This window comes from Camelus bactrianus, chromosome 17 (genome assembly GCF_048773025.1).
Source record: "Camelus bactrianus isolate YW-2024 breed Bactrian camel chromosome 17, ASM4877302v1, whole genome shotgun sequence".
Classification (NCBI taxonomy): domain Eukaryota; kingdom Metazoa; phylum Chordata; class Mammalia; order Artiodactyla; family Camelidae; genus Camelus; species Camelus bactrianus.
The window spans coordinates 34558883-34833363 of record NC_133555.1 but is presented as its reverse complement, the minus strand read 5'-3'; the positions used below and the strand labels follow the sequence as shown (position 1 = coordinate 34833363).

Genomic DNA, 274481 nt, shown 5'->3' with positions numbered 1-274481 from the left:
GAACGCTGGCGGATGCCTCCCAAGGACCCGAACAAGAGGCTTCGGAGGGTGGTTAGCAGCCCCTGGGGTGAGGCTGTGTGTTTATGGCTCAGGGATTCCAGTCTGAACTGGAGGTTCCCCTTCCAGGTGGTGAAACAGTGTTTGGGGACAGTCACTCTGGACCAGGTCAAGGACCAAATAGACATCAGTTGTAATAAGGTGAGTGGCCCTTCTTGTTTTGAGCTGCTCTGGGGAGAGGTGTGGAACATCATTTGGACCAGTTTTGTTCTTGTTCATTCAGGGCTTCCTACCCTGGCTCCCCCCTTACCTGAGCCCAAGTCTCCAGCCTGGGCTCTGCAATCCCTTAGAGCAGTGGTTTGTTCTCTAAGTGGCATTATCACCTGGGAACTATTGGAAAGGCAGCTTCTTAGTCCACATTCAGACCTACTGAGACAAAGTTGGGGTGTGTCCCAGAAATTTGTATTTTAAGAAGCCTTCCTGGGGATTCTGACTGTGCTGAAGTTTGAGAGGCACTGACTACAGTAATGGGATTTCTGCTTCTGCTTCTGTCCAGCTGTGGTGGCCAGTGATCCGGGGAGGCCTTGGCATCTCTGTGTCCTGGTTTTCTCATCTGTCTATGGGAGTAGGGATTCAACCACATGCTCCAAAGTTATAGCCACAGAGTGAATGGGACCCAAGCCTCCAGGAGTGGCTCAGGAGTAGGATGTGTAGAAAGGGACCTGAATCATTTTGATTCTGGATCAGTACTGACAAGAAGCCTGTTTCTTCCTGGTTCACAGCTCCAGAGTGTAAGGGGATTTTTTCCACCACCATTCCCACCTGGACCCTTCCCATTTCCCCCTTTCCCACCAATCCCGCCAATACCACCATTTCCATTTCCGCGGCCGTTTGTTAGAAGACGACGGTGAAGGATTGGCTGATACCTTGCCCATCAGAGGACTCTGCTGAATTGTGAGCCCCCGGAAGTCCTAAGGGTCTTTTTTATTCTGGCTCAGTGTTTCAGATTCTGAAATAAATTGTTCTGAAAACAACTTCCTCCGGTATCTCCCACTTACTGTCACCAGGTCCTAAACGCTGGGAGGCCGAGGTTGTGTGTGGGTGTGTTTGCGTGTGTGTGTCTGTGAATGTGGTCACTTCCGTGAACGCAGAGATGGGTGTGGCAGCTGTTCCTTCCAGGATGGCGGGGGGAGGCAGCAGGGCCGGAAGGGACATGACAGGTCTACATTCCCAGGAACCCCATGCCCTTCACACTCCCCCGCCCTCCTCCTTCTCCATCCAGTAGGGTCTTAAGGAGACCTTGTCTGTGTGCAGGGCTGCTTAGGATGCTGTTCCTGCTGGTATGGAGGTGACAGTCCAGGAGGACCAGACCACTTGTTAATCAGTCAGGGAGACACAGCTCAGTTTCCTGCTGGCGGGCTCTAGGGTCAGCCTGCAGGTACAATGTCCAGATTGTTCGACTTCCCTCACAATCTGAACTCTGCAAGAGCCCACCCTTCCTGGCTTTTGCTCTGGGCATTGAGACAATTCAGTCTTTCTTCTGCGGGGTCTCAGATTTCAGGTGTGGGCTTGTGTTCAAGAATCAAATGGTACCACAATTGGCACCATTAGAAGCAAGCCACCTGCTCATCGGGGTGAAGGGCTCTGCCTGAGTGAGAGACACACACAGTGACACACAGGCCACATGTCTGTTTGCCTGGGGGTTTCAGACACTGTCCCTGTCCTGCCCACTCCCCACTCTGTGGCTGACCTTTGCTGGGGGGCAGACTGGAATCACTGGGGTGGCGGCATTCCCGGGAGCAGCCTCAACCAACCATCGCTGGGACTTTTCCCTCATTGGTGGAAACGTCTCTTCTGTTCCTCACTCCTTGGGGGGCCCACTCCCAGATGTGTCCCCCCTCCCTGAGGTCCCCAGCTGGGTGGATCCCCTGTCCCCGCTTCAGTGACCTGTCTATTGACTTGTCCTCTTCTGATGTCGATTCTGCCCGGTCTCACTTCTCTATTTTTCTGCTGGTGCTTCGAAGGAATCGCCTCCCAGAGCACCTGCTTCCTCTTGAATGCTGGCCTGAGCTCTGCTCCTGGGCCGACCTGCACCAACACACAGAGCCCCGTGTCTGAGAAGGACAGGAGGCAGGACCGCGCAGAGTATTTGCTCTGTTATCTGTCAGGCTTGTCTGTTCTTGGGGAGCAGGTGGGGCTAATTTCAGGCAGGTTAGATGAATTCATGCGTCTCACTCTATGTCACCCCAGGTTGAAGGAGGAAACCTCACAGAGGAAATCTAGGGACTGTGTCGTGTCTCTGCCACAGCATAGAAGCCTTTCAGAGCTACTTGTTAAAATTTCAGGATTTTCTGAGCTGGTCACTGAATTCTTAGTTGCTTGGAATTAGCCTTGTTGGAAGAATTTACTACATGGAAATCAGAAGATACTCCACGTCAGGCTCATCACAGCTGGTCCATCACTGTCCAGCCTGAGAGAGGGCTCACTCATCAGGATGATATGGGCTGTGCTGATCTCATCTGTTTCCATTTCCTCCCAAGGTTGCCTATCCTCCTTTCATGGCAACCCTTCTTATCCTCAGCCCTGCTTTGTGCTTTCATAATTTACTTGGGTGTTATTCAGAATTCCCTTGCCATGGACCAGGTCTTCTACGTGCATACATGGTGTGTTATAGTCTAAAGGAATGGACATTTACATTGTTTCCGTCTCAATCTGTGAGCAGGGAGCTGTAATTTTTCCTGGCTGGGATGTCTGGGGACCTTGTCAGATCCTTCTAAAGTGACTGACTGTGACAGTATATTTTGTTTGACTGTTAGACCTCTTACCCCTCAGCGAACAAGTATTAGGCCCTTTCATGAATGGCACTGAGCAAGAGCCATCACACTCTGGCTTGTCAATTCTCCTTGACAGTAAACTTCTGGATGGTGAGTTCTACTGGGGAGTGACGCCCACAGTGTGATGGATGTGTAATAGAGGGGACCTGAGCCCAGTACGGGGGAACGGAGGGTGTTTTGATGTGAAAATTGCTTAGGCCAAGCACAGCAACTGGCATGGTAGGAGTGGGGAATGACACTCTGCTCAGTGCTTTACATGGGCATGGGTGGGGTAGGGTCATGGTGGGAGTGGAGAGATAGACAGACCAAGGTCCTGAAGTCCAATAGGGAGCCAATGATGGAGTGATGATTTTAGTACTGAGAGAGGCTATCCTTGTCCATCTTAGCCATCACCTTGGCTTCAGTGTGTGTGTGTGTGTGTGTGTATTCAGGTGGAGTGAATTTTGAGGGACTTCAGCAAGGACCCTTACCCCCAGGGCAGTGGCCAAAGGGAAGATACAATGGAAGTAAGGTTGTCCCAGAGGCTGACAGAGTCGGGGTGACTGGGATGCAGTCAGTGCAGAGAGGATGAGGCAGGTTGATTCTCTGACAGGTGGACAATGGGGGGCTTCCTGAGAGTGGGGTCAGGGGCTGCTCAGCATCCTAGTGTAGGTATGAGATGAGCATGGGGGGAGGTGACAGTTCAGTTTTGACCCCATTGGTTCTGAAGTGCCCAGGGGGATGCTGGTCCCTGGGCGGGGTAGGTGCTGTGAGAGCCCTGCCCAGATCCTACTCACTGGGCGATGCCCAGTCCCCCAGCTGTTTGCAGTGTGGGACATGGATGCTGATGGCCCCCAGGTGCCCCCTTCACAACCTCCTTCCCAGCCTTTCCAGGAGATGCCTGCGGGGTTATGTCCCCTCTGTTCTCAGCCTGTGAATGCTGACTAACAGATGAAGAGGTAAAGAGTGGCATTGCCCTAGTCTTCCTGCTGGCTTTTGAGATGGAGCATATGCAGTTGCCAACTTAACTGATTTGGTTCTAGATGGGTAGCCTGCTCGTTGCTATTCCAAATGGGTCTGATCATTCTACAGGGATTCATAGTCATGGTCACACTCATCTGATGTTGCCTAAAACATTTAGGACAGTTTTGATCCAAACCTCTATCAGCACAATTAATTAAAGTCTGATGGGGTGGCTATGTTTGTAGTAAGAATCCTTAGTTGGATATATGTAAGTAGGGGTGTAGACCTGTAGGGCAATGGCTCTACCCTCGTGACCTTGCATATAGGCATATAGCCCTGCAAGCAAGGCTTGAACTGCAGCAAATCAGAGTCTTGTGATCTCGGAACCTGAAAGCTTGGGAGGCTTGTGAGAAGCAATTGCTCTAATGCCATCTCCCATTCATCTCGCATCTCTTAGGAGAATTTTGATGATGTATAGGGCTTTCTGCTCTGGCCTCCTCAGGGTACAGTTGTAAAGTATAAAACTGTTCAATTGAAGTGTAGAACTGGCTCCTCAGCAAAAGTGTGTCCCCTATTATTTGTGATGAATCATCTGGTCCCTTTTATTCTGGTGTCACATTGTATAAGGGCCTTGGGGATTGGCACCTTTCACTACTTTTCTTTTTTCTGTCTACATAACTAATAAACTGGCAGAATCAAACAATGATTCATTGTTATTTAATCTGTGAAATCTATCAGAACTCTCCTCTGGTCTTGTGCTTGACAGATATCCCAACAGATTAGATACAGAAGCAGATAGGGAATTCAGCTTCTCCCATTAAAGAGATTTGCAAATTTGTAAAACATTAAATAAATTTGCAAACATGTAAAACAATGCTTCTTTTGTCACTAGTTTTTTTAAAGGAAACACAAATATTTTCATTAAAATATATAATTTATTTTTATAAGTAATCAGTTTGTTATTTTTTAAGTGAATTAATATATCAATATCAAAAATTTCTTCATTGAAATATCTAGTACAATAAACAGAAATCAATTTAGTTCACGTTAAAAAAAAGCTCTTTGGGGTTGTCAATAATTTTAAGTGAAATTAAGCCTCTGTGTTACACTAGTTGCAAAAATTAACTTGAAATGAATTAAAGACTTAAATGTAAGCCCAAGAACCATAAAACTCCTAGAAGACTACATAGGGGAAAAAAGCTCCTTGACATGCATTTCAGCAATGATATTTTGGATATGACACCTAAATCACAGGCAACAAAATAAAAAAATAAACAAGTGGGACTACATCAAACTAAAATGCTTCTGCAGTGCAAAAGTAACAATCAACAAAATGAAAAGACAATCTATGGAATAGGAAAAATATTTGCCTAGTATAGAGCTGATAAAAGGTTAATATCCAAAATATATAAAAAATTCATACCACTCAATAACAAACACTCCCCCCCTCAATAATCCAATTTAAAAAAATGGACATAGGACCTCAATAGACATTCTTTCCTAAGAAGATGTATGAATGGCCAACAGGTACATGGAAAGGTGCTCAACATCTCTAAATATTAGAGAAGTGCAAATCAAAAGTACAGTCTGATATCACCCCATGTCTGTTAGCATGGCTATCCTCAAAAGGACAAGAGATACCAAAAGCTGGCAAGGATGTGGAGAAAAGGGAACCTTTGTGCACTGTTGGTGAAATTGTAAATTGGCACAGTCACTATGGAAAACAATATGGAGGATTCTCAAAAAATTAAAAATAGAACTACCATACCATGGATCCAGTAACCCCACTTCTGGGAATATATACAAAAGAAAAATAAAGATTATATAGAAGAGATATCTGCACCCACATATTCATAGCAGAGTTATTTACAGTAACCAAGACCTGGAAATAACCTATGTGTTCATCTATGGATGACTGGATAAAGAAGACTATATATATATATAATTATGCTGAGTGAAATAAGTCACAGAGAAAGACAAATACTGTATGATTTCATTTGTATGTGGAATATGAAAAACAAAAAACAAAAAACCTCGCCAAACTCATAGAAAATGAGATCAGATATGCGGTTCCCACAGTTGGGGCAGGGATTGGACGAAGGTGCTCAAAAGGTACAAACTTTCAGTTATAGGATAAATAATGAATGATGGCTACAGTTAACAGTGCTGTATGGTACATTTCAAAGTTGTTAAGAGAGTAGATCCTAAGTGTTCTCATCACAAGGAAAACACTTTTTTTTTCTTTTGGTATCTGTATGAGATGATAGATGTTAACTAAAGTTATTGTGTTAATCATTTCACAATATACGTAAGTCAAACAGTTATGCTGTACACCTAAAGCACTTAAACAGTGCTGTATGTCAATTATATCTCAATGACACTGGAAAAAAATAAACGTTTAAGAATGTACAAGGGTTATTACAACAAGAAGTTTGTGAACCGCTGCCCTAGAGAAACTCTACGGGTGCGCAAGAAGACAAGGTAATACCCAATTGAAATATTGGTCTATTTCTACAATAGATACCATACAGCGGTGAACACAAGTGGATGGATTACTGCATATCATCATAGAAACTGTGCAAAATGAGCTAGTACCTACGTTATAAGGCTATTTATGTAATATTTATTTATTTATTGGATGGAGGGACTGGGAATTGAGCCTAGGACACTTTGCATGATACGCATGCGCTCTACCACTGAGCTATACCCTCCCACTTATTTATGTAATGCTTAAAAGCATGGAACCAACACTATATTTTGCTTATGGGTACCCGTGGTAAAAACAAAAAACGTGCCCGAGGAGAAAGGAGCAGGTCAATGAGACCGTACTCAGACTCTCCTTCCGGCACTACTCGCATTCTGTCTCCAGACTACGCTTCCCGGCAGGCTGCGCGCTCGCCAGTGACGCACTTCCTGCAGAGGCACAGACCTGACGTTGTCGCGGCTGCAGTTACCGCCGCTACCTCACCTACCCAGGCGCAAGGTGGGCCCCGCGGGAGCAGCTCCTGGGCTCGGCCGCGGACGGTGAGTGGGGCAGTGCCTGGGCGGGAAGAGGGTGAACGCCTCCCCTCCCCTGCGCTGCGACCTCCAGCGCCGGGCTGGCGTGGGAGGTATCCGAGCTTGAGGCCGGTCCCTCAGGTTGCGTGGGAATGAAGGGTGCGCGTTGTGGGGGCGCTGAGCACCCCTCCCGACTGCTCGCCTTCCCTGTGGATCTGGCGGGGTTTCCTCCCATGGTGTCCAGTACGCTGTCCATGTGGTTTACAGCCGCCTCCCCAAGTTTCCCCGCCCCGCCTCCCGCTGAGGGGTCCCATCTGCGCTGTCCACTCCAGCAGCCGATGGCCACAAGTGACATTTGAGCGCTTGGGTTGTTGCTAGTGCTACTGAGGAACTACATTCTTAAATTTACTTACTTTTAATTAATTTGTAACTAAATAATGAAGTCTAAAACATTTTCCCATCAGACACAAGTTTATTGTTTTGCCGAGACATTTCCCTTTAACCCTTGAAAATTTAACGTCTTTTTGAGATGTGCTGTAAGTGTCAAATACATACCTGATTTCGAAGAGATGGCTGGAAAAATATAAAAGAAGAATATAAACTATCGCTAACCTTTTCATATTGAGTATGGGTTGAAAAGATAATATTTTAGATATGCTGGATTAAATTTTAATACAATTAATTCCACTTTTTAAAAAACGATTTAAGTTGGCTACTAGGAAATTTTAAATTATGTATGTGTTTGGCACTGTGGCTCTCACTATATTGCTCTTGGATAGCACCGCCCTGCGAGAAGGGGGTCTGTATGCATCTGGCAGAGCCTTCCGCGCCTCTTGGAGAATGCTTCCTGGAGGAGCCTGCTGTGTCTGGAAGGCATTCTTATTCTGTCTTCACTGAGGGGTCTGTAATTCTGTCGACTATATTGCATATTTCTGTTGGAATTTCTTGCAGAATGGCTTTTTCTCAACCTCTTTCCCCTAGCCACCTCGAGCCTCCCTGGGGTGGGTTGTGCTGGAAAGAGAAAGGTGAGGACATATGGTGATTTGAGGGGAGGAGATTGAAGGAGCAGGCATCTCTCACAGTGAGAAGTCTGCCGAGACTCATGTTTTCTTTTTTAACCAAGGTGAAGGAGATTCTAATGGTTTTAGAAGCCATGTTTGCAATTTTAATAGATACTGAACTGCCATGTAGATCATAGTTTGCTCCCACCAGTTATTAAAGAGGCATTGTTTCCTCACTGATTTGGGATGCCATCTTTGCCACATACTATGATTAAATTGTCCTTCCTTCCTTCCACACATCTATCCATCCATTCACTCATCCTTCCATTTTTCTTCCTCTGCAGTCTGAATTGTAGATATGACCAACCTGTGATCGACCTGTTATGAGGGAGCGGGGGAGCCCTAATTGCTTTTAATTACTTAGATTTTTGGAGGTCATTTGTTACCAGAGCATAATCCAGCTTATCAGTCAGATAGTGATCCTTTTCTCTATGTCACTCTGAAAAGGGTGGCTTCTTCTATGTGGATTCTAGATGTCTGATCACTCTGCTTTTTCATTCAGCCATTGGCTCCAAAGGCATTTATTGAGGCAGAGGTTGATGAAGCTGCTCTGAAGCCAGAGGCTTGGTGCTGCCACTTGGAAGTGATACAATCCTGTGAGCCAATGACCTAATCTCCCAGTTCTCGGTTCCCTTTTTTTATGAGATGGAGGTAGTGGCAGTATTCACATCATGGCTTTGTCGTGAACTTTAATGAAACAGTGGACTTAGCATGGTGCCTGGTACATGGTACCTGCTTAATCAGTGTTAGCTACTGCTGCTAGTAGTTCTGGAAGGAGAAGAGCTTTGTAGGCTCAGTTATGCTGCAGTTACAAATGACCTCAAATCTCAATGGCTATCTAACAACAGCAACCTAACCGGAATCCTGTCTAACTCTTAGTGGGTTAGCTTTGGCTCTACTTCATGTCCTTTCAGTCCATGACCAAGGGTGAAAGAGCAGACCCTATGTGGGGCAAAGAGTGCTGTGACAGAGGGAGGAGAGCAAGAGAGATGAAACCACACAGTGGCTCTTAAAGTTGCTGTTTGGAAGACAGACATGTCATTTCCACTCACATTTCACTGCCTGAGGCGGGTCACATGTATTTGCCTGATGTCAGCAGATGGGAAAGTATAACTGTTTTGCAGAAAAGGGAAGCAAATATTTGGAAATAACACAGCCCGCTCCAAGGGCCTGCTTTACCCTCATTGCTAGAATTACAAAAATGCCTGAAGAATTGTACTAAGCACTGGCAGGGACAGGTAGCTAGAGGAGTCCTGGAGAAAACAGGAGATTGAGAAGTCAGGAAAAGACTCTAAGTCCTTCATGTAAGGACGTGGAGTTATGTCTGGGAACTTTCTTCTTTCTGTTCCAGCCTTTATAGATTGATGAGGACAAATTGGCATAATCTCAGCGTCAGAGTTTCCGTTTAACTTCCTGTCTCCTAAAAAATATCGAGAGGAGCTCAGTGTATGGATCCCCTTCTTGCTTTTCTGTTCCAGTACTCTATCTAGTGCTGCACTAATACTAAAGCAGTTTTATTTACTATGGCTTAAAAATGTGTTGTCATATTTTAGAAGACAAGTCTTCCTTTTTAGTCTTTATTTTCATAATTTTCTTGGCTGTTCTTATGTATTTTCTTTAAAAGAATTTTGTTTTTTTTTCTTTTTTTAACATTTTTTATTGAGTCATAGTCATTTTACAGTATTGTGTCAAATTCCAGTGTAGAGCACAATTTTTCAATTATACATGAACATACATATATTCATTGTCAGGTTTTTTTCTATGAGCTATCACAAGATCTTGTCTATATTTCCCTGTGCTATACAGTATAATCTTGTTTATCTATTTTACATATGCCTGTCAGTATCTACAAATTTTGAAGTCCCAGTCTGTCCCTTCCCACCCCCGGCCCCCAAAATAATTTTAGAATTATCTTGATTAGCATTGCATTGAGTTTATTTAATTTGGAAGGAATTGATTGACGTGCAGTATAATTCACCCTGTCCAGAAGCATGGTATGACTCTTCATTTACCTGCATATCCTATTATGCTCTCCAGCTGCTTGAATAAACTCACAATCTAGAAGGGAGACAGATGGATAAACATATAAACATGTAGTGTGGTGTGACTGAGAAGAGATTGGACAGAAGAGGGAGTTACACCTCTGCCTGTGGCGTTGGAGTATGTGTTAGGGAGGTTTCCTGGAGCTGGAGAAACTTGAGTGGTCACAAGGGAGCAGTAGTCATCAGCAGACTGAGACTCTAGTCAAGGATCCTTGTCTGCAGTGCTTCAGCATCTGTAACCGGCATATTCCCTAACACTGCTTGCCTTTCTCTGGGGCAAATCGCTGGAGGTCTTTGACTCAGGCTTGTGGGGAGACAGATATGCACATTTCTGATAGGGTCGTGTGTCATACAGATACTAAAATGAAAGATAGACAGCTTTCCAGAAGTCAGTGTAGGGCCTGGGGCTCTTCCTAACTGATGGGACTCAGTTCAAAACTCAGTATTGTGGCAACTCCTGGGAACACAGGGAACTGACTACAGCTGGAACCTAGACCAGTGGAGTCAGAAGCTGGGCATTGCATGCCCTGCACGGAGTTTGAGAATAGAAGCCCAGGCACTGTGTCATTACAGCCATGGCGTTACCTACCCCTTCCGTGAAGGCTTGGAGAGACATGGAAGTAGTAGGGGTTGTTGAAGTCTCTGCCTTAAAAGAATAATATGCTAACCATGAGGCGTATCCAAAGTTGCTGAGCTGTTTGGTCATCCAAACCTTGGGCTACTGGACCTGATCTCCCCCCTCCCCTCCCCTTCTCTCCTCTTCCTTCAAGATGGCTGACAAAGGCCAAAGTGTGATGGGAAAAAGGGAGGGAGGTTGTGCCAAATGGTCCAGAGTGAGGTAACTGGCAGGGGTACGTAGCGCTCAGGGGGCATTGTAGCTGGGCGCTGCTGATAGAGGGGAGCCTCTGGCTGCTGTGTGGCTCCAGTCAGGGCCTTGCCCTCTCTGGCACTCACACCAAGGCAGGTGTGTATATTGTGGGGCTGAGAGTCTCCAGTTTGGGGGGGAATTTGGGTATCCTCCATTAAGATATCCCCATTTGTGTTTTCCAGGGGGAGGGCAGGGAGTGGTGCCTGTGGAATTGGAGTAGAAGGTGGCTCCCCCTGCCTGATTAGCCCCATCCTACTCCCTTATAGCAAAAGCAGCAGCCTCTAGGCTCCTTGGGTACAGCCTGCATGGTACATGCTCAGAGTCCCCCTTGATAGACTAACAGATGGGTCAGTGAGCTGTGACCAGCAGGCAGGACAACTAAGAGGCTGTGCAGAAAGATTTAACATAGTAGCACTGAGACTGCTATATTTAGAAAGGCCTGCTTACAAGGTTGGCCCTTTGCTGGCATCTGGGAACTTGGTACTCAAGTACTGTAGTTTAGGTGTAGTTCACTGTACCTTGACAGTGTGTTTCATGCTGAGCAACTTGCTTTCCTTCTGGGAGCCTGGAATTTTCATAGCTGCTAGGCAGAGTGTACTACGTGACCAAACCCCTTAAAAACCTTGGGCACCAGAGGCTTTAGTGTCCTTCCCTGAGTAGAAACATTGCACACATGTTATTGCATTTTCACTGCTGGAGAAACTCACCATGTCCACTTACCAGAGGGAGAGAGCATAAGGAAGCCAGTACATGGATTTCTCCAGACTCTGCCTGTGTCATTTTCCCTCGCTGATCCTGTTGCATATCTTTTTTGCTGTTATAAACCCTAACTGTGAGTACAGCTATATACTGAGTCCGGTCAGTCCTTCTAGTGAGTCACTGAATAGGGAGTAGTGGTCTTGGGGACCCCTGATACAGGTACCCAAGTAATATAGTTCTGGTATCTGTGCCAGAGAAATTTGGAAGCTGAAGCGTTGAGTGCCTAGCACCTGGCTGGGAGACTGTGCTTCAGCCAAGTTCTCAGCAGGGCCAGCCTTTACCACTGTTTTGTAGTTGGCAGACTTGAACCCCTGGACTTAAGAAATTAATGAAGTAAGACACCAGACCGTTCAGCAGAGGGGAGTATGCCCGTGGGAAGTAAGAATCCCTCATCACCAAAAGGGCCTATAGCAACCAGACCTCTATTGCCAAAGATGCTCCCTTCCCCATGTCTTAGAAACCACTGGCACCCTGGAGACCAGTGGCTGCAGATCAAGTTTGTGACTGCCTGAAAGGGAGGTCTCCAGGCTTCTCAGTTACAGTCAGGATCTGACGGGCAGTGAAGTATCAGTAGGGAAAACAGGATTGGCTCTGACACTCCAGTGATGCCAAACTCTTTTGTGGAACCAGCACTCCATCTGAAGTCTAGCTGTCAAACCTGAAGAAGTGCTGTGTCTTCCCCTGGGAGAGGCATAGGTCCTCCCCGATGTTCCACCTGAGTCTGGCAGACTGGAGTTTTGTGGATGTCTTTCCTATGAAGTCTTCAACTACCAAGTCCCTGAGGCCATAAGCAGCATTGAGGCTAGGCCTGGTGTGACAGTCCCCTGCTAGCCCCCACCATAACCCAGACCTAATGGAAGAGGTGGTACCCCAGGGGAGTAATTCCCTTTGCCCCTGACTAAACCAGGATATTCTGCAGGAGAGCTTAGAGACCCTGCAGGAGGATACAGAGGACAGAGTCTTAGGGGCCCTGTGGGATCAGGAAAGGTCTTCATCTGGGAAAAGGCAAGGGTTTCTCCTGATGGCTTATTGTGGTAGTGTTCTGGAAGGCTGCCTTCAAGCACCATGTCATGTCTGGCATGAGATATCTTCAGTGGTTTGGGGGTGGTTCCATTCTCCCTGTGAAAGTTGATGGTGACTTGATGAGTATGAATTTACTGGTTGATTTAGGGACCAGTGAAATTCAAGGATGTGGCTGTGATTTTCTCTGAGGCAGAGTGGAAGAGACTGAGCCTTGAGCCTGAGCCTATACAAAGAAGAAATGTTGGCGTTTCAGGAATCTAGTTATGTTGGGTGAGAACATGTTCTCTTCCTTTTTCCATTCATATATTCATTGACCATATAGCCATTCATATATTCATTGACCATTGAATAAAATAATAAAGCATTTTTTTGATCACAGAGCTTACATTCTAGTATAGGGACACTGATATATACAGTAAGCAGCATATATAAGTAAATTATGTATGTTAAAGGATAATAAGCTCTACAGAGTTAAGAAGTATGTATAACGTATACAAATACAAGTAGAGCAGAATAAGGGGGACCCAGAGTGCCAGGGTGTAGAGGAAGCTGGCTGAATGAGTGACCAGGGTTGGCATCTGTGAGGAGATACGTCTGAGCAAAGGCTTGAAGGAAGTGCGGAAGTTAGATATGCGGGTGTGGTGGGGAACTGTTCCAGGCAGGGGAGCAACCGGTGCTGAGACCCCGAGATAGGAGTGTGCCTAGCCTTTTTGAAGAAAAGCAAGGGGGCCAGCGTGATGGGCGCGCAGAGAGCAAGGAGAGCAAAGTAGTGAGTGAGGCCTTCTGTGTCCTAGAAGTTAAAAAAGCTTAAAGCGTAATTAAATTTGTTAGTTTTATGTTTCACAGATTATTTGGTATCATAAACCATATTTTCATTTATTTAAAACTGATTATTTGTCTAGGTTGGCAAATACAAAATTATTCTGAATTTTCCTGAGTTCTTAAAAGTCCTATTTTCAGAGTGGCACATAAATTTCTGTCAAAAATTTTTTTCAAAGTTTTTCTCTATTTGGCATAGCTATGAATTAAGTAGTTCTGATTTGTTCTGTTTTTATCTGCTTGGATCTATTTTGCACTGCTTTCATCAGTTTGAATTGGCCCCATTTCAATCCATTTGGCTTCTGGCCTAGTTTCTCCAATTATTTCAGTGTAGATTCACCCACTTAAATTTGCTTTCACCTGGCCAGTCTAATTTGGTCTTATTTTTATCGTGTTTCATCTGGTCTTCTTCTCTGTCTCTATGCTCATGCATTTTATTGATTCTGAGGACTATATTAAAATTGCCTTAAAATAACCTGATTCAAATTATATTAATCTTTACACTGAAACTTTGGATCTGTTGGATCCATTTCAGTCTTTAAACTGTTTTGCTACACTTCATTCATCCTTCCCTTTCTCTGTATATCTTTTTTTCCAAATCCCAAATAATGTGACATACCACTCCTAAATATATCACAGTGTAACTAATAAGTAAGGACTTTTTAAAAATATATAACCACAGTATCATTATCATATCTCACAAAATTATCAGTAGTGCTTCAATATCATCTAACACTTAGTTCGTGTTCAGATTTACCTGACCATCTCAAAAAAGTCTTTTTGCCAATTTGAATCAGGATCCAGACAAGATCCACACATTCCATTTTTTTAAACTGTCTGTTAGATCTGTATCAATTCTTCTTCCCTCACCTGGTTTTTTCCTCCAGGCCATGGATCTGCTGAAATGCTCTGAATCTAGAATATAAAACTATTTTAGATAATATCATAAGATAGTTTTTGCATAGTAGGTTGTAAATCAAGGAAAATAGTTCTGAATCTTTATCAAGAGGTGCTTTCACCAATATGGAAAACATCACATCACCAATGGCATTGCTGCTTGTAGTGTTTGAGTTACCACCCATACAGCATACCTTGTCTGTGACCAACAGAACATACACATGCCGTCAATCAGGCCCATCCATGTTTATCTACATTTGTAGCTGGCGTGTCCACAGTGATCTGCCTATAGCTGTAAGCATATGATTGCATCATTATGTCTCCTAATGTAGTCCTTCCAAGAAATTCATATTGAAATGCATAATGTTTTACTGTAAATTACTTTCCTTTATTTCTCTTTTGTATTTTTGGTTTTAGGACATAACATTATTATAAAAAAATTCTGTGTATAGGTATTTTATTAAATATGAATTTCATTTCAGGAAAGATGTTATAAAACATAGACTATAAAAAGGAGCCTTTGGTTCTGAGAGTGTTGAGAACATGTGTCTGTTTTCTGCCTAACTTTTTAGTTCTTTCTTAATTAACTCTGCTCCTATCACTCATTCTCTCAAAAATATTTATTAACTATTAAATGTTAAGTCCAGTTCTGGGTTCTTGGAATATACCAGTGGTATATCTGGGAAAAGGGTGTTCCAGACATAGGAACCAGCCAGTGCATGGCATCAGGAGGAGAGGTCAGTGTGACCCAGACTGGAGTGAACAAAGGATGGAGAGTAGACGGAGTCAGAGAGCCAGTAAGTCACGAGAGAATGTAGGACCTTGTGGGCCACTGTCGGGAGCTTGGCTTTTACTCTGAATATTATAGACTTAAAAAAAAAAAAGGTGAAGAGATGTTTATTAGAAATGTAGAATAAAGAAGGAAGAGATTAAAATTGGTTTTAGTTACCCGCTTCCACCCCATTCTTCTATTCCTGATCCCAGGGCAGAACTCTCCTGGCTCCAGGAAATACTTCCTTTTGGATGGATGAGGGTCCTGGCAGGATTGGGGTCAGCAGGTCCTCTGGAGCAGCATGGCTTAGCCACCTCTCATCCTGTCCTGAGAGAATCAGTGCAGTTGGGCTGGGTGTCTGGGATGTCGATGGCAGCTTTATAGCCTGAGACTGTGGTCAAAGCCCAGAGCATCCCTACCCCCAGATTTAGTCTATAGGCCAAATTTGGTTGACTTTTTCCCAAAGAAATTGATCTGTCAGAGGGCGTAATTCTCACTGGCTGCTTCTCTCCAAAGCAGCCAGAGTCTCACATTTGCTTAGAAGCTTTTTTTATTCTTATTTAAAGACAGATTTAGTAGAATATAAACATTTGAGTGCTAATTAGTTCAGAGTTATCTGTGGCTTGTGTTGTGTTTAAAAGCACATCCTGAACCCTGTTTCGTTTCTTCTTACTTTGTGACTGTGGACAAGTTACTTAACCCCTCCAAACCTCAGTTTCCTCATCTATGAAATGATAATAGCAGGATTAAATTTGATTTTTATCCAAAGCACTGTATAGCAAAATGCTGGGTCCATAGTAAACATTATTTATTATGGTAAGTAATAATAATAATAATAACAATTTTTACAACCCAAATGTCAGGTAATAAAACAAAGGCCAGCAGAACTTACTGGGAAAAAAAATTTGAGTTTATTTAATTGTCAGATAAAGGTATAAACCAGTAAAAGAATTTTTTACTAAATGGTTCACAGGGAGAGAAATGTCAGGGATGATTAAGTATTAGGAAGGCAGTTTTATGGCATCTGTGTTATAACTAGCATTCTGCATTGGATGAAATGAATCCATGGATCCATATATGTTTGGTTAAAACAGTCCCCTTATTTATTAGTCAGCAAAGAATCTTCAGTTAGCGCCAATAGTCTGGCTTCTTGAGATTACAAAAAGTTCATGGTTTATCATCTTCAGCTGGTTAGAAACAGTTGTGATTCAATTTTGATATTTCTTAGGTAGGTAAGTACAGCCAAAAAGTAAAATTTCTGTGTATGTCGCTTTGTGGAAAACAGAGAAGAGCAGATATGGGACTGATTCGGGAACTAAGAGCCAAGTTTAAGTTAGTTGTGCCTGTCTACTGCTGAATCTCCACTTCCTGGTAGACCCTGATGGCATAATAGTCCTCTAATGAACACCTAGTAATGAATGGGGAAACTGAAATGAAGGTTTCACATATGCACTGTTTAGCAGCTCTTCTATACTGACTTCTGCGTTTGAGACATCCAGGCTGAATGACTCTTACATCAATCCATTCTTTCTTCTCGTAGGAAAAGTCACAAAGGACATTCCCATATAGTCATAAAGATTGTTCTCTTGTTGGAAATAAATGGCTGTGGCTGTGTGTGTTAATATAAATGGTTATGGCTTAGAAGATAATTTTAGTAAAATTGCAGATACTTGCGGAGCTAAAGATGCCTCTGATGCTTACTTAGAAGATTCCTTATTGGGATAATATGTAGAATAGGTTTTGCTGCAGGTTTTTTGGATTCATGTAAAAGATATAGTGTGTAAAAATTGAGTGTAGTGCATAATCTGAATCTAATCATGGGAAATGTTCTATGCATATTCTAGAACATAAGGAGTGTTCTTTAAAAAAAGAACTGTATCCTTCAAAAATGCCAGTTTCATGAAGGATACTAAAGGAAACTAAAGGAACATGATAACTAATTATAATAACTGATCGTAGACTGGATCCTGTACTGGAGGGAAAAACGCTATAAAGAACATTATTTGATTAATTGACAAAATTAGAATATATATGATAGATAAAAGTATTATGTAAATGTTAAATTTACCAAAGTTGATAACTGTATTATAGTTATGAAAGAGAATATCCCTACTTTTATGAGACACATACTGAAGTATTTAGGGGTAAAGGCCAGGATATATGCAGTTTACTCTCAATGGCTCAAAGAAAAGTATATACATACATATACATGTACACACACATACATATACAATATATAAATGTTAGCAATAGGTATTTTGGGTAAAGGGTACACAAATATTCTTAGTATTGTTCTTATTCTTGCAGCTTTTCTGTATGTTTGTAATAATTTTCATATAAAAAGTCAAAAGAGGTTGAATGGAAATACAGATCTGGTAAAGCATGTCTTGGGGAGACAGACATTAATCGTTGTGAGTGATTAATGGGCTAGATCTTACCATAAGACAGGGAAGAAAAGCCCTGTCAGCCCTTCCTATGACTGTTGTGACTGAAAACTTTCTTTTTCAGCAGATTCCAAACCAGAAGTTCATCTCTGGCCCTCCTGCCCTCTGGCCTTTGGCAGTCATCAGTTTCTCAGCCAACATAAGCTACCCAGTCATCCTATCCAGATTTCTGTGCAGAAAACCAACTCCACCCAGGGGATCCTTGGCCAGATGACCAGCAGCAGCAGCAACACATTCTGATAAAAACCACTGGGGGGGCCAAAGCAGAAGACCACGGAATGGGAGCCTCTACACCTTTGCTTCAGAGTACAGCTGAGAAGGGGACTTCAGTGGTTTTCTCTAGTCTACCCCAGGGACCACCAGTAAGCTCTTGGGGAAGAAGCAAAGTGTTGAAGGTACAGCAGTCTGGCACAGAGGGTAAGCTCTGGGGAAGCAGACAAAATTCTTGAGAGGGTAGAAATCTCAGGATTTGGAGCAGTCTAGTTTGGAGAGTGTGGACTAGATTTTAGCCAGAAGTCAAACCTTTTCAGACATAAGGCTATCATGGGGGAAAATCTTGTGTGTGCAGGGAGTGTGGGGAAAGCTTTAGAAGAAAGTCTCATCTCATCAGACATGAGAGGACACACACAGGGGAAAAGCCTTATGTATGTGAGGAGTGTGGGCAAGGCTTTATGGATGAGTCAGCACTCCACAACCACCAGAGTACACACTCAGGTGAGAAGCCCTATGTGTTCAGGGAGTGTGGGCAAGCTTTTAGCTGCAAGGCACACATCATCAGGCATCAGAGGACACACACAAGGGAGAAGCCCTTTGTGTGCATGGTGTGTGGGTGAGGCATTAGTGAAAAGTCAGACCTCAGTAAACACCAGAGGATTCACACAGGGGATAAGCCATATGTGTGCAGGAACTGTGGCCGAGGCTTTAGGGTGAAATCATACTTCATCACACACCAGAGAACACATTCAGGGGAGAAGCCTTATGAGTGTGTGGTGTGTGGGCAAGACTTCAGTCACAAGTCAATTCTCAGTGCACATCAGAGGATACACTTAGGGGAAAAGCCTTAGGCATGCGGGGGATTTAGGCGAGATTTTGGCCTTCAGTCAGCCCTCATCAGACACCAGAAAACACACTCAGGAAAAAGCCTTAGGTGTGCAAGAGGTGAGGGTGTGATTTTAATAACAAGTTAGCTGTCAGCCACATCAGAGGGCACACTCAAGGGAGAAGCCTTAATAGTGTGGGCAAGGCTTTAGGTGGACGTCACTCCTCATCACAGAGCAGAGGACATGCTGAGGGAGAAGCCTGACATACAGGGAGTGGCAGTAAGGTGTTAGCTGGAGGTGAACTCTTAAGAAACACTGGGAGTCAAATCTCTCCACCATCCTTCACCACCCCACTCGAGTTTTGTGAGGGCCTCAGGGACAGTCTTCTGACCCCTTACACTCTCTGTGAGTATGAACATGGCAGAGGTCTAGCCTCTGATAACAGAGGTACCAAGTGATGGTCCTCTTGGAGAAGCGGTCTTTGCTTTTAACTACTTCCTTCTGCAGCTGTGTCCTTCCATTGGCTTCTATGACACTCTCCTGTTCTGGATTTGTCTGTGTCTCTAGCCTTTGCTGCGTCCTCTTCTACCCAGCCTTAGCATATTGTTGAGGGTTCAGTCTCTAGCTTTCCAATCTGAGGGACTCCTTAACTATGTCTCCTAACCCTCCAGTTCCAAACTCATGTCCCTTTAACCACACCCCCAGAGTTCTTCAGTCTCAGGACTTAAGCCTCAGAACCATACTATTTGGCTCACCAGTGACATGGATAAGGTTACTAGCAATGCCTCACCATCAGCCTTCCAATACCAGGTTCCAGGGCTTTTAAATATAGCCCCTCCTAAGCCCTTCAGTCTCAGTGCCCCTCAGTCCTCCAATAATGAAATGGTTCTAAGGCCCTTTGAACCAAACCCTCTCTCACTTGTCTTGCATTCCAGGGGCCAAATGGCCCAGATTCCTGACAGTTTGCCTCCCTCTCTTCTTGGCCCTGGCACTGAATGTCAGTGGGTGTACCCTGGAGGGCTCTCTACTCAGGCCTCTGTGTCTTTATATGCTAAGAGGATATTTGCCACAGAGAGGAAGGAGAGAGAGATTTCTTTAATACCTGCTCCCTCCTCCAAAAAAAAACTGGCTTGGTTTTGGGCTGGAGGGGGAAAAAAGAGGAGAGATAAAAGGGGTTGTTGGTCCAGAGGCCTTTGTCCAATCCCTCTCACCTGGTTGTCTCCAGGGTTAGCTTGGTTGGGGGCAAGGGCTGGAGCACCTGGAAGGTTCTCCCCACCCAGTTTCCATGGAGATGAGGATAGGACCTTTTAACGTCAGCTCAAGTTGCTGTCACTGGTTCCCTCCCCTCCTCCTCCCTGAGCAGTGGAGGCACCCCCATTACCCTACTCCACTTTTGCACAGTTTTAACATCTCAAGAGGTCTGTGTTTAGAGCCACTTTCCCATGGTGCTTTGTGGGAGTGCTCTCTCTACTCCATCCCAGGGTCCTGGTTTTCTGCAGCTGTTTCCAGCATCATTCCCTCCTCTCCCTTGCCTTATTGCCCTTACTTTCCACATCTTGAGACGGCCCTTCATACCCTGACCTCAGTAAAACCTATTTCTAGGCCTTACTTTGGGAGGGAGAGGCCCTCCAGCTAGATTGCAGCTAGTTGTTCACGGTGCTGACCACCTCAGTACCCTATTTTTGGGTTGGCTTCCTCTGTCCTGTTTTACTCTCCCACTGCCCCACTCTTGTTTTCTGAGATCAATTCCCAAAATAAACTACCTGCTCATAAGCCCTTATTTCCTGCTCTGCTTTTAGGGGAACTGGAGCATAGGCACAAGAGCTGAGGGGAGCGTAAGTCTGTGACTCGTAGAACTGCTAAACCAGAGGAAGATCCCTCACCTGATCACTTGTATTGGGAGGCTTCCCTTTTAAATTTACATTCTCTGGGAGCTCATGACCTCAGTTGTTTTCTTACTCTCCTGTATCCTTACCCTGTCCCTCTCTAGAGCCTGTAAGTGAATTTATATTCCACCAGTCCTTCAGAACGTCCCTCTGAATTTCCCTTAAACCTACTATATTCTTCCTTAAGTCACAAACAAGAAAACACTATATTCATTGTCCCCATTTCCTCAAATCCAGGTTCTCCATTTTCTTGCAATTTTTCATGTAAAGGATTATCTGAAAATCCAAGATGAGAACTCCTTGCACTGGAATTGTTTGGGGAGCATCTGAGGATGGGGAACAGTAGAGGGTAGGGTCAGAGCCATGGATAAGACATAAATGCCCCAGATGATTGAGGCTACGTAGGAAAAGTATGTTTAATATGTGGGAAGAGATGCTTTTTCAGGAGAAACTAAAAAGCCACTCACCTGTGGCCTGTCAGTAACCCAGTTACCACCCAGTCTTTCATAACATTACATCTGTAGTGACAGGCAAAGCTGAAGGAGGAAAAAGATTCTGTGAAATTCTTACCCTGCCCACAGTTCCCAGACCTGTGAGTTACAAATCTTCAACCACTAACTAGATGACCAACCCCCAGCCCACCTGCTTATGCAGAATGCTCCAAGAGGGACAAGAGGAGCCATCTTCTCTCCCAGGACCCCAGATAAGAAGGCTGTAGCTCTTGATGCTCATTAGGAAGACTGTTATCTCCATTTGGGAGAAAACTTTGGACCACAGAGGTTTATACATGACTGACACTCTCTCAACTGTTTTACGACTTGTGTAGTCACCAGTACATACTGGACTGTCTCGGTCCCAGTGCTCTCCCTCTTCCCTTTCCACTCTGCACTGTCTTGCCAGACACATCCATTCCCTGCACTTAAGTCTCTAGTCGTTTCTCTCAGTCAATAAGGATGTCTTCTCTACAGTGGCCACGTAGGTAGGGACTGAGGGGGACATGGAGCTAGAAACATTAAGAGGTACACAGTTTTGAGGATTAGACAGGAGAAGTGGAGGGGAGGAGAGTGCTTCCCCTGGCTGCTTACTGAGAGCGGGGGCTCCTGATCAGTCTCCCTTGTCAGTTTGCCTGGTGTTTTCAGCTGGACTTTGTCTAGTCCGTTCAGCTGCAGGGAGGAATAGGCCAGATGGTCTGCCCTCTGTTACTGGGTTAGGGTTGGGGAACTGTCTAGTCTGGATCACCTTGTTCTGTTGTGTGGGGATACCTAGGGTTCCCTGCTGCTGAGTGTTCCTCTAGTCCTGGAGTCTCAAACCAGTTTACCTTCAGAGACTCTTTCAGAGTTTTTTCTGATTGTCTCTTGCATTATTTCCAGGTATATAGTTGTACTCAGTGGGGAGCAGAGAAATGGGTCTACACCATTTTATCTAGACTGAAAGTCACTGGTCACTAATATTCTAGGCTAATTTGAGAGTTTCACTATAAAGGTGAGCAGAGAAATGGGACAGTGGCATGAAGGACGTGTGCTGTTGAGAAAGGTTTGCTTTTATTTCTTATATGAGAAACCACAGCATGTTTGTAAGCTCCCTCTCCTGATGATGCAGGAAAAGTAGAAAGTAATTGCTGAGGCAGTGCCTTGAGTAAGAGGGAGAAGATAGGATCTCCTGCACAGAATGGGCATGGCTTTACATAGGGGCTTGGAAGGTCTGTCCATTGTTCCTCCTTAACAGGGGGGAAGTAGGTGAGCACAGCTGCAGGTAGGTCCTCAGTGTGGTCTTGGGAGCGTGAGGACTGTTCTGGGGTTTCTGTTATCTTCCTGAAAGAGGAAGCAGGGTTAACAGCTGGAGAGTGAGGAAGGAGGAAGAGGTATTGGAGGTTTGAAGAGAGGGAAGAATATAGGGAAAAGTTACCCAGAAGAGTGGACGAGTGACTGGTCTAGGTTTGGAAGACATGAGAGGGGAATGTAGAAGACTACGATTTAAAAGTAGGATTTCATGAATTTAGAGCCAGAGGAATTCTAAGTAATGTCGAAGACCAGGGCATGGATAGTCCATTATATTTACAAAGCACTGATACACACGTCTGGCACTGTGCTGGGCAGCAGCGACAAAGGCATGAAGGAAGCAGTCTCCTCTGGAGTGGGGAGTGGGCTGCTGAGAAAATGGGGATGAGTCTGTCAGTGCAGACAACCGCCATGCGCTTTGCTGTGCAGAGACAAAGAAACAGAGGTAGCCAAAGGGGAAAGTGAGGTCAAAGAGATTTTGAAAAATGGTAGACACCAAAACATACTTGAATTCAAAGGGGAAAGACTTAGTGGAGCAAGGTAAAAGTGCAGTAGAGACAGGTAACCAAGAGCAGGGAGACAGGATTCAGAGCAACTGGCTTGACGGGAAGCAGGACTCTCCCTGTGTTGTAACAGGAAGACAGGAGAAGATGGGAGCATCTGAAGATACATTTATAGATTCAGATGCATGAAGATTCTCTAAGACTGTTAGACATCCCACTCTAAACCCAAAGGTAGTAGGACAGTATAAATGCTTCAGCCACTATCTTCCATATAGGGTAACCTCCCTACCACTCCAGAGCTACTGTTCTTGCCAAGGTCACAGTGATCTCCATGCTGCCACATTTACAGCACGGCCAAGGGTACGTTAAAGGCTTCATTGTTCTGGACTTCCCAACAGCATTCAGAATGACTTAATTCTCCAGAAATACTGTCTTCTCTTTTACTTTCCTGATCCACATATGTCTGGTTTTTTCCTTCCTTCTCTGTCTGTTTCTTCATCTCCTTTGTTGACTTGTGCAAATACTTGTTTTCATAAGTTCTAGATAAATTCAAGGCTCCTCACAACTTTCAGTTTGTAGACTGTAATGGTAATGGCACCCAATGATTCACACCTCCCAGTATCATGCTCTGTGCAGTTACTTCCCACATGGACTCTGGGCTTGGCCATGTGACCTGCTTTTGCCCATGGGATATTAGCAAACATGACACAAGCAGAAGCTTGATAAGCTTGTGAATGGGGGCTTGCCCTCTCGGAACCCTGAAACAACCATGCTGTGAAGCAGCTCGGGATGGAAGACCACGTTGGACCCAACTGCTGAATGCAGCCACATGAATGAATCCAAGTGAGCCCAGCAGAACCACCCAGGCAATCTACAGACACATAAGAATAAATCATTATTGTGTTAAGCCACAAAATTTTGAGGTGATTGGAAGTGATAACAGGTCATCCTCAGTTACAACAGAGATGTGGCTACCTTTAGTGGTTTTGAGCAAATCAGGAAAAAAAAGAGTCATAACGTGCCTCTCCTGGGCAGACGTACCTTTGTCCAAACAAAAGGTGCCCCTTCTTTCAGGATGCAGCCCTGTGCACAGCATGGATTTGAGCCCACATTCAGCTCCAGCACTGGATACTTTTATGCACTACATAAGCTGCACACTATGTGTGTGAATCCTGGGGAGGTTTCTCTTCATTTAGCACAGACTAGAAACTTGGCTTCAGGATAGGTTTAATTACTCCAGTTAAGGAGAGACAGCACCTAGAGTAGTGCTCCCAACCATGAGGATTCAGTAGAACACTGACTTTTATTAAGGAAAATAGGCCAAATGTTGTTAATACAGTGTCACTTCACTTTTCAGGCAAGTCAATTGGGCAAGTTATTCCTGGAAAAAGGATGAACAGTTCTTAGAAAAAAGAGGAGCCATCATTCCTCTGAACCACTCATGAACATTCCAGACAAGAGGTAGATAGAGTTAGATTCTAGAAGAGGTGGCAGTGAGGAGTTAGGCCCTTACGCAGGTAGTTGTGCCTCGCAGAGATGGCACCATGCCCCAGGTCTCCCTGGTCCTAGGAGAATGCTCTGGAGCAGAGGTCTAGGAGAACAGGCTGGGCAGTGCCACCGGTCTTCACGGACCGATGGGCCTGCCTCAGGCTGGCCCTGGGCCTCCTTTTCCAGCTGCACAGTGGATGCCTCCCTCTGGGCTGTAGTGCACTGGGCCACAGCGCAATTGGGGCTCCTCTTCCTCATACCAGCGCTGTTCACTGAAGTCTGGGAAGAAGGCTGCAATCTCTCTACTGGCTGAAACCACAGAGTCTGTAAGGAGAGGTGAAAAAGAGAAGGGGTTCTCATAGGGAGTGCAGGATGGAGGCAAGAGGCAGTCATAATCAGGTTCAGAAACCTGAACCCTGACTTCTCCTGCCTGCCATAGTCCTGGGGTCCCATCTGCTGAGATGGCCACAAAGGTCCAGAAACACAACTGGGAAGAAAGCTCACTGGGGAACCTGGCTCTCAGCCCTGCCATACGGCCTGCCCACCAACCACAGACCAACTTCCCTCGTTAGTGCTGTGGACACAGGAGGCAAACACACCAGAGCCATGGGTTGTGTTACGGGTATCAGTGAGGCCAAAACTCCCACGAATTGAATCTGGGGCCACGTGGCGTGCTCGAAACACTCTGGTGGGTCCCATCACCGTCCTCCAGAGCTGGATGGCATCCTTGTGTGCGAGGATGTAGGCTCGGATTGGCCCACTGTGAACAAATGGAGCACATGTCAGGAATCTGGCTATTGGGCCTAGGAGGGCACGCTGTGAGCAGAGCAGGAATAAAGGCACACTGGACATCCTGAGTATCCTGCTTTTCTAGCCAAGTACCAATGCTGCTTCAAATAGAAGGTGATGAACAAGAAAGGCCATGGAGGTCAGCAGAGTTGCTAGGCAGCATTCAACAATACTCTTCTACAGGCCCTGGACAAGTAACCACCACAGGACAGGTGGCCACCTGGTCAGTTTTGGCCCAAGCCCATATTTCTTCAGATACATGACACTGGTTACAACTTTAAAGAGCGGCAGATGAAATTAACAAATCTGTTTAGGGGCAGGGGAGATAAGTCTCAGTGGATGAAGACGTTGGAACAAAAGTGATAAGTACCTGGCCATGAACTCCACCAGCCGCTGATAGAAAAAGCGCCCTGCAGAGAGAGAGTACCTTCATCAAGACACTGGTGTCCAAGAGAGCTTTTTATACTTCTGCCTTCCTACTTGGAATAATAAAAATTGTTTTAGAGAAAAGAACAAGGACCTTGGGAGTCTGACATACCTGGGTCTGAATCCAGGCTCTCCACAATTTAACAACCTGTGTGATTTCGGGTAAGTCATTAACTTCCCCAACTCAGTTTCCTAATATGTGTGCTGGGGACATAAGGATCTCTACCTCATGGGGTTGCTGGGGAACTAAATGAAATCATGGGCCTTCAAACAATGTCTGATAGAGTAAACTGTTAACTAGTGGTACTAGCAGGACATAAAACTTAAGTTTCTTTTTGGGACCATGAGGCAGAACCCTTCTAGAAAACATTTTAAAAATATTGATAATCATGAAAGGTTTGTATATAAATCAAGACTTTAGAAGACTGGCTGCAGCTTTATGGTTGGTCAGTCAGAGAGCCTGACATTGTGTGTCCAGGTAAAGTCTCCCTTAGGATAGAGAAGCCTCCCCTTCAGAGGACTGTTGGTCATACCTTCATGCTCTTGGTAAAACTTCTGACAATCTTCTTTTCTCCACAGAAGTTCTCTCATTCGTACAATAAGGAACTTGTTGCTCAGAATCTGCTGATGAACAGCCTGGATAAACACCACCGCAAAGAGAAAAGTCAGTCAGAGGGACCATTTGAGTGGATGGAAGACTCAGGCTGATCAAAAGGACCATGAGGACCTTCAGAGCCCAAGACATGAGGGTCCCACTGGTGGGTCAGAAGAAAAAGAAGGTGGAGTGATGTGAAGACCTTCAGTCCCAGAGCTAGAGCATGAGCCTCGGGTGGAGGGGCAGGAAGTGCTGTCTCTGCCACTCCGTTCTGACAGAATCCATCATTCAGACTGTCATAAAATCTCTTGATAGTGGTCTTGCCTTGAGTTTCTCCCACTCTCCCCAAACCATCACACTTGACAGATTAAAAACACCATAATTTATATTTCATACTCTGGTCAGAAGCTTTTGAGTGGTTCCTCTTTTTAATGGAATGATGCACAACCACTTAAGGCCAATGCTCAAGGCTGCACTTTTCCTTGCCCTCCACCACTTCCGGTTCTCTGGTCCCATCAACCCAGCCTGCCTGTGGCCCTGAGACCCAACACACAGCATCTCCCTTCTGTGGAACACCTACTCCTATGTAGTAACCAAAGTCCACCCTTCCGCTGAGGCCTGGTTAAGTCCCAGCACTCACAGACCACTGTTCCTGACTGCTCCCTTCTCCCCCTGCACCACAGTAAGCTTACTTAACCATGCTGCTCAGCTAGTACTTAGGACGAATCCTAAAAGGACCCTCCCCCGGCCCCACCAAGATTCCACACCCTAATCTCCAGGACTCTGAATGGGATGCAATATTTTATTGTTACATTACATGGCAAAAGGGATGTGTAGTTAAGGTTACTACTATCAGTTGACTTTGCTTTAATCAAGGGGGGAGGGTATAGCTCAGTGGTAGAGTGCCTGCTTAGCATACATGAGGTCCTGGGTTCAATCCCCAGCGCCTCCATTGAAAAAAAAAAAAAACCCACTAATTATCTCTCACCTCCAAAAACAAAAATAAACAAACAAACAAAAAGGAAAATGCTTTAATCAAAAGGGAGATTATCCAGATGGGCCTAAGTAATCACATGAGCTGTATAAAAGCAGAGTTTTATCTAGCTGGGGGCTAAAGGAGAAGTCAGTGATTAAAAGCATGAGATGGCACTGTTGTTATCTTGAAGATGGAGTGAGCTGGGTGATAAGGAATGTGAGTGGTCTCTTAAAAACTGAGAGTAATCCCCACTAGAAGGCCAGCAAGGACATGGGGACCTCAGTTCTATAACCACAGAAACCAACTTCTGCCAACCAGAATGAGTTTAGAAGTGGATTCTTCCTCAAACCTTTTAGATAAGGGCCTAATCAGCTGATCCATAGACTTTGGCCTTGTGAGACCCTAAGGAGAGAACCCAGCCAAGTCTACTGGACCTCTAAATTCTAGAATTGTGAGATAATGAGTGTTGTTTTAAGCTTCTAAGCTTGTGGTAATTTGTTATGCACCAATAGAGAACTAATGTACATACATTGTCTTGAGGTTTGGTTCTTATTGTATTGGATCCTTTCTTCTATTTTATATCTGCCCCAATTCTCCAACAGATTTTTAGTCTTTTTCGGTCACAGGACTGTGACACAACCCAGGACTATGTTGTCAGTCTTCACAAATGGCCCCATGGCACCTCAAACAGAAGCAATGCCCAGGGCATACTGTAGAGGCTTAGTTCTTGTTCTTACCTCCAGAATCAGTGGGTGAGCAACTGCATCAGGCTTGATCAGGGCCAGAGTGAGCTGGAGAGCCTGAGGACTCCGCAAGATTGAGGTCATCTCCCTCCTGCCATCAGAGAGCCAGATTAGGGACCCATCAGTGCTGCATTCCCCACCCTTCCTACTCTGGAGCCATGCTGCCTTGCAAAGCTAGCCAGCGCTCCTGACACTGGCACTTGAAAGTTACTTTGTATTTTATTGCTTATGGGATTGAGGGAAGAGAGTGGTGGAGGGGCCATTCAAGTTGCCCAGTAGAGCACATAATCTGATTTATGCAACTCTAAACCTAGGAAGGAGTTACCCATTCAGAAGAAGTTCGAGTTTAAACACAACTTGTCTCTGTCAATATTCCCTCCCCTTCCTAACTTTCTTTTGTGTTTTACAGAGGATTTACAATTTACATTCCTAAACAGCCTGGCTACAAAGGATCCAATAACTGTTTCCATTTCTAAGGCCCTCTATCCCACAGTGCTCCCCATCAATTCTGAAACTGGAAGATGGGATGGACCAGAATTGGGATGTTGCCAGAATACCTCCAAAAAAGTCTCCTGGATACCTACCATCTCTTATCTAATCTTACAAACAGGCTAGGATTTCCCTGCCCAAATCAAACCCTTTAATACATTCAACTGTCCTCAATGGCAAGGCTGGCAGACATGTAACTCCAAGGTCAAGGACAAGTTGTAACCATTTTGTATGTGAAGCAGCTCAGACTGTCTGGTGCAAAGGTGCTTAATCAATTTTATTAATGAAGTGAACCTATATAGTCTTACTCTATTTATCTCTGTATTTCTAGTGTCTAATCATGATGTAAGAGCTTAAATAATCGTGGAAATGATGTAAAAAAACAAAAGAATTTTATAAACTGGACTAAGAGAACTTGAGATCTCTTCCAACTTTGAAATTTTATTTACATGTAAGAAATTGATCATCTCTGCAGGACTAAGGAGTAGGTCTCAAAAAGACTGTCTGGTGGAACCCCTAAATTGGCCAACAAATACAGAGAAGGCTTCCATAACACACACAGGGACAGAGTCTGGGCAACTGTCTCATTTCTCTGAGCCCAAGAGTAGCCTGACAATTAAAGTAGCTACCACACTAAAGGTGGTGCTAGGGTCTGGCCCAGAGAAACTATGCCAAGGTCTTTCCTACTCATGTCTTTTCGACAGCATTCAGCTTGATGCTGCACTCAAACCACAAAGCTAAGCCCAGTCTAACCAGTACAAGATCAGCCAACCCACTGTCCCTAATATCCCAGGTGGTGAGTAACCTAAAAGCAAGCAGAATCTGCCACATATCTGGGGAGAGAGATCTTTGACACCTCCCCCTCCTCATCCTCCATATCCACACTATCACTTAAGTTCTGGCAATTTTACCTAGTCAATGTATCTCAAATCCATACAATTCTCTCCCTCTCAACTGCCACCCCACTCCCTGGACTTCAACAGCCTCTTCAATGGTCTTCTAGTTTCTACTCTTGCCACCCTCTAGTCTGTTCTCCACATAGCAGCCACAGTGAATTAAAAATGCAAATCTAATCACATCATTTCCCTCCTCAACCCTTTAAAATGTACCCTGCTCTTATGATAAAACCTCAAATCCTTATCATGTCCTACTGGGCTTTGCATGATCTGATCCTTGTGTACCTCTCTAGCCTCCTCTGGAACTCCACACTGCTTAACTTGCTTTTGCTCCAGCTTCGTGGGCCTTACAGCTCCAAGATTTTCTGACCTGACAGCCTTTGCATGAGAAGTTTTCACAGTCCTAAATGTACTTCCTCTGGTTACCTCCTTCTCACCCACTAGATCTTAGCTCACTTCCCCTGTTTTAAGTTCTCATGGCTCCTTACACGTTTTCTTCAGCTATCTCTTTCCCACTAGAAGGTCAGCTCCATGAAAGCGGGTAACTCTTTTACACACCATCGTAATCTCTGTATTCGTGCAGAGTGCCTAGCACATAGATGGCTTTCAACAGTATTTGTTGAATGAATCTGATCCAGCTATCCCAAGGCCAGGCTGCTAGGAGCTCTCCAGGGGAGAACCTGGTTCCTTTCTTCCTGGCAGCTAACTTATGCCTGTCTTGGCTCCTGGTTTATAACAAATGTTGACACGTCGAGAAACTTACTCAACTTAGAAGTCACTCCATTTAACAATTTTACAATATTGTAAGTTGCCTAGGCGTGTGCCCCAACAACAGAGGTGCCCATTCCTCTGCTTCCTGGAGGACACCAGCCACGCCCCCTCATCCTCCCAAGCGCGTCTGGGACCTGCAACCCCTCAACTCGGCTTCCGGCCGCCAACACCTGAGGCCCCGCTCCCTAGTCCCCGCTGTTCACAGCCTCAGCTCTTGCCACCACCCGTCGCCTTGCTGCCCCTCCATAGATCTAGGCCTGCAGCCCCACGACCCCGGCCCCTTGTACCGCGGCCTAAGACCACCCAGATTCTGGGCTAATCGGAGCCCCAGGCCAGCTGGAGTTCGGGTTCTAGTCACCTGGGCCTCCCGCCGCAGGGCCCGGCCGACAGGCACTGCGATAGCTAGCCTTGAGGCCCAAGCAGGGTCTTTCAGGCGTTCGGCCGGGCAGCCCGCCGCGGGGTCCTTGCCGTGAGGTCACGGGCCAGTCAGCGCGGGATTAGGGTGTTTGCAACCAGTCCTGGAGGCCGTGTAGCAGGAGGGCCGGCTTGCCGGTGTCACTTGTCTCTCTCCGTCGGTTGTCTCTCTCCACCACTTGCCCCAGACCAGAGGAGATGAAGCCGGCTCGGGCGGGAGATGCCCCTCCGAGCCCAGCTCGGGCGCCCTCAGGCGGGAGGGAGGGCCGGTCTGGCGGCCCTGCGCGGGGAGGTGCCGCAGAGAGGACAGGATGGACTTTTCAGGGTGGCAGCCTGGCAATGGGCGTGCCCGCCAGCGCAGCCACCGGAATGGACCTTGCCCAACTCGACCTTTCTGTTATTTGTCTAGGGTAGTGCCTGGCACATGGTTGGTGCCCAGTATTTGTCGGAAGGACGCGGCGGGCAGAAATCTTGTGCGTTGGGTCACGAGGTTAGAGGCAGCCGTATGGGATTGGTGAGGGAGGATTCTTGGCTGGAAAGCAGGTGTACATAAGCCTGAGGGAAACTAGTAAGGCCCCTGAACATGTCGCTAAGGAATTTAGGGTAGGATGTGGGGTGGGGTTACCTTGGAGTCTAGTAAAACAGTCCAGGGTGAGCAGATGAGAACTGGGGGTGATTCCTGGTGTGTCGTCTGATGTATGGAGAGGGTACAGTGTTTCAGGTTGAGTAAGAGTGGTAAATTTTTTTTCTTGGAGAGAATCACTGAATCTGAGATGAGTGAAAATAAACTATAACTGTTACAAATTTAAAAAAAATTTTTAAACTGACTTTGTGCCTGCATAAACAGGTGTTGCACTCCTGGAATGTTAGAAGGAGGGTGTGTGGTTCTGGCAGCTTGTTTCCACAAGGTGTGTTTAGAAAGGTCCATTTCTTACCTGTCTGGCTAGTGAAGGTACATGTCCATTTCTGCCTTTAGAGGGTGAGAGTAAACTTACCATGTGCCACTGACCAGACATCTGGTTTCAGTCTTATTTTCCAAATGCACAAAGTCCAACTTTGTTTCTTACCTTTATCTTCTTTAACATATCTTTGGGCTGTGGGATTTTGCTGATTTTTAGGCCATGGTCATTAGTTCACATTTTGTCAGTCTTACGCACACTGTGGAAGGCTTTGGTTCTATATTTTATGGTTGCTTTGACTGTCTTCAACAATATGCCTATATAATGAAAGTAAGGGCAGATGTGATCTAGGGGGAGACTCAATAAATAACACCCTTTTTCTAAACTCAGACTCGGAACCAACAGAAATAGAGAAATGGCAGGCAGGTGGAGACCGAATGTCAGTTTAATCAATGCTGATGAAGCTGTTGGAGAATGATGTATCTTAGTGTGAAAGCCTAATGCACCTGCCTTCTAACTGATATCCAGGTTCAATGCCTGGTTGCTTTTAAGCTGCACTTTAAACAATTGCAACAACACAAAGAATCTAAATAGTTACCAGGACATATAAAATTTTCAAAGCTTGGCCCTACATCCTCAAAATTTAGAAAGCAGGCCAATCCCCAGCCCCTAGCAGATGCCAGGGAAAGTTTTGTCACTAGAAACCTGTCAAAAGACCCTGACAGTCAGTGATGTCTGAGGGAAGGTGAATAGGCTGAAAAGGTCTTGATTTGATTTTGCTGGGACTCAAGTAATTCTATACCAGTTATTGTCTCCAGCTTGTGAACTCAGTTGGGAGAATCACCCATTAAGAGGTTAATTATGACTTGAAGTTTGTTCTATCCTGAGGGGCATCTACCTGTGTCCAGTCTTGTGTCTAGACAGTGGTATTTAAGACGATGCTGCCATCTTGGAGTGTTAATTGACAGCAGTAGTGGCAGCCCCAACCAGGTCTTCTTTGAGGTGCCTTTCTTTTTCATCCAGCATATTTGAATTACTTAATATCTTCTCCCCTTTGGGTTCTGTGTTTCTGGCATGTCAGGGCTGCATTGAGGGTGGGCTCTAATGTCACAGCTTCCCTAGCCCACTGTGAGCAGTCCTCAGGGGCCACTGCCTTCTCAGTGTTCCAGGAGTTGCTCAGGTCCAGGACACCTGCCTACTGAAGGGGTGTGAGGAGGAGGGGAGGTGTTCCTTGACCCCGCACATTTCAGTTGAGAATCACTCTCTGCAGGTTTTTCACCTGAAGCTGCTGTTCTTCTGAAGATTGTTTTCCAGGGACCAAGTGAGAATCAAGACCTCTGCCATGTGTTCCTCAAGATACTGTACTCAGCTTCTGGATGTGTCAGGTGAGAAGTATCATTTCTTCCAGACACTTCATTTTTGGCATTTTTCTGTTCCTGTACAGCTTTCTAGAAGAGTTGAGTTTCCAACATTTTTTTTTAGCCAAGTGAAATTAGTTTTCTACCTTTTTTTAAATTTTTTAAAACATTTTTAAATTAAGTTATAGTCATTTTACAATGCTGTGTCAAATTCCCAACATTTTGTTGTCAGGAGGAAAACCTGTGGGGCCAGCCGTCTGCTGGTGGAAAGTGGGGGAGAAAGTGAGCCTCCAGGGCCAGGCCCTGGAGATTTGTCTCAGTTATTTTCCAGGATATCAGCTTTCTCTTAATAAAATCTCTCTCTTCCTTTGTTTTTAATTTATTTATTTTTACTTTGGCAAGGGATAGGTAATTAGGTTTATTTATTTTTAGAGGAGGTACTGGGGATTGAACCCAGGACCTTGTCCATGCTAAGCATGCGTTCTACCACTTGAGGTATACCCTTACCCCTCTCTTCCTTTGTTTTTGTTCTTGCACTGCTCCTAATCTTTTCTTTTCTTTTCTTTCCTTGGGAAGAGAGAGATAATTAGGTTTTATTAATTAATTTTTTTTAGCAGAGGTACTGGGTATTGAACCCAGGACCTTGTGCATGCTAGGCATGGCACTCTACTACTGAGCTGTACCCTGCCCATCCTGCTCCTAATCTGATGGCTTCTAATCTGATGGCTCCTAATCTGCTTTTCGTCCTGGACTTCCTAAACATGTGTGATCCCTCGAGATAGTATTCCAGGCACAGGCTTTCTCATTATCTTCTCAGCTTTCATGGCTGTGGTCATTTCATTGAGTGTTCTTTCTACTTCAGTCTAAGAAGATGGCATATTTTATTTGTAACAAGGGCACTGTTTCTTTTTTGTTATAAATAAAACTTACCACCCTTTTACAATTGAAGCTGAAGTGTAAATCTCAGAACTATAAAACCCTGGCCAGAGTTTTTCAAAAATATACCAGCAGGTGGGGAGTGACCTTTAATCCATGTAGAAAAAAATGCATGCGTTCTTCCCATTTTGTGCTTTGGCCTTGTGTCTAGCTCACAACAACATAAGGGGTAGAATTTGGGACAACCGTTCCATGCTGCCTGCTAGGCTGGGACTAGCAATTTAAAGTTTGGAGCTTACACACGGGTTCCTTAGTATATGTGGAACTTAATTGCAATTTAAAGCCCCTGGCCTGTTGAACTAGCTAAAAAAATATAGTAAAGGGCCAAATAAGTGGGGTTTTTTTTCCCCTGATATATAAAAGTCCTGTATAGGGAAAGACTTGTCTACAGTCAAATCTGTGCCTCCACAAGGCCTGCTCACTGAGACTCCCCTCTGCTGCTTAGGGTCTACAGATGCCCCACAAGGGAAGGCTGTGAGTCTGTGCAAAGGCCAAGGCCAGTGTTGACCTTAGATTCAACATGGCCAACTTGAAAAGCATTTGAAATGACTCAAACACTGGTCCCATCATAGCCTGAACTTAACATGTGATGTGTGATCCCCACATTCCTTATCTGGTCTTTTTTTTTTTTTTTTTTAATGTTCTCTGCCAAATCATTGGATCCTAATATTCCCTTGAATAAAACTCATCCCTCCACCCCTGCCAAAGGGCAGAGCCTACTGTAAAAGTTTCAACACAGAGCAGCAGAATCCAGACAATGGTTCCCAAAATAAGGGAGGAAGAAGGAGCTGTGTTACAGTTGCCTGACTCTCTGTCCCTGAAGCTTCAGCCAGGGGAGAAAAGGTGTGGCAAGAGGCCAGCAGTGTTTGGGGGAAACCCTTCCTTGTGGATCCAGGGGATCAGGCCAAAAACGCATTTACTTTCTAACAGAGTTGAAAACAGCTCTTTGGTTTCAACTTGTGTGTTTTGGGAATTGGTTAAGAGGTTGGCTTCAAAAAGAAAATGATTCAGTTTGGAATGTAGTGAGTTTGGGATGATAGTAGTCGAGCAGAACGGGCTTGTTAGTGGTTGAATAAGGATAGGTTTGGGAGTTTCAAAGCGGTGTTAGTTAGAAATGTGTCAGTGAAGAGTTAACCGTGGGAGAAAATGCAGAGAGAAAACAGAAGGCCAAAGACCAATCCTCCCCTTGTCAAAGAATAATTTTAAAACTTCTACTTATATACAAAGAAAAACAACAATTGATTGACTCTGGAAAAGGCAAAAACAGGATTTATGTAAAAGAAAAAGTAGAGAGGGAAGAAGGAAAACTGTAGATAGTTTGAAAATTGTGGCTTTTGTTTTCTGTGAGTAAGCTGCTGATGGCAGCCAACAAAGAAGCCAGTTAAGAGTATTCTGCCCTCGGGCAAGTGGATGGATTATTAAATAATACAACTTCACTTGGTTACAGATTCTCCAGAGGACTTTAGGAGTTAGTTCAGGTATCTGTGTCAGGCTGTCTCTGGATAAAGACTATCTATCAGTATCCTTTGTAAGCACCTTCATCATCATTACACCAGGTCTGTACTGTTTCCCTCACCAGAATTTCTGAACTTCTCTCTTCTCATCAGCTCTCATCCAAATTGGCCCTGAGGACTTCAGTGTCCTTCTGAAGCAGTAACATGAGTTGAATGTTGTGTGAGGGGAATGAATATTTAACAGTATTTAGACCCCTAAATATCAGACAGCAGAAGATGGCAAAAAAAGAGCAAGGGAATTCTAAATATGATTAAAAATATTGGGACCCATTTCATATCCAGGTTACTCACTGGTCTGTTTAATCAGGAGAATGAATCCCAAGGATTAGTTTAGTCAAGTTGAGCTAATGAAGTGGCTTTCTTTCTCAATTGATTAATTGATTGTTTTATTTTTGTAACATAAACCCTAGTATAAATAAACATGTGAGCAATTGCAGTCCCCATTTTAGCAGGTCAGTATGTAGCTGAAGACTGTCCTAGCCAACGAATTTTTGGTAGTCTGTGGGGCCTCTACGGTTTGAAATGCCTTAATTTGCTGTTTGAATCATAGCTGAATTATGAGTCACCTAGCCAGGGTAAAATGTTTTTGTACAAACCAGTGAAATCCAACCCTAGTCCCTAACACCTTACCCTAAATCCTATATCCTTAACCCCTAACCCCACCACTGACAGTGATCTCTTTCGACTTGTAACCTAACCCTAGCTCTTCTGACCCTGACCCTGACTTGTTCTCTTCTGAAGCTGACCTTGTAACTCTATCCCTTGATCCTTAAACTCAAATCCTAAACCTTAGGCCTTTGCTGCAGCCCTAACATCTAACCCCACTGCAGTCCCTGAACACCACCCAAATGTCTGACCCTTGACTTGAACACTTTTGACCTGCCATTTTGAAAATAACCTAAGTGTCCACTGAATGAATGGATAAAGAAGTTGTGAGAATATATGTATATAATATTATATATATATATATATATGTGTGTGTGTGTGTGTGTGTATGTATATATATATATTCACACACTCACATAATTCAGCATAAAAGAAGGGAATCCTGCCATTTGCAACAACATGAATGGACCTTGAGGACATTATGCTAAGTGAAATAAGTCAGACAGAGAAAGACAAATACTGCATGATCTCACTTATATGTGAGCTCTAAAAATCAAACACAACCAAATTCACAGAAAGAGAGAGTCATTTACTGAAGAAGCAAGTCAATGAGTTTGATGCTAAGTATTGGTTTCCTCCAGCACCAGCATCCTCCTCTAAAGAGGATGTAAAGGCAATCATTGTGTTTTACTTGATTGTCTGGGGATTCAACAAGTTCTTAATTCTTCATGGTAAGTTCAGGAGTTTTTCTGCAAGAGAAATAAATACCTGCTCAGACAAATCAAATTTGGGAAAATTAAGAGGGAAAACTACCATATTGGTAATTATACCCATAGTCCAGCAAGAAGAATGCTAAACAATTATTCTATGAATTAAGGCAGACCAGAGATACCCTAATTTATCTGAAGAAGAACAAAAGCACAGAGTGGAGGTGGGCCAAGAAGACGAGAGCTGTGGGTACAGATGCCTGTGTGAGTCTTCGGACCCCAGAAGAGTGTATGGGAACTTCCGTGGGGCAGAAAAGGTAGAGGGTAGAGACAGTGGGGTTGACATGAAGCAGAGTCTGGCCAGAGGCTATGGGGTGTTATTCGAGGCATAGAAAGTGGTGTTAAAGTATACAGTCTGAAATCAGCCTAATCCAGGTTCAAGATTCAGCCCTGCCAGCCCCTAACTCGGTGGCCTTGGGTAAGTCACATTCCTCTCTAGAACTCAGCATCTTTGAATGTGCAATGCAGCTAATAGCAGCACCTTCCTCACGGTGGGAGCTGTGAGGAACACAGGAGAGGAGATACAGACAAAGCATGTGACAGTGCAGGACACATGGTTGACAATCAGTGGTAATTGTTCCTCCTGTAGTAGATGCTGTATTGTTTATGATCTTGTCAGGAACAGAGTTTCTCTCCTGCTTTGGTGAAAGGCTGTGGGGAGGGGCGACCATTCATTCATTATTCATTCATTCCTATTCTCATTACACCATAGCCATTTTAATGAGTTCAGTATATCATTCTGTTTACGTGTGTTTGTGCGAAATATATTGTGTTTGTTTATTTTTAACTTCCATAATGGTGTTGTGTTATTTTTATTCTGTCCCTTGCTTTTTCTCTTAGTGCAGTGTTTTGAGATCTGTCATATTGCTAAGTTTACATCTGATTTATTCTGAAAGCTGCATAGAACTCTATGAAGACACTTTCCACGGTTTACCTATTGATTACTTGACTGGTCTCACCCAGGCTGCCCCCAAAGCTGCCACCTGCTGCAGTAAACAAGTATGTCACTTTACAAGCTGTGAGAGAATTTCTTTGGGATTTTCTAGGTTTGGAAATGCTGGACCATGACATACAGATAAATTTAATTTCTTACTTTGTCTAAGAACTGGTCGATTGCTCCTCAGAGTGGCTGTAACTGTCTTCCCTGTCACCACAGATATACGAGTACAGGTATCTCTACCTCATCACTGGTGTTGGACGTTACTGAGCCTTCTGACTGTTGCTAGTATAATAGGTGCACATTGGTATCTTATTGTTTCAATTCAAATTTGTCTGGTTATCCATGTGCTTTGAACATCCTTCATATGCTCATTAGTCTTATATCTTTATTTTTCTATAAAACCATAGCCTCTGCCTATTTTTCTGTTGGTTTGCTGTATATTGTCTTGTTGCTTTTTTGTGTATGCATTTGTTGCTTTTTTGCATATGCATTCCACATATTAGCTTTTTGTTGTCTTTAGGTATAGCACATATCTCTCTAGCTCTGCCAGCTATCTGCTAACTTACTCATGTGTCCTTCACTTATCAGAGATCTTCAGTCCAACTGGAATATTGATTGGGAATGAAATGAATTTTCAAAAGAGTTTAGAATACTTAAGTTATAATCTAAGAGCATGGACTGTCTCTCTATTTATTCATATGATCTTAAATATCTTTTGGCCAAATTTTAAAGTTTTCTTTTTGGAAGTCTTGAGTATTCTTATTTTTAAATAGGTTAATTTCCAGATACTTCATAGGTTTTGTTTCTGTTTTGAGTGATAAATTATTTTTTTAATTTTATTTTCCAATTGGGTGTTACTACTGTAAAGAAATGTTAACTGCTTTTGTAGGTTGACCATGCATTTAGCAGAATTTCAGAACCTCCTAAAAGTGTTAATAGTTTGTAATTCATGCCATCCCTAGATTGAAGATTACAGTATCGTCATTTTTGTTTTAGGAGACTAAAGTGCCGTCTAGCAAATGGACAAAAATAGAAAGTCTTGAATAAAACTAAAAGCTCACCACTTGCTCATATAGTGGTCCTTGGAGCAGGTGCTTTGCATTGGAGAGCAGCAGTCTTTTAGCCACTGGCTTAAGGACAGGCTCTGTGATTGTTAATTTTATGTACCAACTTATTGGTCAGACATTATTCTGGATATTTCTGTGAGGGTGTTTTTTGATGAGATTAACATTTAAATCAGTGAATTCTGAGTAAAGCAAATTGCTCTCCATAATGTAAGTGGGCCTCATCTGGTCAGTTGAAGGCCTGAAGAGAACAAAAGACTGACCTCCCTGAGCAAAACAAATTCTCCCAGCAGCCAGCCTTCAGACGCCATTCTATGGATATCCTTAAGTTTAAAAGCATCTCTTTGAAGTTGCAAGTTTAAAAAGGACCAGAGGTTTCTTTGACAAGGGCTGTGGTCTAGCTGTAAGCAGAGGGGATTCAGCAGTATTGTCTGTGAACTGGCCCAGTTCAGAAAGAATCTGACAGAGGTAGAGATCATGTGAGGTCTCTTTACAGTTACCCCAGATCATGAAAGTGCCTGAAGGTCTTTATGATTTCTCTTTAGTGGAACTAGAGAACATTCAGGTTGTGGACCTTCCCTAAGTGAGTAATATGTATGCTGGTCTGTAGATCAGATGAGCCTTGTGAACTTGTTACCGATATTGTGTCAGAAGAGACTGTTACAAAATTATTACAAAATTGTCTTTTTAACCTGTGTTTCCTTTGACCCTCTTCATTTTCTCTTCCAAGGTAACTTGTCCCAGTCCCTTTGCTGTGCCTCATAAAGCTATAATGATCTCTGTGGCATCAACTGAGTTCTTGCTTGGCCCTATGACCCCAAAATCAAAGACACAATATCGCAAACCTCAGGGTTACTCAGAGCCTGGTCTTTTCACTCTCAGAATAACATTTTGTGTTCCAGTTAGTGTCTTTTGTCAATATCCCCAAATTTGGGCATTACAGGGAAGAAAAAGGGTAGAGCAGATGTTCATTACTGCCAAATTATCAGGCCAAAATACATTTCCTCCAGCAGAAGATGTTATTTTTGAGATGGCTGGGAAAATCTGAACATGAAATACGTTCAAAAGAAGATGACAAGGAACTCATTAGGTGTAATAACAGCATTGTGGGTGTGTAAGGAAATGTCACACTTCTCAGAGATGCACTCTGAAGTGTGTAGGAGTGAAATGACATGATGTTTGACTTGTGTTTATATATTTCAGTAAAGAAAAAAGAGAAGTAAAAGAAATAGAGGAAGGAATGTGGCAAACACATTGTTCTTTGTTGAATCTATATGATAGGCATATGAAGTTCATTATATTATTGTCTCTAATTTCATGTATGTTTGAAATGTTTCATAACAAGAATCTAAAGCCCTCTACAACAGTGAGCTTTTAACTATATCTGGTTTACTGCCAAAAATTAAAAATAAAAGTGACTTTACTTACACATGGCCCATCATGCAGCTTAGTTATGTTAAGCCCTTCATATCTGAAAGAAATTATATTTTGAAATGATTATTTTTGCTCTGTGGTGTAACATAAGTTATAATTTTACTTGATAATCTCTGGCTAAGTTTGAGAAGAAAACGTTCGGCCAATAGTGAATTCTTATTTAACAAATATTTTAAAACATCTACTATATAGTTATTTATATAACTATATAGAGGCTGAATGTATAAAACATACTTAGCTTGAAATTAAATATAGAAAATTCACAATTATCTTGCATATTTAGTAGAAATACAGAGTATTAGAAAGAGAATGTGCAATAAAGTTAAACTACATTTGATGAAAGTTAAAGATGTTACTACTGACCTTATAGGAATAAAAATGATTATAAGGGAATACTATCAACAGCTGTACATCAATAAATGAGATAGCTTAGATGAAACGGATAAATTCCTAGGAACACACAAAGTACCTAAACTGAGCAGATCTATGTCAAGTAAAGAGATTGAACCAGTATTTAAAAACCTAACAAAGAAAAGTTCAGGAACAAGTGAATTCTATCAAACATGTAAAGATTTAATACTAGCCCTTTCAAGACTCTTCCAAATAATACAAGAGGAAGAACACTTCCTAATTTGCTCCATCAAGCCAGAATTACCATGACAACAAAGACAAAGGCATCACAAAAACCAAAAACTATAGACAATATCCATTATGAATACAGATGCAAGAATTCTCAACTAAATACTGATGAACTGAATCCAATAGCATATTAAAAGTTTATACACCCTGACCAAGTGGGATTTATCCCGAGAGTTCAGGGTGGTTCAATCTAAAACTATCAACCAGTTTAATAACATCATATTAATACATTGAAGGGGGAAAAACCATGGGCTCATCACATTCATGTGAAAGAAAACACAGCATTTGAAAAATCCAGCACCCTTTCATATTACAAAAAACTCAGAAAACTAGAAACAGAAGGGAACCTCCTCAACATAATTAAGAACATTTATGAAAAACCCACAGCTAACATCGTACTTAGTGGTGAAAGCTTAAAAGATTTCTTTCTAAGATCAGGAACAAGACAATGATGTCTGTGTCCACCACTGATAGTCAACATTATACTGAAGTTCTAGTGAGAGCATTAGGCATGAAAAAGAAATAAAAGTCATTTAACATTTTATTTGTCTATACCTCAGTAAAGCTGGGGACAAAAAAAGGCATCCAAAATGGAAAGGAAGAAGTAAAACTATTTCTATTTGAAGATGACATGTTTCTATATATAGAAAAATCCCAAAGAATTCTTATAAAAATTATTAAAGCTAATAAACTCAGCAGTGTTTCCGAATACAAGATCAACATTTGAAAATCAGTTATGTTTTATATACCAGCAAGGAACAATCTGAAAATAAGATTTATAAAAGTTTCATTTACAATAGCATTCAAAAGTAAAATACCTCAATAAATTTAACCTAGGAAGTGAAAGACTGTGCACTGAAAACTACAAAACATTGCTGGAAGAAATTAAAGATCTAAATAGATGGAAAGCTCTCCCATGCTCATGGATTGGAAATATGTTGTTAAAATGTCCATACTACTCAAACCAATCTACAGATTCAATGTCATGCTTATCTAAATCCCAGTGGCTTTTTGTGTTTTTTTCCAGAAATGGAAAAGCCTATCTTCAGATTCATATGGAATTGCAAAAGTCCCTAAGTAGCCAGAGCCATCTTGGGGGAAAAAAATTGACCCCAAATTCCTGATTTCAAAAACTTACTGCAAAAATACTGTATTCTGTGTGGTACTGGCATTAGGACAGACATAGAGAATAGTGGAATGGAATTGAAAATCCAGAAATAAACCCAAACATCTATGGCTAACCAAGTTTTAATGAGTGCCAAGACAATTCAATGGGAAATGAGTAGTCTCTTCAACAAATGGTGCTTGGACAACTTGTACACAAATGTTCATAGCAGCATTATTCATAATAGCTAAAAGATGGAGACAACTCAAATGCCCATCAGTGGATAAGTGGAAAACAAACTGTGGTAGGTACATACAATGCAATATTATTCAGCAATAAAAGAAGAGATTAAGTGCAGATACATGCTACAACATGGATGAACCTCAAAAAAACATACTAAGTGAAAGAAGCCAGACACAAAGAGTCACATATTGTATGATTCCATTTATATGAACTATTCAGAATAGTAAATCCATAGAAAAAGAAAGCTGATTATTGGTTTCCAGGGACTATGAGGAGAAAGGAATGGGAAGAAACTGCTTAATGGGTATTCTGAGGTGATGAGTTTTGGAACTAGATAGAGGTGGTAGTTTCATGACACTGTAAATGTACTAAATGCTACTAATCTGTTCACTTTAAAATGGTTACTTTTATGTCATGCAAATTTACCTCTGTTAAAAAATATATGCCCTTGAGCCCATTCATAGCTATGAGACCTTTGTCAAGTTACTCTGCTTTTGTTCTTAGTATCTTCACTCTAAAGTAAGCTCTTAGCAGGGACATCAGTGAAAACAGAGAAGAACCTCTGAAAATTCTCTTCTCCATAAAGACAATATGAACACTGGCAAAAATAGAATCAATCTTTTTGTAACTTTAGGAAGTTTAAAAAAAAAAGGCTTGCAACAATCCAAGGAGCATTTATTTGTGAAAAATGGCTGAATCTCAATAAGAACAGTGAGCTTTGTAAAATTTTAACTTGCCCTATTCCCATCTTCCCCACATATGTGGTAGTTTTGAGAAACAACAGCCTGGAAACACATGGAGGGGACAGAATGGTGTTGGAGTGCCTTCAGAGTACCATTATCAGAGGATTGTCATTATTTGACCTGCCTGGCCGTTCTCTGGATTTGACCTAACTCAGAGCTCCCCCAGTGCATATAGCCTTTTCCCTGGAGGCCCTGGTTGAACATGATCAGAGGCAATTGTCAAGCATCATGGCTGCCATATGATGGGTAACAGGGTAAACAATAGGCTAACCAAAAGCTTATAAGTCAAAGCTGGGGAATGAGATGTCCATAGGAGGTTTTGAAAAGCACCTATGTATTCCCAAGAATCTAGAAGGCCATACACTTGTGTAGGCTACGTACATGCTCAGGAGAGACCTGAGAAGGGCTTAAGCTCTCACCTCTGGCTAATCTTGAGGTTCTGTGCAAATGGGAAGTGAAGGCTAAGGTATACTTTTAAACTGCCTGGCTAAGCATTGAGGGCATTCCTCAACACACACAGTTTTTGTTAACAAAGACTGGGAGATTTATTGGTTCTAGCCATTTAAGATAATTTCTATCCAATCATTAGGAGACCACTGAGGCAATTGAATAGGACCTGTTTAGTGGCCATACACGACAAAAGTATGCAGAGTTCATAGAATTATTTCAGAAGCCACTAAACTAACAAACAGTAACAGCAACAAACCTTAGAGGAGACAATCTGATTTCCAGGGTTGCCATATTATATTATTTAAATTGTTCAGTTTTCAACAAAAAAAATTATGACACATGCAGAGAACCAAGGAAGTACAGCCCATACACAGGTTAAAAAGCAGTCACTGGAAAAAGTCACTAAGAAAGTCCAAGTGTTAGACTTAATAAGACAAAGATTCTTCATCCAGCTGCCTCCTCCTCTTCATCAGGCTTCTGTTCTTTGGCCTGAGGTGGTCACATCATCTGAGCTCTGTGCCTACTTGCCAGAGTCAGTTCCACTTGATCCTTGTCCAGGCCAGACACAGCACACTCACCTCAGTGTGTTTCGGTTTCTGCCTGAATGGGATCACTTTGGGGAGCACAGGGAGGGATAGAAGAAATGAAGGAGCAAGTAGTGGAGGAGTCTCTGGAGGGAAGATCTAATTAGTGGGAAGTGTTCTGAGGAGGTCATCCCTATCTTGGCCACATTTAGGCTCCTGACTTGAGAGGAAAGAATAAAATCAAAACTTACAGAATTTTGTAGCAGAGGTGGCATTCCCCACTGTAGGTAATCTGGTCACTGCCACATATGGGTTCACTTGGCTTGATGTAAGAGAAAATCCAGCACTTATTTATATTCTCTGTGCACAAAACCTGAGGGTGAGACAGAGACCACTGCTTCAGATACCTTCCTCCAGGGCTCTGGCCATAATCCCTGGTTGCAGGGGAGGAGGATGGGATAAGGAGCACTAGATCATGAGTTTGGAGAGCAGGCTTCAGAAATCTTGGGGTTTGACCCCTGGCATTTACCACCAACAATATGAATATAATATATAGTATAATATAAAACATGTAATCTGTGGACTTCTCAGTCTGGGCTATAAATTCCTTTTTAGGATGAAAATTGCTGCCCTACAACTATAGAATGTGATTGTTAGGTTACAGAGAGGTCCCTACCTCTCAGAAGCACGAGCTGAGACCATCAGGGAAACTCTTTTTCTCCCCATTCCTGCGCTTGGAAACCAGGGAAGCAGAGCTTACCTTTGTCTCTTCTAGGTGTGTCCCTTTGCCCATAGGAAGAGGAAAGTCTGGAAGACAAAAGAAGAGTTGCTGCTCTGACTTCTGCCTTTAGGTGGGGAAGTTAGGATCAGGGAGAGCTGGTTGGCACACAGGAAGCATCAAATCCCATCAGCGGAGGCCAGGGTTCCTTTCTGGTGCATGCTGCCCTCTAAAGGAGTGAACAATCAGGAAACTTCTGCCCTCTCCCTCTTGTAGAGATCTTAATCTCAGCCCTTCCACTTCTCAGGTCAGTAACAACTTCTACAATCCTTCTCAGTTGTTTTTAGAAAATACACTCTAAGTGACAAATTACCATGAAATAGTTAATATTGAGATACTTTAAAAGATGCTGGGTTTCATTAAGGCATACATGCTCTTGATCCAAAGCAGTCTTTGCAATATTATATATATAATATATGTAAATTATATATAATTATAACGAACTGATATAATACAGAACATGTATATTATCAGCTCTATGTTCTATATCTTTGTTAAGATGTAATTCACATACCATAGAATTCACCTAAAGTGTACAGTTTGTTTTTCAGTATATTCACAGAGTTGTGCAACCATCACCACAGTCACTTTTAGAACATTTTCATCACCCCAAAAAGGAGTCCTCTACCCATCAGCAGGCCCTTCTCATTCCTCCGTCAACAGCTCCTCCCTTTTGCCGACCCAGATACCACTAGTCTACTTTCTGTCCATTCTGGACACTTCATATGAATGGAATAATAAAGTATGTAGTCTTTTTTGTCCATTTCTTTCATTTGATGTTTTAAAGGTTTACCCATGTTATAGTGCACATTAGCACTTCATTACTTTTTATAACTAATATCTTATTGTATGTATTTACCGTATGTTGTTTATCCATTCATCCGCTAATGGACATTTGAGTTGTTTTCACTTTTTGGCTGTTATGGGTAAGGCTGCCATGAACATTTATGTACAAGATTTTGTGTGCCCATATGTTTTCTTTTCCCTTAGGTATGTACCTAAGGGTGGTGTTGCAGGGTTATATGGTGACCTTTGGAGGAACTACCAGATTACTTTCTAAAGCAGCCACACCATTTCACATTCCCACCAGCATTATATGAGGGTTGCAGTTTCTTCACATCTTTGCTAACATCTGTTATTATCTCTCTCTCTCTCCTTTTTTGCTTTGAATTCTCAAGGAATTCTTTTTTTTTTAAAATATAGTCATTGTACAATCTTATGTCAGTTTCTGGTAAATAGCATAATGCTTCAGTCATACATACACATATATTTGTTTTCGTATTCTTTTTCATTATAGGTTACTACAAGATATTGAATATAGTTCCCTGTGCTATACAGTAGAAACTTGTTTGTCTATTTTATATATAGTAGTTAGTATCTACAAATCTCGAACTCCCGATTTATCCCTTCCCACCCCCTTTACCCACCCTGGGTAACCATAAGTTTGTTTTCTAGGTCTGTGAGTCTGTTTCTGTTTTGTAGATAAGTTTGTTTGTGTGGTTTTTTTTTTTTTAGATTCCACATATAAATGATATCATATGGCATTTTTCTTTCTCTTCCTAGCTTACTTTACTTAGAATGACTATCTCTAGGCCCATCCATGTTGCAGCAAATGGCATTATTTTATTCTTTTTTACAGCTGAGTAGTATTCCATTGTGTGTATGTATATATATCGCAACTTCTTTATCCAGTTACTATCTCTTTTTGATAGATGCTTTACAAATAATTTCTGTCATTCTCTAGGCAGTCTTTTCACTTTGTTGATATCTTTGTCGGTATACTTTGAATCACTAAAATTTTTAATTTTGATGAAGTCCAATTGATCTTTTTTTTTTCTTTTGTTTCTTCTGTCTTTGGTATCATATTTAAGAAGGCTTTGCATAACCTAAAGTCACAAAAATTCACTCATGTTTTCTTCTAATAGTTTTATAATTTTAGCTCTTACATTTTTTTTCTGTGATCCATTTTGAGTTAATTTTTGTCTGTAACCTGAGAAAGGGGTCCAGTTTCATTCTTTTGCATGTGGATATTCAGTTGTCCCAGCAGCATTTGTTGAAAGGACAATTGTCCATCAGATTATTTTGGAAGCATTCTAATATCAATTCATCCTAAATGTGAGGGTTTTTTTTTTTTCTTATTTCTAAATTCTACTCCATTGACCTATATCTCTATCCTTACACTAGTACCACACTGTCTTGATGTCTGTAACTTTGTAGTAAGTTTTGAAATTGGAAAATGTGATCACTTTCCACACTTCTGTTCTTCTTTTTCAAGATTATTTTTCCGATTTGCAGTCTTTTGCATTTCCATATGAATTTTAGAGTCAGCTTTTCTATTTTTGCAAAAAAAACAAACAAAAAACAAAAAACCTCTCGAAGACAGCATAGAGTTGGATCTTGTTTTTTAAATCCAATCTGACAACTGCTACCTTTCTATTGGATTATGAAATTCATTCACATTTAATGTTTTTAGTGATATAGTTGAATTTACATCTGCCATTTTATTTTTTGTTTTCTGTATGCCCTGTGACTTTTTGCTCCCTAATCCTTTACTGTTCTCTATTGCATTAAGTGAATATATTCTAGTGTATCATTGTAATTCCTTTAATGATTTTTTTCACAATCTTTTCTGATTTTTTTTAGTAGTAGCACTATGGCTTACCATATATATCTTATCAGAATTTACTACATATTTCTACTATTTTAATTCAAGTGATATATAGAAATGTTACTCCTATATACCTCTATTCCTTCTTCCCTCCTTTTGTATTATTGTTATCATACATATAATATTTATATTTGTTACAAACCCAACAATAAATTTCTATAATTATTATTTTATATAAGTTTATGTACTTTAAAGAAACAGAGAAAAGAAAGGACAGCAAGTATATATTTAGAATCTATTACATTAACCTTTTATTCTACCTCTGGGGAAGGGAGAGGGGCTGGAGACTGAATTAATCACCAAATGCCAATGATTTAACCAGTCGTGCCTTCATAATGGAACCTTCATAAAAACCCTAAACAAAAGAGTCCTGAGTGCTTCCACGCTGGTGAACACATTGAGGTGTGGGAGAGTGGCAAACCTGGAGAGGATATGGAAGCCTTGTGCCCCTTCCCACATACTTTGCCCTGTGCATCTCTTCCATTTGTCTATTCCTGAGTTGTGTCCTTTATAGCAAACTGGTAACAGTAAGTAAAGCACTCTCTGGAGTTCTGTGAGCCTTTCTAGCAAATTATCAAACCTGAGGAGGGGGTCATGGTGACCGCTGATTTGTAACTGGTCAATCAGAAGTACTGGAGGTCCAGATTTGTGATTGGTGTCTGAGAAGGGGGCAGTCCTGAAGGACTGAGTCCTTAATCTGTGGAGTTGAAACAGAGCAGGACCTGGTGGGGCCCTCCCAGGTACAAATCCTTTCCACGTCCCCTGTTTCTTATTTGCAGGAGATAGGCTTCATTCAGCCTCCTAGACCTTCCCTGAGTTACAAAGGGCAGATTCAAACAGTAGCTAATCAGGGAAGGGAGGGAATGCAGAAACAAAGGAGAAGTCTAGAAACAATAGTGCAGCCATGAGGCAGGGTCCTGGTTCCTCCTCAAGGGATATACATAATAATGCCTTTGATTTCTGCTGAAACTAAGGTCCCCACCCAGGTGGAGGATGGTAATTTAAGGCTGAGCACAAGATTCCTGCAGTACCACCCTGTTACCTCACCACCAGCCGATAAGGAGAAAGTCTGCACACAGTAGAAGACGAAGAAGACTCTGACACCTTCCCCAAATGACTCTCCCTTAAACAACTTTCATGGTTGAGCAGAATCTTCAGAATTGGTTTTTGAATATAAGTCCACCTTCTCCCCACGTTGTCAGCCTCCTAAGTAAAGCAGCCTGTCCTTTCCTACCAACACTCATCTCTTGAGTATTGGCTTTTGAGCTGTGAGTTGCCAAACCTGAGTTTGGTAACAGAATCAGCCATTAACCAGAATAATATCTGAGTCTACCTCCACAGAGCCTAATGAAGTTCTTTTGAGGTTTGAGAAATGTAAATACACAGTCTCTGGAAATGAATGTTTCAAAGGTTAGAATGTCCTGGATGGTAACCAGGTATTTTGAAAAATTCAGTGGTCCTGAATTTGAAAGATCTTTGTTCGACTCCCAGCTTTGATACCAATACATTTTGTGTGAATCCTTTCTTTCTGTGGGTTTCAGTGTCTGCATCTGGAACATGAGGAATTAGGATTAAATAAAACAGGACAGCACTTCCACTTTATCTCTAATTTTTCCATGATCCTGGATATACCGCAGAAAATGTGGGCAGAGCAAGGACATGGAACTCACCAACTGCAAAGGCAGTCCACGTGGAGATGGCCAGAACAAGGATGGTGCTGGAGAAGACCCTCTTCATGGGGGCGGAAGAGCTGTGGAAACATGCAGATTTTGACAGTAGGACAGACAAAATTCCATGTGAAGTACAAAGTCTCACAGAGACCTCTCATTGACCAGGAAATGATGTCTAAATACTTCTTGTTTGTTCTCTCCTCCGGTCACTTGGAATGATTTGTGTCTGTTACAATTAAATTGCTTAATTCATTTTCCTAGAATAATTGGACGTAAGAAAAAAATGATCTGAAAAGTAGAATTTTATAAGAGAATATGTATGTGTGGGTCTGTTTCTGGACTCTTTCTTCTGTTCCATTAACTATTTGTCTATACTTGAGCGCAAACTATACTATTTTAATTATTATGGCTTTATGGTAGTATCAACTGAAATAAAAACACAAAACATGAGAGCTGTGACTTTCAGTTTTATTTGGGGACCTACTGAGGACTATAACCTGAGAGGCTGCCTCTCAGATAGCTCTGAGGAGCTACTCCAAAGTGATGAGGAGAGAGGTCAGTATATGTGTGATTTTGAAGAAAGGGTACATCCAGTCGAGCACACATCTCAGTAAAAGGTTGTGGCTCATCACAAAGAACAGGTAACTCAGTTTATGATCTTAAGTGCTTTTCTAAGTATGAGAAAATGCAAGCAATTGGTTTCATAAAATTTTCTCCTGACGGAGGGTATAGCTCAGTGGTAGACTGTGTGCCTAGCATGCACATGGTCCTGGGTTCAATCCTCAGTACCTCCATTAAATAAATAAATAAATGAACCTGATTACTGCTCCCCCACCAAAAAAAAGTAAGTATCTAAGTATTAACTGAACTGTCTGCACTGCCAGTTTTCCCAGAGCACAGAGCACCTCGTTCCTGATCTCCAACCTGAACTCCATTCAGGGCGTGTTGAAGGTCAGTGACTTCAGTGGCTAATGACTCAGTCCTTGTAGAGACAGATGGCAAGCAACACTTCTTAGTTGGCAGTAAGTCCTGAGAAGGTGTATATGAATCCTCCAACTTTGTACTTCTTTATTTTATTTATTCAGATTTTAAAACAATTTATTAGATCAATCTGTACAAGGGTTTGGATTCTAAGATTCAGAATAAATGTGTTATCTTGCTACCTTAAAAAAATAAAGAATTTTAGAAGATGCCAGAATAAGAGCTAGAAAAGAATATCAACAAGGGATCCTTTAGTAAAGAAGCAGCATCAAGAATTTTTCCATGAAGTGTTTTAAAGTTGAGATTTGTCTCTGAAGTAAGCAGGACAGTCACTAGGCAGTTCAGTGATACATGTAAGTCAGCAGACAGTAAGAAACGGGAAGCTTCAGAACACCGACTACTCACTCCCATATTCCTAATCTTCCAGAATATAATTACTTTGGTGTTAATATTTCATAACCTATAACATTATTGAAATGAAAACCATAGAGTATTTATCATCAGCTTACTTGCATTATTGAAAATATTATAGTACAGGCCAATTGAGATTATTTATCTGCTGTTTTCTATACATTTTCCAGGCAAATTATATATCTAGGTAATTTCTGCCCAAGACCTTCTCTGAGTAGAAACAAATAATAAATAACTCTCTTCCTATGCAAATGTTTGCAAATTATTAAGTCCACTTTACCTGCTGTGACTCCCACAGTTGCTCAGAGAAGCTGGCTGGACAAGATGTTTTTTATTCCCAGTCTGTTGGTAATGAAGTAAGACTCTGTGTGTGGTGGAGGGGAATAAATATCTTTTCAAGGTTGAGGTGCCTGGCAGCAGACGAGAGTGAACTGTGAAACAGAATGTTACTCAACATCCAGTTCTACAAGGATTGAGCCATTAACCGCTGCAGTTGCTGACCAACAGTGAACTCCGAGGATTTCCGGGTGAAAAATAGGAGGAGGCCCTATGTGCTTTGGGCAAGCAGACCCCTGAGAGAGATGTCTATCTTAGGAAGAATTTTAATGAACCCAGATTCTTGCATTTTCCCATACAGAGAAAAGCACTTAAAATTTATTAACTTGAGTTTTTGTGTGTGTGTGTGAATAGAAGTAATCTATTAACAAGATGTATGCTTGACTGCATATATTTCCTAGCCAAAAATCATATATAAATTAATTTCTCCCCCTATCTCTTCAAAGCAGTTCCCTCAGAACTACTGAGAGGCTCTCTCCTAGGCTATAGTCCTCAGTAAGATGCTTGAATAAAACCTAAACTCACAACTCCTATATTGTGCATTTTTCTTTAAGTCGACAGAACTTTGAAGTTAGGAAGTGTAGACCCAGCTCAGATCTCTTTCTTCCAACTCCAAATTCTATATGCCTAAGTCTCATGAGTTCTTATTTCAGTTTCCTGAGGGTAGTGTGTACTATCTACAACACTCAGAAAGATAGCTGTTCTCGTGAAACCATTATGGAGATATGTCATACCCAATTTTTGAATTCTGACATTTTTATCTGTATTGCAATTATTATATTCAGGACAGCTTCAGATATTTACACAATAGTGTAAGTTGCTATATCTGTACATGTAGTTAATTATTTTATCAATAGTCAAAACTATGTATTCACTTTGTTGAAATATTTAGAATGTTTCTAAATTGACTCATAGAATCTTTTTTTAACTGAAGTATAGTCAGTTTACAGTATGATGTACAGCATGATGTTTCAGTCCTACGTATGCATACATGTATTCATTTTCAAGTTCTTTTTCATTATAGATTACTACAAGATACTGAGTACAGTTCCCTGTGCTTTACACAAGAAACTTGTTTATCTATTTTATGTATAGTAGTTAAAATTTGCAAATCTCAAACTTCCAATTTATCCCTTCCCACCCACTTTCCCCACAGGTAACCGTAAGTTTGTTTTCTATGTCCATGAGTTTGTTTCTGTTTTGTAGATAAGTTCATTAGTGTCTTCTTTTTAATTTTTTAAGATTCTTTGTATGAGTGTTATCATATGGTATTTTTCTTTCTCTTTCTGGGTTATTTTGCTTAGAATGTTGATTTCCAGGTCCATCCATGTTGCTGCAAATGGTGTTATTTTTATGGCTGAGTAGTATTCCATTATATAAATATACCACAACTTCTTTATCCAGTCATCTGTCAATGGACATTTAGGTTGTTTCCATGTCTTGGCTATTGTAAATAGTGCTGCTATGAGCATTGGGGTGCATGCGTCTTTTTGAATTATATTTTTCGATGGATATACACCCAGGAGTGGGATTGCTGGATCATATGGTAAGTCTACTTTTCATTTTTTAAGGAATTTCCATACTGTCTTCCATAATGGCTATACCACTTTTACATTCCCCCCAGGCAGTGTAGGAGGGTTCCCTTTTCTCCATACCCTCTCCATCATTTATCATTCGTGGACTTTTGAATGATGGCTGTTCTGACCCATGTGAGGTAATACCTCATTGTTGTTTTGATTTGCATTTCTCTAACAATTAGTGATGTTGAGCATCTTTTCATGTGCTTGTTGGCCATCTGTATGTCTTCTTTGGGGAGATGTCTGTTTAGGTCTTCTGCCCATTTTTCGACTGGGTTGCTTTTTTTTTTTTTTTAATATTTTGCCATCTTAATGTTAATATGGTATATCTTTCTCCATCCATTTACTTCTAATCCAAAGGTGTCTTTTAATTAATCATAGTTGTATTGAATTCCCAATTCAATAATTCCAACATCCCTGCCATATCTGGCCATGGTTCTGATGTGTGCTCTGTCTCTTCAAATTGTGTTTTTTTCCTGTTAGTGTGTCTTCTAATTTTTTCTTGATATTGGGTAAAAGAACTGCTATGAGTAGGCTATTAGTAAATTGAATTGTTTTCATAATTTCTTTTTCAAATTGTTAATTATCAGTACAAAAACCCACAACTAATCTTTGTTTATTGATCTTGTACCCAACACCTTGATTTAAGACTTCCAGCTTCCAGAACTGTGAGACAAATTTCTGTTGTTTAAGCCACCCACCTTGTGGCAATTTGTTATAGCAGCCCTGGGAAACTAATACAAGGGCCCATCTGTGTAATCCAGGATATCCTTGTCTTAAGATCCTTAATTAATCACATGTACAAAAATTCTTTTTTTCCAAATAAGGTAACATTTAGAGGTTCCAGGGATTAGGACATGGTTTTCTTTGTGTCTGGAGAAGGTGTGTGTGTGTTGGGGGGGAAATCAGCCTACTAAAGATGTTTTCATTTTCATTCAGTTTAATATAATTTTTAATTTCCTTTTTTATTTCTTCTTCAGCCCATCAGTTTTTCAGTTCTTCTTTAATCCATGTTCTTTTGGTTTCCAAATATTTGGGGACTTTGCAGATATATTTCTCTGATTAATTTCTGGTTTATATCCAATGTGGTCAGAAAACATGCTTTGTATGACTTGTGTACTTTTACATTGATTGAGAATCGTTCTATACACCAGAGGATGGCCCATATTGCTAAGTGTTTCAGGTGCCCCTGAAAAGAATGTGTGTTCTCCTGTTGATGGGTAGAGTGTTCTATAAATGTCAGTTAGCTCAAGTAGGTTGATAGTATTTTAACAGTTGCCTAAACTCAGCTGGTACCTGGCAGAGCAGGTAAACCATGCAAGTAACAGGTGACTCCCATTCCTTCTCCTTCTAGCATGTCCTTTCCTCTGTGCCTCCAGAACCCCATCCCAGAATCCCAAGCCTAAATTTCTATAATGATGAGTACTTCTTATCTGTACACTATTGCTTGGAGCATAAGTATTTACATATAACATGGGTTGAAATATATATCTATATCTACATTATCTACCTATATATACATATACATACATATATCTTTATACATAGAAATAATTAATAAATTGCTATTATACAAAAGTCACGAGATTCATATTATTTTGCAAAATTTATGGAAAATTTCATTTCTCTCACAGGAGACATAGCAAAGCCCAGAAATATGGATATGACCACTAATAAACACAAAAGGGCTAAAAGCTGGGAAACATGCATCCAGAAATACGTTTGCATTCATTAGCCACCAACTTGGAACGTGAAACACGGACATATAGATCAAGGAGATAGAAGAAAATGTGGAAAAAAAGACAAAGGTACACACAAGAATCACAATATTCTGGGTTGCCTTTGTCTCTGGAGAGAGGCTGAAGATGTGTCCAGGACTGTGAATATATTTAACTTGCTGTTTGTGCCTGTAGAGAAAAAGCACCATGGAACTACTAGTCCAGACCAAGACCCCCAAGCACACCACATCAATGGAAGCATGCAGAAAGGCAAAGAGTGAGGAGGTGACAGGATTAACAACAGCACAGGAACAGTATCCAAAATAGTTCAGAGTGTTGTTTCTTACCTTCCTTGGGCCAGTCACTTTCAGAGGAACCACTGTGTTTCCCAGAAGATGCACCCCCCAGCAAAGGAAACAGAAAGGCCTAATGTACTTTAGGACTCTGACTTTGAGCTCAGCCCACTTGGATTTACTGGGAATGATTGTGATGGCCTGGAAGACACTCAGGAAGCAAGTGGAAGAGAGACAGACTTCCCAGGCCACCCTGTGAATACAAAACAAAAATTTACATCCATAGTCCTCCAGGAAATTGTTCCACCCAAAAGATACCATTGTCTGAGGGATTCCCTTGGAGAGAAGGACTAAACAGTTGGCTAAGAACACATGTTTGAATATATGGTCTGAGGGTCTTGCCCTGTTTCCTGTGTGGAAATTGAAAGTATAAATCAAAAGGAAGGAGGAATTCCCCAGAATTTCAACACCAGTCTGGGACAGGAAGAAAATCCCCAATGTCAAGTCCCCAGAATCCATCTGTCAGTGGTTGCAAATGGCAATTTTATTCATATTCAGAGTTATCTTTAGAGAAAATAAAAGATTTATGTTAGTTACATTGCAAATGGAATAATGTTTATCCCAATTCCAGAACCTTTAAGAATAATACACTACTTAATACCCATATATTCTAGTCACACCAACTCTTGCCCACAGGGGAAAGTGTCATAAATCAATATTTACAATATATACTCATAAAAATTCCAAATTATTTTCTTATTTCTATATTTTTTTACATACATGCATACACACAATTACATACAAACATGTTCATATACTTAAATATAAAAATACATGAATGCCAGGAATTTTTACAGTGTTTTCAAATAAAATGATCATTTTACACACATTTTAATCATATTTTTAGTGTCACATTTACTATGAAAATCCTACCTACTCATCTAGTACACTTCTTTTTTTTTTTTTAAATGGAGATACTGGGGATTGAACCCACGACTTCATGTGTGCTAAGCACACACTCTACTGCTGAGCTATACCCTCCCCAATCTGGTGTAGTTCTGTCTTTTTTTAATGGCTGTATGATATTTCATGACAGATATTAAAAAACTTATTCATATAGTCCCCTATTGATGTTTACTCAGAAAGTTTCCAATCGTTCTGCCAATACAGAAATTTTTATTACTGTCATCAATAATGGACACCTATATTTTGCTTACTATTTCCTAGGTACTCTTTTAAATGCTTTATGCATATGATGTCTTTTAATGATCAAAAAAAGTTAGGAATTAGGTGTGTCAGCCCATGTCACTGATAAGGAAAATGAAATATTATCAGATGAAATAACTTGCCAGTGTTCACCTATCTGATGACTAGCAGAGCTGGGAATTGAACTGGCTCTGAGTGTTTCTTTACCTTTTACACCTCACAGTCTCTCATATGATTAGCCTCGTTTTATGTTTAGTGAGTGTATAAGAACCTCGATGTCGCAGCTAAGCAGTGAGCTTATTCTTGTTCTTATGGCATAGATTCACAGAAGTGGGATGCTTCATCTGGGAAGGGAAGGAAAGAGAGAAGGAAGACAGGGAGAAAAACAACGGAAGGGGATAATGATAACGGTTTTCCAGGTAGGTTGAAACAGATTCGAATTCCACCAACAAGGTAAGAGCATACCAGTCTCCTTAACTCCCACCAGCGTTAGTAACTTCATTTCCCCCCAGTATGATGAGTAGAAACTGATATTGCACTGTTACTTTAATTTGAGTTTCTTTGCTCAAGTGAATTTCCCTGTTTTTCTTAAGGTTGAGTCTTTTGGGTTATTCTTTATGAATTGAATATTCCCATCCTTTCCCCATTTTTCCCTTAGTCTTTCCTCAAAATTTTATAAGCTATTATCACCGTCTACCTAATCAAATTTTGTAATCTGCAGAGCACATTCTTACTAGATTGATTATTTATGTATTATTTGTGTGCATTAATTTTGTTTATGGAATATATTATATGCATATTTTTACTTTGTATTTAATCAGATAATTTCATTAATTATTACATAGTTTGTGCTTTCTCATCTTGTTTGATGTAGTTGTCCCTGACCCTGAATTTTAGGTGCAGTTGTGTAGATATTTTTTGAAAAATTATATTGCTTTATATTTTTTGTTTGTTTTTTGAGGGGGGAGGTATTAAGGTTTATTTATTTATTTATATTTAGAAGAGGTACTGGAGATTGAACCCAGGACCTCATGCATGCTAAGCATGTGCTCTAACCACTGAGCTATACCCTCCCCCCTATATTTTTAATTTAAATCTTTAAGCTATCTGGATATTTCTAATTCAAATATTTTTATTTAAATATTTAAGCTCAGTTTTAATATGGTTTAAGAGGACTTTTTTTTAATATTTACATACACAGAAAGTTATGAAGAAGCTATCAAATTAAACATTTTACTATAAATACTGTATTCTTATATGTCAGTTTCTTATAAATATAGGGAGATACTTCTTTAGTCTTTATCTTGTTAACTATTCTATTTCTTCTAACTTTTCATTTATTTTTAGTCATTTTTTCATTAATGGAGGAACTGGAGATTGAACTCAGGACCTCATGCATGCTAAGTGCTCTGCCACTAAGCTGTACCCTCCCCATTTCTTCTATTGTTGTTTTTTTCACTTATTTTATATACTCAAGATTTACAATATAGCCCATTTCACTATTAAATAATCATGAGAGATTAAAACAGGTGTTCAGAGATTATATTCAATTAAATATTAAAAGTATAATAACCCAGAGCTAGGCTATGTTTATTCAGAAACTACATAGATCTTGTGATAATAGGATGATAAAAGAAATGAGTAACTTACCTTTTGGACAGAAACAAATTGTAAATGGCAATCATCACTGCAATTTTAAAAAAATATTTTTCCCATCTATCCTATATGAGGAGAGAAAAGAGAAAGAACAATGAAAGAAACCAAGTAAAAATTTACTTATATAAATCTACTTATGAGTGATAGTTGTTTGTCTTTCAAAGCAAGATTAAATGCAAATGCTTAGAACTAATACAGTCCAATAAAAACATGAATACAAGGTAAATATAAAGAAATGACTAGATCTTAAACCCACAAATAGCTTTAACAGTTTTGAAAATGAATTATAAATTTCTAGCAATTAGGGCAGCATGTTTTTGTTGCAGGAACAAGAAAACAAATCAATAAAACAAAGATGAGAGTCCAATAATGGGAGTTGTCTCTTCTAAGAAAAGAAAGCAATTAGACTGCTTTGGGCAGGAGCTGACTTGTTTGGTCTCCTGTGGGGGACGATGTGTCCAATGAAGCACACGTTAGTCAGCTGTAGGGAGATGCCCAGGAGGCTGTGCACCTGGGCCAGACAGCAGATGAGGAAGCGCTGGACCACAGCCAAGAGGATGGAAAAGCTGAATCACAGCAGACTTCAAACACTTCTGGGAAGAAGGGGGACTTGGGTAACATCCAAGCAAAGCACAGAAAACACATATCCAGAAGTGTAAAAAAAAAAACATAAGTAACTATATATGGGATAATTTAGTAAACCAAGCATTCTAAGTAGACCAGTTCTCAGGTCAGTCACACGATAGCCTCTCCTTTCAGACGTCATTCCATAACAAGTGATTTGTTACCATTAAATATTTCTCCCATCACCAGTTACCCAACTCGCTTATTCACTTCTGTTCAACAATCAGCTCATTAATACCATCTGTACCATGAAGGAAATGATGAAGAAATAGAAATGTGAGGATAAAAAAAAAAGTAGTAGGGGGAGAAAAAATATATGTAGGGGCAGAAATAACAACAAAAAACTATCAAAGGAGACCATTTAAATCTCTGGTAATTCCAAACTTACATCAAGATGTGTCCAACTATATACTGAAGAAAAGAAAATGGGAGGCTTCTCACTGCTCACAAGCACTTTGGATAAGAGACACACTTACTATCTCCTGAATTGTTTCAGGCTCTGAAACAGAGAAACAAACAAATCTCTGAGCAAATGCCATTCAGAATATGGGAGCACAAAGATTTTATTCCTTTCAATATAAACAGAAAAATTATAATGTTGTTCCCAATATTTGTCTGTAAAAAGAAACATTTTATAGAAGATGGCACAGGAAAATTTAGAATTCTTTTATTTAGAATTCTCAAACTACCTCTAAATTCGCCTTTAATTAGAGTCAGTGTTGAACAGCAAATGGGTCTCCTTAGAGATTACCCCAATGAAATCTCAGTAGTTAGGGACAGAAGGATTCAGAATATCTGAACCTCTCCCTAAGTCTAACCCATCCTGCAGAACATTGTGTTCTAAGTTCTCAGAAAGTGTTAAGACACAGAATGCCTAAATGTGTGTGCTTATTGAAAGAAATGATCTCAGTCCCAAAGCACACATTTAATGGAGTATTTAACATGATGAGAGATTCTGAATTAGAAAATCATTGAAGTTTGGGGTGTAGAACACAAAGGCATGGAGTTAAGAAGCCTAGATTTTGTCATGTGATAGAAAGATAGTAAATTTTAAGATATTTGAAGACAAGTAGTGAGAGGGCTGGGGAGGAGAGAAAGAAAGGGAGCAAGCAAATGGATAGTTAGAGCCAAATGAACTGCTAATAAAACAGAGTCAGAATATTATGAAGTCTTGTTTTTTTGTAAAAGAGAGGTATTTGATTATACATTTCTATTAAAGAATGTTTTCCCCAACGAATCAATGCTTAACTAACACTAGTTGAAAAACTAAATAATGAATAACGATAAATGAAAATAATAATATCTAAAAAAGTAGAAGGGAAGTCTGTAGCGGGATCTGTACTAGAGGGAGAAACCAGGGTAGCATCACTTGAACAAAAGAAGAAAAATAAACAAGCAGCAAAAACGTAGACAGGAATCTGAAGCAGAAAAATTGAAGATAAACAAAACCAAGAGTCATCATTAAATGAGAGACGACTCACCTTATAAGCTGAATTTCCAAAGGACCTGGTTTGGTAAAATATGCTCCAGGGGAAATAACCTGTGTGTGTCTATTATGTAAAATGTCTATTTGTCTAAAACAATGAGTCATTGAGCACAGATGTTGAGAGCTGAGGTGTTAGTAGGTTAGAGAGAAAGCACGACGCAGTATAAATACACCAGCCCAGATGGGGCCTGGTTGAAGTTATTGTTGTCCATATGGCCTCTGGATTCAATTAAAAATTGAGGAGACATTCTCCCCCCAAATCTGTCTATATACATTGTCATTTGTCACACAAACTTTGACACATTTCTTGTGCAGGCAGTGCATGCTGGCCACTCTGCCACGACACTGTATGTTTCAGTATCTTAGATTCCCTTAGAGCTTAGGGAAGGTGACAAGGTCACATTTTAGATGTGTGATGGGTAAGGATGAGCATAAAAGGTCAAAGAGGAGGAGGAAAACCCTCCACTTCATAGACTTTCTGAAAACATTGGCAACAGCTCTGATATTATCAGCAAGTGTTCCATCTGCTTTCTTCTTGAAGCATTTCCTAACCAGTATTATATGTTCAACATGCTCATATTTAACAGTGACTGATCCTGTCTCAGGCCAATAAATACGTAACCAAAGAGGATACAAATAGTGCTGCAAGCCTGAATTCACAGGCACCCAAGTGAATCTTGTTCTCATTTAAAAAAATACATCGACTCATCCAGCCAAAGCCCAGAGGGAAGGTAGGCATACTAACATATATGAAATATTATCCATGTGATAATGACTTTGTCTCATCTGAACTATTTAAATATCTTGAGATGTGTTTGTTATAACCTTTACTTTGCAGATGGAAATCATAAGAGTAAATACTTTTATCAGAAAGAAGAGATAGATAAATTCAAACCAGAAGACAAAGTAAGTGGTATCTTTGGCTGCCCAAGGAGAAGGGCCTAGGTTAGGTCTTCGTAATTCTCAGGAAACAATTAGTCCCCCTCATTGGAGAGCCCAGTCAGCATCTCTTTTCTAATGGTTCCTTTCACCTGAAGTAAGAGAATTCTCACCTAACGGATGGCTGCTGCCGGGACAGTGGCTCAGGGTGACAGTCGGTGTGTGTGCGTGGCGAGGAGCAGCCGCACTCTGGGTTATAACCCTGGGAACCTTGGACCTCATCTCCTTCCAGACCTGTGATTATCATGTCATCTGCAGCAGGGATGACAGTTGCTGCAAAGGGACATCATGCTAAGTCTCAGAAAAAGACCTGTTTAATTATTGTAAACAATTACTGGTGATAATGAAAATGCCCAAAGAGACTGTCAAAATTAACTAGACGAGAAACTTCCCAGTGATTTCCAGAGTGATGGGAGGCAGACATCCTCAGTAAATGAGCATTGAGAATCTAATTCCATTTTCCAGATAGACTGACGTTCCCTTGAGGGATTAATTTCCCTGGGTGGTAATTCTATACGCTTCCTCACAAATCTTAGGTGCCCAGGCATCTGTGATATAAACAGTGAGATAGAAACAAACAAAAAAATTAGTGTGTCAGATGGGGCTGCCAAGGAGACAGAAATAAATAAGGACCAATTTTTTTCCTACCATTATCATTTTCACACGGAGGTAATGTTTTATTATGTCCAAAACTGTTGAGAGAAAATTAATATAATTATATAGAAGTTGCTCTTGAATTAAGCACAAAGGAAGTTTTGGGGAAATGGGTGCTACAACAGCCTCAGTGGAACTGTGGTTTTGAAAAATCTAGGAGAGGGGTGGATATAACTCAGTGACAGAGCACAGGCTCAGTATGCACAAGGTCCTGGGTTCAATCCCCAGTATCAGCATTAAGAAACGAATAAAAATAAATAAAACAGAAATAAAAATCTAGGGGTAAAGGCAAACATTGCTGTATTGGCAACCCTGTTAAATATTTCAGAAGTGAAAAGAGAGAGCGTTTTAGTGTTTATCCTACCCTCAAATAGTCCACATTTGTGTTACCAGATCATCCAGAGAACCTTCTATATCCTATTCATGAGATCCAGTTGGCATGATGTCATCAGTATAGCGGAATGTCAGAATGATCATAATCCCTTTGGGTTACATTGTGACCCAGAACAGAAGAGTTGTCCTAGCCCTGTGGAAAGAGTCGAAAGTGAACTGCTTTCTTATCCAGGTAGGTGAAAATTGCTTTAGGTCATTTTTCCTGATACAGATGAAAAACAACACACTCTTCAGATAAATAGCCACATGGCACTCACCAGAGTCAGGTCACCCAGGTCCCCATTCAAGCAATGGCCCCTGTGAACTGGTTCAAATATCAGAATTTTGTGAGGGCTCACAATTTTCTGCTTAGTCATTGACTCGAGTCTTCGGCAGTCCTACTCTGTGTCATTTCGTTTGTAGAAGAACAGTCCCATCACAGGCTGCCCATCTACTCTCACACCGATGAACAAGGCCTGCTTGCCACTGACAAATCCTTGTGATCACTTGACAGGTCTCCAGGTTGCAAAGTCAGACTTGTTTCCCCTTACAGCTGTTCTACCCCTCTTGCTTCTGACAGTGAAGTGTTAGCATCTGGCTCCTGTCAGTGGAATTCTGTCGTCCCCACTGGCACTGGGAAGCCCATTTCTTGGTGGCTCTCCTGCCCTCACTGCGACCTTCAGAGGACAGAATTCCACTGCTGAGCTTCTCAAGAGACGCTGGCGCCTGCCTCCCTGGTGCATTCCCTGTTGCCTTTGCAAGATGAGTGACCACTGGGCCCTCTCCAGGACCCTTAATGGCTGGGTGATGGTAATCTATCATCAACCCAGAACCATCCCAGTGGGTTCTCTGGGATCACAGAATAATTCAATTCTCACACACCCCTTTGCCGATATCCTGACCCTCAGTGATTGCCGAGGCAGTCCCAGCATCTCCACATTATTTACTGCGGCATCGTCACATCAGATCTTTAGAAACCCCTGTTAGCAGGGTGGTGGGCCAACGGCATGAGTCTTCCCAGGATGTCGAATCCTGAGTCATCACAAGTGCCTTCATCTCAGTAAGCACTTGCATACCCAGCCTGATATTCCACTGCAGGCGAAAACCCTCATGACCCTCTTCTGTACCCATTCCTGGTAATACAAATTAGACACTTTGTGCAGCTCAGTTGGTAAATCAGCCATTTCCTCACCAGGGCTCGGCTGAGACCTAACCTGGCGACTGGTCTGGAGCCTCGAGGAGGGTCGTACGTGGGATTTGAGGTTGCAGACATCATCCTGGAAGGCAGCCACCTCAGGAGGCCTTTGTGTGGCCACAAGGTAACGGGAGCCTGCACTCTTCTAGCAAAGGTGAGAGAACCACTTTTATAGTAAACTTGGGGGATTTCTAGGGGAACCCAGGGGCTCAGGAGTCTCAGGGAAAACCTCATACACACTCCTCGCCTTGGTGTCAGGTCCTTCTCCTTCAGCTTTTAAGGGTCTAATTTAGCAGAGAAGACCTGTAAGTTCTGTGCGTTCCACATCATTTTAACACCACTGCCTTTATCATTAAACCCTGGCCTAAATTTTAGCCCAGTTTGCCTTCTTGCTACAGGAGATGAGGGTCTGTTTAAAATGCTGCATGGCAAGATTTCTGGCTTTCACAGTATTTCCTTAGGTTATGGTTGGCCAAACATGCAATTCCAAAATGCTTTCAATCACTCTTTCCCCCATACAGTTCAAATGCTGAACTGATACATAAACCAGTGCTTCCCTTTCCATCTGTACCTCATCCCAGTCCACCACGTGCCTTTCCAGTGCTCCCTGTGTGGCACTTAACACCCACAAAACAGTCCTCATGATTCTGGGCATCTTCGCTCATGTGGCCTGAGGGTTGCTGATTTTCTTTCACCAGGACGGTGGAGCCAACTAAAGTAACCAAAACTTCTAATATGGAGAGAAATGATAGGTTTTCCTAAATCATTTTCTGTACAAGAGAAAGTATATCAATTATAAAGTATAATTACGGTTTTTAAAAGACTGATCTTTTTAAAAAGCCCTTAGAAAAATCATAGTTACCTCCAAAGGACAGTTTAAGTACCTGTTCTGCTAAGGATGGACAACAATTTCCACCAGAAAAAGAATGAAACTTGAATTGCAACAGGTGAGTAGACGCTACATGGAGGAATGTGGCAAAATCATCTTCCCCTTCTGTACTAGAGGTATCAGTGCCCTTTGCATCTAGCTGGAGTCTGAGTACCCATCACCCATGGACTGCTGTCCACACCAAGTCCTGTGTGTGACTGCTGCCAGGAAAAGTCACAAAGCCGGACCTGACTCAAGGAGCAGAGAAATAGTCCTCATCCTGATGGGAGGACCTAGAAGTCTCATTGTAAAGGAGCGCCCTGACAAGGAGGCTCAGATAACTGTAACCAATTTTTGCAGTCTGCTCTAAGTCTAGATGTTTTTCCCTCCCTAGAAACAACTACCACTGAAAGTTCAAATGTTTATCAATTGTCTATAATTAGACACTTCCCTAATTTGCATACTTTCCCCTAGAACAGCAAAAGTCTATTGAATGTGTAAAGTTGTTTAGTAACTGGCGAGGGTCACTTGAGAAAGCCTCCTGGAAGCCTCATCTTGAATTCCTCGGGTTCATCAAATGTTTAACTGAAAAATGTTGATATGTCCAGAAAAAGGCAAGAGACAGGTTGGGATCATGCAGCAATACATATTATATATTTTGGGATATTTTGTCATGTCCTATTGAACAAAAATATCTAATTCTATTTTTCCTAGGGCAGGAAAATATAAAACACAACTAAACCTCTTCCAACACCTAAGTGAGATCCCTGATTGTTACTTCATTCTTCATTTATGTCGGATGTGACTCACGTTTGTCTTGTCCTTTGGAATGTTGCTCCTGGGACAAATGAGTGTATTTAAAACATGTCTAAAATTCACAAGCACCCTCAAGAGAAATCATTTTTTCCTACCTTTGCTGGTGTCAAGGAAATATAATTTTAAAATATTCCAACCCAGGAAACCTCTCTATAAAGGTTGAAGAAAAAGAAAATTTTATTATTGAATAAGCAATAAACCAGAACGTGATGTACACCACTGGTCATCCACTAAGAGGTTGCCAAGACAGAAAGAAATCTCATTCTTTTATTTTTATTTTTTAGAAGGGGGCTGGTTATTAGGTTTATTTATTTATTTTTTTAATGGAGGTACTGGGGAGTGAGTCCAGGACCTCGTTCATGCTAAGCACACACTCTACCCCTGAGCTGTATCCTGCCCCCCGCAATCTCACTCTTTTACAGTGGCTAAGCAGATACAACCCATTACATACATGTTCTCCAGATACACAGTAACTAGTCATCAAACAATAGTTAGTCCTCAGACAATAACTTGTCCTCAAGCAGGACTTGACAGCAGCTTTATTGCACATAGTTCATCCTAAATTCACCTGTAATTGGGGTGGCCATCTGTATTAGTTCATTGATTTTATATGAAGGAAAAACAGACTTCTCCTGTCTTTAGGACAGGAGATAGTTTTGCAACTGCAAGCCAGGTACCTGCCAAAGGTAGGCGCCTGCCCTCCCCCAGAAATTGGGAGAAAAGGGTGCTGTCTTCCCTTGATGCTTACATTTCAAAAAGATGACTCCCAGGTCCCTGTGAAGGGCATTCCTGGATCATAATGCTGGCAAGAGGTTTATTTTGCTTCTAAAAAGATGTATCTGCATCTGGAAGAGGCAGAGAATGAACTTACTATTACAAAATTTCTAAAGTAAAATGCTCTAAGATAAGGGAAGGGAAGGAAATTTCTCCTGTACTTCCAACGGAGAAAATTAAGCCTCATTTTTCCTTTGTATTTGCCCAGACCTCAAGCAGGAGATCTTCTTTGTTGGCTGTGGTTATCAGTAACCATGGCGTTCAGAGTACTTCCAAGTCTCCTCAGGTTAGAAAGGACTCGCCCATTCCTTCACTCGTCAGATTATAATTAAATCCTAGGTTTCCAGAAACAAGCCTGGACTATGATGATTCAGAAGTGAGTCAGAAAGACAGATTCCTTTCATCAAAGAAATTATTTTCCATAGAGGGAGGCAGAAAAATAAGTGAATTTACTTGATACTTTATTTACAGTATAATTATAGGTGCTGTGAAGGGTAAGTGAAGACAAATAAAATAGCATAAAAGGCCAAGCTTGATGGGAAGTCTTATTTTAGAAAAAACTTTATGTGGGGCTAGTATTTGGCTGAGGTGTGAAGGAAGTGATGGGAACTACAAAAGTAGATAAGGGTCATAAGCAAAAAGAAATGGAGAAAAACTGAGTTTTGGCCTAAGCAAAAATGAACATAAATGACATTTACTTTGTGTGAGAGAGAACACAGAGAAAATGTACATTTGCGGGACCAGAAAGAATTGTTTTTCGACATGTGAAGTCTAAAAGATAAGTGTTAGGAAGATAGCCGGTTACATTGTTTCAAACTCCCATTAAGTGCCAGAGAAGGATATTATAAACATTGGAGTCTTCGGTATATAGACATCATTTATACCAGGCATCCAGACATCCTTTTCTGGCTAATCATTTACACCAGGCATCCAGACATCCTTTTCTGGCTACGACAGAGTGGTTTGTGGAAGACCCATGCTCCCACGATAAACAGATTAAAAGGGAAATAAGATTTTTTAAATGAATCTGTATGACATCATCAGAGAGCTGCCTCAGCAACTAGGATCTGAGTGGGCAGAGGCCGAAGGGATGTGACCCGGAATAGGGGATCTGATTTTTGCCTGTTGGCTTTGGGCTATTCATAGCACGAGGGAGCCTGAAAATCCAGGCACGAGGAGGTCTGGGCAGAGCTGCTGCTGAGAGAGAGAAGTGAGCAAAATGAAGTGGCAAAGTTGAAATTTGTGGATGGCAAGGAAGCCAGGCTGTGGGTGGCCAATATTTCAGGGAAAAGAGGCAGAAGGGCCAGACCCCAACAGAGGACTTCGTCTCTCCATCTCCTCGAGGCATTTGCCAAATTCTTGGACTGCATTGAGTAGGGGACTAAGAAATTGGGCAGAAAGCTTCTAAAATAGCCCACAGTCTCACAGGGCTAAGGAGGAAAATATCAAATGAATACCCTAGAAAGTAGAGGGACCTTAAGTAAATGCACTACACTTTTGGTTGGGGCACCTTGAGGGGCACACCAGAAGTCACATCTGGTGACTTGTCTTATCACCTTGCTATCTACCTGCCCAGCCTGAACACCTTGCTCGGTCTGGGGACCTCACTGTGGCCCCAGTGCTCACAAGTGTTGGAAGCTGCAGATCTATTCTGCCCACTACTGTGACTCTTAGCCCTGACCTCCACTCCCCACTCCCAGTACTCCTGCTCGGTCCTGGCAGCAATGTGTCTCACCAGGATCACTGCAGGGCTCACCCACCCCTCTGGCCTTGTGATTCCACTTACTGTTCAGGATGCCCATGATGACCCTGGGCAGTGCAGCTCTCAAGACCTCCTGTCCAGACTTTTCTCACATTCCACATTTCTAAGTGCCCCCACTGCTGCCCCCGTGCCTGCTTTCACCTTGTCCCAACTGGCTCCCCAGGCCTTAGAAGACCCATGACCATCCTGTAAATGAGATGCACTATGGGAGAGTGCTTTCATCCATGTCAGGGAGAGTGCAGGATGGAGAGGACCCTGGGATGGCTGGGGGTTGGCAAGACAGAGTGTGAGGACCAAGTCACATTCCCAGGGGTGGGGTTTAGGGATGGGAGGGAGGGGAGCAGTGGTGCTCCCGCCCTGGGTTTGCTGACCTCTGAAGCTGCTAAGGCCCCATCTGTTACAAAATAGCTCAGATTCCTCCCACTGACGAGGAGGCCCCCAAGCCGTGTGGGCTCCCCAGGACACAGCTGGGTAGGGGCGGGGCACCCAGCAGTTGCTGGGCCTCCATGCCTCCCTGACACTCACAGACGGCCCTACGGGTTGGCAAGTAGGTGGCCTGGCACTGCTCACCATGCCAATGTTCACCCACTGTCTTTTTCCCCTTCCGTGGGCTTCCCTGAGCATCATCAGTGGCATTGTCACTGGCAAAGCCCATTAGCAATTCCCAGGGAATAAGAATAGCATCTGGGTAATAAAGTCTAACTGTTTTTGTGTGTGCTTAGTCTAGTACCAGTTGCTCATAGGGTGCTTCTGTGGGGCGTAAAACATGAATTGCAAATCTTAGCTGCCATCTTCAAGCTCGCCCTCTGCCCTGCCCCAGATCTTCCGAGAAAGGAGTGTTGCACGCGTCTGGTGCCCTGGTTTTTGTATCTGCTGCTCAGAGAACAAATCCCTTGATAGCCTGGCTCTGGTGCGCTTGTGTTCACAGGCTCCACAGAAGAGTAACAAAGAAACAGTTGTTAACTAGCTATCACCCCAGGGCTCAGCACAAAGGGAGCAGACAGAAATGCCCATCTCCCAGTCTTCCCCTGGAAGAGATTGGTTTGCATACCTATAAAAGCTGCTGCCTGAGGGTCTGTCTTCCAATCAGCCTGAATCCAGGTGCCAACTGAGATCCTCCCCTTTGGGATGCTGACAGGTCTTGCCACATCTTCAACTACTGGGAGCCACTAAGAATAAAGTAGGCTGCTTGGACCATCACAAAAGTTTCAGAGACAACCAAGAGCTAGGGCAGGGTTGAACAATAAATTTCATCTACAGGAAGCTACTCCTTCAGGACAGGGAGAGGTGGCTGTGTTACCTACTGCACAGAAACCAACACAGAGTCAAGCAAGAGGAAACAGAAGACTATATTCCAGACTAAAGACTGAGAGAAAACCTCCGAAAAAGACAATGAAACAGAGATAACTGATTTACCTGATAAAGAGTTCAAAATAAGAGTCATAAAGATGCTTACAGAGCTACGAAGAAAAGTGAAAGAGAGAGTGAGATCCCAAGATACAATCAGTTTGAAATCACCATTCCCATCTTATAGAGGGTAAGAACATGCAGCGACCTGAAAACCAGTTCTAACATTCAATGTCCTGGACTCTTCGAGCTGGAAGGAGGCTTATCACCAAGTTTCAGTCCCATCTGTTATTTGTCTATATATCTTCGAAGAAAAGTTTGGGATGTATATCAGAATCTAACAGATTCTAATGTGAACTTCTTGTTCATATTAAAAGTGGTGAATAGTCAGGATCTTGTTCATTTACTTCAAGTAGGTAAACCAAAAAGTAGTGACTGACTTAAAATTATTATTAATCTTAATACAATTAAATTTTTATTTTAATTTTACAATTAGTAAAATGGCATAGTTCAGGGAAACATGAACTCAGGGAAAGACTTATGAAGGACTAGAATTATTGACAGAAAAGCTAGCATAAGACCCTATCTCGCTTTAAACCAGAACCTTTTTTTCTTTATCACAGGTTCTTTCTAGTTAAATCACATTCTCTTCAAACAAGTTTCCTATGAACCTAATTCAGTGGAAGGAAAAATGTGGTCTTCCCATTGTTGTCAGGTTTGTATTTTATAGGCCTATCAATCCGAAAAATTTTCCGTTCCAGAGGAATGGAAAGAGGACACTTAATTGTCCCTGAAATGCCCAATCTGGCTTTGGATGAGGGAGTGGATAAGGTTCTAGGAAAACATGGTGGTTCTGAGAACTACAACTGCGGGTCAGGCTGGAGGTGGCAGTGTAAGGAAAGGGTCATCACCATTGAGCCTCACACAGGGACTCCTGTAGAAAGTACTGGAATCAGTTGTCAAGTTCTCCGGAGAAAAGTGTCGGGTCACGAAAGGCAGGACTGCAAGCCTTCTCAGAGGAGGCCTGCACCCTCCGCAGGGGTCTCTGTGGAGGAGCGTCTTTGATCTGTACTTTCTCCTTCCGCTGGAAAGTGACCACACAAAGGTGGAATCCCAGGGGCTGCACTGGTGCTGGGAGAGAGGCCCTGCTGGCCAGATTCAGTGTCCCAAAATAGATCCATAAACGCGGCAAGCCGAGTCCCTACCCCGCTGATTTGGAGTGTAAAGTGTCACGTAGGGAATGAGTTTGACGAATGTGGGTGTGTTAGTTGAAATTTCCTAGAGAGTCCTGACAAGTTCATCAGCAACTAGAGCTACCCGGGTCCGGCCCTTTCAGCTCACAGTGCAGAAAGAAGGCGTTGACACTAACAAACCAGTGTGCGGAGGGACGCCCTCCGCTGTGTGGACCCCGCGAGAGAGGCCGCAGTGGCGGCAGCCTTCGAGTTTGCACCACCTGCAGCCTATTTCTATCAGGGCCAGATGGACTGCAGACTTGGGCCAATCCTTTAAATTCAGAGCAACAGGTAGAGCAGAGGGCAGGCTGGCTGTGGGCGGGGCGCGTAAATGGAGGGCCGGTTGCCTGACGAGGTGTTGTTCAGAATCTTCTCCTTCCTGGACGCGTCCAGCTTGCTGCACGTCGCCCAAGTGAACAAGGTAAGTGCTTCCGCTTCCGCCGCGCTGTCTGAATGGACAGGCCTTCCCTGACACCCGTCCACGTCAGTCCTCGTGCAAGACCCCTCTCACCTCTCCCGCTGCCCAGAATCTTGGCTACCCGAGCATCACACCCGCACAGCCTTTCCTCATTCCTTAAATTTACCTTATTCAGACCCACCTTTTCAGGTCTGAAATGCCCGTGGCCCCGGGACTCAGTCGCTTCTCTTAGCGAGTTTGAGCCCCAGTCTGCAGAGCAGCAGAGTGCCGCGCTCGGTGTGCGGCGTTTAGCGTCCTTCAGTCCGAGGGCCTCACGTGTTAGTAAACGCAAATCAAGCCCAGGGAAATCCGCTTTTCTGCCGCTGAACTCTCGCGGGAATCCCGAGGGCTGTATGCGCGGTGGTAGCCGCTGCGGCTCCCCATGCAGGGAGGGCTCGCGGGCTGGGATGGCGGGGCCGCTTCGCCGCGTGGGCCTTGCTCCTGGAACGACACAGGAGGAGCCGACGTTCCGGTACCAGCCGCCTGCTCGTCTCTTCCTTTCTCTCCCGTAGTACTGGAACAAGGTTGCCGAGAGTGAGCCGTTGTGGAGGTGAGCAAGGGAAGGGGCTGTGGGGGGCGGCGAAGCGGGAGGCCGTGGGGCTGCGGCCTGGGCCCGGGCCCGGGCCCGGGGCTCCCGTGCAGCAGCGGCGCGGAGGGGGTGAACTGAGCGCGGGTAGCCCAATGGGACTGGGACTCTCTTTCCAGAAACCTATGTCGAAGGAAATGGAGCTTCTGCACCTTTTCCCATCGGTGCCCCGGCGCACAGACGTGGAAGCAGTACTTCCTCAAACAAACGAGGCAGGAGCGTTGGATGGCGTCCGCAAAGCCCGAGAACTTTGTCTACAAAGCAGCAGTTGGCAACCTCGGTACGGAGAGGGTACCCGAGAGCAACGTGATCAGTTTGTTTTAAGAAGTCCAGTATTGGTGTTTTCTGTGTTCTCAGTCAGTGAAGAGAAAGAGAATTAGAACTTAATGGGGAACACTGGAATTTGACACAACATTGTAAAATGATTATAAATCAATAAAAAATGTTAAAAAAAAAAAAAAACTTAATGGGGGTGGGGGGCGTATAGATCAGTGGTAGAGCGCATGCTTAGGATGCACAAGGTCTTGGGTTCAATGCCCAGTACCTCCATTAAAACAACAAACTAATTACCTCCCCACCCCCACCCCCGGCCAAATTTTTTTTAAACAACAAAAAAACCTTAATAGGATGGGGTTGCTCTGTTGGCTTCCTCCCTTGTACCCTGTGATCCCTGCTGCGTGCAAAAACTGGAATGATCTGTTCATAACATAAAATAAGGCCTGTTACTCCTTTTTTTCAAAACCTTCTCAGACCTCCTAGAATAAAAATTTTGAACAAAAAAGAAATGTTTCAATAACAGAAGCACTGTATTCCCGGTACCTCTTTTAAAATGTGGAACAGTTCTCTGATGGAGAGATTTTTTTAATCCCCATTTTGTATCTGTGGAAACTGAGGTTAAAAAAAAAAAGTTGGCCAGTATCTCCCAAATGGCCAGTCTGCAACGGGAACCCGTGTTTGCATGACTCTGAAGCCCAATTTTAGCCTCTTCTCTGTGTTACCCAAGCCCTCCCAAGACAGTGAAGGAAAAATCTAAATAATTTTATCTGAATTCTCTTTATTCGAGTGCATCATCCCTCAACTATCTGGTGGCCAAGTATTGTCTGTATTTTTTTCTAGGAATCTTGGGACCCATGGCTTATCTCTCAGGAAGTGGTCCCACGATGGATGAAGAGAAGTCCATCATTTGTACCGTGTCTTCAAAGCGTATGCTTTTTGCCTGGGATGTGCAGGAGGTAAGTCCAGCCAATAAGGAGCACGGTTAATGCTTATCTGTGTGTATCCTGTAAAGCACAAGAAACAGGTACTGGGAGAAAAAAGATACTCAGAATTGGTAATAGAAACAGGATTTCAAATCAGGTCTTCTAATTGGTAGCCTTTTCATTTAGACTATAGACATACAGAGAATTCACTTTTTAATATGTATCTCTATATATAAACTTAGGCAAGACATTTTCTATTGAATGTAAAATGACTTTGTGAAATAAAAAATCTTTTGTTCCTGAGCGTCTTCATTACCTATTCTACTGCTTCTCTGTCAACTACTGGCATTTGTTATACTAGCTTTTTTAGAAAGTGGTCTCTAACTTTGATCACTTCCAAGGGGCACAAAGGTCTTCCATCAAGACCAGCAAATGTAGTGCAAGAAGCACTGAATATGGAGTTGGAAGACTCCAGAGTAGGTCCCAAACTGTTGTATTTTCTTGGCTTTCCTAGTTTGGATTTCTCTCACCTCCCCATAAAAATTAGATAATGATTTTCTACCACAGAGTGTTCTAAAGTATGATAAATACTCTTTTATGAAAATAAGGGGTGACAGGGAAATGATGAGATAAATGTCTAGTAGAGTACTGTTAAGCTTATACAATGTTACATGTCAATTACATCTCAATAAAACTTGGGAAAAAAGAAATTAGAAGGGTACACTCTTGGATAACTTTCTCTAGAGGAAATCAGCCACCATATCCCTGAGGACATCAGTGGACAGGTCCACATGACAAAGAACTCAGATCTCCTGCCAACAGCCAACACTAACTTGCAATCATATGAGTGAGCCATCTTGGAAACGGATCCTCCAACCCCAGACAAACTTCAGATTTTTGCGTCTCAAGCCAGCGTCTTATTGCAACCTAGTGAGAGACCCTAAACCATAGTCACTCATAAGTCCATTCTTAAATTTTTGACCAACAGAAGCTGTGTGAGATAAGTGTTCATTGCTTTAAGCCACTATGTAATTTGTAATGCAGCAACAGATACAGTTTTCGATGCTCGGAAATGGGGTGCTTCCATAACAAAAAACTAAAATGTGGAAGAAGTTTTGGAACCAGGCAGTGGGCAGAAGCTGGAAAGAATCTGAGGGAGAGTGTTGGGCCTTGAAGAGATTGTTAGCAAAAACTTAATGGCCTACCATGAGATTGCCAGTGAAGAATTAAAGTGTGAAAATGCTGTCGGACACTGGAGGAAAGGGGATCTTTGATAGTTGCAGAAAGGTTAGCAACACTGGCACCCATGGCAGTGTGAAAACTAGAAAATGTATTGAATGAACTGAGTGATGTTACTTACAAACTTTCCAGGTAGAATGCTGAATGCTGGCTTCTTCTTGCTGCTTATAGTAAAATGGAAGAGAAGAGGGAGAGGAGAAGGTATGGACTGTCAAAAGGGAGCCCAGAATTGCTGGTTTTGAAATTTCCTAGCCTCTCTAGGTGGCAAATGATGCTAAAATCTAAGAAGGGGACTCTAAGCAAGATCAATCCAGGGCAGTGTCAGTAAACCATACTATAAAGTTGAAGCCAAACAGGTGGCTGCAGAATTCTTTATTAGACCACATAAAGATCTAAAGAGGTGCCTCAGAGAACTGTTGAATCAAGCAACAGTACTTTTAAGAAGTTTAAGGCATTGTCCTTGGCAGCCCCAGCAGAAGCCCAAGGTATCAAAGTATTTACCTCAAAGACTTGTGGATGTGGCTCTTGTCTAATGGCACAAACCAGTAAGACCCACAAGGTCTCTAAGGGAATTACATTGTCAGAAATGCTACCAGCTTGGATTTACAGGGGTTGAGACATCACAAAAGGAAAAGAGGTCTTTGTTCCCACACTTTTACAGACAATAATCAGGCTTCAAAAACTACTCAGCTGCAAAAGTGGGCTACCATATATGGAAAGGGAAGGATGCCTCTGAAGACAGAAGCAAGAGCCTAGAGAGTGGAGCCGAGAGTTGCGGAGAGTCTTTCCCAGACCTTGACTCCTAATCAGCATGCTACCAGCATGTTCTCTGTTGGATTTCAAGTTTTCTGTGCAGCCGTGATTCCTTGGTGCTTCCCATCTCCCCAACTCCACCCAATTTTTTCCCTCTTGAATGTGAGTGTCTATAATGTTATCCTGTGCCTACCCTACCCTTGTATTTTGGGGATGTAGGGGACAGACAATTTGTTTACTTAGTTCTAAGATTTTCACATCAAGATGAACTGAATCCCAAGAGCCTCATCTAGACATAATTAGACCTAACTACCTATAGCTAATTAACAATGAGATCCTAGATTTTGAATGATGCTGTAATGGTATGAGGTATTTGGGGGCATTGGAAGATGGTGAGTGTATTTTGTGTGTGGGAGAGAGGTAACTCATTGTGGGTACACAGTGGACTGTGTCAGCCAGCCTTTGAGATGGTCCTCAGTAGTCCTTGTCCCATAGTAGTCATGATCTTATGTAGTCCACTCTCACATCGAAAAGGGCTGACTTTTTTGTAACCAATAGGATATTGTGGAAGTGATGGTGTGTAACTTCTGAAGCTAAGTCATAAGACACTTCTTCTCCCTCAAATCATTGGCTCTTAGAAAGCCAGCCACAGTGTTCTGAGGACACTCGAGAAGCACTGCATAGGGGTGAAGTACTGAGGTCTCCTGCAGTAGCCAGCACCAATTTGCCAGCCTTATGAATGAGCCATCTTGAAAATGGAAGTTGACTTCAGCCTCACAAGAGACTCTGAGCCAGAACCACCTCGCCAGGCTGCACCTGAATTTCTAACTACCAGAGGAACTGTAAGACAACAAAAATTTAATCGTTTGAAGCCACCAGATTTTGAAATGATTTATTACACAGCAATAGATAACAGGACACAGGAAAACTGTTACAGTGTTAGGAATCAAAATAGTGATGACATTTGGGGAGGGTGGGGGCTGGTTAGTAATAGAGCAAAAACAAGAGGGCTTGGGAGGGAGGGTATAGCTCAAGTGGTAGAGCCCATGCTTACCATGCATGAGGTCTTGGGTTCAATCCCCAGTGCCTCCTCTAAAAAATAAATAAACCTAATTACCTACCCCCTCAAAAAAAAAAAAAAAAAACAAGAGGACTTACAAATAGTGATATTGATTACTTTGTAATAATGTATTAACCTTTGTGTGTTCTTTTCTCTTTGTGTGATACACTTCAATTTTCAAAAGACTGAAGAAAAGTCTAGAAGGGAAACTCTTCTGTCTCGATGGCAACATACAAAGTTAATGATACAGTAACAATGTTCATGGTAGTTGATACCTCTGAACTCCTACTATGTACCAGGCAGAGTTCTAAAGATGTTTCACATGTTGTGAAATGTAATGTAACAGCCCCATAAGAAGCCACGGTGGTAACTTGCCTAATGTCACACTCTTAGTAAGGAGCAGAACGGACTGGAGCCCAGGGAGTCGGATTGCTCTTTATACCCATCGTGCATTGAGTTCCTGCCTTGGAATATATTGCATAGTTCCTTTCTAAAGTTCACCACCCCTCAAATAATTGAGATGTTCAGGATAACTGTCTTATTCTTTTCCCAGGAGCAAGAAATGGATCTGATTGGGAGGAGGCTTCCAAATAAACACTGGCAGAACAAAAGAGTGGTGGTAGGTGTGAGGAGCTCCTTGAACACATGCGTGTTACTCTCATCCTCTAGGGCACAATGATCTGGTCAAGCCCAGTCCAGCAGTCAAGCATCATGCACCTGGCGACCCTCCCTCAGATGCATCTTGCATTCACTGTAGATTTGAAGGGAGCCATCAAAGTGTGGAATTGTCGGGATGAGGACACTCTGGCGACCCTCATCATGTCTCAGGCCTGTCTCTCCTTGGAAGCCTTTCTCACAAAGGATGACCCATTCCTGATGGTAAGTGAGCCCTGAATCCTGAGAGGGCCCACAAAACCAAATGCCTGCTGCCTTAACAAGTGTTGTGGCCCTCTTACTGTCACATCACAGTCTGTCTTCTCGGAGGTATTCCTATCACGTAGCCTGAGAGCCACAATATACCAGTGAATGGTGGCCATAGAAACCTCCAAACCATCTTGGATGTTGACCTGCTTCAGGTACATTTCCCCAGTCATTCTTGTCTTTTTTTTTTTTCCAAATACAGAATATGTCCTCATTTATTTTTATATTATATATTTATGTTAAAATGTATACATGTTTATTATCAATGGAATGCTATTAATGCAATTTACACATGTGGGTTTCGTCTGATGTTCACATCAACACGTTTTCAGTTGGTATCATTACTTCCCTGTTGGAGATGAATCCACAGAGGCTCCTCACTGTTAAGCCATTCACTCAAGTTGATACAATAGTTAACATTAGTAAGCCTCTTGGTCTTCCATATTTTGTTCCCTATTTTATTTTTAAAATGTCAGAGTTATTTATTTTAGTTGAAGTATAGTCAGTTTACAATGTTGTGTCTATTTCTAGTGTACAGCATAATGTTTCAGTCATACACATACATACATATGTTCCTTTTCATATTCTTTTTTCATTATAGGTTACTACAAGATATTGAATATCCCCCAGTCATTTTTGTTAAAAATTTTTTCCTGAATTATTTCATGTCTCTGTTTCATCTTCCAAGTGTGTATTATTGTACAGTACATGAATTTAGACAAGGACTATGTGTGGACAAGGAGATGTGGTTTTGGGGAGACACTGAGAAAAAGAATATTGTTGATGTACTAATGAGTAACTATCCTTGAGGAGTACTTTGGAGCTTAGAAAGTTTGATTTCTTGGGATTATCCCAACAACTTTGTGAGGCTGGCTGGTCAGAGGTTTTAGCCTCCATTGTGATTGAGGAAATGGTGACTTACCTTGCAGATGACTGTGCTGACTTCTGCATACTTGACGACTTCATGTCTCCTTCTGTTGACATGATACTGATGCTCTGGTTTCAGGTAGGCACTTGTGAAGGCGACATCTACACACTGACGGTGCCTGAGTTAAAGACTGTTTCTAAAGTTAACGCATTTAAATACAGAGTTGATCTTCTCTACTGCTCTCCTGACAAAAGGTGGATCTTTGCATCTGGGACACATGAATGTATCTTGCCAAAGGTAGGTACCGCTCTAAATTTCAGGAGCAGTGGGTCAGGCATGAGGAAGGTGAGGTTAGGCAGTATTAGAAAAATGGCAGAGCTTAGTGAGGATCGGACATGACTGCTCCCTCCTCTCAAAGGCCACATCACACGTTGAATCCATTCCCAAAGCCAAGAAACAATGTCTTTGAAGCAATAATACCCAGTTGCCAAGACAAATATTTATTAATATTTGCTCAAGAAGCCTTAATGAGTCAAAGAGATGGAGGAGGGTGAAAGATGTCAAGGAATGAAGATGTTTAGTAACCTTATTTACTTCTCCTTTCCTTACTTTACTTTTATCTGCCTTGGCTGGAAAGCACAAAGAAGCCCAGAAGTAAATAAAAAAACGCATCAGCCTCTGAATGTCACTCTGAAAAAGTCTTTGGCCTTGAAGCAGACCATGTTTAGCATGTGGACTGGGCACCAGAGAACCAGGAGCTGAGAGAGAAGGCAGCAAAATCAAAACAGACCCTGACTAGTTCTCTGAGATTTTCCCCTCTATTTAGGCAACTGCATCTTGATCAGGGGTTCAAACTGGCCAGAAGAGAAGCTTCTGCTATGTGTGTCCTGACAGGCAGGATAGGAAGACAGTTTCCAGTGACAAGCAGTGATCACTCAGTGCTTTCTGAGATTCAGAGTAAACCTTTGGCTACAAGATGAGGACTTGGAAAGAGGCTTTTCTGGAATCACTCCTATACTGAGATGCTCTGACCTCCCCCCTTCATCTGACTACGTGTGCAATGCTCTCTCCATAGGTATTTTTCACAGAGTGCTTACTGAGACCATCAGAAGGCAGAACGCCTCTCTCTCTCTCTCTCCCGTTTTCATCATGCTGCAGAGCCTGCTGGGCCCCAAGGAGGACAAACAGGGTAACACTGATGTTCCAAAGAGATGCTTTAAAAAAGACAGGATTCACCACCTTGGATCTAACAACTGAGGGGACTGGGGGCAGGACATTCATCCAAGGTAGGTAGGCTATGCCGCATGAGAAGCACTGGTTTCTCCCTATTCGCATGCTTTCATTTTTAGCCGTGAGTGTGTGTGAATAGGTCTGTCTGTGTAAAGGGGGCTGGGGATTTCTTTAGCTGGAGGCTGACCCACGCTGGTTTGACTCTAATGCCTTAGCATTCTGACCTCTGCACTCCACCCAGCTCTCTTGAGCAGACATGTTTGGATTCCCATGATACTTTCGGGCCTGGATTCCAGTGCCCCTTCCCTCAGTGCCCGAGCTAGGAATACAGACCTGTGTTCCCATGTTACAGCCCCTATCACCACCGTCAGGGACACGTATTTGTCAGGCCACTGACCTACCTTTCGTTTTCCTTATTGAGCTGAAGTCCCATGGAAGCAGGAAATAGGTTTTTTCATTCAGTGTAAAGATACTGTTCTGACTGAATGATCCAAAGTACGACTACATGTGTGTGCGTGTGTTTTGTGTGGAAACAGCACGTGAGATTGCAAGTTTCCTGTTGCCAGTTCACATGGAGAGTCCTATTTGGATGGGAGTCAGTGATGGAAATACGATTGTCTTTGAGAGTGGGCCATACCTCTTCCTCGTCAGCATCAGTGGCCACCTGCTGCAGCGGTTTGAGTACCACGACAAGACCATCTGCAACTTATGGGTGGTACGTAAACTCCTTCTCCCCCCGCTCATGGCTTTAACTTGCACTCTGGGCCACTCACCCACCGGTATCCTTTGAAGGATTCTCTCCATGTCCTGACGACATCCGTGGATGACTCTCTGCACGTGTACATGTGGGAAGAGGAAGGCCGTTATCCGTACCTCAGGAGCTGCTGTCACTTGGAACACATAGGAAGTGATCAGACACCGAGCTGGTAAGCCCTGCTTTGTGAGTTTAAACTTCCCCTAAAGATTTTAAATTTCTACATAGAAAAATGAATGAAAGGATAATAGGCAGTTTTTAAAGAGTCTTTGAGGATATATAGAAATAGACTCAAGCCCAAAAAGAGAATGGCTAGTTCCTGGAGTATGTCCACAACCCTTGCAGTAGATTCCAAAAAGCATTCCGAAATGGCTCTCAATTTATATTCCTACAAGAAGTATATGGAAGATTTCTGTCTTCAGTATCCGGTCTTTGCTTGCAAGGTTTATATTTTTTTTGAGTTCATTAGTCATTGGGGTTGTTTCTGAGACTTAATTTTTCCACTTATTTTTCTTCTCAATTGCTTGCTCTCCTCTCAGTTTTTCTTGAGATTGTTACATACTGTACATAGAGGTCTTATCTTCTATGTATTTTACAAATACTTTCTTTCAGATTGTTGCTTGCCCTTAAAATGTTTCTTTTTGGCAGTGTCTAATAAAATGTATATGCATAGAGCCTTTGAACTACCAATGCCACTAAAAAGAATTTAGTGACGGTACACCTTCAGCGAGTAAAAATACATCAGTTGTTTACTGCAACAATCATTGTAATTGCCGAATATTGGAAACCACCTAACTGCCCAAACATGAGAGACTGTTTAAATTACTATGATATATCCACATAATGGACTATTGTGCAGCTGTAATTTTTCAAAATGGGAGAAATGTCTATTTAGATATGAAGTTATTTCCAGTGTTTTTGAGGCAAAAAAATTTTTTTAAATATAATTAATGTATAATTATGTTTGGCAGATTTTTTTCATATTTTTTGCTCTCTGTACCATATCTGAGAAATCTTAGCCTACTCTAAATCATAAAGACTTATTTTCTATCAATAATTTTAAATACTTCCCCTTCATATCAGATATCCCATACCAAATAGCTTTTATCCATCTGAATTTTTTTTTAGAAGGTAGGGAAATTTTATGTCTTTCCCAAATAGAATCCAGTTGTACAATGCACAGTTTGAGTTTTGATGAACATATAAAATCCTGTAATCAGACACACAATATTTCCATCACCTCTGAAGTTTTCTTATGTTCCGTTATAATCTGTCCCTCCTTCCAACTTAGCAGCAGGCAACTACTGGTCGACTTCCTGTCTCTATAAATTTGTTTATTTTTTTCCTAAAATATTATGTAAATGGAATTATATAGTATACATTTCTTTGTGTCTGGCTTCTTTCAAAGAGCATGGTGTTTTTGAGATTCACCCCCTATTGAATGTATCAGTAATTCACTCTTTTTTGTTACTGAGTAGTGTCCCACAGTACAGCTAGCTGAACCACAGTTAATCACTCCACCAGTTGAGGAATATTTATGTTGTTTCTAGTTTGGAATGATTATGGATAAAACTGCTAGAAACACTAGTGAATGGGGTTTTTTTTTGTATTTACAGAGTGTTAACTGTTGATTTATGTTTGACTTGATAAGAAACTGGAAAACTCTTGCCCAGAGAGTTGTATGTTTATACATGCCCACCAGCAACATATGGGAGCTCCAGTTACTCCATATGGTATTGTTTGGTTTTGGGTTTTGGGTTTTGTTTTGTTTTGTTTTGTTTCACATTCTAGTAAATATATAGTGATACCTTATGGTGTTTTTATACTGTATTTCCCCAATAATATTGACCAACTTTTCATTTACTTATTTGCTATCCAGAATTTTCCTTGGTGAAGCATTTGTTAAAAAATTTGCCCATTTTTAAAACAATTTTATTTTGAGTTATAGTCAGTTTACAATGCTGTGTCAATTTCCAGTGTAGAACAAATTTTCAGTTACACGGGAACATACATATATTCATTTTCACATACTTTTTCACTGTGAGCTACCACAATATCTTGTATATATTTCCCTGACCTATACAGTATAATCTTGTTTATCTATTCTATATATACCTGTCAGTATCTACAAATTTCAAACTCCGAGTCTGTCCCTTCCCACCCCCTCCCCTCTGGCAACCACAAGTTTGTATTCTATGTCTGAGTCTGTTTCTGTTTTGTATTTGTGTTCTTTTTCTTTTTCTCTTTTCTTTCTCTCTTTTTTTTAGATTCCACATGTGAGCGATCTCATATGATATTTTTCTTTCTCTTTCTGGCTTCACTTAGAATGACATTCTCCAATAACATCCATGTTGCTGCAAATGGCGTTATGTTGTCAGTTTTTATGGCTGAATAGTATTCCATTGTATAAATATACCACAGCTTCTTTATCCAGTCATCTGTTGATGGACATTTAGGCTGTTTCCATGTCTTGGTTATTGTAAATAGTGCTGCTGTGAACATTGGGGTCTACGTGTCATACTGAAGCAGGGTTCCTTCTGGATATATGCCTAGGAGCGGGATTACTGGGTCATATGGTAAGTCTATTCCTAGTCTTTTGAGGACTCTCCATACTGTTCCACAGTGGCTGCACCAAACTGCATTCCCACCAGCAGTGTAGGAGGGTTTCCTTTTTTCCACAGCCTCTCCAGCGTTTGTCATTTGTGGACTTTTGAATGATGGCCATTCTGACTGGTGTGAGGTGATACTTCATTGTAGTTTTGATTTGCATTTCTCTGATAATTAGTGATATTGAGCATTTTTTCATGTGCCTATTGATCATTTGTATTTCTTCTTTGGAGAATTGCTTGTTTAGGTCTTCTGCCCATTTTTTGGATTGGGTTGTTTGTTTTTTCTTATTAAGTTGTATGAGCTGTTTATAAATATCCTGGAGATCAAGCCTTTGTCGGTTTCATTTGCAAAAATTTTCTATTCCATAGGTTGTCGTTTTGTTTTACTTATGGCTTCCTTTGCTGTGCAGAATCTTGTAATTTTAATTAGGTCCCATTTGTTTATTCTTGGTTTCATTTCTATTGCTTGAGTAGACTGCCCTAGGAGAACATTTTTGAGATGTATGTCAGATAATGTTTTGCCTATATTTTCTTCTAGGAGGTTTATTGTATCTTGTCTTATGTTTAAGTCTTTGATTCATTTTGAGTTTATTTTTGTGTATGGTGTAAGGGAGTGTTCTAGCTTCGTTGCTTTACATGCTGCTGTCCAGTTTTCCCAACACCATTTGCTGAAGAGACTGTCTTTATTCTATTGTATGTTCTTGCCTCCTTTGTCGAAGATTGGTTGACCAAAAGTTTGTGGGTTCATTTCTGGGCTGCCTATTCTGTTCCATTGGTCCATACGTCTATTTTTGTACCAATACCATGCTGTCTTGATTACTGTAGCTCTGTAGTATTGTCTGAAGTCTGGGAGGGTTATTCCTCCAGCCTCTTTCTTTTTTCTTCAGTAATGCTTTGGCAATTCTGGGTCTTTTGTGATTCCAAATAAATTTTATTATGATTTGTTCTAGTTCTGTGAAATATGTCCTGAGTAGTTTGATAGGGATTGCACTAAATATGTAGATTGCCTTGGGCAGTATGACCATTTTAACAATATTGATTCTTCCAGTCCAAGAGCATGGGGTAGCTTTCCATTTTTTAAAGTCTTCTTTAATTTCCTTACTCAATGTTTTATAGTTCTCTGTGTATAAGTCTTTCACCTCCTTGGTTAGATTTATTCCTAGGTATTTTATTACTTTGGGTGCTATTTTAAAGGGGCTTGATTCTTTACTTTCTTTTCCTGTTGATTCATTAGTGTAAAGAAACGCAAATGATTTTTGTACGTTAATCTTGTAACCTGGTACCTTACTGAATTCTTCGATTAGTTCTAGTAGTTTTTGTGTGGACCTTTTAGGGTTTTCTATGTATACTATCATGTCATCTGCATATAGTGACACTTTTACCTCTTCTTTTCCAATTTGGATCCCTTTTATTTCTCTCTCTTGCCTGATTGTTGTGGCTAGGACTTCCAAGACTATGTTGAATAGGAGTGGTGAGAGTGGGTAGCCTTGCCTTGTCCCAGATTTTAGTGGGAAGGTTTTGAGTTTTTCACCATTGAGTTCTATGCTGACTGTAGGTTTGTCATATATAGCTTTTATTACATTGAGATATGTTCCCTCTATACTCACTTTGGTGAGAGTTTTTATCATAAATAGGTGTTGAATTTTATCAGATGCTTTTTCTGCACCTATTGAGATGATCATGTGGTTTTTGTCCTTTCTTTTGTTGATATGATGCATTACATTGATTGATTTGTGTATGTTGAACCGTTCTTGTGTCCCTGGGATGAACACTGCTTGATCGTGGTGTATAATCCTTTTTATGTGCTTTTGGATTCTGTTTGCTAATATTTTGGTAAGGATTTTTGCATCTATGTTCATCAGTGATATTGTTCTGTAATTCTCTTTTTTGGTAGTGTCTTTGCCTGGTTTTGGTATCAGGGTAATGGTGGCTTCATAGAATGAGTTTAGGAGTATTTCCTCCTTTTCAATCTTCTGGAAGAGTTTGAGAAGGACCAGTATGAGTTCTTTGTATGTTTAGTAGAATTCCCCAGTGAAGCCATCCGGTCCTGGACTTTTATTTGTAGGGAGGTTTTTTATTGCTAATTCGATTTCATTTCTAGTGATCAGTTTGTTCAAGTGGTCATTTTCTTCTTGATTCAGTCTTGGTGGACTGTATGTTTCCAGAAACTTGTCCATCTCCTCTAGATTGTTTCCATATAGTTGTTCATAATATTCTCTTATGATATTCTGTATTTCTATGTTACTGGTTTTAATTTCTCCATTTTCCTTTCTTTTGCTTATTTGTGTTCTCTCTTTTCTTTGTGAGCTTGGCCAGAGGTTTGTCAATTTTATTTACTCTTTCAAAAAACCAGATTGATTTTTTTCTATGGTTTTTTAAATCTCTATTTTATTTATTTCCTCCCTGATCTTTATTATTTCCTTTCTTCTCCTGACTTTTTTTTTTTTTTTTTTTTTTTTTGCTCTTCTAATTCTTTTAGCTGGTAGGTTAGATTGTTTATTTGAGATTTTTCTTTTTTGAGGAAGGCCTGTATAGCTATAAACCTCCCTCTTAGCACTGCCTTTGCTGTGTCCCATAAATTTTGTATGGTTGTATCTTCATTATCATTTGTCTCAAAGTAGTTTTTAATTTCAACTTTGATTTTATCATCGACCCATTGGTTTTTTTCAGTAGCATGTTGTTTAATCTCCATGCTGTCACTTTTTTTCTCCTTCGTTTTTCTGTAGTTTATTTCTAGTTTTATGGCATTGTGGTCAGGAAAGATGCTTGAGATAATTACTATCTTCTTAATTTTGCCCATTTTTAAACCGAGATGTTTATTTTCTTCTACTGAATTTTGATAGCTCTTTATGTAGTTGATCTTTGGTCAAATAAAGATTTGTAAATATTATCTTCCACTCTGGTTTGTCTTTCTACTCTGTCAGCAGTGTCTTTTAAAGAATAAATGTTCTTAATTTTTAAAAAAATGCATATATGCTTTTGAAATATAGTCAGTTTACAATGTTGTCAGTTTCTGCAGTATAGCACAATGCTTGAGTCATACATGAACAAACATATATTCGTTTTCATATTATTTTTCACCATAAGTTACAACAAGATATTGAATATAGTTCCATGTGCTATGCAGTGTAAACTTGTTATCTATTTTATATATAGAAGTTAGTATCCACAGATCTTGAACACCAAATTTATTCCTTCCTACTCCCTTCCACCCCTGGTAACCATAAGTTTGTTTTCTATGTCTGTGAGTCCTTTTCTGTTTTGTAGATGAGTTCATATTGCCCTTTTTTTCTTTGTCTTTTTCTTTTTAAGATTTCACATATGAGTGATACCATATTGTATTTTTCTTTCTCTTTAGAATGACTTAGAATGATGATCTCTTGGTCAATCCATGTTGCTGCAAATGGCATTATTTTATTCTTTTTTTCTGTGTGAGTAGTATCCCATTGTATAAATTTACCAGAGCTGCTTTATCCAACCATCTGTCGATAGACCTTCAGGTTACTTCCATGTCTTGGCTATTGTATATAGTGCTGCCATGAATATTGGGGTGCATGTATCTTTTTGAATTAGAGTTCACTCTGGATATATGCCCAGGAATGGGAATGCTGGATCATATGTCAGTCTATTTTTAGCTTTTTGAGGTATCTCCATGCTGTTTTCCATAATGGCTACACCAAACTACGTTCCCACCAATAGTGTAGGGGGAGCTTCCGTTTCCTGCACAGCCAGTCCAGCATGTATTATTTGTGGATTTTGAATGATGGCCATTCTGACTGGTGTGAGGGGGTACCTCATTGTAGTTTTGATTTGCATGTCTCTGATAATTAGCGATATCGAGCATGTTTTCATGTGCCTGTTGGCCATTTGTATGTCTTCATTAGAGAACTGCTTGTTTAGGTCTTCTACCCATTTTTGGATTGGGTTGTTTGTTTTTTTCTTATTAAGTTGTATGAGCTGTTTATATATTCAGAGAGAGTAAGCCCTTGTCTGTCTCACCGTTTGCAAATATTTTCTCCCATTCTGCAGGTTGTCTTTTTGGTTTGCTTATGGTTTCTTTTGCTTATCAGTTTAATTAGGTCCCATTTGTTTAAGTTTGCTTTTCTTTCTACTACCTGGGTAGACTGCCCTAGGAGAACAGTGCTAAGATTTATGCCAGCTGTTGTTTTTGCCTTTGTTTTCTTCTAAGAGGTTTATAGTGTCCTGTCTTATGTTTAAGTCTTTAAGCCATTTTGAGTTTATTTTTGTGTATGGTGTGAGGGAGTATTGGACTTTTATCAGTTTCCATGCAGCCATCCAGTTTTCCCAACCCCATTTGCTGAAGGGACTGTCTTTACTCCATTGTATATTTTTGCCTCCTTTGTCAGAGATTAATTGACCAACAATCTGTGGGTTTATTTCTGTGCTCTCTATTCTGTTCCATAGATCCATATGTCTGTTTTTGTATTAATACCCTGCTGTTCTGATTATTCTAGCTCTGTAGTATTGCCTGAAGTCTGGGAGGGTTATTCCTCCAGCTTCATTGTTTTTCTTCAGTAATGCTTTGGCAATTCGGGGTCTTTTGTGATTCCATATAAATTTTAAGATCATTTGTTCTAGTTCTGTGACAGATGTCCCGGGTAATTTGTTTTTATTTAGATTTATTCATGTATTTATTTTACATTATGATAGTTTTAAAATTGAAGTATAGGTGATGGTCAGTATTATGGGTTACAGGTATACAGTTTAGTAATTCACAATTTTGAAAGGTTATACTCCATTTCCAGTTATTATAAATGATTGGCTAGATTCCCCATATTGCACAGTACCTCCTTGCAGCTTTGTTTACATCTAATAGTTTGTACCTCTTATCCTCCACCTCCATCTTGCCCCTCCCCCTTCCCTCTCCCCACTGGTAAACACTGATTCCTTCTCTACAACTGTGAGTCTGTTTCTTTTCTGTTATATGCACCAGTTTCTTGTATGTTTTTTAGACTTCACGTGTAAGTGATATCTTACAGTGTTGGTCTTTGTATGACTCATTTCACTTAGCATAATGCCCTCCAAGTCCATCCATGCTGTACATCCAAAACTGATAATAACATTTTAAATCAATGGTACTTTAATTAATTTGTTTATTTATCTTTAATGGAGGTACTGGGGATTGAACCCAGGACCTCATGCTTGCTAAGCTTGTACTCTACCACTGAGCTATATCCTCCCCACAGTGGTAGTTTAATTAAAAAGGAACCAACCAACTAACCAACCAACCCATTTAAAATATGGGGAGAAGAATTGAACAGATATTTTTCCAAAAGAGGAAATGCAGATGGCTCACAGGAACATGAAAAGTTGCTCAACATCACCAGTATCAGGGATATGCCTGATCGAAGTCACAATGAGCTATCATCTCACACCTGTGAGAATGGCCATCATCAGAAAGAACCCAAATAACAGATATTGGCAAGGATGTGGAGAAAAAGGAACCCTTGCACACTGTTGGTGGGAATGTGAATTGGTGTGTCCTAGGTAATTTGATAGGACTCACATTTAATCTGTAGATTCATTTGTGTAGTTTGGCCGTTTTAACAATGTTAATTCTTGGACCTGCAGATATGTCATTCTAAATGAAGTAAGCCGGAAAGAGAAAGAAAAATACCATATGATATCACTTATATGTGAAATCTGAAAAAAAAGAAAAAAGACAGATGAACATTTTTACAAAACAGAAACAGACTCACAGACATAGAAAGCAAATTTATGGTTACCAGAGGGGGAAGGGCATGGGAAAGGATTAAATTGGGAGTTTCAGATTTGCAGATACTAATATATATAAAATAGATAAACAACAAGTTTATACTGTATAAAATAGGGAACCATATTCAATATGTTGTAGTAACTTATGGTGAAAAAAACGTGAAAATGAATATAGGTATATTCCTATATGACTGAAGTATTGTGCTGTACACCAGAAATGGGCACAACCTTGTAAATTAATTATACTTCAATAAAAATATATATTTAAAAAAATTTTAAAGACCTATGAAAGATTGCTTTGGCAATTTGGGGTCTTTTATGGTTCCATATTTAAAAAAAAAACATTAATTCTTCCAATGCAAGAACATGGGATATCTTTCCATTTCTTTAAGTCAGCTTTAATTTTCTGAGTCAGTGTTTTGTTGTTCTCCACGTATAAGTCTTTCAGTTCCTTGGTCAGGTTTATTCCTAAGTATTTTAGTTTTTTGGATGTAATTTTTAAAGGGATTGTTTCTTTTTCATTTTTTCTCTTTAGTGTGTGTGTGTGTGTGTATATGTACAGTTTAAATGTGTCAGTTTCTGGTGTACAGCATAATGCTTGAGTCATACATGAACATACATATATTTATTTTTATGTTCTTTTTCACCATGAGTTACTGTAAGATATTGAATATAGTTTCCTATGCTATACAGTATAAACTTTTTGTTCATCTATTTTCTGTGCATTAGTTAGCATCTGCAAATCTCGAACTCCCCATCTATCACTTCCCACCCCCTTTTTCTCCTGATAACCGTAAGTTTGCTTTCTGTGTCTGTGAGTCTGTCTTTGTTTTGTATACAATTTCATGTCTTTTTTTTTTTTTTTAAGATTCCACATATAAGTGATATGATATGGTGTATTTCTTTCTCTTTCTGGCTTACTTCACTTTGAATGACAATCCCCAGCTTCATCCATGTTGCTGCAAATGGCATTGTTCCTTTTTCATCTTTTTTTCTTTCCTTCTCTTACCTGATTTTGTGTTCTTTCTTTCTCTTACTGGGTTTTGTGAGGAATCCTCCTGTATTTTGAAGTGAGACACTTCAGTAGGTGTTCAGTAGGTGTTCCATGCAATTCAGTGGGCCTGTAGATGTAATTCTTGGTGTATTTTGGGGAGACAGTGATCTGAGTCTCTCTACTCCACCATCTTGGCACCTCCCCCTATTTCTTTATTTTTAGAAGAGGTACTTGGGATTGAACCCAGGACCTTATTATGCATACTAAGTATGCGTTCTACCACTTGAGCTATACCCTCCTCCCGAACAGCTTTTTAAATGTGTAGGTCTATCAAATTTGAGGAGATTTCAGCTATTACTGGTCTCTGCAGTACTTGGAAAAGGAAGAAGTACCACCTCCATTCGCCTTAGTGCAGGGGTGGAAATGGTCAACAGGGTTCCACCTCTCAGTTTTTGCAGGGGAGGGGTAATGGTGCCGCCTTTGGGCTAGTGCAAGGCAGAGATGGCCAATAGGACTCTACTCCCATGGTTTCTGGGCTGGTAAGAGAGGGGTAAGGGTACCACCTCATTAATACAGGATGAGAATGGTTGACAGGACCAGGCCCACCATTTCCACATCACCCCATGTGGAGGGAGGCATGACTTCTTTGATAGTATCCTTTATGAATTGTGGACCAATTGATTTAGGGGAGAATATTTACATCATTGCCAAATTTAAATTTAGTATCATCAGCAATGGATATAACTACTTTCTATTTTGTCGACTGATGATCTTGTTTTTTCTGTTGGCAGCTATGTTCCCAAGGCAATATGTGATAATAAGAGCATAGTATGCGTGGTGTCAAGAATTCGTGAATCCAGCATTCTGGTGATGTATTCTTTGAATATGTAATATTGAAACTAATGGAATTAACCTTCCATCATCTTCCTCAATGTAGTAAAGAGTTTTGTTGGCAAACCCAGAATGATTATTTTTGCAATATGAGGATAGAGGCAATGATTCCTATCTGTAGTGAATCAGACGCTGTGACAGATACTGTAGATCGGGCACTGCACAGAGAGAATGTGGGTACTATATCCTGTGTCCCTGCCATCGGGAAGAGTATAAAATACTAAGGTAGTAAAATGTGAATGGTCACACAAATTTATAATGCCACACAATTCACCGGAAGTATATTATGGGGGAAATAGTGAATTTCGATTGAGGCTGGTTTCAAGGTGAAAGCATCTGTATCAGTCTGTCAGTGTTCTTACCTATAAGCAACCAAAAATAAATCCTGTAAAATTTAAGTTAAAAAAATGTATTAGTAAAACTTGGAGGTTAATACTTAAAGGTAGCTGGAAGAGACTCAGAATACAGATGTCAATGAAAACCGCTCAAGAGGACTAGGATAGAAAATATGTCAAAGTCTGAATCACATGAATGTTTGGATTTGCATATCACCACAGCCACTGTAATGGACATGATAAAGAATCCTTGTATCTCTAGCTCCGGGGTCAGAGTTCTCCGGGAGAGCACTAAAAATTCAAACGTAAGACACACGGATCAACTCTTCTGGCTTTGTGGTGAGGGGAGGATTGGAAGAAAAAATCCAATCCAAAAAATTGAGGGGGTAGATAGTACTGTAATGGAAATGTAATCTCAGATTCTCCAAAGAGTGGTGTGGATATCTAGGTTGCTAAAGTATCTGGTCTAAACATTTAAGTCTTTAATCCATTTTGAGTTTCATTTTTGTACGTGGTGTTAGAGAATGTTCTGATTTCAGGCTGTCACACGTAGCTGTCCAGTTTTCCCAGCACTGATTAATCACCCTGCCCCTTTCCCTGGGAGGGGAGCTCGGGCTCTGGGCGCCCTCTCGTGGGCCCCTCTGTGTCCTGGGCTCCATGACTGGACCAAGTTCCCGGGCCCTTGGCAGGGCCCAGCCAGGCCCAGGTCCTCCTCGGCTCCTCGCCCCTCCGCCTCTCCAGGTACTTCACCCGGGCCTCTGGTCTCCCATCTGCTCCCCTGCGCACCTCCAGCGGCCTTGTCCGTGGTTCCTGCTCATTCTGTCCACTTTCGCTTCCTGTAGCTGAGGCCAGTCCTAAATATTTAGGAGTTTTTTATGTCTCTGTGTTTTGATGCTTTTCTCATTATGAACATTTCCTTCTTATTTCTAGTAATACTTATTGCTATGTGAATACTTTTCAATGTCCACCGTGTTAATTCTCAGGTGGGAATTTCCATTAAGGAGTCATCGAGGTGCAGGGAGAAGCTGGGCTTCTGCTTGAACGGGGGTGTGTGTGTCCTTCGATCAGGAAGTGACATTTTCTGCAGTTTCTTCTCTGCCTTAGAAGTCATTGTAACCCAGGTAAACATACCAGTTTCCAAATGAACATACTGTACTACTTTTAAAATTACAGTTTCTAAATATTTCGTTTTGTCCTCCACTTTAAGTTTATGCCAGTTAATCTGAGGAACATATTTTACAGCCACCACAGAGGAAAGGATTATTAATCCTCCTGAAAGTAACATTTTGGTAAGAAAGAGTATGACAGAGATTTATTTGAATTAGTTGTTTCTCGCCATTGTTTCTTTTAATTAAAAATATAGTATCACTAAAGACACATTTTAAGTGGACAGAATTATGGATTGCTCACTGAAATACGATTTTTAAAAATATCTTGGGTTTTTATTTTTAGTGAAGTCTAGTTGATTGCCAACGTGTTACTTATTTTTTAAACTTTTTTTAGAGTTAGTCATTTTTCAATGTTGTGTCAAATTCCAGTGTAGAGCACAATTTTTCAGTTATACATGAACATATATATATTCCTTGTCACTTTTTTTTTCGCTGTGAATTACCCCAAGATCTTGTATATATTTCCCTGTGCTATACAGTATAATCTTGTTTACCTATTCTACATATGCCTGTCAGTATCTACAAATTTTGAAATCCCATTCTGTCCCTTTCCACCCTCCACAACCTCAAGTTTATATTCTATGATATCTGAGTCTGTTTCTGTTTTGTATTTTTTATTTTTATTTATTTTTTAGATTCCACATGTGAGTGATCTCATGGTATTTTTCTTTCTCTTTCTGGCTTACTTCACTTAGAATGACATTCTCCAGGGACATCTTTGTTGCTGCAAATGGCATTATGTTGTCGGTTGTTTGTTATGGCTCTATAGTGTGTTCCATTATATAAATATACCACAGCTTCTTTATCCAGTCACCTGTTGATGGACATTTAGGTTGTTTCCATGTCTTGGCTATTGTAAATAGTGCTGCACATTGGGGTGCAGGTGTCATACTGAAGCAGGGCTCCTTCTGGATATAAACCCAGGAGTGGGATTCCTGGATCATATGGTAAGTCTACTTCTAGTCTTTTGAGGAATCTCCATACTGTTTTCCACAGTGAAATTTCCATATTTCCACAAATATTTTTTCCCATTCTGTAGGTTGTCTTTTTGTTTTGTTGTTGGTATCCTTAGCTGTGCAAAAGCTTTTCAGTTTCATTAGGTCCCCATTTGTTTATTTTTGCTTTTATTTCCATTACTGCAGGAGCTGGTTCCAAAAATATATTGCTGGGGGGGACGGTATAGCTCAAGGGGTAGAGAGCATGCTTAGCGGGCATTGAGGTCCTGGGTTCAATCCCCAGTACCTCCATTAAAAGTAAATAAATAAGTAACTAGGCAAATAATGAATGAATGAATGAATGATCTTCATGACCTCCCCTGCCCTCCAAAAACAGAGAAACCAAATATATATATATATAAATTATATATATTATGTATATTATATATATATAAAATATTGCTGTGATTTATATCCCAGAGTGCTCTATGTTTTCCTTTCAATACTTTTTCGAGTATCTGGTCTATATACATTTGTCTTTAATCCATTCTGAGTTTCTTTTTTGTATGTGGTGTTAAAGAATGTTCTGATTTCATGCTCTTACACCTTAGGGTTGCTTGTTTTTTTGACACTATCAAACAATGGGCAGACGACCTAGACAGGCATCTCTCCAAAGATGGCCAATAAGCAAGTGAAAAGATGCTTCACATCACTAATTGTTAGACAAATGCAAATCAAAACTCCAGTGAGGTATCACCTCACACCAGCCAGAATGGCCATTATTCGAAAGTCTACAAATGACACATGCTGGAGAGGGTGTGCAGAAAAGGGAACCCTCCCTCCTACACTGCAGGTGGGAATGTAGTGTGGTGCAGCCGTAATGGAAAACAGTATGGAGATTCCTCAAAAAACAAAAAATAGACCTACCATATCATCCAGCAATCCCACTCCTGGGCACATATCCAGAGGGAACCAACCTTAATTCAAAAAGACACCAGCACCCCAACGTGCACAGCAGCACTACTTACAATAGCCAAGACATGGAAACGACCTAATGTCCATCAACAGATGACTGGATAAAGAAGCTGTGGTATATACGTATAACTCGGCCATAAAAAAGAAAGAAATAATGCCATGTTGACAACAAAGATTGACCTGGAGATGGTGAGTGTAAGTGAAGTAAGCTAGAAAGAGAAATAACAATGCTATGTGATGTCACCTATATATGAAATTAAATCAAAAACACAAACTTTTCTACAAAACAGAAACATACGTAGAGAACAAACATATGGTTACCATGGGGGAAAAGGTCTGGGAAGGGATAAACTGGGAATTCAAAAATTGCACCTCATACATTTATGGAAATTTTAGCTATCTTGATTGTTAGATGTTTACACCAATGAAACCACTATCAAAATTTATCAAATTGTGTGTTTCAAATATGTGCAGTCTACTGTACAGGAACCATACCACAATAAATGTATTTATAAAGTGGGCAAGGACTTGAAGAGACATTTCTCCAAAAGATGATGTACAATTGGAAAATAAGGATATACAACTGGCCAATAAGCACGCAAAAAAACACTCAACATCAATGAACATTTGGGAAATACAAATTAAAAATATGAGATACCATCTCACACTCATTAGGATTGCTACTGTCAAAAAAACAGAAAATGACGAGTGTTAAGTGTGGAGAGTAAAGAATTGCTGTGTACTGTTAGTGGGAATATAAAATGGTACATCTGCTATGGACAACAGTATGGCAGCTCCTGAAAAAATTAAAAATAAAATTACCATATGAGCCAGTAATTCCACTTCCGGGTACATACCCCCAAAATGTGAAAACAGTCTTGAAGAGAGATTTGCACATCTATGTTCATAGCAGTGTTATTCACAATAGCTAAAACATGGGAGCAGCCCAGGTGTACATCAGCAAATGAACGGGTAAGCAAAATGTGTCTATACATACAATGGAATATTATTTACCCTTAAAGAGGAGGGAAATTCTGACGTATGCCACAACATGGATGAACTCTGAAGACCTTATGCTGAGTGAAATCAGCTAGTCACAAAGACAAATACTGTCTGATTTCTCTTATTTGCGGTACTTAGAGCAGTCAAAATCAGAGACAGAAAATAGAATGGTGGTTTCTAGGGGCTGCAGGGAAAGGAAAATGGGGAATCATTTTAATGGGTAGAGTTCAGTTTTACTAGATGAAGAGTTGCAGAGATGGATGGTGTTGATGGTTGTACAATGTTATGAGTGCATTTAATGCCACTGAACTGTACACTTAAAAATGGTTAAGATGGTAATTCTATGTGTATTTTGCCACAATAAAAAGGTTTTGGAAAAAAAAAATAGAAACCAAAAAAAAAAAAGAATGGCAGGGTTGTGCAGTAGGAGGTGAATTTCCATATGAGAGTCTTGGGTTCTAGTCCTACCTGCTGTGTGATCTCAGGCACATCCCTCCTTCCATGGATTCAACTTCCTCCCAGGAAGACACTGTCACCGCCCTCCCCAGCCCCACCCAACCAGGGCAAGGCCAGGGCAAGACGTTTCACTTGTGGGGGTAGAAGTGGGGGGTTGGCAAGAGAGCACAGCCAGGGCCTTGCCCTCACTTGGAGCCTGATTCTCACTCTGCAGTGGGGAGAACCCAGCAACCCTTGACTGTGAGGGAAGGAGGCAAGACACCTTTCTCAGGATGCGGTGGCCCAGGGACCCACAGGTGGCAGGGCACAACTGCCATCCCCTTGGTTTCACACCCTGAGTCAGAGTGAAGAGGCTCTTGTGACAGAGGGCCTCCCGGTGCAGGGCACCGTGGGCACGAAGGCCCAGAGGGGGCCCGGGACTGCTGGCTCCCAGTCTGTACTCCCTCCATGGCTAGAGCGGCCAGGGCAAGCTGTGGGCTCTCTCTCCTTCCTGTCCTCCAGAGAGGACTTGGGTGGCCGCCCAGCTCACCCTGCACTGGGTCAGGCCTGGTCCAGGGGACAGGCTCTCGTAGTCCTGACATGGAAGGGGCCTACCTTCTCTGATGATGAGTGTTCACAAGACGCTCCCTCTGGAAATGTGTTAAGGACTCGTATCTTATAGAAGAGCAACTGGAGGCTCAGGAGACTGTCCCAAGGTGGCCAGGGTCAGCCCAGTGCTCAAGCTCCAGGTCCATGGGCTTTCCACTGGGGCATCTTTTCCTTGAGGTAAGAGCTGCCGGCCCCCAGTGTTCCATACACACACACGGCAAACACATACAGACGCATACACATAAAGGTAAATACACAAACACAAATACAGTGAGCTGTGCTGCCTTGGCTCCAGGTCAGCAAGCTGGGCTGGGAGCAGGGGCGAGGGGTCCTCTCTGGCTGGGAGTTGGGAGTGCCAGCACACACCAGTGGGGGTGACGCTGGCCTCCCCCATCTCTGGGGGTGGGGCTGTGCCCTGCCCGTGCTGAATGCACCTGCCCTGAGATGAAGCTGTAGACACAGAACACTTCCTCCACAGCCTGCAGCTGGGCATTCTTCCTGGGGCCCTATTTGCACCCCCAACATTCCAGCCAGCTGGGAAAGTCAAGAGGCCCCATTGTGCCCTAAGGAGTGGTGGTTTCTGAGGTCCACGTAGACTGTGACGCACCTCCCAAGGATCCCCAGGCCAGAGGTGTGGTGGGAAATACCTGGGAACTGAGTCCTGCTCTGGCGGCAGCCCCACGGTCCTGAATGACAAAGCACCTGCTCCGTGACGCCAAAGTAGTGAGTGGCTGTGCTGGATGCATTGTTTGGCCCCCAGGTCCCTCCCACCTGCTTTTTACCTGCTCTGCTCTGGGAGCTGCTCTCTCCAGTCTGCCCCCGCCAGGGTCCCCTGTCCCCTAGCTTTCAGGTGGCTTAGCCAACAGGAGGAGCTGACAGGAGACTGGGAGGTGGGAGGAGAAAGAGGCCAGCAAAATTATTTCACCAGCATCCGCCCAACCTGATGGGGGCTTCCTTCCTGCTCCTAAGGCCTCAGCTCCTGGGGCGCAGCCCCTCCCTCAGCCACAGCTCCCACTAGTGCCAACAACTGCTGCCCCTGCCCCCTCAGGCCCAGGGCTGCTAACAGCTGTAGTTCACCACTCTTGTTGGCTTCCCTGATGCCCATAGCTCTGGAAGCAGGCCTTTCATTAAACGCTCTTCCGTTACCTCTTTTCTGACATATGCCCTCAGTTTCCAGCCAGGAACTGGACTGATTGAGCATCTGACAAACATTTCCTCATTAAATCCTGCCAGTTGCCAGCTTGGGGTCTAATCCTACGACAGAGAGCGGCTCTTGCTACATTGCCAGAACATCTGTCTTTGCCCAGAGGCCTGGGTGGTCAGGGAAGAACCAGAAACTAGAATCCAGGTCTCCTGCCTCCCAGAGCCAGCCTCTGAGCCTGAGATCTGGGGGAAGACAGACAAGCCTGGGAGTGAAGATTTCCGAGTCAGAGAGGCAGGGACCCTCTCTTCCGGGTGGCACTCAATCCCTTTGCTTGGAGGGGGCCCTGTCAGGGCATCAGGCCCCAGTCTCCTGCAGCACCAGCGAGCACACAGCTCCTGGGTGCCTGCAACAGACTGTGGGGTCACCTCTGCAATGTTAGAGGTGACAAAGGCTTCTGTAGTCACTAGTTTCTGGGTCATTTTACTCCGACCTTTGCCCATGCAGTACTGTTGTCATCAGTCCCTCATACCTAAGCTTCTGTTTAACCCAAGCTACAGTGGTTTGTTTCCCTGACTAGTCACTCACTGTTACACTCCCTCAACTATCTCCTTACACATCTCTCACATCTAAAACCAGAATTCAGTTAAAGGCAAGGTGAGATTACCCATGAAGCCCTAGCACTACTGATTTCCAAAACATTTTTCATTTTCTCAAGGGCTCCAGACACAGCAACACCCTTAGCTCCTTCTGGTAAGTTCCATGCTGTGGCCAGAAGATGGCAGTGCACCGCCAGCCCAACTCACCTGCAGGCAGGTGGCCGACGGTGAGCTTCACTCTCCTAGACGTGCAGGCGGTGCTCTTTAGGGCCGCTCGGACAGCCCACAGGTCACTCTTGTTTCAAGTACACATAGCAGCCAGATGATCCAAAAACTTATAATTAAAACCCCAAAATTGCAATCACAGAGTAAATTCCTTTCAAAGACCATGATGATATCCTTGTCTTAGATTTCTGGTAAACATTTGGAATTGGATAAACCACCATTCTTAATTAGGACAGAACATTTTAAAAACATCACCAGTCACCTAAACCAGATAGCTTGGGGTCTGATTTTGTTCTTGAATGTGTTAGCCTAAGGAAAGCCTAGTAGTCATTGGTGCCCAACAGAGAGGTCTGGGGCAACCAGGCCAACCATGTGGCCTGCAGCACAACAAGGGACCATCTGTGGGCACTGGCCAGTAGGATCCAGAGTACTTTTGCCTGTTCCCAGGGTTTCAAGTGGCTTTGAAGATGATGCCAACGTTTATCAGCACAAATTCAGCTGTTTCATCAATTAGCACATGATTCTTTCAATACCAAAAAATTAATAAAAATAAAGGACTCCTCAAAACAATCTCAAGAAAGAAGAACAGAGCTGGTGCAATCACACCCCCTGGCTTCAGACTATACTACAAAGCTATAGTAATCAAAACAGTTTTGGTACCAGCACAAAAACAGACACATAAATCAATGGAACAGGATAGAAAGCCCGGAAATAAAGCCACACACTTATGGTCAATTAATCTTCAACAAAGGAGGCAAGAATATACAATGGAGAAAAGACAGTCTCTTCAGTAAGTGATGCTAGGCAAACTGGACAGCCACAGGTAAAAGTATGAAATTAGAACACTCTCTAACATCATATACAAAAATAAACTCAAATGGATTAAAGACCTAAATGTAAGACTGGCTACTATAAAACTCCTAGAGAAAAACACAGGCAGAACACTGTTTGACATAAATTGCAGTGATTTTTTTTGGATCCGTCTCCCAGAGTAATGGAAATACAAGCAAAAATAAATGAACAGGACCTAATTAAATTTAAAAGCTTTTGCATAGCATAGCTTTTGCTTAGTAAAGGAAACTAAACAAAAAGAAAAGACAATCTATGGAATAGGAGAAAATATTTGCAAACGGTGTGACTGACAAGGCCTTAATTTCCAAAATATACAAACAGCTCATACAGCTCAATATCAAAAGACAGAGAACCCAATCAAAAAATGGGCAGAACACCTTGGGCAGACAATTCTCCCAAGAAGACATATAGATGGCCAACAAACACATGAAAAGATGCTCAATATTGCTATATTAGAGAAATACAAATCAAAACTACAATGAGGTATCACCCACATGGGTCAGAATGGCCATCATCAAGTCTACAAAAAAATAAATGCTAGAGAGGGCGTGGAGAAAAGGGAACCCTCCTATACTGTAAACTGGTGCAGCTACTATGGAGACTCCTAAAAACTAAAAACAAGAGTTACCAAATGATCCAGCAATCCCACTCCTAGACATATACCCAGATAAGACAAAAAACTAATTCGAAGATACATGCATCACAATGTTCATAGCAGCACTCTTTACCACAGCCAAAACATGGAAGCAACCTAAGCGTCCACCGACGACAGATGAATGGATAAAAAAAGATGCGATACACACAGAGGCACACACGTGATGGAGTATTACTCAACCGTAAAAAAGAATGACATAATGCCATTTGCAGCAACATAGATAGTCCTAGAGATTATCGTACCAAGTGAATTAAGTCAGAGAAAGACAAATATGGTATCACTTATATGTGGAATCTTAAAAGATGACACAAATGAACTTTTTACAAAACAGAAAAAGAGAGACATAGGAAATAAACTAATGATTAACAAAAGGAAAAGGGCAGGGGGGAGGGATAAATTAGGAATTTGGGATTGACAGCTACACACTACTATGTGTAAAATAAACAAGGGCCATCTGTACAGCACAGAGAGCTATATTCAGTATCTTATAATAACCTATGATGGAAAAAATCTGAAAAAGGATTTACATATATATGTAAAACAAATGAATCAATTTGCTGTCACGTGAAACATTGTAAATCAACTATACTTCAATTTAAAAAAAACAAAAACCAGGATTCCTGAGCCTTCTAACTGGACAATTACTCCAATATTTAAGTTGGTGAAAGTTCTTTTAATAAAGCCAGTCAGTCCCTAAACTCCTTTAAGGTGCCCCCAGTGATGAGAAATGAAGGTCCTTCGCATGCTAACATGTTTGTGGGAAACGTAGTAGTGAGGACACTTTTGCAATCTTCATCAGAAAAAAATTAGAAAGAGATCAGTTAACCTGAATACCAAGTGTCCTACCCTGAAACTGTGGCCAGGACCCAAGTGGAATCCTAAAACTGTCAGTGCTGGAAACAACTCTCTGCCACGGTGTTTGGGCAGGGACTCAGAAGTTCCTCTTATCACATAGGTTTGTATTCTTTCTATCTTTTATTACACGAGGGCTGAGATGTGAAAGTCAGTGACTCAGAACATGTTCATTACTCACACCTCCCAGGCATGCAGGTACCTGGTTTTCCTCCCCCCGGAGCCCTCACCTGCCCTGCTGTAGGCCTCTGAGAACCCGCAGAGGCCTGGGCCCTGAACAGAGGCAAGAGCCTGTCGTGGCCCCTGTGGTGTTAAGCAGGCTCCCACCCTCTTATGTGCCTGCTTGAAGTCCACCCCACACCGAACTCCCCATCAGCCTGCTCCCCGAGACTGTCACAACGGGGAATCAACTCCATGGTTTGGCCAGAGCAGCCAGTGAGGGAGTCAGACCCCTTCTGAGCCACAATAAAGAACTGGCTGGAGCACTCATTCCAAACACTAAAGCTTACCTGCTCCTGAACGGCAGTGCCTGCCTGCTGACCTGTCTCCGACTGTGGTCCAGACATCAGGCAGAAATGACGGAGGAGGACATGAGAGCAGAGAAGAGCAGCTGTGACTACACTGGGCAGAGACAGACCAAGGTGGCTCCTGCTGTCTTAGGGACAAGGACTTCTGGATAGCTTTATTTAGGGTCAATAAGGGAGGGAAGACAACTCCTCCTGGAATCAGATCAGCCTGTCTCTTCAAACCCCCAATGAAGACCCTGAGTTGGGGGTGGAGCCTGTGTGTCAAAGGGGAGGAAAGGCAGGGGGAGGGGCTCTGGGCAATGGGGAGGGAGCAGAGAGCCATGGGGGAGAGCCTTGTGAGGACCTGAGGGCTGAAGGGCCCTGGGCTCACCTGTTCAGCAGGTGGGCCTTCTGCTAAGGCCAACAGTGGTCTCAGAGGGCATCAACCCCCAGCCCTTCAGACCCAGCCAGCAACACCAGATCCAGCTGCAACAGTCTTGAAGGTCACCTCCAGCTACAAATCAGGAAAACCACGCAAGATGGCCTTCACACTGGCAGACAGTTGGGTTAGGAGCCTGCGCCCAAGATGCCTTGACTTAGAAGACAACCCAGTAACCAGGAGCCCCTCAGAACATCGCAGGCTGTAAGGGATTGGGAAGTCGAGAAATGGGACCCTGTAGAAGGGCCCCCAAGATCCCCTCTGCCTGGAGGTCACGACAGTGACGCCATCCTTGCCCAGTTCCTTTCAAAACCAATGCAACATGAACGGAGCAGTTCAGACACACAAACTGCAGAGAAGGCAGGCCTGCTTGAAGGGACAGCAGAGCCCTCCACCTCAGGTGGCAGGGCCCCCAACCCCATCCAGCTTTGACCCCAGCAAGCCCTGCCCAGGAGCCAAGGAGAGCCCAGCCAGCCCCGCGGTCTGGAACATTCTGTGGGGGCCTCCCGGAGGGTGCAGCTCCCACCTCCTTCTGTGCCTGCCAGGCACAGCTGCCACCCTCCACCTAAGGCAGGGCTGGGCCGAGCCCACATCTCAGACGCCAGACAGTGTGTTATCCTTTAATGAAGAGCCAGGTCAGTGGGGCCACCACTCTCCCCAAGGCCCCCCTGCAGCACACGCCCCTCACCACTGGCTGCCTCGGAGGCAAGCTGGCCCTGAGGCAGCCAGCCCTGCTGAGGGGTCCGTTTGCAGCAGCCCAGGAAAGGCATTCATCTCTCGGACCTAGGAACGTGGCAGCAGCAACAAGGCCAGAGGCAGGAGAACTGAGGTCAGGGATGATGGAGGAGGAAGGCGGGACAGACGTGGGGGCTCTCCTCCTTCCTCTCTGGATCCCGCTGAGATAAAGGCCAGTGTTCAGGAACGGTACAGTCTCCCCTGGGGCCGGAAGCCCTTAGTCCCCAACTCCCCGCAGACTGACGTCACACAGAGAACGGCCCACAGGGTCACTGGGCTCAGGGAGCAGGCTGAGCACCGCCCCATCCGCCTCAAGGCCCCAGGCTGCGAGGGGCGTCCAGCACGGCCCAGGCCAGAGCCACCAGGAGACTGGGAGCCACCTTCCACTAAGTCTGCTGGGCAGGCACTACAGGTATCTAAGGAGGTGGTCTCTCCCTCGTGGTTCCGGGGCTGCCCAGCGGGGGCTGAGGCGACGTCAGGCCAGGGCTCGCAAGTCCCTAGAGATCCGTGACCTTATTCTCCACAGCCGCTGCGATCTGCTGGAGCCGATAGCCCAGCTGCATCTTCTGGGCCGTGCCGTCCTCCTCCAGGGCAGTGATGATCTGAAACGCAGAGACCAGCTCGTTGTGGGGAGACCGCCAGCCTCTCGCCTGCTTTTGCCGCAGACTTCCATAGGCCTCCCCCGGCACCGCAGCCAACTGGGGGTAGGAGACCCCAAAACCCCTTGAGCCACCTCATGTCCCCAGGGCCCCCCGGTGGGAGGGGACGATGGCAGCAGAGTGACTGCAGGGTTTAAAGGATCAGTGCGGTGGGGAATGAAGTACTTTACTCAGCACCCAGCACCGGGTAATGAGTGTCACCTCCCCTGGTAAAACTGTTTTCAGTGGAGGCCAACCTCACCCACCACACTGGTCTTCTCCTCACGAACCCTCTAGAAGCCCTACTCCACCCAGCCTGGCTCCCCTGCCCACCAGGCAAGAAGCAAGTCCTGAATTCCTACATGCCAAGTGCCAAGCAAGAAGCAGGGACTCAGCAGCCCGCCCTCGGGGGCTCGCTGGAGGGGAGACGGGCACGGAGCAAACACGGACAACAGAGGGGCTGCCACAGGGAAGGGCGGGAACAGAGGGGCTTGCTGGCCATGGGGACAGGTATGTCACCCAGCTCCGCCTCCCACACCAGGGCCCACGCTGCTCAGAGCAAGGCCACAGTGCCTGGACTTTATATTTGGGCATCACTCCGTCACAAGACTGTCCCCACTCCAGGCATGGACCTCGTGGCAGGCCCCTCACCTCTGAATGGCAAGAGCCACCACATCCCTCGGGCCCCACAAATGTCTGGGCAGACGATTCCAGCAGGCACTCAGTGTGCTGACTGGTGGGTGCTCTGATGCTGAGGCCAAGCCCAGAAAGCCCCCTCATCAGCTCCGTTGTACCCTCACCTGCCTGAGCCTCTGTGCCTGGACCGTCCTCTCTGGCAGCCCATGCAGCCCAGCCAGGCCCACACCCACAGAGGTGGCCGTGCACAACACACTCCACATGCGGACCCAGGTAGAGATCTGAGCAGTGCAAGGTCAGGGCAGAGTAGCAGCTGTGTGCCTGTCCCAGAGCGTCCTGCACACCATCTCCAGGCCCTGGTAGATCCCCAGCCCTGCACCACCACCACCACCACCACACCCAGGAGCCCTGCTGAGCCAGGATGGGGAGGGCCATAGCATGCAAGAGCCCAGCCAATACCAGGAAGTGCACCTCAAAAGCCAACACTTCCAGAGCCCAGGGCCCAGCACCACCCCCACTCTGTGCTTGGGGGAAACCCCAAGGCCCCACACTCGAGTCACAGAGCCAGACGCGCTCTCACGTCGTCATGACCACCCCGGGTTCTGCCCACCTGATCATAGTATTTGTTGATATATTTGTAGAGCTCATGCAGGGCCACTCGGGCCCCGAGGTCTCCGGAGTAGTTCTGGGGAGGAGAAGAGACAAGAGTTGAGATAAAAAAGGGGTGCTGCCCGCCACCTGAGGTGGCCCAGGACCCCAGAGAAAGGGATGAAGGAGAAAGAGGGCTGGGTGGTCGAGGAAGGAACAAGGAGGGCCCTGCAGCGCGAAGCAGAGCCCCTCCACAGACCAGGGATCCCAGGCCAGGTGTGCTCTCCTAGGACAGGACAGAGCCAAAGGGCCCCCTTTTGTGTACACACCCCAAGTCTGCAGGTTCACCAGGGTCTGGGGTCTCAACTGGGGCCCTGCTTCTCTCACTCTGGAGGCCCCAGCTGCTTCTCAGAAGCTGTGAGCCAGCATAGTCCTGTTCTGATCTCACTCAAGTCTTTCCTGAGGTCACATCCAGGCCCCTCCATGGGGACATCTGAGCCTCTTCATCAGGACAATGGAATTGGTATCACCTAACTTGTGGCGCTCTTACAGGAATCAAATGAGAAGATAATCAAAGCACGCACACAGAGCAACAGCCCCAAGTTGTAGCTGCTACTGTTGTGATCATCATGGTTTCAGAAACATTGTTTATAAATTCGCAGAGCATATATCTGGAGGCTGTTTTAGGAGTAGGTGGGGGCATGTCTACATCACCAAGGAAAGCAGTAGGAAGACACTGACAGACCAACCCAGGCAGTCCTGCGGCTGAATCCCAGCCACCTTGCTGCCTTGGAACTACCGTACACAGACCCCAGAGGGCTGCAGACACCCAAGCCCCTGGCTGAGTCAGGTTAGGGAGCAGCTGCCAGGGCAATACCCCTGCTGCTCTGTGATGCGACGGGAGCCCTGGTCTTTACAGAGGCAGTTGCAACACTCTGCTGAGATTCCAAGGGCTTCCCTGCAAAGGAGCACTGTGAAGGGGGCAGGAACCTTGTGGCTGGAGGCCTGTGCCCAACCCAAGCAGCAGAAAGAGGGCCGTACCCGGGACAGCTCGGCCAGGATGGAGTTCATCTCTTGATCACTGGCGGGGACAGCCTGCCTGATGTCTGCGTAGTACCTGCCAGAGATCATGGGTCCGGCAGCCGCGAGGCAAACAAACCCCCTCCTCACCCAACCGGGCCCATGCCTGGGCCCCAGCTGTAAACACCCCCAACTCATCCACTTGCTCACCGCCAGACCCAATCCCATTCCCTCGTACCTTTCCACCATCCGTTTGTAACGGGGAATATCTCGAGCGTACAGAAGTTTGTTGATGGGGGAGTCCTGGCAACAGCAGCGAACAGTGAAAGAGAAAGGATGAGAGCCCGTTAGGGTGACCAGGTGACCCAATTTTCCCAGCACTGTTTTGGTCTAAAACTAAAGTCCCAAATCACATGAACCACCCCCCTTGCTCCCCGGCAACCAGGATGGGTTGGTCACCCCAGCCCATTCCTTCTGCTAAGACCAACTCCATCCCCATCCCTCCGCCAAAGTCCAGTCTCTGCTGTTGGCACTTTGAGCCTCCCCCCACCTCATTCCAAGGTCATCTCAGCTCCATGAGCCTCCACCTAGACCCAGTAGGGACCTGGCAGGCAGGACGGGAAGGGTACAGTGCCGTGTGGAGCCCTAATACTGCTTCTCCATGTGCTGTTCATTCCCCCATGTCATCATTTTAAAAATCAGGAAACTAGCCCCCAGATTTAGTTACATTGCTCCAGAACACCTCACTCCTGCGTGGCTGAACTGGGATTTGAAGCAGTCTCTCAGACCAGGGCCCACAGTCTAACACACCCAGACACATCCTCTACCACCAAACTGGGCTCCAATCCTAGCTCAGCCCCAACAGCTGCGGGCAGTACACTTACGTTCTCTGGACCTACAGCCTCATCCTATAGCTGCTGGGAGGGTGAGACAAGGGCGTGCCACTCCCAGTGAGCAGAACCTGATGCAGGATGCCTGCTTCTTCCCAACTCTCCATGGGCAGCCCTTGGCATCCTGGTTTGCACTATTCCTGAGCTACCCAGGAAGCATCTGAAGTGTTGCCGGAAAGGGGAGGTAGCGTGAAGATCAGGCAAAGAACCCAGACACCACACAGCACACCCCCTGGAGGTGTCCCCTGGCTCTCGGTGTGCCCTGTGGCTCTCAGCTCATTGTAGGCAGAGTAATGAGAGCACACAGAGCAAGAATGGCTCCCAAAAGACAGCACTATAGAGTAGAACTTTCCATCTTACTTCTTCATAGGATATAGAGGTAGATCTCTCAAGAGGTCCCAGGCCAACTGTAGCCCAGGGGACTGGGCTAAGCAGTCCATTCATGGACCTGCGGAGCCACAGGGCCCTGCCGCTAGGTGCCTGAGCAGTTGCAGTGACCCCGTATCTGTCACAGGACTCTCTAGGTTCTGACTGCTGTGACAACACGCCCCCACCCTCCGAGCTACCAGGTGGCCCCAACCACTTCTCCTTGTGCTTCCCAGCTCCCATGTCGGCACATCCCTCCACACCTGGCCCTCCCTGGACTGCACTGGCAGGCAGACAACTCCACTGCCCTCAGGAATCAAATCCCCCAGGCAGCCTGGGGCTGCTCTGTGATGTAGAACCCATGTCTCCACCAGGAAACCAGCTGGTAACCCAGCAACACCTCGGGCTCACCTTCTCCAAGTCTGAGCTCACCACAGCCAGAGGCCTGGGGAATCACAGGTAACTGCTCCCTGTCCCCCTCACCCCATGTCCCACCCACAGCTTCTGCCCACCCTGTACCCTCTTGTCCCAGCCTGAACTTGGCCACCGCTCGTCCCAGGGACAGCACAGGCTTCCTCTCTGGACTCCAGGCTCCAGTCCATCCACTGCATGCTTGCCAGGAGGCTCCACCTAACTCTCAGGTCTGACCACTTCCACCCTGTCCCCAGGCCCTCAGTGGCTCCCTATCGCCCTCGGGGTGAGCCCTGGCCTCCTGCTACACCAGCCAGCACTCCTCGCCCCAGCCACCGCAGGCTGCACTTGTTGCCCTGTCTTAACACTGTGAATCGGCACACGTGCCCTCTGCTCTTGCTCATCCCTGAAGACTGAGGCACGGCCACCTCCTAGGGAGCCCAGGGACAAAGCCTGGCCTGGGGCCTGGAGTCAAAGGCCTCCCATATCCTCTTCCTTGACCTTCTCAGGGGCACCTGGACTCTGTGCACACACACAGCACCATCCATCCCCAGCCCCACTGCCCCATCCCACCCATCCCCTCCGGGTCCATCCTGACTGGCTCACCCGGCCCAGCTTGTGGTCAGCCAGGGTGCAGGCGTCCATGAAGGTCTGTGCAATGACCAGGAGCACTGCATCCATGTTATCCGATGTCTGAACGTCAAACACAAACTGCGGGTTTTTGATTATATTGATCCAGAACCTCAGCGGCAAGCTGCGGGGGGACAGGCGTGGTTGATGAGTGTGCGGTGGGGGCAGGAGGAGACCCTGTACGTACCGGCCCCCCCCACCCCCCACCTGTTGGTCTTCCAGATGTGGACGGTGTCCTGGTCAGAGATGCCGTGCTGCTGCGCCTGGTCATCCAGCAGGTCAAAGAAGTACTTCACCGCGAGTGGCACGGGGCGGCTGGTGCTGAGAATCACCTGGAACAGGTCATCCACAAACTTCTGGAGGGTGCCCTGCGGAGGAAGGGAAGAACAAGAAGTGCGGTCAGCAAGAGGGCCTCAGCCAGCCCCACCTCAGATGCCTTGTGACACCAGGCCCATGCGAGCCCCACACCCTCCCCAAATCCCATTGCCTGTCCCGTCCCTGCCCCACCTTCATGGACAGCAGGCGGGTCAGGTAGATCTCAGGGATGGCCTTGGCTCGTTCGCGCTCCCCGCCCCGAAGGCTGCCCCTCCGAGGCCTGGGTGGCTCCGGCTCCTCACTTGGCTTCACCAGGTGCCAAGCCCGGATGCCACCCTCGTCCACGTCCTCCAGCATTGGAGTCCCTGTGCCAAGACCTTACAGCTTGTCACCCCTTATCAGGTGTCCCCTGCCCTAGGCCCCAGGGTCCTGCCAACACACGGGAGTGGGCACCTGGTTGAGGGCTTCTCTAGGTGTAAGGGAAGGAGACACAAGCCCACACTGGGGTCTGGAGGACCCTCCCCCATTACGAGAGACTGGGCAGAGCGAGGGTAGAGGACCGTGATGGCAGTGGGTGGAGATGGGTGGTACTCACTCTCTCCAGGGACATAATCCTGGCTTTCCCGAAGAACATGCTTGGTGAGGCAGGGGACGAGGGCCACAGTGGCTCCGTCTGGGACCTGCTAACCACAGCTGGTGACCCCTCCAGCAGCTGTACCCCACCACAGCCCTCCCCCAGCTCCCACCCCTCCCACCTTGTAATGCTGCAGGGTGTTCAGGCGCCTCCACAGACCCTGCACCTCAGAAGTCACGTCCTCGTCAGAAAGAATGAGATGCCCAGCCACCCCAGACCGCCATTCTGCAAGGACAAAGGGCTTTCACAACATCCTCCCTGCAGTGGAACCCTCCTCCACAGGGACACCAGCCCCTCCATCAGGGGCAGCCTCACCCAGTTTCTCCAAAGACCAGAAATAGGGGCCCCTCACCAGGTGAAAGGTCAACCCTGCAGAGGTATTCCACTGCTCCCACTCCCAACATCCCACCTCCCCCAGGTGATAAGCCGACTCCGCAGAGCTAGTCTAGGGCCAGCCTTGCCCTGGGGGCCCCCAGGCCAACCTTCCCTTGCCACCCTCACCAACATCCAGGGTGCAGGGATCTGGCCGCTGGGCAAGAGGCACTCCTTTATAAAGCTGGTCCAGCATCTTCTCCTTGGCCTGGGAGATGGTGTCACAGTCCAGGACCTTCACGGGGACACCCTGGGCTTCTCCTGCTCCGGGGCCCACAGCCAACAGAGCATTCAAGGTCTATACAGGACACGTGGGAGCAGTCAGGGCTCGCGCCATACGTGGGAAGAACAAGACGCAAGACCAAGGCCAACCCATGAGAAAGTCACTGCCTCCGACCTCCAAGCACCAAACAGTCCCTCATTTTGTCTTTTCTCTTGCCTGCCTCCCCAGGAACAGGGGCTCCCTCCACTCTGGCATCAGCCCCCAGCACAGTGCACTAGTAAGCGTCTGTGGGGTGAATGGCAGAGGAAACGAGGGAGCACAAGTCCCTGTGAATTCTGATCCCCAGGATCGTTGCTCAGCTGGTCAGACTGAGACACCTGAGGAAGCCCATGTAAGTAGAGTCCCCACCAGCCAGAGGAGCAGAGCCTGAGGGAGACTTTGCCAAAGGAACTCTACGTGGGCCACTAAAGGGAAAGTGAATCCAGTGGGAAGCAATGGGCAGGTCTGCCAGGGTGACTCCTGGCCTGGCGAGCACAACCACAGCCCTGGCAGGACACGTGGTCAGGCAAACACTCAGGCTCTGGCACAGCAAAGACTTGCACTGGTTCCTGGCAGGGCTGGCTACTCCCCAGACCCTGGCAGTGGCCACCCTGACCCCATCCCAACCCTGGGACCCTCTGAGGCTCTATCCTCAAGATCTGGCTCTCAAGCCTCTACCCAGCAGACAGCCAGAAGTCAGGCTGGCTCAAACCAGACACACACACCCACACAATCACACGTGGTCTCCCTCCTCACCCTCATGCATTCACACACGCTCCCCCCACCTCACCAGGGGACGGTACTCCACGTCCTCTCGGAGTAGCCGGTTGTCATTCAGGGTGTATTTGGCTTTGCCAGTCACACTGTCCACCGGGCCCTTGTCCACTTGATGCTTAATTCCACGGAAAAGCATGTACAGAGGCTCTCCTACCGAGTCCTGGGGGAGCGGCAGGCAATTAGGGCCCCTGGGGCAGATGACAAGCCTGGGAAGGAGGTGCTGGGGAAGGGGACAGGATGTAGGGTACAGAAGGCTTAAGGTGACCGAGGACATGCTGGGCAGGGGTGCACAAGCTGAGTGGTTTAGAGTCCTGACTCCCTGGAGGGGTATCCCATTCGCCTCTGCCTCCCTCACCCTCACAAAAGTGTAGAGGCAGATGGACATCCAGTTGGTGAGCAGCTTCTCCACCACGGTCTCTGTCCTGGGATGACACGAAAGAGGAGGGGCGGAGTCAGCAGGTAGGGACACAGGCCCAGAGGGCCTGACACAGCTCTGGGCTCCAGCCATCCTCAGCTGCCCGGCCCATGTTGCTCCCGACGGGAACACAGACCTGCGCAGCATCAGCTTGGGGTTCTTGGCCACGTACTGGGCCACCAGGTCACTCAGCAGGGTGCGCAGAATGTCGGTGAAGTACTCAAGCTTCCCATGCAGCGCCACGGTGAGCAGAGATGCCACATAGGCGCGGTCCCGAGCTGAGAAGGTGCGCTGGCTCTCCAGGGTATGGATGAACTGGTGCCAGGGAGAGGGGGCGGGCGGGCAGATTCAGAACTGGAAGGACTGAGAAGGGACAGGGCTGGAGGGTAAGGGGACCCCCACCCCCACCCCAGGAGGGTCCAGATGGGGGTGGGGCAGGCACCTTGGTCAGGAAGAGCTTGCTGTTGAGCAGGTTGGAGAGCTGCCCCAGCCCTTGCTCCACAGTGGGTCGCCTGCTCTCAGGCACACCCAGGTCCCGGTGCAAGGGTGACTCCTGGTGCCCAGGGAAGAAGACCCTCTCAGCATACACCTTATAGTCGAGGAAGGGGATGCCACTGCCCAGAAGGTCACTGGTAAGATCGGTCATCTCAGTCATAAGGTCTGTTGAGCAGAAGAGGCCGGGTTTGGGCACAGACCGCAGGTGCAGGGAGCAGGCAGAGTCCCGAGCGCGGTGTCGCTGCAGTCTCACCCGTGAACTCCTTCTTGCAGCGGTCCCGCACGCTGCTCTCCAGATTCTCCAGCTGGATCTGCACCTTCTTATAGTCCCTCAGGGCCTGCTTGCTCTTCCTCCTGCTCGGCACCAAGGTTGGGACTGGGAAGGCTGGAACCCTTGCTGGGTCCCACCGAGTCCGGCCTCGGCCAGCATGGTTTCACCCAGCCAAGCCAGGGCCTGGCCAGAAGAATTTAGCCTGTCCCACCCCAGGAAAGTCACATCCGCCCAGGGATCAGCAAACTGTAATAGGATCAACTCTGGCCCCTGGCCTGTTCTTGTAAATAAAGATTTGGAATGCGGCCATTGCTCACGTGTTTGTACAGTCTGCAGCTGCTGCACTGTAATGGCAGAGCTGAGCTGCTGCCCCTGAGACCGTCTGGCCCACAAATCTGAAAATAGTTACTCTCTAGCCCTTCACAGGAAGTGTGTGCTGACCCTTGGTCAAGCCTGCCCCTTCCCAATCAAGCCACACCCTCCGGCCCACCCTGACCTGACCACATCTGGTGGCACCCACCTGTACATGAGGACAATGATGATGACACCCAGAGCCAGAAGAGAGGTGCCCACCCCCAAGCCCACCTGGGCTGCCATGGGGAAAGGCACGGGGCTCTCGCCATCATACTGTACGTGGCCCAGGGAGAAGCGCAGGTTCCCCATCTGCACCTGCACAGGAAGCCGCCTGTGAGCACGGGGTCAGCACATGCCCGATGCCTGGCCTGTCCCAGGGCCCGCCCACTGACCGTGAATTCAGGCAAAGCGTCCGGTGCCTCCCGGAGGGCGTGGTGCCGGGGCAGGGGCTGCTCCACTGGGGGCTCGCAGTACAGGTGGTGCCTGGTCAGTGTCTTCACCACGCAGGGGCCGTCCCCTATCATGGCCACCACCTCCTCCTTGGACATTGCAAGGTCCAGATTTTCCCCCTGGAACACAGGGTCACTGATTGATTACTCAGAACTCTTCCCTAAGGGGAGGAGCTGGTGGTCACTCAGATCCTACCTCCCCAAATGTGGGCAGGATGGTCCTGAGACCCACCTCCAGGAGCAAGGCTGACAGTACCTCAGCACCTCTGGCCCTGCTCTGCATGCAGGGGACAGTCCCGGGGATGTCTTCCAAGCTGCCCTCGATCCTTCTCTGTCCCTCTCTATTCTTCTTCAAGTCTTAACTTGTCTACGCATAAAAGCCTAGAGAATTTAAAGCTGTCCCCAAATCCTGCCCAGTGACCTAACAAAGGGGAGCCCTTGCTGTGTCTGTTGGCCCCCCAGGTGGGTGACGATGGGTTGCCTACTCACAGCCTTTAGGAGTGCCCACCTACTGCCTGTGTCAGAACACACACCAAGTGCATATCCATGTGAGACAGGTACCAAATGCACATCAGCCCAGGTGTCTGTGTACCACGCCGCCCCACCACCATGTGTCAAGCCACTTACATACTGTCATTCAGACACCTGCCATGGACTGTGCTAGGCCACAGGACCCAAGCCCCTGCCAGGTGAGTCAGGAAAGGCACCCACCACCAACCCTGTCAGCACTCGCCACGTCCATCAACCGGCCCTGGCTCTGCTGTCACACCCCCCAACCACACATGGCAGTACAACTTGGCAAAGGGAAGGATTTGGGGGGCCCCTGTGTCCCAGTAGCAGCAGTACCTCCACAGAGAGCACACTCCCAGGCTTGTGCCGGAACGGCGCAGTGGGGTCCTCGGGGTTGAGGGGCTGCAGAGTGGGGTCAGCTTCATAGGAGAAGGGGGTGGGGTTCAGTGTGGCAAAGTCAAAGACCAGGTTGTCAAGAATAAATTCCACACGGACCCAGGGGTCCTCAGGCAGGCCTGGGAGGGCCGGTGTGCGGCACGTGATGAGCTGGGAGGAGTTCACGTGGCAGAGCTCCTCAAACTAGGGCAGGGGGAGGACAGGGAGGGTCAGCAAAGGGGTGCGTAGAAGGGGTCCAGCAAAGACGGGGACATGGCCTCCTTTGGTACCCGCCACCCATGGCTGTTGTCCACAGTATGGGTGAAGGATGAGGTGAGCAACAGCCAGCCCAGTGAAGGCAGAGGGTACCCATGGGGGTCCTACATGAAGGCCACCACAGGAGGCTCCGGGGGAGCATGCTGTCTCCGGGATCACACGGCGCCTCCGCGCAAACCCCTGGCCCGGCCATGGTGCTCCTAGGGCCACAGTCACTCGGATCCTTGGTGTCTGTACCACATCCAGATTCTGGCCACGGACCCGTATCTCACGTCCTCCACTGGAACAGAACCCATGAGCTGCTTATGGTGTTTGTGAACCAAGATTTAGGGCACAGCCCAGTCCCTCACGTTAGCTCAGCCCCAGGCTGAAGCTGCATGGCCCTCCCCTAACCAGCAGCATGGGAATAGAAATCCCCACATAGAGGCTACAACCCCCCATGTCCTGGAGCTGCAAAGACCTCCCCACTGCATGCCCTGCAGCCATGCCCTTGGCCCAGCACCTGAGGAAGCTCTTGGTGGGGCCAGCAGAGGTGACATTGGGGTCTGATGTGTACTCGAACTGGCTGTGCTGAAGTCTCCGCTCAGTGGCCCCAAACCACACAGCCACGGGAAGTGTGGCAGGTGTCGGGTGTGGGCTGGTCTCACACCGCAGCTGCTCTGCCTGCTGCTCCAGCAGCCTAGGGAAGGAGGTCAGAGGGGCAGGTGGGCCAGGCCGCGCTGGAGGGGACACCGGAAGGGGAAAGCGGTGATTCCAGAACACGGGACCCACTCAGGCCTCAGCTCACTGCCCTTCAGCACTGACTGCGGTCTCACACGTGACGCTAGAGGCTGCACTCCCACACAGCCCCAGCTTTAAGAGGGTCTGGCCGCTTTCTGACGCAGCCAAGTTGGCCTTCCCTGTCTGCTCTCCCTGGCATCCCACCCTCCGTCTTCTCCCTAGAGCCCATGGATCTCTGCAGAATGAGGAAGAGGCCCTCACAAGTGACAAGGCTGGTCTCCAACCACCACTCGGATGTCTTCCAGCCGCCCAGTCAGGAGCTTGGAGCCGTGCAGGGTGAGACTGGTGCCCCCAGCTCTGGGCCCTCGGGCCGGGAAGATAGAATGTACTTTCGGGTCCTGTGGGAAGGGGATAGGGAGGAGCAGACAGGCATCAGGCCAGAAACAGATGCAGGGGAAGCTGGAGGCACACACGAAGGCCCCAGGGTGGGGAGCCCCAATAAGGTGAGCTAGAGGGAGCCCCCTGACGGGGTAGCCCATCGGCAGCTGAGGGGGACTCAGCCGTCAGGTACCTGGTAGGCAAAGTCGTGCTCTGAGACACCGCGTCCTCTTCCTGGCACCTCCACTGTCACAGAGCCTGCCACCTCCTCCCTGCTGGCCTTAGTGATACACACGAGGCTGTGGGCAGAGGGCAAGCTGGGGTGCCAGGTCTTACTGAGGGCCCCTCCAACTGACCTGGCTGCCCTTCCCTGCCCCGCTACATCACGTGGTCTCCCTGCTCCTGAGATCGACAGAGATCCTCTTGCTTCAGAGGAATTCCTTATTGCAAACCAGAAGGCTTTAGCATCTGAGAATTAATACTCGTGGTTCAATCATTCAACTGCCCCTTGACAAGGAGGAATTTCTCTGCAGGGCACAAATTTACAAAAGCGCCCCATAAGGCTGGTGGTAGGGGTGAGCTGCTGAGCTAATGAGTGGGCCTAACCGGCCGCCATTACCTAATGCACAGCACCACGTGCAAAGTGGCGGAAATCTTGAAATCTTCATGGAAAAAAAAAGTTCCCGAAAACCTCTAGTCGGGTCTGGGAATGGATGTGAAGGGAGAGTGAACAATTTAAGAAATGCTGGTTCTCAGCCAGGAAACAGAAGCTCGGGGCAAATTAATTCCCAGAATGTGAAGCCTGCGGTGGCTCGCCTCTGTGCCATTGTCACGGTCACTGCAAAAGCCCCGAGGAAACAGAACAAGTGATGTGTAAACTACCAGGGAGAGGCTTCAGCTGGACTGTACTTTAATCACTTTATAAATCAGTTTAGCAATTACTTTAGTCTCGTGGTTCTAGAATCATTAACAGTCTAGACAGTCACCTCCAGCTCTCAGTCATAAGATGTTTGGGGGAAACAACATACTCCAGCAAAGTCTTATGGAAAATACAAACTCTGGGGCCCCAACACAGGCCTACTGATCCAGACCTCTTGTTGGGGAGGTCTAAGGACTTGTTCTAGGGGTTTGGGACAGGGTCTCCAGATAACCCTGATATTCGGCGGGTTTGGGACCTGCTACCTGCAGGTGTCTTCTTGGCCATGTTGGCAGGTGTGCATGCACCTTTGGGACCCTGCAACTGCCAGCCAGGTTATGATGTCCCAGAACCTCCATAAACCATGAGCCCTGGGACTGGGGGACAAGGGACTGGACAGAGGGGCCTGGCACTCAGCAAGTCTACCCACTGAGGGGCCCACCCAAGGCAGTGTGTGGGGAAGGGTCAGTGGGTGGGAGGGCCAGCCTGGGGCCAGCCGTCTAGGATATGAGGATCCTGCTACCACAGCTACGTCCAGGAACGTAAAGCCAGATGACAACAGCTAGGTGGAGCCAGGAAGCAGAGTCACCTATCAGCTCTGGGCAGTGACTGAGCTCCAGGCCAGGAACCTGCAGGTCTGTGCATGCAGCCAAGGTAAATGCTCCAGGCCCTCAATGGCAACCCCAGCCCTGCAGCACTATGACCAGAACCAAGGAAAAGGTGACACAGGAGCATAGACAAGTAGTGGGGGGGTGCCCTGAGCAGGAAAGCCAGCCGTGGAGCCCAAGGGGTGTCCCCTGCTCCTGTTGGTCCAGCTCACTCACCTGCTGGACACCTCGTACTCCTGAGGGTCCACAGCACAGGGCACTCCAGCCACCCTGACAGTGTCTTGCACGTCCTGCACATGTTGGCCCAGGTTGGAGCCCCTGATGGTGACACGGGTGCCTCCGTCTACAGGTCCAGTCAGAGGTTCCACCTGTTCCAGGACAAGGACAGCTCAAGGACAGCTCACCTCCACTCACCTGTCCCCTTGGCAGCCCAGAGAGACAGCCCCAGCCTCCTACCGCTTGGCCCCCTAGACCCACAGCAGCCCCCACCCCCTCCAAGGGACGTGCCAGCGTTGCAACACACCGAGTGGATGAGGGGTGCCGGGCACTGGGAGACCACAGCCTCAGCCTTGCCACAGGCCTCCCGGGCCACACACCGTGGACGCTCCCCCTTGCACCACACACACCCATACTGGGGCATGGCGGTTTGGCAGCGGCTGCAATCCTCATGTCCCACAGAACAGTCATAGAGCACCACTGGGGATGGCAGAGACGAACGTGAGAGGCAGGCCTGGAAGAGCCCCGTTGCCACCAGCCAGTACCAGCAGCCCCAGGTCGCTCACCATGCAGCCCATCCACACTGTCCACACGCAGGTGGCCGGACCGACGCAGAAACAGCCCTACATGGAGCTCTGGCTGCAGAGCCTCATAGCTGAGCTGGAGAAATGGGAGTGGGGTCAGAGCCAGGGGCTGGGGGAGGCATCGGGCCTGGGGAGGGCATGGTCAAGAGAAAGGACCAAAATGACTCATAGAAACACAAGCCCAGAGGTCAGAGCTGGGATACAGGACCCCATGGGGTACAGGGTCAGAGGTAAGAGACTGGATGTAGGACCCCATGGGGCACAGGGTTGGAAGTCAGGGATGGGATACTTGGGATCACAGAGTACAGGCTGGGTTAAGTGTGGTGCAGCCAGCTGAGGTCAGTAGCCAGCCCGTGCCAGTGTACCCTTGCCCACCCAGGACTCATGACCTGTACCTGGTGCGGCTGACATGTGACATGGCACCGGGTGTCTGGAGGCGGCTCACACTCGACCCGGGCCTCAACCATAACCTCGCGCCCCTCCAGCTCCATCACACACTCATTGTCTCCTGGGCTATCCTGGGTGCAGAGGACACAGCTGTGTAGGCGGCTTCAGGAGCGGGCCTGGTGAGCCCCGCCAGGCCCCCAGCACAGTCCCTGGGTTGGGACTGAGACTTGAGGCCATGCCCTCCCCCTGCTTCCCAGGGCTCATACATAATTTGCCAACAGCCAAGGAGGCTACAATGACCCTTGCAAACAGGACACGCTCACCTGGAAGAGGCGGAGGTTCCTGCCCAGCAGCCGGATTTCTCGCTGCACATGGACTGGCATCAGCATGGAGCCCTGAACGCTCTCCACACAAGGGCAGGAGCCTGCCCCCCAGTTCACCTCCTCCTGCAGGCACCAAGCATGAGGCCGTCTATGGAGCCCACCCATCCCCTCAGCCTTTTCCCAGGCAGAACCCCATTGGCCAGGCCAGCACAAGGCAGTGGACCTCACCCTCCCCTAGATCCCTTCCCTGCAGAATCGCAATGTGGGCAAGGAGCTGCATCTGCCCCAATCCCCTCCCCCGAGGCCTCCTTCCTGGGCTGGGCCTCACCAGCTCCCAGAGCCCGGGGGTGTCAGACTGGTAGTCGAGGCTGGACAGGAGGATGAGGGGGGCGGGAGGGCCCTCGTGCTCAGCCGAGTCTCCATCACCTGAGAGGAGGGTGGAAGTGGAGAAGGCGGGCGTGTCACCCCCCGTCCACTCGTCCGCCTCGGGCAGCTCGCCGCCTTCTCTCAGGAGCCAGTCCAGAGCGGGCTTCGTGGAGCCAGTGGCCCCTGGGAAAGTTGTGGCGGGAGCAGTGCCGGGGGGCTGGTCCAGGGGTACTGCAGAGGGGAGGGCCTCGGGGCTAGGCTCTGCAGGGACAGGGGGCAGTGCTGCCACATCTGAGGGCGATGGGTGGGAGGCCAAGAGGTCCTCGGGTGTGGCCATGGGTCCGAGGGCCGTAGGGGCAGGGACAGCAGTTGCAGGTCCATCATGGGGGCTGGGAGAAGGGTCCTCAGAGAAGGGTGTCTCTGTGGAGGCCGAGGCAGGTGTGGGGCTGGGACCTGCCCACGGCCCCCAGGGACTGAGCAGGGAAGGCCTGGCCCCAGGGGGGACATCCGAGGCTGAGGCTGTAGAAGGAGCCCCAGGCTCCAGGGGAAGGGTGTCAGGAGCTGGGGTGACCGTGGCCTTGGGGGCTGCGGGTGGGAAGGAGGTGGGTGCATCTCTTGCAGGAGAGGCTGGGGAGAGAAGCGGGCTCTGAAGGGGGAGGCAGAGAAAGACAGGAAGGGCCACTCAGCAGGCAGGCGCGGGAGCAGGCGGCAGGCAGGCAAGGGTGTGTTAAGAGGAAAGGAGACCAAGGAGAAGAGAAACAAAAACAGCCCATTAATTCTCCGAAGGGGAATGGGAAGGGGGAGGGCAGGCTCCAGGGGCATCTGTGTTGCGCGAGGCCCAGACCTCCCTGCCTCTCAGCTACAATCGTCCTATCCCGAAACAGGTGGGACGTCCACAGCCGTCCTCCAATTAGTCTGTCACATACAGCAGCTCAGGTGCTCACAACAGAGCACACAGGGCAGACACACAGACCCTGGGCCATCAGAGGAACCCTCATGACGGGGACCCCAAACCCCCGTGGGGCCCGGCCGGGAGTCAGGCTCACCTGTTGGCTAACCACCATGGGCCCGGCATCACACGAGGCCTTGTGTGTGCACAGATGCTGCCAGACACACCAGTTACACCCCCAGTGGCTGCTCACGCAGGCCTGGCACCTACACAGAGCACAGCCATGGGGCAGGGGTCTCCACAGGGCGGCCCAGGGCTGGGGTCGGGGTGAGGAACTCACTGTGCAGACGGCCGGAGCTCGGTGACTGCCACACAGTCATAGAAAGAGAGGGAAGCCTTGGCAATCACAACTGCGCCTAATCTGAGCTCCACGCTCACGGAGATGTGGTCTGCAAAGCAGGAAAGCGGGCCAGGGCTGAGAAGTGGGGAGAGGCATTCAGACCCCGAGAGACCACCCACGGTGGGCTTAGCACCCCCAAACGGAAAGGGCACCCAGGATCAGGAAAGACAGTTCACTGGGTAGAAAATGGGGACTTGAGAAGACTGGGGACTAGAGGGGGAAAGAGAAAGGCATTGCTCCAGGGCCCTTTGCCTGGGTTCACACCTCTCCCAGATCACACCCTTGGAGCAAGATGGGAGGAGGGTGGGGCTCCCAGGCCCTGGGCTGGCTCCTTCTCTCACCCACCGGCTCCTCTCGGCAGCACTGGGGCCTCACTAGGGTCGGGGGAGGGGCACATCACACCAGAACTGGTCAGCAGGGCAGGACTCTGGTACTCCTCAAAGTGGCAAGAATAAGACTCCCCCAGCCCCAGGGGTGGCAGGTCAGGTACCGACAAGAAAATCTGCCAAGAGACACCAGGACACACCGTTGGAGCCGCTGGGCAGCACATCAGGCTCAAGTTTATGGGCTCCCAATGTGGGCAGGCACCAGTGGCCCCAGCCCCCAAGCCTTCACAAACCTCCAGCCGGGTTAGTAACTGATGGAGAAAGCACAGCCCCAAGATAAACGACCCGGGCAAGGCCACTTAGTATCTGGTGCATCTGACACCAAAATCCAAGGTCTCAACCCATTGCCAGAGCCCTCCCCGCCAGGGCCCCGCCTCTCTGGTCTTCACCTCCCTCCTCTCCTCTCGGCTGACGTTAGCAGGACTCAAGGCTGCTACTCGAAGACAGCCCAGCTCAGGCTGGAAGCTCCACAGCCAGCGCTCTGGGCCTTGGCCCCGCGAGCACTCAGAACGGCGGCTGCACCTGGGCAAGAGTGACCAGAGTCCATCTGTGACCCTCTGGGAACCACTGGCAGCTCATGGGGCGGGGACATCTACAATCCTGGGACCTGGGTAGGATGCTCAAGGGGGTAGGATGCTCAAGGGGGTCATGACATGCCTGGCAAGTCGGGGTAAAGGACAGGAGCGAGGGTAGGGGATTGGGGGATCCGGGGGTCAGGGGTTGAGAGCCAAGGACCAGGAACCACGGATGGGCAGGAACACTGAGGGCATGAGGTTGGGGTGAGGGGTGGGGCTGAGAAAGAAGTTGGGGTCAGTGGGGCACTGACCTGCCAAGGAGCACACACCACCCACAGTATGGGTCCCTGTGGGCCAGGCAAGACTCACAGTCCAGGTGCTGAGCACAGGAGGCCACAGGAACCTTGAGAAGCTATGGCAGCAAAGAGAACTTGAGGCCAGCCAGCCAACACCAGTGGCTCTCCCACCAGGGGCTCCTCTGGCCCGCCCAAGGCCCCTCCCAGCAGCCATGCCCTGGCTGGCAACTGGCACTCACTGTGCTCTGGGTCATGACATACAGATGCTCGAAGGCCCCATCAAAGATGAGGTCTCTGCTTACTGCAGACCCCTGCTGGATGCTCTGTGTGGAGTAAGGGTGGCCATCACTCCCCAGGCCCAAGTAGACCTAAGATCAGAGACCACAAGGTCTGAGGCCCAAGGCCCTCTCCCCTCATCCCAACAAAATAATTCACAGATAGAATTTCATCCTAAGTAGTACAGGTGAGTCCACCCAGCCCTGGGGTGGGGTTTGGGGTGTCACACATAAACACCACCCAGCCACAAAAAGAGGAGCAGAGGTCATCTCTCCCAGCCTGGAGCCCGGGGCCCATCACAGATCCCACATCCCAGGCCCAGGAGTCACAAGCGTAGCTCTGCCCAGTCTGGGTCCCCAGTAGCCTGTCCCCTCTAAATTCTGGGGCAGGGCCCAGTACCTCCAGTGGACTCACCCTATGCAGCTGTCCCTGACTGTCACCCAGAAAAGCAATGGTGTGTCCATCTTCCACAGTGACTGCCACAGCTGTTAGCTGAACCCCTGGCCACTCCAGAACTGGCGTGGCTTCCAGGGGGACACGGCTGGCCATGGGGCTGGGCGTGTGGTCTGAGCCACAGGGATAAGCATCCAAGGTGTCCTGCAGGCAGCAAGTAGCACAAGCAAGGCCCTCCCTGGACAACCTCCTTTGGCCCATCCTCCCTGGACAACCCCATCCACTCCCTAGCCTCTCTGCCAGCTCTCAGCTCCCCTACAGCTGCATCCTTAGGCCTGCCTCAGTGGCTTATATCCAGCTGCCTCAGTCTGCAGCAGCTCCCTCCCCATCTCTTGATCCCCACCTGTCTGGGACCCATTTTTTCCCATCCCTGGCCTGTGCTCAGCTGTCTCCTGGACCATTTGTCCGAAGCCTCTTACAGTTTTTGCATCCTCATCTCCAGGTCCACTCACCCGAGTCCCCTCCCACCTCTCACTGACTCAGTCCCCCTACATGTGACTTCTTCCCTTTTTATCCATCCTGAGGCTAGAACAAAACAAGTCTCAACCTCACCTGCTTCTCTCACTCAAGAACCTCAAACAGTAGGTTTCATCCCCCTCCCATTCTTTGTCTCTGCCCCATACCCTAGAACCTGAAATGTCCTCAGTCCACCTACACAAATACCATCCCTTCAGAGCCCAGTCCAAGCCCACCCCTGCACAGCTGGCTCCTCTGTCCCCCTAAATGCCATTCTTACCATAAGGTACCCCTCCATCACCCAGACACAAAGGAATCACTTAACAACGGTTGACCTGATCACCCTGGCAGTAAATGCCTGGCCAGTAGCCTCAGAGATGGGGAAGGGCTGGGGCGGTGCTGGGACTCACCACGGGCAGCTGTGCACAGTCAGAATTGACATCATACTCGATGTAGGCCACCTCGGCCCCATCCTCAGCGCGGCCCTCCCGGGTGTAGCAGGCATCGCGTGTGCGATTAGCAAGGCGGTCCACCTCATCCAAGGGGAAGGCACAGAGGGCAGAGGCTCCAGATGCCCCGGCAGCTGCCGATGGGGGCCGGCCCACAGTGGGGGGAGCAGCTGAGGAGAAGGCTGCAAAGAGCACCTCCCCCTGGGCCACCTCCGAAGACGTGGCCACTGCTGCAGCCTGAATCAGCCCATAGCGGCCCCCCTGACAGGCCAGAGGTAGCTCCACATAGGAGTAGTAGTGCTGGTCCCGGAGGCACACGCGGGACACATAGGCACGAAAGGCTCTAGACTGAGCCTGTAGGTCCCGTCGAAGGAACAGGAAGTAGGCGCTGGCCCCACGCGCAAAGGCGCTCACAAAGTGGTGGCTGTACTCGGAGAGGCGGCCCACAGCCAGTTTGGCCGTCTCCTCGTACGAAAAGGCAACCTGGGGGTCCACTGGCCATAAAGCCCGAGTCGTGATGGGAGGAATGCCACCCCCGACACCCCTACTGGTATAGCCCCGCCCCACAAACAGGAGGGGCTCCCCAGCGGAGCCCTGGGCCACCAGTCCCACGGTGCTGACGGCAGGGTCATTGGCAGCCACGTACTGGGTGTCCCCAGGCCGCTCTGGCCGGAGCAGCAGCTGCCCGAGCTGCCCTAGGCGCCGCTGCTCACAGACCCCCTGGTGCACACTGCCACACACCACCAGGGCCCCCGGGCTCACCAGGAGCAGCTGGTTCAGGTTGTTGGTGGGCTGGGCCTGGGGACATTCATCGGGCATCACAGGCGGCAGACAGTCCCTGCTGTCTAGCACAGGGCCAGTGGACACAGTGGCCTCCAGCTGCAGTTCAGGGCTCAGCTGGAACAGGAAGTTGGTAGCCCCTAGGTAGAGGGTGCCTGAGGCAGGATCTCGTGCCAGGTGCTGCAGATGCGTACCATTGGGAGTGAAAGCAGCTGGTGGAGGGGGCTGGAGGGTGAGGACCCACCCGGCCCAGAGCGCCTGGAGAAGAGCTGGGCCGAGGGCAGGCATGGTCACCTGGCAGGAAGAGAGGTCGAGTGGGGCTCATGTGGCCACCTGAGCACTGTGGCACCACTGGTGAGGGACAGAAGTGTGACACTGCCAAGGTGCCCCTCCTAACCTGAGGCAGAGGAGCAGGGAGGACCAGGCTTAGATGTCACTGTGGTTAGGATGGCCCCAGGACCACACACTAGCAACAGGTCAGGAGAGACCTTCCCAGAAATTTCAATGCTGCCTGTTCTTGGCAAGAATTACTCTCTCAGGAGATCTGCACGCCACCCCCACTACCCTGCCCTATGTCACCATGGGGTCTGAGGGTCAGGGGCTAGAAGAGCAGAAACATGGGAAACACCCCACCCCTAAGGACAGGGCCTAGAAGGGGCAGGAGAGCAGGGGATGGGAAGGGACCCAGAACATCAAGAAGGGAGAGGACCCCTGTGCACACATGTCAGTTTCCTGGGCAGAAGGGAGGGCGAGGTCCCATGGGTCACCTGCCTGTAAGAGTAGGGCAAGAATGGGATGAAAGACCTTTTAGGCGAAGAATCCAAAGAGGTAGTAACCACAAACCCAAAAGGCCGGAGAAAAGAGGGGAGTTGAAGGGGGTTAAGGCTGCTAGGGACAGGGCCTGAAAGGCTGGACCCCACCTTGCAGCGCCCTCAGCAGAGGTTGGAGTCACACTGCTCCCAGACACCTACGTGCGAGGTCAGGCTCACCTGGCAGGGCCGGCTGGATCAGGAGACAGCAGCATGACCTGTGTGAGAGTCACCTAGCCAGAAAGAGAGCAAAGCATGAAGCTGGGGGCTGGGCTGCAAGCCTGTGGGAGCCCTGGGCTCCCCACGTGGAGGCAGCACAAAGGTCCCCCTCCGCGCTGCCCAGTCTGCTGGTGGAGCTGGGCCCAGCCTGGCCTTAGGCCACCAAACACATTCCACAGGGGACGTCTCCTCAGAGCCCACAGGGAGGGGGAGGGCAGCAGAACCAGGCAGCCTTGGGGCCTGGGAAAGGGCAGCTAGGAAGGAGCCCCTGGCTGGCAGGGCCCAGTCAGGCCCCCACCTTTGCCCTGTCCCCCCCGCAGTCCCTTCTCGGCACTCTCCCATTCTCACCCTCTGCCCAAACTGCCCTCTCAAGGCCCCAAGGTACACACCGTCCATGTAGGACCAGGGCTAGCTTAGCCCAAGCCACCAGCACATAAGCAGATACGTGTTCGCACACACCAAGCACACCACCCATCCTGCATGCACAGCCCCACACACAAACACGTGGGTGCATGCACATACAACCTGCACACACAACACGGAGACACATACCCAGAAACAGGGAGATACCCCACCCGGACACACTATCCAGAGACACATCCAGAGACAACCTCCTTACACACAGAAACATGCACTCCACACAGGCACATGTCACACCCACCCACCAGAGAGACACACCACCGGCCACATTCAGACCCCACACAGACGCACGCCCACTTCCCTGGTTTGAGCCCTAAGTCCCAGAGCTGCTGTGGAAGCCAGGCCATCTCTTGCTATTTCCTCTCCTGCAGGTCAGAGCAGAGCCAGGGCTGGGGAGTGGGAGGTGGGGGTAACCCTAGAGGAAGTCACCATGCCCAGCTGTGCCCCGCACCCCCAGGACCTTCCCAGACCTTGGACACCTGCTCCCCTCACAGACCCCTTCTTGCAAGCCCTCCCTGAAGCCTGTTGGGACCAGGAAACCACAACAACACCACTTTCCCCAGACCTTGGTGGTTCCCAGCCAGGAGCACCAAGGTTGGCAAAGTGCTGGGACAGGCCGTGCATCGCAGGCTAGGAGACACTTCCCCGATGTGCCTGAGCCCAGGCCACATTGCCCAGTCCCTCCTGCCACCCAGCTGCCGGTCTGCCTATGTATAGTGTCCAGCAGGCTTCCCTGGGACCAGGTTGGCTCTTTCCATCAAGCCCCCTCCCCAGGGTGCTCCTGAGACTGCCCCTGAGTGAGCAGGGCTGGGGCTTGGAGGAGAGTCCAGCAGCCTGGTGGGAGCTGTGGAGCTGTGGCCACAGCCTGGCTGGGCACTGCTCCCAAAATAGCTTGGGGGTTTCCATTTTTAGTGTGCAGAGAACAGGGCCGCTCTATGGGAGCAGGAACAAGGCAGCCTCTGTTTGCCATGGAGGGGGCAGGAGGAGGGGGCGGCAGGGAGAATCGTGAACCCGGTGAGAAGCCCAGGACTTCAGCAAGGCCAGGCTTCCCAGAAGGCCCCCCACCTGATTTCCAACAGATGGGGGAGAAAGTTTCCTCTTCTGGGAAGACAGGGTCTGCCTGAGGAGGGCAGAGACCACCTCCTGCCCTCAGCTACTGCTCAGTCTCTCCTGCAATCACCCGCCAAGGGATTCGCTTGGGCAGAGGGTCTACCCCTTCATTCGCTTACAAACATTTGTTCAGCGCCGACTTCGTGCCAAAGTTCTCCAGCCCTCAAGGGGCAGCAACCAAAACACTCCCCGAATGTAAAATCACAACTGGGTGGAGTGATCCACAGGAGGAGAACGGGCAGGATCAGAACAGCTCCTGGCCAGTCCACAGAGGAGGCGAGAGGCTGCCTGCTCTGGGAAAAGCATCAGGCTTCTTTAATCACTGAAACAGGGCCGAGCAACCCTGGCCCTTCCCCACATACCATGGGTGGGAGGAGGAGGAAAAGAAGGGCAGTGACATTTTCTCCTCCTTATTGGCCACATGCATTTCGCTTAACCTCTGCCACGGGCCACAGAGTCACCCCAGCCTCTCCAGCCTACCCCTTCCCACCTCAAGGGAACTGCAAGCAGAATCAGAGTACATCCCTCCCGCCGGTCTTTGAGGCACCCCAGGGCCTGAAGGATAAAGGTCAGCCCCTCCAGTCCACACTCCCATGAGATCCAGGCCAGTGCTCCCCCACAAATGCTCTTCGTTCCTGCCAGCCTGAACTGCGGGCTGTTTCACACTCCTCTGTGCCGCCACAGGGGCTGTTCCCGCTGCCTGGAATGCCCACTCCCCCTCTTTCCCATTAAGCCTCCCTTGTCCTTCCAGACTCCTGAGGAGCCCACTTCGTGTGGTGGATGGGATGGACATCCCAGCCTCTACCCTGGTGTGCCTGGTAACTCCGCCTTGGGCTCTCTGAGCTTCCAATTTCCCACTTGTAGAATGGGAGGCAAGACTGCTCTGACCATTCAGGACACCAAGAGTATTCTCCCTGTTCCATGCTCCTACTTTGAAATTGAAGCTCCCTGAAGACAGATAATGTGGGTTTCAATTCACAGGCCCCAGTAAAACCAGGACAAACCTCAGCACAGAGCAGATGCTCCTTGCATGTTGAAAGAATCCTCATTTTACAGTCAAGGAAATATAGTCAGGGGAGATAGGGGGCCCACAACCCTCTCCAAACCACCTGGCCCCCTTGAAGGACAAAGTGTCAGCCCCACTTTTATTAATGACCAAGCCAGAGCAGATTGAGAGAGCTGGTTTGGAGCCAGGCCTCTTGTCCCCAACTTACACAGCTAAGATCTTTGGCCCACTCCCCAGATTTCAAGCCTAGCTCTGCCTGTGCCTAGGTCTGCCCTGAGATCTCTTCTGGGCCCACCTTCTTCTGGACCTCTTCAGCAGGGCCCAAGGTTGCCCAACTTCTGTCTGCAAAGAGCAAACATCTCTCCCTGCCCTCCTGGGGCTGTCTTCACCACCCAAAGGAGCTCCTAAGCTCTGTCCTTCACACCTGAAGATAGTTCTTATCTCAGCCCTCATTTCCCAAGTCAAGGGGATTAGTGGGAAACTGGCCTTTTTCCTTTCCACCCCACTGCTCCGCTCCCAGGGGCCACCCAGAAGTTACTCATTGACAGCGCAGGAGCACGGTGCTTGCCCAGCTGGCCGTGCTGAGGTGGGGTGGGGAGGCCACCATTTACAGGCACCGGTGAGGACTCAAGGAGTGCTTATCAATCACCCACCGGCTGTGTACAGAGGTGGAGACTCCCCTTCTCAGGGGTGTGTGGCAGGGGGCTCACAGTCTGCCTTTGTCAGTCGCGCCGAGCGCAGCCTGGAAGGGCAGTCACTACAGAGGGAAAGCCTCGACCTCCGCACCGGCTCTTCTCCGACCCTCCTCCCTCCTCCCGGGCAAGGACCCACCAGTGGTCCTGGGAGGGCGGGGAAGAGGCCGGCCGGTCCCCGGCTGAGGCGGCGGCGAGGAGGGGGCGCGGAGGAGCAGCTCCACCTCCTCAGTCTCCCAATCGCGTTACAGGCGGAGCCGCCAGAGTTTCCCTTCGCGCGGAGAAGTGTGGTCCCAACTCTCAGGACCGAAGCCGCCCACCACTCACCCGGGGTGCCCCGACCCGGCGGCATCGAGGTTCCAGGCCCTTCCGCCCCGGGGGCGCGCCGCTTCGCCCCGGCCCCACCGCCCCGGCCCCAGGCCCCGCACTCACCACCCGGCCGGGCCCCGCAGGACGAGCGCGCCGAGGCGGACGCCGGCCGCTCCGGGCTCAGGATCTGCGCGCGCCGGCCTCGCCCCCACCGCGGTCCCCCCCCCCGGAGGTGGGTTTGGCGGAGCCGCAGCTGTTACCCGGAGACCGAGGGGCGGAAAACTGCGCCCGCTGCCCGCCCCTCCCGCCGCGGCGTTGCCACCGCCGGGAACAAAGAAGACAAAGCCGCGTCGGCCGGGCCCGGCTCCGCTCCTTCCCCCCCTTCGCCTGCCGGGCCGCCCTCCCCCCGCCCGCCGCCCAGGCCAGGCCGGAAGCAGCCGGGAGAGCCGGGTGCGCGGCCCCGAGCCGCCGGGAACCCCGCATTCCAGCCCAGCGGGCTCGGCACTGGCCGAGGGCGGGGGACTCGACCCCTCCCTTGCCGGGGGGGCAGGCTGCACCGTGGCGGTAGCCACGGCAACCAGTCGGCAGCGGGAGGAGGATGAGGAGCGGAGCCCCGAGGGCGGTCTACCCCGCCCCGCCCGCAGCCTCACCTGCGCGCCGCGCGGGAACTGGAATCGAGAACTTTCCAGGATGGGAGGGGTTGGAGGGGGGAGGGGGATCCCCCTATACACCCCCAGGTGTGGTGGTGCAGCTCCTGGGCCTCTGCCTGCCAGCACCGGGTGGACCCATGCTCCTCACCTGCTCCGCCTGTTCACTAATCACCACCCCCGCTCTGCAGCGCCCCAGCTCCCTCTTTCCCGTCCAGTACCTTGCTCCTGTGGTCGTCCTCCTCCAACTTTCTTTACCTGAACTCCTAGGCGCCGCGTTCCTTCCCACCGCAGCCGGTCCTGCCAACCGGCCCCACTCCAGGACTCCCAAACAGCCAACCTCTCCTTCCGGCCCCCACCTCGGGCTGTGCGGGAAGAGTGCAGGCTTTGGGGTTGGGCCTGGGTTTGCGCCATCACTAAGCCAAGTAACTTGACCCCTGCCCCCAAACACACACGCCCATTTGCTCACCTCCAAGTGGAGGGGATACCACACCTAGCCAGCTGTTAAAGGAGGGCTCTCTGCTACAAAAAGTGCACAAGCAAGGGCACATTTCCTTTCTTTCCTCCCAGACCTGGACCTGGACCCACCTCAAGCTGAGAAGCCTTGGGCAAGTCTGGACTCCCTCACCAGTAAATACCTGGGCCTTAAGGAGGAACAGCTGGGTTCTCTCCCGAGGCCCAGGTGTGCCCTTTACCAAGCCCTTCCCACCCTGCCTAGCCCTGCCCTGCCCGTGGCAAACACAGGAGCCTAGCTCTTCCAGTTAGGATTTTTGGAGGACTCTGGCTCAAGGCCCTGGGGACAGCCTCCTGGGAGGCACAGTATGTCACGCACAGATCACCCTGGAAGCCCCCAGAGCCTCCACATCCTCAACCAGAAGATTCATCCACACTGGCTACTGGCCAAAGAGCTAAACCACAGGCACCTTCTTCCCACCTGCCCCTGATCAAGTCTGCCTTCACTCTCATATACCCAACTCCACCTTCCAAACTCTCCCTCCTCAACTCCTCAAGTTGCTCCCTTTCCTCCACCCTCTCTTCCAGCACCTGGGTCCCGGCACTCAGCACCTCATCTGCCCCAGGATGGCACCCCTTACCCAGTTCCCTCATCCCTGGCCTCTGGACATCAGAGACCCCTGGCGCCTACCTGGCACACTGGGTCCTCCACCGCATTCTCTAACCTTATGCTCCCCAACTCCCCACACCCCTCACCACTTCAGCCAAGCCGATGTGCCCTAAGGCCCTCACCCACCTTGCCTCTCCTGCCAGTGCACCCTGTGGGAGGGCCCTTCTATGTGCCTGGCATTGTCCCCTCCCCAGATCCATTCACTAAGGTTCCCGCCCTTTAGGACCTACCTAGGACTCAAACCCCATAACACCCCTCATCTAGACACAGAGAGGGCACCTCCTAACCCATTAGGAGGGTGAATATCCCAAGTGCAGAGGTCAAACGGTCCCATGCCCTCCTGGGGAATCAATCATTACATAAGGAAACAATGCCATGGATTGAGTGACCAAATAACCAAGGGACCAGGGGCTTAGAGGTTCATAGCATCCATGGGGCCACTTAAGCACAGGCACCTCACACAAGTACTTCTGGCTCCAAAGGCCTCCGCTGTGAGTCGGCTCTGCACAGGCAAACCAGCCCAGCCCAAAGAAGCCCCTACCTGCAGACCCTGCACACAAGTTTGGTGTGCACCCAGAAAGGAGGGTGGGTTCTCCAGACCCACAACGCAAGCACTGAGTGCCTCCTCCTGCTCCTGTTTATTCAAGGACACAAAGCCACCCATGGCCATTTAGCCCAGGAGGTCAAAGGCTGCAGTTCTCCACTGAAAAAGGAGAGGTCAAGGGTTCTCAGGGCAGTCTGCCTCCATACCCCACCAATGGCACCTTCAGCCTCTTAGAGGCCCCTCCCCATCAGTGCCTCACTGGCCAAACTGCTGGTGGGCTGAGCTCTGGCCATGCCTGTGGAGGCCGTTGCTAGGCTGTGTTTGGGAGGACACCCAAGTGGTTCTACCCAAAACACTCTCTGCACCAGGGACCCAGATTGGCCACCAATCCCTGTAATTATGTCCCCAGCAATATTTACCAACCGTTCCCCTAGTCCCTCTTTGCACTCTCCTCTGCTCATTCCTCCAGTGTTAGAGCCAGGAAGTTCTCCCCAACACGGCAGAAAAAGTGACCCAGAAGAGGGGCAGTAACCATGGTCACCATGAGTAGGCAGCAGGCTGGGTCTTGCTCACTGGATCCCATGGACCAACTGACACAGGAGGGCTGGGCAAGTGGAAGACAGGCCAGGAACTCCAAAATGAAAATCCAGGCCTCCAGGGATAAGTGTATCCAAATGGTCCTGGACCAGTGGCAAGATCAAGTGGTGAGAGAGGAACGAAAATGGGGTGACCTGCCGTACTTCCAGGCCCAACCGTCGAGTCCCAAATCTCAATTTTCAACAGACAAAACTCAGTCTGATAAGTTACTTTAAATAATACAAACTCGAAGACATTTTCATTAGACATTAGCACAAATTTGTGATAGTTAATGCAAATGATTGTTGCCTAAAAAGCAAAGTTTGTCTGCTAGTGAGCCACACAGACAGCGCTCAGACTCAGGCTGAGGCTGAGTGCACCTGCAAAGGCTCACTTCATTGCGGGATTCTCTAACTAAATCCACACCTTTACCTATTCCCTCAGACCCTCTGGAGGAGGGTCCAGGGGCTAGCTGTCCCCGAACAGCATGTAAAGCATAGGCAGGATGGCCACAAATGTCACACAGGTGACCAGCGTGCCACAGATGGTGTTTCTGTTGACCTGGGCTTCTAGCCTCTGCTCCATGTCCGACATTGCCAAGATCATGCGCCCCCGTTCAAGCAAGGAGCCGGGCAGAGCCCCGTCTCCTGGCTCCTCCAGGCCTGGGTGTGCTGCAGCGTTTGCAAGCTGAACCACCCCAGCCATTTGGCTCAAAGTCTTTTCCAGGCCATCAAGCCGCTCTCGTAAAACCTCTAGACATGAATGGACCTGCTTGGAATGGCTAAGCTGCTCTTTCAAGGCAGCTGAAAGGACATCTACGTCTCTGTCTTGGGTGGGGGAAGTACCTGCCTGGGACAAAGAGCTCTGCCCAGGCCCAGCTCGCACCAGGCCCCTCAGGTCCACCATAAGGTCGTGGAGGTCCTTCTGCTGGAGGGAGTAGCTGGATGCCTGTTCTCGGATGGCCTCCTGGAGGCTCACAGGCCCTTTCTGAGCCTCCAGAAGCAAGGACTTCAGCTCCTGCAGCCGCACACGGTTGACGTAGGTGGAGCCAGCCACGCCAATCAGGGCCCCCAGGACTGACCCGATAAGGGACCAATTCTTGGTCCTCTCGGCCCGAGCACGCTCCTTCTCATGACTTTCCCGCACAGCCGCAGAGAAGAGGGAGAACTTCTCTCGCTCAGAGTCTTCGGCACGCAGATAGCTCACGCGAAGCTTCTTCTCCTCCTGCAGAAGCAAAGCTATGTTATACAGCAACCTCACGCCCGGCACAGAAGACACACTCCACAAACACGCTGTGGGTGTGACGGCAGCGTCAGCCTGGTCAGGTGGGGGGAGCAAAGGACCAGGTGATCGGGGTGAGTTGCACCATCCTCCTCCCCAAGCAGTCTTGGGTCTGACTGGGTATGCACGGGTGTCTACAGAATGTGACTATCAGAAAGGAAGTGCCTGGCACTCTCTGGGCCAGCCCCCTCCATGGTGCTCCCTCATCAGTAATCTGGGGTCCAGGTTATACTGTCCTGGACCACTGATCCCAGTACTCCAGGAGGAAGTGACTGGAGAGGCTCTGGAAACCTGGGGCACAGTCCCTCCACAGGAGCTTCTGATTTACCTCTCACCAGGTCTCTGACCACCAGGCCAGTCAGGACTTCCACCTCCCCCCTCCATGACCTGCCAGACTAGGGTCCTCATCTGGGTGAGGGAGGGCTGCCGCCCAAGGTGCCCACCTGCAGCATCCTGTGCTCCAGAGTAGCCAGTTCCAGGTACTGGTTATCATCTCTGGAGATTCGATCCAAACGGTCCCGCACCTCCTTCAGCTTGGCCTGCTGACCTTCCAAGTCCTCCCGAGCCTCTCGGACAAGCCCTCGAGCCACCATGAACACTTTTTCTGCCTGCAGAGAGAACAACAGAGGCCATGTGCCCCTTCTCTCCACACCCACACAGGCTCAGCTCTGGTCCCAACTACACTGGGCTGAGAAGAGGTCAGTAGGGTGTCACTGCAAAGGGTGGAAAGAGAGTCCCTCAGACATATAATCCTGGCTCACCTAGTGGTCCTCAAAGTGCAGCCCTGGGCCACGCCCATCAGAATCAACAGATTTACCCATTCAGGTGGACATAACATGCCTCTGAGAAACTTGAAAATAGCTAACAATGCATATAATCTGTGTCCACCAAACCCAACCAACTCTAGTCTGACACACACCACAGCAGGTTCCCTATGTTCTCAGTCAGTTTCATGTGTGTTGCCTTATCTACACCTCCCACCAACGCCAAATGTCACGACAGGCACTGCATCGGCCTCCATTCTACAGACTAGAAACTCCAGCTCAGCCAAAGTCCTGACCTCTAAGGGAGAAAGACAGCTGGACCGTGGGTTCCCCTCAACCTGCTACACTGATCTGCAACTAGGCAGGAGTGGGAACAGAGATGGTGCCACAAGCACTTGACAACAGGAGGCAGCTCTTTCCACCTCCCAGTATGTTTCCCAGGGCCTTGACCTTCACAAAGGATGTTTTAATCACACACGGGGCTTTGAGGACGCTATTACGCAGCAATCCTCTGGGCAACTCTCACCACCAACCCCCAACAGTCAAAGTGTTTGCTGGCCTAACAGAATGGATGTTAATGGCCTGGGACTCACTGGTACACAGCATACACAGCAACTTGTTTTCACGTGGGGGGCTGGGGCAGTTACACAAAGACCTTAACTCCAGTAGCATGAAACCTAGGCTGTCCTGTGAACAACACATCAAATCCCTCTACTGTAGTGTTAGTTCAAGAAAGGCAAATCCGGACGTGGCCTCCCAGCACCCGTGGCTGGTAACTCGCTTGCCAGGAGCCTCCTCCAGGCCACATTTTCCAACAGAGGGCAGGGCCCCCCCACAGATCCCCTCCTCACCTCAGTCACGTTTCCCTGGGCCTCTCGAACTTCATTGAGTCCAACAAACTCTTCATATCTATCCCACCAAGTCTTGGCTGTGGAGGATGCTCGTTGCTGAATGCTGTGCCCCAGGGCTCCTCCCAGCGCTGTGAGGCGGTGGTACAGCCCGAGGGCCACCTCCTCAGGTCTTTTCTCTCTGGGCTGGCTGGGGCCTGGGCTGCAGAGAGTCCTGGTCATAGGGAGGTCCCTTCCAAGGAGGCCTCTCCGCATCAATACGGGGGACACACCCACAAGGTGCTGCATGGCGATCACAGGGCTGCACCCGGTCATTGGGAGATCTGTGGGGGGATGTCAGACGGATCAGCTCACAGCCAAGAAAGGCTGGGCTGAAGACAGGTCTCAAGCCCTAGGGACAGTTTTGAACTAAATAGTTTCCATTAAAAAGTCCAAATGAGCGATACCCACTGGGCCCGGAGACAGAAGCCACCACACTCAGGCCTCACCTGGGTGCTCCCGGACAAAGGAACACATCAGGGAAGGACCCATACAGGAACCCAGGCCTTCCACTCCCTCCACAGCACCATATGGACCAGCCTCTCCCATTCCATCCACCCTCCCACATCCCCAGGAATCTGTTGTGATTTGGATGAGAATCCCAATGTCCAGTTTTCTAATAATGTCAAAGAAAATTCTTGAACTTGAGTTGTGTCCATGCAGACAGAGCCCCTCAAATATTTCTAAAGGCTCCCGGGGAAACTGTGGGGATTTCAGGGAAAGATTTCTGTAAATGACCATCAAAACCAACTTTCTAGACTCCCTGAGGGCTGCCTCGGCACTGAGGAAGCAGTTTCACTTCTGTTTTAGGACAGGTCGTTCAGGTTCCGGAGGCAGAAAACACCATCCTCAGCTCTCCTTAGAGAAGACAATTCAGTTGAGGGGAGATGACAAAACAGAACAAAACCCAGATTTCTTCAGCGAGGACAGTTATTCTTAGGTCCACACCAACCCTTCTCCTTCTGCCCTCCAAGCCCAGACATTCCAGGCGACCAACTCCCAGTCTCACATTTCTCACTTTCCATGAGCTTTCTTCCTCCTCTCCGACCTTAGTCACTGCTCAACAGGTTAGGTTTCTTTAATCTTTCCCTTTTCAACCCTGCTTTGATGTTTGGGCCCGAAAACGCCTACTTCTCTGTTTCCTGAACAACACAGGCCATGCCTGAGCCCCAGAGCAGCAGCGATTCTGAGGAACCCGGAGAGAGGGACAAGTGACCCACGCTCCTGGGCAAACCTGGGCCAGAGCACCATACTCTCTGGCCAAACCACCCCTGCCCCCAAGTACTGACTCCAGCTCTTGGAGCGACACCTGGTGGCCAAACGACCAGGCCAGAGAAAGAAACGCAGAGGGAGCTGGGGACAGGAAGACAGAGAGGAGCTCCAGTGACAAAGAAAGAGGCCTGATGTAAGGTGATAAGCACCCCAGCCTCCTCCCCATCATGCCGTGCTCGGGGACGCTCACTGGGGACCCAAATTGGTTGGGTAAGGACATGCCTCTGGGCAAAAGCCTGAGCTGAGAGCCACAGAAACAATCGCTGTCACAGTGGTTCCAAGCTGGTGCTATACCCGAACCCGTGGGCCCCATTCCTAAGGCCCAGGGGAGCACACGCCACTCCATGCCCCAGCAGTTGGGCAAGCCTCCTAGTCCTCAATACCAGGGCCCACTGCACAGCTGTGACCTCACAACAACCCTGCAGGTGTACCCCTCATCAAAGCAAATCACGCGACCTTGCAGCCCCGCCAACCACAACACCCGCCCTCCTCAGCAACACTCAGCAGAAAGGTGTGCTCCTTGGCTGTCACTACTTCCTTGGCCCTCTTTCTCTCATGATCCCACTCCACCACTAAGGTTGCTCCCCTGGAGCCCTGCAGAACTCCCACCTTGCCTGATCCAGCAGGTGCTTCTCGGATTTCTTCTCCAGTATCTCTACAGCTTTCAACACCCTCCCTTTTTTGAAATCACTACCCTCCTCAGCTCCCTCCTTCCTTCCTGGCTCCTCCTCCATCAGCAGCCCACTCTTGGACCCCAAGAAGGTCATCCATCTCTGGCAGAGATGACAGTTACAGTCTCCTTCCCAGTCTTGGCTTTCTCCTCTGCCCCTCACAGCTGTCTTCACATGGCAACCACAGGCTCTGACTTGCAAGTCAGATCACAGCCCTCAGTTCACAACCCCCTGACAGCGCCCATGTCACCAGACATGAACACCAGTCCTGCCAGTGGCCAACAAGCCCTAGTCCTCTTAACCCTCACCCTCTTCCCTTTCTCCATCCTTGTACATACATCACTGTGCTAAGCACGATCCCGCCACAAGGTCTGTGCCTGGCCACCTCCTCCGCCTGGACCACTTTTCCTGCTGTCAGCTCACCCTGACCTCTACATCTCTGTCCAAATATCAGCTCTCGGTAAGGCCTTTCTTGACCACTCCCTCCTCAGCCACCTGACCTGCTTTTTCTCCATCAAACATATATTGCTTTCTTTGAGTGTTGCCTGAGTCTCTCACCAGAACATATGCTTGGGGACAGCTGTGACTTCACTTCATGAGGGGACGCACCAATGACTCCCAAGATGTTCCTCCATTCCAGTCCCTCCTGCCAGCCTCCTCCCAGCCTCTCCTACCCTGTGCTGTCTCTCAGCTCCTCCCCCATTAGATGTCTCACAAGCCCCTCAACCAGCAAAGGGAAGATGTCCCTGGCAGAGAGAAAAAGTGGGAAAGTGCCTGAGGTTGTATAAAACCTCAAAGGTGGCCAGTGCAGCTGGAAAGTATCAGAGGAGAGGAGAGTGGGTAGAGGAGAGGCTGGACAGGTAGATAGGGGCCAAAATGAGCAGGGCCTTGAGGGCCAAGTTCAGAACCTGCAGCTGCTGGCTTGCTTCATTTGTCACCAAGGAAATATTTTAAAATTGGAAAACTTCCATGAACTCCCACCATACTTTTCCACCCGCCAGCTTCTGCCTCATTTCCACCTTCTCTCCTGTTCCTGAGGATGAATAATTCATGCTTTAGGGAAGACCAAGCTGTGCTCCAGGTCCCAGGTCCTCTCGCCTTCCAGACTGCTCACTGATTGATCTGACACCCCCTCCAGCAACTGCCCCACTTCTCTGCTCCTCTTTACAACCAAACTCCTTGACAGACTGTCTGCACTAGCTGTCTCCAGTTCCTTTTCTCCCATTTTCATTTTTTTTGGGGGGTGGGGAATTAGGTTTGTTTGTTTATTTTAATGGAGGTACTCGGGATTGAACCCAGGACCTGGTGCATGCTAAGCATGTGCTCTACCACTGAGCTATACCCTCCTCTCCTCTCATTCTCATTTAAACCCTCTCTGATCTGGACTTCACTCCCACCAGGCCACTGGAAGTGCTCCTGTCCAGGACATTTCCACACTGTTAAATCCAGGATGAGGTCTGTCCTCATCTCACTTGCACTGTCAGCAGCCTTTGCCTCATGATAGCCCCCTCCTCCTTGAAACGCTTCCTACTCTTGGCTTCCGGTCCCCACTCATTTCCACAACCTCTCCGCACAGTGCCCCAGGGCTCCGTCCTCAGGTTCCTCTCTCATCCAATCCCATGGCTTGAAAAACCATCTATAAAAATGTTCTAAAATTGATTATAGTGATGGTTGCACAACACTGTAAATATAACTAAAACCACTGAATTGTACACATTAAATAGGTGAATTGTATAGTGTGTAAATCACATCTCAATAAAGCTGTTACTAAAAACAAACAAACAAATCTATACTTTGACCTCTACAGCTCACATCTCTCCTCTGGATTCCAGGCTCATTTATGGAACTACCCAATCCACGTCTCTGCTTTGAAGGCTAATGGAGATCTTATTTTCTCCTCCCAAAACTGCCTTTTCCACAGCCTTCTCCATCTTGGTTGATGGAAAGCCCAAGTCCCAATCAGGCCAAATATTTCACATCCTCCCTGACTGATTTCTGTACCCTCCTCACATCTAAACCATTAGCAAACGCCACCTCCACCTCTAAAACTATATCCAGAAGCCTTCTTCCTCTTGCCTCTGCCATACTATCACCTAGTCCCAACGACTAACATCTTTTGCCCGGATTATCCTAAGAGCTTCCTAATAGGTCTTTCTGCTTCTACTCTCACCCCTACAGTCTGCTGTCAACAGAGCAGGCAATGGTTCTTTCAAAACACAGGTCAATGTCTCTCTCTGCTCAAACCTGCAATGGTTCCCCATCTTTCTTAAGGTAAAAGCCAAAATTCTTTCCATGGCCTACAGGGCAGCCACCTCCTGGCTTTTTCTTCTCTGACCTCATCTCCCACAGGCCTCCCTTTCCTCACTCTGCTCCAGTCACATGGACCCTTTCCCCACAGTTTTAGTGAGATGAAATTGACATACATCATTGTATAAGTTTAAGGTGTACAATGTGATGATTTGATACATGTATATATTGCTAAATGTTTACCACAATAAGGTTAGCTAAACACATCTTTCACCTTACATAATTACCATGCATAGGACCTTTTGATGTTTCTGGAACACAATAGGCTACTTCCACCAGCTATTCACTATCTGCATTGCTTGCTTCCTCCTCTTTGCCAAGTCCTGCTCAAATGTCATGGCCCGGCCACTCCCAATCCCTGGCCACTCCCACCCCAGGGCTCCTTACCCACTTTCTGTTTTTTTTTTTTTTTCTCCACGCACATATCACATGACCCACGAAATGTATTTTACTTATAGTCTGTCTCAGCCACCATAAGTCAGATCTGCCAGAGCGGTTACTGTGTTGTTCACTGCTGCATCCTCAGTGCCTATAATACTACACGCGTATATAGTACGTAGTAAGCAAAAATGTACTGAATGAATAAACAGAATTTGCAAAAAGTCGCACCTCAGGTTATATTATAAAACCTAAACTCCTTCCTGCGTTCTTCAAAGCTCTACAATCAGGTGATCAAGCTCCCATCCACTGCTGCCACTTCCCTTGCATCTCCCTCTGGCCACACTGCTCTCCTCGGTTCCAGGAGTGCGCCGGGCTTCAAGGCGTTTGCGCAAGCCTTCCCTGTACCCGCACTGCTTTCCCCGTGCACCGTCCCAGGTTTAGCGCCTGCGGTTTGCTTCTATAGTGTAACATTTCGTGGCTTCTGGATCCTTCCCCATCAGGACTACCTCCCACCTCGTACCTGGCGCGCTTTGCGCTGGAGCCCGAAACCCCAGAGGAGCACCCGTCACTCAGTTGATCTCTGACCCCTTAGCGCCCGCCTCCAGAAGCCCACTTCCGGCAGCGAGAGAGCAACTTCCTGACCGGGAGCCAATCAGCAGGACCGCATGGAGGTCTAGGCGCAGGGGGTGGGACAGGGAGCTCCGCTTCCGGTGGCAGGGTCTGGGGAAGGGGCGGCAGGCGCCATGTCCGGCCGCGAAGGTAGGTGTGTGGGGACGATAGGGTGGGACGGGGCGAAGAGGGATGGGACCTGGCGGGCGGCCAGGCTGAGCGTGCCCGTGTACCCCGCAGGTGGCAAGAAGAAGCCCCTGAAGCAGCCCAAGAAGCAGGCCAAGGAGATGGACGAGGTGAGGACGGGCGCTTAGGCGTGGGCGGGCGCGGAGGGACTGGGAAACCCGCCTGGAGTGAACCCTCTCTGTCTCTCTCTCTAGGAAGATAAGGCATTCAAGCAGAAGCAGAAAGAGGAGCAGAAGAAACTCGAGGAGCTAAAAGTGAAGGCTGCGGGGAAAGGTCCCCTGGGTAAGTGAGAGTAGGGTAGAGCTCAAGCAGGACAAAGGTCTGAGCATCAGTCTGGACACGAATCCGGACAGGTCCGTGTCCTGCCTCGTTGGTGAGTTTCGAGGTCTCTGTTGCTGGTCCGCTGCGGTGGGCGACCCTAGCCAGGCTTGGATTCGCAGCAGCGAGTAGGGGAGGGAGCCTGACCCAGTATGGGCTTCTCTTAGGGAAGTAGCAGAAATGGAAACACAGAAATTGCTGTATCTCCGATTCAAATTCCTACGTTAAAATTTTAAATATTCTGAACACTTTCTTGTTCCAAATTCGTATTTCATTGCTTCTATATTGTAACATTTTGACTTACTACTAATATTGTTACTCTGGCGAATATTTTTGCATCCCGAGTCTTTTTCACTGCGGGATGCGCCCCGTGGATAAAGTCTAGGCTTCTTGGCATGCTATTGCGCTTTATGCTTTTTTAACCTAATCCCCCGTCATTCTGCCTCTTTTTACCTTTGTGTAAGAGGAATTGATTACTTATGAAAAGATTTTTTTACACCTAACAGTCTCTATACTTTCTGTACTGGTTAGATGCTGTTTACATTCATCAAACTGGTGATTAATTTCCTCAAGGGTTATCTGTACCACATTGGATCACTATGAGCCACACTGGACTCTTACTAAAGGCTGGGATGGTGAGATGTCATTCAGGGCTCCCAAGACCTGTCCTAGTGGATTTGATTCATTATTGTTTATCCACGCGGTGCTGAGATTCTACCTATTAAGAGTCATTTTTTTGGAAAGATGTGAGGTATCTTGTACCTTCTCCTTAATTTGTGATTATGTATGGGGAGAAGGTCAAGCCATAGTGAAATCCTATAGTGCTTGTTTCTTAATTGAGCATCATCTGCTTTTTTTTACAATTTGTTCCAGCCCTTTAGGATTTTCATTCCTATGTTAGGTATACTTCATCCTTCACCTATTTTTAAATTACTTACTGTGTGCCAAATAATAGTCTTGTGTAAACTGGGTAAAATAAAGGTATTGAGTATACCAGAGCCCAGGATTATAATACAGAAGGTAATGTGGTGTAATGTGACAGTTAAGAATATGGACTTGGAAATCAGGCTTTCCAGGTTGGAATCTTGGTTTTGTCACAGTACCTAACACCAAGACTTCCTCATCTGTAAAATGGGTTGATACAGGGATGAGAATTAAATGAGCCAATCTGTGAAATACACAACACAGATCTAGACCAGTGCACAGCCATTACTTGTGCCATGCCTCATCCTTAGTCTGCTTTTGCCCAAAATAGACAGTAGTGGTAAAGCTCTGTGCATGTTTTTTGTGTCAAAAAGAATGCCTAGAGTGGGAGGGTATAGCTCTGTGGTAGATGTGTACGTAGCATACACAAGGTCCTGGGTTCAATCCCCAGTACTGCCATCAAAAAATAAACCCAATTACTCTCCCCACCTTCCAAAGAAAAGAATGCCTAGTATAGAGAGCTGGGCCTTACTAGGGTCCATATCAGGTCCCTGGGGCTTCTACCATAGAACTGTATTTTTCCCTAGATAAGACTTTTTTTCCTTTTGCAGCCACAGGTGGAATTAAGAAATCTGGCAAAAAGTAAGCTGTTCCTTGTTCCTGAGGCAATGATGATCCTTAATTCCATTCCTGTTTAAACATCTGGATTCCCTGCCATAACATCTGTTGCCACCTGTAGCTAGAATGAAGTGTTGTCTTGGAACCTATTGTACATTTAAGAATAAACTTTTGTAAAAAAAAAAAAAATCATACAGTGCCTCATCTCTTTAGTCCATCTCAATCATTTCTACCTTGGCTGTGAAATCAGCATAAACCCAGCCCAGAATCCTGTCAAAATGTGTTCTTAAGTCTTTGTTCCATCCTGAATTCTGTACCACCTGGAATTAAACCAACTCGTTTGAAATGGCCATCGTTTTTTGTGTTGTTGTATACCCGGCAGAATATATTACATGGGGTTAGTGGAAGAATTTGTACTTTGGGAAGAAAACCTATATTTCTGTTAATGACATCCACGTTGCCATTTGTTTTAATGGAGTTGTTGATGTGAGGAGTCTGCTGTGTGCAGGCTGGTCGTGTACTAGTGAACAGTTCCTCTTGTCAAGGAACTTCTCTGTTTTTGGAGGGGAGCAGGACAAATGCACGTGATGTATGTTATGAAGGGAAGAGAACTGGAGGAAGGAGAGATTTCTGAAAGTCTCTTTAACAGCTAAGCTTACTCTGAAGCCTCCAGGTCTGCATTTCCACTAGGCTTCAGAAAGTTACTTTAGGTTCCCATGTCTCCTACCCCATTCAACCCATCAACAAATCTGGACCCTTCATACTTAACTCTAATACCACCACCCCATCCCTCATTCTAACCCTAAAACCCTCACCTGAATTACTGCAGTCACATCCAGATTTGTCTTCCTGCCCCTACTCTTGCTCCCATAAAGTCTAGTCTTTACTCAGGACCCAGAGTGATCCTGCTAAACCATAAGGTCATACTTTGCCTCGCCTTGGCTCAGAATTCTTCAGCGGTTTCTTAGCCAAAACCAGGGTCCCTACAATGATGAGTGAGGCCCTAAGGGATCTAGATGCCATTTCCTACCCTCTGGTTTCTCCTATTCAGCCCCCTGGTCCATCTTGAGCCACAGTGGCCTACATTCCAGGCAAGCTCCTGCCTGTTTTCACTAACACTTTTGGTCTGCCACTCTTCTGGATACCGGAGACCCCCTTATTTTAGAGTACTGAAGTGTCTCAATAGTGAGCTCTTTCCTGACCATAGTGGCAGTCCCAGTGTCTTTATTTTTTTCTTTTGACATTTGTTGACTATCTACCGTCCTTGACTCCAGGAGGAGTAAATTCCTGGAAGATAGAGACCATGTGTGCTAGATGCATGTGTATCAAAACAATGTAGAGGCACTAGTCTGGATTTTCTAGGCCCTTGATACACTACGGGAATAATGCTAATAATACTAAGCTTTATCTGAGAGTGTGTTTTCAAAAAGGGCTATAGGACTGAGATTTTGCTAAGTCAAAACTGGGAAAAGTTTGATATTGTGAAAATGTGGTTTATATTAATAGAAAAAAACATCCTGCTTTGGTCCTTTCCCAGAAAGTTGCAGAGCCAGCAGCATCTTCTTTGGACTTCAGGCATTCCCTGTGGGGCCTTGCCAGCTGGCACCCATCCCTGTGCTGCTGAGAACAATCCTTCAGAGAGCCAGTGCCAGCACACTGCCCCTAAGATTAAACTACTGCTCTCATATTTGGTGGAACCTTATCCATACTGACAAATGAAGTACAATCCTGTCTCTTTACAGGACTAGAAATCTGCAGCAATTAAGACTTAAGCATTCAACATTTGGGTGGCTGAGGGAACCTACTAGTTACCTGAAAAAACTGAAGCCAGATATTCAAGACCCTGTAGGCCCTGACAACCGTCTTCCTTTCATTAACTGCTTTCACAAACATTCATAGGACAGTCACAGGCTAAGTTTGACACTGAGCATGCAAGGATAAAAAGTCTTGCCCCAGTTACTCTCCAACCCCGTGTTCCTGCTAACTGTTCTGCACATCACTACTGCCCAATAAAACCCTCAAGCCCAGCTTGAATCCCTGCTCCTCTCTATAGCCTTACCTTCTCTTTTTGCCATAGATAACTCCTACCTGGCACTTGTGTGGCCTCCATGTTGGTGTTGTATTCTCGTCTGAGTAGTCTTGTGTGCCATCCTCCTTGTTAACTCTTGATAACTCCCACTCAACGTGTGAGAGACCAGATGCTACTTCCAGGGGGCCACCCTTGACCTCCTGAGTCTCATTTCTCTATGACCAGTGCTTGGGACAAAAACAACCAAGAGTTCTCAGGAGAAAGAATTAATAAATATTAACAGCCTGAACAGCTAGGCTAGTGCCACCCACTTCAACACAGACACACCCTTCTCAGAATCACCCCTTCCCAGACCTTTCTTCCCCAGACCTACCTCAAATGTACATATTCAAAATATTTACTGTTCTCAAAGATGTGTGCTCACAACATCTCTATTCATACTTCTCGTCTAACCTCAGTCTCCCAGACTCCTCCCCAAGAGTGCCTCGGGGTATGTAAAGAAGTGGGTCTGGCTGGAGGAGGACAGCGAGTTCACGCAAACCCAATCCCTGAATGCTGCCTGCCTCGATTCACGTGTGCACGTATGAATGCAAGGGGAACTCCTCCAGCGCCTCTGTGTATCCTACTGGATGCCGAGGAGCCGGCGCAGAGCTCCTGGCAGTGGGGCTGGTGAGCCTTGGACCCGCACCCCAGGTAACTCGGCTTGTTCCGCACAAAGCCCCCGTCTGACCCGCTGAGTCCCAGCTACCAGCAACTCAGGGATAGGTGGAGTGCTGCCCAGAGGGGCGGAGCGCAACCGAGCTGGCAAGCGCTTAGTTGAGCACGGCGGCGCGCTCAGATGATGTCATTCTTCCGCGCCTGCCGGCTGGCGGCTAATTGACCGGTTGACTCGGGGGCGTGGCCCTAGCGGCTGAGGCGAGCGGCGGCGCGCGGACGGTTGGTCCAGCCTTCCGTACCCACAGCCGCAGGCCGGACTCCAAGCCTTCGGAGGGTGGCTGGCGGCCGGCATGGCTGGAATGCCGGCGCTGGGCAGCAGGAGGCCGAGCGGGCCCCCAGTACCTTGCTTAGACCCGGCGCCCAGCACCGGGCATCGCCCAAGCAAGCGGGCCCGGGGCTTCCCCACGGTCGCCGCACCGGACCCCGAAGACCCCTTCGGCGCGCACGGGGATTTCACCGCCGACGACCTGGAGGAGCTCGACACCCTTGCGTCACAGGCCTTGAGCCAATGCCCGGCCGCGGCTCGGGACGTGTCCAGTGAGTGCGCCTCGGGGCCTTTTCCCCTGAGGGTGGTGCAGAACTAGCCAGATCTCCCTTGGTGACCGTGGCTTCGGAACCCCACGGTGACCGCTGTCCCGGTGTCATGCACCCACACTGCCCCTTCACCTTTTAAAAGTACAGGGAACAGCTTGATTTAAGCAGCGGTTGTGTCCCAAAAGGCCCTTTGATTTGGGGGAGAAATGTATCAGAAATGTCAAACAGCCGATTTGGAATATAGAAAGCTAGGTTAACATTTTACCTTAGTTTCTCTAAGTCTGAGCCACTGGATTCTTAGTTCTAAGCAGCGATCCTTGGAACACGACTACAACCGCCTTCAGAACCATCACTACCTACACATGGGACCCATTGTTAGGGCAGGTATGAGAGGCTTTAGGTCTAGTGAAGACTACCTTTTCCCTTGGACCGCATGAGCATAAGAGGAGCCTGGCAGAAGAGATGAAAGGACTTATTCTTTCATACAACCAATAAATTATACTAGGTGCCCAAACCTTAGAAGCTGCAGCATGTTTAGCAGTGAACAAAAGACAAAAGCCCCTTCCTTCATGGAGCTTACATTCTACCTTAGGGAATGAGTGAAGTCTTGTGGGGCTCCCAAAAAGAGAAAGGTTTTGAGGGCACCTTGAATCTCTACCTGGATGTCTCAGATCTTAAATTCCACACCATCATTTCCTGGAAATCCAGTCATCTGCCAGCATCTCCAGCATGCTGCATGGCAAAGCAGACATTAAGAAAACCCTGATTGATGACCAGATGTTCTGCATGACTGACTAGGACCACTCTCCATTATGTACCACAAGGCAACAGCTCCCTTTCCTTGACCATGTATCTAATTCCTTTCCAAATCCTATAACTTCACCTTCTTAATCCATCTCTGGAATCCATCCCCTCTGCATCATCTCTGCCATCTCCCTGATCTACGTTACTATTACCCCTCCCTGGACAATAGTCTGCTAAATTGTATTCTCATTTCCAGTTTTGACTCCCTACAAGTCAGACTTCATACCACAGCCAGAGCAATCTTATCAAAACTCAAATCTGTCTAGGTCACACACAGATGCATGTGAACACCCCTACTAGAAGTCCTTTAATGACTTCCCACTGCTCCTGGTGTAAAGGTCAAAATCCTTAATATGGCCTGCAAGGCTCAGCATGGTCTGTGGCTTTCCCTCTCCGGGTTCTAGCCATGCTGACTCTCCTTCTGGCCTTGAATTCTCTCTGCTTCCTTATGACACAGAAACTGCACATTGCCATTTCTTATACCTTGAGTGTTCTTTCCATCCATTCCCCATCCCCACTTACCTGGTTAATTCCCGCTTGTTCTTCAGCTCTCAGTTCAGTCATCACTTCCCTAGGGAAGCCTTCTAATCACTCAAGTCCCTTATTACAGGCTTTCCTGTATTTCTTTTTCTCTGCAGCTCTTTTCACAGTTGTAATTTTACATTTACTCATGTGATTATTTTTGAAGCCCTGTAAGCTCCATGAGTGTAAGGACTGTATGCATTTTGCTCACCATTGTACCTTTCTTTAGAGGCTAAACTGTGCCTAGCATATTATAGGTGCTTAGTAAATATTGTTGAATAACAGATCACTGAGTTCTGACCAGTCAGATTCCCATAGCACCTTTCCGCCTTTAGATGAGACTCTTAAAATTGGGTGGGGAATGTGGAGAGGGTGGCAGGATCTGTTATTTCATAAAGATCATTTATGAGTTTGAATCATGTTCTTATGTTGGAAAATGCCTATATTGCGTACTAGATCTTTCTCTAATTTGCTTTCAAGAGTGATTCCTTTCAGCATTGTCTGGCAAAAGTGGGAAAATGTTGGGTCCTGAACAGTATATGGGAACTGTTTTTTACAGATGTTCATAAGGTCGCCAGATTAGATGGGATGTCAAAAAATCCTGCAGGGAAAAACAGAGAAAGTGTTCCAGTTAAAGATCATTTTGAATTAGAGGTACTTCAGGCACAATACAAAGAACTTAAAGAAAAGGTAAGTGATTTAACTTATGGTTTTTGTAGTTAATGCCTTCACTTATGCATGTGTTATAAAGCATTATACAATAAAATATATAAAAGCTTTAAAATAAGACTCCAGATTCATCCCCATGAAATGAGGGCAAGTTGGGGGAGGAGGGAGCCAGAAAATTGTGGTTGAAAGAAACTGTCCTGAGATTCCTAACAGCCAGGGCAAGAAAGGAAACACTGTATACCTAATCCAAAAAGAGATACAAATTTTCTGTTCAACTTATAGCATATGTCTTATATAAGAAACACCGCATCATAATGGTTGCTATTTTCATTAACAGTTTTGCAAAAAAGCAGACATCTTTCATCTTTCATTTATAAGTCCCTAGAAAAACCAAGAACATAATGTGGAATTTATTTTTGTCAAGTGTGCAACCCAGATTTTTAAATACCTATTAGAGCCTACAGGATCTGCATGCATGTGTGGACAAGTGGTATCCTAAAGCTATATTGCTGAGTATCAGCTGTCCCAGGAATAGGCCTAGCAGATCATGGTGATGTCTGGTTGGTACAGGTATATTTTGAGTACTCATTGGTCTCTAGGACATATTTTAAATGTGCTTTCTCCATCTCCCCAGCTCTATGTTGAAACAAGTACATATATAGTTTTCCCTTATAAACTTTTCACAAGATCAATTTGGGATTTATAGATGAAGGCAATGGAAGATGAAGTCCTCATTAAAAATGGAGAAATTAAAATTTTGCGGGACTCCCTGCATCAGACAGAATCCATCCTAGAGGAACAGAGAAGATCACATTTCCTTCTTGAGCAAGAGAAAACTCAAGCACTCAGTGACAAAGAAAAGGAATTCTCCAAAAAGGTGACCCAGAGCACTTGTTTTGCTTATCTGGACATCAGCTTTGCCTGCTCACTGAGTTCCTTTAGAAGCAATGACTAAGGTTGCTTGTAAATCTCCCAGGAAGATTTCAACAGTTGTTTGTCTTAAATACTTCCTGCTAATCAACTAATTGCATATACTTTTCTTTCAGGCTGTGCACGTGGTTTGGAAAAGGACTTAGGTGAAACTCTGCTTTGCTGTGGTAGTCTAAATCACTAGCTTAGACTTCCCAGAAACAGGTGTAAATTAGGGCCTTTGGTGGTGGGGGCAGTGTAGGGAGGCAGATCAGAAACACAGTTGACCTAGCTTGGGCCAAAAGGAAATATATTGGCTTCCATAACTAAGTCTGGGGAAGACAGTGTGCTGGAGTATTGAATGACTCAAGATTTGCCAGGACTCGTCTTTATTCTCCGTACTGTAGACAGGCTTCATCCTTATGGTAGAAGATGTGTTCTCTGGAAGCTCCAGGACTCACAGTTCATAGCTCCAAAACAGACCGAAGACTTGAGGTTCCTCAGCTAAAGTTTTAAAATTCTGGGGAAGGCTTTAATTGGTCCAACCTGAGTCAGAGGCCTGTGCCTGAACTAGTCACTGTAACCAGAAAGACAACAGCTCCCATTCAAATCACACATTCAGAGGTAGGGAAATGATGTTTCTTAGGGGAAGGAGATAATGTTCTGGGGAGAAAAACTGTAGATGTCCAGTATAGACCACTTTCCTTCAGCACTTCCTGAGGCTTCAATCTCAAGGATACAGGGCCTTATTCTGCCATTACTTCATTCAGCAAACTCAGCAAAGTTTAGCTGCCTTTCCACATACATGATGAAGAACAAAGGATTTACAGTTAAACAAACCAGAGTTTGAATCTAGCCTTTATCACATTCAAGTGGTGACCTCAGGGTAATGACTTACGATCTCTGACTCATTTCCCTTATCTGTTCCAGAAAGTAACCAGAAGGGTTGTTGTTAACCACTTAAATGGTCCTGCACTGGTGTCTGGTGCTGTGCCTGGCACAGATGTGCTCGAGCAATCACAGTAGTTACTGTTGGCTGTGGGCCCCACAGACCAGAGCAGCAGGTCTCCCCACACTGCACAGGGTTTTGGTAAAACTCTTCCAAACACTCAACCCAGACTTTCAGAAAGACCTGGATTGTGCACCATTCCGTTCACTAAAAGGTCAACATATTACTATGAGTTATGGCACCTTGTCATCATTCTTACTTAATTCCCCCAACCATCAAGACAGGTATTTATTACAGATAAGCTGAAGTTCAGAGAGGCTGAGTAAATGGTGTTCGAACCCTCAAAAAAATAACTTGCAATAGTTCGGGTCAAAATATCTTTCTAGAATACCATGCTGTCTTTCCAGAAGAAGGGTAGAGCTTGATATTTCAGGACATTTATGTCATGGTGAACTTCTAGATACCGTTTCTCATTGTTTTTCCTTTACTAGCTCTAGATTTTGAAGCCCGGAGATGTTTCTGTATATGTGATGGGGCCACTACAAGTATGCTACTTTTGCCTTCCAGCTCCAGTCACTACAGTCTGAACTCCAGTTTAAAGATGCAGAGATGAATGAATTAAGGACAAAGCTTCAGAGCAGTGAACGAGCAAATAAACTAGCTGCTCCCTCCATTTGCCATGTCAGGTAATGGTGGTGCTGGAGGGAGAGTTCAATTTTGCATTGCTTAGTAAAAAGTGATTAACAGTGTCAGGCTAGTCCTGAATGAGGCTGTTTAGACTCTGCCTCTGGGACATAGATCGTCTCTGCTGAAGGCTTCAGAGGCTAGAATGTTTGGGGCATCACAGCATAAAGGCCGCATACTCTAGCAGTGCCTTCTCCTTGTAGGTCTTTATAAACACAACTCCTTGGGATGAGAAAAGGCTGGGAAGATGATCTCCAAACTTGTGGGGTGAACCAGTCTTCATTTTTTTGTAATTTGTTTCAAATAAGTGATTTTGCCCCAATTGTAAATGTCTTTTAGTCCCAACTACTTGGAATATTTTTTCTCATTTGCTTCCCTGGGACCTTTGTCCAACAGCCCCCACCTTTGCTGCAGATGTGATCAGCTTGTTAATGGTCTGTCTTGTCCCCTGCCTGCCAGAGAAGTAGTATCAGCCTTGAAATTTGAACAGTGTGGGTCAGGTCATCTTTTTCTGGTATTGAACGTTCTTCTGCCTTTACTTACAATGGGCAGGGTATGAAATTGAACTCTTCCTGCCTTGCATAGTCCAGGTAAGACAGGAGAGCAGAGAGAATCCATCCTCACCTCTTCATACACCACTAACCTTATTGTCTGATCGGATCAGAGGGTTAAGACTGCTTCTCTAACATAAAGACCCTGGCACCGAGAAACTGGCTCAGTTTTCAAGTTGCAAGACACAACATACCTTTTACTAGATCCTCTTTCTACTGAAAATCTTTGAATTCAGTCCCTGACTATTAAAAAAGAGGTTGTCCCAAACTAATGGTTACCACTGGGGAGAGGAGAGAAGGGAGGGACAATACAGGGATAGGGGAACAGGGGTACAAACTATCAGATATAAAATAAGCTACAAGGATGTATTGTACAATCTGGGGAATATAGCCAACATGTTTTAATAACTATAAATGGAGTATAACCTTTAAAAATTGTGAATCATTACATTACACACTTGTAACTTACATAATATTGTATAGCAATTATACTTCAATTAAAAAAAAAGTTTGTTTCAAATTGAAAAGGTGTTTTGGTGGAATTAGAAACAGTAATGGAATTACAGCCAATGCTTTTGGGTAATTAGAAAAACGTGGAAATAAATCAAAGATTATTTTTCAACAATTTGGATCAAAATGCCTTAAATTTTGCACTGCTTCCTGACAAAGAATGACAAATGTGTAATAACAGATAAAACTTTTTGGTCATGTCACATAGACCTGAAAAGTTTAAGTCTTGTTAGAGGTTTTATAACCAAGTATTTTAAATGGTGTTAGCAGAATCATTACTTTGCTTTCATAGTTAACTTTTTCCAGTCCTAGGAAAAGCCCTTCTGTGGTTGTAAAGCCAGAAGCTTGTTCTCCACAATTTGGAAAACCGCCTTTCCCTACGAAGGAGTCTTTTAGTGCTAACATGTCCCTTCCCCATCCATGCCAGACAGAGCCAGGATGCAAGTCCCTGGTGGCCAGAGAGGGTAAGTCAGTCTATCCATCATCCACTGCTCTGAATCAGACTACTCAAACTTGTGGCTTGAAACAATGAGTTGTTTTTCTCATTTCCATGGGTCAGCAGTTCTGATAGCACAGTGGGGATGGTTTGTCTCTGCAAGGACTGGAATCACTGAAGGCTTGTCAGGGGTGGAGGGTCTAATTCAAAGTGGCTCCCTCATATGGCTGGCAGTGGAATTCCTCTCCACATGTGGGCCTCCCCACAGGGCTACTTGGCTGGCCTCATAGCCTGGTTGATGGCTTCCTCTAGCGCTAGCACATCCAGAGAGAGAGCTAGGTAGACGCTGTCCTTTTTATGGCCCAGCCTCAGAAGTCACATAGCATCACTTCTACACATTCTGTTTGTTAAAAGTGAGTCACTAAGTCTGGGCCATGTTTAAGAGGAAGGAAACTAGGCTGCACCCTTTGAATGGAAGTATGTCAAAGAATTTGCAGGTATATTTTAAAACCTCCACGGTCAGCATCCATTAACATACCAGAAACACGGCTAGTAGGCAGGAATGTGGGCTCCTTTCACAGCCCAGCCTTGAGTTTGTACAGCGAGTCCAGACTGAGGGAGTGCTACCACTTTCTAGAGAGAGACAATCTAGCGTTAGTAGGTTTTCACTCTAAGATTGTGCTGTGCCAGTTTATCTTACAGTTCAGATACATTGCCTCTCTCCTACCACCAAAAACCCTCTCAAATCACTGGCCATCACCACCACCCCCTGAGAATCACAGCTACTCACATTTTTGGCGTCTAGCAACTTCAGGAGCAGTTACAGGGTAGTGTTACGACCAGGCAGCAGAGCCCACCAGCCTGGCTGTGAGTCCAGTCACACTGCTTACTGGCTTGTATAATTTGGGCGAGTCCCTTAACCTCTGTGCCTCAGGTTTCCCAGATGTAAAACAGAGTTAATGATGACACCTCCTGGTAGGGTTGCTGTGAGGAACAAGTGAGCTAGCATGTGTAAAGCTCTCAGAACAGTGTCTAGCACATAACAAGAACCATATAAATGTTAGGGTTACTGCTTTTATGTCATTGCCTGATTTTAAAGTGGGACAGACAATTTAATTTTCTTTTCTTTTCCTTATGCAAGTTTCTGTTTTATATGATGATGGCAAAGATGTGAAGGTTCTTGGGTTGTGTTGGCTCTTGTTTTGATCCAAAGTTGAAGTGAAACACTGATTTAAACTTGTTACATTTAAGAGTTTCTGATATGCTGGTGCTTTTGTCTTCAAGTTTTGATTCACATTTTATCTAGTTTCAGAGACTAAGATCCATAGTCTGGGAGGTGACCCCATAAAGCAGGAAGAGTCCCAGAAAAGTCTTGTTGACAGCTGGATGCAGAAGTCAAACACTCAAGGTACCAGAATCCCTGCTCCTTCTGCAGGAGACCTACATGGGTCCTATCGTCCTCTGCAGTGCCGCAGTGGAATTGCCCAAGGAACTGTCCGAGACTCTGAGGTCCAACGCCCTAGGCAGTCCTTTAGGGGGCCCAGGGGAGTAGTAATCTGTGGATTAAGCAAAAGACTGTAAAATGGAAGGGGCACAGAGCAAGTATGCCAGAGCCTTCAGCACCCACAGGCATCTCAAGCGGGCTTAGAGCTAGCTTAGAGGACAGCTGGCATCATAGAAAAGGCCTCCCACATCAGAACCTTCCACTGTCTCCTTGTCTTCTGCAGGTTCCATTTTGATAAACCTTCTCCTGAAGCAGCCTTTGATCCCAGGGTCATCCCTAGGTCTGTGCCACCTCCTCAGCAGTTGTCCTGAGGCCCCTGCCGGCACCTTGTTGCAGCTACCAGGGTTTGGCAGGTAAGCGTAAGACTCCTAAAAACCTTGTTTAGGAAGGAGTTTCCGGGAAGCAGGTTCCTATCTGGCCCTGACCAGCCTGGGAGGTCTGTGCTCTGGGCAGGGAAGGTAGAGAATTTAGCAGGCATGCTATTTGGGTCCTTTGACCTTATCTCCTCTCACACTGTGTTTTCTTTTGTGTCTGTTGCTAGTACCTTGATTGGGATTTCAGGCCTGAGGACAACAGGTTCTCGCGATGGGTCATTTCCCCTCTTGGCTCTGAGAGAAGCACAGAACCTGGCACTGACTGGACTGAATCTGGTGGCCAGAAATGAAGGCTCCTATGACAAAGACCCAGCAGAGGGAGGCAGAATGGCCTTCCCGCTCTGCCAGCTTCCTGGAGCAGTGCATCTCCTCCCCCTGGTACAGTTCTTTATCAGCTTACAATGCCAGGCTCTGCAGGATTTGGCAATAGCCAAAAGAAGCGGAGCACCTGGGGACTCACCAACACATCCCCCCTGCGTGAGCTCTGGGGTAGAGGCCAGCCCCGAGGACTCAGTTTGCAACCTGGAAGGCTTCTCTGTGGCTTCACTGAACATCCTTCAGCACCTGGTGTGCCACAGCGGAGCAGTTGTCTGCAAGTTACTGTCAGGAGCCGGTGCAGATTCTGCTGTTAGGGAAGGAGACCAGAGTCTGGTTCATGGACATGGTCACGGGAATGTGACCTCAGCCCCAGGGGGGCTTGCCAATGACCAAAGCCAGCATCCACTATTGAAGATGCTTCTTCAGCTCTTGGCTTTATCTTCTGCAGCAACAGGTCACCTTCAAGCCAGTATCCTCAGCCAGTGCCTTAAGGTTTTGGTGAAATTAGCTGAAAATGCTTCCTTCGATTTCCTGCCCAGGTATAACATAGCATGGGAGTCATGATTTCTTGTGGGTCTTACCTGACCTTTTGAGGTCTGTCCTGTAGCCCCTGTTCTTTCTCCCATCTTGGCTTGTCCATACTGCTCAGCTCTAAGCCTTCGTTTAGGTTCTGAGGCTTAACTCAGAGTTCTGGAGTGATGGGAATTGGGTCCAAGTGTTAGAAGAACTAAGAAAGTGGTTTATTTGGCTAAATACTACCTCTGGACAGCAGGTAAGCAAAAGACACACGTGATAAAAGAAGGCTGTTAGCCACTGTGGAAGAGTGCCCTGCCCCAATGACAGACAAAGGCTGAACCAAGAGGCCTTTGAACCTGGGGTGTGGATCAGGCACTTTGAGTTTACTTTGTATATGATATTGGAGAATGTTCTAATTCCATTCTTTCACAAGTAGCTGTCCAGTTTTCCCAGCACCATTTATTGAAGAGAGTCTTTTTGCCATTGTATATTCTTGCCTCCTTTGTTGAAGATTAATTAACCATAAGTGTGTGGGTTTATTTCTGGGCTTTCTATCCTGTCCATTTTTTGTGCCAGTACCATACCATTTTGATTACTGTAGCTTTGTAGTATAGTTTGAAGTCAGGGAGCATGATTCCTCCAGCTGTGTTCTTTTCTTCAAGATTGTTTCAGCTATTTGGGGTCTTTTGGGTTTCCATATAAATTTTAAAATTATTTGTTCCAGATCTATAAAAAATGCCACTCATATTTTGATAGGGACTGCATTGAATCTGTACATGGCCTTGGATAGTACAGTAATTTTAACAATGCTGATTCTTCTGATCCAAGAACACAGTATATCTTTCCATCTGTTTGTGTCATCTTCAGTTTCTCTCATCAGTGTCTTAAAGTTTGTGGAGTACAGGTCTTTTACCTTCATAGGTAGGTTTAGTCCTAGGTATTTTATTCTTTTTGATGCAGTGGTAAATCAAATTGTTTTCTTAATTTCTCTTTCTGATAGTCCACTATTAGTGTATAGAAATGCAGCAGATTTCTATATATTAATTTTTTATCCTGAAACTACCAAATTCACTGATGAGCTCTAGCAGTTTTCTGATGGTGTCTTTAGGATTTTCTATAGTATGTCATCTGCAAAGTGGCAGTTTTACTTACTCCTTTCCAATTTGGATTCCCTTCATTTCTTTTTCTTCTCTGGTTGCTGTGGCTAGGGCTTCCAAAACTATGTTGAATAAAAGTGGCAAGAATGGACTGATCTTAGATGAAATGCTTTCAGCTTTTCACCATTGAGTATGACATTAACTGTGCAGTTTTTCATATATGGCCTTTATTATGTTGAGGAATAGTCCCTCAGTGCCCACTTTCTGGAGAGTTTTTATCATAAATGGACGGTGAACGTCATCAAAAGCTTTTTCTGCATCTACTGAGATGATCATATGGTTTGTATTCTTCAGTTTGTTTATGTGGTATATTGCATTGATTGATTTGCAGATACTGAAAAATCCTTGCACCCGTTTCATATTTTTTGAATGAATGAATTCCAGGAACCACATTTTTACCAGTTCCTTTGGTAATTACATCATCATTCCATCCCTGTTGAGCTTGTCCACAATGTCATCAAAAAACAATGGGTGCTTACTGCAGGCCAGACACAGATGCCTCCTGTTCACTGGCTCGGGCTGCACACTGTGAGCACTCAGTGTCTGTGGAGTGAATAAACTCCGTGCTGAGGTAGGGAAACTTGTCTGAAACCCCAGAGGGAGTGTGCTGGATGGTTTCAAGCTAGTTAGGCTCCTGAGCCACCGTCCTTGATCACTGTCTGATGCCACCTCCCACGCTGTGCTTCTCGTCCAAATTCCTTGGTGTTCACCTCAGAGTGAAAGCCAGGGACCAGTGCTACCCGGGCTCTAAAGCAGGACACGATGCAGCATGAGTAGTGCCCACTGGGTCACAGGAAACGAGTATCAGCAAGCAGGTGGTGGTCAGCTGCCATTTGAACCCATGCTGTCCGAATCAAGTCTCTTTGTCCTGGCCTCTTGAATTTCCTGTTACCTCCAGTGCAAAGTGAGGATGAGTTACAGGATTGGTTTGGAGGTGTCACATCTCTGGACCCCTGTGTTTCAGGTTCCAGTGTGTGTTCCGGGTACTGCCACAGTGCCTCAGCCCAGAGACACCCCTGCCTAGTGTGCTGCTAACTGTTGAGCTCCTGTCCCTCCTGGTGGACCACGAGAAGCTCGCACCTCAGCTCTGCTCCCACCCGGGTAAAGCAGGCCAGGGGTGTGCGTCTGGACTGCTGCTGCAGGTTGGAGGGAAGGGTGGTGGCAGGGACAGGCCCCCTGAGGGCTTCTTCAGCTTGTACCCCAGGTTCTGGGTGAGAAGGGGGACCCTGAGTGAGAGGTGGGGCGTCCTTTCCAGAAGGCTGCCTCCTCCTGCTGCTGTACATGTACATCACGTCAAGGCCCGACAGAGCGGCCTCGGAGACACAGTGGCTTCAGCTGGAACAAGAGGTAAGAATGCCAGAGCCCCTTTGGTGGACTCCTCACCACCCACCCCACCCCACCCAAACCAAGGGCTACTTTTCCTCCTTCCTCTGGGGACAAAGGGAGCTTTCATTCATTTTGGTAACGAGTTTAGCCACTAACAAGGTAAACTCACTTTGGGAGCTTCAAACTACACAGATACAGTACAGGCGAACCCCAGGGTACCCTAGGACTTGGCAGGGTTGCCTCATAACTGATTCTAACCTGGCTTTGGGGTCTGGTGGCTAGAGGTGAGCCTGGAAGCAGGTGGGTCTTGGTGAGATACAGGTATTAGTCCTGTGTCTTGTCTGGAAAGACCCCACAACACCACCTCTTGGACCCCACTTGTGCAGAGAAGCAGTTGCTGAGGCAACTGGAGCCCTTAGAGAAACCTGAGAAAGCCCTTGCTTTGCCCAGGGTCTCGTTCTGCCATGGATGGAACAGGGTCTGTTCTTGTTCTAGGCTGTGTGGCTCCTGGCTAAGCTTGGTGTGCAGAGCCCCTCCTCCCCAGTCACTGGCTCCAGCTGCCAGTGCAACGTGGAGGTGAGTGCCGGGGGCAGGCGGGCCGACAGCGGGCAGCTTTGTCAGTGAGTGAGGGGGCCTTGTGCAAGGACCCCTGCTCCTTCACCAGGCTTAGACCCTGGTGCCGCCACACAGAACCTTCCTTGTGTGGGTGGCTGGAAAAGGTGCTGCCCAGCTGAGCAGGCACCATGAGACCTGACCTCAGTCTGCGCCCTCCCCCAGGTGGTCAGAGCACTCACAGTGATGCTGCACAGACAGTGGCTGACGGTGCGGAGGGCAGGGGGGCCCCCGAGAACAGACCAGCAGAAGCGGACAGTGCGGTGTCTGCGGGACACGGTGCTGCTGCTGCACAGCCTGTCCCAGAAGGACAAGCTCTTCACTGTGCACTGCGTGGAGGTCCTGCATCAGTATGACCAGGTGATGCCCGGGGTCAGCACACTGATTCGAGGGCTTCCTGACGTGACAGACTGTGAAGGTGAGCGGTGGCAGGGCCCCTTCCTGCTCCAGCCCACGTGTGGGGTTTGCCCCCAAATCCATGGGCAAGTCAGACTTCCTGGCCGTAGATCAGCAGCACTCCATCCACACAGCCTCTGCCAGCACTGGGGCCATTCTTGTCTTCCCGCTCTGGGTCTTCTCTGAGTCTGTCAGCCTGCCTTTTGCTTGTATCTGTTGAGTCAGCCTGGCAGAGCCACGGTTTTTCCAGAAACATCCCTATTTGAATTGCCTTTGTATCACTTTGCTTGCAGTAGCTGAGGGAACAAGGCCTGGGTGTGGAAGGGACTGGTTAGTTCCTGTGGGCCTGGCAGGGAGGAGAGGTGGGACCCCCCCCCCCAGTCCCTGTGCCTTCAGGCTTTCACCACAGGACCCTCGTCTTTTCTGGTTCAGAGGCAGCCCTCGATGACCTCTGTGCCGCGGAGACCGATGTGGACGACCACGAGATGGACTGTGGCTGAGGCCTGTCCCCATCGAGCCACATGGTGGCACCAACACTTCTTTCCTTCCCTCATCCACTGATTAAAAGCAGTGACTGGCTATTTGAGAACAAGCCAGCCTTGTTTCCCGAGTCTGATCTGTGTCGGCTGAGTGGGAGGGACAGAGCAGGAGGGGGACCCGGAGAAGACTGCGATCCTTCTTCCTGTCCCTGCCAGAGCTGAGAGCCAGCCCCATGGTAATGAATCTGCTTTGAGGAAGGAGCCCTGCCCTGCCCGTGGAATTGTCCTGAGTCATCGCTTTGGGCTGAGGCCATGGGAAGAAACCATTGTGTGGCAGGGAAGGAGGCAGCCCAGAGCCAAGGCCTAAACCAGGAAGGCCTGGGAAAGTGGGGCCAAGGGGTGGGTAGACATGGCAGGGACTCCCAGCAGACTGGAGCCCTGGAGCTAGACTTCTCCACAGTAGCCCTGTCCTCCGGCTGTGAGGGCCCTAGTGTAGGATGGGCCAGCCCGCAGGCCCACGGCTACAGATCTGAGAAGGCCTTGGGGGCCGCACGGCGGAGTGCCTGGGGAGGGACAGCCCAGGCTGGCTGACGAGCAGGGCGGGCCTTGCTCACGCCAGCCCCTGGGCGGGCTCAGGCTGAGTTTCACTTCCCACCACTGCTGCCAGCAGCAAGAACCAGCCAGAGAGCGTGTACCGAATCATTGCTGCCTGTCTGCCACTCAGTGGTAAGGACCCCCAAGGGGATGGGGTAGGGTGGGAGGGCCATGGGTACCTGCCCCAGCCCCCACCACCAGACAAAGCAAGCACCTGGGGAGGAGCCAAACCTTCCCCTAAACAGACGGCCGAGTGTGCTGGTCCCACTAAGGAAGCTACCCTACCCTCTCTGGCTTCCTGCCCTGAAAAATGGGTCCTGGTGCTAACCAACAGTACCAGTCCGTGCAAGGAAGGCCAGCGAGGTGCTCCTGCCCACCCCACCCCGACCTGCCTCACCCTCTGTCATTGGGCACTCACACACCCACCCCTACCCCCTGCCCCTCCCCAGGCTCCGTGGCAGTACCCACCATGGGCTCACAAGCCCCACCCCCAGGTCCCGTGCAGACTCTCATCTTCTTGGACCTGGAAGCCACTGGCCTGCCCTTCTCCCAGCCCAAGGTTACGGAGCTGTGCCTGCTGGCTGTCCACAGATGTGCCTTGGAGAGCCTTCCTACCTGTCAGGGGCCTCCTCCCATGGTGCCCCCACCACCCCGGGTGCTGGACAAGCTCTCCCTGTGCGTGGTTCCAGGGAAGGCCTGTAGCCCTGCGGCCAGTGAGATCACGGGCCTGAGCACAGCTGAGCTGGCTGCACACGGGCGTCAACGCTTCGATGCTGACCTGGCCTACCTGCTCCAAGCCTTCCTGCGACGCCAGCCACAGCCCTGGTGCCTCGTGGCACACAACGGTGACCGCTACGACTTCCCCCTGCTCCGGGCAGAGCTGTCTATGCTGGGCCTTGCCAGTGCTCTGGACGGCGCCTTCTGTGCGGATAGCATTGCTGCCCTGAAGGCCCTGGAGCAAGATGGCAGCCCCTCAGAGCACGGCCCGAGGAAGAGCTACAGCCTGGGCAGCATCTACACACGGCTGTACGGGCAGGCCCCGCCAGACTCACACACAGCCGAGGGCGACGTCCTAGCCCTGCTCAGCATCTGCCAGTGGAGGCCTCGGGCCCTGCTGCGGTGGGTAGACGCCCATGCCAGGCCCTTCAGCTCTGTCAAGCCGATGTATGTGGTCACAGCCTCTACTGAAACCAACTCAAGGCCATCTTCTGCCACAGTCACTGTACCCCTGGCCAGAGCCAGGAACACCCGCCGCAACCTTGGTGGGGACAGAAGCCCCAAGCCCCTTCCTCCAGTGAAGGGCCCTGGAGCCCCATCCAGGGAGGGACTGCTGGCCCCACTGGGCCTGCTGGCCTTCCTGACCCTGGTAGTAGCCACACTGTATGGGCTGTCCCTGCCAGACCCGGGCAGTAGGCCGTGAAGGAGCGTCTGACAAATAAAGATCCCCACCCCCAGCACTGAGTGGTCACTCACCTCTGTCCTCCATGGCAGTCTTAGAGCCTTCTGTACTTCTGCACACACTCAGAGGCCTGGGCCGGGGGCGCAGAAAGTGGCAGTCTTCTGTCCATCACCCTCCCCAGCAGGATGGTCAGATGTCTGAGCCCAATACATGGGGAAAATGTAGAACTCCAAATAGTGAGTGGAAATGGTACCTGACCTGATATTCAAGGCCAGTAGCTCTAAATATTTGCATTTATTATAAACAAGGGGCCAGCAGCTCTAAATATTTGCATTTATTATAAACTAGACTCTCCAACACATCAACAGGTACAAAGCTAAGACAGATGTGGTGAAACATTAACAGAGGGACAGGGAACACCGAGGTATTTGTGTCTGGGCCAGACCAGCCACCCAGGGTCCCCCTCCACCTTTGGTCCAGACGACCCCTTGGCCCAGGTGTCCCCACTGCCAGGACAAACCGTGGACTGGGCTGCAGGAGCTGGCGGTCTGCAAGGCTGGTGCTGGGGGAGCAGGGACTCAGAGGTCAGGTGGTCCCTCTCTCTAGGGCAACTTCCCTCCAGGACCCAGGGCTTCCAGCCTCACAGCAATTATTCCACACATTTTGAAACAAAACAGGCAAAATGTTCAGCTACAAATAAAACAAACACTGCAGGGAGGACACCTGAGTGTGTAGGTGGACAGAGGCCACCCTGCCGACCTGTGGTGAGGGCCAGGGCCAACCAGGGGAGCCAGAACCCTGGGTAAATGTGGCCTCCAGGTGGTCCCAGGAGAGATGCAGGAATAGTCTAGGCAGACAGCTCAGGGGAGGGTGGGGCTTCACCTGAGGATTTTCCTGTCAGGAAGCTGCTTACCCTCCACTGAGCATGGCCCAGGCTCTGGGGAGCTATGGGCCCACGGGCCATCTGCCAAAAGGGTTGAGATCCACCTGAGCTGGCTCCCAAGCCTCACCCATTTGCCTGCATCATGGCTCAGGTTCTTCCAAGACAAGCCTGGGGACAAGCCTCAGCCTCAGGTGGCAGCTAGCCATTCTTCTGAAACCAGAACACGTATGCATCCTGCCCGCAAAAAGCTGTGCTATCCTAGTGTGACAAGCCCCACCTGGTCTCCCTGGGCTGGTCTGGAAAAGAACTGTTCTTTGAATTCTGCTTGAAATTTCAGGAAGCATAATTTCAAGTGAGGAAGGGGAACAACAAGTGGGCCCAGCAACTCTGGCAAGGACTGTTCTCCACCTCATCAGCTTCACACGAAGCCTCGTGTACAAACAGGACACACACACACACCACGCATGGGGAGAAAAGGACCGTGCCTGCATACCCATCCACACACACATATAGCAGATTGAGTGGCAGCCAGAGATGCAGGGTTGTGTTCAGGGGGCTGCCTTTGGGGGTTCCATGTAGGCCGGATTGTAAGGAGGCTGGCTGGCAGGGTAGGGCATGGCTGCACCTCCTGAAAATGGAGAGAACACCAGTTGGCCATGGGCATGGTGGGCTGCAGAGGGTCGGGCAGGGCCGGAGTTGGCCGCAGTACTCACCAGCCACTGTCTCGTGGTAGGCCGGAGGGCCCATGGGCTGGGCCGGGTAGGGTGGTGGGTACTGCGTCGGGTAGGGTGCTGCTGGCACCCCTGGCTGGGGGGACATGGAGTGGTAGCCCTGGTATGTTGGTCCAGGGTAGCTGGGCGGCACACTGGGAGGTTGCGGGTAAGGAGTGTGCACCACTGTGGTGGCCGTGGTGGTGGTCACAACCGCTGCAAAGAGAGCCCCAGTTAGAACCCTCGGGCTTGCCACCTCTCCCTCCAGCTTAGCCAAATCAGGGCCCTGGTCAGCTCCCCTTACCACCCGGGGTCTGTGCCTGCACACAAGGGCTCACAGTGGGGCAGTGGGGCAGGGTCGGGGTAGGCATGCTTACGACGTGGTCGGCGGCACATCTTGTACAAATAGCAGCAGGAGCAGGTGAAGCAGATGATGACGGTGACAACAGAGAGCACAAAGATGGTCAGACCAACAGCTACAGTTGTCCCAAACCTGCCAAAAAGCCAGTCATGACCCAGGGCCTCTCACTCCTACCCAAGACCAGCAGTCCACACCCCACTCATTCCCAAGGGGCACCGCTCTTGCTGGAGGAGACTCTGGGCCACACAGAGCAACTTCCAGGGTGTTTAACTTGAACTTCTTTCAGTATCACTTTCCTCAAGTGTCAAATGGGGTTGACTGGGAGTCCGTGTGGAACACCTCACCCAGGGTCTGCACCTCGCCCCACCCTCAGCAGCACGGGAGGGAGTGCTTCCAGTGCTTCCCCAGGACACATCTTGTCCACCCCTGCCACGCCAACAGCAGATGCTCAGAGGATGTGCCACGAGCACTGTGTGGCTTGAACCAGAAACTCAGCAGTGGGCAAGACTGACCAACTCACAGCCTCTGGGAGCCCACAGATCACTACAGGAGGCAGGTATGGGAGGGAAAAATTACTCGGGAAGCACAGGTGATAAAAATGGGGAGACGTTCCAGGAAAGCGGAGGCTAGTGTGGCCAGGACAGTGAAGAGAGGCGCTCAGCGAACACAGGGCAGGGCTGTTGGCCCCCGGAGTGGCAGTGAGCCTGCTGGGTGCCAAACGCTGTGCCAGGGGCTCACCCTGCACCCTGGGGCTCCTGCGCGCTCACCAGTGGGGCAGGTGAGTACGTTAAGAGCCAGTGGGGCTGGAGGAGCCCTGCTTTCCGGAAGAGGAGGCCTTCCTGCCTGACACAGGCCCCTCAGCAAGGACTGCGACAGAGAGGAGGGCCTGCCTCTGAGAAAGCTGGCCCTGGGTGAGAAGTTCACCAAAGCTGACTTTCAAGGGCAGCCAGAACCCTGAGCTGTGCCCCGTTCCCCAGAGGCCAATTGCTGTCCTAGTAAAAGGTATGTGCAGCAAGCATGTTAAGACATGTAGAGACATGGTGAACATCTGCCTCCCCTGAGGCTTGGGGCCCTGCCCAGCCCCACCCTGCATGGAGGGGCTTCCAATTCACAGACCCAGACAGGCAGCTGGGCCGAGTCACACCCTGGGGACAGACTAGGGACAGACCCTCACACCCCAGACTCAAAACGCCCAACTGCGTTAAAAAACAGGAGACACTGGCCTCTGTGAGGCCCAGAACAAGGCCCTGAGACAGGACCCTCGGAGTCAGGAGGTGCCTTCCCACCTAACCAGAAGGGGCCATCACTGCACCTACCCACAAGCTCCTCCCAGACCCGCTGCTGTTCCAGAGATGGAGAAACATACATGCACATTCACCCGCAATCAGTGTCCCCATCGCCAGTCTCTATCTTTCTCGCTCTCTCTTGCTCTCTTCTGTCTCTGTCTCTCTCTCACACTCACACTTATACACACACAGGATGGCGCCCAAGCTCACCCCATGTTAGCTTCCGCCTTCACTCAGGGGCCACCGGCACCCCCCAGACTTCCCCTTTCCATCATAGGGCCAGTTTCAATCTCCTCCCCTTTCGAGGAAAAGTAAAGCGAATCTCCTCCGCCCTCCCCTCCCCTTGACGTCAGCGGCAGCAGAGCCGTGGGGCCTCTTAAAGACACAGCGTGGCCCGGGCACCCCAGCTGCTCTCAGCTGCGCTCAAGAGGGGCCAGGAGAGGGAGGGAAGCACTTGGCCGACTTGCCAGAGCCGCACCCCCAGCCCAGCCTGCCCAGGCGTTCACCTCACTGTCTAGGACATCACTAACACGGGGTCCGAGAGATGTGAGAGATGCCCAGCCCAGAGTGCCCAAACCACACTCCTGCTCACCAGCTCAGCCCGCCAGCCCTGTTCCAGCCATCCCCTCGATGGGCACCTGCAGCTATCTAAGCCCACCAGCAGACCCAGGGGCCCCACCAGCCTGTCCCCTCCTCTCCGCCAGCTCATGCTGCAAGCCACAAACCCGCCTAAACCTGAACCTGCCTCACTGGATGATGAAGATGCCTCAAGTCCCCTAGGCCACGCTGCTGAGTCTGATCTTGTCACTCTTGCTCAAGAGCCTAGTATGGCTCCTGTAGCTCTTGGGATCATACAGGAATGTGCTCTATAATTTACTTGTTAAACTGTATGTGTATCTGTACTTTTCTGTATATGCATATTATAGTTGACAATAAAAAGGGGGGCGAAATCTAGGATTTGTCTCACTAGATAGTAATTCTTACAAAAAGGCAGATGTTAACCTTTAATTAAAAGTCTAAATAAAACTCGTGTGACCTGGGACTCCCACCCTCCCTCCTCTGTGCCCCAGCCACATCACCCTCCTTTCAGCTTTTTTTTTTTCTTTCAGCTTTTGAAAGCACCATGCTGTGTCCTACCTCAGGGCCTTTGCACATGCAGCTCCTCCTGCCTGTCTGCCTTTCTCTTCTTCCCATCCCCACATAATTAATTCCTGTTCACCTTTCAGACCTCAGCTCAAAACATCACTTCCTCGCCAAGCCCACATCTCACCTAATGGACCCCCACTTCCCCCTGTAACATCACAGCAGAGTCAGTTCAGAGGGTCTGCAGTGACCATCCGGGGCCTGTATCCAGAGGTTCTAGCTCTCAAGTGATTAAAAATACATCATACCCGCCTGACCATCCTGTGAGTGGCAAGGAGCTGGGGAGGGACAATGAAATCAGGACTCAAAAGAACCACGTCAGGGAACAAAGGAAGCTCCAGGAGGGAACCAGCCACTGACCATCAGCAGGGCAGGATGGGAGTCACCTGCTAAAGTGGGGGATGGGTGGAAGACCCACAGGTAACATGGACATGCTGTGGGGAGCATGGACCCCATATCGAGGGAGGACACCGCCTGTCCAGGCTGTGACAGGCAGGTATGGTCTCATCTGGATCTTTGTGCTCTGACCTGGTGCCTCATTCTTGGGGAACCCAAGGAGTCACCCTAAGGAAGAGCCAAGGGTGAGGGTCCAAGAACGAAGGATGAGGGGGTCAGAGGTGGGGAGGGGAGCAGAGTTGATGCAGGCCCCTTAGCACGTAGGGTCCCTCCCCTGTCAGGCATCCCCTGAGCTTCTAACCAGGGCTGGACCCCACCAAGGAATCATCGCTCCAGTGGACAAACAACAGTGCCCCTGGCCTAGGGGGCAGCACACGGGAGAGGATGTCTCCTTGGGGCCCAGACAGGCAGCCCACCTGGGGGCATTCACCGGAGACGTGTCACTGATGACACCATCCCTCCACCCTCCCTTGCTCCACCCTTGCTCCTCAAGCCCTAAACCTTTATAAGGCAGATGGTACGTGAGACGCTGGAGCTCTGCTCAGGAACCCGAGGAGAGATGGGGCAGGACGAGGAGAGATGGGGCAGGACGGGGTTGGGGCCCAAGGGAGGGAGCATCCTGTGCACTCCCAGCGGACGGCAAGATGGCCCAGGTGGGAGGCGGCAGGGCTGGCACACCTCCCAGAGGGAGAGGTGCTCCTGAGCTGGCCTGGAAGCCACGCCTCCTCCGCCCCCTCCCGCCCCCCCCCCCCCCCCCCCGTTCTGCAATGTGGAAGCCACATTTCTCAATACTCACAGACCAGGTCTCCTCCTTCTTTCCTTCCACTTCTCTAAACCCTCCCTCTCAGCTCCTCCTGTGGCCATTTTTCAAATATTGCTGACCTCACACTCGGTCCTCAACACACTCAATCCCACCCAAATCTGAGCCCTTCACCCAAAACAAAACCCACTCCTCATCCATCCCATACCCCCTGTGCAGGGCAGAGACCAGGGCACCCCCCACCTCAGCCCCTCCCTCAGCCACCGTCCTAACAGGCAGCCCCGCCAGCCTTGCCCCACCAGCCCAGCCTCCCTCTGGCCTCCAACAGCAGGGACCAGGAAGCCATGGCTGCCTTCTGCTGGCCGCCTGCCACATCCTCCCCGCCTGCTCTTGGCATCCTCCGGGGAGCAGTCAGAGTGGTGTCCCTCTTCAAACACCATTCAGACCCCAGCACAGCCCAGAAGCTCCCATGGTGCCCACTGTCCTCAGAATAAGGCCCACACTGGCCGGACATCAGAATCTCCAATGGGGCTGACTGAAAGCCCACAGTCCTGGACCTCCGCAAAGGGCTGCTCCCTGGATGAGGAGGGAGGTGTACTTTTTCCCCTCCCTCACTCACAGGAGCCCTGCCTGATTCCTCTGCAGCCGGAGAGGCCCCACACTCGCCACAGGACAAGATGAAGCAGGACAAGAACCTGGACCTCCACCCTGCCACCCAACACAGACTGGAGCCCAAAGTCTCTTCCTCCAAAGGGCCAACCAGGCCTGGGTGGATCTTCTATGAGAGGGGCTTCTAGATCCACCAAGGTAGAGGGCAGACAGCACGTGGAACAGACTCCACCAGGAAAACACATGAACGGCTTCACGCCCATTGCATGTACATGAAACGTGTACCACAACACCCATCGTGGTGGCAACAAGACAGGGTGGGAGCCTGGCCAAGGGGACCGGAGCTTGGGAGACTAGGTTGTTTCCTGGTCCTCTGAAGGGAGGGCCCTGACAATACTACGACCCACAAACCTCGACACGGGGACTGGGCACACCATCATTTCTCCCAGCATCTTTACCATTATCACCCCATCACCATGCACCCCGCACCCCCATCACCCCCATCACTGTCAGTGCTACCACCATTACCCCAACACCAATACACATCTCCAACATTCCTATCACATCCCCCTGCCACCACTGCCGCATTACCACCATCATCACCACTGTCATTTCCTACCACCATACACCTGCCTGTCACCTCATCACCATACACAGCACCTTACATGCCCACAGCCCCCATTACCATCAGCCACTTGGCAACCACCCCTGCCCCATTACCACACATCCACCATCATCCACCATCACCCTATCACCACCACCACTGCAGCCACCACCATCACCACACACTCAGCACTGTAGCCCCTATCACCTCACCACTATCACCTTCTGCCACTATCGTCCCTATCACTGTCACTCCCTCCCCATCAACTACACCCACTGGTCACCAGTGCCCACTCCATCACCTAGGTCAATATGAGCCCCCATACTTGACCTTTCAATTGTCAACCCTCAACCAGTCACCCACACCTCCAGCACAATGATAAGGGCACCGCTTCTCAACACAAGGATCAAAGGTCCTGGAGGGCAGACATGGTGACAGCTCCTCTCAGGCCCCAGCCCCCAAAGCCCTCACCCTAGCCCACCTGAGCCCCCTCGTCACCTCTGCCAGGAAGATGCACCCAGCCTGCAGGTTTTATTTACCCTGACATGGGGTCGCTGTCCAAGCTGGAGCGGAACCTCAGCGCCGGGCCCAGCTGCTCCAGGGGCTCCATGTTGGTGGGGACACTGCCGAGAGGAAACCTCACATTTAACACGTCCGAGCCCCACCGAGCACATCAGGAATGAACACTACCCTGGTACACACACAGAACACGCACAAAAGCCAACCCCAGCGTGGGCCAGAGAGGGAGCCCTGGTGGCCACCTGAGGATGGATGTCACACACGCCAGGATCTCAGGCTACAATGCCACATGTTCTTCTAAGGGGACATTCTCCAGGACAGACCCCATAGGAGGCCACAAAACAAGTCTCAAGAGACTTGAAAAAAGAGCTATCATACAAAGTATTTTCTCCAACCACAACGGATGAAGTTATAAATCAGTAACAAAAGACTACAATGCCATAAAGTTTTTTTTAAAAGTTTTAAAAATCCCTCATACCTTGGGAAACTAATATAATACAAAAAAAAAAAGAAAGAAAGAAAAGAAAAGAAAGAAAACCACCACCAACAAAACCCCCCAAAACTGTGGGTTCAATAAGAAATCAGAGAGGAAATTAAGAACTCTGTTAAACTGAATGATAATAGAAATACCATAGGTCAAAATTTGGGAAACACAGCTAAAACGTTCTGAGAGGGAAATTTATAGCTTTACTAGTGAGATGGTGGTAAATTTAAGGAGATGGGGAAAATATAATAGAACAAATCCCCAAAATAAGGAAGGAATAAATAAAGATAAGTACAAAAATAAAAGAGAATAACAGCCACGGGAAATACTAGAGAAAATTAACAGAACCAAAGCAGGCACCCTCTGGCAAGACTAATCAAGAAAAGGAGAAAAGATGCAAAAAGATAAAAATACAGAATAAAAAAAGGGAAATAACTGTAGGTACAACAGAAATACAAATAATAATAACATAATAACTTTGAATTCTGATTTGAACAAACCACTTGTGAAAAGGCATTTTTCAAACAAGTGGAGGCAACTGAAAACAATACCAGTATTGAAAGCTATTAATGAATTACTGTTAATTGTGCCAAATGTACTACTGATACAGTGATTATATTTCTTTGGGGGGGTAGGTAATTAGGTTTATTTATTTATGTTTAATGGAGGTACTGGGGATTGAAACCAGGACCTCTTGCATGCTAAGCAAATGCTCTACCACTCAGCTATATGCTCCCTCTATATTTCTTTTTAAAGGACTCACTTATACTGATAAAAACTAACATTTAAGGAGAACATTTTATGTCTGGGGTTGGTTTTTAAATAATCCAGAAAAGAAAAGTAAGGCAGGTATATCAGAGCAACAGCACGAGAGCACTAATAACTATGGAAGCAGGTGATGGCTATATGGAGTTATTGATTATTCTCTCCGCTTCTGTATGTACTTGAGATTTTTCAAAATTAACAAAATAAAATTCAAGAGCATTAGGAACAACTATACTACAGTGAAGGACAAGTAAAGCTGAGAAGAAAGTATGTTTTACAAAATCAGTATGTAGGCTTTGGTGAGCACTAACACAGCAAAGCACACCAAGTTGAGATGCAGCGGTGGGAGGCTGGGAAGAGAGATCCATGGAGGTGGGCCTGGCATCTGGAGCCCTTTTTCTCGTGGGGGCTTTAGTTGATCTCAGAGGGGAGCGGAGAGCAGCACTTCTGAAAGCCTCAGGTGATAGATTACATCCAGAGGCCAGCAGGTAAGGAAGCCCTGATGAATCCCACTCACTCGGGCTGGGACCTGACAAGCAGGGAGAAACTGAGGAGAGAGCTCAGCTTCCATCATCTTCTCCTCTGCAGTGAGGCAGAGGTGACCTTAGAGTGCTTGTGTCCCTGGCAAAAGCAACATCACTCCTCCCTGGAGGAAGTCCTGAGCTTCAAAGTTCTACCATCAGTTCTGCAAACACGTTGTTAGGCACACAAGTGAAAACTACCAGGAGCACTAAGCCACTAGACAACATGACTAGAAAACAACAGAAACAATACCACAGGGGCTTCAAATATGAGTCATCAGACCCTGACATTAAAATAACACATACTTTGTTCAAGGAAATTAAAGGGAAAAAAATCAGGCAGTTCAGGAGACCTTGAAATATAAAAGAACAAGTAAAAATTCTAGAACTAAAAATAATACAAAAATTAATCATTTATTAAACACAGCTCAACATACAATTAATCAACTGGAGGATAGGCCCAAACAAATATATGTACACTAAAGCCCAGAGACACAAAAAGATGGTAAATGTAAATACAGAAGACAGTAGGTGAAGTATGGAATATAGTTTACAAAAGGTCTTACACAGTGTAATTAGTCCTAGAAGGCGAAATGTGAGAATGAGGCAAAAGCAATCTTTAAAAGATTGCAAATTTTCCAAAACTGATAAATAATAAGACAATGATTTCAGAAGTACTGTGAACCCCAAGTAGCATAAATTCAAAGAAAACCACACCTAGGCACATCACAGTAAAACTGCTGAAAACCATACAAAGAGAAAAATCTTAAAAAGCAGTCAGAGAAAAGGCATGTTGCTTGCAAAACTGACAGCTGATTTCTCAACCGAAACAAAAGACCTCAGAAGACAATGGAATGAGAGCTTCAAAGTGCTGAACAAAGTTGATAACTGCTAACCTAGAAATTTATAATCGGGAAAAATATCCTTTAAGAAGGAACATAAAATAAAGATATCAGACAAACAAAAACCAAGAAAATTTGAAATGCAACATTTCTGCATTGAAGGTAGAAGGAACATGATCTCAGGTGAAGCTTAAAGATGAAAGAAGCAATAAGAAGCAAAAGAGAAGATAAATATATGGCTAAATGTAAATAAATATACACTGTCAAAAACAATTAAAATACTGTCTCTGGAATTTATAATAGTATTACAAGAGACAAAGAACAGCATTACACATGATAAAATGAGCAATTCATGAGAAAGTCAAAACAATCCTAAATACGTATGCACCAGATTTCATGAATCCACACTGACAGAACTAAAAGAAGATAAACTACGTGTGTCTCTCAGTAATGGGTAAGACAAGCAGACAAAAACCAGTAAGAATAGAAAAGATCTAAACACTGTTATCACCAACTTGACCTAACTGATGCTTATAAAACACTATTCTCAACAAATGCAGAATATACTTTCTTTTCAAGTGCTTATGAAACACTCAGCAAAGTACAGTACATGTTGAGTCATAAAATGAGTCTCAATAAATTTCAAAAGACTGAAATCTTAAAAGAAAACAACACAATGAGATATTACTACCCAGCCACCAAAATTACTAAAATTAAAACTTTCTAGGAAATAGCAATGATCTATAGCTCGACTGAGGTGTCATATACAAGAAGTACGCATTTATCAAAACTCATCAAACTGACGCATTAGGATCTATACATTTTGCTTTATGTAATTATACCTCAATTTTAAGAAAAGATTTACAATGTCAAGTTTTGGAGAGGATGTAGAGCAAACTAGAACTCTCACTCATGGCTGGGAGGAGTATAAATGATACAAGCATGTTAGAAAACTGTTTAGAAGTATCCGCCAGAGCTGAGTACATGCACCCAATGACTCAGGAATCCCATTCCTAGATATTTACCCAGAAGAAATATGTTCCTTTTAAAAGGCACCAAAGATCTGTAAAAGAATATCAAAATAGCAGAAACTTTCCTTAATCTAATGAAGAAACTTTCCTTAATCTAAAAACAAAAAAACAAAAAAACCGCAGCAAACTCTAATGGTGAAATGAGACAAGGCTTCCCTCTGAGACAAGAAACCAGAAAAGAATGCTGTCACCACTTTCAATCAACACTGTACTAGAGATCCTGGCCAGTGCAACAAAGCTAGAGAAATTAATAAAAAACATAAGAATTGGAATGGAAGAAATAAAACTGTCATTATTTGCACATGACATGACTACTTTTGTAGAAAATTCTAAAGAAGTTTCAACTAAAATTATTCAAGCCAATAAGCAAATTTAGTAAGGTCTCTGGACACAAGGTTAATTTATAAAAATTGTATTTCTCTGTATCAATAATAATTAGAAATGAAAATTTTTAACTATATAGCATCATCAAAAAAATCAAATACTTAGGAAGGAATATAAAAAATACACAAGGCTTTAAAAAAATAAAAATAAGTAATAAAAAGAAAACAAGAAGAAAAAAATAAAAGAAAAAAATACACAAGGCTTTGACTTAGAAAATGATTAATGTAATTAAGAGAATGAAAGAAAACCTAAATACATTGACAGATATGCTGTGTTGATGGATTAGAAAACTCAAATCTAGTAAAATGTCAATTCTACAAAAACAGTCTATAAAGGCAATGAAATCTAAACTGGCTTTATTGACAAGCTGATTCTAAAATGTATATGGAAATATAAAAGGCCAAAAATAACTAAGACAAGATTGAAGAAGAATATCAAGCCTTATTATAAAGCTGTAATTATGAGTCTGTTTTAGTTCAAGGATAGACAAATAGAGCAATGTAATAAAATAGAGAGCCCAGAGACATACCTACGCCTATGTGGACACTCAATTTATAACTTGGCACAGCAAAGTGAGAAAAAAGGATAGTTCTCTCAAAAAATGATGCTGGGTCAACTGAATATCCATATTAAAAAGTGAAATTTGATCTCTACTTACATCTACTATTACTACTACTACTATGCATACTTAAAAGAAATGCATACACGTGTGCCCCAAAAGATATGTACAAGAATGCTCACAGCAGCGTTATTTGCAATACCCACCCCCTCAAAAGGAAACAATCCAGATGTCCATCAACATTAAAAGGGATCAACTGTGGTATAAAACGTAATACCATACCTCAATGGAACAAACAACCCAATATGGATACAAATCACACACTGAAAGAAATCAGACAGAAAATAGATGTATGATGTCATGTGTATGTCTGTACATATATATATTAACAGGTGTAGCAGGTTAATGGCTACCTTGGGGGATAACAGAGGAAATCCTGATTGGGGGCTTCTGGGATGCCATGATGTTCTAATCCTTGCCCTAGATAGGTGATGGTTACATGGATATGTTTACCTTGTAATAATTCACTGAACCGTACACTTCAGATTTGTGTACTTTTATGTGCATAAAGTATACAAGAACTTTTTTTATGAAGCAAAATACAGATTTTCAAACTATTAATCCCATTTTCACTTCTCCCCTCACCCAGCCAAAACCAATCACACATGTTCATTTTACTAATCCAAATTCTTTTCCTACAGATGAATTTTATTATTTTGTTTGTTTGTTTGGGGGGAGAGGTACTTAGGTTTGTTTGTTTGTTTGTTTACATTTACTAATGTAATACTTTCTCTTAAACTCAGATTTTTGGGGGGAGGAAGGAAATTAGGTTTGTTTATTTATTTCTTTATTTGTTTTAATGGAGGTACTGGGGATTGAACCCAGGACCTTGTGCATGCTAGGCACACACTCTGACACTGAGCTATACCGTCCCCTTATCATTGTTATTTTTTTTAAGTATAAGAATAGAAAGGAGTTTATTAGGGTACACTGTCAGACAGCGGGCCACACAGGCAAGCGGTGCCTGTGTGGGTTGTTAGGGTCTTTTATAAGGTCAGGTAACAAGGTGCCTGATAGGCTTGTGCACTAGCCCCTGATTGGTTGTAGGTGGGGTAAGGGGTTTAGGGTCTGTGAAGGGCCATGGGGTCTATGACTGATCCGTATTATTTTTTTAAATGAAGTATAGTTGATTTACAATGTTGTGTTAGTTTCAGGTGTACATTACAGCGAAGTAGTTCAGTTTTACACACACACACACACACACACATGTATTCTTTTTCAGCTTCTTTTCCATTGCATGTTATTACAAGATATTAAATATAGTTCCCTGTGCTATACAGTAGATCCTTGTTGGAAGAATGTTTTATTACTGTCCCCCAACCCCAATAAAAAACTATAGAACTTAGGGATGCACGTTTGGGTATTACAACTCTGAAGAAAAGCAAGGTCATAAAAAAGGTAGAATCATAGTTACCTTTGCAGGGTAAGAGGAGAGCCAGTGTTTGGGAGTGAGCTCAAGGGGCTGTCTGAGTTGCTGGTAATGTTGCGTGTCTTGGCCTGTGTGGTGGTTATACAGATATTTGCTTTGTGATAAATAAGTGACTTGTACATTTATTTTGTGCACTTTTCTCTATGTGAATTATATGTTGCAATAGGACAGTATTTTAAAAATCTCAATGGATAAATTTAACAGCAGATTAGACACAGCTGGAGAAAGAACTGAATGAACTGAAATGTTAGAAGACATCATCCAGAAATCAGCACAAGACGAAACTATGGAAGAGACCAGGAGATATGGTCACTGAAACAGAAGATGTAGCTTATGTCTACATGGAGGAGCAATATTTAAAGAATAGCAGATAATTTTCTAGAACTGACGAGACACTAAACCACAAATTTATAAGAAGCTCAACAATGGAGGAGGGATGAATTTGGAATTGAGGATTAACAGACAGACACTACTATATATAAAATAGATAAACAACAAGGGCCTACTGCATAGCATAGGGAACTAAATTCAATATCTTGTAATCACCTATAATGGAAAAGAATCTGAAAAAGAATGCATATTTATATACATGTATATCAATCACTTTGCTGTATACCTGACACATTGTAAATCAGCTATATACTTCAATAAAAAAAAACCAATTTTAAACCCTGAAAAAAAAAAAAAGTTCAACAAATCCATAGCAGCAAAATAAAAATAAATCCATACCTAGCTATATCATAATGTAACTGAAGAATACCAAAGACAGGAAAAAAAATCTTAAAAAGCTGTCAGAGGGGGAAAAAAAGATTTCTTTTAAATGAGGGACAACTGACTATTGATGATGTGTTAACAGAAACAGTGGAAGCCAGAGGCAATATGCTAAGAGAAAACAGCTATCGACATAAGTCCTGCTCAGATAAAATGTTCTGTAAGAATGAGATCAGTGTAATTTACCATATTAACAGAATAAAATAGAAAAATCATATGATCATGTCTACAGATGCAGGAAAAATATTTGACAAAATTCAAGATCTTTCATGATTAAAACTCCAAGCAAACTAGGTATAGAAGGGAACTTCTTAAACCCGATAAAGGGCACCTGTGAAAAAGTTACAGCTAACATCATACCTAATAGTCAATGCTTTTTCCCTAAAATTGGGAACAAGACAGAGATGGCTTCAATTTCTATTCAACATTGTACTGGAGGTTCTGGCCAGTGCAATGAGGCAAGAAAAAAGAATGAAAGCTTACAGACTGACAATGAAGAAGGGAACAGTAGAAGGAAAAAATGGAATAAAAACAAATCAAAACAACTCAGCAAGTGAAAAAGAAATATAGAATAGGAGAGACACGTAATACAAAATAAGATGTCAAATATAATCCCAGAAATACCAATAATTACATTAACTTTAAATGGAATCGATGCTCCTGTTTTTTTAATTGCCAGAACAGATTTTAAAAAAACAAACAAACAAACAAAAAACAACAAAAACCAAAACAAAACAAAAAAGACACTTGCAAGATGTGCAGATACCAAAAGGGTAGAAGTAAAAGGGGAGAATATGATTCACCAGGTATGCAGCCTGGTGTCGCCACTCCCAAGAACTTGTTGGAAGTCCTTAGGCAGTAACTACATGCATCTCTCTAACCTGGCAATTCGCTCCAAGGTACTTCCAAGAAATTCCCACAAGGCTCCATAGAAGGAGGAAGAAGGAAATGACAGTGATGGGCACAGGTTAGATACACACAAGGCAATGCAGATGGGCCTTACAAACACTACACTGACTGCAAAAAGTAAGGGGGTTCATTGTGCCCATAGAACAATATAGAGTTTGCAACACAATCAAAAGAATGCAACAGACTGGTTGCCTATGGAGTGAGAAGGGAATGGAATGGTCATGGGAGATTAAAATAAATCTGTAAGATGGTGGGGGCTGCGCTTGCCCAGATCAATGATATCACCGGCCACGAGCTGGGAGTATAACCACGGGAACCCTCTACACCTAGAGCCAAACACAAACAAAACACAGAATTTGGCAAAGGGAGACACATGAAGGGACCTGGAACCTTGGATCCAGCCCGTGAAACAGTCTAAACCCAAGATGCTGTGTAAACCCACGGCCATGCCAAGTGGACACAGTGTGGCCCACAGTGGGGTACACGCCCATGCATGATGCCCCCCAGGACCCATAAGGTGACAGCTGCGCAAATCACATGCGACCCCCAACCAGGTGCACGCACATACTGCGGGGTACACTCACACCAAGGCACCCATCCTGAGGAAATGTTTGTACAAGTACACACACGGGGTCAGCCACTAGGCCACTGACCCCTGAGAAACCCGCTCAGCCCAAAGCTAGGTGAGCTGGAGCCCTCGAGGGTCAGGGAGAAATGGGCAAGGGACCACTTGAGCAGGGTCTGGGATGTCCAGCCCAGAACCAATCCCCCACCCTCACTGCTTTGCCACCACTTCAGAGGGTTGAGAGGCCAGAGAGGCAGGGCTGTGTCTCTCGCACACACATGCCTGCTGAGGGCAGATTCATGCCAGCCACCCTGTGTGACCTCCGTGTACCCACCTGGCCTCCAGAACATCACACTCTTCCTCAGTCCACACAAATTTCTTCAGCACATCAGAGCAGCAGTACTGGTCATAACAGGTGCCACAGCAGAAATCAGGACAGAACTCGGGGAAGGGGTTGCGTCCATGGGAAGCCACACACACCTCACCATGGGCTAGAACAGAAAAACACTCTTGTTCATCTGTTGCCGCAGGATCAGGCCTCACATAGGCCTCAGCCATGTCCCAGCCAACACAGCCCCTTTCCCAGCAAGGCCAGCAGGCCCAAGCATGCTGGACCATCTCAGAGCCATCCCAGTCACCAGCCACCTCTGGCCACTGCCCCAGCCAGCCTTGCCCTCCCCACCCTGGGCCACAGCAGAGGTGCCTAACTGAGCTCCCTCCCCACCAGTCCACTTGCCTTCAGATGGGAGAGTGAACTTTTTAAGTATGAGTCTAACTGAGCCACTTCCCACTCTCTGATCATGGGATCAAGTCCAGACTCCACAAAGCAGGGTCTAGACTACAAAGGAACTTGAAGGTCACCCCATACTCTGCTCATATTCCTACCTGTCTCCCATCTCCCACCTTCAAACCTACTCATCCCTCAAGGCCTTACTCCAGGTCCTCTGGGGCAGAAGCCACCCAAGCCCAGTTACTGAATAGTAACACCCTCAACCAGCTGCTGGGGACCAGGCACTGGACTGACCCATTCTTAATCCTCATTCCTTGTCCTCACCAGTGACCCACAGCAGCCTCAGCCCTGGCTGGATGCTAGACTTCAGGGGCCGGCCCTCATAGACTACACCCTTGCAGCAGGCTGTCTCCTAACCAAGTCGCCATCGGCCAGAGTCACACCCACTACAGAAGCGTCCACGCAGCGCTCGGCCCTGGGCTGAGCCTGCAGCAGGCCCCTAGGAAAAGTCTGCGCCCTCAGTGGCCAAGCCTCTGTGGCCACGGCACCGTGTGGTGCCCCGGGTCCATCACAAGGCTCTTGGCCAGAGTTGAGACCTGTGGACATCCCCACAGGCTGGGGTCAGGACAGAGCCTCAGTATACAAGGTCATGCTGAGGGGACCTGGCTGACAAGTGTGGAAAACGACCCAGGGCTTTGGATGACCACAAAGTTTGCAAACTATCAGGAAGATGGTATAGCCAAATGTCCCCATGCATCCTTAGGCTATATTAGCAGAGATTTAGCACCCACCAGCAGGAAAGAATGGTTCCAGATTCTGCCTAGACAGACCCCAAATGGAACACTCAGTCCAGCCCAGATGACTATGGCAGACTGCAGGCAGTTCTGATGATAAACTCTCTACTCACCTGCAAACAGTCTTGGCACAGCTCCAGGATTCTGAAGACCCAGCCTGGGTCAGTGTATATTGAAGGGGAGCAGAATCATCACCCCCAAATATTCCTCTTTGGCATAAGGATTATTTTAAGCAGTTACATTTAAGAAACTGCAGACACAGGAAAAGCTCTGAAAACTGACTAGAGCTTACCCCGTTGTCAGAGACATTTATAAGGGAAATCTCCATTTGTATGGGGATCTCCCTTGCTGTACCAGAGAGAGGGGGTAGGACTTCATCTCTAGAAACTCTTATCAGTGCAGAAGGCACAGATTTAAATCTGCATAACAACCTTTCCCTTGTTTACTGGGCTTTTCCTAGTAACTTCCCTTAATTGACTCCCAATACCTTCTTTTGTCTTCCACCACGGGGGGCGGGGGACTTAGTTTGCCTGGGTCTCTTCCACGTATACAGGAGGTATACATGTTGTTAAACTTTTGTTTTTCCCCTGTTAATCTGTCTTACTTCAATTTAATTATTAGCCCAGTCAAAGAACCTAGATGGCAAGAAAGGAAAATGCTTCCACTTCATGCACCCTGGGGCCACTGGCAGAGCAAGGACCAAAGACAGAGGTACTTAGTGAACTCTGTGAAAAAGGACAACTAGGAATGGGGTGGGAGGTGGGGAGATGCTTTGTTCTTGGCAGCTCCAGGCAGAACCTGCTTTGGGCAAAGCTGTGGGGCAGAGGATGAGACCACCAACAGACACAGCCAGCTGTCCACCTGATGGCAGGTATGCTCAGCAAAGCCCAGGCAACCTACCTCCAGCAGGGCTTTTACAACCTTTATAACCACAGCCCAGCCCAAGCCTCTGAGCTGGGTCTGAAGACACACACAGGTGAGTTTGTTTGAGCCAAAAGCCCATGACTCAAATGTTCTTCTGACCCCCGGGCTCTCTAGTCCTCACTGGACCAGGGAACAGGACTGTACCTTCTCACTTTCCCACCCTAGTCCTCCAGATTTGTCCCAGCCCCCAGGAAATAAAGTCCTTCAGCCCGAGGAAATCACCCACTCCAGAAGGATCTTTAACTTCCTACAGCTGGAGACGGTAGGGGCGGTGCACCGCTCCAATTCTTACCCCTGAAAGGCCCCCCAGCTTGGCCTCCATCATTTGTGAATCATCAGTTTACAATCAACACACACAGTTAGTGTGCCTCCTCCAACCCCCGAGGCCAGCCTCAGCAGTCTCCAGGAACACCAGGGCCATAGAGGCAGACGGTGGAAGCTCCCAGCCAAAAAACAGAGGCTGAGGGAAGGCCTCTGGTGGAGAGGCCAGGCCTCCCCGCTGCCACCACCCCCGGCTAAGCCCAGGCAAGGAATCCTACGCCAGCCTCTGAAGACCCTTGGAATGTGAAGGAAAAGCCGGGCTGGTCTAACAAGGTAACTCACAAATCTAAGTATTGGAATACTGATCTGAGCTCTGCTGGACTAACTTGTAAATCTAAGTTAGTTAGTGTTGGTTTGCTGTTCATGTTTTTTTGCTAGCCAGCTGGGTTTTCAAAGATACATATCTGGCTTTGGAATGTTGGTTTGCTGCCTCCCCGCCTCCATTTTTGTGATGATAATGCTGCTAAAGCTGTTCCATGCCTATTGGCCTAATACCCCAAGCTTGTACTTTACTCTATAAAACCTCATGCGCACGTCTTGGAGGTGCTCAGAGCTTCCGAGCAGAAGCCCCTCTGAGCCCGCCGGGGTAATACATCTGAGTACTCCAACCCTCCGAGTGGCGCTTGTTTCTTGGCTTGCCTGTCGTTTCCGTAACAGGAACACTCGAGGACGGACCCCCTCCCTACCATTCCAGAACAGAACAATGGTGGCAGCTGCCTGGGGTCTGGGCAGGGTCAGTTCGGACGGGGAGGGAGGCTGGGGTGGAGGAAAGACCAGTCATGGGGTTGGAGATTGCCTCAGAGTTGTTAGGGTTCTGTGGCGGTCACTGCGGGGAAGGCAGTGCCTGGGCTCGCTCCGAGACGGCGCGGACGTGGCCGCCCCCCAGCCCTGCCCGGGACAAACTCCCTCCACCCGCCAAGGCTCACCACCCGGAGGCGGCGGCGGCAGCAGCAGCAGCAGGAGCAGCAGCACCAGGACCCGAGGAGCGGCGGCCGGCGCGGCCATGGCTGGGCGGACGGACTGACGGACGGTCGTAGCGCGGCCGCAACCTCGGCGGCCACTCGCTTCCTCGCCCCGCCCAGGCCGTTCCGGGCACGCCGCCCGGGAGGGAGCGGCGAGGAGGGGGAGGGCGAGAGAAGGAGGGGAAGCGGACGCCCCTCCCCGCCTCGGGGCCAGGCACACGTCCGGTGTCTGCCCCTCGGGCCGCTTCCCGGAGCAGGCGGGCGCGCGGTGACCTCAGAGTCTCCTTTCACTCTCGGAGCCCTGTCCGCCCCCACCCACAGGCGCCGCCCTCGGTCCGGGAGGGGTCTCCGCGGGGAACTGCATCCTAGCACTTGAGCGCCTGCTGGATGCTGCCGATGGGTCCAGCTCCTCCTGGCGCCTCAGGCTTCTCATTTGCCCGGTGGATCCTCACTCCCCTAGAGGTACCTGAGGGCCAAGACGGGTGACGCGGGGACAGCTCCCCGAGCAGACCTCTGCACACAAGTAGGTTCCTCACAGATGCCAGTATCCTTCTGGAAGCCTACTTCGGAGACTTCTGGGGACCCTCAGCTCCGAGGATACTCCATGCCCTGCCTCCTGGGGTGACACCCCTATCCCTGTGGTCACCCTACCCTGAGTCCAGGCAGGCTCACCCCTGCCTCAGGGCAAGCCTGTCTCAGATGGCCTGGTCTGAGGAGTAGGCACTGGCAGCTCCCAGGCACACGTTAAGCTACCACCTGGCTCAGGATTGGGCCAACTGGCCCACATCCTTGTCCCCTGCCAAGCATGTGCTCTCAGGAGACACCCTGAGCTGGGGCCTCTGCTAACAGGCCTCCACTGCCCCTCACTGTGGGTCAAGGGCCCCCACTGAGCCAGAGATGGGGAGCTGGAGTGCCGTCTTAGCCCCTTGGGGCAGCTAAAACAAAACATCACATCGCACAATAAACATTTATCTCTCACAGTTCTGTAGACTGGGAAACCCAAGGTCAGGGTGCTAGCACATTCTATGCTCTTCCACACCCTGGGTGTCCAGCCTTCTGCCTCCCAGACTTGGTTTCTTTTCATAACTCAGTACCTGCCCCCAGCCAAGCTCCTAATGAAGCAGGAGGGACGGGGCAAGGCACAGCCCTTAAAAGAATGACACAGCAATTGAGTATAGGACATAAACTGGTTAACACCCCACATGGTCCAAGATGGCAGAAAATCATCTCCCAGTAGCCCTTGCGGCCCAAGATGGCGGAGGGTTTGACCTCCGCTAGACTTTGAGCTTTATTATACGCTCATTGTAATACATTAGCTTAGTAAATAGTAAAACACACTCGTAGGCACCATGACAGTTGCGAGGCTGGCCATAAAAGGTTAAAAAATGGGTGGTGGCCCAACTCCTGGGAATCCTCGCCCCTTCCCCAAAATAGCTGGAATAATCCTCCCACTTGTTAGCATAGGAAGTTACCCAGCTCAAAAACTAACAACCCCGCACCTCACGGGCGCTCTCTCGTCCTTTGAGGTGGCTTGCATCCTATGAAATGTGTACCTCCCTGAATAAACTTGCTTTCACTCTACTGTAGCTCACTCTTGAATTCTTCCCTGCTCTAAGCCAAAGACCCTCACTTGGCAGGGCACGTCCCTGGGACTCGCCTGAGACCTGGGATGGGGCCATCCTCTTGCCCCCACCCCCACTTCTAGGGGCTTCTCTTCCGGTCTAGTCCTCCCTGACCTTTTCGGTATTGAGTTCCCTCATGCCCCTTCATCTTCCCATACCTTAAAGATAGCCGCGTAAAACCTTCATGCTCGAGCGTGGCGGGGTGTCCAGGGCCCACCTAGAGCTGTGCATGGGCAGGAGGAAGTAGCGGTCAGGAACACGCCATGGCTTGGAAATAACAGTCTTGCATCCAACAGGCACGCACCCATTTGGGGGAAGGGAGGCCCTGTGGACAGGACCTGCAAAGCTGTAAACAGTCACTTTCACAAGTTGCCTAAAGAAATCTGCTTCTCCTGTGCCAAACACGGGGGTTTCAACAAGATTAAGGAGGTCCATGTCCATGCAAGAATAGGTTACTTAAGGGCCCAGACCAGCTGGAATAGCTTAACAAAAGAATGCCAAGCACAGGTGAGGGGCCTGAGGCGCTTGGCCCCGCCCCCTCAGACAATCTTTATCAGGCCCCTCCCCACCCCCTTTTAATTCCAGCAGGTGCCCTCCCTTCCTGCTTGGAGGCAGATCCTACCTTAATTTCTGCCCCTTCCCCATCCAGCCTACCCCAAACGGCTCACACTGTTACCAGAAAACTGAGTTCGCCTTTTGGCCAGCATGTCAAACCAAAAGACCTAACCAAGTCAAAGATCGGGAGAAGGAAGGCTTTATTATTACTTGCAGCAAATAAGCAGAACACTGGGGATACTTCTGGAAATGTCTCCCCTGAACAGCAAAATTGGGGAAATTTTAAGCTAAGGGTACGTGTATATTCATGGAGGGGCTTGAGCAGAGGAAAATTCAACATCGTCATTCCCTCCCAGCACCTGGACGTGGTGGGGCTTAGTCTCTATGGAGCTCATAGATACATTTTTACCTAAATTGCTTGAGGAGGAGCTAGAACACTGCACTATTGTTTCTTTAGGGGGAAAGGTAAATTACATTTACTTATTTTTATTGGAGCTACTGGGGATTTGAACCCAGGACCTCATGCATGCTAAGCATGTATTCTACCACTGAGCTATATCTGCCCCTTGCACTGTTGGTTCTTGATTGCTCCTCCTTGGTTTCTACATTCCCTCACTTTTCTGATTAGCAACTATTTGAATCTGCACTTTGAACCTCAGAGAAGGTCAAGGAGGTTGAAGCCTTTTTTCCTACAAACAAGAAACAAGGGACACAGAAAGGCTCTCATATGCAGGAGGACCCCACAGGGTGCTGCTCAGTTTCAACACCTCGTCCAACACCTCCCCCTGTCCAGGGTCGGTTACACCTCAGGGCCCTCTCCTCTGTCCTCACCCTCTTCCTCCGCATTTCTGCCTCACACTGCCTGCTGGAGTCCTGGACCATCTGTCTGTCAGCTTCCTTCCCTCCCACCCACACCTCTACTCTGGCCCTCCCCACTGCTCGTATACTCACCACCCACCAGTCCCCAAGCACAGTGGACCCTGACCTGCCCTCCCTCCCAGCTCTCTTGGTACATCTATCCATTCTATACCCACCCACTGCTATCTTTGCCCTGAGGACTTGAGACAGGAAGAAAGCAGGGCACAGCCGTGCAAGGAATGGCACAGCAATTAGCACCAAGATGGCAGAGATTTCAACTCCCAGCAGACCCTGAGGCCCAAGATGGCGGGAGATTTGATTTCCAGTAGACCTTGAACTTCATTATACATTCATTGTAATATATTAGCATGATGAATGACACACGCACAGGCACCATGACAGTTCTGAGGCTGGCCATAAAAGGTCAAAAAGTGAGCTGTGGCCCAATTCCTGGGCATCCCCACCCTTTCCCCACAGTAGTTGGAATAACCCTCCCATTTGTTAGTATATGAAGCAACAGAGCCCATAAAAACTAGCAACACCGAGACTCACAGCTCTCGCTCCCTCACCTACGGAGAAGGTACACACTCCGTCTATGGAACGTATATCTACTTTAACTTTAAACTAAGCACCCAACCCCACACCTTATGGCCTTTCTCTTGCCTCCTGAGAAGGCCTGCACTCTTGTCTATGGAGTGTACCTCTCTCTGAATAAATCTTTTTTCACTCAACTATGGCTCGCTCTTGAATTCTTTCCTGCATGAAGCCAAGCACCCTCACTTGGCAAGGTGCATCCCTGGGACTCAACTGAGACCCGGGACGTGGCCATCCTCTCTTGCCCCATTTTCCTGTATCACTATAAACAAAGAATGCTGCCCGCCACCTCAATTCTACAAGAATCAGACAAGCAGCCACAGCAGCCACCCACCGATGATGGTGTGCTGTGAGGGGAGTTCAATATGGAGAAAAAGAGGAAGCATTCTGTGCTTTGGATGGAGTCCCAGATAGTTAAGATGCGTATCTAAGGAATAATTTCAATGAACCCAGGTCCTTGCATCTTCCCATACATAGAAAAACAAGTGCTAAAACCCTTAACTTGAGATATCTCCTCTTTGTGATTAGCAGTAATCTTTACATGTTTGGCTACATGTTTTCGGGTTTTTTTTTTTTTTTTACCAGCAAAAAAACTGTATACCCCAGTAGACCTTGAACTTCATTATACATTCATTGTAATATATTAGCATTACCTCTTCGGAGCAGTTCCTCAATAAGCCGTCAGGCAAGAATCCTCAGTAAGATCCTGAATAAAGCTTAACACAACTCTTCCGGTGTTTTTTCAGTTGACAAGGCCTAGGGGGTGGAAGGGGCTCCCACAGAGGCAGGCCCCAGGTGCTGCTGCCTAAACCTACCCACAGTTCTGTGAACAGCTCTTTTATCAGCTGCTCTTCAAATACCCAGGATGATAAGAATGACTATTCTCTGCTGAGATCTTTACATATAGTGTGTGGCGGCCAGACTGGATATGGGAACTCTGCACAGGGCCAAGCAATACCCAATGATGCCCAGAAAGCCCAGGGCTGGAAAGGGTGTGAGTGGCAGGCTGTGGGCGGGGCCCATCAGCCCAGGACTGACCCACGCCGGCACTTTCCTCACAGACCTTCCCAGAGAGACCTGTGGCTCTGAGCCAGGGTTTGGCAGGCACCATTTCTGGTCTACCACAAAGTCATTTTTCACTTTTAATAGTTTTTGTTCAAACAAGAATGTGCCCAGCCCCAGAGGATGAATAATGGTCTAAACCAAACATGGCAACACTCCCCTTTACAGGTGATAATTATATTTTATTAATATATAATATATAATCATACTATAATTCAAATGTTACTGAAACCTATGCCTTTGTAAAAATACTTCATTCTATCTAAATATCCTCTGATCCTACCTGGTGGCCATCATGTCCTAGCAACTCAAAATGCTACAAAATTCTTCAATGTGACCATATATAATCACCTTTTCTTGGTTGTAGTAGAATGTTGGACCTGAAGACAAATTCTGAGAGTGTTATATTTTATTACTCCTGCTATTGCTTTGCTGTTAAAATCTTCAAAACCTTCAAAAAGGGCTGGGAAGCCTTCAAGGTCAGGCATCCACCCCAGGAACTCTGCCTGGAGACAGGGTAGGGACCAGTGAGCTGTCCCCCAACCTCACCTACCAGGAAGACGGCTGTAGCTGCTGTCACTCTGAGCCTGGGGATGACACCAGGGATTCCTGTCATCCACCATGACACAGCCACCCTCTGCTGTGACACACGGGGAGAGGCACACGTGGGCACCTGGCCATCTTCCACTTCATCATGTCCACGGAAGAACAGCCCTGCAATCGCCTTTCCAACAGCCCAGCCCCGGGAGCAGAAGGTGTGGAAAGTCCAACAAAATTCTGAGGCACTGGAAAGGGAATACCCTGCCCCTTGTGACCATCTTCCCCAACCCAGAAGTGATAACACCAGAGAACCAGCCAGCACGCCCCCAACCACAGCCTTGCACGACCCCTCCATCCTTGACTCAGCCCCAGGTTCTCCTCCTCAAGGATGCCAATATTTGGGACCGACATTTCCAAGGACCCCAGATCCTTCCTTACATCTGCCTCTTGCATGGGGGCAAGGGCCCAGCACCCCAGGCCGGCCCAGAGAAAACTGGGGCCCTGTCCATGTGTGCCAGGCCCAGGGCTCACTCCAGGGAAAGACAGTTTCTGCCCCACATCTCTAGGAGCCACAAGACACAACCTTAGATTATTCTTTATTTAAAAAGTTATTTATTGCAAAGAAGGCTGGACACAGTGTGATGTGTGGCTGAGCTCCAACAACACCCATTCCAGGGGAGCAGGGAAAACATCTGCAACAGGAGCACATCGACCATCACAGGCAAGACCTGGCAGCCAACCAAGCGGGCTGCTGCCCCTGCAGAAAGGGTTCCAGAGTGAGTCCCTGCTGGGACCCCAGACTTCCTTCCGCTCCAACCCAGTCCTTGTCACACATCCGGGCCCAGCAACTCCTGACTGCACTCTGGACACAGAGAGAGAAGGACTCACTGGTCTCGCCTCAGCCAGCCTGAGGTCCTAGAGAGGCGGTGACATATAGATGTATGTGTCTCTGGCTAAAGGGACTGTTGGCCAACAAGTGAGTGTGTCCAAGTGACCAAAAGTCACAACTCCAGGGGACACGGAAGCAAAGGCTGCAGTCCCCATGTCCCAAAGGCAATGGCCTGGTCCTCTGGCCCTGGGGCTAGGGGCTTGGGGCTCTGCCAGGAGGTAAGTCCAGAAGGAGGATCCCGCCACAGCCCCATCTGGGACACCTCTCCACCCATGTTTGTCCACCGCTGCTACAGACATGAGGCCGAGAGACCAACAGCCCAGGCCAGGGACACAGGATCCTGGGGCCTGGCTTCACCAAGGACCACCTGTGGTCAGCAGGGCATCCAACTACACATCCGAACACTTTCTCACCCAGCTGCACAACTTGCTGGCCAGTCCATTTTCGCAGCTACAAAAGGGAGCCAGTACCTGCTGCCCAGCCCATCTCTCTGGGCCCGAAAGAACTCACGGGCATGAGAGCTGGCAGGCTGCCCAAGGTCATTATCATCAGGCTCCTGTGCACATGAATCAAAAGCTGGGACGCGGCTGGAAAACCCTCCTCTGGCTGGGGGCTGCTTGGGTTCCGGCCTTTACCCTGCTCTGTCCCACAGAATAGGCTTTACAGGACCACACAGGCTCTTCTGAATCCTTCACAGCAAACTCGGGTCCCTGCCGCCAGTGCACGCTCCGGTGTGGACACAGGCAGCAGTGGGCGAGGTAGCCTGGTGACACAGTGGGGAGAGGGAGACAGGAGGGCAGCCTCTCCCCTGAGCACTTGAGATGGGAACTCACACAACGGCCTCCCCCCGTGCTGTCCCGGGAGAGCAGTCAGGGAGGGCTGCCACCTGCTCCCACAGGTATTCCAGTGTAGGCATATGGGAAGGGGTGACCGCAAACGCTCCGCTCCCTGCGTGTTTCTGTGCATCCGCACATGCTGAGTGAGCACAACGCCGTCCTGAGCGAGACCCCAGGGGTCTGACCAGTGGAGGCGGCTGCCCTGCAGGAAGCTCTTTGGCTCCTGGAGGGGCGGGATGGGGAGGGCTGTCTCCCGCTCCCCGAGGCAGCAGCAGCTCAGGATCCCATGAAGACCTTCCCTCTGGCTCAGAAAGGAACCACCGCAGAGCCTCTGCAGAGGTACCTGGGGCCGCCCAGGCAGCTCAGCCGCAGTGGCTGGAAACATCACAGCAAGTGCTTTCCGTTTCACATTGTTGGGTTTCACACTCACAAAGCCCACCTGGCCGGTGAGAGAGGACCAGGTGCTGGGCAACCTCTGGCCGGCCTGGGCAGACACAGTCAGGCTGAATGATATTTAGCAGCAGGTTGGGCACCATGTACAGCCCTGTCACTGTCAATAAGGAAACAGGTAGGCTGGGGCGGGGGTTCTGGGCGCCACCAGCCACGTATGGCTTTGAGGGTGTTTCTGTGAGGTGACTGTCACACAGACCAGAGGGCCTGAAGTGATCTTGTCTGCAGAAGTCACCTATCTGGGAGTCACAGTGGACTTGACACAGTCACTGGTGAGCAGGAACCGTGACAAGGGCTTCCTCCGGAGGCCTCGAGATGTCTACATTCTGCAGAAAAATAAACACAGAACATTCACCCTGCGCCAAGGACAGACATAGCTGCCTGCTTTTCTCATCACTGTGGACTCACTCTCACCCAGAGGAGCCCCAGCCGCAGGACCTAGACCCCAACCTTCCCTAAGAGTCAAGGATCAACAGCCTCTTGACATGTGGTGTGTGGACAAACACCAGAACAAAGGCAGGGGGTGGAGGAAGCCCCGGCTCCCACTTGCTCCTTGCAGGCAGGTCAGGTGTTGCCCAGAGCCAGGCCATCCCTGTTTCCTGCCTCAGGTCCGGGTCAGATGGGGAGGAACACCTGGGCTGGGGGATATCCTCACCATGGGGGCGGGGAAGGGGACCAGCTCCGGGGAGCCCCCTCCTGGCTCTAAGTGTCAGTGGACAGGTGTCAGACACGGCCCTAGCAACCTATGGACATCTCCTGGTCTGTCCTCTCAGAACTGGGGTGCAGGACCCCCTGCAACTCCTGAACCACTCCACCCCCCACCTCAGCGCAGAGGCCCCCGCCAAGCAGCAGAGCCCAGTCCTGCCCACAACCTGCTGAGCTCAGGGCAGCTCAGGCATAAGGAAGAAGGGCCAAGACTTTCCTCAGCTCTATGTGACCCCTGATCCTGGTGGCCCAGTGGAGCAGGTCACCAATGACCTGGGTCACAGCCCTGAGCAATGTGAATGCCTAGGTCTGCAGGGAGGAGGACATGGCCCCCATGGCCACACCCCCAGGGCTCACAGGACAGGCCACTGGAATTGCAGGGACAGGTGCACTTCTCACTGGGGGCAAGCTTCCTGAAGGCCCCTTTCCCACCACAGCTGGCCTCCAAGGATGGCCCAGGACCTGGAGAACCCACCTTAAAGGGAACCGTCTGGGAGCCTGTGGCCAGCAGAAGTTTGCTTCTCAGAAGCACACACCCAGAGGCGGGCATAGTCTGCCAGCCACCCCACAGCCAGGCCGGCTCCTGCCCTGGGGACCAGGGGCCCAGCCCCTAATGCTTGCCAGGTCCAGGGGCCTCTCTCACCATTGGTCTGTCAGTGCTGGGGGCCCAACACCTTCTGGGCTTTCCTCAGCATAAAGGGACCTGTTAGCACATCTTCCCCTGTGACCTGTGTGTGCCAGACTGGGCCTGGACCAGGCTCTCAGGGCAAATGGGGAAGAGGCCTGCACAATGACCTGGGGAGGGGCAGCAGCCCTGGGAAGGAGGGGGACACATCCACAAACCTCTGCCCACGGGGCCCAAGGCCTGCACCCTCAGCAGGGACCCAAAGCCCAGGACGTCCCATCATGGGTGGCAGCAGGCATGACTGAGGCCCCAGAAGCCTTCTCAGTTCAGTACCCTGGGAAGGGGGCCCAGAAGAGACAGTCCTGCCCTTGGCCTCAGGGGGAGGGGTGACTGACGTGGTGGAGGGACCCCACAGGGGCACGAAGTGGTTCTGGGCAACACTTTAAGGAGCTTCTATCTTAAACAAGACACTGTGGGAACACAAGATGGAGAACTGTCCTTCTGCAGGAAGGTCTCTGCCCAGCGCGGAGACCCCCTGAGCACCTGCGTGGCCCTTTTCCCAACAAAGCATGACACTGTAAGTTTTAAAGGTGCTCGCATTGTGTAAGGTGCTCATGAGGCCTGGGCTGGTGCGGACATGGGCTCGCCTGCCCTCCCCCCGTAGGCCTCCAGCCTCTGTCCCAGCCACAGCCTCACCCCGACAGGGGAGCAGCCCTGATAGAGAACTCAAGCTCACTCAGCAGGCACCCCAGCTGGGCCGGGCCCTGGCAGATGCCCGACATGGTGGGACCCCGCTGCTACCTGAGGTCTGTCCCGGTGCGTGTTCACAGCCGCCACGTTCAGGAATATGGACTCCACTTTACAACCTGCCAGAGAAAAGAGGCAAATCCAGCCCCTCTCCTGAAAGGCACTGAGCCTCAGAGGAGAGACGCTTCTCTCAGGAGGAGGCTCGGGGTGCTGTGGGACAGAGCAGGCACCTCAGCCTCACTCCAGTCGTCCCACCTTAGCCAGCTCTGGGGGCCCCAGAGAAAGGACGAGGAACCTTGTCAGGCCCGAGTCTCTGTGTCACTCCCCAGCATGGGCTTGGTGAGGAGCCCAGGCACCAGGCAGGGCCACACCGAGGACAAGCGGCCTACCGGGGGGCTGAGGAGCCACAAGCCTGGCTCAGCAGGGGGTGATTCATGCAGTCCGCGGGGCCCCCAAACCACCTTCACTCAACCCTGCCGCACACACGAGGCCAAGTCACCATCGTGCCAGGGACTCAGTGCACAGGGGGACCAGGGGATTGACACACACTGGAATGACATCAGCTGCCACTGAGCAATGACAATGACCTCTTCAGTCCTGAGAGCACAGTCCTGAGAGGGTGCCTCGTCCAGAGACAGGGGAAGTAGGAAGCTGCCTGAGATCTCTGCTGGCAGAGCCCAAGGCAGCCACACATATTTAAGGCCCAGGTCCTGGGAGCTGTGGGACTTTGTGGGAGTTTTGGGAAAACCCGTAGAAAAGCCCCTCATGTGGTGGGTGATGGTTAAGGAAGGATCACGGGGGAGGCTTCCTGTGGCCACGGGAATTAAAGCAAAAAAAATAAAAAGGAGATGGGGAAAGCTCGTAGGGTGGAGGGAGGAGGAATGAGTTGCTAAAGGAATTTTCAAGGGAGGGGTTTGCAGAATCACAGAACCCCATGGAGAGCTAGAGTCAACAACCAGGTCACGTGCGGGAAGCATTCTCACCATAGGCCACAGGGGTCAGCTTCAGGACTGTGTGCAGTGGACACTTGAGGTAGGGCAGCTGTTCTGTGGACACAGACAGGGAGGGCTGGCACCAGGGCTGGCTCTGTCTCCCACACACCCCACCTCCCCGGGGGCGAGGGCAGCGCCCGCACCTGCTGCCTTGTCAAGGAAGTAGGCCAGGAGGCAGCGCATCACAGCCTGGTGGCAGATGACCAGCACATTCTCTTGCCTCTCCAGCTCCATGATGACAGGCTCGAGTCGCTGGACCAGGTCCTCATAGGACTGCAAGGACAAGGGGGCACACGTCCCTCAGCCCAGCCCCAGGGTAGGGATGGAGGCATCCTGGGTAGAGGGCTGCCTCCTTGCTCCTGGACTTCTCACCATTCTGGGAGGCTGGTGAGGACTGGCAGTCTGTGAAAGAGATCACCTCCCCCATCCCAGGGCCAGGTCCTGGTAGGACCAAGAGGGCAGGCCTGGGACTCACGCTGCACCCAAGGGGCCACCTCCAAGCCCACCCACAAGGCCCTTCGCTGAACCCTCAGCTGCTGGAATTCACATGCTGGCAACTGATGACTGATGGAAGAGACACTTCTCCCTTCCAGCCCACGGCAGATAGACTGTGCAGAACGAACCTTGGGGGTGGGGGGTAAAGTCTCCCAAACTTTCCAGATTGCACACTGTCAGAATGTCTGAGGTCTCCAGGAAGGACCCTCGCAGATTGCCTGCCCTAGCCCTCCCCTGGCTATGATGAGGGAGCCCTTGGACCAACCCCTGCACCTGGCAGGTTTATATTTTCATCAGGAGACACAGCCCTGGAGGTTCACCCCTCTTTGCACACAGCTAGAGGTCCTTCAGAAAAAAGGCCTCAAGCTCTGAGCTGAGTTAGCCCCAGGCTTTGATTGGGAATAATACCAACTGACTTGTGCTGGCCCCTGATATTTCTGGGGAAATCCTACATTGCTTCTTTTGGTAACTAATTTCCCTACCAATTTCTCCCCCTGTATTCTCAAGCTTGAGCAGCCAGCTGCTTTGTTTCTTTTCACTGTTATCTGGGTCGGTTCTAAATCTGCGCTCCGTCTCACAGTACATGTGGGGAAATGAATGCTACCCAGGACTGTACTGTTCCCAGGACAGCACAGCACAGATGGCTGTGAGCCTGGCATCGGGCAGAGAGCCTCCACATGTGTATGCGTATGTGTGCGCGCACACCTACGTGTCTGTGGGGGGTGTTTTTATTTGGCCACTACCCCAGGTCACCTCGTAGAAGTGGGAGATACAGGAATGAAAGGTGACCCCGTTTCTGCCCTGGGGCCTGGGCTGAGGTAGGAGCTAGTCTGAGGGGAGGTGATAAGTGCAGGTGGCTTGTGATGGCCGTGACTAACATGGGGAAGGTGAATCCCTAGGTCTGGATTCAGGGCTGGGGATGGTGTCAGGAGCCACAGGGAGAATGCGGTCACCCTGGGATGTCCCCAGGAAGGGGGAAAGTAAAGATGGGAGTGATGGGGAACAGGGATCCAATGGGTCTCAAAGATGGGAGCCCTGTGCAGCACTGCCCATCCACCACCCAAGGAGGGGACAGCAGTCTGGGCCACGGCCGGGAAGTGACAGAGACAACACACACACCCAGGCTGCCCGACCTGAGGCCACGCCCTCCTGCTACCCACGCAACCTCCCAGAGCCCACGGGGCCCTCAGTCTCGGGCGGTCCTCCCAGGCAGGCAGCAGGTGGCCGGGACAAAGCCCCCAGTCCCACCTACCTCGCCCTTGGGGTACCGGTACCGGTACTTGTCCTGGTCTCGCAGGGCAAACTCCAGTGGATAATGATCCTGAATTTCCTCGTAGGTCATTTCCTCACAGACGCCCTAAGGAGACACCACAGTCATCACCCCGCCCATACCAGGCCAGGGGATCAGCTCTGTGTTGGGGGGAGGGCACTTCTTGGGCTGGGGGCAGGGGCACACTCCCAGCCTGAAGCTTGGAACCCAGCTGGGAAGAGCGCCTGCTCTGGGAACGCTAAGCAGGTGCCGCTGCATTTGGAAAAAGCTATCACAACAGTCTTTCCCACCCGCTCATCATCCATCCATCCTGTTTATGCCATAAAAATAAACACAGAAATGTTAATTATGTGTCTTTCCTAATGTGTCTTTTTGTTTTCTGTGCTGTGGAAATATTGCTTCTGAGTAAGGATTACTGTACAAGCTATAAACAAGATTTCACTGGTGTCATTAAGGACACACACACTCGCAGCACAGAGAACCTTATACAAATGCCATTTTTTGGGGGGTGAGGGGAGGTAATTAGGTTTATTTATTTGTTAATTTTAATAGAGGTACTGGGGATTGAACCCAGGACCTCATGCATGCTAAGCTCACGCCCTACCACTGAGCTATACCCTCCCTCCTCTACAGATGCCATTTAAAAACAAAACAAAGGAGCCCAGGAAAACGTGTGGACTGACTGGTATCAGTCCTTCAAAGGCTCAAGCCAAGCGCTAGCACACAGGATGTGCCCAGAAAGGAAGCAATAAAACGTCGGTAATAAAAAGCTGCTGGTTTCTGCCTTTGTTCTAGTGTTTTTTTTTTTTCCTAGACAAAGCCTTGGGGGCAAAGTTGTCTATGAAAAAGGCAAGACAGAGAAGAAAATTTGTACCTGTAAATACCTATATCAAAAAAGAAAAACCTCAAAACAATAATTTAATCCTCCACCTGAAGATACTGGGAACAGAGCAAACTAAATCCCAGGCGAGCAGAAGTAAGGAAATAATACAAATTAGAACAGAAATGAATGAAATAGGAAACAGAAAATAGAGAACAGCAACGAAATCAAAAGCTGCTTCTCTGAAAGGATCAACAGAATTCACAAACCTTTTCCTAGACTGACAGGCAAAAAGGAAGCCCAAATTATTTAAAACCAGGAATGAAGGAGGGGTATCACTATGAAGCTTACAGAAGTAAAAGAGACTGTAAGGGAATACTATGAACAATTACACGCCATCAAATAAGGTAACATAGATGAAACAGGAGAATTCCCAGGAAAGCACAAACTACCTGCTGTGAGTTGAATGTGTCCCCCCAAAAAGATACGCGGAAGTCCTAACCCCTGGGACCTGTGAATGTGGCCATTTGGAAATCAGGTCTTTGCAGATGTAATCAGGTAGGTGAGGTCTTCAGAGTGGACCCCAGTTCAGTGACTGGTGTCCTTGTATGAGGGCCATGTGGCGACGGAGACAGGGATTGGAGTGATGCACTGTAAGCCAAGGCCTGCCTAGGAATGCTGGCAACCACCAGAAAGCTGGTAAAAACATGGGCATTAAGAGTGATTCTGGTGATGGCTCAGAAGGAAACGAAGGACAGTAGAGAAAGCTTCTCTCGTCTTAGGGAACACATGTATCCTCATGAACAGAATGTCACTAGAAGGGGGAGGGTACAGCTCAGTGGTAGAGTGTGTGCCTAGCAAGCATGACGTCCTGGGTTCAATCCCAGTACCTCCATTAAAAAATAAATAAAAATTAATCACACAGCCTCCCAAAAAGTATACAGTGCTACATGTCAGTTGTATCTCAATTAAACTGAAGGAAAAAAATTAAAAAAAAAAAGAATGATGCTAGAAATATAAAATGTTAAAGGTGCCTCTGGCAAGGCCTCAGAAAGAAATGAAGTGCATGCTATTGGATACTAGAGAAAAGGCAATCTTCATCATAAAGCAGGAGAGAACTTGGTTGAATTGTGTTCTAGTCTGGGTCACTATGACAAAAAAAGATAATGACAAATGCTGACAAGGATGTGGAGACATCAGAACCCTCATATACTGCTGCCGGGAATGTAAAATGGTGCAGCCACTTTGGAAAACAGCCTGGCTGTTTCTCATAAGGTTAAACACAGAGTGTCCATATGACCCAGCAGTTCTACTCCTGGGTATCTACCCAGGAGAAACGAAAACATGTACACCGATGTTCATAGCAACATCATTCTTAAAGCCAAAAAATGGAAACCACCCAAATGCCCATCAACTGATGGATGGATAAGCAACATGTGGTATATCCATGTAATAGAATATTATTCAATAATACAGAGGAATGAAATATGGATGCATCCTACCACAGGGATGAACCCTGAAAAAAACATGCTAAACAAAAGAAACCAGTCACAAAAGACCACACAGCATCGTATGACTCCATTTATAATGAACATCCAGAACAGGTCAATGTATAGTGACAGAAAGTAGATTAGTGATCACCTAGGGCTGGGGGAGGGGCTGGAAGGAAATGGGGAGATGGGTACAGGGTTGCTTTTGGAAATTAAATGTTCTAAAATTGATTGTGGCGATGGCTGCATAACTCTGTGAATATACTAAAAAGACTGAATTATACAGCTTAGGTGAACTGTGTGGTCAGTGAATTATATCTCAATAAAGCTGTTATTTTTAAAAAAGGAAAAATAAGGCAGTAAATTGTGTTTGGGGGCTAAGAAAAACAAATCCCAATGTTGACATAGAAGGCTGTTTACCACCACAGAAGAAAAGAAAAAAGATAAACATGGAAAGATGACTAATAGATCATAGATATCAGAATAGTTTCCAAACTTGAAAGATAAAGAAGGGAATCCAGAGTATCTAGGAAAATAATCAGATTAACTTCAAAGGGGAAAAAAAGTCAGGACTGCCAGGGCTTCTCTGCAAAACCAAATGCTCAAGCCGTAGCCATGTCCCTGGAGGGCAGACTCCAGGCCGCTAAGCGGGGGAGCTGCTGTTTGTGTGAAAAAGAAATCGGGGAGAGAGACTTCCCGTAACTCCCAACAGCCACAACTGATGGAAACGGGTTAAGTGAACTACAAAGTGAGTTACAAAAACTGCTTACTCTTTTGAAAGAGTTCATCAGTTCTGAAGAAGAGATAAGACAGATAAAAAATAAACCACGACACTATAATCTACCCAATTACAGTAAGGAAAAAACAAGCAGAAAGGAAACAAATGGAAATAACACACCTTCATCATTCCCAAGAGAGTCAAGAATCATTTCCATTACTAATTTTGCTAAGATTTATTTTAGTTATTCCTTTATTTATGAGCATTCTGCTTAAGAATGTTTTTGAGAAGCTTTACAGTAATGACTACTGGAATAAAAATACTGCCTGTCTTTCAAATCGCAGCAGAGATGATGTTTATACAGAAAAACAAAAAATTGGGATAAAGAGAAAACTGCAAGTTATTGAAAAAAAGAACAGCAATTATAACAATAAATGTAAATCAATTTTCATCTCTAAATGAAAAGATCTCTCAGGCTAAAAAAATAAATCAAAGATATGCTGCTTTCATCTAAAGACATGATACAAAAGGATTAAAAATAAAGGGGAGTATGTATAATCAAAAACAGATAAAAAGCAGGAATAGAAAATTAAAACCTAAATTAAGATCTAATAAGGGAGGGCATAGCTCAGTGGTTGAGCGCATGCCTAGCATGCACAAGGTCCTGGATTCAATCCCCAGTACCTCTACTAAAAATAAATAAATAAACCTAATTACCTACGCCCCGCCAAAAAAAAAAAAAAAAAAGAAGAAGAAGAAGAAGATCTAATAGCTCCTTGAGAAAAACCTAAGAGAATCAATTAAAACATTGCTAGAGTAAATAAATGAGAAAATAGAAAAACAACAGAATGGATACAGTCTGAGATCTGGTTCTCCAGGGAAAAATTCAATGAGTGATCAATCTCTCACAAATCTAATTTAAAAAAACTCCCACAATATCAAAGGATGGGAAAAGGGGTAATAATGGCTAATACTGAGATATAACTGCATGGGTATTACTCTATTATGTACGAATGACTTATCCTGATGAACAAATAAATTTTGAATAAAACAAACTATCAAGATGACTCAGGGGTGAAGAGATGGATAGGAAATGATAAAGCAGGAACTACAGGCGTACCTTGGAGATATTGTGGGTCTGGTTCCAGATCATTGCAATAAAGTGAGTCACACTAGTTTTTTGGTTTCCCAGTGCATATAAAAGTTATGTTTACACTATACACTATTCAGTGTGCAATAGCATTTTGTCTAAAAAAATAAAGTACATACCTTAATTAAAAAGTTCTTTATTACTAAAACATGCTAAGCATCACCTGAGACTTCAGCGAGTGGTAGTAGTAACATCAACTTACCTGACTGCAGATCACCAAACAAATGTAATAATAATAGCGAAAAAGTTTGAACTATTGCAAGAATTACCAAAACATGACCCAGAGACACTAAGAGAACAAATGTTGTTGGAAAAATGGCACCGATAGATGTACCGGATACAGGGCTGCCATAAAACTTCAATCTGTAAAAAACACATTATCTGCAAAGTGCAATAAAGCAAAGTGCGATAAAATGAGGTCTGCCTGAAAAAACAAAACAAAACAAAACAAAAGGTCTGCCTGAACAGTAAAAGGTTGATGGTAGAAGCCTGGGGGTGGGGTATGACACACCCTAAGGTGACTCCCAGTGAGTCAAGCTCTTATATAATCCCCTTCCCTTGAGTGTGGGCAGAAGCAGTGACTGGTTTCTAACCAACAGACTATGGCAAAGGTGGCAGAGTGTATAAACCCTGACAGCAGTTTTATTTTCCTTTTTATGATGCAAGTGCCTGACTCCACTTGGATCACAGAGGCGTCCAACTCAAAGGGGCATCCCCTTCAAAGCCGGCTATCTCCAATATACATGCTGCCAGACGTGTGAGGAGATAAAGAATCAGGCCACTGCCCCCTCCTTTGTTTTAGAGATCTTGGTTGATTCTGATAACTGACTCTTTGGGTCACTTGTTTTTTTTCTCTTCCCTTGCTTCTCCTCGCCCCTAACCACCCCCTACCCATCTACTGCAACCTCACTGTGTGGCCCCAGGTGTGCCATGTCATTTCCAGGTCTTGCAAGTAATGAGCCTCTGTTTTGTTTTTTTTTTTTTCCCAAAGTTCCCTGACAGTGATTGCTGAGTGAACCCTGCAATCGTAATACGAACCACAAGGGCCAGTACAACCACAACAACACTGGTTATTGACAGAGACTGAGACTGGCACAAAAGAGGATGTCAATTCTACCGTGCGATATAACATAAGACTCTGTCTTAACTCACTATGGAGAAAGAGACTCCCTACTGGCTTTAACGGATGATGCTGTTCCATTGTGAGTAGGTCACATGGCAAGGAAAAGTGAGTGGCCGCTAGGAGCTGAGCACCCCTTGGCTGAGAGCTATTAAGAAACTAGGCCCTCACTCCCATAACCATAAGGAGATGAATTATGCCAACAACCACATGAGCTTGCAAGAAGATCCCAAGCCTCAGATGAGACTAAAGGCCTGGCCACATCATGACTAAAGCCTGGTGAGACCCTGAGCACAGAGCCCAGCCACGCCTCAACAGACTCCTGACCCACAGACACCATGAGATAATTAATGTGTGTTGTTTGAAGCCACTAAGTTCATGGTAATTTCTTATGCAGCAATGGAAAGTTAATCGGGTGGGCATACAGGCATTCCTGTTAAAGTCTTTCAACTCTGCTCTTTGTTTAAAACTTTGAGGGGGAAGGAGGAAACCGTAATTTTCATGGAGGTAAAATTTACATACAATAAAGTTAACCAATTTTAAGTACAATTCAGTGAGTGGGTTTTACATGTATAAAAGGTGTATAACCGCCACCACAATCACACTATAAAACATTTCTATCATCCATCATGTTTGTGGCTTTCTCCCCTTTGCAACTGATCAACTCTCTAATTTTTACCCACTATTTCTGCAAAAGCTTTCTGTTCTCTCCACCATCTGTTTCTAGGACTCCAATAACACGTGTTAGAGTGTCCTGTATTGTCACACACCACTGATGCACTGTTCCTTTGAAACTCTCCATAATAAAATATTGGAGGACAAAAAAGATGACTCAAGAATATGTTTCCAAAATAGACCAAGGAAGATATTCCAATTGTCATCAAAGATATACCTCAAAGAATACAAAGCCCCAGGCCAGGGAGCTTTGCTGAAGGAAGAGTGAATCCCAAGGGCTCAGAAAAGACTGATAATCCACCAAATTTATTTCATCATATCAGCCCATTAAATTAAGACCAAAACAAGGAAATCTAGTTTGCTCATCACTTATTCCTGCCACCATGACACAAAACAGAAATACAAGATACTTAAACTGGGAAGGTGACAACTGGATTATCCTTATTTCAGAAGATCTAATAACTTCTTGAGAAAAACCTAAAAGAATCAACTGAAACATTGCTAGAGTAAATAAAAGAATTTGGTCACTTTTTTTTTTTAAACAAACTAGAGATATAAATAACCAGACAAGATCTTACAAGATCTTATTCACAATAAACCACATAGAGGCTTCCTCCTTGAGGTCAATAAACATAGTTAAAAAAAAAAATACCTGCCATAATTAAAACAATGTGGTACTGGTGCGTAAACATATATATATACCCTATTAAGAGCTTAAGTTAACCTCTATATTATAAAAGTAGATAAAAAATAAATTTCTTCTGTATAGCACAGAGAACTATATTCATTATTTTTGTCATAACCTTTAATGAAAAAGAATATGAAAACGAATATGAAATGAACTGGGACATCATGCTGTGCACCAGAAACTGACACACTGTAACTGATTATACTTCAATTAAAAAAAACAAAGAGCTCAATGTAAAATAGGTAAAATAAATCAGTGGGGGAAAAAGATGGATAGACAGTTACAGGTAAATGAGGTAACTAGGCAAAAATCAGATTTAAAGCTTATGTCAGGATATCAAAATAAATTCTGGTTGGTCTAGATAGTTATATGCCAAAGAAAGGAAGGAGGGAGGCAGGGAAGGAGTGAAGGATGAATCAAAACCCTAAATGACAACAAAATGTTAAAGAAAAAGCTCTCCCTGACCCTCAACTCTGTCATCCTAGGTGAGCACAGCCGTGCGCGGGGGCCTGGGCAGGGGACGGAAGAGACGGTGATTACCGCATCAATCTCGTTGAGAACCTTCCACTGCTCATAAGGCACACCCAGTGCCTCGGCCGTCTGGATTGTCCTCTTCATCTGGCTTGTCCAGACCTTTAGGTCCTTGATGTTCTGATCACTGATGAACTGGGCCAGACTCTTAGCAAACTGAAACACATCACCAGCAAATTGAGTGGCATGGGTCCTGAGCTGCCATCAAAGGACCCCACAGCCACAGGGTCCACGGAGTCATGTTCAGCCTCAGAGAACACAGGTTCGGTAAAAAATACAACCTAACCTCTCAATGACACCCACACCCACAAGTGCATTTCTTTTGCATTCTTCCCTGACCCTGAGTGTAGTTCCAGCTGGGGCTGAGTCCCCAGCCAGTGCTCACCCCACAACCAGGTGCCCTGGGCTGGTGGACCTCCCCACTGAGGCCTCAGTTTCTCTCCAGGACTGTGGCACAGCATCAGCTGCACTGTGGGGACTCAGGTCATGCCCAGAATTGGAAAGGGGCTCAGCTGGTGACATCTCACACAGAAGCCAGAGATCCAGGCATCTGCTGGGTGCTTGGTGACCTTCCCTAAATGCTGGGAACATTCCAGACTGCATAAGGCCACCCACCTGGCTTGCCCACTAGCTGGAGTCCAGCACGAGTACACACACACACACACACACACACACACATTCACACACACTGACCTCCCTGCCCCGGGGGGACAGGCCTGGGTCCCCGCCGATCCGGCCCTTGAGGTTGAGCTCACTCTCCCCGTGCCGGCAGAGGTAGATGGAGCGGGGCGTCACATGGATGTTCATGAGGTAATACACAATGCGGCTCTGGATGTGGTCGGCCACACGGTTCACCACGTAGCTCTGCCCCACGTCCATGATCTTGATGTAGGACAGATCCCTTCCCGACAGAAGGCAGAGAGAGGCCTGTGAGTGTGACCCAGGAGCCTTGAATCTCTGACCACCAGGCTGGAGACTGTGACACACAGGACTGACAACTGGTGTGCGAGTGATGGGGGTGAGGTGGGAGCAACGGGACGGGCGTGACACACAGACAAACCCTGTGAGAGGTGCTGCATACTCATCATGCTTGCAAAACGTGAGGGGTCAGTCCTACCACATCGGGACTTTCATCGCTGCTCTACATCCCCCAGGCCCCTCTTGACTACCTCTGAGCTCTCAACGCACTATCTGTAAGGTGAACAAGAGACAGTTTGCTCCAGGATTGACCTAGGAGTAGCTGGCAAACACTCATCCCCTCCACTCTTCCTGGTCAGCCAGGCCTGGTCAGACAGGCCTGGCCTTGCCTTCCACCAGTGATCCTCCCCCTGGAGCCCAGCCCGGGGCACCTATGTGTGCCAAGTGGCAGCCACACGCCACACCAGACAGCAGATGGACAAGACAAGAAGCACAGGAGGACGGTGCTGGTGGCAGCAGCCTATAAGCCCAGCTCGGCCACTTCCCCTGCTTGGATCAGTGCGGCACTGCAGTGTGGAGAACTGGCTTTGGTTTATGTCTGCAGGGGCGGGGGTGGGGGGGCAGCAAGAAGAAAGCGGGGCTTCTCGGGCATCGAGCTCCGGTTCAGCTGGGAGCCCCCCTGGGTGGTCTCATTTGAGTTCTCATTGTCTGGATGGTGACCTTGGTTTAAGTTTAGGGTTGTTATACTGATGCTACCAATAAAAAGAGCAGCATCTACTGACAAATCTAACAAGAGCTGCGTCAGAAAAGCCCCATGAGCCCAGTCTCCTCACAGAACCATGGGGAGAGATGCTGTGCCAGGGAGACCAGGAAACGTGGAAAAGCACAGAGAGGCCCGGCAGCAAGCGCCACCTCGCACCACCCCAGCTGAGGAGACTCCCAGCCAGTCCAGGGACTGACGCGTAAACACCCCAGAAACCATCCCTCCAACAGACGCTTGCTTTCCTCGGTCCGTATGCATTATATACTCATACATAATTATAAACCACCCAAACACCAGTTCACATTCCAGCCTTTTCATTTAATGCTACATAACAGACACTTTCCTAAGTCTCTCTGGCATGGATGCTAAGAACCATGTAAATGTCACTGTTACTCACTTAACCACTGCCCCTCCTTCCGCTATAATCGAGGAGCTGGCGGACCAGGGCCAGCAAGTCAAACTCAGCCTGCAGCCTGGTTTTGTAAGTAAAGTTTTATTGGAACACAGACATGCCCATTTATTTACATATTGTCTGTGATCCTTTGCACTAAACTGCAAAGTTAAGTAGCTGTGACAGAGACTGTATGTCTCCAAAGCCTAAAATACCTACCACCTGACCCTTTACAGAAAAAGAGTTTGCCCACAGCTGCTGTAAGAACCTCAGCCGAACACCCCTTAGGGGTGCCTCCTCTAAAAATAAATAGGTTAAACCTAATTACCTACCCACCTACCAAAAAAAAAAAACCCAAAACAAAAAAACTAAAATAACTTTATACAAAAAAACTCCAGATGGAGAGAAAAGAGCAGCCTTTCTCATCCCAAATCCACTCAGGAGCCCACCTGCCTCGGGGAGGCACAGGAGGCAGCCGAGTGGACCCCACCGCCCACCCACCACAGCTGAGGACCCAGTGCTGCCCCGGCTCACCTGTCCAGGTCCTCATCCAGCGACTCGTACGAATTCTCATAGCACTCAATGCGCCTCATGAAATCCTCCGTGGCCTCATCACTGTCACGGTTGACATAGTCAGGGCTGCCCAGTTTCACTTGCTGCCGGAGCCAGGCACAGAGCAAGGACACGTCAGGGTGGGAGGCCAGGCAGGGTCGGAGACCAAGGAGAACGCTGGGCAGGGGGTGGGGGGAGGCTGGGCCAAGGCTGGGGCGCAGGGCTGGAAGCTGATCCCGGGGGCTGGCCCCATTAGGAAGAGTCCAGCGGCTCCCTGGTCCGAGCTCCCACACCAGTGCTAAGAGACTATTACTGGGCACCCCATGATCACAGTCCTTCATCTTTGTGGTACAGGGAGGTGAGGCCAGAGGGACAAGGGGACTCGAAGCCCCTCCCCATCTGAACTGTCTCCCCAAACCCAGACGTTCATACCTGGGATAAACCAGGGGAGGGGAGAACGGTCAAGTTTCTTTCTCTTTCAAAATATAAACACCACCCCCCCCACCCCACTCTCCTACAGCCAGGGCTGAAGCTCCTCTTTCATCATCGCGGGGAGCATGACGGGGAAGGAGACGAAAGTTAAGAGAAAGAAGGAAGCATGAACGCCCACCAGCCACAGGGCCCTCCACACCAGCGGTCCTTGGGGGTCTCGGATCCCTGACCCAGCCATCTACAGCCTCCCCACCCCACCCCAATGTTCAAGGAGACGAAATTAAGACCAGCCCAGACATCCACCCAACCTGAAGAGGGACCTCAGTGTCACATGCCATCTTGGTTGTGTTACTGCCCCCACAAGGTCAGATGTACTACTCACCACGATGTTGGCAGCTATGACCTCGGGATCCACACAGATGGACTCGACAAAAAAGGTCTGCGGCAAAGACCGGGGCGGGCAAGAGGGGAGGAACCACAGACACATTTAGGGCCCTGGGCGTGGCTCCCCAGTGCTCCCTACCCACTGAGGGCCATGCTGACCAGCAGCCAGGGCCCCAAGGTCCTTCTCAGGGTAGGGCAGGGTCAAAGAGCATGGAACCAAAGCAGGTGCTGCCCTATCCAGGATTGTCCCACAAAGACCCCTGCCTCCCTGGAAAGAGAACCCCTGGTGGGGGGGGGGGGGTATATAGCTCAAGTGGTAGAACACATGCTTAGCATGCATGAGGTTGTAGGTTCAATCCCCAGTGCCTCCTCTAAAAATAAATAGGTTAAACGTAATTACCTACCCACCTACCAAAAAACAAAACAAAACAAAACAAAAAACAAAAAACAAAACAAACCTAAAATAACTTTATCCAAAAAAACCCCAGGTGGAGAGAAAAGAGCAGCCCTTCTCAACCCAAATCCACTCAGGAGACCACCTGCCCAGTGTCCTGCACACAGCAGCCCCAGAGGGCCCGATCCTGCCATAGCCCACCCAAGGAGGTAAGCCAAGGAGGCCTCACCTTGTAGCCGTTCTGTTCCCCAAAATTAAAGATGGTGGCTCTTCGTTCTCGGGTGGTATTTGTTGCATCAAAAACCTAGGACCAAACTGGGGTTAACTTGGCCTCTGGCCCTGGAGAAGGTGGGAGGAACCAACAGCTGCAGCACAGGGACTGCTCTTCTCACCAGTACCAGCCGCTGTCCGGCCCCCGCCTGGCCAGTCTCCTTCAGACCTGCAGCGGCTGGGCTGGTCCTCCCCTTCCCCGGGAGCAGGCCAAGGACACTGGAAGAAGAGGGTGCCTATGCTCCCAGCAGGGCAGCAGGCACTCAGCTCATGTTTGAGCAACAAGACTTTCAGGGAAACCAGTCAAACCTGGAGAACTGAAGCCACGTTTACTTCCACTCCAGCCTGAGACCCCAATGAAATGGGAACAGAAGGACAAAGAGAATACGAGAGGAGAGGAGATGGGAGATGTCAAGAGACTGAGAGCAACAGAGAAAAGCAAACACAAGCCCTCACCAACCAGAGTGCACCTGCTCGTGCGGAACCAAGAGAGTCAGGAATAGGGCACAGGCATCTCTGAAAAAAGGGACAAGTGTGTGGAGGAAATAGGGGGACTGGCTGGCAGTGCAACAAAGAGCAGGTGGGGCCTCGGGTCCTTCCTTTCCTCCTCCAGCCAGACTCTGCACCCCCGGGGCCTGCCCAGCACCCTTCTGTGCAGCCCACCCACTGCACACCCAAGCAGCTTCCAGAGCATCACTTCTTAAAAAGGGCGTTCGACCAGGGCTCGTGGGATACTCCAGCAAAACCTCTAATGTGCAAAACAGAGACTCAATCAAGCAGAATAAAAGGAACTTCAAGAAATGAGGACAAGTCACAGAACAGAAGGAAAGGTCAAAAAAAAAAAAAAGGTAATTATTATCTAAAGAGAGATATAAAATGCTATAGTAAGCACAAAACAAGAACAGAGTTCTAAAAAAAACTGGAACATTCAGAGAATAGGACATTTAAACTTTGGAAATTAGAAGGCGATCACAGGAGTTTTTGTTTTTTTTTTTTAATTCAGCCAAACACTTCTAAGATCATCTTGAGGAAGTTTCCCTGAAAGTAGAACAAAAAAAGACAAAAAGATAGAAAATAAGTGAGAAAAAAGATACAACTGGGGATCAGGTCTAGCATGTAGCCACCAGGAGTTCCAAAAAAAGCAGCTCAGAAAACAGGAGCGGAGTGAGGACTCAGGTGTGTGAATGTGGCAGGGGTGGTTTATCAAAGTAAAATACAAAATACACGGTTATTTCCCTGAACTGCTGGAGAAGAGTTTCCTGATGGAGGGAGCCTCCCAGGGACCCAGCCTTGCAGAGAAGACCCGCTATAAGGCACATCACCTTGAAGACCCTAAAGGCTACCCCAAATACAACACTGCAAATCAATTATACTTCAATTTAAAAAGTTAGTAAAAAAAAAAAAATTTTAAAAGCTTCCCCAGAGGAAGAGACACAAGAAGCCCCCAGTTCTCTCTAAGAGGTGTTTTAAGGAAGATCAGCAAACCAGATTGACATCAGACTTTCCCACAGCCACTGTAGTGGCCATCATACCACAGAGCAACTTAACAGAAATTCTAAAGGACTGGACTTGCTACCGAAGGATGTGCCCCAGCAAAACGAGTCAGTAAACCAAGGAAATGGAAGACATGGGATCCAAGAGCAGGGCATTCAACTCAGGAGGGAAGAGAAGGAAATTCCCAGGGTGACGGCTGTGGCAACTGATCCAGATGGAGATGAGACGGAGAGCTGCGGGATGCACGTCTCCGAGAGGGAAAAAGAAGTGTTTGACTGCATAGGGCTGGGGTAGGGCCCTTTCCCACAGGCACCCTTGCTCAGCCTTGTACCACCCATCCATCTGACTGGTGGGGCCAACACGAAGGTGGAACTCCCTTACTCTGCATTCAACTGGTTCCTGGAACCACCATCAAGGGACGGGCGGGATACTCTCTACACCAGGCGAAATCACATTTGCTAAAGACTTAGGTAATGTGACGCCTCTAACTTGCGCAGTATTCTGAGGGAAGTCCTGCAGGGTCACACAGGACCATAAGCCCAGAGGGAAACTCCTGGCCCGGGTGCAGCCTCTGGCTTCCTCCTGCAGAGCAGCTGCGGACTTCTTCACCAGGGTTGGCTTCCAGGGGCATTGAGGGCCACACACACCCTGCCTTCCTCTCCCAGATGTTACCAGGGTATTATACTCACCGCCACGTGTCCCCCCTCCTCACTAAGGAACCGCCGAACATCGCGGAGGGCTGCCAGGGCACACTGCCTTCAGGAAAGACAAGATGGGATCAGCCAAGCACCTGACTGGCTGCAGGAGGGCAGAGGGTCAGGTTTATACCCCACACCACATGGGAGAGGGGACAGCTCCTGGGGCCCCTTCTCTCTTTTCTCAAGGTTTGCCTTTCCCTGGGAAGATTTTCAGTGTTTGGTAACTCTGCTCCTACAGGGAGAAGGCTACAGGTGTGTCCCCGGCCCTTGGGAATACTTTTTGAAATAACACTTTTCTGGACTTTCCTTCCTCATTTCATCATGCACAAATCCAGGCTGCAGGTTTGCCCGATTCGTGATTTCTTAGAGCCATGCATTTTCCCTGTTTATCAAAACCAGCGTTTTTAAAACCAGACACTTCCTTGTTGTGTGTGTTGGGGGCTGCTGGTGGGAGAGGAGGCTGTCAATGGATCCCAGGGCAGCATTAAGCTTCGTGTTCAATTTTCTCTCCTAGTAGGGAGACGTGGACTAAGAATGCAGCCTGCCACATCATTTATAATAAACTGTTCCCTTTATAATAAACTGGTAAACAGAGCTCAAGTATGTTCCTGAGCTCTGGGAGCTGGAACAGTCATCTGCTCTAGCAAATTACTGAACCTGAAGATGGGGTTGTGGGAACCCCCAATTTATAGCCAGTCAGTCAGAAGTCCTTGGTGGCCCCCCAGGGACTTGTGCCTGGTGTGTGATGTCGGGGCAGTCCTGAGGGACTAAGCCTCAACCCGTGGGAACCGACGCTAACTCCATGTAGACAGGCCAGAATTGAACTGAACTGCTGGACACCAGTTGGTATCGCAGAACAAGTTGGTGACACAGGAAACAGCCCAGTGTCCCCAAGCTCTCCTGTGTAGCATGTGACTGAAAAGGCATAGGTATGATTGAACGTGAGCATACAGGGTATGTCTGTGCATGCACCCATGTGCACGATTATAGGTTTATGTGTGTGTCCAAACACGTGCATAGAGGATATCAACATGTGTGAATGCCCACAGGCACACCTATGGTGTGCGTGCACGCCTTCCCACAGTGCATGACTGTGCATGCATACACAGAGCATGCTTGCTGTGTAATTATACACACACCCACATGTCTTTATAGAGTGAGCACACATGTGTACGTGTCCACACATGTGCCTAGGAGACCCGCAAGTGTGTGTGTATAACGGGTATGATGTGTGTGTGCACCCGCCTTCATGAGTGTGTGACTGCCATGCGAAAAGAGGTAACCTAGCAGGCCTGAAACTCCTGCCTTTGAAAGGCCTGCTGGCAAGGTTGGCCCTTGACTGGCGTCTGGGAACTGAAACAGTTCCCTACACCAGTGAACTTTCCCTAAATAACGAGAGTGGGTCTCTGTGTCTCAACAGTTCACGCAAACAATACGCTTTCTGCCGAACACCTGCTTTCCTTTTGGGATTCTGGAGTTTTGGTACACGCTAGGCACAGGGTGCCTACCTGACCAGCCCCAGTAGGAGCCCTGGGCATGTGTCTCTGAGGAACTTCCCTGGTAGACAACGCTTCACATTGTGTTGTCACAATTCGAGGCTGGAAGAATTAGGTGCATCCTGTGTGACTCCGAGGGGAGAGGATTCTTGGATGCTCGCACCTGGCTTCCTCTGGACTTAACCCCACACACCTTTTCCTTTTGCTGATTTTGCTTTGTATCATTTGGCTGTAAGAACCTTAGCCAGGAGTACGACCACGTGCTGAGTCCTGTGAGACATCCTAGCAAATCAGCGCCGCCATGCTTGAGTGCATTATGAGGTATGCAAGGGTGTGTATTCGCCCTTGTGTGTGACGTGACTGTGCGTGCGTGAGTCTGAGTATTTATACGTGCAGGTGCCCACACGCGTGGATTCTCCCATGTATAGCGTGGCTGTGTACACATGGGGCTGATGTGCGGTTGGAGATGGCACACATGAGTATGAATGGGCCTGGTGGTGAATGTGTACCCATGACCTGCGTGTGCACATGTGGCATGCATGCCCTCTTCTAGACCTCCCACCATGCCCAGCGTCGGACAGACCGCCACACTGTGTAGTTCTAGGAACCTCAACAATGTGTAAGTACCTGGATCTCTGGGAAATGCAGGCATCTTCCCAGGTTTCCCACTTTTAAAAAGTCTGACCTTTCTGTTTTGCCAATTATCTCTGGGACATTTCAGGCTGGTTAATGGGAAATGGTCCCACGGCCCAGTGGCCAGACTTGAGCTTTGGATACACGAGGGAGAGTCTGAGGGTGTGGCTACAAGAGAGGCACGTGTGAACCTGCCCCCAGCTTCTACTGCTGGGGCCGCTGTTCCAGCTGGGTGATCTTGGACAAGCTCCCTAACTTCTCTGAGCCTGGGTTTCCCCATGTGAATTAATCCCCATGTTCCTGCCTTCGATGGGCAGTCGGAGCAGAATGACTGGCGGGCTCTGGCAATGCTAGCTCCCTCATTCTCCCCACAAACACTCCAGATTCAGACAAGCCCGGCTGCAAACTCCGAGTGATCCCAGACAAAATCATCACTTTCTGACCTCAGTCTCAGCATTTGGGGTAGTGAGGCACCACCACACACTGCAGAGATCACCCCACTGCAGAGATCAGATCAGCTAATGAATGTCCACAACTTGAGGCTGTTGCAGAATTTGCATCTGATATAACGTTTGACCTACTAATTGGGTAATACTAGAATAATGGGCAGAACAGTTTTAGTGTATATGTGCTTAGGTTTAAGTCTGGGCTCTGTGAAGTAATCTGGTATTCTGTGTGAAACCTCTGAGCCTCAGTTTCTTCATCTGTAAAGTGGGAGGGTAGCAATAGGCACCACACACCCAGCACACTGTAAGAGTTCAAGTATCAGTCCCTCCCTTTTGTCTGGATCGATCTCTCACCAGAGAGTCCACCCTGGAGTTTTACTCATAATTAGGCCCCAGAGACAGAATGTCAGGCTTTCCCTCCCTTCTGGTGCAGCAGCTGGCCCAGCCCCATGGACCCAAGAGCAAAGGTGCTGAAGGGCCAAGCCCCACGGTGGGGGAGCTCCTGCCCCCTGGTGGCCAGAGAGGGAGCAGGCTGACCTCAGCGATAGACAGGTGGTTTCCGGCCTGGGGCTGTGCTGGGTTTGGGGAGGTCCCTAGAGCTGAGCCAACCTCAGCTCAGTGCCCTCACACAACGGCTGGGCCCAGAGCAAGGGAAGGAAGCTGACTCTTCAGGTGACACCTGCCAAGAAGAGCACCGTATAGCTCACCACACGACAGCTGGAGCTCAGTTTCTCTGTAGAAAGCATTCAGTTCAAGTCTGAATGGAGAGGGAAGGAAGGGCGGTACTATATGCAAATTTCCATCTCACGAATAACAGCGAAAGTGTGAACTAGTCACCCGGCAACACTGAGGCCACTTCAAGGCAAAGCCGGGCCTACCCTACAAGGTCAATAACATGCCAAGCCTTCTCCAGATACACAGGAAGAGACTTATCCTGGGCCTGATCCTTCAGAAGATGTCAAGAGGTGGTCCCAGTCCCACTCTGCCCCACCCCTGAGGCCTGTGTATCTCTGCACTACCTCGGGCTCCCCTCCCTATCAGAGGCCATCCCCACAGAGGGCCTGGGGTAAGCAAGTGTGGCCTCTATGCGGCAGACCTGCCCTGACTAAGCCTCTTCCCTCTCCCTGAAGCTCCATCCCCGCCTCCCACAGGTATCATTATCAAGGGCTCATTAACACCAGGACGGGGGTGGGGGGGGTGAGCCACCAAGAGGCCACACACCCTCTCCCCTTGTCACCAAAACCATCATATCTCCACCCCCACCATATCCTGAGAGGTCAAGAGACCAGCCCCGTCAGGGGAGGCCAAGGCCAGGGCTCAGGAGCAGCCAGCACTGGGGCTCCAGGGCCTTCCCTGCAGACACACATACATATACACATACACTCACTTCCTGATTTTCAGGCCCTCTTCATTGTCTGGAAGGAAAAACTCAAACGACTTGTACGTCTTGACCATGTTCCGGCGATACTGGCCAACGTTGAATTCTGGGGGAAAGGAGAGGCTCAGCTTCACACAAGGGCTTCCCTCCCTAACCCCTGACATTGACCCATGCCCTGCTGCAGTCCAGTCTTCTCACTCCTCCCCCACCCCACCCCTCAAAGCCCCCTTGGAAAGCCAGGGCCCCGCTTCACCTCGCGTGGGCACACCAATCCAGTTCAGGTAGCGAGTCAGCTTCTTGGAGATATAGGTCTTGCCCCTGGCAGGCAGCCCCACCATGACAATGAGCGTCGGGCAGTTGGTCATGCAAACTGAAAGGCAAGGAGCACAATGTCCCATGAGGCTGGGACTCCTGCCAGACGGCTCCTCCCTCTCTGCCCAGGGTTCCTCAGCCTCAGGGCACAGGACCAGTATCAGATGTGCCTTCCTAAGGTCCTGGCATCAGAGAGCCCCCTGAGCACCCCCAGACCATGGTCCCAAGCCACTGCTGGCATGCCCCGCTCCCCGGGCCCATCTAAGTTCCGGCACGCACAGCAGGAACTTGCCAGCCCTTATCCTGATGTGCACCACCGGATACAAAGCTGGAGCTGCCACGCCCCTGACTAAACACTGCTGGGGAGTTCCCCTGGCATGCAGGACAGAGCCCAAACCCAGCAACCCAGCAGGGGATTCAATGCCCACCTGTCATTCAGGAGTCCACGTCCCCATCCCAAGAGTCTTTTAGTATTCCCGCCAGCACGGTACCACCACTTATACTCCCTGAGGTGAATTTCTCTTCATCTACGAGGCCAGGCTTGAAAGCTCAAAGAGTCCTTCCTCCAAGGCACCTCCATGCCTACCTGGTGAGCCCTCTCCCTCAACATAGTCATCTCACCAATGAGACTGCTCTCCACACTGACCACTTGGAGGGAAAGCAGCCCTGCAGTGTCTGGGTCATTCAGGATCCTGGGGTCCAGCCCAGAGTGGGTACCCAAAAATTATGGGCGGGGATGGGGAGGGAGGCATCTCAAAACCCACCAGGGTGAGGGCCTCGAGGGGCTGGGATCAGAGACCCAGGCCAGTGCCCACAGAGCAGTCTCTCTGAGAGCCACCCACAGGCATCCCATGTTCCAAAAAGAGAAGTTGCTGAGACTGGAGGTGGAGACGAGTCTGGACCCTGCTCCCCACCATAGATACCAAGGCAGCAGAATTGCCAGCCTCACGTGATCCAGCTCAGCTTTCAGTGCAGTCTCACCTCAGAAGCCCCAGGAAGTTTCCTTTCATCAGGTCCTGGGCCAGGTGAAACCACAGCACAGACAGGTGGACAGATATGGGACCTGCCCCTGTTCCTCCTTGGCCCACATGGCTGTGCAAGCACCTTCACCTGGCAGCCCTCCTCAGACAGACAGCCAGGCACCCCCTTCAGTTTGTCTCCTTTGCTGGAGCTGGAGCACAGGGGCCCCAGGGGCAGCCCTGCCTGGGGGTCAGAGTCAGACATGCCTGGGTTCCCATCTCACCTCTGACAAAGGCAACTCTGAGCCTCAGTGGCCTCACCTATAAAATGGCATGATAATCCCTCAGTGAGGTCTAGCACTATCTTCACATAAAAGCTGGACCATTTCCAGGAAGCTGTGCCCTCTGCCAGGCCTTAGCAGCCTACCTGGCTAAGGACACAGATGCATCTCAGGACTGCCCTGGGGACTTGGGGCGCAGAGGCACCTGTCGGTCCCCAGGCAAGCCCTGAAGAGAAGTAAAGGGCCTTCCTTGCCAGTAAGGAGCTCCATTGCTCCTGTGCATGACCTTAAGGCAAATGTGACCCAAACTGTGAGCTCCAGGGGAGGGAAGAGGGGATCCCGCAGACACAGGCTGACAATGAGCAAGAGGGAGGAAACTTGCAGGAACACCTCAACATTGGCTAAGGTGACAGAAAAACAAGTTAGGCAAGGCCCTGCATCCAGTGATTCTGGGCCTGGGTTTGCACAATTCCTGGCTGGCTGGCCAGGACTCTCTAACAACCAGAGGGCAGTAGGGCAGTGCATCAGCCACTAACTGTGGGGGAAACCTGCACCCACCCTGCTCCCTCTCATGAGGCCACCCCTCCTTTATGCTCCCTGAAGCACTTTCCCACAACTTGCACCCCCTTTTCACATCTTCTATCTTCCCAGAGATGCTCCTCACCTCCTCCCATGGCATCTGCTGACAGCATCCCCCACCCCCACCCCTTGCACAGCCACAGAAGGCAGTCAGGGCAGCAAATCAGGGCTGGGTGCAAAACAAGAGCAATAAATTCCCTATCACCTCTGTTCCTTGAGATAAGATCCTAAGGAAATGACCCAAAAGAAAAATCAAAGTTCAAGTGCATTCACAACAGCCCTGCTTACAACAGCAAAACATCGGGAAAGTCCCAGCAATGGAGAAACTGCAAACAGAGGCCCACTGGGAGGGAACATACTTGAACTGAGGGCGCGTGGGCCAGGCGAGCTGGGGCGTGAAGCTGGAGCTGCAGCTCTGGGTCCTCAGGACCTCGACATTGAGCAAGAAGACAGCGGAACACACAGTTTAGAATACGGGACACGTGCGGAAGGAAATCTGAAGACATGTCAACTCAGCTCCTCTTGCTAGTTCCTGTAAATTTCCTGCAAATTTGCTTGAGGCCACAGGAGCCCAAGGTGTCAAGAGGTGTGAGATAAACCTGGTGCTGGACAGAGACTACTTTCTAGCGGAGCCTCCATAGGGGCAGCCACAAGTCCCTGGAGTGGGTTCCAGAACTGAGTCCCGACCTGCACCAGCTCTGACTTCCTTGGGCCGGGCTGGGGAAGGGAGAGCTCTTTAAAATAAGGCAACCTGGCATCACTGTCCTATTCAGCGGGGACAGAAAGTTATCCCTCCTACTGTCCTGTGCACACACCAGTCCTTACCCAGGAAGTCTTCCCACTTCTGGCTAAGAAAAGTTATCACACACTGTCCTTCCTGCCATGTTCCCAGAGTCCCCTCTCCACCCGCTACTCCTGCACCCAGAGCTCCTCCAGGTCAATGACCAGGAAGGTAAGAGCTTCCTTCACCGGCCCTCAGGTGAAGCTCTGACTTTTATCAAAAGGAGGAAGAATTGCTAATGGACAGTGGGGGTGGAGGAGACAGGCGACAAAACCTCAAAGATAAGCCACCACACAGCACAGACTAGCAGCGGGCCCCACATCTTCTTCTCTATAAAAATCGGTGAGCAAGTCAACATCTACCCACTCCCACCCTCAGGTCACCAGCTGTCCCTGTGGTCCTCGTTAGATGCCCAGCATGCAGAGGGGAAAATGCTGCATGAATGCAACTTCAGGACCTGAGGTGCTGGTTCTATGTTCACTCACTGCTTACTCCTCCCTGCTATGAACACCCTATAGGGCCCTAGCCTGGGGTTTAAACCCCTACACCTTCTGCAGGTCTCATCTTTAGCCTCTTGTTACCTCCTCCTCCAGGAAGCCCTCCTGTGCCGGGCCAGCCAACAGTCCAACCCCCTGCAACACCCTGAGACAGTGCCTGGCACAAGTCCCTCTGCTCAGGCCAGAGCCTTACTTTAGCCACATACTTGGAGCTTGGAGAAACACAGGTCCTTCCCCAGGGCCAGAGAGACCTGGGCAAATCCTCGCCTCACTGGGCCTCAGATCCTTTGTCACCTGTAATGGGGGTTGGCTCGGACCTTCTGATGCTTCAATCCCTGACTTTGAGGTATGGAGATCCAAAGAAAGACTGGTGATGAGGAAGTTACAAAATTACTTGCTACCACTTATCAAGCACTTATCAAGAGGCTCACAGCAGCTTCAGGGAGCAAGGATGATGACTGTCTCAGTCCCACAGGTAAGGAACCTGCGGTCTAGGGGGTCAGCTCTTTGCCCAAGGTCACCCAACTGAGCCACGATGCAGCTTGAGTGTTCCTGCCTCCAAAGTCCATGTTCTCGCTCCTTCCCCTTGATGTAACAACAGCAGCAGCCCCCTAGTTAGGACAACAGTCTGAACACAGGCTGGCTAGAAGCACAAGAGAAGGGGCCTGGGCCTCCACACCTCCAGAAGAGTCTGGAAGAAGGGCTGGCAAGGGTGTGGCCCAAAGTCCCTTAGGACTGAGTATTGACTGGAAAGCCATGGCCCCAGGGCTAAAAGCAGGATCAGTTTCAGCATCCCACAAGACCTGCATCATGGTCAGAGCCATGACCCACCAAAATGTCTGGTCAAAGCCACAGCCACCCTTACCAGGACCCACAGCGTCTTAAGAGATACACACACTCCTCTCCAAGGACACAGAAATCATGGTCAAAGCCAAGGCCCCCAAGCTAGCCTCAAAGCAAGACAAGAACCATGCATTTCACTCCTCTCACGCCCAAGCAGAAGTCAGAGGGGCACGGAGACCCCAGCACATAACACAATCTCCTGACTGCCATTTCCAAATCTGTACCAGCAGTTGGACTAAATGTTCTCTGAGGACCTTACCAATTTACAAATTCATGACAATGTTGCAGTTACTCCTAAAATAAATCTTTGTTTTTCTTGGTAGTAAAAAAGTTGCAGACTCACTTAAGGACAAGCAGAAAGTCCATAAGGTGGATTAAACACCTAGGACCCCAGGAAAGGTGAGCGCTGTAACAGTTCTAGGAGTTTCAACCTATCTCCTAGATGTTTCCACCCTCCAATTTTACCTTACCCACAACCCCACACGGATGCTCACACACCCAGGGACACAAAGACAGGCCTATATAACACAGTGTACTCACTGTCTCTATCCTGAACACATCTACACTTCCCTGAAATTCCTCCCAAAACTCGATTTCAGGCCCAGAGATGGGCCTTCCTCCCACCCTTGGGCCTTTGAAAGTTCCGAGCTCAGAGAAGCAAACCGATTCTCCTAGGGCCAACACAGCTCAGACCGGGGTCTGCCCACCTGGACCACTCTGTCTGGCCAGCAGTGAGGGTAGGACCGAGACTCCAAGCCCTCGCTTGGCCTGAGGCGGTGGGGATAGAGTGGGGTGTAAAAGGTCCGGCGTCCTCCCCGAGGTGATGGCGGCCAGAGTAGCCTCCGCCGTGCTGAGACGGCGCCACACACCTGTCCCCGCTTCCTGCTCTGCTACACCTGTCGCAGGTCCCCTACCTGTTCCTGCTCCCTACCTATCAGTCACAGCAGCCTCACCTGTCGCCAGTTCCCGACCTGTTCCCGACTCCCTCTCCATACGAGACCACTACCCATCCCCATGCACCGCCCTCCCCCTTGCCCGCGGACCCCGCCTCACCACCGCGCTGGCAGGCATGCAGAACGGGCCGCCCATTGCTGTACGGCATCCAGATCTTCTTCAGGGGGTTCTGAGTCAGTTCTCGTGGGGACGCCATCCTAGGGCTGGGATGAGTCGGACTGCGCCGCTTCCAAACCAGCAGCCCGGCCACCTCGGGCCACTCGAAGCCCCGCCCCAGCCCCGCCCCCAGCCCCGCCCCTCCTGTAGCCGCGGGGACGCGGATCCAACTCCCCGCAGGCTCCGCCCCAGAACGAGTCGGCTCCACCCCAACTGAAGAGGGCCTGGCCTCCCACCACGCATGCCCAACTTCCACATGAGCCCATTTTGGACCAAGTGGGCCCGCCCTTCATGCCAGGATGGAGGACGCGCATGCCCAGCTCCCCAAAGGTTCCAGGCTTGGAGAATGCAGGCCCCGCCCTGGATGCCGGAGCCCAGTACACCTAACTCGACCCCGCTGATTTGCATGGGACTTGTCCTGGGCGCCGCAGCCTTGCCTCTTGCCCCCAGGACACCCGGGGTTCCACTCGTCGCTCTGCGGGACTTCAGGACCCCCGGCAGGAGGGGTTTGCATGACTTGGGGCAGGCCTGCGTGACCCGCAGAGCTTGGTTGGTCAGGACCAGCCTGGAAGACCCGGGCAACTCTGATCACTGGCCTGGGTTTTCAATTGCGCCGCGCCCCGCCGGCCTTACGTCCCCGACCCTCTCGTCCGTTCCGAATCCTGGGACTCCACCCTGCCCACAGGAGCTACCTGCTCAACCACGCCGAAAAGGCTCCTTTATCTCCTGGACAGGGACACAAGAAAAATCTCAAAATTGATCGTGTTTCTCTCTGCCTTAGCTGCTGGGGAGCTGGGGCTAAACCCCAGCCCACCTGGAGCACGTGAATGGGACCTGGTAACCAAGCTCTCTGGGGACTCACTGAGCCCTAGCTGTATCTTACTCCTTCCAGGACTTATTTTTACCAATTAAATTTTAAATTGTAAGTTCATTTTTTTCCCTCTAATAAGCCTCTATCTCTTCATTAGGAAATTGGAATACGCACTGTCATCAACCTTACCAAGATTCTGGTGTGGATGAAACATGTCAATGTCTGAGAAATCCATTCTAAAGCACATTCATGTTATCATTTATTACGTTACTTATCTCCCTCCGGTCTCTAAAAATGCAGTAGGGGCCAGGGAGAGATCCAGAAATTCAGGAACCCCTGGCTCATTCTCTCATGTCCTCCTTCATCTGTCTCAGCCCAGTCTCTCCAAGCTGTACACTTTCTGCCCCAGGCCTCGCCCAACACTGCTCGGGCCTGGGTCACACTGCCCTCTAGCGACATCCTCCACCACATCCCCTGGCAGGATCACTGCATCCTCAAGTTCTCTCTGCCTACAGTGTGCCCAGCCTGGACCCAGGTGCTGAGGCACAGAGAAAAGGCTCCACCCAGTGCACCATGGAGGCAGCACCCTCTCCCTCTGCCCTCCTTACCACACTCCTGCCTTTGGTCAGTCCTCCGAGTCACAGCCCAGCCCTTCAGTGCCTGGTAAGGACCCCTAAGATGACAGATATGACTGATATAGATGTCTTGCCTACTTCACAGGAAGTAAAGGCTAAGGAGGTCCCCATGCTGGACGCCCACACAGATCTTCCCTGGAACCAGCTCTGGCCACCTACCCTGGGGAATGCCCTGCCTCAGACAGAGTCGATCACTTCCTCCTTCTTCATCCTCCTTCTTCAGCATCCACCCTCCACTTCACTCTGCCTCATGCCCAGCAGCTGGCACACCCATGGGCAGCTCCTGATGGGCAGGATGCCCCGAGTGACCTCTCGCCCACTTCCTACTTCTCCAAAGCCAGTCATTCTGTTCCTGACAGAGTCAGCCCTCCTGTCTGTCTCCTGGCCACTGCCAAGGCCATCCTGGGGTCACCCTGGCTTCAGTGACCTTGTCACCACACACCTACACACCCTGGCCAACCCTTAGCAACTCATGGCAAGACTATCTCCTCTAATACCACAGACACCCCACCCCGCACCTTCTCAGGCCCACTATCCTCCACCCCAGCCCTCTTAGAATTTTAGTCAAAGGCTGGGGGCAGCAAGCAGCCAGAGCAGGGGAGGAGGCCAGGGCCATGTCTAGGAAGCCATCCCCAAGTCCAGCAGTCTGAGTCTGGCTTTCCAGGAAAGGCAGTGGCTCTGCACCTCCCACTCTTGCCCGAACACTCTGACCCTGGGCTGACCCAGACGTACTCTCCCAAGTTCCTATATCCAGTGTAGGAGCTTGTAGCCCCTCCCCAAGGCCAGGGTCTACATCTTCTCTAAGGATATATATTCCCCACCACCCCTCCCATGGCCCCATTTCTCAGGAGGAAACTGAGGAAGGGGAGAAGGGCCCAGCATCACAGAACTGCCAGCCCATGGTGCAGGATGGACTCAGCTCAATTCCCAGCCCTTTAAAACCTCACCTCCCAAACCCTGTGCTATAACCACACATCCCTCCCTCACACCTGCGGTCTTGCACGTTCCCTCCATGGAAATGCTCTCCTGGCTTTCTGCCCCCCAGCCTCAATAGACATCCAGTAAAATAACTGGCCTCATGGCTTTTCCCCTTGGAGCCGTCCCAGAGTGAGCCAGCTCTCCTGGGGTAGGAGGTGTGCTGCGATGTCAGTGCATACTTGTGTGCAAAACCTGTCCTGCTCAGCCTCTCCCCACCATGAACCTGCCTGGCCTGGCTCTGGAGGGCTCCTGTGGTACCCTCCACACTGACCACTGAATCTCCTCCCAGTGTCCCAGGATACAAACTGTGGGGTGGCCGGAGTCTTCAATCCTCAGTTCTTAATGCTCAAACTCTTCTCAGTCCCCAAACCACCTTTTGCAGCATAAAGGCCCAGGGACCTCCGTGCACACCGCCCAGACCCACACACCAGTGCATGAAAGCATGGTGTGTACACAGCCACGCGTGCACACACGATAACAATTTCTGCACCCAGACCAGCGCAGAGACAGGCCAGCTGTGGTGAGGCCTGCTGCTCTCTGCTGCCTCCCTTTCCGTTTATTTCCCTCCTCCTCTCCCCTCTGCTGCCACTGAGAGGTTGGGGAGTTCCCAGGAGTTCCAGCTTCCTCTGGCCATTTCTAGCCAAGGATCAGCCCAGGTCTTCCTGGGTCCAGAGCTCCCACAGGGTGTGAGGTTCCAACGTGGGGGTAGGTAGGGAGCCATGTGACCCAGCAGCCTGTTAACCTGGGTCAGCACTTGCTGATTCCAGCTGGCACAGGGCACACAGTAGGTGCTCAAAGTGACAGGACCAGCCAGGGAGTACAGTAAGGATTCAGAGAAGTTCCAGACTGAGCCAGAGCACACAGTAGGTGCTTAGAATATCTCAGGACCAGCGCAAGGCACACAGTAGGTGCCCTAGACACACTGGTGTAAGGGCTAAAGTCACATCATATGAAAAACTTCCCAAACGAGCCTCTGGACTTCCCCAAACTGGTATGACCCCTGAGGGGGGACCTGGACAATCATGACCCCTTGGAGGCCAGCAAAGGGCAGAGCAGGAGGCCCCTGGGCAGCTCCAGCTGGCTGTCCCTCCCCCAGGGCTGGAGGAAGAAGCTATTTATAGTTCCCCCCCTTGGCCCAGCTCCCTCTCCCCTGCAAGGCAGCAGTGTTCCTCCTTCTCCATGCCACTGACAGACTGATGCCCCTTCAGGGCACCCCTATTCCTAGAGAGATCCCCAATACTTTCACACCCCTCCTAGCACCACCCCCACTTCACCCAGGTCTTCTCCCAGTCCCCCCACCCTCTCCACCCTGCCCTGTGCCTACCCGGCCTGCTGCTCTTTGACCCAGGGTCCGTCAGGGAACGGCCTCCTTCCGTGCCTTGGTTCATCCTGCAATCAGACTGGCCTGGGCCGCCACCCCCTGCAGCTTGGATTCGGGCAACCCCGCCCTCCAGGCTTCGAAGAGCACAGCCTGCCTGGTGGCCCCGCCTCTCCAGCCCCGCCTTGGGCCCGCCCCCCCCCCCAAGGCTGCTCACAACTCTGAGATCACCGTCTGTGCCCCCGGCCCTGGGCAGCCACACTTCCGACAGTACTGCCTCTCTCTGCAGCCAGAGCCCACTGTCTGCCCTCGTCTCCAGCTGGAGTTGTCTGCACTACCCAGAGTACCTGCCCCATCTGCAGGAAAGCCTGTCCACACTCTCCATAAGGTCTGTCTCATCTCCAGCCCAGCAATGGAGTTGGGGTTGTGAGATTAGGCAAAACCTACTCCTTTCAACCGAGGGACAGGTCAGTGAAATTTGGGAGGGGTGGAGTGGGTAAAGGGGCAGCGTAGCCAGCTAGCTGTGACTCAGCCCTCGTGTGTCACTGCCTGGATGCACACGACAGTGATTTTTGCCTATCCCATTCTCCAGTCACTACATTTATTGAGTGTTTATTGCATGCCAGAACCTTCATGTTTGTTAACTCAATACTCACAAGAAGCTTGGCATCACTCTGCTTCACAGAGGAGGAAACTGAGGCTTGGAAAGGTGAGTACATTTGCTCAGGACAGTTCAATGAGGGAGGGGCAGTTGGGCCGGTGCCCCAGCAGCCTGACCCCCTCTGCCCCGAGGTCTGTGTGTTGAAGGGCGGAACCCGGGTAATGCAGGGGTGTGGGGAAGACAGTGCCCAGCTGTGTGCTGAGCGTGCTTCGTGCAGGTTTAGGGGACAAGCCCCTGTTCCTCCCAGCCCCCTCACATGCCCTCACCTTGCTCAACACACATTCACAGTTGTCAGATACACAAAGACGCAGACACACATGTAGGCACGCCCTGCCCACCCCCACAAGACAAGGTTGCCACAGCCACAGACCGCCCACGTATGACCATCCATCCTTGCCTGGAGATGCCCCTGACAGCCCCATCCATCTGGGGTGGATGCCGCCTCATAGGGCACAAAACATGCATGTGACCCTCTGCCAGCACTTCTCTGTGTGGCGACCTGTGGGTGGCAGGCAGATCTATGGATCTGGTCTTGGGTGGGCTGGTCTCCAATGCAATGATGGGCTCTAGTGTTGAGGTTCCTGAAAGTGGCATGACAGTGACCACATGTGATGGTGTCCAGATGCTCTGACTGTGGGACCCAGGCATGACAGGACTCCACATGGTAGTGACCTTCCATGGTAGTGTCCAAGCTGCCCAGATAGACTGTAAGTCTGTGGGGCTCCTAGGAGTGCCTAGGCTCCACTTGGCGACCCGACATGGTAATGTCCAGGCTGTCCAGACCCACTGTCACTGAGGCAATCCGATGTGATGTGACACCACACGGCAGTGACCCCAGGTGGCGGAGTCCAGAGGCACTGGGCCCAGACGTAGTACTGCCCAGCTCCGCCACTGCCCTCTGGGTCTCCCCATCCAGGGTGGCTCCGTCACTGTGACTCCCTCCCTCAGGCTCAGCGGCGGCCAATGTGGGCCAGGATGCGGGCGTTGGCAGCAGCTTGCTCCCGCGCAGCCCTGGCCTGGGCCTGCTCCAGTAAAATCTGCAGGAGGCCAAGGGGTACGTCCAGCGATAGGGTGATGTGGGGACCAGGGCGGGGGCCAGGGCTGGGGTGGCCCCAAGCAGCAGAGAGGCCTGTGGTGCTGGCTGAGGGGCTCTCCGAGGTCACAGGGCAGGGAGTAGCCTGGGGAAAGTTCTCAGGGAGGAGCTGGAAGGCTGGGATAGGGGTTGCTGGGACAGGCAGGGTCCTGCCCAACGTCAGGACCATCAGCACCAGCAGAGCCCAGCTGGTCATCGTGTGGTCAGGCTGCGAGGAGAAAACAGGCTCAGGGCAGGGGCTCTGGTCAGCCAAGGCCCATGGACAGAGACAGAGGAGGAAAGGAGAGAGACTGAGAGACTGAGAGGGTGAGATGAGAGCGGCCAGGTCCAAGACAGACAGAGATAGAGATAAGATGAAGGGACAAGAAGAGAGCCAGAGGGAGACAGAAAATCAAGACAGAGCCAGACAGAGAAGGGGTCAGAGAGACAGAAAGAGTGAGAGAGATAAAGAGACACAGAAACCCCAGGACAGAGAGCCACAGACACATCTAGATGCAGATGTATTTTAGAGAGAAAGATGGGGGAGGAGAAAGAGGAAGAACAAGAACCAGAAGAACAGGAAGAAGAAAGGGAAGGAGGAGAAGAGGGAGAAGGGGAGAGAGATGGGGATGAATGAGAGGGAGGCGGAGCCAAAGAGAGGGAGACTGGGAGAAAAAGACAGAAACCACCCCAGAGACATAGTGCTGGAAACAAGGAAGCAAAGGGAAAGAAACACAGAGCGACAGAAGGAGACTGCGGTCTGAGAAAGCCTGTAGCAGATCCAGGACAAAGAAAGGCAGGAATGGGGGGGGGGGGTCCCTGAGGTGGAGAAACAGCCAGAGACCCCAGGGTACCCCCAGCTCCAGAGGCCTCCACTGACCCAAACCCCAGATCCACTTAGCCCCAAAGGTCCTGCCCTCTCCCAGATTCCAGTCCTACCAGTAGCAGCCTCCTCTGGGGTCTGCTGGGACCGCTGTGGCTGCCTGGGGCTGGTCTGCCCCTCTGCCCCCTTCAGGGCCCATTTATCTCCCTCAGTCCCTGGGCTGAGAGCTGGGGCCTGTCTCCTGGCATGAGGCAGCCCATCACCTATGACTCATACCCTCCTGGGGGTCAGTGAGGACATATCCTCAGCCCCTACACTGTCTACTTCTTTTGGGGACAAGTTAGGGACTGAGAGTCACAGGAGAGTGACCAGGGCTGGACAGAGGGACTCTGGACCCACACAGGATAGTACCAACCTCCCAGGGAAAACCTGCCCTCCTGACACCCCCACCTCCCCAAACAGTCACAATAGGGGCCTTTTAAAACAGCAGCTTTAATGCCCCCCCCCCCCCAGAATCAGCACCATGTCATCACAGGCTTGGGTCAAAGGGTGGGTAAGACGCAGTCACATCCACTCACTGCCCACAGCCACCCCCACACTGAGTCATCTGCCAGGGAGGCAGGAGCCACAATGGGGGTTTGTCCACAGGGGGGAAGGCTAGACCCACGGAACAAATCACTGAAATAACGGACACGCTCATGCACGCTCACGTGCACACAGGCCTCTAGCACCAAGGGGAGGGACAGCAGGGTCCAGCTGAGACACCACCTCTCCAGGGGATGCTGAACTTCAGCTCATTTTCTGGCCTCAGCTCCGGGCAGCACCTGGCGGGCCGGTTGGGAGTTGTCTTCAGCCGTCTGACCTTACCCAACACGTAGGCACAGAGAAGCATGGGGCAGAGGATGGATGGGGAGCTGGGAGCGTAATGGGAGTGGGGGCTGTGCCCTCAGAGAGGGGTCCTGCCTCAGCTCTTTCAGGGAGGGAGCCCCGAGGGGGTCCATGCTGGGAACTCTACAGCTGAGGTTCTCTAGTCAGCTCTTTCCTCTGGGGGTCTGTCTCAGGCCCCCCAGTCTGAAGGCTTCTGACCCAGGACCTGCCCCCGGACGTGATCTGGGTGGGTTCAGTGCCCAGGCCCCTAATGGGGTTGGGGGGAGCCTCTACCTGTTCCCTGGCTCTGGGCCATCCGGGGCGGGCAGCGGCGCTCACAGGCCTCACGGGTCCCAAAACGGTTGGCATTCCCTCCGCAGCCACCATAGACAAAGGGGTGACAGGCCTCCATGCCACCTGGCATAGCCCGATGGTACCAGCGCAGGGTGTAGGCAGTACAGGAGCCCTCGTCCAGTGGAAGAGAGCAGGGGTCTGGGGCTAATGGGGGTCAAAGAGTTCAGCAGGGATGGGCTCTGCCTGCCCCTCCCCCAATCCCTATGGGCCCAGTCCCCTTTCTCACCATCACCATCCCATGGAGCCTCAGGGTCCTGGTATTCCTCCACGGAATACTCAGAGTATTCATACTCATCGTCCTCGGGGGGCAGCCGGCCTGCACGCACCGTGGGGTGTGCTGTGAGCGGGGCCACTGTGGGGCCAGGTTCGTGCTGCCCAACCTTGGCCCTTGGGGCGGAGCGGGCAGCACGGGTCTCCCACGTGTGTGCGCAAGAGTGTTCCCTGCATTTGGGCCCCACGCGTGTGGCACAGGCCCTGCCCCCATGAGCAGCCCTGTGTATGTCTGCGCGCTCCCCACGCACTCACGGCTCCAGCCGTCCTCACCTTCCTCCTCGGCATGAGAGACACGGAGCACAGGCACAGCATGGAGCTGGGGGCCAGCAGTGTCTGCAGCATAACTTGGGAGGGGTCCTGGAGCCAGGAGCAGGGGCACAGGGCCCTGGGGTCAGCTTGGTGGCCACCCCAGCCAAGCCCCAGCTGAGAGGACCCAGGTGATGGGCACCGCAGGGCCGGGGTGAGGAAAGTTTCGAGAGCAGAAAAGACCAGAAAACTACTCACGTGATCCAGATGCGATAAACTGGCCCTGGCAGGCTGGAGGGGGCAGAGAGGGGCAGGGAGAGAGACAATGGCAGAGAGCAGGAGACAGAGATGGAGAGGGAGAGAGACAGGGAGAGACCCGGTCAGGGGCCAGCAGGCACAGAGACAGAGTGAAAGCAGCACAGACAGAGATGGAGGGAGACAGAGCTTCACTCTCCGATGACTCTCAGGGCCATCAGCGCCCCCACCTCACCCCTGCTCCATGTCAGGCCCCGAGAAACAGCTCTGCTCACACCTCCACCCCCTCTACACACATGGCCAAACTGGGCATCCAGAACACTACCTGTCCATCCACCTCTGCCTGTGTCTCCTGTCACCATGTCTGTCCTGAGGCACCTGTGTCCTTCTGTGTATCCATCCATCTCCACCCACCTCCTTGACTGCTTGCCCCCCCGGAAGTTCTGGGAATGCTGCCTCCCCTGTCTAGGGGCGCTGGGATGAAGTGGGGATGGGACCCAAGAGACTCCGGGCTGGGCCCCACTTACCGCAGTGCTGACTCATCTCCTGACGCACAAGGCCCCGAATGTCATCCTCCTAGGAGATCAAGACCACAAGGGTCACGAAGAATCCATGGATCACAGAAAGACAAAGGGTACATGATGCAGGGATCACGGAAGGACAGTGCTGAGTCAGAGGCCCAGGGGTGAGGGTATTGGGTACAGGAGGCAGGGCCCCAGCCCCGCAGCCCCACACTCACTGTCAATGCAGCTTCTCCCTTCTCACCACGGGGGCCCGGGGGTCCTGGCCGCCCCTGTGTGCAATGGATGGGACCAGGCTGTGACCTCTGATCTCAGGGACACCACTGGTCACCCCAACCTTTGACTTCAAACCCAGGAATCCCCACTCACCTGCTCCCCTCTCTCTCCAGGGGTGCCAGGGGCCCCAGGGGCACCCACCACACTCTCTCCAGGGGGACCTCGCTCACCCTGTCAGACACAAGGACTGAGTGAGCAGGGTCAGAGGCAGTGGAGATCAGAAGTAGGACAAGTTGGGATCATAGGTTCAGAGGTTGGAACAAGGATATTGGGGGGTGGGTTGCAGAGTCAGAGGTCAGGGAGGTTGGAAGCGTCATGGAGGTTCAGGGGTCAGGAATCAGTCAGGACCCCTCACCTTCTGGCCCTGAAGTCCTTCAGGGCCTTTGGGACCAACACTGCCAGGTGGCCCAGGGGGACCACTGGAGCCATCATTGCCTCTGGGACCTGGGAAGCCTCCAATTCCTGGGGGTCCCTGGGGAGAAATAGGTCAGGGTCAGGGATCAGAGCTTCCAAAGATGACCTCAGTTCCAAAGAGTACAATCCCCTTAGTTTACCATGACCTTGGCCTCAACTTACCCGCTCCCCTTTCTCACCCTGGTCACCCTTGGGTCCTGGCTGCCCATCAAAGCCTCGATCACCCTAGAAACAAAGAAGCATGAGAGACCCTCTGCCCTGGCCTCCCTCAGCTGAACCCCCATGAGCCCTCAGGCCCAATGCTCACAACCTCAAGCACCTGAGCCTGAGACCCTCAATCTGCCATGATCCCCATGACCCCGACCCCTGTGACATCCCTTGCTCTGCCTCCACCTACTTCCTTCACACTGACACACCAGCCTCCTCCACTGACTCTACCCACTGTAACCCCTGAGCCCTGAGGCACCTGTCCCCACTTGCTCTACCTCTCATCCCCTAATCCTAAATCTCCACTGTGATCCCAATCCACCCTAAAACCTCAAGACCAGCCCCACTCCACCCCTCAATGTCCCAACTTACCACAACCTTCCTTGACCTAAAACCTCCACAACCTTACCGTGCCCTTCCCTACCCAGTCCCAACCCCCCACAATGTCCACTGTTGAGAGACGCCATACCTTGGGACCGATCAGGCCCTCCTTCCCAGGGGCCCCTGACTGGCCCGGGACACCTGGCTCCCCCTGGAGAAGAGAAGACATTAGCCAGGCCCTGGCTCACCCATTCTCTCCTCACTCTGGGGGTGCCCCACACTCACCATGTCTCCTTTGCGTCCTGCCAGCCCCGGGCGACCCAGGGGACCTGCTTCTCCCTGTTGGCATCAGGTGGAAGGGTCCACATTAGGCCCCAGGCCCCATAGCCCCCTGCATCTCCGCCCACACCCCCCATCACCCCTGTACCTTATCTCCCTTCTCTCCATCCAGACCACAGGCTCCCTTAATCCCCCGTTCACCCTGAGGGACAAAAGAAGTGAAAAAGTGACTTCCAGATAACTTACCCTATAACCCGTTGACCCTGAAACCACTCTCCAAACTGGCCTTAGATCCTCCAGCCTCTGACCTAACACCTCACATACAACAGTGGATACTCCCAACATCTGACCCCAGATAACTGACCTGTGACCCCATATACCTCACCCTCCAACATTAGGCCCTCCTGACCAAGGGTAAAAAACCAGTCCCTTTCTCACCTTGAGGCCCCGGGGACCCATAAAGCCAACATCTCCTTTGTCTCCTCGGACACCAGGGGCTCCATCCTTTCCTGGGGATCCCTGGGGCGAAAGGGGTCAGTGTGAGGTCAGGGGAGGTCAGTGAGGGATCAAAGGGCATTACTCTGGATGTAATGGACAGAGAACACCACGGGGGTGAGAGTTACCACTGGGGACCAGAGCCAATGGAAGGGCAGGGTTTTCTATGCGGACAAGGGTCACTGTGAGCAGGGTCGCCACATGGGAGGAACCATCATAGAGGCCCCTGGGCAATGTGAGGCTACTGATTCCCTATAAGGTCAAAGGCTACCACATGAGGATGGGGGCTTTGTGGGGACTAGGGGTCACTGTAGGAGCAGGGGTGTCTTACCGGGTCACCAGGGATCCCAGCAGCACCAGGCTCTCCCTGTGGGAAACACAGATAGTGGAGGATGGCCCTTCAATGTGGCTGTCCCCTAAGCCGGCCTGTCTGCTGCATGTGTAGCCACTCAGTGACTTGCAGCCAGGGCCCAGGGTGCACACAGACCCCATGTGAACACACAAGTGGCCAATGGCAAGGGAGGCTGGGAACCATCCAATGCTCAGAGGACACCCCTGGGACAGGTGTGTGTGACATATGGCTCTGAGTCTGCACCTGGGGCAGGACTTGCCTTGGGTCCCGTGAGTCCACGTGCTCCCAGCAACCCGGCTGAGCCCTTGTCACCAGGCTCTCCCTTGGCGCCCTGTGGGAGTGATCGGAAGAGGGTACACAATCAGCACCAGGCCAGGCTGGAGGCTTGGAGCGTGCCTGGAACCTACCAGCTGGGGCAAAGCTTACCAGTGCCGCTCTCCGACTGCCCCCAGCAGCCCCTTCCCTTCCTGCCCAGGCCTCAGCAGGCTGGAGCTGGGCACTGGAGCCCATGGAGGTGTTTATTTCTCACCCCAGGACCCCCAGATTCCTGCTAGTCTCTCTTTACTCCTGGCTCCCAAACCTATCTGGAGTACCCCTGACAACCAAGGAGCCCCTTCCTGTTGGCACAGGGCCTCTCCTAGAGCCCCAGTCCACAGACTCCCCTTTTGACCTCACACTGAGGCCCCGAGCCCTCCATAGAGCCCCCATCCTCTCAGCCACTCCACAAAACCCCCTCCCCTCTGACCCCCAGAAAGCCCCCCTCTCCCATCCTCCCCTCCTGTCCTCACAGACCCTCCAGAGAGCCCCACAGCCTGCAGGACCCCCCTCCTGACCCCGTATACAATACCCCATCCTCTTCCTCATACCTTCTCTCCAGGGTCCCCACTGTCTCCCCGAGGTCCTTTGTCACCATCTATGCCCCGAGGTCCTCGTTCACCCTGGGTCAGTGTGGGAAATCAGGGTCAGGGGCTGGAAGCTCCTTACCCTCTGAGGGTTTGAACTCTCAGATCTCCCAGCCTTGTCTCCCCAAAAGCCCCTCCACATCCAAGGGAGACCCCATCTGCCCATGGACCAGGCCCACTCACCATGTCCCCCTTGGCACCCCGTGGCCCTGGAGGCCCCATAATCACAGCTGAGTCACCCTGAGTGGACAGGGGCAGTCAGAGGAGTCAGGAGCACCCTGAGTTCCCTGCACCTGCCCTCCCCTATGCCCACACTCACCTTCTCACCCTTTAGCCCTGGGGGTCCAGCATCACCCTATTAAGTTGAAGAGTGTGAGTTTCACCCAAACACAGAAACCCCAAATCATGATTATAGGATCCATCCCTGCACACACTCATCCCAGGGGCCTCTTCCCCACATCCTTACCTTCTCCCCACGCTCCCCCCGGCTGCCTGGGGGGCCCTGTATGAGAGAAGAAGACAGTGAGCTAAGGGAATTTCGGGGGACTAGCACGGAGACAGCTCAGGGGGCAGGGGAGGACCAATGGGGACAAAGACAAAGGAGAGACAAAGACCAGTGAGCAGACAAGAACCAGAGGGATGCGGAAGGCTGCAGAATGTCCTGAGGGCACAGAGGGCACAGGTAGGGGACTGAGCTGAGTCACACCCACAGCACTTTCCCCACGGGGACCCACCAGGAGTCCTCGTGGTCCCTCCAGGCCAGGGCGGCCATCTTCACCCTGGATAATGACATTAGGTTCAGTGACTCAGAAGTTGGAAATCAGAGGCAAGAGCCTTGATGAAGGGAGCCCTGAGGTGGCTCCCAGCAACGGCCCTGGTGGCAGAGCAGAACATACGCACCCGGACACCTGGCTCCCCACGCTCGCCTCGGGCCCCGGGAAGCCCTGCTCCAGGGTCTCCCTGGAGATCAACAGGACACAGGGGATCAGTGAGGGGAAGCGGTGGGGGACAGAGGGTCATGGGAGGTTGGTGGAGGTTGGAGGTGGGGTGATGGAGGTCAGTGGAGGCTGGAGGGGGTGACAGGGGTACAGGAGACAGCCAATAGCATTGTCCCATCTACCTTGTCTCCTTTGAGTCCAGGGGCGCCAAGTGCTCCCTGTGGGCAGAAAGGTGAGGGTCCTGTGTCCCTCAAAGGCACACACACCCAGCTACACATAAACCCCCACATGGACAGACTCCAACACACAGGAATCAGAGATGGGCATTGGTGCATTTCTACTCACCGCTGACCCTGGTGGTCCAGGTGGCCCTGAGGGGCCTGGGGCTCCCTCTCTCCCTGGGACGCCTGCCAGACCCTACCGGAAAAATGAGATGACAGGCAAAGGGTGACTTAGGAACCTTTCTCCCCTGCTGTTCCCCCAAGACTAGGAGCCCCCAAGGCAGGCCTGGGCCCCCTTCTCCTCCTCACCTGGACCAGAGCCAGAGGTCCTGAAGTCACCAAGTCCCCACATGTGCCCTAGCACCCTTACCCGCTCTCCGCTGGGGCCCGGCTGACCCATTTCTCCTCGAGGGCCTGTCTGACCAGGGAATCCCACAATCCCAGGAGCACCAGGAGGTCCAGGGGGGCCTAAGTCTCCCTGGAACAGAGATAGCAAAGGGAGGAGTGGCCCCAGCAGGACCCTTTCCCAGGCCTAGCCCCAGAATACACTCTTCCTCTCACCTCCAGGGTTACCCCACAAGCTGCTCCCTCTACCACTAGTAATAGGGCATTGACTTACCTTCAGACCTGGAGGACCAACTGGTCCAGGGGGCCCCTGGACTGCAACTCCTGGGTCACCCTTCAAGGGAAAGAGGGATCAGATTAGGCTCAGGGAGTCTCAGGACCATGACCCCCGGCAGGGATGCTTTAGGGCACACATACCTTTTGACCTTTGGGTCCTGGAGCCCCTTTCTGACCCTGAAAAAACAACATAAACAGCACTTGAGAGAGTAGGAACATGAACCCAGAGCTTAGGTGTAGCCCAAAAACATTCCTGGAGAGCCCAGAGGTGACCACAGACTCCTGAGTGCACAGTCAGAGGGAAGCTCAGAGGTGACCACAGACATATGAGACCAAGGACACGAGTGCAGCTATACAGGAATGCAGACAAGAACAGGAACTGAGACAGGCCCAGGAATGGTCCTTCACATCCACGACCACACTCTTCAAGCCAGACTAAGACTCGCCCAGACCCCAGACTCACATCTTCACCAGGGTCTCCAGGCTCTCCCACACGGCCGGCTTCACCCTGCAGAGAAAGGGTGATGAGGCTGTCCGGTCACTCAACTGTAGCCCAGTGCTCAGGCTCTGGGGCCAGGCCCACCTCACCTTCTCGCCCCGAGGCCCTGGCAATCCTCGGTCACCTTTGGCTCCCTGTGGAGACAGAGGTCAGAGGGCAATGTGGGTGTCAGGGTCACAGATGGTGAGACTCAAAGAGGGAGCATGAGGCCCCAGTCAAATGTGGGTTGTATTATGGAAGGTGAGGGTCTCAGGGGTGGGTGAGCTATACTGTGGAGGGTCCACACTCACCGGCTCTCCCACCAGGTCTCCAGCAAGGCCTCCAGGAGCTCCCTGACAAGGGAGAGGGGTCAGTGGGATTCCTCGGCCCCAACTACTTGCCCCTACCCCCGGCCTCCCACACACTCACCTTCTCTCCCTTTGCTCCAGGGGGCCCGACCACAACCTGTGGGGAACACCTGGTGGGTCACCGGGCCTCTCACCCTCTCCGCACCCCGACCCTGCCATCCTGATGGAAGCCCCAAACTAGGCTGGGGGTGTGGGGCTAAGAAGCTGCTGCAGAAGGTGGGGGTCAGGATTAAAAATCACCTGTCCAGGGGTCCCCATGGGTCCAGACTCTCCTTTAGGTCCGACAGGGCCAGGCAGACCTGGGGACCCCTATGACAGAACGGTGGGTGGAACTCAGTGCCTCTCCACCACCCTGTCCTGGCCTTCCTCTTCCTCCAGGCACATGGCTGGGCACAGGGCCCCATCACAGGCCTGCTCCCCCCAGAACACACACCGGCACACCAGGGGCTCCTCTGTCTCCATCTTTTCCACTGACACCGTCACGACCTGGCACTCCCGGCTTCCCTGTCTCCCCCTGAGAGGGGAGAGCTCTGTCAGGGACCTGCCCGCTGACCCTGACCTCTAGAGCCCAGCTCTGACCCCCACCCCCAGGACTCACCACTTGTCCAGGCAAACCTGGTGCCCCTTGAGGACCCTGAAGGAAACAAGTCAGATGTGAGAGGGACATGGAGAGCATGGGACCCAGAGGGAAGGGATATGTTCCTGCAGGGGCCTCACTCACCACAAGGCCTGAAGGACCAGGGGGGCCAGGAAGTCCCACAGGTCCAGTTGGTCCAGGAAGGCCCTGGGGGAAGCAAAAGTTCAGGGCACTGCCAACTCCCCCCCATTCCCCCATGACTACCCCAAGGACTGGGCCACTTACGCGTCCTGGTGGGCCTGTCTCTCCGGGCTCCCCCTGCCAAAAACCCAGAGACTGAATGACCCTACAGACAGACGAGAGGCTCCTCAGGCCCCGTCCAAAGCGGAGCTCACATTGGAAGGGGCACTTTGGTGCATATGCACATTGCAGGGCAATGACGTCCCCAGAGGTAGGCAGGTGTTATCCTGGCGCAGACAGGCTGCTCTAAGCTGCCTCCTCCTTCCAGACACACACCCACACATGTCTGTACTCACCTTTAGGCCAGAAGGTCCCTGGGGTCCTGACGGGCCAGCAAGACCCTAGAAAAAAGTGTCAAGGGCAGGGAACAGGAGTCAGAGTTATCCATGTGGACTCTGGAACTAACTTAAACAAGGCCTGGTTCATCAATGGGGACCAATATCTGTCCCACCCCACCTAGCGGTGCTTCCCCATCACTCACCGGGGCACCAGGCGGTCCAGGGTCTCCGTGGCCACCCTGTGGGAGGGAGGAAGAGCCAGATGAGGGGGAGCCAGTCCCACCCCACTGAGGAAATGTAGGCAGTACTGCCCATTGTAGGGGTTGGGCACTGGGGTAAAGACTCTGGGATACTCACCACTGGGCCAGGGGTTCCCCTTAGACCTTGAGGACCCTGGAAAGAGAAAGGGGCTGCTGAGACTCAGTGGGTTCACTTGGGCCTGTTCCTGTCCTCTGGAAGCCTTTGCTTGGGGCACCCACTTCTGCCACCCCACCTCTCTGGGCTTCCATTTCTGCACTTCCACCTCTCCCAGGCACAAGTCACTCTGTACTGGTGGACCGCTCTGATGAATAACACACACAGGCCTGTGCACACACATCTATCATGCATCTGCACTCACACCCAGCACCCAGGCACCACACCCCCATCACTGGTCACTTGTGATGTGTGCACACAGCAGCCAGCATACAGCAGAGGATGGCTGTTTCCCAGAGCTTGGGCCAGGCTGTTCCTGCCACCACTCACCGGCTTCCCTTCAGGCCCAGCCACACCACGCTCTCCTGGTAGACCCTAGAGAGAACACATTTAAGGCCACACTGTCCTCATTCCCCTATCCCGGCTTCCCCGGGACAGTCCCAGGCAGGGCAAACTCCAGTCCAGGCAACGCAAGTAAGAGCCATGTGCCTGCACATGTGTGGTCCCTGGGGAGAGGACTCACCGGACTGCCGTCCTGACCCCTCTGTCCAGGCTCTCCCCGGTCTCCCTTGATGCCTGGCACACCCTGCAAGCAGAGTATCGTGCCCTGAGCCTCCATCACTGCCACGTGCCCACGTACATGCCATCCCGCCATGCCCCCGCAGAGGAGGGGAAACGTGGTGGGATGGGAGGTCTCACCCTGTCTCCTTTGGGGCCTTGGTCACCTTCACTGCCTGGCTCCCCCTGTGGAGATGACACATCAAGCTGGGCCTTGGCACCCCAGTAGGGGGTGACCCTGAGACTGATCCCACACACTGACCTTAGCACCCTTGAGCCCAGGGGGTCCTTGTTCTCTAGAGAGTCCAGAACCTGCCTCGTCCACGGTCACCTATAAGCAGAAAGTCACAGGGAAGAGATGTGTCTGCCACAGAGACCTGGAGGGGTCATCCCAATTCACAATGTCCCAGAGGGTTATGGAGTCAGAGTCACCACATGGAGTTTCTGCAGTCCAAGCCAATGGTGGTGTCCTGGGGACAGCAGTCAAAGGCCTAGGGCAGGGCTGAGGTGATCACCTTGGGGCCAGGGGGCCCGGGGGGTCCAGGGAGGCCAGGAGGGCCGTCTCTGCCCTGCACAAAAGGAGGAAATGGGTGGCTGTCCCTGCACAGCCCACAGGCAATCCCTCCCTATGAAGGCCCCCAGCTCACCTGTTCTCCACGTTCTCCTTTCTCTCCCCGTTCTCCCTGAAGTGCAAATAACAGGGTGGGGGCTATGCCCATGGGGAGTCCCACTCCTCCTGACCCATATCCCCAGCCACCCCAGGCAGCCCCCAGGCTCACCCTCTCTCCTGGTCTTCCTGCCTCTCCCACACTCCCAGCCCGGCCTGGGAGCCCAGGAATACCAGGCTTCCCAGGCTCCCCGGCAAGGCCAGGAGGTCCAGGGGGACCCCTCTCCCCAAGGGACAGGCCAGGTGGCCCCTGAGGGCCAGGGTCTCCACGATCTCCCTTCGGCCCGCGGTCTCCAGAAAAGCCAATGGGGCCCTGGAGGAGAAGAGTAAATGCTGGTGGTTCGTCAACCACATCCTCCGCAGGACACCCCCGGGAAGCAGCCAACACACACCTCCTTGCCTGGGGGGCCCCGTTCCCCTGGGTCCCCCTTGGGGCCGCGACGCCGTTCAGGCACAGGCAGGAAGCTGCCAGAGCTCTCATCCCAGGTCTCCACAATTTCCCGCAGTGCAGACGTCTGAGTGACAGTGAGGGGTCAGAAGAACACACCCATTACTGCAGCCACCCATGTGCTGGCCTGGTCCTGTGGGCATAATTTGCCCCATGGGGCTCCCATCAGCCCCCCGCTGAGTCCCCAAACAACCTACCTTGATGCCAATATTTTCCAGCAATCGCTCCACATTCTGGGGACACAGACTGGGTGAGGGGCTGCCAGCAAAGAAGGAGACCCAACACTGCCCCCCCAAAACAGCCTCCATGCCCTCTTCCCCAGGCCTCTTGCCCAGAGGACCTTTTAGCCCCCAGTTGAAGGAGCTCAAGTCCACTGGAAGCCCTTCCTTGGCATGTCCCCAGGGCCCAGGTTCCCCTCGGTGTAGGCTGCAGGAATCCCAACAGGGCAGGGGACCAAGCACACAAGGCAGAACCCGTGGGGCCCCATGGCAAGTGGAAGAGGACAGAGGTGGCCCCTATAGGCACACAAATAACAGTCAAGGACCAGGTCCCCAGCTGCACTCACCGGCAGGCTCCCAGGCTCTCCTCTCAGACCACGCTCTCCAGGGAGGCCCTGGAGACATTGAGAGGTAAGCTGCTGGACCCAGCTTGTGGGCATGTGTGTGCATATGTGGGTGCTAGGGTTACCTGGACAAGGGAAAAAGGTGGGGGCCTCACCTGTTCTCCTTTGGGTCCAGTCTCTCCACGGTCACCCTGAGAACAAATAATGACCAGTGGGGAAAATGCCCCCACCCTGGGAAGCCCCTCACCACACCCCCAACCCAGTGTCTGCACACTCACCTTGGGGCCTGAATTTCCCGGAATGCCAGGAAAGCCCTGACATGCGACAGAACACAGAGGTCACACAGGATCACGGTGTCCCAGGAAGGTATTTGATGGCAACATAACAGCCCCTCCTGGAACCACCCTGGACACTCACCTGGCCAGGAGGGCCGACCTGCCCCGGAAGGCCTGGGGGGCCCTGGAGTCCAGGGCTGCCAGGAGCTCCACGCTCACCCTTGGGGCCATCACGACCCTGTGGAAGATGCAGCCAGCATCAGGACCCAGAGACCCCAGAAAAGAGTGGAGCCACAGAGTCACAGGGTCAGGGTCATGGTTCAGAGGTTACAGAAGATGCCAGTACTCACTTCTCTCCCAGGGGGGCCCGAATCTCCCTTCTCTCCCTAAGGAAGACAAGCGTGCTTCAGACACAGCCCCAGTCTGAGCCAGAGCAGACTCCAAGCGAGGGGCTTTACCTTCCTCCCGTCTTCGCCAGGGTCCCCAGGTTCTCCCTGCAGGCAGAGGACTCACATCAGACCAAGCAGAATTATGAATTGCCTGTGTGTCTTGGTATCTGTGAGTCCTGTGTGCATCTCAATACGTGTGGCCATATGTATATGAGTGACCGTGGATACAAATGCACCTGTTGGTATGTCTCTGCATGTATCACACGTCAGAGCCTTGGATGTGTGCCTCACCACGTCTCTACAGAGGTCCACATGCAGCCCCGGGTCTGCATCATAGCACGTGTCTGAGTGTGGGTGGGGATGTTTATGTGTCAACATGTCTCCAGTGTCCCTGAATGTGGCTTCACACCAGTGTGTCTGCATCTCTCCATGTCTATCCTGACACTCACGTTTTTCCCATTCAGGCCAGGCTTGCCATCCTCGCCTGGCTTTCCCTGTGGGAACAGATCATTGGTGAGAAGACAGGGATGGGGTGAGGGCAGTAAGGGGGCAAAAGGGTACCATGAAAGTGGGACTCACTGGTGCTCCTGGGGGGCCAGGGGGGCCAGAGAGGCCCTGTTCTCCTCGGAGGCCTGGAAGTCCCTGGAAAAAATCTTTGCTGGATTGAGAAGGCCACTGAGATAGCCCCTAGGGCACATCCATGGATTTGGAGGATCTCACTAAGACCCTCCTCCGGTGTAGAGATTCCCTCAGAATTAAGAAGTGCCACTGAGATCCCAAGGTTGAGATCCCATGGGTTGGGGTCCCCTGCTGAAACACCCAAGGGAAGAACCTGAGGATTTGAGGAGCCTACTAAAGCCTCCAAGGCGGAGACAGTTAGTAAACAGGACTCCGATCAAACCTGCCTGCAGGGACTGGGACTCTCCCAAGGTCAGGGCTGGACCAACTCCCCCTGACGTTGTGACTACGACGACCAGCTACAGTTTAGCTGGACCCCTGAGCCACCTTCCATCCTAATATCTCCCCTTACTTACGTCTCTCCCTGGGTCCCCGGCCTTGCCCGTAGCACCCTGAGGAGAAACTCAAAGTCAGGGAGTCCACATTGGTTATGGGGTCAGGGGCACTGCCTGCTGACAGGGCCACTAATTTCTGTGAACCCAAGGCTTGCCAGACAGTAACATCCCCCACCCAGGCGGGGTACTAGGGGGAGACACGTAACCCATCTGGCCCCAAAGCTCATCAAGATCCAGCAGGGAGGAGGGTACAGCTCAAATGGTAGAGCGCTTGCTTAGCATGCACAAGGTCCTAGGTTCAATCCCCAGTGCCTCCTCTAAAAAAATAAATAAATAAACCTAATTACCCACTCACCAAAAAGAAAAAAAAAGAAGTATTCACTACAGTAACTTTGAAGAAAAAAAAAGAACCCAGAAGACTCAGGTGAGACTGAGCTCATATAAAGGGACAAGGGAAGGGATGTGACCAGGTAGAGACCACCACAACTCACCTGCAGCCCAGGGGGGCCAGGGGCTCCTGGTTTCCCATCCAGCCCACTGCGGCCATCCAGGCCAGGGGGACCTCGGTCACCCTGAGGAAAAGCATAGTAAGAGGCTTCAAAGGGCTGGATCTGAGAGACCAGGCTCACCATCCAAAACAGGGCTCCACAGCCCTCTCACCTTTTCTCCTGCTGGGCCTCGAACACCTGGGTCCCCCTGAAGGGAACAAGGTCAGTGAGAGGTGAGGACAAGATGGGGACTTAGGCTGATGGGCAAAGTGCGTCACTCACCTGTGGGCCTGGGGGCCCCCGAAGTCCACTGATGCCCTGCAGATGGGGAGGAAGAAATCAGAGCAGGCGTTCCCAGGCCCACACGTCCCCAACAGGACCAGCCACACTCACCCTCTCCCCAGAGGCTCCAGGGGGGCCGGGGTCACCCTTGGGTCCTCGAGGACCCTCCTGTCCACGGTCCCCAGGCTCTCCCTGTGGCAGAGACAAGTGTGTTGAGGGAACAGCACCGGGGCCACAGGCATGCCCAAGGTAGAACCTGTCATGGGGGCACTGAGATGCTTTTCCTAGGCTCACAACTTCACTCCACCCCCAGAACCTGATACCTTCTCTCCGGCTCCAAGTCCCATGTCCACCTGTGGGGGGAATGGCGAGTGAGAAGAATTATTTAACTAGGGGAAGTGGGCTAGGGACGGGAGACAGAGCTGCAGGATCAGTGAAGATACCAGGGGGCAGAAGGAGAGGTGGGAGGGAGTCAGTGGAAGGGTTAAGGGGACACTGTGCAAAGCCAGCACAGGCAGGTGAGGGAGATGACAGAGGATCAGACCCACTCAACCCTTACCAGCCGTCCAGGGGGTCCTGGGGGACCCTGGGGAAGGAAATAATCATAGTCAACAGGAGCCCAAAGGCCCCAGGACACAGCTCAGATTTGCCCCAATCTCAACTCTGCTCCCAGATTCCCTGAAGCACCACAATGCCAACCCCAGAAGGCATGTCAGGCCTGGAGGTGGCCACCACGGCTCCCTACCGTGACCTCCAGGCCCTTTATGGAAGTGCTGACCAGACGGGCACCGGAATCTTCCATCCCTACCAATCCTGGAACACAGAACTACTCACTGACTCCCCACGGTCGCCCTTGGGTCCAGGTAGTCCAGGACTCCCCTGCAGAAAGTCAGAGGGTCAGGGTCCCAAAGAAGAAGAAGCAACAGTTTGGGGAGCTTTGGACTCACCCTAAGGACTCATGAGGATCCTGGTGGCCTTTGGGGGTTGTGACAAAGGGGTCACAGGAAATGAAAACTGTGAGGGTTTAGCATTGCAGGGTGGGGGTGGCAGGGTCAGGGGCTGGGAATCAGATGGTTGGGGATTGAAGCTGGGGTTAGGGGTCAGAGGTCAGGACTCACATTTCGTCCATCCTCTCCAGGATCTCCCTGGTCTCCTTTCTCACCCACAGGCCCCCGAGTTCCAGGTGCCCCCTGAAAAGAGCAGCTCTTCTGAGACAGACCTTCCCAGCATTTTGTAGATTCCCCCATGACACCCCATACTGCCCCAGGTTCTCCATCACCCTGAAACCCATGCCAGAGTTTCCCATCACCACAACCTCCCTCCGGACTCTCCCATCAGCCTTTCTCCCCTCAGAGTTTCCCATCACTTCCCTTACTTCTCCCTGCCAAGCCTCACCCGAAGGCCACGCTCGCCAGCTTTTCCAGGCAAACCTGGGTCACCCTGGTGATGGAGAGAACGCCACATTGAGCAAGCAAGTTAGTCTCAAGCTAACTCAGGGAGTGGTGGCAGAGAAGGTCCTGGGCATCAACTGGACAAGAGGCAGGGGGATGGACTGGACAACCTGGTGGAGCCCCCAGCCCACTGGGATCACAGTTCAAGGGTAAAGGATCAGAAACCACAGCAGGAAGGAGTCTCACCGGGGGACCCTCGTCACCTTTCTCTCCAACTTCACCCTGTGAGACATGAGAGTCAGCCCTGGTCCTCAAACCCTGAATGATGTCAGCAATACCCTACTCCTCATCCCCCAGAGCTCCCCCAGTCCAATCCTCTTACATCTCGTCCTCGGGGGCCAACAGGACCTGAGGAACCAGGCCGCCCAGGGTCTCCCTTCTCTCCAGGAGGCCCCGAGTCACCCTGTGGAGGAGGCAAGAGTGAAGCTGCACATCCAGCCAGCCCTTGAGGGGAGATGACCCCAGAAATCGTGATATCACCCAAGATCACAGGTACTCACTGGGGGTCCTGCTCTGCCAGTGAGGCCGATGGGACCCTGCAGTGCATGGGGAGGGAGGACAGGGCTTAGTCCCAGGCACCACCTCATCTCCTTCTGTCACACTCCCTATCCCCAGTTACTCACCCGGTCTCCAGGGTCTCCCTTGGGGCCAGGGTCTCCAGAAAGAACCAAGCCAGGTGGGCCCTGTGGGAGGAAGGGTCAGAGGTCAGGAGACACAACTTTCACCTGCCCTACCCCCTAAACACTTCCCTGCACTCACCCGCTCTCCTTTGACTCCAGTAGCTCCTTTGGGCCCAGCCGGCCCCACATCTCCCTAGAGGTGACAAAGACCATCAGTGTCAGCCCCAGGCTCTGTGACCCCCACCAGCCAGCAATCATGCCATAATCCTCATGACCTCCAGGGGCCTCCAGGTAGGCCCCACGACCTTGAGCTCAACCTGTAACAGCCTCCCTTCACTCTCGCCAGACTTGCCTTCTCTCCTTTGGCTCCAGCACCTATCGGTCCCTGAAAACAAACAGGAGAGACATGGCTTGGTCCCCCCTAGGGATCATAGTACCACAGCCTTGATTAGGGTTGGGGTTATACAGAACTAGAAGTCTCTGCTCAGAGGTCACAGGATCACCGCTGGGAGGAGGGCAGGGGTTACACAGGGCTTTCGACCTGTATGGCGGTCATGGGGTCACAGGATTGCAGCCAAGAGTTGGAAGGCGTGTTATAGCATAAGGAGAGCCACAGAGCTCTGAGTCTGCCCAGGTCCCGAGGTTATCGAGTCACAGCCTGGATCACTGGTTTCTAGACAGGTCACGGCTCAAGGGGCTGTGCTATACTCAGAGCCCCACCCTCCCTTCACTCACCACTGCAGGGTCTCCAGGGCGACCAGGCTCCCCCTGTGGAGAAAGGATAGCAGGGAGGGGAGGGGTGGTCACGGACACACCTAGAAACCCAAGGTCCTAGTATTCCATCTGCCACAAACCCTGGCACTGGAGGGGACTGACCCCCAGCCCATCCATGACCCACCTTCTCTCCTCGGCGGCCAGTGGGTCCTGGTGGCCCCTGCACATGGAGAAAGCGTGAGCCCAGGAGGGGAGGGACACATGAAAGCCCCACTCCTGGTCCCACCACAGTTACACACTCACTTCAGGACCCTCAGCTCCAGGACGTCCAGCAACTCCCGGTGGTCCCTGGGAAAGAGGAGTAGAAATGCTGATCCAGGTGGGCAGGGGCAGGGGCATTATGGCTGAAGGGCTAGAGGCTGGGGTGGGGATCACAGAAGATCAGGATTTAGGTTGGCAAGGGTCACACTCAGCAGGAGGAGAGACACCAGATCAGTGGAAGTCAAGGTTGGTTTAGCAGGATAAGAAAGCTAAAAATGGTTCCCTGGGGTTGAGGGTTAAAGCCTGCATCAGCGAGATTAGGAGTCATGTGAGATGGGGTGGAGGGGCAGGGGCAGGGGTAGTGGAGGTCAGGGGCGACAAGTCAAAACCAGGAGGGGGCATACAACCCAGGTTAGATGGCACTGGCATGGGGGTCAATAGCTCACCTGGGGTCCCATTGGGCCAGGGGATCCGCGTTCGCCCTGTTGGAACACAATGGGTCAGACCCGAATCTGGGCCCTGACCCTCTAGGGCCCTGAGAGCCCCCCAGGCTGCACTTACCTTCTCTCCAGTCTCACCCACAGCCCCTTTCAGTCCTCGGTCACCCTGAGGGGAGAGAGATGGGAAAGGGGCCATGACTGTCGAACCCCAGACAAGGTCTCTCAAACTCCAACCATCCACCTCTGAAACCACAACCTCTGATCTGGAAAGAACCCTTATCTCCTGATCATCCCAACTCCCCTAATCCTATTGGGGTCCCAGAGTGTCACCCCTCATATCTGACCTCTCCCAAAATGACACTTACTTTGGGGCCAGCATCTCCAGGAAGTCCCCGTAGGCCCTGAAAGGCATTCAGAGATTTGGGTTTGGGCATAAGGATGGAGTAGAGGACTGATGGCTGAGGGTTAGGGTGGAGCTATGCCCACCACACTCAGAACCCCTGGCCCCCATACTCACCCGCTCACCCGGGGTCCCAGGTTGCCCTGGGAGGCCTGGGGCTCCATCCTCACAGTCGCCCTGAAGGAGAAACAGATGGGTAGGAGACCCTACCCCCAGCACCCAGAGCCCCCCACCCCAGAACTGGGGCACCAAGAAGTGAGGTCTCCCACCTTTTCTCCTTTTTCTCCAGAGGGGCCAACTGGGCCTTGGGGTCCAGGACTTCCAGGAAGACCCTAGGAGAAAGTAAGTAAAACTGTGAGCTTTAAACTGAGGTCCAGCATCCACCCACTGCCCTAGCAGAGCCTCCAGCTCCTCTACCCACATCCCTCAGCAGGTCCCCCAGTGTCCCCAGCAGACCCTCAAGGCTCCCTCACCGGCAGCCCAGGCTCCCCTACAGCAGCACCATCACCTGGTCCGGGGGGACCCTGGGAAAGAACAGCAGGTCAGGGGATGGCCAGAGAGAATTCAACTCTAAGCCACCCCAGCATACCTTGCCCTCACTTACCCTCTCCCCACGATCACCTTTGTCACCCTGAAAGACAAATCATGACCCATGACCCTAGACCACACCTCCAATCCCCAAGATATCGGGAGGAATGAGGGTTGTGGGGTCAAAATGGATTACAAAAGTCATAGAAGAATTGAGGGGTTGCAGGTTGGGGGTGGTCAAGAGGCCATATGGGTTCAGAGTGACCAGTAGGGGTTGTGTGGGTTCAAACGGGGTCAGGGGTCACCAGGTCACTGGATCACATGGAGGTGATGAGACCATGTGGTAGTCATGCTGTCACCTTCACTGAAGTTCCAGGTAGTCCTGGGGGACCACGGGGTCCTGGGTCCCCCAGTGGGCCACGAGATCCAGGGGGGCCCTGATGGAAGAGACAAAGCATAAAGTACAAACCCACAGATCCCTACTCTCGCCCCCCTAATGGTTCCCCCACCATATGTCACTTGCCCCCACATAATCTAAAACTTACCGGTAGTCCAGGGTCCCCTTTCCGCCCAGGAAGCCCTGGTCCCTCGCTTCCAATGACTTGTCCAGGCTCTCCCTGCAGGACAGAGAACAGAGGGCAGGAATTAGGGTATGGGAACCCTAAGGTGGGAGAAGCTCTCCCCCCAAAAAACAAAAACAAACAAACAAAAAAAAGGTGGGAGAAGCCCCTAGAGGTCCCTAGCTGTTCCTTATCACGCCTTAGGCCCTGCACAGTGCCTGGCCTCAGGCAACCCCGCTCCTCCATGGGACATCCCAGCTTGGCTCCCTCCCTCTTCCCTTCACCTACCGGCTCCCCCTTCGGGCCTCGAGGCCCTCGCTCTCCCTGAGGACGAAACAGAGCAAAGGGTAATAATTGGTCTGTGCATTTTAGGGCAGGCCCCCATGGACCATCCCTGCTTCATCACCACAGGTCCCCACCCAGCCGAAAGAGCTCTGGGAAGACCCTGGGGGGAGAGCAACTTACAGGTTCTCCACGAGGGCCCGGCCACCCTGGGGAGCCCTGAAATGGAGACCAGAGTCAGACCAATCAGACCACCCCACTCACTCAGGCAGTGTCCTACCATGTGACCTGCGAGGCCAAGGCTTGCTCACCTTTGGGCCAGGGGTTCCAGGAGTCCCAGGGCGGCCAGGGCTGCCTGGAGGCCCATCTGCCCCAGGGAAACCCTAAGGAAGCAAAGAGGTCAGGGCAGGAAGGGACCCTCTGCCCAGTGCCCCTGGTTTGATGGAGGAGCCTCAACTATTCTTCACCTGGACTCCTCACCCCATAGGCCCCTAAGTGTTGTTGAGGGTGGAGCAGTGAGCTGAATGGAGCCTAACCTCAGACACAAGGGCGGCCATGAGGCCAATGCCATTTCCCACGTCTTGGACTTAGAACTTCCAGCCAGGCTCTCCAGGGGATGTCGAAACCCCACCTGCCCCTCTCTACTTCAGACCCTTCCCCAAATCTTTGTTGTGGTTTACAATGTCCATTTAGGCTCCTAGGAAGACCCTGTGGTTCTAACTCTGACTTTTTCTTCTCTCTTCTAAAAATCCCGAGGAACCTTCAAGGAAACTCTTAGGGGAACCTCAACGGTCTCTACACTCACCCTCTCGCCCTTTGCAATGGTTCTTCCAGGAGGCCCCTGGGGGCCAGGAACACCAATCCTGCCCTGAAAGGAGAGAGCGGGTAAGGAAGCAGTACATCGGTCAGGGTACGGAGGACAGGTGAGGGGAGGCACTCACCGGCAGGCCAGGGGGTCCGGGAGGCCCAGCTTGTCCTTTCAGGCCCTAGGAAGGGTGATCAGTGAGCCCTGTGCTGCTGACCTTCCCCTGCCCCACTGAGCCCCGCAGCCCATTTTCTACCCCCAACCAGGGCCACTCACCATCTCTCCAGGTTCCCCCTTCTGGCCCTAGGGAAAGACATGTTGGACAAGGGTCAGGGCAGCTCATCCCAAAAGGGGCTCTCAGCCACCCACCCAACCCTGCACACTTACCTTTGGACAATGCACCGAGCAAGGCTCTGGCTGTGGCTGTGGACACAGGGTCTCCTTGAGACTAGGCAGTTCTACCAAGAGCCTCCCACACCTCCTCTTCTCCATCACCTAGTCCCCCAGAGGCCCCTTCCTAACCTGGGTGGTCAAAGCTGTCTGACACAGGGCTGTTGCCAGACTACTGACTGCTCGGTCCAAGCTTAGACCATCATCCACAGCAAAGAAGGTCTGGACAGGGTCCATGCCTGGCACCAGGCGACGCAGCTGCTCTTGGTCAGCTCCCGCCAGGCCCAGCATCATCACTTTGAGCCCTAAGAAAGGGTCCGACAGCCTGTATGACAACCCTGCTGAGGCCAACCCTATTCCCAGGCCCCATCTCCACCAACCCTGCTCCTCACCAGCAGCCTGGGCCTCACGGATAGGGCTAAAGATGTCACCTCTCAAGGGCTCATCCACTAGCAGAACCATCACCCCAGGCACGTGCTGGCGGCGCCCAGGAGCATCTGGTGCCAACAGGTATCTGTGAGCTGTAACCACAGCTGTGCCTGGGAGAAAGGACATGTCAGAACCCAGGGCCACCAAGCTCCCAGTGGGGAAGCCCCAAGAGTCTATGTCCACTGTAGTCTTTACCCAGGTTGTTCCCACTTGGGTCCATGTAGGGGATGTTGCGGATCTTTTGCAGAATGACACCAAGGTCATGGGAGCTGTTCAGTGAGAACAGTGGGGAAGGCCGGTGACTGTAGGACAGGAGGCCAACCTGGTGTAGGGGGAACACAAAGTCTGGGGAGGATGACAGAGCAGGGATGGGGACACAGAGCCTGAGAGGAGACACAGAGCCCAGGGTATGCGACTAAACCTGAAATGTGAGGGGGTCAGCAGTGATAGTAAGACAGGGAGCCAACCAGCAAGAAAGAAGATCTGAGCATGGGGAAGGGCTGGGAGAAAGGCCTGGACAAGTGGTGGGGCAGGGAAATGGGAGCTGGTATGGAGCCTGGGATGGGCAGGGCCAGGTAGGGGTCTGGCTGCCTGTAGGGCCAAACCTGCACTGCCTGCGGCCCAAGAGGCCCAAGTGCAGACACCAGACGCTCCAGGGCTCCCCTCACAGCCTCTGCACGATGAGCATTGTCTCGAGTGGTATGCAGCAGGAAGACCACATCCATCAGGCCTTGGGGACACACTGCAGGAAAGCAGCTTAGTTACTGAAGCAGTCGGCCCATCTACCTATCTTCTTAGGCTCCTCCACTGTGCACCCCCATACCTGGGTTGTGTGTGACAGAGGCCTCATGACCCTGTACACCTTCCCGGACAGGTGTCAGGGAAAAGATGTAGGAGGTTCCAGGCTCTAGCCCTGTCACCCGCTGGGAGTTCGAGACCCCAGGAAGTGTCTGTGAGGCCACAGGCAATTCTACAGAGGACAGAACTCAGTTAAACAGGAAACCCTCCATGGAGCCCCAACTGCCAGCCCACCCCAATCCTGGCCTCCCTTTCACCTTGGCCAGGGCCTCTAAGTGGCCGCCAGGATAGGATGTAGCTGGATACCCCAGACACTGGGGTCCAGGCCAGAGTTACTGAGTCGATTGAGGTGTCCACCACACGCAATTCAGTGCTTGGGACACGAGGCAACTCTGAAAGAGGAGTCAAAGATCAGGGATCAGAGTCTGTGTCCTGAGAACCCAGAGGGGAGAGATCTAAGGAGATCTAGAGGCAGATTCATCTCAGTGAAGGAAGGTCATGCTGCGATCACCCTGGGTCAGGATTGGTAGGAGGGCTATAGGAGGAATCACTCGGGGTCATGGGGTGCAAGAAATCAGAGTAGGTCATCAGTAGGGGGAAGAACACACCAGTGTACGCAGTCACTTCCGAGGGGGCGCCTTCTCCAGCTGGCCCCAAGACACTCAGCCATATGCGGTAGTGGGTTGCTGGCTCCAGCCTGTCCAGTTCATAGCTGCTGAGCTCAGGCCCCAAGACCCGAGACTGTTCCTGGCCACCTAGGGCAGGTGTGAGGGTGGGGATGGAGGCACCTGAGAAGATGCTAAGATGGGCATTAATGCACACGCCCACCTCACTGACCTCTACCCACCTTACTAATGATGACCCCACCAGCCTGCCCACTTTCACTGACCTTGCTCACCTAGCCCACATCCCCGACCCCATCCCTGGCCCGCCCCCATTGGTCCTTAACTCCCTACTGGGGGTGACTCTTACCCTCAGGTCGCCAACGCAGACGAAAGCCACGTGCCCCGGGCACCGGCTGCCAGCCCAGCCTCAGCGAGTGCTCCCCTCGCTGCACTACGCGAAGTGTCTCCAGGGCTGGCGGAGCCGCAGGTGCTTGAGAGAAAGTGCACGGATCAGGGAAGCCCCGCCCCCACCGATCCCTGCACCAATCCCAGACCAACCCTGGAACAAGCACTGCCCCCAGCCGGCTCCTCTGCCTATCCCAGGCTGCATTCCTTTTCCCCTCGAAGACCCCCGTCTCCACAGGCTCACTACCAATCACTGGTCTCTTTTCCATTCTGGAGCACGAACCCTGCCCCCAGACCATCCAGGTCACCAATCCAAGGCTCTCCCCAGCCCAAGCTCCACCTACGCGTGGTGACAACAATGGAGACAGGTGCGCCCTCACGGTCCCCAACAAGTGCAGTCACTCGCACTGAGTAGCTGACTCCGCCTTCGAGGCCCCGAATTTCTGCGGAGTCCGTATTTCCTGGGAGCATCTGCTCTCTCATGGGGCCACCTGGCCAGGTGAGCACAGGGCAACGGTCAGGGGTAGGGATGGTTGACCAGAGCAGGCAATGCCAGCCAGGAAAGGCAAGGGCAGGGTCGGGGAACCATACCCTCGCTCCGGCCCCAGGCCAGTCTGTAGGCTGTGGCTCCAGTGACCCCCACCCAGGTGATCCGCAGAACATCACTGGAAGCATTGATGATCTGTAGCTTCGACACACTGCCCACGGGCTGAGGGTCTGGAAGCAGAGGCAGGGTAAGGGGTCAGGGGCCACTGGATGGCTGGCAGAGAATAGGGTGGCAGTACAGGCACAGTCAGTGCAAGGAGGTCTGAAGGTCAGTGTGAGGTGAGTCTGGACAGGTTAGTCAGTGTAGGCAACCCCTGAAAGGGAGAAGTTCAGTGCCTCGGAGTGGTCAGTGTGGAGCAGCCAGTAAGTCACTATGGGTGGACACCTATTCATTGTTGGGTAGGTCATTGTGGGAAGATTATTCATGGGAAGAGCTCTGATGAAGTGATGAAGTGGGCTGCGGGAGCAGTCAGGAATACACAGCAGGACAGAGTAGCCAATGAGATGTGGTTGGCAGCAGGCCAGAGTCCACTCACCAGTCCTCACAACCACAGAGGCAGGGGTCCCATCCACACCAGCCGCATGGGCCCACACACGCACCGTGTACTCCATATCTGGCTCCAGCCCATCCACTTCAGCCAATGTGGCCTCCCCAGAAACCAACTGGGATTTCTCTGGGCCTGGGAGTAAGGATAGAGTCAGCTCTAGGGCTAGCCAGACTCTGCCGCCCAATGCCCCACCTGGACCCCTAAGAAAGAAATCCCTGCTCCCATTCCACCCAGACCTGCCCCTTACAACCCTCCAAAACTTCTGGTCCCTTCCAAAACCCCTGCCCCACCGTGGCCGGACTGCCAGGAGATCCTGTATCCTGTGGCACCAGGAACCCTATTCCAGGTGATGGTGACAGATGAGCTGCTGGCTTGAATCACATGGACTGTCTTCACTGGGCCCAGTGGGTCTGAGGGGGAGAGGCAATGGGGAGTCCCATGGACGAGGCAGTGAGGGTTTGATGGTGGAGGTACTGGGGATTATCTAATAGGGGAAAGCAAATGGAGTCTAACAGAAGGCAGGGACTTGATAGGGGAGGCAGTGAATGGGTCAGATGGGGGAAGAAGTAAGGGTTCTGACTGAGGAGATAATGGAAATCCGAGGTGGCAGGTGAGAGAAATCTGAGAGACAAGAAGGTCTAACAGAGAAGGTAATAGGGTTCCAATGGAGGTATTAGGAATCAGTGAGGGGGTCTACCAAAAGAGAAAGTGCGAGTCTGAGAGTCAGGTCCAGCAGAAAAGGCAGTGGGGGTCTGAGCGATGACATAGTGGAAATCCGAGGGCAAGGAGAAGGGGGTCTTAGGGGAAGCTGAAGAAGGTAGAGGCTTGAGAGGAGGCGAGGAGACAGAAGGGGGAAGCAGGGCCTCCTAGGGAGGAGGTGGTGAGGATCTAAAGGGGGAGATTGGAGTTCCGAGGAGAAGCAAGGGTCTGAGAGGGAAGGCATGAGGGTCTGGAGGGGCACTGGAGGTAGAAAGCCCTGACCAGTTCGAGCCACAATGACCGCAGCAGGGCCCTCCTCTCTCCCTCGCAGTGCTGACACAGCCACCTGGTAGGAGGTACCGGGCCTCAGCCCCGTGATATCTGTGGCTGTAGACTCTGGGGGTAATGTCTGGCTGGACTCCAGACCTAGGATCAGAGAGAAATGTTGGCATGGCTCCTGCCTGCTCCCTCGGTCCCCTGCCCGCACACCCTGATGGTTCCCCTCAGTAACCTTCCCATACACCCCACACTGACCATTGTCTGTTCTCCAGCTAATCCGAAACCCACTGGCTCCAGGAACAGGTCCCCAGGCCACCCTCACTCGTGTTGCATCTGATGCCACAACCCGAAGCTCTGGGATGGCAAGTGGGGTTTCTGGTTCTGGGGGTTAAAGACAGAGGTCAGGGATCAAAACCAGAGCCAGAGTGAGTCAGACAGCAATCCCCTACTCTTCTGCAGTGCTCACCTCGGTGGACAGTGAGGACGCTGGCAGCACCTTCACGGGTGCCCACTCGAGCCAACACCCACACCATATAGCTCAGCCCAGCCCGGACGTCATCCAAGTCAAAGGCTGTCTGACTCCCAGGAAGCACCAGGGTCCGCTCAACCCCTAATGGAGAAGGGAGGGTAGGTGGGCAGGGATCAGTAAGAGACAGGGATGTGGGAGGAGGAGGCCAGTGATAGACAAAGATACAAAGTGAAAAGAGTCAGTGAGGGATGGGACATGAGATGGAAAGGGTGAGAGAGGAGGACATGGGAAAAAAGGAGTCAGTGATGGACAGCGACACAGGCTAACGGGGCCAGTGATGAACGGGGACACACAACAATAGGGGTCAGTGGACAGGGATACAGATGTAGGATGAGAGAAGTCAGTGGACAGGTCATCAATAGACACTGATGTGGGGTGCCGGATCAATAATGGATGAGGACATGGGATGAGAGGTCAGGGTGGACAGTAATCAGGGCTAGAGTAATAGAAGGGCAGGGATTGACCTTATGATTACAGAGAAGGATGAAAGCCATGGAAAGGGACTGCTTTCCATGGAGATAGATTCAGGCAAGGACAGGGCAGGCAGACAGCGTGACAGGTCTGGACTCAGCGCCAACTTGGCAGGCAAATGGACAAGGACACAGGAGGAGGCTGTAGAGACCCAGGAGTGAAAAGAGGTGGGTTGAGGGTGCAGTCAGTCCCCAAGGGCCAGAACTTTAGTGTGTGTATGGGTGCATGCTGTGTCCACCTCACCCTGGGTGCTGCGCACAGTGATGCGGTACTCGGTGGCACTGGGAACTGGGCTCCAGGATACTCGCATCCGCTGCCCAGGCAGCTCAGTCGCCTGGAGGTCCATCACTGGGCCCACAGGCATCTCTGACCCTGTTGGAGAGCACAGCATGAGAGGTAGTCTGGGGTCCCTGTACCTTCCCCTCTCACTTGGCTGGGCCCCCAAAGCCCTCACCAGTGGGGACCACGGTTGCAGGCGTGGCCACCTCACGGCCCTCCAGCAGCGTGTAGAGAGTGAGGCGATACTCAGTGCCTGGCTGCAGCCCATCCAACTGGTAGCGGGTCACATCAGAGGGCAGTACCACCTTCTGTGGTACCTCCAAGCCTACGAGATGATAGGGTCAGGTCAGCTGAGGCCAGGCCCCAACCCTGCCTGGCCACCCCTCCCTCCTGCACTGACCACTCTCACGTCGCCACTCCAGCCGGTAGCCACGGGCCTCAGGCACCAAGTTCCAGGAAAGAAGGATGGATGTGGGGCCCAGGATGACTGCACGCAGGGTCTGCTCAACGGAAGTGTCTACCCAGGGCACAGGGGACTTCAGTGGCCTCTATGCCCTGCCTGCCTGCCCACCCAGCCTGAAGAAAGCACCCAGTCCTCTTACCAGTGCGGGCAGTCAAGGAGGTGGCAGGCCCCATGCTACGGCCAAGCAGGGCCCTCACAGTCACCTCATAGTCTGTGCCAGGCTCCAGGTCACGCAGCAACACTGACCCCTGCCCAGGGCCCAGCTCCTGCTGCTGCGTGGCCCCACCTGCACAAGGGGTGGGCACAGAAGGATTAGTGGGTTTTGTAAACTCAGGAGCCTACAATCCTGTCTGCAGTACAGGGACTCCCTTCAGCCCACATCTCTCACTCACCACTGAGGACCCGCCATGTCACACGGTAGCCAGTGGCACCTGGCACAGTCCGCCAGGTCACCAAGAGGCTGTGGGCTGTGGTGTTCTGGATGGTCAACTCCGGCCCCTCCAGGGCAGCTAGGGGAAGGTCCCATCAGGGATTAGTGAGCCCAGAGTGGGGAGGGGTTACTGGGATGGGTGGTTAGGTGAGTGGGGTCAGAGGTTAGCAGAACTGCTCACTGGTCCGAGCTGTCCCGCTCACGGCCTCCCCGATGCTGTTGGCGTAGAGGGCAACCACAGTCACTTGGTACTCAGTCAGGGGCCGGAGACCCTGCAGCCGCACGTTGGTCTCACCAGCTGAGACGCTCACCTGCCCAGGATCAGAGGTCACTTCCCTTTGTCCAGCTAAGTCCCCAGTCCTCCACCTACCACTCCTGACAGCCTTACCTCCCGCCGCTCACTTGACACTGGCTGTCCCAGCCCTGTCAAAGGCGCATACTGGACCTTGTAGCCGGTCACAGGGCCACTAGCCGCTGTCCACTGTACTCTCAAGGACTGACTGCCTGGCTCAGACAGCACCAGGTCTCGTGGACCTGAGGTCAAGACTTCGGCTGGGAAAGGAGTCAATCAGTCAGTCAGGCAAGAGGACCAGGGATCAGCACTTATGGTGCAGCTTTAGGGGTCAAGGGTGAGGAGCACGAGGTCAGGTCAGCACTTCCAGGGCAGGGTCAGAGGAGAGCGCCTCTGGCTTGGTATCAGGAGTACATGGGATGGAATCAGCACTCCCAGGTTGGGGTTTAGGTCAAGGTCTAGGCCAGGGCACACAGGGTGGGCAGGAACTCACGGGGCAGGGTCACAGGCACACCACCAGCAGTCATGCACACCCTCCGAGAAACGAGAGGCAATAGCGTCCTCAGGATGCTGAAATCGTTGACGAAGAAGAAGAAATCGCTGGTCGGCTGTGAGGCGACTCGCTTCAGCTCCTCGGGGTCAGCATTCTTGATCCCTGAGGTGATGCCCAGTCAGGACTCAGTTGCCCACATGCCTTCTGATGGGTCCCTGCCCCAACCGACCTGTCACTTCAGCTTGGTACTCACCCACAGCAAACAGCTTGATCCCCTGCCCCTTCAGCCTCTGGGCAGCAGGGTCCACCAGGTCCTGGGACTTCCCATCTGTGATGAGGATGCAGACCTGGAGCAGGTGCAGGGTCAATTCAGGGCTGCCTCAGACACAACTTGGGGATCACCTTGGGAGGCATGGTAGGGTGAGAGATCACCTTGGGGACACCAGGTCGAGCCAGCTGGGGCTGGAAGACATGGTCAGCCACGTGGAGAATCGCAGCCCCTGTGCGTGTGTTGCCTCCCTTGTAGCTGAGCTCACGGATGGCACGGATCACATCACTTCCTGAGCCAAGCGCATCCAAGCCAAACTCTGTCCTGTGGGGAGAGGGGTGGCAACAGGCTAGGGACAAGGACCTTTTCTGGTCCTGGCCTCTAGGAGGCCTCTGGGGTGAGGGTTGTATCAGGCCCTCTTGAAGGTCCTCTTGGTTCTGTGATTCCTGTCCTCCACCTCTGAAGCCCCCAAGTTAACAGACTCCCTAGGTGCCCCTCTGTGTCCTGCCTGTGGCTGGGCCTGGGCAGGCCTGGAGCCCTTGAGGCTCCCAGGCTCAGGGCCCAGGATGTCTGGTTAATTAAATAATGGTAGGAGAAAGGGTCCCATTGTAGGGAGGTGGACACTGGCCAGACAGGGAGGCCCTCTGCTAAGTGAGAGGCTGAAGGGATCAGGAGGCTAAAACATGGAGAGTCCTGCAGAAACAGAGCATCTGAAGCCCCTGGGCTCCCCAGTAGCCTCTCCATCTCCAGATCAGAAAACATAGCCCCCATCTTTGGCACAGCACTAGTCTAAAGAGGTCTCAGATATGAGGGCTCTACCTAGGAGATTCTTGCTTCTGTCTTAAGAGGAGGTCCTGCCTGGAGTGGGTGGGGGTGGGCCTCTGGGTTCCCCAGATAGACTAGGGGTTTTTGGACTCTGCTTCTATCTGAAGGAGGGGTCCTGGTGAGATCTCTGGCTCCCTAGCTCTGGGAATCCACTCACCGTGGGTCATCGCTGTACTGCACGGCAGCAAAGCGGACACCCTGTGCACCGGCTGCCCCAGAGAAGGGCAGCACCAGCCCCTCAAGGAAAGCGCGCACTTCACGGAAGTTGCTGCGACCGATGGATGAAGAGCCATCGAGTAGGAACACGATGTCAGCAGCATAAAGGCGCGTGCAGGTCACTGGGGCAGGGAAAAGCAATCACGATTTCTTCTTGGAGCCCACTCACCCACTCCCCTCACTGTGGTCCCCTGGGGCTGGGGAGAGGGGAGTAGGCTTCATCTGCTGTGCAAAACAGCCCAGGCTGGCTTGGGCCTGAGAGCCCTGGAGGGAGCTGAGGTGGAGCTCAGAGCCAACTCTCCCGCGGAGCAGAGGACTGGTGGGGAGGGAGAGTCGCAGTGTGGGTGTGGGTCTGGGGATCTGGGACTGAGGCTGGCCTCAGGGTACAGCGTGGAGTGACATAGGGTAGGGGACTCACGCATAACTGGATACAGTTTGGGAGATGCAGCATGGGTCTCGGAGGGTTTAGGGAGTCCCAGGAAGAGTCAGGAGAAACACACACAGGGTCGCAAAGGGGTGGGGAGCAGGATCCAGGATGAAGGGGGAATAGAGCTGCGGGTGACAGGGGGCAGTGCCTTGGATGAGGTCCTTCCCTGCCGTGCTCACCTCTCTCTCGGTGCTGGGCCCGCACTCGGGGCGCCCTTGCCAAGATTCCAGCGCAGAGCGCGGCCACCAGGAGCCGCAGCCTCATCCTAGGTGAGGGAAACAGTCAGCCAGGACTCCCGCCTCTCCCTCAGACTTGGTGGGGTCAAGCCCAGTGCTCTCCCAACCCCCCAGTCTCGGTCTTGCCTGCTGATCCGCTGGCTCCCGCTGCCGTAGTCCCGCCGCCACAGCAGAGAAAAGTCCCTGATCCCGTGGGGGCGGAGCAGCGGGCGGGGACCCAGGCGGCCCGCCCCCACCCCTCACCCCGTCCCAAAGGTTGCCGCCCCTGCCACCCCTCCCAGGGACAGATGATTTGATTCTACTTAAGTGTAAAGCATCCCCAACTCCTGTGGTTTCTGGGATTCCCCAGGAAGGTTCTCTACAGATAGATGATGAGAGCCCTTTTCCAACCCCTTCTAGGGTCAGAGAACTTAGTTGCTGTAGGTCATAGACTAGGAGTGACTGCTGGGGACTAGACTTTGGATAGGTTCCAGGGGATCAAAGATGTAGCACGATGTCAGTGGGGGAAAGCTGCAGCTGGAGATGACTCACCTCCCCCCCCAACACCCCCACCACTCTGTGCCCAGACAAGCCCTCAGGCCATAAGTCCCGCCGGGCCTCTCCTGTGATTCAGCCATCCCTGTCTGTTGGTTCTCCTGTGTCTCATCCCAGTCCCCTCAATGGGCCTAACAGTCCCCAGCAAATGAGGGGCTCTGGGCTCATCCAGGGAGAGCAAGGCACCACTGGGCTGCATCCAAGTAATGCCCATTCCCACTCTGGAAGAGGAAGCCAGGAGGAGAGAATCTGTGTCATGCTTATGCATACTTGTCCATCTCAGTGTCCGGCACCCCCTACTCTGCCCTGAATCAGCTCCAGGCGGATGCCATCCAGCTGTGCCTGCAGGGAGGGGTTATCCACGTGTGGAGAGTAGACCACCCACAGTGACAGCTCATCTCTCAGGAATCCACCCCTTCCTGTCTGCACCCCCATGGGTGAGCCTGTCCTGCTCCAGCCAGGCCCCCCTACCTACACATCCTCATTCTGGCCCTCCAGTCTCCTCCTTCAACCTACTCTTCTTAAAGACCCCCTTCCACCTATCATCTTCATCCTGAGCCCTTCCCTTCCCTCCTAGCTGCCCTCACAGTCCACCTGAGCTTCCACCTTCATAACCTTTAACCAGCCTGACTTCACACCTGTCTCCCTCAGCTTGCTTCTGATTACGGACAGTCCCCTCAACAAATCCCCAGGCCAGGGACACTATCCTGAGTAAGTCAGTCTTTGTATACACATATGCGTTCATTATAGGGGTTGATACTAAAGCACAGAGACACTCCCAAGAGCATGGCGCCCATTCCTTCTTTCTGCCACTCCTGGGTAACTCTGGGAAGCCCGGAGAATAAATACATCTACCTTCACCACTGCCACCAGGCCCCTTCCAACATGCCTAACCCCTCTGCTTCCTCTGGGGCCCCACAGGCTAATGAGGGAGAAATGGGGATGGTATTTGTTAAACTTGTCTCCCCTAGATGCCTCCAGGGACTGAGATCTCCGACTTATGGCCAGAGTTGGGGTCAGTGATGACCATCCATGCTTCCTTCTTTGTCGTTATCCAGAAGGCTGGAGCCGCAGGAACAGCCCCAGGTTATCATGGGATACAGCACTGTGATCCACAGGGCCCAGAACCTTTGTCCAAGGTCAAGGGCTCCTCAGGCATGTTCCAGGAATCCCTCACCCCTTGAAGGTGTCCTGCAGGTGAGGGCTGCAGAGACCAGACGAGCCCTCATAACAGAGGCAGCCTGAGAGCTAGCATATGCAGTGTGGACACACACACACACACATTCGGGTTCAGTCTTTAGGGGAGACTGGAGGCCAGCTGAGGTGTTCAGGCAAACTTCACCAGAGCCACGAGGGGCCCCAGAAAGAAAGGAAGGGCTGCCTGCCTTGGGGGGGGTCACTCGAAGAGTACTAGGAGAGGCTACTGGAGGTAGAAGCAGGGTTGACTGCATGTCTGGAGCTCCCGGGAGGCTCACAAGCAGGGCCGTGGTCCTCTGAGGCTCCCAATCACAGCCTCCTGGCAGGCACACAGCCTAGGACTCAGCCTCAGAAACCAGCTCCCTCCATTAGGGCAGTGGGGCCCTGAGCTTTTAGTCTTTCTCCCTCCCACACTCCCCTGCACAATTTTCTGGCTTCAGTCACTCCCTCTGCCAGATAGCACCATGTGTCACCAACTGGGGTCTCTTTTGGGGATTCCAGACCCACACATCCCACTGTCCCAGACATCTCCAAATTTCTCAGAACTGTGGCCAAAGCTGGGCAAGTCTTCATCCTCCAACCTACCCACCCTGCCCCATGGAACCCTAGTCCTGCTGGGGATGCGGTCTTGCTTGGGTCCCTTGAAGCCTACTCCAGCTCTTCCTACAGCCTTGACAACTACCCTGCTACAGCACAGCTCACTGGGACATCACAGAAATACACACCGAGTTCCCATGCTAAATCTCAGCTTACCAAATCACTTCTCTTCCCAGTAATCTCTAGTGCACCTACCCCAACATGCTTCCAGAGTAAAGATCAAATTCTTGGTCTAGGTATGCAAGGTCTATTAGGAGCAGATCACCCCCAAGAGTTCAAGTGCTCTGTATCCAGCACACCTGTAGCCTTTGAGGGTCAGTCCTGGGCTTAACAGAAAAATCAAGCCCTGTCCTCCAGCTCAAACTTGAACTTGGGACAACAGGCTTGGCACTTTGCTGTTCCCTCAGCCTGCATGTACTATGTCTACAAGCACCCAGGGGTGGGCCAGTCAGGGTTCTGCACTGTCCAGCAGCTTCTCTCCAGCTGGTCATAAAGTAGGCAGATGACCTAAGTCCCCGAGCCCTGGGTTCTTTAGAAAGCACTCAACGGTTATTTCCTAATTGACAACCTGCGGCAACAAACGGGTGAAGGAAAAGCACTGGAGTGGGGTGGGAGTGAATCAAAGGTTGTTTTGGCTACTGCAAGGCTGGGATGCTAAGGGACTTCTGGGTAGCCCTCTTCCCAACAAACCTTATCCCAGAACCCTGTTCATGACCGTCAATAGCACCTTCATGTTAGGCGAATCGGGCCCCAGACTTCCAATCCCCCCGGGCTTCCCAGGGGCTGTGGAAGGGTTGAGGGGTGCAGGAAGAGGGGCCTACCTGCCCATCTGCCTTGGGGACCAGAACCCAAAGGTGGCACTAGACAGCTGAGAGCTCCACCAGGTCCTGGCTGCCTCAGGGAGATGGGCCAGCAGCTCAGGACTTGTCTGGGACAGACTTAGTCAAGGAAGGGGGCTCAGGCCCCACTGAGCTCAGAGATATTCTTGGAGCCTGAGTCAGCGGCAAATCGAGGCAAAGGATTCTTGCCTTGCCTGTCTAGGCAGCAGTTAAAAACCAAATGGGAACACTATGCCCCAGGCTATCCTCCCAGAATCCAGAGTAAATATATGAAGGAGTCTTCCTCAGGGACAGTCCTTGGCCTCTCCTGGTCCACCTGGGGGACCAGAGACCACCAGAGGGTGACTGCACAGGACCCACAGCAAGGGGCTTCCTACCTGAACCCCCTGAGTTCCCAGGCTGGGACCTATACCAGGGCAAAGGTCCCATGCAGTTCTCATGGACTCCCACACCCCACTCTTGGGACAGACTGGCTAGGAGCATCCGCCACGTGGCTAAGTGGAAACAGCTGGCCTCAGCTCCCTGCAGGCATCAAAGGCTTCCGGCCTCCATGCAGCAGCCCCCACTCTTGCCCCTGGCTGAGGACACATCAGCCTGTGGGAAGGCGGAAGGATCCAGGAGACACAGAACGGGGAGAAGTCCCTGCTCCCCTATCCAGTGTCCAGTGGACTCTATACCAACGCCAAGAGAGGGATAACGCAGTTCTCAACACAGGACTTTATTGGTGGTAATCCGCAGCACAGGTCTGGAGAGCCGAGGTGGTATGTTTGTTGTGGGGAGGGGGAACCGCGAACCCTGGCCCCGCCCTCTTGCCTGCACAGGCCTCCTGCCTAGAAGCGCAGCCAGAACATGCCGCTACGGATCCGGTTATAGTCTGGAAGCTGCTCAATGGGGCCTGTGGGGATAGGGTGGGGCGTCAGGGTGGGGTACCCGGCTTATACAGGGACACCTGGCCCTGCGCCGCACCCCATTCAGAGCTGCCCAGAGCAGCACAAGACAGGCTTTGAGTGGAGTGAAGGAAGAGAACATTCCTCCAGGGGGTGCTGAGCCTGTCCCTTCATGCTCTGACCTTTGGAGCCCCACCCCACACGCAGGGGTGTCCGTTACCTGGCGGGTGTAGGGTATTGATGGAGGCACCTTGGCAGGGAGTCAGGGAGCTGCTGGGACAGGTTTTCTGAGCAAGTACTCCCAGGCAGCCAAGCTATTGGGCAGAGCCTCCTGGGGGCCTCAACCTGCTGCTCCCAGGGTAAGCTGGAGGGTAGGGCAGCAGAGGCAGAGGGGAGGCCATGACAATGGAATGAGGACAAAGAGCAGACCTTCTAAGCTACTTACCCAATCCAGCCACTGCTGGACACTGGTCATAGAAGTACTTAGAGCAGACCTCACGCACCACACTGGCATTCACCTCCTGCAGGATGAAGCAGAGGTCACACTGAGTGATAGGCACCTGGGACCACTTCAGCCAGTCAACAGTACCCAGCCAGCTGAGGTCTTACACAAGTACCCCTCACCCAAAAAGAGAAAGCAGAAGGGCTCTCCCTACTACGTAGACCTCCATGGGCCTCACCCACCTCCATAGCCATCAGTGCCTCTGCCCTACCCTCCAATTACGTCACCCTGGTAGCAACACTGCCTAGGACGCCAGGAGTGCCTATAGCAGCAGTCTGCACTGCCACAACTTCCCGTTCTCTGGGAGTCTGCCAGATCGAGACTCCAGAACCTCTCCCGGGGCCTGCGTTACCGCAATCCGGCTTTCCCACTCAGCCAGAGGGATGCGACGGCCGTACGTCAGGAGACTCCGTCCAATGTCCTCACACACAGGAGTGGTACCTGCAGGGCGGGGCAGGGAAGCTTATGGGTCCACACGGTCCAGTCCTGGACCACAGGTACACAAAGAACCTTCAGTTTCAGGATAGCCTGAACCTTGGTCTGATCCTAGATCACAACACTCACTTGTACAACAACCGGTCATTGTACCAGTGGGCTGTTGATCTGGCCACCCACACCTGCACCTGAAGCCCTAAGCCCCTGAGGGAGGGTGACTGGTGGGATATGGCATGACCTTCAAAGTTTTCCCTTCCAGTGTTGGTTAGGAATGGTGGCCACATTGGGACTGTCACTGCCAGGATGCACTCCACCCCTTGCCACAGGGCTGGAGGACTCACCATCCAGATGAGATACCAGGGCATTTCTGAGGATGTTTTTGCCTCGGACCACCTCACTCTCTGTGGCACTGGTGCACAGGCGCATCCTACAGCAGGGGTAGGGTGGGATCGTTCTGAGGCAGTGCTGCCTCTGAGCCTCCACTGTCCTGCTCAAAGGCCCCTATCCCCAACCTGCAATGCCAGGCTACCACTCACCACTGGCCCTGCAGGAAGAATACCATGTCATCGATGCTCATGTGGTCACAGACAAAGTGTGCGCCCAGCAGCCCAGTCTCTGCGTAGCAAATGTTGAAAGTCTGGAAACTCTGGCATAGCTTATTGGTTGCGACAACTGCAGCCAGTGGGCTGGACAGGTGCTGCCAGGAGCAAAGGTGGTCAGCACCCACCTCCACTCTGTGGCCCACACCCTGAGCCCCACAGTACAAGTGCCCACAGCCCAGCTCCCTCTCTTCCCTGAAGGCAAGGCCCGTCCCATGCCCACTCGTGGCACTCACCGTACTGCCGCCATAAGTGCAGTCGTAATGGCCGATGATGGCATTGGCCACCTGGAGGGCCACGTTGTCCGGGTTGGTCCAGCCAGGCCCCTCCACTGCAACGGCCACATGGGCCAAAGGCAGGGCATCATCACGGTGGCGGATCTGAAACAGGACATGGAAAGGCTGAGGGACAGCCAAACTTCCCAAGTAACCAGCAAAGGTGCCAAGTGTGGGTGGAGAGTGCACATGCAAGTGTGAACATATGTGCCCATGAGGCAGTGGCCACAGGACTCCTTCCCAACTCCCGAGGCAACTCCGAGGTTGTGGAGATGGCCATGCATGCGAGAGTTCCCCCGCCCCGAGGCCCAGGCTGAGAGTACCACCCCCACCCGCCAGGCAGCCCACCTCACTGCCAGTGAAGCGGCATGGAGCGAGAGTAGGCACGGCGTCCTCTGTGTATGTCCCAGACAGGCTGCTCAAGTGCTTCTGGGCGAGGTCCAGCAGCTGCCGGTGCTCCACCCCTGCAGACAGACAGCAGTGTTACCGGCCAGCCAGGGCCCACGGCACAGGGTCGGGGGAACCACGGGAGTCGCACAAGGGGAGGACCTCGTATCCTGTCTCAGCAGCAGACAGCAAAGAAAGATGTGACATCAGGATAAGGTGAGGAAACAGGACCCTTCACAGACACACGCTGTCTCATGACATGGCAGGCACCTCAGGGTCAAACAGCTGCCATGACCTCAGTCACAGGGAAGCAGCAGCAGTGTGCGGAGCTTAAAAACAGGTTCCCAGGTGATGCATTCTCACCAGCATCACAGACAAGACTGGTGCTCCCTGAGCGTAAGGGACCTGCCCTGCCTTGTCCCTCTAGCCCTTCCTCAAGCACATCCTGGCTGCGGCCCCCGTGGAGGGTGGCAGGTAAGAGGGTACAAAGAGGTGCTCCGCAGGGCCACGACTAGCTCTGGGGTCCCCTAGAGTCGGGGACACTTCCCAGTAGCCTTATGAACCCGTGTTTCAGAACCCCTCCCTGACCTCACCTCTGCAGGAGGTGGCCTCTGCTGCCCCAGCACCTGGACGGCAGGCACTGCAGCAGTCAGCAGCCTTCCCCAGGGACCGCAGGCCAGGTGCCTCTGCCTTTTGTTCTTTCCTTCCCTGACCTCAGATCCTGCTGGACTCCACAAAGTCTGACATGTCAGGAGCTCCAAATGCTCTTGGTCCCCAGGTCCACTGGCCCCAGAGCCACCAATTGTGCTCTTCCTATCACTCTTTTTCATCCAGCAAGCTGCTGCGACCTAAGCTGGGGAGGTATCGACCCTGCTCCCGTCTCTTGCCCGCCACGTCCAGACCTCCGTGAAGTTTCCATCTGCAAAACCATCCTGAGTTCATCTGCTTCCCTCCCCTGCTCCTGCCATCTTCCACCAGGTGCCTGCCCAACCCTTCCCGGGGTCTGCTTGTTTCCGCTCTAGCAGGAGAGCAAGCCTCGAAACACCCATAGGCCATGACACTGCTCTTCCCCTGTGCTCAGGGCACCCCCAACCCTGACTAAACCCCATTGTGCTTTAGGCCTCTGTTCAAATGACACATGCTTCAAAAGCACCTCCTTAACCTCCAACTCCGAGTCCCCCATTAAAATCCCCCTACCACTCTGTGTCTTCCTTTCAAGGTCCTTCCCATCTGTCACCCAGTGTCCGGTTTCCCACTGGCAAGGCAAAGAGGAACAAGCCTGGGGGCTTGAATTTCCCACCAGCCTGCAAACTGGGTCTCCTAGGATTGGGTGGGGCTGAGAAAGGCCTGAGGCCTGTACTCAAGAGAGGAGCAGCATCCCGGTGTGGTCAGTCCCAGGGGTGGTGGCAGAGCAGAATCGTACCCCACCTCAGAGAGCACAAAAGAGGTCACTCCCCTCAAGTTCAGAGTGGGAACAGGGCCCCCAGAGTGGAAGATCCCCTATGGTCAGAACCAGAAGACAAGGCTGGAGCCTACCCACCCGTTACCACAGGGCTTGCATGAGCCCATCGCTCACCTCCAGCTGCCGCTAGCACCATTCGAGGGGCCTTGTAATGCCGGTCCAGGTACTCAGTCAGGTCTGCCCGAGAGAGCTTCCTGCAAGACATACAGCCTATGGGTTACCACAGCTCCCAAACCAGAGTGATGTGGGTCATATAAAATGGGGCTGAGGAGATAGACAAGGAGAGAGATGGCTTCCCTGGAGAGCAAGCCCTAGCACACCACTCAATCCCTCCCCCATTCCTGCCACCTGCCACTCTGGGGCCCAGAGGACAGCCCTCATCTGGCCTCCCTCACATCTGACCACAGGACAGTCTCCTCTCAGGAGGGTGTAAGCTGACATGGTGAGGGCTTATCCCATCAGAAGACAAGATGCCATGTGGATAAGATACCCAGACACACCCTCCCTCAGGCTGGCAGAACAACAACAAACTCATGTGGACATGGCCTGGCCAGGCCAGAAGGAGGGCACGAATTCTACCCCAGGCCCAGCTCACTCTCACCTGACATTCTCACTGGGTCCCTCCACGGTCTGGGCCAGAGGTGTGCCCTGGAACGCCGTGGCATGCAGGTAGTCGAAGACCACATCCCGCATAGATGCATCATTCTCCTGCAGCTCCTGCAAGATCACGTCACGCTCCTTCTCAACCTGGGAGTCTTCCAGGCTGCAGTTCTGCACAATGTCGGCCAGGAGCTCCACAGCTGGACGTGAAAGAAAGACATGTCTGGGCACCAGGTGGGCCACTGGAGACCAGTAACAACACAAAACCCTCAGGCCTGAACACCACTGGTTGCTGTGCTGCAAGTCCATACTCTAAGGGCAACCCCGTCCCTCAGCCAGCCCCGGGGCTCCAGAGTGCCTGCCCTCTGCACCCATGGAGACCTATCCCATCCCTGCCCCACCCTGCAGGCGTACCTTTTGGCAGGTCCTTGGACAGTGCCTTAATGTAGTAAGCTGTGTGCTCCCGGGTGCTGTACGCATTAAGATGGGCCCCCATGCTCTCCACCTCCTTCTCCAAGGCATTTCCAGGCCGATTCTTTGTTCCCTAGAACCAGACATCAACAGGACCCATCAGGAGCCATGTGAGAGCCCAGGACTCCCATCCTCAAAGGCTAAAGTCTCAGTAGAACCACTGGTCCACAGGTACCTCCTTCAGTAAGACTCTGGGGATACAGGGCCCAGAGTCTGTGTTCACCAAGTGCTAAACAGGACTTGAGCTGATCGAGGCCCCAGCATTCTGGGCCAACAGAGTGGAGACATCCAGGAGCCAGGAAAGAAGCGCATGGCCAAACCAAGTGTTACCTGAAATCTAGAGCTCCCATAACAGCCTGATCTTACCAGCACTCCCTTTCCTCTTACTGACAGTCACGGTCAGGTAAGTTCACACTTCGTTCAGGTGATGCTACCACTACCACTCTCCCTCACGCCATTCATATGACTATGTGTGTGCTAGCTGCCTCTGTGGGACTCAACCCTAGTCCTGTATGTGTGCATACGTGGCAGTGGTGCTGTCCAATGACACACATTCATATGCTGAGACCGACACACGTCTGTAATGCTAGAGCTGGCAAGCTGCCCATTCCTGTTCCACAACTCCAGCCATTCTGTATCATCTTCTCCATTTATTCATTCATTTAGAAACTCAGTCTCTACTCCATGCTCACATAAGCTGGCTTAGCGGCTGTTCCCTTCCTCAAGAAACCTCAGTATTTACGTCTATAAACGAAAGATGAAGAGCATTTCACACAAACTAAGTCTGTGTGTTTGTTACAAAACACGTGTATATCCGCAATTCTACATGCATGCACGCACACAACATGGACCTGGCCTCTGGTGAAGGGTAGGGCTCCTGTGGCTCCCCAGGGTTTTATTTTTTTTTTTTTTTTTGGCTCTAGGTGCCTTGTGCAGGCACTCACCAACTAGGCTTCACTCAGGAGAGGCCAAACCCATGTGGCTCCTTCCAGAAAAGCCAGTCAGAGATCACCCCACCCCCAACCCCAATGAAGCCCATAATTGAGAAGGCTGACTTTTCTGACATGCATCTTCAGGAGGGACAGCAGGAAGCCCTAACCCCGGGGGAGATTCAGGTCTTTAGGAGCCTCACCTTGAAAGCCAGATGCTCCACAAAGTAGCCTGCCCCGTTGTTCTTCTCAGTCTCGTAACGGCTACCAGCGTCAATCCACACCCCGACCTGGACAAGAAACCCCCAACAAAGGTAACAAACCAACCAACCCAGCCCCCCACTTACAGCCCACCCTGTGGGTGACTCCACAAGCCCCAGGGTGGGGAAGAGTTTCTCAGCAGGACCCTTGTGCTTGGAGGCCAGGGCATTAGCTGAATGACTAGTCACACTGCATCACCTCTCCTTCCTACTCTATTTCCTGACTGGTTATCAAGACTCCCAGGGAAAAGGGAAGTTTCTAACTGCACAGCTGCCTGTCCCATCACCATAGGGAATTCTTAAAACACAATCTCACGTTTCCACTGATCTTTGTTTCTCCTAGGCAAGCAACTAATCATTTGCAACAATTTCTTCTCCTCCTTCCTAAAAACTATACCCTGCCTTTGTTCTGGTGATTGTGTCCTTTTGCCATTAGAGGAGGCGGCTATTTGCTCAGACACTGAACACTTTATCATGTTTAGGAAACAGCCTTCATTCACACTTAAAAATAAGAACAAAAAAAACTTCTTAATCAGCCTTGGACACCTAACACTGCCAAGTGTTTCCCTGGCACCCAATGAGAGAATCTTATAATTTTCTTAATAGCCTGGTGTGCTATGAAACACACACCATGCTACTCACCCCATATGGTAACACAGATCTAATCTTTTAACTACTATTTGTTCATAGTTGATTTAAAATTTTCCCATCTACTTTCCTAAGAGATGTTGATGTATATGCCACACATCATAAATTCTTACACGAACGTCTATTTCATCTAACATATTGGAAAGCAAGATGCATTTTACACAATCCAAGACATCCTTTGATTGTAACAGACAGCACTCCTCTGGCACTAAAGCACAGGGATATTTCTTACAATCTATAGCACCTTACTGCCCATGAAGTACAGTATTCTCTACCAAGCTTTCTTAACAGGCTGTGGGTCAGCTTATACAGGTGCCATAGAATAAGGAAGCTGCCTGTCACCTTTTGCTGTGTTCAGTGACAACTTATATCACAGGACATTATTTGTTCCTGGAAAACTGAAAGAATCTGCCAGTAAAACCACTTAGCCCTGGAGTTTGGGGTGAGGAGACAGAGAAGGATCACTTCTTGAGAATATTCTGTTTATCTAGTCAAGATTTCTACCTTTGAGTCAATTTTGAGGGTTTGTATTTTTAGGAAAAACCAGCAATTCAACTGGAATATTCAAGTGCATTTCTTCTACAATACAGTTCCGGTCTAGCCAAGATACTGACTTTGGCCGCTAGGCTGGCAGTCACTAATGTCTCTGAATCCCATTTCCTTCACTACGCACATGGGCTGCGTAAGAAAAAGCTGAAAAAAGAACTTGGCTTGCTGACTGGCAGGCATCACAGCTAAATGAGTGTTGGTTACAGCGAGGACTGCCCCCGATAAGTCAAAACGTGGGCCGGGATTGTGGAGGAGAGTCAATACAGCAGTGACTGAGCAGGAGTCTGACCCAAACCACAGAGCACCTGTGCCCAAGGTCACACCCTGACCTATGAAAAGACGCCAGGCCCAATATGGAGGCGCCCTCCCGACCGCGGCCCCTACTCACCGTGCAGGTAGGCTGGGAGGACTGCTCGGACGCTACTCGCAGCCCGTTGTCCAGCTGGCTGACCTGCGTCTCTGGCACGCTCTGGAGGGCTTGGGCATAGGTGGCGGTGCCCCGCAAAGCAGGGGACCTCAGCAGGGCTTGCCGCTGGAAATAGGCGACCAGAATAGAGAACTGGGTTGGGGGGTCGCTCCTCAGCTCCCAGGCCCGCAGTGGCATCCCCGTCCCCGCCCTCAGCCATGACCTTCCCACGGCCCTGACCCCGCGACCTCCTCATTCTCGACCCGCCGCCGCTAAAAGCCCGCTCCCAGTCCGCGTCCCGAAGCCCCACGACACATAGCTCTGCGCTCTTGTTGCCACCTCACCGAGCGGCGGGTGTGCAGCAGCACTCGCGTCCCAACGCTGACCGCCCGGCAAACCGCGGAAGCCGCCATCTTCTAGCTCCAGTGGGCGCAGGGCCGCCCTGCGCATGCGTAAAGTAGACGCGACGGCGCCCAAGGCGCAGGCGCAGGCGCAGTACGGCGGACTTGGCGGTCAGCCGCCCCCTGGCGGAGGAGGCCGGGAATATTCACTCGAGGCTGGCGCCGGTTCTGTCTTGACGGCCACGGGTACCCGCGCGCATCAATCCGCTTGGCTATCCATCGTCCTGGACGGGTCCGTCCGCGGTGCAGTCCCTCTTTCTCTTTCACCTATAGGCAGCAAGAGTGCGCGATGTTTCTCACAAATCGCGGGCGCCCGGAATCCACTGAGTTCTCCGAGCGGCCGAGCTCGGGCTCAGCCACAGCACGTCTGGGGATCGCAACCCCTGGGCTAAAGCACCATCGTGGAAATCCTGGGACTATGAGACTGCTGCTGAAAGTCAAAGTTTTCTCAAAGGAATGGAGTAAATGCAGACTGACGACATGGGAAGAACTTAACAATATATTGTTTAGGAAAAAGCAACAGTTTTAGAGGCTAATTTGTGAAAAGGATTCCTTGTTTGGAAAACAAAACGCACACAAAACAAAAACAACTTGCTTTTTCTAATGGTCTACATAGAAAAAAATCCGGAGGAACTTTTAATATGAAATTTAAATTTTTACCAAAAAGTCTGTATTGCTTTTGAAGTAATAGCATACTTTTGAACTCTGCTTCCTTTTACAGGTATACATAATTTATTGCGCTCCTATTTTTGTGATCATTCAAAATACCATTCATAATTAAAATAGAATGTTCTTTTATAAAAACCAGACAAAAGATGCTTAAATGTGCATTGATTAATATTTTGTGGCCTAAAATTATGTTATGATTGAGACATGAAAAAATAAAGTGAAATAGAATCTCCTAATTGGTTCATCTTTCCACTTTTTAAAAACTAGTTTTTAGAAATTTTATATTTACAGGAAAATTGAGCAGATAGTACAGAATTTCCCATATATTCCCACAACACAAACGGGTATACACAGTTTCTCCTATCAGTAACATCTTACTTTTGATACATTTGTTACAATTAATGAACCAATTATTCATTATTAAAGTCCATAGTTTGTTTAGATTCCCTTAGTTTTAGTTTTTACCTAGTTTCCTTTTTGGTTCTAGGATTCTATCCAGGACACCACATGACCTTTCGTTGTCATGTCTCCTTCAGCTCCTCTTGCCTGTGACACACCTCCTCTAGTGACCAGCGCACTCTACACTCTCCATCTAGCAGAGCTCCCGCAAAGAGCTCTGCCTCCAATTCCTCTCCTCTCATTCTCTCCCAAACCCACTTCAGTCCAGCCCCAACTTCACTCTTGCAAAACCACACCTGTCAGAGTAATCAGTGAGCTCCATGGTACTAAATTCAACGGTCAAAATGCTAAGTCTTGTTTAACGTGTTTGGCCACTCTTTCCTCCTTAGAGCTTCATGCATTCTCCACCTCCAGGTTCCCATGCTCTCCTGTGCTTTCCTACCTCTCTGGACACTTTGTCTTAGCACCTCTGCTGGTTCCTCCTCACCTCCAAACTTCTACACAGTTGAGTTCCCAGGGCTCAGTCCTGGTGCTTCTCCCTTTCTTGATCAAAACTTGCCCTCTGGTCATTTTGTCCAGTCTCATGGCTTCAGTGCTGTCTGTACATACAGTGGCCCCCATTTTCCCATCATTTACTCACCATCTCTCCTGGAGGGCCAACAGACATCTCAATTAAGCATGCTAAAACTGAAGGCTTTCTCCCAAGCCTGTTCCTCCCATAATTGTCTTCATCTCAGTTAATGGCACCTCCATGAACCCAGCTGCTCATCCTTGACTCCACTCTCTCAAAATCCACACCCAATTTTTTTTTTAACAAATCCAATAATTTCTAAATCCAGTAACCTAACCCCCTTCCCCACCCCTACAGCTCCCCTGGGCTGAGAAGGGAAGGACAATGAGACAACCAGGAAGTGTCATGTGCTAGACGCCCACGGAAGGACATGTTTCAAGAGGTTGGTCAAAAAGGAAATGTTACTAAAAGGTCACGTACAAGCAGTGGTCCTTGCAACGATTTGGCAAGAATCTTCAGTGACTCATTGATTTTCTGGAATTTACTTGGCATATGGAGTGAGGTAAGATCAAAATATCCCCTTCCCCCCTAAATTACAAACTGAACTTTGTAACAGCAATTCTTGACGAGACCTTCTTTCTCTCCTCATGTCTGAGACTCCATTAATTATCCACAGAGATTCTCAAAACTGTAAAACCCAGTTCATGTGGGCTGCCTGAGAGGGCTGTGGCAGGCCCCCACTTTCTCACTCAACATTTATTTGACATACACACCAGTGCATTCTTCTAGGTTTATTTCTGGGCTCTCTATTCTATTCCATTAGTCTGTGTGTCTATTCTTATGCCAGTACCACACTGTTTTGATTACAGTATCTTTGTACTACATTTTGGAAATCAGAAAGTATGAGTCCTTCAACTTTGTTCTTCTTTTTCAAGATTGTTTTGGCTATTCAGGGTCCCTCGAGATTCCATATAAATTTTAGAATGGGTTTTTCTATTTCTCTAACAAGACACCATTGAGATTTTCATAGGGATTACACTGAATCTATAGACCACTGGGTAGTACTGCTACGTCCAGCGCAGCTTGGGACCGTGTCTGAGGGCAGGCGACACAAGACTTAAGAAACAAAGAGACAAAGTAAAGAGCAAAGATGGGACCAGGGGACTCAAGATCTTGTGGATCTAGAGTGCTGAAAGCCTGGTCACAATCATATTTATTAGGAGTATACAGCTCAGAAAAAAAAAAACGCAAAGAGGTGAGGCTTTAGATATCCCATGCAATAAGCACAAAGTTCTGCTTGCTGATTAACTGATTAATTTCAGGCCTATCCCTTTCAGGAACAATCACCCTCCTCAGGGTATGCAAAATTTCTAAGTCTGTCCTGTTATTGCCTCCGAGGCATCTCGAGATAGCAAATACTTCCCCTGGGTTAAACCGCTTGCTTTCACGCCAGAACAAAGTTCTGTTAATGGATGATCTGGCTTTCCAGGACCATCCGTTGTTTTACCCTAAGGAAATATCTGCCCTCCTTCGTGCCTTTATGGTCAATCTCAGGATTGCCCCTTACGAATTTTCTTTAGCATAATACGTGTTATAGGTCATCTACTACGTAAAACACTAAAACAAAGCAAGCATGTGCATTTTAAGCAAGCAAGTGTGAATACAATGTTTTAAGCTCATGGAAATCTATGTGTGGCTTGTTTTCTAACTGCTTGTTGTCCAGTGGCTTGTTTCCCGGCAGCTTGTTTCCCAGCATAGTACTGTCATTTTAACAATATTAAGTCCTCCAGTCCATGAACATGGAGTATCTTTCCATTTATTTATGTCTAATTTCTTTCAGCAAAGTATTAATACCGACATCCATAGTAGTTTTCTATTGCTGCCATAACAAATCACCAGAGTTAATGGCTTAGAACAAAACAAATTTATTATCTCACAGTTCTGCAGGCCCAAAGTCCAACATCAATATCACTGGGCTGAAATCAAGCTATCAGCAGGGCTGTGTTTCTTTTTGGAGGCTCTAGAGAGATTGTGTATTCAGTCATTCAGGTTGTTGGCAGCCTTTAGATTCTAGTAGTTGAAGGAGCAAGGTTTGTTTTCTTGCTAGCTATCACCTAAGGGTCATTCCCAGCTTCTACAAATCACCTGAATTCCTTGGATCTTTGGATGGTGGGAGATCTCTTCCACTATCTCTAAAGACAGCAGCAGAAAACTAGTATTTTTCACACTTTGGATCTGTCCAACTTTTCTACCTTTAAGGGCTCATGCGGTTATACTGGGCCAACCAAAATAATCCAGAATAATCTTCCTATTTAAATGTCTTTAACCTTAATTCCATTGGCAAAGTTCTTTTTTGCCATGTGCTATAAGATATCCACACGTTTCATAGACATCTTTTTTTGTTTCCTTGAAGGGGGGGATAATTAGATTTTTTATCATTTTATTTTTTTGATGGAGGTACTGGGGATTAAACCCAGGACCTCATGCATGCTAAGCTTGCATTCTACCACTGAGCTGTCCCCTCCCCCGCTCCATGGACATCTTGAGGGGTCATTATTCTACCTACCACCACCTCCCTGGGAGGCACCAACTCCTGCCCCTCTGGAGGCTGCTCCCTCCTGCTCTCCATACCTCTTTCTTCCACCTGAAATCCTGACCAGCGTATACTTTCTGAAACAGGTCAAGTTCTCTTTCTTCACCAGGCCCCTATATGTGCTTATCTTTCTGACTGGAGCACCCTCCCCTCCTATCACCCCACTCATCCTTCAGGTTCCAGCAGTCAGCTCACACCTGCCCCACCCCAACCTGTCAGCATGCCTCTCTGCAGAGTAATTGCCTTTTTGAGCCTGTTTCACTGCTGCCGCCACCCTTCCCTAATTGTGAGTGGGTGAAGGGGGAGCCAGTTCTGTTCTGTACATCAGCAGATCCTGCCATCCACAATAGGGCTAGCAAACAGTAAGTGCTTATTAAACTTTGTAGAATATAGAAGTGCATCTAACAAGAGGCTGATGAAGCTCAGCTTTCAACACCCTTCATTTCCAGGCCTTGGGAGGAGCCCTAGTCGGGTGTCCATGGGCTCAAGTATTTTTGGAAAACTTGCAAGGTTATGGTCATCTAACTCCATCTACTTAGGATCTCTGTCCTTTTCCAGTCAGACTCCCACGCAGTCCACTTCCTCTCATATGGGGGACACCAGGAGGCTATGATTTTGGGGGTCTAAGAGGTGGATTGGGAGGATTGTGGATTGTTCCAGCTTGGATTCTCTGGGAAGCAGACTCCAAGAGGGAGATGAGGCTGTTTACCAAGATGGTTCTTAAGATTGACATCTGAAGGAGGGAGAAGACTGGCTATACTCTCAGTGGCTGGCAACAGCAGGCCTTCCTTCAAGGGGAACCCAGGCGGCACATCTCTCAGTCTATCATAGGGACATACTTGGTTTGGGTTTAGAGGGACATGTTTATGTGGTTTGCTTCACTCCTATATACAGCCAGCTTATTGTTCCTGTCCTGGCGCAGGAATGGCCTCCAGGAACCTCCTGCTGGATCAGAGCTCCTGGTCAAAACATAAGTGCAAGGTCCTGCTGCATTTAGACCCTGCCCTCACCATACTCAATGCTAGAAAAATCGTGAGCTATGGAGGGAGAACAAGGTTCGAAATGTGTGGAGCCAGAAGCTCATTTGTGGAAAATTCTTTCAAATCATACAGCTCTTATAGGACAGAGAGTTGATGACAGTTTCCCAAAACTGAAAACAAGTCAGACCTTTTATGTGACACCATGAAACTAATTTTCTAAACTATCAATAATTAAATCACAAATTTCAATCAACCAGGATAGAAGAAAGACTGAAGTATCTTTCTATTCTCTGTATAGAAAATGTTTCTCCCCAAATTGTGAAATCCTTATCCTATGTAGAGGCCACCGGGGAGAGAACAGCCAGAAAACACGGAGGAGAAATATTACAGAAATGTATCAGGAAGTCACCACAAAAATGTTATTGTTCTGGATTTTGTGTTGTAGTATTTGTCAACTTTTAAAAATGTGTACGTTGTCATGATTTTTCTGATTTTAATTATCTCTGTTTTTGAATTCATAATGTTGTATTCTTTTTCTAAAACAGAAACCCTCCAGATGCATAGGCCTCAGTACCTGCTCAACCGGGACTACCTATGGTAGAAGGAAGAGAGGAAGGGGGTGAGGGCCCCTTTGGGGAGGTTCAGCCCTCACCCCACTTCCAGGAGCCTTAGAGCAAGGGCCATTCGAGTGACACAGCATGTTGAGATGTCACAAAGTTGATGGCAGCCAGGGCCCACCCTCTACCCCCAGCCCCAGCTTGGACCCAGCATCCTCAACCAGGAGCCCTAGCTGACTCAGCCAGGTGGTCACCGCCTCCGGGCTGCCCTCCGTGAACCACTCAAGTCTGCCCTGATGGCCAAGTCTTCTCCTACCACACTGGGGCCCCTGAGGAGCCCCAGAGGAGCAGTTGTATTTGTGAGTGGGATCCTTAGAGAAGAGGGGTCACTTGGTGGGGGCCATGGAGCACTGTGAGCCAGCCCCGGCCCTGCCCGCCCAGCCGTCCTGGGCACTGAGGCTCTAAAAGTAGGAAAGTGGCACAGGGGCCAGAGAGGCCTGGAGAGAACAAGACACATGGGCCTGAGACTGGCCCAGAGCCTCAGGCCATCCCCTCCCCAACAGGCCACCAGGCAAAGAGAAGCAGATGTTGGCTCACTCGCTCTAGGCAGGAGTCCCCTTTATTTGGGTTCGCTGCTTGGTGGCTAGACGCTGCAGGTGGCCCTCGATGTGGACCAGGAGGGCATCCAGCATATGCAAGACCCCAAGGAGCAGGGCGCGGTCTGAGACAGGGCCCCGTCGTTTCCAGGGCACACAGGGGTCAGCAGTCACCTGTGGGTGCTGAGGATAGGACCAAGAGGCAGGAGTGAGAACAGAGGAATAGGACAGAAGTGTGGTGGGAAGGGGGACTTAGGGTGACGGAGGATCACAGAGGGTCTGTTGTGGGCTAGTGTGGTCATAGGGGCCCATGGAGGCTAGATGAGGAGTAGGGAAATTAAAGGGGGAGGATGAGGCAGGGTACCATCCGTGGAGAGAGGTCAGAGATTGTTGTTTGAGGACAATGTAGGGACACTGGGGTGTGAGCGATGGGGGGAGGGCAGCAGGAGGCCCACAAGATTTGAGTGGGAGGATGGGTGGAGGTAGAAGGCTGTCGGGGACAGAGCAGTGCCAGGCTTACCTCACTCTTAGTAGCCTGTGAGCGCCGCCACTGCATCACCACACGGCTGAGCATCAGCATCATGGCAGTGGTGACCGTGACCCCTGCCACAGGGTAGATGCGGTTCACCCCCAGGCCCATCCAATAGCCGGGACAGCCCAGGCTGCCCTCACAACCTTCCAGGCTATTTGGCTGGCACCCCCAGGGCTGTAAGTCCAGCCCCACCTGGTACCACAGGGGCCGTGACCAGGCATGGGTGTGGACAGGCATCACTAGCGGAAGCAGCCACAGCAGGAAAGACTGTGCATGCACCATGGCGGCGGCAAGTGCCCGGGGCCGGAACCCGGGTGCCTGGCAACAGGCAAACACCCCTCCCCCGGGGGCAGGCTAGGCAGCAGGTTCCAGCAGGGCCCATGGCTTTCGTGAGGGGCCACCTGGCCAGAAGGTATAGGACAGGGGATTTGTTCCAGGGCTGGGAGGATGGCGTCTTGGGGCCCAGGGCTGAAGAAGTGCCTCCTTTCCCCTCTTCCGCCTCCTCACCTAACATCCAACCCCTGAAACCCTCACCCCAACGGCTCCCCATGCTGCTCTCCACCCGCCCCTAGCAGAGTGCACAGAGCATTCTGGTCCCCTCCACCCAGCTCAGTTCCATAGTCCTTGCGACAACAGAGTGAATGCTAAAAATGTGGAAATAAAGCTTAAAGGCTCACCCTTGGCCTGTGAGGTGCCTGTGCTTTGGCTTCCTAGGTGTTCCTTGAACACACCCGCTGCTCCCGACGCCAGGAGCACTGTCCTGGAAAGAGACTTCTCATGGCTGGCGTTTCAGTTCAAGTGTCACCTGCTCCCTGAGCCTCCCTCCCAGGACCATCCTGGGTAACACAGTCCCTTCTCTCTCACAAGACCCTGTTTTATTTCCTCCAAAGCATTTCTCTGTACAGGTGTACCTCGGAGATACAGTGGTTCAGTTCCAGGCCACCACAATAAAGCGAGTCACATGAATTTTTTGTGTCCCAGTGCACATAAAAGTTATGTTTACACTACACTGTAGTCTTAAGTGTGCAGTAGCATTATGTTGAAAATAAAGTACATACCTTAGTGCAAACACACTTTACTGCTAAAAAATGCTAACCAGCAGGCGAGCCTTCAGTGAGTCACCATTGATGTCAGATCCACATAATAAATATAATGATAATGAAAAAGTTTGCAATATTGCAAGAATTACCAAAATGTGACACTGTCACAAGAAGTGAGCAAATGTTGTGGGGTAAAATGGCGCCGACAGACTTGCTCAAGGTGGGGTTGCCACAAACTTTTCAACTTGTTAAAAAAAACACAAAAAACAAAAAATGCACTACCTGTGAGGTGCAATAAAGTGAGGTCTGCCTGTATCTGCAAGTTCATGTTTGAGGTTTACCTTCCACTCCAGCACAGAAGAGTCAGTTAACCAGTATTTACCAAGCACCTCCATGTGCTAGGCGCTGTTCCCGGTGGGTGGATGCAGCATGACAGAGAAGACAAAGAGCCCTGACTTCCTGGGTGAGGTTGGGGGGGTGGGGGTGGGGGTGGGGAAGACAGATGATTTGTGAACACAATGCACGGCACTGACTCAGGTCAGGATAGAAACAGCCAGGCAAGGGGATGCCTCCGTGCGTTGCAGGGCAGGACAGCTTAGCTTCTGTCCTCTGGCCCAGCACCGAGCCCAGCACTTGGTCAGCACTTGCCAACGGCAAAGCTCTCATGTTTTGGCAGGTGACATGAGCCTAGCACTGTTGCAAGCCTTTTGTGGCATTTACTCATTTAATACTCATTGTGGGGGGAGGGTATAGCTCAGTGGTAGAGCGCATGCTTAGCATGCATGAGGTCCTGGGTTCAATCCCCAGTACCTCCATTTGAAAAAAAAAACCTAAATAAATAAACCTAATTGCCTCCCCAGCCAGAAAAAAAACATTCATTGAGCAACCCAGGAGGTGGGTACTATTACCATTCCTGCTCGCTTGGTGAGGACACTGAGGCCCAGAAAGATTCAACCCCCACCCTGGGCCCTCAGTCACTCAGTATCAGCTGGCCTGAGGCCCCCTGCTACCCACTAGACCATCTGGCCAGACGCTGGTGGTTTACGGCAGAAACCAACACATGGTCCTTGGCCAACAGTGCCCTGTGAAGCCCAGGTGATCTAATTATACAAACAGGCATTTTACCCCTAGTAAAGCAATTACTCACATTCTTACTTTTAAACGCAGACCAGCAACCCCTGTGAACACCTGCACTGTCTCAGTGGGTTGCTCAGGTGTTCACACCACACCCTCCAGGGGCTGCCCAGTGGTACCCTGCCTGCCCTGCACCTTATCGGGTGTCCCTGAGAACAGATCACTCCTGAGAAGCAGCACTTACTCCATCTAGCTTATAGCTGAGGACACAGGCGCTGAGGGCTGTGTGCGGCTGGGGAGAAACTTGGACCTGGGAAGCCCCCACCCTGGCCCTGGCCCCATAGCTCTCCCTCCTGCTCTGCACGCCCCCTGCTTGACCCGGCCCTCTCCACACCTTCCTCCCAACTTCTGACTCCAGCCCCAACTTTGGGGCAGAAGAAGGGTCTGGAGCCAGGACTGTGGATCATTCCCCTGCCCCCACCAAGCCCCCACCAAACCACCGCAGAGCCTGGTATTGGGCAAACAAATCTTTATTCCTGAGACTAAAAACATGCATGCTCCTCCAACTTGCCCAGTGCCTCATCGCAGGCCTAGAGCATTGAACTTGGAGTCCCAGGACCTCCATCCCTGAGTTGTGTGTGTGTGCATGTGGAGGGGACTCCTGGGGAACACGTGGAGGCAGCCCAGGGGTTGGGGGGTTCTCATGGGTACCCCATCACAACCTCCAGACGTGAGCAGTCTCAGGCAGGGGGCAGCACGGTCAGAGTTTGGTAACCTGGCCAGGGAGAGGAGGAGAGAGGCTCCTGTCAGTTTCCAAAGGACACATACCACCCTCTCTCCCAGGAGCAGCTTCATCTAAAGGCAGGAGGGAAAGGCAGGGGGTCCACAGGGGACAGAGCCATTCAGAGCCATCCAGAGCCATCCAGGCAGGGTGGACTTCCTGTAACCGGGCTCAGGGTGGGACAAGCAGTAGATAAACAAAAAGAGCTTGGCCAGAGGTCAGCTCACCGAAACAGGGCTGACGGGGCCGGACCTCAGACGCTGGAGTGCAAAGATGACAGCATCGTGGACAGAGGCAAAGAGATGCTGCTTGGTGATAGTTGCATCAAAGAAGTGCCCGGCCTCAAGCTGGGTGATCACAGGAGCTGGAGGTAAGGAGAGGTCTCTCCTGACTCGCAGAACCACCAAGAAACCCAGCCCCCAGGCACCATCAGAATGTCACCTTGACTTCCACTCCTGAGGCTTATAGCTAACCCCCAACTCTTGACCCTTGACCTCTGCCTCCCAGGACACCTCTGACCTCCAGTTTCAGATAAAGACTTTCTCCCTGTGTCTTGGCAAATACCTTGGTTGGAATCCCCACACCCCACCTGGACCACTCCTGGTGTCCCCACCCCACGTACAGTGACAGGAGGCCATGTACACTTCCACCTCGATCTCCCGGAAGTCACGGAAAATCTGCAGCAGAAAGGGGTACCGGCCTCAGGGGGAGGCTCAGGGGTTCTGAGTGGGGACTCAGGTAGGCGGCAGGGGTCAGAGGGGGAGCTCAGAGAGTTTGGGGATCAGGCTCAGAGGGTTCTTGGAGCTTGTCAAGGGGTCAGAGTGGAGGGGCCTCGTCCCCCCTCAGGGCCCATCTCAGGGGTGCCCCCAGCCCCTTACATTCTTCAGGCTTTTGAGGAACACAGTGTCCACAAAGGAGAGGGCGCCCAGATCCAGGATGAGGCTGTGGAAATCTGGCTGAGGCAGGCCCAGGGCCTTCAGTGAGGACATGTCTGGGGCCTTGGCATCTTCTGGACCCCTGGCTGCCATATCCTCTAGCTCATTCCCTGCAGTCCCCTGCTGGGGAAGCAGACACACTGTGAGGGCCGCCCGTGGTGGGTGAAGGCAGAGAATGTGCAGAGATGTGCAGAGACGCACAGGATCAGATGTGGGAGCGTGAATGTCAACTCCCACATATATGGGGCATGCAGGGGATACATGAGGACATGGACACAAGGAGCCTGTATGTCAAGACAGGAGGGACACATGGGGACACACAGGAGAGGATGCCCAGACTCAGGGAGCACACGCAGACATGCATCTCCTGCTCTGTTATCCCCGGGTTCAGCCTTCATAGGGATGCTTAAGAAGAAGGGGCGCTGGGAGACCATGCCCCATCTTTAGCCAGAGTGGAGTGGGCAGGGGGCCTGGGGATAAACCAGAAGACACATGTGGACACATGTGGATACATAGATATCTTGGACTTCGCTTGAGCCTCTAATTGAGATTGGTGTCCCCTTTAATCCCAGATTTTTCCCACATGCCTCATCCTTTCCCTCTACCCATGAGCATAGACTGCAGGGTCTTATGGAATCCACAAATTCAGGGTCTTCACCTAGGCCTCAGATTACAGACCTGAGAGCCACAAGCAGAACTGGGTGGCACATCACTAGAGATCTCCCCACAGAGCTTCCGATCCATTGCCCCATTCCTCCTGCCAATGGCACAACAATCTGGAACCCACAGTTTGTGGGTCTACGAATTTCCCCACAGGTCATGCCTGGGCACCTTCATCTCTGCAGCGCATGGCTGGCCCCTCTCCCATCTCCAGCCGCACCTTGGCCTTGGAGTCCTCTGCATTGCTGCTGCCGATGTCGGTGACACTGGCGTTGACATTGATGGAAACCGAAGTGCCCTTGGAGGCGGCAGCCTAGGCCGGGGAAGAGGGGTGCGAGAAAGAGCTGGCCCAGCTGTCGTATGACAGGCAGGCCTGGTGTCGTCCGCTGGCTTTGGGAAGGTAGGTGGATCAGGACCTGAAGTTCGGGACCCAGGGCAGCCAGGCTGAAGGCTGTGGGGTTTGGACCAGCTTCAGGGACAGCCATAAATGGAATAGGACTGTGGCAGTTCACGCTGTCACCAGCTTAGCAGGTGAGAGAAAGACAAAATGGCCCCTCTAGAGCCTTGACCTGCCAGAGGAGTAAAGCAGGGTCCCTGAGAGCATCAAGGAGAGAGGAGGAGGGATGAAGAATGAGGTGGGAAGCCAGGAGGCTGGGAAAGGCTGGGTGGGGTCAGCGGCAGGAGTCGCTGGCTCAGAGGGGCCCCTGCCTGTTTCAGGAGCTTATTCTCCTTCTGCAGTCGCTTCAACTTCAGCTCCTGCTTTCTGAGCAGCTTCTTCTTCTGGGAGATGAGGTGGTCCACGTCCACACCGCACTAGAACAGAGGGCAGGGCAGGGGATGTGGACCCTGGGGAGGTGAGGAACCCTCTGCCACTTACCCCGTGGACCCCAGGCCTCACCCTCTGCTTCAGCGCGTCACTGTAGAGCTCAGCGTTGGCAAAGTACACGGTGGCCGAGGAGCGGAACACCTTCACGCCTGGGACCTCCCTGGCCTGCAGATGGGTCAGGGTTGGGGGTGGGTGAGCCCTCGTCTCTCCTAGCGGCATCCTGTTCTCCTTTCTTTCTTCTCTGTGTGCCTCCCATACCTGTCCCCTCCAACCCTCTGCTCCCCAGGGAGATAGAGGCCCAACCTGCAGCCCAGGCTGCCCGGGAGCTGGCCGGGTTATCCTGACCCCTTATCCTGTTCCCTCTGCCAGGCCCTCAGCCACCTTTCTCTTCTTCCTTCAGGGCATCCTGAACCTCTCCTGCTCCATTTTCCCTGCCTTTCTGCCAACACCCAGGCCAGGTTTCAAAGGCTCTCAGCCTCCACTTGGGTCTCCAGTCCCTGCACTGTGGGCTGTTTTCTGCGTGTGGACAGACAGACCTGCCTCAGCTGCCAGACCAGCCAAGCCTTCCCTGGCTCCCACCCGAGTCAGGCTCCCACTCCAGGTCTCTGCTCAGCATTTGGGCCCAAGTGATGTCCTCTCCCCACCACTTCCCTTTCCATTCAGCTGAGCTGCTCCCCTGATGTCCTCCCCTCATTCTGCCTCATCATATTGTGCTCAGCCCTCAAGGCTCCATCTCAGGCAGAATGATCTGGTTTTATTCCAGAGCCCCCACCTTTGTTCCCAGAGCTTGGCATGAGACTTCTCAGGCAGTAAATGAGGGACAGAGATTCAGTAACCCCACTGATCAGATCAAGAAACAGCCTCCCTACATCCTGGTGCCCTAGAGCTTGCTGCTCAGCATTCCTGACCCAAGGCTATTCTGCAGGATGAGGCTTGTACGGCTGCCTCTAACACAGACCCTGTCCCCCAACCCCCAGGCCCATACTCTGAATGGAAGGGTCATAGACCCAAATTTCTCCCTTGAAATTCCAAGGCCCAAAGCACCCTTAGTGCCCCGCTATGCTGCTTTTGTCCCACCCCATCCACGCCTTCCTCTTGCTTAGTCCCTGCCACTCACTTCTGAGTACTCTGCCACATCTCTGTAAATATCCGTGTCTGGCACCTGGCCCAGGACAGAGTAGTGGGGCCTGTGAAGGAGAGAGTGAGTGTGAGATGAGAGTGGTGTTAGGAGAAAGAGTGACAAGGGGGTACTAAGGAGCCTGGGGTCACCCTCAAGATGTAGGAAAGCTGGGGGAAGCCAGGGTGGACTCCCTCATCAGCTGGAATGAGGGTACCGAAGCGGCGACTCACATCTGTGTGCGGACCACCACGAGCAGCAGGGAGAAGACTACTGCCACTACCAGACCAAGGTCCAGGTTCAGCAGGATAGTGGCTACAAAGGTCACCAGCCAGATGAGCTGAAAATAGAAGGGCAGGGGTCAACAGGGTCTAGATGGACCACTGGGGCTGAGGGGTCTGCTCCTGCCCCCGGCACCCAGGCCTCTCACCAGATCCACTCTATTTGCCTTCCAGAGGGAGCATATGTCTCTGAACTGCATCAGCATGCCCTTCAGATTCACGATGATGACGGCTGCCAGGACTGCCTAGGGGGCAGGGGCGCGGCAGCAGGGACTGAGAGGTGCCCGGAAGCCGACAACCCAGACTGCCTGGGCATCAGCCATGCTGATCCCAAGAGCCTCAGTATGACCCCAAGTGACACTGACCACCACCTGCCCCCAGCACCTAACCTGCATCTGACTCTGAAAAGTTCTCACCCATGACCCTTGACTCCAAATTTCACCCCAGAGATCACAAGCTTGACAAACAGCATGACCCTGTATCCCTCCCCCTTACCCAGGACCCAAGTGACTGAGCTGCATCCCTGGCCTGGCCAAGGCCCTCAGGCCAGGCTGGGTGGGGGTGGGGGTGGGTGTGCAGGCTCACCTTGGGCAGGTCTTGGAAGAGTTCACCAAGTTTGAGGATGATAATGAGGATGAAGAGGGAGGAGACGGCTCCAGCCACCTGCGGAGTGGGGGTACGCAGGGAGTGGGCCCGTGTACAGGGGAACTGGGGGAGCAGGGGATAGGGGGAGAGAGGGAAAGGGGAGGCACAGACGCACACCCTCACCCACACCTGAAACCCACCTGTGTGTTGCCCCCGGTGCTCTCCTGAACCAGGCTCCGGGACATAGAGCAGCTCACAGGGAAGCACTGGAAGATGCCCCCAATGAGGTTACTAAGGCCGAGGGCCACCAGCTCCTGGAAGGGGGAGTCCAGGTGTGAGAATCTTTCACTAGCAGTGCCTGGTCACTGCGTCTAGGCCCACCTCCATCCCCATTCAGTAGACCCCAAAGACTTGGCTGCTGTCCCCTGCTGTCCTGCTCTCCCATCCTCAGTCCCCCTCCTGGCTGCAGCCCATCTGTTTGCTGTTTCCCTGTGTCCTACCTGGTACTCCATCCCCCTAGGCCCTGGGGTCCCTGTACACCTGCCCCCTCATGTCCCTCATCCCATCCCCCAGACCTGGTTGCTGTCCACCCGGTAGCCATGCCTCAGGGCGAAAATCTTCCCCAGCGAGATGGCAATGGCGAACCCAACCACAGCGATGGCGAAGGCATTTCCCACAAGCTTGGCAAACAGCTGGGGGCTGGGGGCCACTGGAGGCACCATCCTATGAGGGGCATCCATGAGGCCACAGGAAGGTTCTGGACCTGGCCACCCAAACCCTCCCTGACCCAACTGGGGCCAGAGCTCACCCTGCAGGGATTTTGCCCACGACATCCACCCCAAATCTGTGCTTCAGGCCCACGCCGTAGGAGATGCCCGTGGCCCCGATGAGCTGGCGGGGAGAGGACAGAGTCAGGGGAGGGAGGTGCCAGCACCATTGTTAAGGGGGATGGAGAAACCACTCTGGGGGTGAAGGAAGAAGCCTGAAGCGAAATCTTCAGAGGGGTGGGGAGAAGTCAGCAAAAGGGTGAGAGACAGACACCGCCATTTGGGGAAAGGGGAGATGCTGTAGGGGACTGTCTGCTGTGGCCTCCCCAGTCCTCAGGAACGCTTACCACTGCCCACTCCAGCTAGTCTTTCAATACCTTGTGGATGCCCACGTGGCACGGACATATTCTCACTTGCCCTTCCCCCGTGCCCCAACACCCTGAGTTCGAACCGTAAGCAGCTCCCCGGGGATCGGCAGGGGCAGATGTCGACGTAGTTTGTCATTCAACAGCTTCACCAGCACGAGTACCACCCCTGCCACAACTGCGGTCACCATGGTGCCCACCACGCTCTGGGGCAGCTTCCAGCAGACCTCCAGTACTGTCTGAGGGGAGACAGGGTCACAACCAGCACTCAAGGTCCTGGGCACACCCATCAGTTCCTCCTCCCACCCTCCAGTCCCTCCTCCTACCCTCACTCACATAGATGAGGGACAGCGGCCCAGAGCGGCTGCTCAGATAGAGGCCAAACACATACTTGAGCTGCGAGACGAAGACATGCACGGATGCAGCTGTGGTATAGCCGCGGACAAGAGGCTCAGACAGGTAGGTGACCACAAAGCCGAAATGCACCAGGCCTAGCCCCACCTGTGGGGTGGATGGGGCAGTCAGGGGAGGAGAGGGTCCTAGGGGTGGCCAGAGCAGAGCCCAGGGCAGGTGGGATCAGAGGGGTATGAGTGATGGAGGGGGAATACGGTGATGGCCCGACACTCAGGGGAACTGGCAGATGGGGTTGGGGCTGGGTTGGGCAGTCGGGGGCATGTACTCCTGACCTGGAAGAGGCCAACCAGGACACTGAGTGTGGAGGCCAGCTGCACCCGGGCAGCGTCTCTGGCCGTTACATTGACTGTGGAGTTCAAGTCCTGCATGAAGGCCTCATCTGGGGCCAGCGATTCTGTCACACTGCCCACCATCACGGACATGATAGCAAAAGTGCCTGCAGAGACAGAGCACGGTAGGTCTCAAAGATAAAGGACACTGCCCTGCCCTGCAGCCCTGGTCTTAAGGGAGAGGCCAGGAGACATGCAATTCTAGACAAATATCCTCAGACT

The 274481-nt window shown here is 49.6% G+C and overlaps 16 protein-coding genes, 1 long non-coding RNA gene and 1 other non-coding gene across 59 annotated transcripts in view; 7 read left to right on the top strand and 11 right to left on the bottom strand.

The window, feature by feature from the left end:
• LOC105080318 (protegrin-2-like) overlaps positions 1-1031 on the top strand; it is a 2027-nt gene extending 996 nt beyond the window's left edge. The window contains exons 3-4 of the mRNA XM_074344118.1: positions 127-198; positions 780-1031. Of these exons, the coding sequence (XP_074200219.1) occupies positions 127-198; positions 780-908 (201 nt within the window). The 3' untranslated portion in view covers positions 909-1031. The remainder of the gene's footprint in view (positions 1-126; positions 199-779) is intronic.
• Positions 1032-23946: 22915 nt separating this feature from the next.
• On the bottom strand, positions 23947-30754 carry NME6 (NME/NM23 nucleoside diphosphate kinase 6). 2 transcript variants are annotated; one of them, XM_010969238.3, is made up of 6 exons: positions 30194-30754; positions 27674-27770; positions 25899-26001; positions 25310-25349; positions 24750-24910; positions 23947-24474 (listed from the first exon to the last, which is right to left on the bottom strand). In XM_010969238.3, the coding sequence occupies exons 2-6, from the start codon at positions 27761-27763 to the stop codon at positions 24308-24310; spliced, it is 561 nt and encodes a 186-aa protein (XP_010967540.1). In that variant the 5' UTR covers positions 27764-27770; positions 30194-30754; the 3' UTR covers positions 23947-24307. The 2 variants fall into 2 exon arrangements, with proteins under 2 accessions (XP_010967540.1, XP_074201062.1); XM_074344961.1 differs by lacking the exon at positions 30194-30754 and adding an exon at positions 29828-29851.
• On the top strand, positions 24907-26353 carry LOC123612568 (uncharacterized). The gene is made up of 2 exons (XR_006719851.1): positions 24907-25527; positions 25945-26353. It is a non-coding gene; the product is annotated as an uncharacterized LOC123612568 (long non-coding RNA).
• On the top strand, positions 30605-89522 carry FBXW12 (F-box and WD repeat domain containing 12). 19 transcript variants are annotated; one of them, XM_074344951.1, is made up of 18 exons: positions 30605-30739; positions 32419-32533; positions 53527-54424; positions 55430-55528; positions 59463-59606; positions 60862-61033; positions 62036-62189; positions 68226-68317; positions 69228-69255; positions 69804-69841; positions 69997-70157; positions 70994-71109; positions 74798-75007; positions 76056-76214; positions 76993-77203; positions 77684-77862; positions 77940-78073; positions 88032-89522. In XM_074344951.1, exons 8-18 carry the CDS (start codon positions 68268-68270, stop codon positions 88129-88131), a joined length of 1386 nt encoding a protein of 461 aa, XP_074201052.1. In that variant the 5' UTR covers positions 30605-30739; positions 32419-32533; positions 53527-54424; positions 55430-55528; positions 59463-59606; positions 60862-61033; positions 62036-62189; positions 68226-68267; the 3' UTR covers positions 88132-89522. The 19 variants fall into 19 exon arrangements, 18 of the variants coding, with proteins under 18 accessions (XP_074201052.1, XP_074201051.1, XP_074201048.1 ...); XM_074344950.1 differs by having other exon boundaries at positions 62036-67792; XR_012500013.1 differs by adding an exon at positions 79518-79634 and having other exon boundaries at positions 62036-69255.
• SPINK8 (serine peptidase inhibitor Kazal type 8 (putative)) lies at positions 31326-50868 on the bottom strand. Of its 4 annotated transcripts, none has more exons than XM_074344964.1 (6): positions 50260-50850; positions 48588-48667; positions 44232-44278; positions 43723-43844; positions 39762-39804; positions 31326-31465 (listed from the first exon to the last, which is right to left on the bottom strand). In XM_074344964.1, exons 2-6 carry the CDS (start codon positions 48652-48654, stop codon positions 31454-31456), a joined length of 291 nt encoding a protein of 96 aa, XP_074201065.1. In that variant the 5' UTR covers positions 48655-48667; positions 50260-50850; the 3' UTR covers positions 31326-31453. The 4 variants fall into 4 exon arrangements, with proteins under 4 accessions (XP_074201065.1, XP_010967543.1, XP_074201064.1 ...); XM_010969241.3 differs by lacking the exon at positions 31326-31465 and adding an exon at positions 36131-36311 and having other exon boundaries at positions 50260-50801; XM_074344963.1 differs by lacking the exons at positions 31326-31465; positions 50260-50850 and adding an exon at positions 36131-36311 and having other exon boundaries at positions 48588-48720.
• Positions 89523-99466: 9944 nt separating the features above from the next.
• On the bottom strand, positions 99467-125596 carry PLXNB1 (plexin B1). 7 transcript variants are annotated; one of them, XM_074344933.1, is made up of 38 exons: positions 125148-125596; positions 120667-120719; positions 118859-119971; positions 117954-118136; positions 117503-117631; positions 117279-117379; positions 116842-116974; positions 116412-116568; positions 116007-116115; positions 115824-115932; positions 114740-115423; positions 114412-114534; positions 114097-114219; positions 113684-113777; positions 113425-113597; positions 113118-113269; positions 111571-111676; positions 111261-111397; positions 110782-110958; positions 110388-110559; positions 109965-110207; positions 109062-109238; positions 108836-108984; positions 108298-108398; positions 107992-108209; positions 107686-107864; positions 107490-107556; positions 107148-107294; positions 106225-106393; positions 105845-105948; positions 105685-105769; positions 105282-105466; positions 104982-105142; positions 104751-104898; positions 102716-102780; positions 102499-102574; positions 101480-101554; positions 99467-100197 (listed from the first exon to the last, which is right to left on the bottom strand). In XM_074344933.1, exons 3-38 carry the CDS (start codon positions 119963-119965, stop codon positions 100093-100095), a joined length of 6423 nt encoding a protein of 2140 aa, XP_074201034.1. In that variant the 5' UTR covers positions 119966-119971; positions 120667-120719; positions 125148-125596; the 3' UTR covers positions 99467-100092. The 7 variants fall into 7 exon arrangements, with proteins under 7 accessions (XP_074201034.1, XP_074201031.1, XP_074201033.1 ...); XM_074344930.1 differs by having other exon boundaries at positions 118859-120719; positions 125148-125254; positions 125359-125596; XM_074344932.1 differs by lacking the exon at positions 125148-125596 and adding an exon at positions 124366-124487.
• Positions 125597-127346: 1750 nt separating this feature from the next.
• CCDC51 (coiled-coil domain containing 51) lies at positions 127347-147939 on the bottom strand. 4 transcript variants are annotated; one of them, XM_045506012.2, is made up of 6 exons: positions 147455-147939; positions 147203-147297; positions 141957-142557; positions 130029-130348; positions 128857-129021; positions 127347-128356 (listed from the first exon to the last, which is right to left on the bottom strand). In XM_045506012.2, exons 4-6 carry the CDS (start codon positions 130338-130340, stop codon positions 127601-127603), a joined length of 1233 nt encoding a protein of 410 aa, XP_045361968.1. In that variant the 5' UTR covers positions 130341-130348; positions 141957-142557; positions 147203-147297; positions 147455-147939; the 3' UTR covers positions 127347-127600. The 4 variants fall into 4 exon arrangements, with proteins under 4 accessions (XP_045361968.1, XP_010967535.1, XP_010967534.1 ...); XM_010969233.3 differs by having other exon boundaries at positions 147203-147939; XM_010969232.3 differs by lacking the exons at positions 141957-142557; positions 147203-147297; positions 147455-147939 and adding an exon at positions 135216-135345.
• TMA7 (translation machinery associated 7 homolog) lies at positions 131223-137700 on the top strand. Its single transcript, XM_074344140.1, has 5 exons — positions 131223-131275; positions 135196-135458; positions 135545-135600; positions 135685-135772; positions 137344-137700. Exons 1-5 carry the CDS (start codon positions 131223-131225, stop codon positions 137376-137378), a joined length of 495 nt encoding a protein of 164 aa, XP_074200241.1. The 3' UTR covers positions 137379-137700.
• On the top strand, positions 140222-153436 carry ATRIP (ATR interacting protein). The gene is made up of 13 exons (XM_010969236.3): positions 140222-140633; positions 142516-142646; positions 143332-143502; positions 145051-145169; positions 146535-146692; positions 147971-148072; positions 148392-148521; positions 148710-149399; positions 151498-151634; positions 151789-151880; positions 152355-152435; positions 152637-152889; positions 153300-153436. The coding sequence occupies exons 1-13, from the start codon at positions 140387-140389 to the stop codon at positions 153365-153367; spliced, it is 2379 nt and encodes a 792-aa protein (XP_010967538.3). The 5' UTR covers positions 140222-140386; the 3' UTR covers positions 153368-153436.
• A 496-nt stretch (positions 153437-153932) lies between these two features.
• On the top strand, positions 153933-155397 carry TREX1 (three prime repair exonuclease 1). The gene is made up of 2 exons (XM_010969230.3): positions 153933-154072; positions 154390-155397. The coding sequence occupies exon 2, from the start codon at positions 154410-154412 to the stop codon at positions 155358-155360; it is 951 nt and encodes a 316-aa protein (XP_010967532.1). The 5' UTR covers positions 153933-154072; positions 154390-154409; the 3' UTR covers positions 155361-155397.
• Positions 155398-156433: 1036 nt separating this feature from the next.
• SHISA5 (shisa family member 5) lies at positions 156434-174814 on the bottom strand. 5 transcript variants are annotated; one of them, XM_074344956.1, is made up of 6 exons: positions 174626-174813; positions 171265-171421; positions 162631-162714; positions 157310-157425; positions 156936-157148; positions 156627-156850 (listed from the first exon to the last, which is right to left on the bottom strand). In XM_074344956.1, the coding sequence occupies exons 1-6, from the start codon at positions 174702-174704 to the stop codon at positions 156771-156773; spliced, it is 729 nt and encodes a 242-aa protein (XP_074201057.1). In that variant the 5' UTR covers positions 174705-174813; the 3' UTR covers positions 156627-156770. The 5 variants fall into 5 exon arrangements, with proteins under 5 accessions (XP_074201058.1, XP_074201057.1, XP_074201059.1 ...); XM_074344958.1 differs by lacking the exon at positions 162631-162714 and having other exon boundaries at positions 174626-174814; XM_074344957.1 differs by lacking the exons at positions 162631-162714; positions 171265-171421; positions 174626-174813 and adding an exon at positions 158610-158705 and having other exon boundaries at positions 156434-156850.
• Positions 174815-180481: 5667 nt separating this feature from the next.
• Positions 180482-213584, bottom strand: PFKFB4 (6-phosphofructo-2-kinase/fructose-2,6-biphosphatase 4). Of its 5 annotated transcripts, none has more exons than XM_010969226.3 (14): positions 213453-213584; positions 204596-204712; positions 204352-204448; positions 200381-200447; positions 198157-198231; positions 197532-197588; positions 196700-196821; positions 194787-194994; positions 194103-194249; positions 186884-186988; positions 185280-185409; positions 185128-185190; positions 184199-184263; positions 180482-182393 (listed from the first exon to the last, which is right to left on the bottom strand). In XM_010969226.3, the coding sequence occupies exons 1-14, from the start codon at positions 213514-213516 to the stop codon at positions 182334-182336; spliced, it is 1377 nt and encodes a 458-aa protein (XP_010967528.1). In that variant the 5' UTR covers positions 213517-213584; the 3' UTR covers positions 180482-182333. The 5 variants fall into 5 exon arrangements, with proteins under 5 accessions (XP_010967528.1, XP_074201037.1, XP_010967529.2 ...); XM_074344936.1 differs by lacking the exon at positions 213453-213584 and adding an exon at positions 210705-211891; XM_010969227.3 differs by lacking the exon at positions 213453-213584 and adding an exon at positions 209648-209836.
• A 458-nt stretch (positions 213585-214042) lies between these two features.
• Positions 214043-216446, bottom strand: UCN2 (urocortin 2). The gene has a single exon (XM_045506017.2). It carries the CDS (start codon positions 215394-215396, stop codon positions 215058-215060), a length of 339 nt encoding a protein of 112 aa, XP_045361973.1. The 5' UTR covers positions 215397-216446; the 3' UTR covers positions 214043-215057.
• Positions 216447-216476: 30 nt separating this feature from the next.
• Positions 216477-246468, bottom strand: COL7A1 (collagen type VII alpha 1 chain). 3 transcript variants are annotated; one of them, XM_074344929.1, is made up of 119 exons: positions 246397-246468; positions 246214-246299; positions 245549-245729; positions 244731-244890; positions 244552-244645; positions 244299-244460; positions 243902-244065; positions 243695-243824; positions 243476-243592; positions 243223-243369; positions 243021-243137; positions 242796-242945; positions 242585-242713; positions 241808-241951; positions 241597-241722; positions 241345-241488; positions 240654-240773; positions 240352-240495; positions 239861-239986; positions 239614-239760; positions 239232-239354; positions 238868-239014; positions 238517-238651; positions 238285-238431; positions 238067-238203; positions 237657-237783; positions 237425-237571; positions 237165-237337; positions 237030-237065; positions 236919-236945; positions 236779-236823; positions 236643-236705; positions 236149-236220; positions 236021-236056; positions 235844-235879; positions 235541-235612; positions 235355-235432; positions 235072-235098; positions 234941-234991; positions 234737-234799; positions 234585-234644; positions 234433-234468; positions 234189-234233; positions 234074-234109; positions 233670-233714; positions 233551-233586; positions 233388-233420; positions 233001-233037; positions 232792-232841; positions 232656-232715; positions 232533-232568; positions 232355-232435; positions 232219-232254; positions 231977-232021; positions 231700-231771; positions 231416-231460; positions 231141-231167; positions 230905-230934; positions 230693-230773; positions 230582-230617; positions 230472-230507; positions 230303-230383; positions 229833-229868; positions 229378-229440; positions 229248-229292; positions 228868-228903; positions 228760-228795; positions 228552-228647; positions 228413-228448; positions 228290-228325; positions 228138-228185; positions 227770-227805; positions 227517-227639; positions 227237-227437; positions 227105-227140; positions 226973-227026; positions 226720-226788; positions 226599-226643; positions 226423-226485; positions 226230-226274; positions 225843-225878; positions 225689-225724; positions 225504-225548; positions 225253-225285; positions 225112-225174; positions 224989-225024; positions 224824-224904; positions 224631-224699; positions 224452-224487; positions 224334-224375; positions 224133-224177; positions 224008-224052; positions 223686-223721; positions 223543-223602; positions 223294-223401; positions 223048-223119; positions 222885-222920; positions 222665-222724; positions 222499-222543; positions 222231-222266; positions 222084-222119; positions 221948-222004; positions 221729-221800; positions 221122-221193; positions 220842-220877; positions 220454-220534; positions 220164-220217; positions 220022-220075; positions 219885-219947; positions 219371-219433; positions 219150-219266; positions 218888-218965; positions 218737-218790; positions 218525-218573; positions 218001-218033; positions 217767-217853; positions 217450-217539; positions 217164-217367; positions 216477-216864 (listed from the first exon to the last, which is right to left on the bottom strand). In XM_074344929.1, exons 2-119 carry the CDS (start codon positions 246296-246298, stop codon positions 216797-216799), a joined length of 8865 nt encoding a protein of 2954 aa, XP_074201030.1. In that variant the 5' UTR covers position 246299; positions 246397-246468; the 3' UTR covers positions 216477-216796. The 3 variants fall into 3 exon arrangements, with proteins under 3 accessions (XP_074201030.1, XP_074201028.1, XP_074201029.1); XM_074344927.1 differs by lacking the exons at positions 216477-216864; positions 217164-217367; positions 217450-217539; ... (11 more) ...; positions 220842-220877; positions 224824-224904 and having other exon boundaries at positions 221038-221193; XM_074344928.1 differs by lacking the exons at positions 216477-216864; positions 217164-217367; positions 217450-217539; ... (12 more) ...; positions 222084-222119; positions 222231-222266 and having other exon boundaries at positions 221105-221193; positions 221948-221973.
• A 3671-nt stretch (positions 246469-250139) lies between these two features.
• On the bottom strand, positions 250140-258351 carry UQCRC1 (ubiquinol-cytochrome c reductase core protein 1). The gene is made up of 13 exons (XM_010969223.3): positions 258192-258351; positions 257830-257973; positions 256188-256274; positions 254999-255128; positions 254586-254784; positions 254099-254178; positions 252484-252599; positions 252097-252240; positions 251798-251958; positions 251603-251688; positions 251179-251267; positions 250770-250845; positions 250140-250332 (listed from the first exon to the last, which is right to left on the bottom strand). Exons 1-13 carry the CDS (start codon positions 258258-258260, stop codon positions 250268-250270), a joined length of 1446 nt encoding a protein of 481 aa, XP_010967525.1. The 5' UTR covers positions 258261-258351; the 3' UTR covers positions 250140-250267.
• A 2683-nt stretch (positions 258352-261034) lies between these two features.
• TMEM89 (transmembrane protein 89) lies at positions 261035-267524 on the bottom strand. Its single transcript, XM_010969222.3, has 2 exons — positions 265074-267524; positions 261035-264736 (listed from the first exon to the last, which is right to left on the bottom strand). Exons 1-2 carry the CDS (start codon positions 265365-265367, stop codon positions 264560-264562), a joined length of 471 nt encoding a protein of 156 aa, XP_010967524.1. The 5' UTR covers positions 265368-267524; the 3' UTR covers positions 261035-264559.
• Positions 266868-266940, top strand: TRNAA-AGC (transfer RNA alanine (anticodon AGC)). The gene has a single exon. It is a non-coding gene; the product is annotated as a tRNA-Ala (tRNA).
• Positions 267525-267713: 189 nt separating the features above from the next.
• CELSR3 (cadherin EGF LAG seven-pass G-type receptor 3) overlaps positions 267714-274481 on the bottom strand; it is a 36339-nt gene continuing 29571 nt past the window's right edge. The window contains exons 39-55 of the mRNA XM_074344139.1: positions 274203-274366; positions 273853-274017; positions 273603-273755; positions 273193-273275; positions 272960-273107; positions 272585-272698; positions 272385-272462; positions 271949-272044; positions 271752-271858; positions 271519-271588; positions 270474-270566; positions 270284-270388; positions 269796-269888; positions 268859-269038; positions 268603-268657; positions 268208-268344; positions 267714-267974 (exon numbers count right to left, since the gene is read on the bottom strand). Of these exons, the coding sequence (XP_074200240.1) occupies positions 267960-267974; positions 268208-268344; positions 268603-268657; positions 268859-269038; positions 269796-269888; positions 270284-270388; positions 270474-270566; positions 271519-271588; positions 271752-271858; positions 271949-272044; positions 272385-272462; positions 272585-272698; positions 272960-273107; positions 273193-273275; positions 273603-273755; positions 273853-274017; positions 274203-274366 (1856 nt within the window). The 3' untranslated portion in view covers positions 267714-267959. The remainder of the gene's footprint in view (positions 267975-268207; positions 268345-268602; positions 268658-268858; positions 269039-269795; positions 269889-270283; positions 270389-270473; positions 270567-271518; positions 271589-271751; positions 271859-271948; positions 272045-272384; positions 272463-272584; positions 272699-272959; positions 273108-273192; positions 273276-273602; positions 273756-273852; positions 274018-274202; positions 274367-274481) is intronic.

What these genes read in the sequence shown, in the direction of transcription:
- NME6 (XM_010969238.3), bottom strand. Translation starts at nt 27,763, where the DNA reads ATGACCTCAATCTTGCGGAGTCCTCAGGCTCTCCAGCTCACTCTGGCC. An exon ending in GTTTTACCAAGAGCATGAAG is followed by an intron (nt 25,350 to 25,898) that starts GTATGACCAACA and finishes CTCTCTCTGCAG; the next exon opens with GGCGCTTTTTCTATCAGCGG. An exon ending in TAACACAACCCATGGCTCTG is followed by an intron (nt 24,475 to 24,749) that starts GTGTGTTTGCCT and finishes CTCTCCTTACAG; the next exon opens with ACTCTGTGGTTTCAGCCAGT.
- SPINK8 (XM_074344964.1), bottom strand. Translation starts at nt 48,654, where the DNA reads ATGAAGAGGGTCTTCTCCAGCACCATCCTTGTTCTGGCCATCTCCACG. An exon ending in CACACCTAGAAGAGACAAAG is followed by an intron (nt 43,845 to 44,231) that starts GTAAGCTCTGCT and finishes TCTCACCCTCAG; the next exon opens with GTTTTGTGCACAGAGAATAT. An exon ending in CACCTCTGCTACAAAATTCT is followed by an intron (nt 39,805 to 43,722) that starts GTAAGTTTTGAT and finishes AATTTCTTTCAG; the next exon opens with ATATGAAGGGCTTAACATAA.
- FBXW12 (XM_074344949.1), top strand. Translation starts at nt 69,166, where the DNA reads ATGGAGGGCCGGTTGCCTGACGAGGTGTTGTTCAGAATCTTCTCCTTC. An exon ending in TTGCCTGGGATGTGCAGGAG is followed by an intron (nt 71,110 to 74,797) that starts GTAAGTCCAGCC and finishes CTCATCCTCTAG; the next exon opens with GGCACAATGATCTGGTCAAG. An exon ending in ATGAATGTATCTTGCCAAAG is followed by an intron (nt 76,215 to 76,992) that starts GTAGGTACCGCT and finishes CTCTCTCCATAG; the next exon opens with GTATTTTTCACAGAGTGCTT.
- PLXNB1 (XM_074344933.1), bottom strand. Translation starts at nt 119,965, where the DNA reads ATGCCTGCCCTCGGCCCAGCTCTTCTCCAGGCGCTCTGGGCCGGGTGG. An exon ending in ACTGTGCACAGCTGCCCGTG is followed by an intron (nt 118,137 to 118,858) that starts GTGAGTCCCAGC and finishes TGCTGCCTGCAG; the next exon opens with GACACCTTGGATGCTTATCC. An exon ending in ACACCCTGCAGCATTACAAG is followed by an intron (nt 105,770 to 105,844) that starts GTGGGAGGGGTG and finishes TGTGGTTAGCAG; the next exon opens with GTCCCAGACGGAGCCACTGT.
- CCDC51 (XM_010969233.3), bottom strand. Translation starts at nt 130,340, where the DNA reads ATGACCGGGTGCAGCCCTGTGATCGCCATGCAGCACCTTGTGGGTGTG. An exon ending in CCCAGGGAAACGTGACTGAG is followed by an intron (nt 129,022 to 130,028) that starts GTGAGGAGGGGA and finishes TTCTCTCTGCAG; the next exon opens with GCAGAAAAAGTGTTCATGGT. An exon ending in TGGAGCACAGGATGCTGCAG is followed by an intron (nt 128,357 to 128,856) that starts GTGGGCACCTTG and finishes TTGCTTCTGCAG; the next exon opens with GAGGAGAAGAAGCTTCGCGT.
- TMA7 (XM_074344140.1), top strand. Translation starts at nt 131,223, where the DNA reads ATGCCTGAGCCCCAGAGCAGCAGCGATTCTGAGGAACCCGGAGAGAGG. An exon ending in ATGTCCGGCCGCGAAGGTAG is followed by an intron (nt 135,459 to 135,544) that starts GTGTGTGGGGAC and finishes TGTACCCCGCAG; the next exon opens with GTGGCAAGAAGAAGCCCCTG. An exon ending in TGCGGGGAAAGGTCCCCTGG is followed by an intron (nt 135,773 to 137,343) that starts GTAAGTGAGAGT and finishes TTCCTTTTGCAG; the next exon opens with CCACAGGTGGAATTAAGAAA.
- ATRIP (XM_010969236.3), top strand. Translation starts at nt 140,387, where the DNA reads ATGGCTGGAATGCCGGCGCTGGGCAGCAGGAGGCCGAGCGGGCCCCCA. An exon ending in CAGCTACCAGGGTTTGGCAG is followed by an intron (nt 148,522 to 148,709) that starts GTAAGCGTAAGA and finishes GTCTGTTGCTAG; the next exon opens with TACCTTGATTGGGATTTCAG. An exon ending in GGCTTCAGCTGGAACAAGAG is followed by an intron (nt 151,881 to 152,354) that starts GTAAGAATGCCA and finishes TTCTTGTTCTAG; the next exon opens with GCTGTGTGGCTCCTGGCTAA.
- TREX1 (XM_010969230.3), top strand. Translation starts at nt 154,410, where the DNA reads ATGGGCTCACAAGCCCCACCCCCAGGTCCCGTGCAGACTCTCATCTTC.
- SHISA5 (XM_074344956.1), bottom strand. Translation starts at nt 174,704, where the DNA reads ATGGCCGCGCCGGCCGCCGCTCCTCGGGTCCTGGTGCTGCTGCTCCTG. An exon ending in GATGTGCCGCCGACCACGTC is followed by an intron (nt 157,149 to 157,309) that starts GTAAGCATGCCT and finishes CTCTCTTTGCAG; the next exon opens with CGGTTGTGACCACCACCACG. An exon ending in CTACCACGAGACAGTGGCTG is followed by an intron (nt 156,851 to 156,935) that starts GTGAGTACTGCG and finishes CTCCATTTTCAG; the next exon opens with GAGGTGCAGCCATGCCCTAC.
- PFKFB4 (XM_010969227.3), bottom strand. Translation starts at nt 209,744, where the DNA reads ATGGCGTCCCCACGAGAACTGACTCAGAACCCCCTGAAGAAGATCTGG. An exon ending in TGTCCCCCCGGGGCAGGGAG is followed by an intron (nt 194,250 to 194,786) that starts GTCAGTGTGTGT and finishes GATGTGTTTCAG; the next exon opens with TTTGCTAAGAGTCTGGCCCA. An exon ending in TTCTCAACGAGATTGATGCG is followed by an intron (nt 186,989 to 194,102) that starts GTAATCACCGTC and finishes GTGTCTCCTTAG; the next exon opens with GGCGTCTGTGAGGAAATGAC.
- UCN2 (XM_045506017.2), bottom strand. Translation starts at nt 215,396, where the DNA reads ATGACCAGCTGGGCTCTGCTGGTGCTGATGGTCCTGACGTTGGGCAGG.
- COL7A1 (XM_074344929.1), bottom strand. Translation starts at nt 246,298, where the DNA reads ATGAGGCTGCGGCTCCTGGTGGCCGCGCTCTGCGCTGGAATCTTGGCA. An exon ending in CTGGAGCTGAGGGTCCTGAA is followed by an intron (nt 233,587 to 233,669) that starts GTGAGTGTGTAA and finishes CTCCATGTGCAG; the next exon opens with GGGCCACCAGGACCCACTGG. An exon ending in CTGGACCGCCTGGTGCCCCG is followed by an intron (nt 225,549 to 225,688) that starts GTGAGTGATGGG and finishes ACTTTTTTCTAG; the next exon opens with GGTCTTGCTGGCCCGTCAGG.
- UQCRC1 (XM_010969223.3), bottom strand. Translation starts at nt 258,260, where the DNA reads ATGGCGGCTTCCGCGGTTTGCCGGGCGGTCAGCGTTGGGACGCGAGTG. An exon ending in GCCGCTTCACTGGCAGTGAG is followed by an intron (nt 252,241 to 252,483) that starts GTGGGCTGCCTG and finishes GTCCTGTTTCAG; the next exon opens with ATCCGCCACCGTGATGATGC. An exon ending in TCCAGCAGTGGCTGGATTGG is followed by an intron (nt 250,333 to 250,769) that starts GTAAGTAGCTTA and finishes CTATCCCCACAG; the next exon opens with GCCCCATTGAGCAGCTTCCA.
- TMEM89 (XM_010969222.3), bottom strand. Translation starts at nt 265,367, where the DNA reads ATGGTGCATGCACAGTCTTTCCTGCTGTGGCTGCTTCCGCTAGTGATG. An exon ending in CACAGGCTACTAAGAGTGAG is followed by an intron (nt 264,737 to 265,073) that starts GTAAGCCTGGCA and finishes TCCTATCCTCAG; the next exon opens with CACCCACAGGTGACTGCTGA.